Here is a 278,674-nt window from a genome sequence, read left to right on the forward strand (position 1 = left end):
TCTTTCCAAAGGATAAATCAGTATTTAGCCTCTTGGATTTGCAAGTAATTGTCTCATGCCATCAAAGGTGGATAGACTCGTCTCGGCAACCTGAATACTAGCTTTACATCCCAACCCTCAGGGAGCTGACCTTGAGGTCCTTCTGGTGGAGAGTGTGCTTATCTCCTCGTCACTGGCCAAGCTCACCAGAGCTGTTATCAGATACATGGGTTCTTTTTTTTTTTCTTTTTATTTTAATCATTGTTCAAGTACAGTTTTCTCTCCCCTACTCCCATTCGATACATGGGTTCTTAAGAGTCGTGATGCCCCACAGGAAATCTTTGTAGTGGTTCCAGCCTTCTGTGGCAAACTGCCCATTTTCCATATTTGTATTTATGTTGTGGTCTGCAGTGCTTCTTTGGGCTGATTGTTACAGTCCTTATATCCTAAATTGAAATTGTAGTGGATTATAAAAACAAGGTTCGTTGTTCTCAAAAAAGGTATCGCTGTAACCTGAAGCAGTAAGTACTTTGTGCAGATGACAAGGAGTCCTCTTTATTTTTATTTTGTTTTTTAAAAATACTGTATTTTTTATGGTATTACAGTTGTCCCAATTTTTCCCCTTTTGTCCCCTTCCACCCAGCCCCACCCCCCACTCCCATAGTCAGTCACCATACTACTGTCCATGGGTCACGCATGTATGTTCTCTGACTAATCCGTTCACCTTCTTTCAGCTAGTCCTCCCTACCCTCTCTGCACTTGGAGCTGTCAGTCTGTTCCATGTTTCTGTCTCTGGTTCTGTTTCGCCTGTTTATTTTGTTCACTAGATTCCACTTATAAGTGAGATCACATGGTATTTGTCTTTCACTGAGTGGCTTATTTTACTTAGCACAATAGTCTCCAGTTCCATCCAGGCTGTGGCAAAAGGTAAGAATTCCTTCTTTTTTTACTGCTGCATAGCATTCCATTGTGTAAATGTACCACAATTTTTAACCGTTTATCTACTGATAAGTATTTGGGTAGTTTCCAAATATCGGCTATTGTAAATAATGCTGCTGTGAACATAGGGGTGCGTATAGTCTTTTGAATTACAGTTTTGGAATTTCTAAGATAATTTTCAGAAGTGAAATCACTGGGTCAAAAGCAGTTCCATTTTTAATTTTGGGGGGAAAACTACTGTTTTCCATAGTGGCTGTACCAGTCTGCATTCCCCCCGGCAGTGCACCAGGGTTCCCTTTTCTCCACATCCTTGCCAGCACTTGTTTGTTGACTTCTGATGGCCATTCTGACTGGTGTGAGGTGGTATCTCATGGTGGTTTTAATTGGCATCTCTCTGGTGGCTGGTGATGTTGAGCATTTTTTCCTATGTCTGTGGTCCATTTGTGTGTCCTCCTTGGAGAAGTGCCTATTTAGGTCCTTTGCTGGTTTTTTATTAGATTGTCATTGTTTGCCTCTTTATTATATCCAAGGTGCACAGCTCGGCCTGAGAAGGTGTAAGACTGAGGCTCCTCAGAACCCGGGCAGCTCACCTGGTCTAGCTTCATATCAGAGTTGATAGTAAGGAGGAGCTTTAATGTCTTAACAGCATAAAACTAGTTTTTCTGTAAAAATCTGGAGTTAGCTTATCTCCAAGTATGCCTACTTTTCGTGGTTTGTGCACACCATTGTTCCCCCCCCCCCCACCAATTTTATTGTTACAAATTTGTTTCAGTTGATATAGAGAACTGCGTAAGTTTAAGGTATACACGTAATGATTTGACATACGTATACTATATGAAATTGTTGTTATAAGCTTAGTTAACATCCATCATCTCACATGGATACCAAAAAATTGTTTTGTTTGCGATGAGAAATCTTAGGATTTACTCTTTTAACAGCTTTCATATATGCCACACACAGTGTTAACTGTAGTCGTGTTGTCCGTGGCATCCCTTGGACTCACTCATGTCACAACTGGAAATTTGTGTCTTTTGACTGTCTTCATCCAGTTTTCCCTCCCCCATCTTCCACCTCTGGTAACCACAAATCTGATATTTTTTTTGATGAGTTTGGATTTTTTTAAAAAGGTATTAAGTGAGATTATACAGTTCTTTTGTGTAATTTCTATCATATTTTTTCTTATAGTAACCATTAGGCTTACATAAATATCTTAAATGGGTGATGCTTCAAAGTTAGTTTATTTGCCTGGTGCAGTGGGAGAACCAGCTCCAAAGCCGATAAGGCTCTTTGTGGTCTTGACTCAAGCTGACCACGCCTCGAGTTCTTTGGCCAAACAGGGACACTAGGTTGTCACTAGCTTTGCCTGCCGAACTCTGAGCTTTTCAGTGTTCTGGCCAGGTTTTTTGGTCTTTGGGGCTAGGAGCTTCCTTCAGCAATGGTTGGGACTATTACTTAGCTCCCATGCCAGGGAGTGAGGGGAGGGCCAGCTTCTAGAAGGCTCCCAGGTCACCTTGATCGGGCCTGCTGGCTGGGAGGGGCTGGGAGCTGCTCTTAGCAGTGGGTGAGTCCATGACTTAACTCCCCTGCCTGGGCATAGCCCGGGTGGCACTGTGTGTGGCACTGGCTTTGCAGGTGATCAGCTCTGCTTGCCTCTGACTTGCTCGAGCATTGCTCGGCTTCTAAGTCGTCTTGTCAGCCTCTGTGGTCAGGCGGGGCTAGGAGCTTCACTCAGCAGTAGGTGGGGCAAAAGAAGACCAGGCTCCATGACTGGCAAATCCAAACAGGACCCAAATCAGGCAAACTGCACTCTTCTGAGTTTCCTGGTTGGGCTGTGACATCTACTCGGTTCTGCAGTTGAGCAAAGATGCTGGTTGGGGTTATTACGGTCACAAACTGCTTAACAACAGGGATACTTCCTGACAAATGTGTTGCTAGGTGGTTTTGTTGTGTAAATGTAACTGTACTTACAGAAAGCCAGATGACATAGTAATTGCATGTGCTATACTTTTATACCACTGGCAGTGCATTAGGTTTGTTTACACCAACATTGCTTACAAACACGTGAGTGATGTATTGTACTACATTATGATGGCTGTGTCACTAGGCAATAGGGATTTTTCAGCTCCATTATATATAATCTTATGAGACCACTGTCTGTATGTGGTCTGTCATTGAACAAAATGTCATTATGCTGTGCATGACCACTTGGGTGCTGCAGGTAGGACCTCAGTCTGCCGAGAACTCCGAGCTGGTGGTTACAAGTCCCTTTCTCCTTCTCGCCACTCGGATTCTGGGTGGTTAATTTCCTCAGTCCAGTGGGGTGAGATCGAAGGGGCTCCTAAGAAGTGACTCAACACTGAGACAGCTGTTGTTCACCCTGGACACTGTTTTCCCTGTCGGTTTAGGGGCCCCCGGCGTGGTGCTGCGGTGGCCTGCGGAGCAGCGGGTGCGTAGCTGCCCTCGTGCCCTTCTGATGTGGTCTGTTCTGGTCTCTGTGGTGCAGGGGAGAGCTTCAGCCTCACCCTGTGTTCTAGAATTCTCTCAGGTGTGTCTCCTCCATGAATTGTTAGTTGTTCTTGTGAGGGGAACAACCTATGTTGTCATCTGGGGGTATCACCTGTCACCATCTGCTTTGTTGGTTAGATCTGGAAATGCATTTTAGACATCTCAGACACGTCCTTTGTTTTACAAGGAGGCAGACATCAAGGCCTCCATCACAGGTTTTAAATAAGGTGTTCCAGCCAGTCGTATTATTACTAGTGGTTTCTAGCTAAGCCTGTGCTCATCGGTACTTTGTGAATTGGCCTTATAGTTGATTTCAGTTATTTTATCTAAACTATTTCAAAAATTAGGAAGTTGACATTTAGAGAAGTTAAAATGTCTTACTGAAATGTCACCTTTGCAGGTTCTATAGCTTTACCTCATTCACTTGCATTTTCTTGTGTTCATTAAGCTTTGATGTCCTTTGCCACCTGCATGGGAGAGAAATTCCTCCCCTCGTTGAGGTACTGGGATTAGGTCATCTGGCGATTTGTGGGAGGGGCATAGTCTTTGTAGGAAATTGTGATCCCCCATTGTGTTTGAAGATTGTAATAAAAAGAAGGAAGAGTCTTTTACCAGTTTTTGTCTAAAAACATATCCACCAGAAATTTGAGTTAAAGTTGCTGTCAAGTTCTTGCCTCTGCTCCTTTCTGCTGGATCTTCTGGCCATTTAGAAATAAGTGGGAACAGGCATGGCTGGGTGCATTAACAGGTTAGTCTATATGCATTTGATCCATAATTCATCGTAGTCTCTTGAGGCTTTTAAAGGGGGTAGCTAAAACAAATATAATTGAGCCTAGACCAAGTGTAAAAAATGCTGCTGTCACGTCCTGTAAGTGTAGCCTGATGATGGCGGGACTCTGGGGACGGAGGGGCCCTGATACCTGTGCAGCAGAGGACTAGCAGAAAGGCAGTGCAGGCCTGTTCCTCCTGTTAGTCACATGCCAACATGCCAGTGTCCTGGGGGCACTGCGGGTGCGCAGCTCTCGACCGCTTCTGGGGGCGGTTTGAGACTACTAGGAGGAAAAGTACTGTGTGTGCGGCACTAGGGCATTTGGATTTATAAGTCCCCCAATTGTTACAAGTCCCCCAAATGAGAGTTTTCCGAGGCAGAGATGTCCCCTCTTCCCTTCTTGCCATTGTTTTTACTTGCAAAAGATTCCTTTGTGGGGAGGACTGGGGTTTTTTGAAGTTTTATTGACTGTTTTTAACAAGCCAGGACCAGCATTGTTGCCCTGTAGCAAGGCAAGAGTACTGTGTGTGGAGACAGCAGACATGACCTGTCATTCGTGTATTGCTGTCCTTGGGGCTTCACACAGGTCAGTCCCTCTCTTTCCAGCGAGTGTTTTGGAGCCCCTCCTGAGAAAGCCACAGGCGTTCTGTGGGAGGCAGAGTGCTGGGGGAGGTCCAAGGATCTCAGGAAACCAGTTCTCAGACTAAGTGAGCCTTAGGACACCTGCCCCAGTCCTGGCGTGTGTGCCCGTGTGCGTGTGTAGACTGGAGGCACTTGGGGAACAGGTGGGCTAGACCCCGGTATTGTGCTCTTGACCTTCCTCTGGCTGTAGTTATAAAACCACATTTTCCCTTATGAAAGGATTTCTATTAGAAATAAAGGTGGTTGGTGCCCTCCACCAGAGTGGCAAGGCTGCTGTCCTGGGCCCCTTTGGACAGGTAGGCCCATAAAATGAGTTCAACGCCCCTGGTTTGGAGGTGGGCCAATACACTCCTGTGACCAAAACCATGCGGTTTCAAGAGTCGGTAAGAGAAGTCAGTGAATTTCAGCCATCCAGAATTTTGCAGGGGTCATACTTCAAAGGACATTCAATCCAAACTTGACCTTCAGGTAAGTGAAAACACGGAAGAGTACTACTAGCAGGAGAGGACTGAGTCAACTGTGGCCTGAATTTGGCAGGACCTGCTCCAGAAACACCCAAGAGCTGCTTTACCTTGTGCTTGACTGTTTTAAGAATGTGAACTTTCTTGCTGAGCTGCTCACACCTGAGCCTGGCCTGCTAGTTCTAGGGGGAAAGCTCTTTTGTCCAGGTAAATATTTCAACGTGAGCATCATTTCTCATTCAATGTAGGCGTCTTTTTTGCTCAGAAGACAAGCTAGGGTTGAATTTAAGCCTCTGAAGTATTTATTGGTGATTTAGGGTTCAGTAGCGTGGTCCGAGTTTCACTTGAATTGTGAGAGATGGGTGTGAGCAGTGGAGTGTGGAAGGCTTCGCTCGTCTTTCCTTACGGGCACAGTATGTTACGGTTCGTAGGAACAGGACCTTTCCCCGTCTGCTGTATAAAGCAGGAATCAGTGTGGTGGGCACTCCCAAGTACTGGTAAGATAGTCTGGGTGTTACCGGACAGCTGTGCAGGGGATAAAACAAAGAAGTTTCATGGCATATTGGCCTCTTTGGGGACTTGGAGTGTTCGAGAGCCAGGTCGGTTTGGAGAAGAGTGCGTGCTGTTGTGGAACTGTCGGGGGTTCTGCCGCAGTGGCAGGTAGCTCTGCCGTGGCGCTTGGATGTTTGTCCCCATCTGGGGGCCTTACATATTCGACTAGCTGATTGCATTTGGTGTTCAGTATCCTAGGTCATATTTTTAGTGCAGGTGTTTTGAGGACTGGTATTTCAGATAACAATAATATTCTCTTGCCTTCCAAGAATGCTGTAAAATTGTTTGACGTCATGTGGGGGTGTGATAGAGCGGATTACCAGTCAAAGAGTAAGAGCAGCTGTGTGTCAACACTCTTACAGCTGGGTAAGGGCGCCTTTGTCACCAGCGGGTGGTCATCAGTGGTAGGGAATGCAGCAGGACATGTGCACATATCCGCAGCACTGAGCGGGCTCACTCAGAGCACTCCCGAAATGCCTGGGCGATTCCTGTGGCCCCTGACACAGACACTGGGAATTCCTGTGTGCTGAGACATGAAATTCAGGGACGTTCCTTATGCCCCACAACTCAGGGCCCAAAGATGCTGTGGGGTGCTGGGGTTCGGGGAACCTCAGAGATGAGAACAGTAGAAATTGTATATTGGTCCCATAAAAAGTAGGTCCGACGTATATGCAAACATTGAGTCCAGTGAGTTTGAAGCCTAGATATGCGCATTGGCATTCTAACTTTCACTTTCCAAGTTCCTTTAACTTGTCATTTTGTTAGAGGTGGAAGGTATGGCCTAGCATTTAACGTTAGATACCAGTTTCGTGACTACATTAGTCTTATGTACACAAGGGCATGTCTTCCCCTCCCAATAGAGAGGGTTCACTTCGTAATGAAAGGGAAAGATGGCTTAGTTACCACCTTGGTGGAGCCCACACTGGGCCATTATGAATGTAAGCAAAAGGGAACAAACCTGCCTCCTCTTGTCCCAAGCTCCCAGTTCCAGGACAGCTCATTCCTGTTCAGTAGTGACAGAAAAGGCAGGTTCTCAGACTGGAGTGGAGCTGGTGTCTGGGTGGTCAGTGGGAACATATGTAGAGTCCGTAAGCACCACCACACTTGTCACTTGCACATCACTAACGGCCATCAGTCACCCTGGTGTGGCGATTGGGGTGTTCATCCAGCCATCCCAAGGCCTCCTGTGATGAAAATGCCTATGGAAGTGACTGTTCAGGCAGTGACTGGGGTGAGGGTGGCCCAAGGTAGAGAGGAGAGGCAGTGAATCTCCTTCCGGAGTAGTGACACCCTCGATTCCTAGGCTGTCTGGCCAACCTCTGGTGCCTCCGAGTAGGAAGGTCAGAGGGCAAAGCTCCATTGTCAAGGTCAAGTCTGTCCTGGAGCTGTGCTGGGTGTGGCCTTCAGAGCCCAGGCAGGACCGTGGAAAGCTGAGAGCCAGTTGTCTGCTGTGATACCTGGGCTCCCAGCTATTGGAAGGCTGTGATGGGGACCCACTCTCGGTGATGGTCTCCTCTTCGAAATGGACAGGAGACCCAAACCACCAAGCCAGTGTTACTGCCCAGCAGGACTAATAATGGGTGGGACTGAGCACTGTGGCTTCCATCCTTTCTCCCCCTTGGGGAAGAGGGGCTGGCGAGTGTGTCTATGAGAAATGCTTTTATCACCTTGGCCATCAGTGCTTGACTTAACACTTAACTGGAAACCCTATGTGACTATAGATTTCAGATAATCTGGAGCTGAGCTTTGTAGGCTGCGGTGGATGTGCGCCCAGCAGAAGAGGCACGTGGCTCCGCTCTGTGCTCCTCCTGCCAGGTCAGGACAGCTCCGGTGAGGGCCATGGACTGCGGCACCAGCCCCGCTCACCGAGCACCCACCATAGAGCGTTTGTGGAGGCCATTCTCTGGCTCTCCCAGCCCCGCCTCCTCCTCTGGCCTGTCAGTGCCTCAGGGGCTAGCGCTTAGGTCTGTCGAGGCCTGAAAAGGGCAGAGAAATCTGCTGGCCCGTGGTCTGCAGTGCGGTTTCCTCTCGGTTGACCGTGCAAAAAGAAATTTGCCCAACAGTGGCATGACAGCTGGGATAAGCACTTTATTTTTAAAAATGACAATAGAAAATTACCATTAAGCAAGTTATAAAAGTATAATAGATTGCGTGGAAGTTGCTGTTTTCCTTAGAAACAACCGTATAGACGTTTCACCAGGAGCGCAGCGGTGCTGCCGAGGGCACGAGCAGGGTGTGAACACCGCCGTCCCCATGCTGCTGCCAGCCCCTTGCCTCGTTTCTGTGAAGGGGAGCCCCTCTTCCCTGGCCCCCCTTTTCTGTTGATGACCTTGAAAGGCTTCTTTATTTCTTATGGAAAAGAATGAAATCATATAATCATTAAAACACTGTTCAGCACAACATGAGGTCAGTTAAGAAGGACCTTGATCATGTTTAGCTGTATCAACAGTTGAAATTCTTAGGTCAGTATACATTTTTTACACATGGCTCTTCTATAAGGAGGGGAGACCGAGCTATCAGACTGTGGAAATGTGTCGGCTTACAGCACAACACTGCCTCTGTGGTTCTGACGAAGTCTCGAGGCAGGCCGGACAGTACTCATCCCACACGCCCACTGACGGCACCATCTCCCGTGGGCCACCGTGGTGGCAGCTTCCCAGTGCGCACGCAGCGTTCAAGACAGTGTTTCAGATGGCTCGTTCAGCACGCTGCTGCCAAGACTTGGGAACACAGCGCAGCCGATGTTTTGCGGAATCAGTTGGGAGACAGGAGCTGCCCACTGCAGCCAAGGCTGCCCCCTTTCAGTGAGACAGGCTCTGCACCTGCACTGGGGGTTGGCGGTACACCTGTATGACCAACCATTGGTCACCTCTGGAGCGGCCAGGGTTTTCTGAGGGCGCACTCTGGGAGCTAGTCCCCAGGAGAGGCTTTCCTGCCCAGCCGTGGACACGTCACCAAGGTCAAGCCCCTGGGGGCTGCCACCTCGCACCGCCAGTGCACACCCAGTACTGCGGTCAGCACAGCTGTTCCGGAACGTCCAACACCATGTGTCTGCCGCACCCTGGACCCGGGCCAGGCAGATTTCTATACATTCACAATACGCTCTGGAAATTTTCATATTTAAAAACATGCCTCAAACATGCAGCTTATTTTAGAGGAAAAAAATAGATATTTTTAAGTACAGGCATTCAAAAGTCGAGCACAAAAATTGTGATCCAACCCAGTGTAAGATCATCCATCCTGTTACACTTCAATGTTTGGTATAAAAATACTCACTCTTGGTTTTATTGTTGACATCTTTTATGTTTTGCTTGAAAATATCTCCAAACTGTACAGAAAAGTATGTCAGACCATGCATTCACAAATAACACACTATTTCTTACAATTATACAGTGTAAAAGAGTAAAACATCTTTATTATATTTATTTTCTTCGGGGGAAAAAACCAGATGTGTGATGGAGGCTGTGGCAAAGTCTTGAAGGGATCAAAACTGGGCAAGGTGGTGTCAAGCCTGAAAGAGAAAGAGGTGTGTGAGGGAAGCAGACTTGACAAGTGTGTGTGTGCAGCGATTCCTCCTGGTGCGGGGCTGTGCTCGGAGACACCTGCTGCTGGAGCTCACGCTTCGGAAACTCTCGCCTCGGTGGTCCCCTATTCAAGCGTGTGCCGGCGTGGAATGCGCTTACTGCCTCGCCGGTAAAGACCACACCAGAGTATCAGTCTTAACCTAAGATAACACTTAACTTTCTTTCTTCTTACTAGAAACCTTTCAACACCTCCTTTCCCTGCAGTTGCAAGGAAATGCCCCCGTTCGTTGTGCATCGTGGTAGAAGAAAAGGCCTTCGGAACAATCACTGAGGCTCTTTGATGCCCCTGGCAGAGTCCCTCCTGCCGGGGTTTCCTTAGCCCCATCGTGCTCCTTTGCGTCTGGGCTCACGTAACCGAGTCAAGGCTGGCTGCCCTGGGAGGCCTCTGGTACTGTGTGCGCTCCGTCACACATTCCACTCTCCCTCCCTGGGACCGTCTTACTAACATACCAGACCCACAAATCTGTGGCTGTAGAAGAGGTATATGCTGGAGTAAAACAGCACACACTAAAATCTTGTACAGGGAAATGCTTGTATGTGAGTGGGAAGAAGCTAGAAAGTAGCATTACTACTGAAAACCCATATTACTGTCCTCAGACTTATTTGGGAAAATGTATATCTAGCAGTAAAACCCCAAATTAGAAACATTTTGGTGAACACTCAAACACAGCTAATGACATGATTTTAGAAAATACTTCTCCCCAAACCAGGAATGAACAGTGCCTGGTGAATCTGAACTCGGATCCAGCCCCCCCTGCCACAGCCTGGCGTGCAGGTGCAGCAGTGGGGCATGAGTCTGAAGGCCCCTGTGACAGACACCTCAGTGGCCCCTCCGACCCCGCCTGCCACCTCAACTTCCTCAGCAGGATTCTCTGAGACAGGAGGAAGGGAACACCTGCAGGGCCTCACACTCTGACTCTCCTGCCAGCCCTGATTCCCGGCACACCAGAGGGATCAACCCTCCCTCACCGGAGCTGGATGAGGGCCCGGCCTGCTCACACCCGTCTTTGGTGTAGGTAACGTGTCCTGTGATGGATGCTTTGTGAGCAGGGTCTGCATGACCCCTCTTGAAACTTATGTCTCTTCTGCTATGCTCTGATTTCTCCCTGGTAGGCCTGGGGGCGGAGGGGAGGCCCACCGGGATCCCACCATCCAGGTGTGTGCAGCATGGAGCAGCCCTGGGTGGGTGGCAGGGATCCCAGGCTGCAGGGGGCTGATGAGGCCTGGCATCACGTTTGAGGCTGTACTAGCTCACTTTCCCAAGGAACCCACAACCTTCTGGCCTATCTTGCATCACCACAAATGTCTGATCTGCTTTTAACTGCCAGAGGATCCTCCCCTCCAGTGTGAAGAAGGCCCCCAACCCCACTGCCCAATCACCGCCCGTCAGGGGAGGGGGAAAGCCAGCTTAGAGGAAGTGGATGTGAAGCCAGTTTCCTTCCCCTGCATTCTTAGCTTGTCAGGCCTGGAATGACACCTTCCACGTCATCCCAACCTGGCCATGTGCCAGGAGCCCAAGCTGTGTGTGTGTTGCTGCCAGGAAACCATTTCTGAGGAACAACACACAGGGGCGGCACTTGGCTGCCCTTAGACTCTGGGAACGGGAGGGGCCTGCCAGCGGCCTCCTGCAGAGCACGGGCCTGGAGAGGGCCACCGTAGGAAAGCAGCCGACACTGGATGTGGTTACCAGGCACCGAGAGCGGCAGTCTGAAACCAGAGCTGCCACACCGCTTTCAGGGGCTGTATGAACAGGCAAAGGAACATCAGCCACACGTGCGCTCTCCTTCCTACGGGCTAGATGAAGTCCCTGCCATCTCCTCCAGCCCTTGGCTGTGCGTGGTAAGGGGCCTGGCTGGCCCGTTTCTGCTTTCTCTGGAGAGCTCACATCCAACTTGGAGCAAATGCACATTGCTAGTCCTGACCTCCTTGTGGGTCCACAGCCAGTTCCCGGACATTTCTGCCATGACCTCAAAGGCAACATGTCTAATCTCAGACTTAGTAAACCTTAACACAGCTCCTGACCCCTGTGTGTCTTTGCCCCTATACCCAGCCCCCGGCGCTCTGTCCCTGACACAGCCCTGTGCTCTCAGAGCCTTCTGCCACTTCCTGACACCACCACTACAGGCTTGCCTCTCCTGGTGTGTTCTGCCATGGGTCTTCATCCATTTTGCTGTGGGCAGCAAGATGACAGTGATGCCTAAAGCAGCCCTCTCCCGCAGACCCAAACCCCTAACACACCCTCCTCAAGGCTCCTGAAAAGCCTGGTCATATTTTCCCTTCCTCCCTTCTTCTGTTCTAACATCCCTCCCCCGCAAACCTATTCTCTCTCCAAACTCTCTTCTTCCAGCCTTTCCTGGTCCCTTCAGCCTGCCCGCTTCCTTCAGGAACTCCTCGGGGAGCTCTCACTGCCTAGACCCCGTATTTGGCTTTCTCACAGGATCATCTTGGATTATTTTCCTCCCTAAAACTATTTCTTCTTACCTCTACCCCAGAAGAGTCACTTGGACTGTGTGGCAAACGAAACGGGGACAATGGGCCGCTCCCGGGATGTGGCACTGAAACTCGCCCGTGCCTGAGCCAGGCAAGGTGCCGGGGGACCCAGGTGGGCTCTGGCTACGGGCCCAGTGGCACCCCGAGCACCTCTGCTGCGCGTCTCCTGCAGGAAGCTGCACAGGGAGGATGGGAGGGGGACTCCTGGGACGGAAGAACGGCTGATTTTTTGAAGTGAAAAATCTAGACGGGGGGAGGGGAGTCTCCAGTTTCCTGAGCTGTTCCATAACTGCTCCACAATGAAGTCTCACATGGGAAAAGAATGTGTCCCCATGGCCATCGATATTCCCAGACTGAACAGAAGGTCAAAGTGTGGCTATTTCAGTCCCTGTAAACAAGGAAGAGGTTTCACTAGGAATGGAGTTCAAGCCTTGGAATGTACTAACAAGAACATTTTCAACGGAATGCAAAGACATCTGAGAACACAGAGCACCGTGGGGGCAGAGGGTCGGGCTCTGTTTAGAGAGAGGTTTCTCCTCACAGAACCTCCCCTGAAAGGGGGTCATCCACAACCTGCGTGTGGTGGGGCAAACAAGGGAAGAAACGATGTTAAAAATCTCATCAGAAGTAAGTCACAACTGTTCAAATTTTAAGATAATAGAGAATGTTTCCTGATACTTGAAGAACATTATACAATTCCAAAACATTTCATTTCAATTGTCCTTGCTCAGAAAGACCTGACAGGGGCCAGTTTCCCCTCGCTCACCTTTCCCATTGTTTGTGGAAGTGCCTTGTGAGCCTTTCCTCCCAGCAGTAAGAAAACACTAGTTCCCCTCTATCCATCTACACATACAGAAGCTTCTCCATTTATGATGGGGTTATGTGCCAGTAAACCCATTGAAAAAGTCACAAGTGTACTTGATACGGAACATCATAGCTTAGCCTACCTTAAACGTGCTCAGAACATTTACGCTACACCACAGTTGGGCAAAATCATTGAACACAAAGGCCACTTTATAATTAAGTGGATTAAAGACTTAAGACCTGAAACCATAACACTCCTAAGAGAAAACTAGGCACTAAACTCTTGACATCTAAGCAATATTTTTTTGGCTATGTCGTCTTGGATAAGAGAAAAAGAAAAATGGATGGGACTACATATGGAACAAAACTTTCCGCACAGCATAGGTAACCACCAACACAACAAACGGACAGCCTGCTGAATGGAGTAAGATATTTGCCAATAGACATCGATAAGGGATTAATATCCAGCATATAAAGAACTCAGTTACAACTTACCACTAAGAAACCCAAACAGTCCAATTAAAAAATGGCAAAGGACCTGAATACACTTCTCCAAAGAAGCCATGTGGATAGCTAATAGATATATGCAAAGATGCTCAATATCATTAATCATTGGAGAATTAATTGCAAATGAAAACCACAGTGAGATACTACCTCACACCTGTTAAAATGGCTCTCATCATCCAATCAGCAAACAAGTGCGGGGGAGGATGTGGAGGAAAGGGAACCCTCGAGCACTGTTGGTGGGAATGCAGACTGGTGCAGCCACTGTGGAAAACAATATGAGGTTCCTTAAAAAAATGAAAACTAAAACTACCCTACGACCCAGGAATTGCATGTACAGGTATTTGAAGTAATGTAAAACACTAAACTAATCTGAAAAGAGATGCACCCTATGTTCATTACAGCATTATTTTAATTAGCCAAGATATGGAAGCAGTCTAAGATCCCATCAATAGATAAATGCACAGAGAGAGGTGCTGCGTACACACAGTGTAAAACTACGCAGCCACAAAGAAGGAAATCTTACCATTTGTGACAACATGGGTGAGCCTCGAGAGTATTGTGCTGAGTGAAATACGAGAAACACAAATACCATGTGATTTCACTTACATGTGGAATTTAAAGAAAACTCCACAAACACAGATACAGAGAACAAATTGATAGCTGCTGGGGTGGGGTGGCGGTCGGTTGGTGAAGGGGTTAAGTACAAACTGGCAGTCACCGAACAGTCCTGGGAATGTAAAGTAGTACAGCACAGGGAAGAGAGTCACTGGTATTGTAATAACTATGGTGTCAGATGGGTACTAGACTAGGGGTGGGCAAAGGTAGGTTTACAGTTTACATGGAAAACAATTCAGTAAGTCGATAATACAAGAAAGACACAAATGTAAACCTACCTTTTCCCATCCCTATATCTACACCTGAAACTAACATAGTGATGTGTATCAACTGTCACTGAAAATAAAAATTACAGCAAAGTTTTTAATCTCATGTACACGAGAAAACATCCGAAGAATGCCGTCAACACAGTACACTGCAGACAGAGTGTTGGCTGTTTACCCGCATGCTAGTGCGACTCACTGCCCAGCATCATGAGAAAGGACTGTGCCACGTATTGCTAGTGTAGGAAAAGACCAATATTCAAAATCTGAAGTAAGGTTTTTACAGAATGTGTATCACTTTTATGCCATCATAAAGTCCACCACCATAAAGCAGGGGCCATCTGTACTTATGATTTTCCCTCCAGAGTTTCTCTAACATTCAGTTTTACAAAGAAGTTCCTCCTCCATCCAGCTCCCAATAAACATGGGGCAGCATATGACAATGATTTTAAATAAGAGTGGTTTAAGTTCAGAGACTTCCAGACAAGATGGAGGCGTAGGTAGACACACTGTGCCTCCTTGCACAACCAAAAGGACAACAGCAAATTTAAAACCAGAACTGACAGAAAAGCAAACTGTATGGAAGTCCGACAGCCAAGTAGTTAAAAAAGAAACATTCATCCAGACCAGTAGGAGGGGTGGAGACAGGCAGCCAGGCAAAGAGGACTCAGGGTGACGCAGTGGCTGGCAGAGTGAGTGGTCCCACATTCGCAGGCAGAAAAACCGGGAGGAACAACTGGGGAGCGAGACAGACTTACAACCCAGGGCTCCAGCGCAGGGAAATAGAGCCTCAAACCCCTGACTAAAAACACCTGTTGAGGTTGAGCTGGTGGGAGAAACTCCCAGCCTCACAGGAGAGCTTGTTGGAGAGACCCATGGGGTTCTAGAATGTACATAAACCCTCCCACCTGGAATCAGCACCAGAGGGGCCCAATTTGCTGGTGGGTAGCAGTGAAGTGGCTGAAAACTGGCAGAGAGCAGAGCAAGCGCCACTGTTCCCTCTCAGGCCCTCCCCCACATACAGTGCCACAAGGCAGTGATGTGATTGCCCCACCCTGGTGAACACCTAAGACTCTGCCCCTTTCTATGTAACAGGTACACCAAGACAGAAAAACAAAGGGGGGCAAATGAAAGAATAGTTCAAAGCTCCAGAAAAAATACAACTAAGTGATGAAAAGAGACAGCCAACCTATCAGATACACAGTTCAAACACTGGGAATCAGGATGCTCCAGGAACTCACTGGGTACTTCAACAGCATAAAAAAGATCCAGGCAGCAATGAAGGCTGCATTATGTGAAATAAAGAAAAATCTATAGGGAACCCACAGTGATGGGAAGGAAAGAAACATTTTACTGGAACAGAACGAAGAAACAAGAATTCAAAAAAAAATGAGAGGCTTAGGAACCTCCAGGACATCTTTAAATGTTCCAATATCCGAATCACAGGGGTGCCAGAAGGATAAGAGGAAGAGCAAGAAATTGAAAACTTACTTGAAAACATAATGACGGAGAACTTCCCCAACCTGGCAAAGGAAACAGACTTCCAGGAAGCTCAGAGACTCCCAAAGAGGAACACACCAAGGCACATCATAATTACATTAGCCAAGATTAAAGATAAGGAGAGTCTTAAAAGCAGCAAGAGAAAAGGAGACAGTCATCTACAAAGGAGTTCTTATAAGACTATCAGCTGATTTCTCAAAAGAAACCTTACAGGAAAGAAGGGGCTAGAAAGAGGTATTCGAAGTCATGAAAGGCAAGGGCCTACATCCAAGATTACTCTACCCAGCAAAGCTTTCATTTATAATAGAAGGGCAGCTAAAGTGCTTCCTAGATTAAGGTCAAGTTAAAGGAGTTCATCATCACCCAGCCTTTATTATATGAAAGGTTAAAGGGACTTATCTAGGAAAAAGGTTAAAAATATGAACAGTAAAATGACAACAAACTCACACCTATTAACTGAACCTAAAACAAAACAGAAACTAAGCAAACAATTAGAACAGGAACAGAACCAAGAAATGGAGATCACATGGAGGGTTATCAGCAGGGCAGTGGGAGGGATAGAGAGGGGGAAAAGGTACGGAGAGTAAGTAGCATAGATGTAGGTAGAAAACAGGGGAGGTTAAGAATAGTATAGGAAATGGAAAAGCCAAAGAACTTACATGTACAACCCATGGACATGAACTAACGGGGGGGAATGTGGGCAGGAGGGGGTGTGCGGGGCAGAGAGGAATAAAGGGGGGGAAATGGGACAACTGTAATAGCATAATTAATTTTAAAAAATTAAAAATGAGTGGTTTAGTTTCCATTTTATACCTGTGAGATTGTTTTTTTTTTAAACCAAATGTAATAAAAAGTCTAGTTAACATTTTAAAAGGTTCACAATCTCTAGAGGAACAGCCCGCATAGTTAGAAATTCCTTCCTGATTCTAGAGGCGCTCCCCTGCCACAGCAGCCCGCAAGCTGCCCAGCCCTGACGCCAGAAACCCACCGCGCACAGCCCAGGCCTAGCTCCACTCTCCAAGGGCAGGCCTTCAGCACTGTCCTCTTGCTTCAGCTTTGGCAAGAGGCAAGCTTCCACCAAACTCGTTCTTGGAGGCCCTGGGTGGCCCAGGAACAGGTGAGTGCTCCTCAAACCTGGCTAGTGCTGAAGGTACCCGCCCTGCCTTCAGGCGTATCTGCAGCCTGACCCTCAGCTGCTCACCCAGGAGCAAGCCCCAGTTCTCCCGGTTGCGTCCCCAGGCCCTCCTGTTCTCAGCATAAAGTCACCATGTGCTCCCGCTGCTGCTTCCGGACTGGGCTCACCTGTACAGGACCCGAATTACTGATGTTTGCGTCCACTTACTGCACTTAGAAGTCACCGTTCTAACCTGTTTCCAAAAACACTGTATGGGTGGCTTTTAACTGGTCTTCAAGTTTCCACAGAGAAGGGGGAAAAACAGTATCTTGCCTTTTAAAAAAGCTTTACTAAGTGATAGTATCAGTAAGAATATCATGGCATCATTATTAAGAACTCCGACAAAAGGAAAACCTGATAGATAGGCAGCTGTGGAATTAGTGGGCTACTAACACCACTGCCCAAGTGCCGTGGAAAACCGTTAACGCGCTGGTAAGTTTGGTTAGCGTGAGAAACAGATGTCGGGGGGGAAGAAGACCCCAAGTGCAGGTTGCTGGCTTCCCGTCCAGGCCAGGGGGGCGGGCTGCGGAGCCCGGCACAAACCGAGTGCGTGTGCTTCTGGACGGGCACGGAATGTTACTGTTCTCAAGACGAAGCTACTCAAGCAAGCACCTCCGTCCTTAGCAGGAACCTTGCCCGTCTGCTGACTCATCTTTTCTTGAGGCCCCTCTCATAGGGATGAAATTTGTCACCTTATTTGGGCTGAGACATAACCACTGTCAGCTGCCCCTGGCACTCCTGCTGTTCTGGGCCACGCTCTCCCGAGAGACCGGAAACCCCTGAGCGTGCTGCCCGACAGGCAGGCCACCTCTTGGGAATGCTGTGTTATTGCTTTAAAACTACACTCCCTGCTAGAAATAGATGAGCTGAGAAGTGGCACCTGGCATTGACTGAAAACACAGACAAGTCACCAGAAGGATCACCCGCTAGTAAAGCCCAGCATCTGGAGGAATTCCGTGAGAACCCTGCATCATTCAGTCCCACCCAAGGACAGTCACTCCGCAGTCCAGTCTCGGACCTTGACCGTCTCCCATCTCTAACAGGTTGCTTCTGGACCAGTGGTTCACGGCAAACATGTCTGGGTTGTTGAACCAACTTCAGTTCTTGCCCTGACAACCCTTTCATGCTGGTACCTGTATGATCAGTCACCGCCTCTCAGGTGACGAAGGACAGAATGGGCAAGTGTATGGTTCAGTTTTTGAACAAATCACCTCTCAAAGAGCCTCCCAGAGTGAACTAAGTTCTAGAACCAAACTATATTTGGTATTTCTAAAGAGGCTCATAAAAATGTCCTTGGGTCATCAAGGAAGAGCTGCACTGCCTTCAGTACAATTGGAATAGTAGGTCAGGGGGTTGGAATAGTAGGTCGGGGGAATATACACACCACATTTGCAAAAGGTTCCCACCACAGTGCTTACATTCCTTAGGTGGGGCATCTCATCCACTGATGCTACAGGACGAGCAGATGTTGATGGCCCAGCCTAGGACGGCTGTGGTGACAACCAGGTATGGGGGTTCCACGCTTTCAGAGTTTGCACAACTCTGGGTTGCTATCCCGGGACGGCCTTCCCTGTGCAGGCTGTGGTTGGAGGAGGTAATGAAGAACCATCCCCTACCCTGAGCACTCCACACCAGCATGTCCCAACGTAGAGCACCTACTGGGAGAGGTGTATCCCCCAGACTGCTGAGCCCCACCCCCTGGGGCCTGAGTTTCCCAGGTGATGCTGGGTGGTGGTCCTGACCCCACCCCAGGGCACACTGCTTCTCTGGAGGGCCTGTTCAGCCTCTGGCTTTGGAACTCACCGGCATGCTCCAGTTTTGTGGAACAGCTCCAGAACAGTAGCCACCAGTGAAGGTTGCATTAATACCCACAAGACAGATTGCAGCCACCATCACACACCTGGAACCTGGGGTGGAAAGAGATCGCCAGTTAATTAAACCCATTAGCAGTGTGCAACAGTCTCCACGCCCAGCCTGGCCTGCAGCTGGGGTTCCCTGGGCCTTTAAGACCAGCCTCTTCTGAGTCAAATGCAAAGGGACCATGTCTGCTATTGAGCTGAGCACAAGCGCCACTTGAGAATGAATTTGTGTCCGTGGCATGAAAAGCTCACAGCCAGGACAGCCAGCTTAGGATGCGCTGGGACAAATGAGGGGAGGCTCTCCAGCCAGTGGACTGTAACAACCAGAACCCCCCCACCGCCGCCCCCCCCCCCCCCCCCCCCCCCGTCACAGAGGCGTGAGGAAAGGGCATCCGGAAAACCATCTCAGGGGACGTCTGCACACGTTCGAGAGTATGAAGATGGAAACTGCCCGGGGGCAGAGCGGCAGCACCAGCTGCAGCCCTTCCCAGGGGCTGGGTCCTTAGGACTGAGCACAGCCCTGCTGAGAAAGGCACAGCACCAGGGGTCCCAAAGGGAAGGGAGCCCAAGACCTAACCAGTCCAGCGGCTTCACAGACCAGAGGAACACCTGGGCAGCCCACGGCCACAAAACCAGGTCTCTGGGAGATCCCTGTGGTATCAGGGGCACCTTGGAGCTCAACTGTACTCCAAGCACCCACTGGAAGACAAAGAACCCGAAAGGAAACATTTGTGAGCATATGCGCCTGTTCCCCAGGGCCTGAGAATTTTGCAATAGGAGGGTGCAGAGACCCAGCAAACAGTAAGGTTTGTAGTACCCCCCCTGCAGGCAGGGCTGGCTGGGAGCCAGCAGGCATTCATGAGGCTCCCTGGTGTTGAAGGAAGCCCACCAGCCGGCACTGGAATCCAAGGGCTGCCCTATTCCCCGCTAGCAGTTCTCACTCCAGCTCTGGCCGGCACCGCTCTTCTTGCAGACAGGCTGTCCGTGCAAGGCGGGGGGCTCTGTGAGCGGGAGCGCACGACGTACTGCGGCTGGCCCTCGGGATTCCCCATAAGGTCTCACCAGTCTTCCAGCACGGGAAGCTGGCCCTCCAGAAGGAGGCCTCGTGGCACTCGGGGTTCAGCCGAAACCCGCCTCTGGGATTCTGCGTGAGGCTGAAGGAAAATCGCCTTCCTGGGGCAGCTCTCAGAATTAAGGGGAAAAAAGTCTTCCCCACAATTTCACTATAACAACATTAAAGGTGAATCGATGCGACTCTGGTCTCCTAGTTACAGTAGGGTTATTTCAGGACAGGAAAATACTCATCTTCACAATCAAAACTGACTAACGTACCCAACTTCTCTCATCCTTTCTAAACTTGCCAAGACCGGGGGCGGGGGGGGGGGGGGGCAGGAGCAGGACGGCAGGGGAGGGAGCACCCCCAAGCAGCAGCAGACGGGGGGGCCTTCCTGGGGCTGCCAGACCATGGCTGCATCTGTAGGATGCCTGCTCTTTAAGCTAGGCTGAAGTGTCCTCTCAGTTTGACCTCAGATTGATAAATTAAAGAGTCCAGGAACCCTAGCTGTCACCAGGTCCTGGACTACAGGGTTTCACTACCTAGTTGCGCCCTGCCCACTTTTTACATCAATGACATGTGCCCATACACCTGCGCCCAGCTGGTGGGCAGAGGGGCCACACAGGCCAGGCCTGTCCTCCAGAGGCACTGGGAGATTACTCCCCAAAGAGTGTACAACACAGGAGGGAAGTCTGGACGTGTTCACGTTTAGCTTTACAGAGAGCACGTGGGCCTTCTGAACCCCGCCCCCCCCCCCCCCCCCCCCGTCAGCCTAGGGGGACGGGATGGAAGTGCAGGGTCGGGGTCCAGGCTGCTGCAGGTGGCCCTGACCTGCGACTGTTCTCCAGCCCCCGCTGGGACTGGACGCCTGGACTTAGCACATGGCTGCCCTCACTAAACTCTTCCTAGGGCCCAGGCAACCTCCTGGTGCACGTATAGACTCTCAGGGGTCTCAGAGACCTCCCAGCGAGACTCACAGAAAACAGAACATGGGCGACAGTGGTGAGATCACAGCTCTGACGGCACTAGGCTGTCGTAACAGTCTTGGTGTGGGCTGAGCTCATGCACGCATGCGTGGCTGGTAGGTGGCTTTTGTGTTATGAAGCCAGGAGGACTCGGTCGTGGCTGGAAGGGGCACCCACCAGCTACTGGCAAGGGGCAGGTTCTCGGGCCTGTCCCTCCTTTGTAAGCCACATGGGAAGTTTTAACAGACCCCAGGGCTCCGGGGAACCAGAACCAGGCTCCTCACGGGGAAAAGGGAGAAACCTCTCGGGGAAGGGCCGGTCAGCACGCAGGGCTACGCTGCCGGGCTGCCCGGGCGCACTGGTCTCTGCCAACACGCCGTGAGGCCTCACCTAACGTAAGCCCGCTGTCCCTCAAGCCTGTTGACTCTGATTTAGCTGAGGGTGAGCAAGCAGAAGAGGGTTAGTGAAATTCCTCTCTCAACTTGAATAAAGGGAGGTCTGTTCTGATAAGGAACCCCACATAAATCTGGGAGAACTTCGGGTCTCTGTTCGAGGGGTGTCAGTCGGACCTCGACTCCTCTGTCCCACCGGGTAAAACGAATGCCTGCCAGCCCACATCTCCCCGCTGCCCTTGCTTTGCCCGCACGCTCCCCGTGACAGTCGGCCCCACGAAGGCAAGGGTATTGTCTGCTGTGGCCGTTTCTTCGTCAGCACCCACACCAGTGCCTTACACACTGTGGACGTTCGGTGAGTGTGTGTGTGTCAGGGAGAAGGGGAATGGCAGACCAGTGCTGACTTCCACCTCGTCTCTGGGCGCGCTGCCTCGTGGGAGCATGGTGCCCGGTCTCTCCTAGGGGGCAGGCGGGGTGACTGCAGGAGCCACGGCCCCGTCTGGGCCTGCGTGAAGACTCAGTGCCCGTCCTGCTCCGTGCCGCTGCACGCTGTGCTCTGACACACATCGAGCACCCGGACTCCTCTGATGACGGCTCCGTCCCCAAGGCCCCGGGCTCACAGGCGGAGCCTAGGCCATGCCACCCAAAACCAAACAGCTTCAGGTTCTGGCCTTATCTCTTGCCGTGTCCTGCTCTAATTTGGTGAGGCTGTTATTGCTATAATTTCTATGCTTTGGTTGTGGTCCACGGCCCGGGAATTTTCATGAGTTCTTGAAGAACCCCTCCCACATCCACCCCAACGCCTAACCCCGCCCCTCCTGCCACTACATTTGGATGGCCAGAAAGGAAAGCTGTGGAGCTCCCATTCCCTGTGAGAAGTGACTAAAAACTTCCTCACGCCTTCCTGCCCTCGGCACACCTGGGAGTTGGCCATTTTCCATCGCTAGCGTGTATTCTGTCTGGTGTTCTCTGCCACAAGGCTGGATCATAGCAAAACTCTAGTGATGGGCAGACACAGCTTGTGGTCTGACTAAGCACCATCCATCAAGGAAGATAAGGAACAAATTAAAACACCCCTAACCCCCACCCTCTGACTGTGCACCTTGCGTGCTCGCACTGGCCAGCTCTCGCACCCCACGCCGACTCCGGAGCTCCCCTCTCGGCAGGCTCACCGGGACCTTCCCTCTCACGTGTGTCCGTGACTCTCGCCTACTGGAATTTAAGCCCTTTTGGGGCACAGGCTTGGCTTTGCACATTTTAATGTCTAGCACGTCGTAGACACATAATACATGTTTGTTTAAAGAACAGAGAGCTTATTTGCTTTTATAGCCACTGATTACCCTTCAGAAATAGGAAGTCAAAGAGGGTCAATTAAAAAACCCTTGAAGCACCTCTGGGAAAAGCAGGCCCAGGACCACTGAGGGTTTGGAAGGATGGCATCCTTACGGCCACGTGTCAGAAGTCACCCCTGCTCTTGTCTTCTGTTCTGGTGCCACCTTTGCACGGGGGAGGCGGCTCCCTCCGACGGCAGGAAGGCCACATGGGCCATTGGGGCCACTGGTGGCACTCACCCTCCCTTCATTTGGCCTGAGATACTTGTGAGGTTCTACGTGTGGTTTCATCCGCACCACTGCTTTGAACTCTCACGTACATTCCCCTCAGACTGCACAGCCCGGATAATGAGCTCGCTTGGAAGGGGTCCAGAGCCTGGAGGGCCCGAGACCCCACACCGAACCGGTCTAACCTCAGGTGGGACGAGAGCCTGGAGTCCACGCCAACTGCAGCGGGAATGAGCACAATCGCCTGTCCATCCTCCTTCCTAACCAGGTCCTGTCCTTCACACGCTCCAGACCCCACGAGAGGACTCTGGCCCCGAGCCGGCAGTGCCTCCCCAGGAGACGTTGCATCTCTGTGCAGACCCCACAGCCTTACACGGGCCCGTGCTTCCAAAGAGGGGGGGGCCGCCGCCGCTAGGCGTCTGGTAGATGGGCCAGTGGGGAAGGACGATCTGGAAAAACTTAGGTGAGCCTGCTGTAAGCGTGGAGAAGGGTCTTTTTGGCTGGAACCTGTGCAGCCGCTTAAAGATCATGTCCTCCCTTTGGCCCATACACATTTAAAATAAAGTCCTTCTGCAGGGCCTGTGCCACCACAGTGCTTTGCCAACCGAAATCGCCAACTTTGAAGGTAAACTCTCATCCACTGTCCTATGGTGCCTGTCACTGCCGACACTGTCCCCAATCAGCTCAACACCACCCTTCCCAGGCTCCGAGCCTCACCCGCTCCTCAGGCCGCTCTGCGCCCTCCACGGGCCGCTCGTCATCTCCCGACCCCTCATGTCTGCTGAACCTCAAGGTTTTGTCCCACCGACTCTTCTCCTGACTTCGTCACTTCCTCAACCACCAGCGCACCCTGAACGCAAACCTGTACTTCAACACACGCGCATGAACTCTTCCCTGAGCTTCAGCATTTCGAGTTATCTTGTCCTAGACACCGCCAGGTGAGTCTTTACCGGCCGTGGAAAATGGGGAGAGAAACACGCTGTCAGAGAGGTACACGTGAACAGTGCCTCCTGGAACTGTGAACACGACACCCTGGACCGGAGGTTCGCACGTGGTGAAGTGATTGAGGCTTTTCTGCAGCAAGGGCTGAGGACACGTAACGTAAACTGTAAAATCAGTGATGGGCACACGGATGAGGAGCATGGACTCAGAAAACCCTCGACCTAGCGGACCAGCAAATATACTGCAACACTTAAAAGAGGTGCTTTCGGGGGGAGAGTTTCCCCTCAGCAGTGAACTTTTAGATTTCACAAAATAGTAAAATATTTTAAAGAATACTTTAGGGATCTACCATGGACTGCTGACTTTATTTTCCTAAGAAAGGGCATTTAAAATATAATTGCAGGGGACTAAATAGTAATGGGAAAAAATACAATAAAGATTAAAGAAAAAAATAAACATAAAGTGCAACTGCAACGCACTAACTACCATTTCCTCTAAAACGGGCACTTGAACACACACACACAGAAGAACGTAACTTCAGAGTAAGGGACAAACCCAGGTGACTTTAAGGAAAGAGGACACTACGTCGTCTTGACTTCCCACATCATCACGGATCAGTGAAAAGTATCACAGATGACTCACAGGTCCAAGGATACACACACACACACACACACACACACACTCACACACGGGTGGGCAAAGTAGGTTACCGGTGTGAGTACAAGAAACAGAGTTTATTCCTGCATTATCATTGATTATTCGGTTACTTTCCATACGAACTGTACACCTCCTAGCAAATGGTGCGGGTTTTGGTTAAGAGGTTAGGGTACAGTTTCCCAAAGTGCACCCTATGTAAAACATCAGTTTCCCACAATTCAGTAAAAAAGAGGGTTCCCTGGCCTCAAGTGTGAGAATGACTGCATCCTCGAGTTCTCCATCTTAAAGATGCACAATGCTCACACTGTTACAAAGGTTCTGAACATCTTCTGGTGCAGAAATTGGTTTGACCCCGACACTGGGAGCAGTTACGAGTTGGTCTCCACCTGCGACGGTCCCTGAGGACTCGGGCTTCGGCCACGTGGGGCAATCTGCTGGGCTGGGAACAGCAGGCACAATTCTAAGGTGTTGAAGTTGGTGTTTTAAAGCAGAAATGGCGCCCCAACTTACTGATTTTCACCGCCAGAGACAGAACCCCGATTGGTCGGGGTACGGGGCCCACTGACCGAGCACGCTGCCAACTCTGTCGTGGGGCTTCTGCCGCGCTCCCGCTGGTGAGGCCCTTCCTGCAGAACCGAGGGGCCTTCTCTCTGCGCCAGGACCGACGCGCTCCCAAGTGCCCCCACTGACGGTAGGAAGAGCTCCAGCGGTCACCTAGGAACTTGCACTGAAGGCGACCTGACCCACCGACCGAGACCTGAGGCCAACAGGGCAACCTGCCTGTGGAAAACAGAGCCCGGACCTCTGCGAAAACCCACGTGGCACGCCCCTCCCTGCCCGCTCACGGACGGGCGCTGCCCCGGGGCAGGCCGGCCCCGCGCTGCCGTTTCTCCAGCGTTTCCTCCCTGTTTTGTGAGGAAGGGGAGAGACCACAAGAAGGTAGACCCTGCCATTTAAAGGGGTTACTTTAGGGCAGACTCCCCAAATTCACACTTCAAAGAAATGGTGCTTAGTACTTAACAAAAAGGCAGTCCAGATACTGAACTAAAAAGGCACTCGGAATTTTCATAGAAATTCTACATTTGCAGGGAAAACATTCATCTGAATGTTCTCTGAAGCAAGGTTAGGCCTACAATAAAATGGCACGAGGTCGCCGATTCAGGACCTCGTCGCCCTCAGGATGAGACACTTTCAGGAAGGCGGTTCCTGCTGGAACAGCCACGCTGGCTGCCCTCAGGGCAGACGCTGGGCATTTCAGAAAGCTCAGCGCATGCGCACCCACAGGGGCCGGGACTGTCTGCTCCAGACCCGACCTCTGCTGACCCACGAGCCAGACCCAGGCCGGGACAGGGCCGCTTCCCATAAACCCCTGCAGAGCCTGTGGAACGCAGCCCCCCAGGGCCCCACAGCCTGCTGGGTCCTGGATCAGGCCCCTGTGAGTACACGAGGCGCCTCCCCTTTACTCGGGGCGGTCGCACCAGCACCATCGTCCATTCTGCCCTGTTCCGTGTCATCCTTTAGTGCCCACCACCTTTAGGTGGCGCACAGGAGATCCATGATCTTCTTGCCACCACCTAAGGAGAGCCTCCCACGTAAGTCCCTTTGACAAACTCCTGATGCAGTGCCGACGTTTTCTTCTCTCGGCCCCGGGAAATTTTACGCCTATTACCGAAAGCTGTATGTAATATGCATACATACGTGCATGCCGGGAAGTTAATTCCGGTAAACTCCAAGGCTCCCGTAACAAACCCCTGTGTAAAGTAAGACGACCTGTGCCTGGAACTCAGGAAGGCTCTGGTTGGTGCTGGGAGCAGGGCCACCACACCGCCGCAAGGCATCCCCAACGCCTGTCCTGACACCCACACTGACCGCTGATTGATAGGGTGGGAAGGCCAGGATCCAGTTTTTGACGTTAGGGGAGCATCCCGCCCTTCTGGCTCAGTCCCAGGTGAAAATCTCGGCGAGGGCAGGGCGGAGGGTGTGGGTGCCAAGGGGGGACAGAGCTGCCTGCTGACTGACGGCCTGCTCCTGTGCCCCAGGCACGTGCCACAGCTGTCCCTGACGCCCAGTACTCACGTAGTATTCAGCAGAACTGACGGGACTTCCAGCCCTGAGAGGTGGCCTCGGACGGAGGGAGCCAGCGCATCTGCAAAGAGACGTGGGGAGAAGGCTGTGAACCAGGGCTCCCAGCTCGTGTTCTCACTCCCCGAAGTCGGTCCTGCTGGGCAGCCAGTTCTCTGGGGTTGGCACCACCTCCAGACGCCCTCCACACCCTGCGAGAACTGAGGCCACGCCGTCAGGAGAACACCCGCCTCCAGGAGCCCTGGTGGCCTTCCATTTCCGAATCAGCAGTGTGGCTCGGCTGAAGTCCAGCCCAGAGCCCCCCTTTCGGCACTCAGTCCCAGCTAGGTTGGAGGGCAGGCTGCCCAGTGGTTTCCTAAGCAGCATGTGGAGACGTGGATCTGCTCTGATGAGGAAGGGGCAGGTTGTGCCACCAGCCGAGCCAGGACCAGGTTCTTTTCCTGTTCTTTAAGGCGAAGGGTTTGCCTTCTCGGCACCGTGTGGTGTCCGGTGCCCTGTGCCTGCTGCTCACGGCTTAGCGGGACCCGCAGCCCCACCTCTTCCACTGGGCTTCCAGAGAAGGCGGCCAGCCCCAAACACAAATGGTCTGAGGGATGCTCTGTCCACTGGGCAGAAGGACAACTCTACTTCAGCAGCTTAATAAAATGTATTTTGCAGCAAAACCCCTTCTTCACCAACAGATGAGGCATCGCTCTGGTGGAAATGGAGGTGCAGGGGCCCGATGTCTGCAAGGCAACTCTGCAGATCCCAGCGGCTCCTGCCTCATCGTCTGGATCTTACAGGGGTGGGGTAGGGCTGAGCTATGTCCTGTTATCCCAAAGGATAACTCCCTACAAGTCACAGGGCCCAGTGGGCTCAGGGTCACTAGCTCTACTGATCTGATTCCTAAGTAGGCTAAGAAAGGAACCTAGGAAAGCCCACAATAGTATCCCCGGCCTTTTGCCTGCTCCCCACAAAGTTCTCGGAACACCCCCCACGTGCCTCCCACCCCCAGAGTGGTCATTTCCTCTCACGCTGCCCGTGTAGGGCGTAGGGCTACCCTCGGGACTCTCTCCCCACCTGGGGTGAGGTGCCCAGTCTCCCCTCTCAGGAAACATACCTCACAGGGGCACGGATGCATTTTGGGTGTCTGCCTACACCAGGTCCACCTCAGGGAACCCCCTGGGCCAGGGTGTGTTCGAGGCCCTCTGAGGGACCACACCAGATTGGGTTACCGGCTCAAGGGGCCCCCAGATTGTCAGAGGGCAGAACTGTGTTCCTCAAGAGCCACCAGCAGGCACTGAAGCTCATTTAAGGCAAGGCCAGAGCTGTTTCAACACACCCACAATTAAAGAGACACGGGACTGGAAGCTTTTCAAGCAGGTCGGCTAAAAAACACGTTGCCCTGGGAATTTAGGGACATATGCAGGGCACAGGAGAGAAACAAAGAGGGGAAATGTGGGAGGCAGAAGGACCAGAGGGCAAATGTGGGAGGAGAGGACAGGGGAGGGGGGCGAGGGAGACAGACACAAAGAAAAAAACACGTACCTACCCATGGTTATAGCTCTGTGCATCTGAGTCCACTTGCTCACTAAGCAAAGGGCAGAGCTGGAGCTGCCTTCCCGAGACAGGTGGGGGAGGGGAGGGCGGAGCACAGCCCTGTGGCAGGTGGAGGGCTGGGGACCTAAACACAGTGGGGGGGGGGGGGGGGCTGTGTGCACCAGGGTTGGGGGCAGTGGTGGCGGCTGGTGCTGCCCGGGTGTGGGGCTGGAGCGCCCAGCCCATGATGCCAAGGCATGACGGTGTTCACAGAGGAGACATAGGAAGAGCCGCGGGGTGGATGGCAGGAGGCTCGTTTCAGTGCAGGTGACTGCGGGAAGGAAGCCCTCATCTCCCACGCACCCGCTCCAGCCTCTCGCGCTCCAGCCTCTTCCACCCACACAGCCCTCGCACTCTCAGTCACACTCGGGCCTGCAGCTCGTGGACCAGAGCGCCACTGTCCGCCTGGTCTAGAACCCCCGGGCCCTCCAGGACAACAAGCAGGCTGATTTGACCTGTGGGGTCCAGGAAAAGTTGTGCTCAGCTCAGCTGAGGTGAAGTCGGCCAGCTGGCTGAGCCCCAGGAAGAATGTGGAGGTGATGGAGTAAAGACAGGGCCTGAAATCCATCACTCTCGTGCCTCAAGGCCTGGAAACCACTGCCTGCGCCTATCAGGAGGGCAGACTCTTCTCCCTGCATTCCAGACACCCAAGGCTGCCTTTTCTTCCAGCTTCGAGGGTGCATCTGCACCCACCTTCCAGCAGAGGGCAGTGTCCCTAGGCCCAGCCAGAGCTTTTCATCAGCATTTCACACAGAGGAGCGGAGCAGCAGGGCTCCTAGGGCAAAAGGGGCTCAGGCAGCTAGCCCAGGTGCACACACCGATCTGTGCTTGCTACTCACTGCTGCCCTCTGGGGGAAAGCAGAAGATTTAACCCTCCACCCACTTGGGCTGCCTGTTCTGCTGTGGTTGTGGCCACAGGTGGGCACTCCCACCTGTTGTGCAGGGGCTGCTTTAGGGGTGTCAGCAGCACTGGAGAAACCCCCACTTCTCTGACTCCGGCTCTGCGGACAGTTCAGTAGGGATCAGTCTATGTGCCTGACCTTCCAGGTAAGGCCATGACCCATCTTCAGGAAAATGCACGTGCACTCACACTCGTACAAACTCACACTCACAATCCTGCGTGTGATTCGAGGGGCGTCTGAAGTCCCTGAAAGAACCTCTAACACAGCATCTATAACCCAAACACTGACTATTTCCTCTGCACCAGAGACCGCTAAGCACCCTGCAAGTATTGTGACACACTTCAGGGAATAAGGAACACGAAGGCCCTGGGACACTTCTCCACTGGAACTTAATGACAGTGACAGCTATTCCTGCCCCAACCCTGCAGCCGCACTGCCTGTGACTCCACCACCGTACTTCAGAAACAGTCCAAGCGGACCCACCGAGGCCTCCAACTCCGCAGCGTGGGGAGTTGGAAAAGCAAAAGCAAAAATAAAGTGGAATGCTAGGAAAATTAGTAACCACCCATAAAAAATTTCCACGAGGAAACTAATGGAGGCCCAGAGGATTAAAATGCAGACTTGACTTCCCCACAATGCTGCCAAGGTCAGGAGGACCCTGCCTGGTGACAGCAGCCTGCGTCCTGGAGCACCACGCGTGGGACTCGCAGCGGAATTGCCTGCGCTGTGCTACCTACCCCCCTTCAAGCCACAGACCCCCACCGACGCCTTGCCTTTAGAAAGAATCACAAGACATCCTTACCAGGTGCCTGGCTCAATTGTGGGAGCTACTAGTAATTGCACCCCTGGGTTTAGCCACTTTCTTCCCTGTGGAGTAAAGGGGTAAGTCTAGACCTCTGGTTCTTGGGGTGCGGCACCCAGACCTTCAGCACCTGCATTTAACAAGCTCCCTCCCCACTCCCAGGAAACGATGCTGCACGTGCTGCAGCCTGGGAGACGCTGTCCTCACATACACGCTGTCCTCACATACGCGTTCCAAGAGCGTGGCCAGGAGGCGGCTGGGGGAGACGCCCACAGCCTAACAGATCTGGGAGGGGCACAGTCTCCCCCCCAGCAGATCTGCATGCACACTGCTCGTTTTAAGGCTGAGAAGTTCCACGATAAAGAAACCTGTCTGACTTGATTGGACCCTGGATTCTCCAAGTTTATCGGACCATGGAATCTTTTCGTTATGTAACAGCTAATAAAAATCATGGGTGTTGAGAAACGTTCGTCTGGAAGGCCCCACCTAGTGGTGACGTTTGCCGGATGTCACCACTAGATTGGGACACCACTTGGAGCTGGAAGACCACCGCCCAGCCGGTGCCCTGGACACCTAGTCCAGAGGAGCAGCGAAGGCTGGCCTCCCGTTCCGCACGCAGCTGCTGCACCACAGCGCGGGCTTCCCCAGCACCACCCCCGGAGCCCGGCTCCCCCTGCTTTTCAAGGCACGGACATTCTCGGGCAGGTTTCTACCCCTGTCCCTGAGAGGTGTCCCGGAGTGTCCTGCCGGGGCTTCCCCAACAGCTGGCACTCACACACAATCACAGCGAACTCTGGCCCGCCCACTCCAGTGCCAAGGACCGGAGCTCTGGAGCAGTGTCACCCAGCAAAGCCCGCCAGGTCCCACAGCAAACTCTGCTGAAGGCTGCCCTGCCCGGCCCGGCCAAGGAGGAGGCTGCCCGGCCAGGCGCACCCACGCCTCATCCGCAAAGTCCACACTCACCAAGTAGACTGATGTTCATGCTGCAATAAAGATCAACCTCTCTAAGTCACTAATTACAGGGTTCTTTTCAATAGTAACTCTCCCCATTTCTCAAAAAGCATTCGCCAAAACAGGAAAACACTTTTCAGGAATTTTGTTTCAAGAAATAAGGCTCACTAGCGACCACCCTGTAAGGGAACACCCACCCCATACCCTTCCTTCAACAAGCTGCCACTGTCCAGGCAACATGTCAAGACTCGTGCGAACTGGCAGAGAAGTTCAGGCTGCCACCCCATCTGACTGAGCCGCTGGGGCAGGAGGCCCGGCAGGAGAAGGCCACGCTGCAGCTGAGCCTGAGCTCCCACCACCTTCCCGGTCCGACTGGGCGTTGCCAAGGACTGTGCCGGGCAGGAACCACATCTGCACCCCAAACATGAGGTCCTGGGCCTGGGCACGCCTCCTGCTAACACCAGCCAAGGCTGGGCCTAACAAACCTAAGTCTTCGGGGACAGTTCTCTCTGGGGTGTGCAGACTCCCTCCCTGACTGTCCTGAGCACAGGCCAGGCCCTCGCTGCCAGGGAGGCGTGTAACGCTCTGTGTCAGGCCAAGTCCATGGTGGCTGCCTGTCATCCATATTTAATTGTGTCAGTCTGTTAATTTTTAACTGTGTTTGCCAGTGAGGGCCATTAGAGGTCCCAGGAGCCAAGCTCAGTGAAGCGAGAAGAACTTCGTGGCGGAGTGGATGAGGCTCAGAGTCGGAGTGCCCCACTTTCCCGCCCTGGCACGGAGCGCTGGCCGCCCCACCAGCAGCACGAACCCTGAATAAAACATGATCCCACTTGGGCCTGATGTTCCTTTCTGCCCCTGTCACAACCGGTTTTCTTCAAGGAGTTCACTTTCTACTTATGAAGGTTACATTTTGTAATTCCAAAGTTTCTTTGTAGCCTTGGTTTCGTCTGCCAAGCAGTTAGAACTCACATACGTTCGGCGGTGTCTGGGCGCCTACTCAGGTGAGCGGAGGCCTGAGGCCCCGGGGGACGGCCACCTGCCCGGCCGGGGCCTCACCTGCGCACACACCACGGTCACCAGCCTGCCCTGGCCCCAGCCGCCTGTCTGTTCTTTACAAGGCACGGAGCCTGGGCCCTCCCGTTCCTCTCGGGTCCCTGCGCCCTGGCTGCTCTTCGGCTACCCAGGGAAGGCGCGGGAGCCTCTGGGCCACGCCAGGTCAAGTTCCGACAAAAAGAAGGAATGGAAGGGCTCGTGTAATAATGACCAGACTGTGCCGGGCATTTTCCTCTTTCCCTCAATAAATAACCCCGTGAAGGAAGTTCATTCTTCCTTCTTATAGACGAGAAAACTGAAGCTCGGTGGGATGGAGAAAGCTTGCCCCTAACCCCAAAGTGTGCAGAGCGAGTAGGAAAGAATAGCCACCAGAGTGGAGCCTGTTTGAATTTAGAAGCCCGAGTCCCCATAACCTATCTTGCTGGGCAGAGGGGCTCACTGACAACACCTGCCCGTGACTCACGGGGACTCGGGGACGGGCTCCCCCTGCCAGCCAGGGCGGGGAACACAGACGAAGGGCCCAGGAAGCTCAGCCTCGCCAGGACAAAACGGAACCTGCTTCAGGAACCTGGAAAACAGCACACGACCCAGGGGAGGCAACCCCGCTGCCCCTGCCTCAGGGTGCTGTCCTACGTGGGGGTCAGCGACCCTGGACAGGGCCACAGCACGGGGGACTGACCCAGGTTTTGGAGCAGGCACCACCACAAGGTGCCCAGTATATGCAAAAGTCTGGCCGCAGCAGCAGCAGCTCCAGCCAAAGGCACAACTGTCCCCCCGACATGGATGAACGACTGGAACGGCTTCCGGGAGTCCAGCGAGGCCAGGGCACGTGTTTCCGGCTCGCTTCCTCAGTAGGGGCTCCTCAGCTCTCGGAATGCAAGCAGCAGAGGGGAGGGACGGCCAGGAGGGAGAGGGGATGTGCCTGGCTGGCAGCAGGACCCCTGGGGTTCAGCCGCAGGCCCCGGAGAGCTACCTCCCAAGGCACAAGACGAGACTCCACCACCTGGAAGCGAGGCTGGTGGAATGCAAGCAGAACAAGCCAGAAGCCCAGGAACGGGCCGGTGACCTGGGTGCTTGCTCTGAGGCAGCCTCTCCGACAGAAAAGCGAGATAAGGCAGCAGTGGAAAGTTCAGGGAGAGTGGGTCTGAGAAAAGCAAACACATGAACCATTTGGTCTCTCTGGGATCCAGCTGTTTCCTGCTCTCGATCCACTTCCTGCCCGGCAGAAGTCTGCTGCTGGCAGGCGTGTCCAGCCTGGCCGTGGGCAGACTTCCCCTGGAGATGCGTCTGCCCAGCGCTGTCCCTGGGTGACACCGGCTGCTGTCACCGAGGGCTCCCTCACCTTGCTCCCTGCCCCTCATTCCTTCTTTCCGGCCTCACGCCCTCCTGTCTGCGGTGTCAGACAGACAGATGGCCCTGGTCTGCACGACCACAGCCTCGCGGGTGGCCAGTCCTAGGCTTCCTTCTCTTCACCGAAAATTCAAACGCTGCTTAAAAGGCTAATGGCAACTAAGCCCTTACTGTGTGCCAGGCACTCTTCTAAGAGTTTTACACGAGGGGCTATCAGTCCCACTTTACTGAAGTTCAGCGAGGTCCAGGAGCTTGTTCAGTGAAGGTCACATGGCACAGGTGGCAGAGCCGCGTCTGCCTAGCCGGCTCCATAACCCGCAGTTTCAACCCTGTGTCACCGCCAGGGACTCGGGTCTCCTGAAGGGCGCAGGCCAGGCCTCACGGAGCAGGCAGGGAACAGCCCGGGGAGGGGACCTGGGAAGGCAAGGGGCCCTGGGCCCCTCATAACCGGGAGACGCACGGCCTCGTGCTCACACTACCTGGCCTCCCTGACCCCCACTCTCCCATGGGGGTTAAGCCGCTCCTAGCCGACCAGCAAGCTGAACAAACCAGAAACGATGTTCTAACACACTCAGGAACACCAAGGCTGGCCTCTCCTCACCGCCTGACCTCCACTGATGCAGGTTCAGACACAACAGTAAACGCCAGAGGATTAACAGCTTCCTTTACATCTGAAAACAACGGAGAGCCTGGGGCTGAAGAGCCCCCCAGGGAGCTGAGGTAGGGGTGGCCTTTCAGAGCTGTGCTCTCCTGCAGTCCTGGCCCTGGCTGCGGGAAGGCGGCAAGCACACCTTTGGGAGAGCCAGGCCCCGAGGACAAGGACGGAGGGGTTAAGGGCTGATGCCATGACTCCTCCCTCACTTTGGGGGGCCGGCTGGATGGAGAGGTGCTGAGGCTGCCTCTCAAGGGTCCCAGAGGTGTTTTATTCACCGGTTGCCCCGCAGGGTCAGCCACCATTACAGCACCGGCTCTGCCTTCTGCTCCGGAGGGGGTTGCTGAACCAGAAAAGTCCTTCTGGGAGTCCCAGCTGGTGCCCGGGCCAGGGCCCGGCTGCCACTGCACTGGGGTGTGGGCTCGCGAGAGTCCACTCTCAGGGCTCCAGACCCTCCTTTCTCACGGTCTCTGTACTTGACTGACACCCCACCCCACAACAGACATGCTTGTGTCTTCCTCCCCTCAGTACTCTCCACAGTGACAGAGAAGATCATCAAAAATTTGGGGGGGAAAAAAATTTTACAATGCAGTTCTCGGAGGTCTGGACCGTGCTGCTCAGTGAGTGCCGAGACATGGGGGCCGAGACATGGGGGCCGAGGCGGGCCGAGCCCCACCGCCAGGCCGTCCAGACTCAGGCCCAGGCCCCTCTCTCCCCCGTGGTCTTTCCTCTCTACTTGTTCTGTCTTTTCCCATGGCCTGTTTATGCACTTATTTTGGATTTAACCTTTAAATTTTTCCAGTGTGTCATAAGGGATCTCCCAAGGGGCATGGCTTGCCCCCGGGAAGTCTGTGTTATGATTTGACAACCTTTTGTTCACATGCAGGTGATGTGTCCAAGTCCAAGTCCAAGCCCAAGCCCACCGAGCAGCCCTGCGGGAGGACGCCTCTGGCGAGGGGGCAGCCAGGACTTGCTCTTCAGTCCCACTTACCTGCACACGTCCGAGCCCAAGAACAGGACCCTGGTCAGGGGGGTCAGGGGGATCAAGGGCACGAGGCGTTCTGTTTCTAGAATGTCGTGAGGCCCGTGCTTTATGAACTGTCCCTCTGCCCCAACAGCAACGAGGCTGACGGCAAAAATGAACGCAGACTTAAAAAGCCCAGATGTGCGACTAGGAGGTGACAGGAACAGCTGGGTGTCCTCTTCAGAGTATCGTGTTCTGAAAGGCCACGGAGGAGAACTTCCTCTCCTGTTCGCAGGGACTTACATAATGTAGCTAATAAATTTCAAATACCGATGACCTTGAAAATAAACAGGATGGTCGTGTCTAAAAATATTAATGATCTTCTTAGAAATCAAATGTTTCCTGTACCGAGCAGTTTTTCATCTCAATAAAAATCAGGCAGATTTGGGGCTTACAGTCCTACCACCGTATATCCAGTAATTCTTTTTAAAAAATGGAATTTGGTATCACATCAGTGTCTTCACCTTGGAGACGGAGACACAAGGCTGCCGCCCGAAGGCGGGGCAGAGCTAGGTAAGTGATGTGACTCCTGTTCCACGAGTTTCTGTCTCCTCGTTCCTCTTCTTCTCGAAAGGGTGGATAACCGGAAAACACACAGTTTGCTTCAAACGGGCCTCCACCAGCTAGACACACCGTCCCGCTGCAGCGAGGTCTCCTGGTGGGTGCGACCCACGGGTGCCAGAACGAGACCCTTCCAGTGCGCAGCTCGGGGCGGTCTGGGAGCCCAAGAAGACAGGAGCGTGGGCAGGGGCCCCAGCCCGCCGTCTCCCGGGCGGTCCGAGTCCTCCCCCACAGGACGGGCGCTCGGCATCGCCGGGCCCACGCCCCCCACAGCCGCAGCCACAGCCAGAGACACCCCCAGCTCCAGCATCACGTCATCGTGAAAACAAAACGCTGCAGTCTCCTTGAGATCGTTTTTGCTCTGATTAAAATTTTTATTGAATTCTCTCAAATGTTATCAAGAAATAGTTTTGGCAAAAGGAGCGGGGCGGAAATAGCTAACAAACGAATTCAGCCTGGGAGCTCCCTCTGCTGGTCTGCAGTAGGTGGATACGTTACAAACATATTCCCAGAGACAAATCTAATTTGCTGGAGGAGTGGACAAAAGACAGGTGTGTTGGGCTTTGCCTCAGGACAGAAACACTAGAAGAAAAAAAAAATCCATGTCTCAAAATAGAGCACAACATTGCTGAGAAAAGCAAAATAATTTAAAAGCTTCTCCAAAGATATCTAGTAAGATCTCCAAGACAAGATGGGATTCTCGACTACGGGGACGGGGGTGCTCCGTGGGGTCGCCCCCCTGCTCTCCCTCCAGGCCAGGACAACTCTCCCAGGCCCCTTGGTGAAGGTTAAGTTCTCGTTCCCTTGTCTTTGCCTCCAGGTCTCTTCTCACAGGCTTCTCATCTCCTTAGAGGAGAATGGTCCAAGGAGTCACTGGAGTGAGGCCTTTTCAAAATCCCATCACAGAACGAACAGGTCTTTGGAGAGCCAGCACCGAGGCGGGGAAAGGCCGAGGCCCGAGAGTCAGGGGACCTGGCTCTGCTCGGGGCAGAGCCACCTGCCACTCCGGGTGACTCTGCATCTTCTCCGGCCTGTTTCCTCATCTGTAAAGTGGGTCAGACCAGCTGATTGGTAAAGCCTCTGCCAATTCATTCTATGATGCTCGTATTGGACAAGGAAATTTACATAAGCATGTTCGTTCACGGGTCTGTAAGATACAGAACCCAAGCTTGCACTGGGCAAGACCAGAAGCAAGAAGTGGGGTTGAGTGCAAGGGCCTCACCGGGATCAGAGGAGAGTCCCACCGGCTCTCAGACCGGGGTGGCACAGCCAAGGGGCTTCCAGGCTGGGAAAGCCTCCACATCAAGTGGGAGCTCCCAGGGGAAGGTGCCACCCCAGGCAACACGTCCCATGAAGTGCCATGGCCGAGTCCACCTAGTCTGGGCACTGTCTCTCCCTGCCTTTCCCACAACAGCGTGGGCTTCCTAACCTCTAAGGACTCTTCAGCTCCTTTTCTCGCCACATCCCTAGATGCCACTTTTGGTTTCATCCATTATGTGACAGAAGTAAGGGCAGACTACCCAGGTACCCAGGTGTTATGGCCAAAAGCCGCTATTCCCAGTCCTTCCTGGCCACTATCAAATCTTGCTTTTCCAGGGCAACGGTGAAAGGCTTTGTGCTGACTACCCAGAGCCATGGACATTCAAGAGCCTGTGAACTTGGCTCTTTCCTGGTGTTTAACACTTGCCTGAACTGTCAACTGATCCAGGTCCAGACCATCTAGCAAGAGGAAGAGGAGGGAGAGGAGGAGACATGGCCCCGGGTGGCAGGGGTAGGGCGCTTGGGACACAAAGAGGGGGAGGCTCTTTGAGCTGTTCCACGTCACCTACAACGTCACCTCTGAGCCCGCTCTGAGCAGGCGGGTGGCAGAAGGTATCCACAGGTTGATCCCTTCTCCCTGTACCTGCCATTTCCAGGGTGACCAGGCACTGACATGGACAAAAGGCAGAGACAGCAGGGGACGGAGAAGCAAAAAAAGAAGAAAAAAAAGAAAAAACACAGCTAATCTATTGTCGGAAAGGGTAATTAGTCTTGGAGTCATCCTGCTCCTATTTTCTATACCAAGCACCACCCACATTTTCCTCCACTACTCACACTGCGTGCTGCCCCTCACCCCCCCCCACACAGAGGGAATCACTTGGGACCCGGCACCAAGGCTGTTCCTGTGCAGTCTGCCCACCCGGTGCCCGGGAAGCCAGGCCGTCAAATGCACGCATGAAGCACCGACAGCTCAGCGGAAAGAGAACAGAAGGATGGACAGCCCGTATCCCTGCTGGCCGCACGGCCGTGAGAGCCCTCACTGGGGCTGCTTGTAGGGTCTTACACAGTGCGGTGAGTTCACATCAAAGTTCTGCGTCAGAAGGAACAGTACTCTGGGAAGCTGTTTATTTCATCCAGCTTTGTAAATGAACATAAAGCAAAACAATCAAACAACCCCACCTGTCCAAGCCAACATTTTTTAAAAAACCAGGTTTTCTTGTTTTTAAAGGAGTTACACATGCAGTTAGACAAATGAAATCTTTACTCTTTTTATCTGATTTGTTATTGATCACTTTGAATTGTAATATTGATTACTACTACTTGTACTAAAAGCAAAGCTTTTCTCTCCAAGGGGAGAGAAAGGGTTGGTAGGTAAGCAGTAATCGTTGTGAGAAAACAAGTTTATTTATTAAATTCAAGCTATTCTTAACTTAAAAACAAACAAACAAACAAACAAACCAAAAAACAGCTGGTCAGAACAAAGGTCTCTACCTTGACCTATAATTACATTCTAGACACTACATGGGACCTCCTTTTCTTCAGGGTTTCCAGAAAATAAAAAAAAGGACCCTTGATCTCTTAGGTAACATGTGCTCCCAACTTTCCCCTTTGGCCACTAGACCTCAGAGAACACAAGCCAAACCTCTCCACACGCAGAAACACACAGACACACGGCTCCTGCAGCCAGTGTACGCGCCCCTCTGCAGCCCCTCCACACAACAAGGCACACACGCATCCCCGCTCCAGTGACACCCTCTCGCTGGCTGGGAGCTGGGGAGGTCCTCTGGGCCCAGGGTCTCGTGTGTGACATGAGGGTGAGGTCATTAAGGAAGAGCGAGGTGTCGTTTGGGGCAAACATCAGGCAGTGGGTGATAACATTGCTGTCAGATGATCCTCAGAAGTCCCGGAGGAGTGTCAGCTCGATTTAGAGGAGATCATTAATCTCCCGAGGGTGGATCTGTTAGCTGGATAGGTGTTAGTTGTATGGTGTGCTCTGGGGAACCAGGTTTGAAAGGACTGGTGGTGGAGTGAGTGAAGTCGTGGCCGATGGGTATAAATTACCTGGGCATGCAGTGAAGCGGGATAGGTGAAAGCAGGAGGAGGTAGAGCAGGCGCTAACTCCGCTGGGTACAGAGGGTACGGGGCCCACACTTCAGGGCTACTGGGGTAAAGTGCAGGCACTGTGAGCTCATCTGCAAGAAAAGAATAAGGGAAGAGTTAGTGGTTATCAAAACAGCTGGTTTCAAATCAGAACAAAACACCCGGTAACCCCGAGCCCCGATCAATGTCAGAAGTCAAATTACTCTCATTCTTTTAATAACCTGTTGGCTTTGGTCCCCAAACCTGAGCCAGTGGATGGGAAACACAGTGAGAGAGCAATACGCCTCTGCTGCTTGCCCGGCCTGGCTCTCCCCAGGACACTGGGATGTCTTTCCAGCTGGAGCCGGGGGCCCGCGGACAGCGGGGATTCCTGCATGGAACAGCAAGTGCGGTGGTCCTCACAGGGGAAGAGGCAGAACAAGCAGCAGCAGGAGGCATCTCACAAAAATATGTTGCAGAGCCTTTGGGAGAACAACAGCTTCCTGGCAGGACCCCAACAGACCAGAACTGGAGGACTTCTCTGCTTATCAGTGTAATTAATAGACAAATAAACTGTGATCGTCAAACATTTTGCATTTGGCGCTGAGAAGCAAGCACAGAACCAGACACTGTGCCTACATAGCATGTAAGTTGTTAAAAATTCAGAGAACGGAACTAAAAGGCCTTGAGTATCCTGATTAAAGTTAAGGCCAAAAAGATGCCAAGAGGAATGTTCACAGGTGCCGTTTACACTGGCTGTAATGTTCTAGGGAAAAGAACGGAGTCACGTTGCCAACCGACTGGTCTAAATGTTCCTGGTGCAGCTCCAACTCCATTCGGGTCGCGCTGCAGCCTGCCAAGTCGAAGGGAAGTGTCTGGGCCTCACAAAGCACCAGGAAGCGAACCAGGGAAGTGACAGCAAACACGAGGGAGCATCCCGGCAGAGGCTAAAATAACACCAGTCAACAGTCAGGAATCTGAGTGCTGTGAGGCATCTCCACACGCGCTTTTATCACCTGTCAAAATCTGAACTCAAGTAGGTCAAGGATGCTCCCCAGCACGCTGAGGGAGTCAGGAGAAGGTGACTCGATAAAGCCATTAGTGACTTTCCAGAAGTCTGCGGTGCGTGTGAGCCAAGGAGGAGAGAGTCACTTCCCTCCTTCCACTGTCTAAGATGCCACCCCGCCCACCACAGGCCTCCCTCATGCTTGCTGCCCCCCCCTACCCCAGTCTGGCTCTGGGCAGGGCCTGCAGCATGGGAAGGGGGCAAGACACAGAAAACTGCTTTGCTGAGCGTGAAGTGGAGCCTCTGGGGGCCCTGGGTGGGCAAGGGTTTCCAGAGCCAGCCGGCAAGGCAAGGACGATGGAGTCAAGAGCCAGCTGGTGACCACCCTTTCAGAGGGCAGCCTGGGGATCCCGACAGCGCGCTGTGATGTGCTGTGCTGGCTGGCCGCGTCCCCAACGCCTCTCCCTGACGCCCGCAACAAGGCGGTTAAGACGACGTTAAGACGACTCCTCGGGACTTGGTGCTGGGAGCACACACTGCTTGTGTGTCTTGGCTGGAGAGCCCAGGCCAAAAGCGGGAACGGACAGTTCCTCCTGGGGAAGGGGAACAGAACAGCAGCATCATAAGCCCCTTGACGACGACCAGGTGTACACCACCACTGCAGGGCGCAGGAGTGTGTGAGGAAACCCCTCGCAGGGGCTGCGAGAACGCTCACCGACTGCCATTCCCTGTCACTGCGAGACCACGAGATTCCCTCCGGGCAGGTCCTGTGGGAGCCCAGCTCATGGAAACCGAGTGCTGCCAGAACCAGTGCCTCGGACCGAAACGGCCGTTCTCAGGAATGACATGCTATTATTGCTGCTGTTACTTAAGCCACCATGCTATTTTAAGACATTCTGAGCCTTTTCAAAAAGTCAAGAGAGTCCCAAGACCCAGCACACGCAGGTTCGCAGCTGCCACGCTCACCCGGCCCCACTGTGACGGCAGAGGCCCAGCCCCCACGGAGGGCCAAGGTCCTCATCCACTGCCCGGCGGCAACCCGCCCCGTGGGGCCTTTGACCTGATCAATGCAGGATTCTCCAGAAAAGTTTTAAGACTGAAGTGCCCTTTAAGATACCTGATCCTAGAGAGAGAGATAAATAATGGAGATGTGGTGGAGTCTGCATTTCAGGCTCAGCCTAATGAATGTAATTTGTGATTTCCAGACATTTCCACGGTTTCACCTTAAAACTTTACTTCCCATTGGGTCTATACCGATGCTCAGAGACAATTCACTGGATAACATTTGCACAAAACCTAGCCCGGCAGAATGGGGGCTTTGCTTCCACATCCCCTAAACCAGGGGTGTCAAACTCGTTTTCACCAGGGGCCACATCAGCCTCACAGCCGCCTTCAAAGGGCCGAATGTAATTTCAGGACTGTGTAAATGTAACTGCTCCTTAACAGTTAAGCAAGAACTCAGCTACCACCGGGTAGAAATGAGGTGCTGGGCCACGGGCCTTGTGTTTGCCACCCGTGCCCTACACCTGAAGCTGCTGAGTAACGAATGGTATCGTCAAGTCGTGAAGCAGACCCTGAGAGATTAGGCTGAACCTGTACTTGGTAAATCCCGTGCCTGCCTCATCACACCTCCCCTCTCCTCCTGTGAAGGAGTCAGAAGGAGTTACTGTAAATGTTGAGAGACATGCAGCACACCGTGGGTCGGTCGGTCAAAATCAGTCAACGGAGACGTTCTGCGCCAGTGAGTTCGGGAGATGGGTGCAGTGAGGTGCTGTCTAGTGCATTCTCAAGGACCCGGGGCTTACGCAAGTCTGCACCCTGGGCCAGCTCTGAGGCTGGCTACGTAATGTGTAATAACACTTGCTGTACTGAATGGTACCCAATGGAAAGGTCTAAAACTTAAAGATATACTACTGTTTTCTTTGGTAAAGGAACTTAGGAAATACCCACAGGAACTAGATCTAAAATTTCCCAATCTCTGCAGCATTTGTGTCTCTCTTGCATGTGCGCACGCACGCGCACACACACACACACACACACACACAACAGGAGGCTCAAACCAGAGCAAATGGTACAGAGCAGTAATTCCAAAGTTAAAAATAAAAGCAGTGGAACCCTTCCTTTGAGCTAATTTCCCCCAGAAACTCCTTTCCATAAAAGTGTATCTATTTTGACTGACTTGGTGGTGGTGGTGGAGGAAGACGGAAGGACCTCACCCCATGTGACAGTCCCCAGGGCACACCCGGTCCCAGAGCACGCAGTCTGAAAACTGCTTTGACAGCTGCTCTCACCCAGGGACCCGTTTTTAAGTAAGCTCCTCTTCAAAATCTCTGAGGCCAGACCCCCTGCCTGCAGCCCCAGAAAGCTGTCTGAGAGAGGGCGGGCGGGCGGGCCGTGCGTGGCAGCCAGGGCAAGGGAAGGAGCAAAGACCACAAAAGGCCTGGGGTGGCACAAACAGGCTCTCCTGCCCGCCATGGACTTGAGAACTTTGGGGCCAATGGAGACCTCAAGTGAGCTTTCATGGCCTCACAAAACAAAGAAAAATCTGACCCAGGAAATAAATACAACAGGTAAAATAACAGAAAAAAGGCAAACAAACCATGTGGAGCTACTTCCTTCCTCTTCCTCGCTCCCAAACCATAACCAGCGCTTCCTACCCGCACTTCGGCACCACAGCACACTTCGCAAGACAGTCCGGACGACCAGCAGCCTCAGCCTCCCGGGGAGCCTGGAGGAGATGCAGCCTCCAGCTCGACCTGAGCCCCACTGAATCAGGAGTCCCGCCCTCTGAGTGAGTCTGAGGCATACTTTAGTTTAAGAACCACTGCTATGAGCTGTTTATCTTCTTAGTTTTCTTATTGTATCATTAGCTGCTTGAGCAAACTGTTCCACGTTTTGCTTTCAAAGAGCTTAATATAGTACCTGTTACCTGGACGTGCTGAATGAATGAAACACTGCAGGAGAGAAAATGCAAAGAAGAGCAATAATCCTGGGCTTGTTTTGTGAGAGGTCAGCTGGAGGGTTAGGTTAAAGCAGGCCCAGCCTGACACCCCTTGCTTGGCTCGGAGATGCTGAGCCATACAGGACAACGGGGCAGCCTGACAAGGTCGGGATCACACCTCCAGGAAAGCAGCCCTCCGGGACACCTACATTTCAGTATGAGGCCGAGCACTCCGAAAACCCACACTCTCCTTTGGTCAAAGAGAGCAGAAAGCTGAATGGGCTTTCTGCATCTGTACATTCCTGTAGGCTGCTAACGCGATCCTGAGCAACTTCCAACAGCCAGACACGGGCTTTCCACGGCACGGGCCGGGCGTGTGGGTGCCCACCTGGTGGAGCAGGCACTGCCGTCCTGCTCGACCTTCCGAGAATGGGGAGGCTGAGAAAGGAAGGGGAAGTTTGCTGCCGTGGGCTCACTGGAACGAAATGGACTTCAGGGAGGGGGTAAGATTCCCCCCGAGAAAGGAGGCTCTTTTCTTACCCACCTCACCCAGGGTGAGCCAGGACCCAGTCCAGACCTCCTGCGAGGCTTGGTCCTTCCTTTCCCATCGCACCAGGTCTCGCTACATCCTTGCTCCTTTCGCGCCTCTGAGGGTGACCCTGTTGAGGACTCGCAACATACAACTGGAGAGGCCTTTTCTTAGCATAAAAATATGCAACCGGGAGAGCTCGTGGATTCTGATGAATGAAAACTAGAAACCTCCCCAAATTCCACCCCCCCGATCCCTTTGAAAAGAAAGAAGCACAGTCTCTGATGAAGATTTAAACCCTAGGAACTGTGAAGATCATCTCGTCTGTGGTCTCACTTTACTTTTGTTTTTTTTTTTTAATGTATTTTTTTTAAAGATTTTATTTATTTTGAGAAAGAAGGTAGAGAAACATCGATGTGCAGAGAAACACTGAATGGTTGCCAACTTGGGATCTGGCCCTCAACCCAGGCATGTGCCCTGACTGGAAATTGAGCCGATGACCCTTTGGTTTGCAAGCCAGCGCTCAATCCACTGAGCCACACCAGCCAGGGCTATACATTTATTTTTAGAGAGAGGGGAAGGAAGGGAGAAATACAGGGAAAGAAATATCCATCAGTTAGTTGCCTCTCGTATGCGCACTGACCAAGGACTGAACTGGCAACCTTTTGCTTTGCGGAATGACACCCAACCAACTAAGCCACACGGGTCAGGGCTGCTATGTCCCTTTAGATGCGGAAACAAAGATGCAAAAGGTGAGGCCTTCAGTCTAAGATCACAACTGAAAACGGAGATAACGATGAATGACTCCTAGGAGCAACCAAGAGAGGCAGGGACAGGAAGAATCTGCAATGGCCTTCACCTGAGTCCAACTGAAAACACAAGGTCCAAGAACTTTAAATCAGCACTGTGTTTACTTTGCTACCGGCTACTTCTGTTTGGAAAGACTGCACAGTAATATTCTCATGTTCAGCATTTCTAAACTAAACACACTCCCTCCGACAGCCTGTCCTCCTTGGCTCCAGATTTCAATCCAAGATGCTACTCAGCTGCCCAGGCCAGAGACCTGGTGGTCTCCCGATTGTCCCGCACACTCAATCTTCCTCCAAGGTCGCAGTTAATCTATCTCACCATCCACTCTGATGTTCACCACCATTGGATTACCGACAGCCCTCCCAGTCCTCCGGGCCCTCACACGACGGCCAGGACAACCTCTAAAATACACAATTCGGTAATGTCACTCTCCCACTTAAAATCTGTGACTTCTTGCTCTCTGGACAGTGACTTAACTCCAGACTCCGTGGACTAGAAGGCCCCAAAGGATCTCGCCCGCCTCCATCTCCAACCCCAGCTCTCCCTCGAGGTCTAGGACCAGTCGCTTCCACTGCCTGACCACACGGGGTTTCCCCACTTCCAGGCCTCGTACACACACTCGTGCCCTCTGCCCGGTGTTCTCCTCCCCTCGTTTCCCCTGGCTCAACCCTTCCTCATTCTTCAAAAGACTCCACTGACTTGGGCGGCGGAGGGACGCACGTTCTCTGTTCGCTGCACCTGCACCTCTGCTCACAGCAGCTCCCCCCAGGACTGCAACTCCCCACTCTCACCCGCCCCAGTGCCTCGCACAGTGCATCAGAAAGCACCATGAAGTCACCCGTTTGTTCCATGCTTGATAAAGTGCACGGAGAAAAAAATGTGTTTCCATTTGTCCTTCAGAGGAGGGAGTGATAAAACTTTAGGTCACCTCAATTCCGTGCGGGAGAGAAGCAGGCACAGAAGGAGCACGGACGTGATGAGAGCATGTAAATACCGTGCTTAAATAAGATGACACCCCACCCTGTTTTACTGAAACCGTGTATGGGCATCCGCCTTTACACACAGCCAAGAACTTGCACATCCATGGTGAGTCAGGAGCCTCGTTAAAAGCCCCAGTGAGGAAAGAGGCAGAAACGGGTGCTGCGTTTTAACAATGAGAAAGGCTCTCTCCAAGGTCTCACAGCTAACTCGTCCTGTCTGGACTGGGATCAGAACCCACATCTCTCGTCTCACCGCTCAGGTTCCTTCCACACGCACCCCTGCCCCAGGGGGTCATGAAGGCCCCTGGAGTGAGGGTGGTCTTCACCTCTAGCTTTTGAACACTCAGTTTATTAGAAGAAACTCAGGAACAGAGTCCTCTAGGAGAGCTTGCCAGACAGATGAAGAATTTGGCCAGAAAAACAGCAATCATGACACAGAAGGCCCATATATGATGAAAAATTCTGCTTTTATGAGAAAAAAAAATAGATTTTGAAATAAGAAAAACAAATCAAGAGTTCTGTTAAGCAAGCAACTCCCACTCACATACCTCTGCAAGTAGTTGACCCGTGTCTGTCAGGTAAACCTTTCAGAAACCAGCCACGCGAGGCCAACTGGGGGGGGTGGGGTGGGGGTGGAGAGACACCCCATTAGGGCACGCTCTCCGGTGTTACAGCCAAGAATGCACACGCCCACGCCCAGCTTCGGAGGCCCGGCACAGCGCACACCTCTGGCGGCAGTGGGTTGAATAGGGTCCTCCCAAATTCACATTGACTCGCAACCTCAGACTGTAACCTTTTTTGAAAACAGGAATTTTGCAAATGTCATTATTTAAGGATCACAAGATGAAATCTTCCCGACGGAGGGTGGGCCTGCAGAGAGGCATGGGATAGTTCCTCCCTCGGAGCCTCCAGAAAAAATACTGCTGACGCCTTATATTCAGATGCCCGGCCTCCTGACCTGTGACAGAACATCTCTTTCTTGTTTTCAGCCACCCAGTCGGTGGTGACTGGCTGGAAAACTACAGTCCCCACAAAGGTCACACACCTTCACCGGCTCCCCAGGAAGGTAAGTCCAGGGGAGGGTGGAAAAGACTCGGCGCAGGACACCAACCGTACGGAGTGCTGGAGACACCAGGAGAAACTGAGTCCGTGCTCAACCCTCCTCTGCTTCTACCTGCTCATCATCTCAGCCCGCGGCCACCCCCGATGCCTCAACGGTTAACTCTACTTAGGATACTTCGCAGGCCTACAGCTTTGACTTCTACTCCAACGCAGGCCTCCCAAACTCCCAAACTCAGCTCACCCAACAGTGCACGCACTGTCACTTATAAACCAATTCCCCTTACCTCCCCAGATTCCCCACATCCAAACCACTGCCGAGTCCTCATGACATTCCAGATGGCCAAGGCACCGGGAATAACAGTACTCGTGGCAGTTAGTACAGCAGCTGGCGTGTACTGAGCACACTTTAGGGGCCACGCGCCGGGCTGGCGCTCCCTGTGGGAGGTGCTAACGTTAGCCCTGTACATGATGATGAAGCAGGGGCACAGAGAGGTTCGATAACTAACCCGATGACTCCCAGCAAGTGACAGGAGCAGGTCGAGAATCGAAGTCGCAGTAGCCCAGAGCCCACGCCCTTCCCTTCTCTGCCCCTCTCCCTACTTTTTCCTTTCTGTCTGCACTGCCCACGTGCAGGTTCTCACCTGGACTGCGCTTCAACAGTCTCTCGACTTTTAAACTGGCTTGCTTCTTAACACCTTCCACACTCTCCCCTCCAATTCTCTTGTACCACATTCCTGAAGCAACTCTTCAAGCTTACTGCAGGAAAGGCCAACCAGACCCACAAAATAAATATGCCAGGGAAATTCCCAAACCAAGTTGGTCCTGATTCGGCTGGCCCAGAGTCACCCCCCCTCCAGCCAGGGACTTTCTGCCATGCCTCTGCCATCGCCGCAGCTGTCTCACATCCGGGAGCGAGCCAGCACTACGGACCCCCAGTCTGAAAGTACCTGATCCCCGATCTGCGCGGTGAAGGGGACCCAGAGCGTAAGCGGAGAAAACCGTTCCTTCAGCCCTTGCTGCCGTCTACTCGTGCTCACCACAATGGGACGGTCCCATTCCTCTTCCTCCTTGAGGCCTCCAAGTGCGGGCTTGAGGGTCACCCACAGCTTCCCCAAGCGATTCCCCTCCTAGACACGCGCAGGTGAACTCTGAGGGTGTTTGCCCGCTTCTCCAAGAGCCTGGAGTTCGTAATAAATGCAACGGATTCTGGATGTTTGGCAGGATCTGTATTTCCAGAAAGCACTGGTTTTGTAACACGCAGGCAGCATAAAAGCGTTCAGCCAGCTCCACCCTGCCGGAGAGCGTGGTAAGCACCACGGGGGTGACACTCGGCTCAGCTGTATCCACCAACGTGCCCTTTCACAGCGCCGGGCGCAGAGTGGGCGCTCAAACACCTCCTGAGGAAAGACACCCTCCCTTTCGCATACATACCCTCTCCTCCTCAGAACCACAATGTCCACTGAAGTGTGGCTTCTGCCTCCTTTGTTGCCTAAGCAGCCTTTGCCATTCGTGGGAGAGACCATGCCCGAGACTACACAGGGACTTCGGTACTGTACCCGAGCGGCGGCGTGGCTTGTTGGTCAGCCCGTCCTCCCGCCAAATGGTAACAATACGGACACTCGCACAGCGCATTCCTTGTGCAAAGTGCCCCGTGTACTTTAACCAGAGTGAAGTACACGCATCCACCACGTCCCTGTGAGCCACGTCCCGTCATTATCTCCCTGTTACAAAGGGAAGGTACGAAGGACTCGCAGAGACTACGCACCAGGCGGCCAGGCGGCGTGAGGCCACAATTTGAAAGCAAGCAGCGAGGCTTGAGTTCAGCTCTGAAACGACTGTCTTAAGAAGGTGCTTTTTTCTAGCCAAACACCCTCCCCAAACATACAGCCTAACTTCCAAACCAAGTTAGGAGAGACAGGTCACGGCCATCAAAGACAGACAGACAAAAAAAATGCCGTTTTAGGCTGGATGGGTAACACAGAGCCTATTTTGAAAGCATGACAATTTTGAGCTGCTTTCCAGACCATGACGATACATAATTATTAAAATTATTTTTAAAATTTGTAATAAAATAAAAGCCTATCCATAAGGTAATTTTGACGTGAATTTTACAAATACCAGTTAGGACACCGCACTGTGCGTACATGAGCACGGAGCAAGGGCGAACGAAGGTGCGAGGAGCGGCAGGGCCGGACCACAGGGAGGAGGGTACGCGAGGAGCACCAACAACCCGTGCTTCACCGAGAATACCCGAGGGGGCGGCAAGGAAGGAGAAGAAACTTCCTCCTCTGTTTACCGAACATTCCGGGTTTCAGCGAAACTTCCACTAGCCACTCTCGCCTTTTTGGGGAATACGTGTATGATTTGGTGAGGGAGGAAAACTAGGAAGGGAGTGGTACTACAAGAATATGAGGAGGCATGGGTGTTTTATAATGAAAATGCTGCTTAAATATATCTCTCGTCTACAGAAATAGATCACTCACAAACTGTTTTATTCAACAATACGCTCCCGGAGCGCAGGGCCTGTATGGGATTTGCTCACCGCCGTGTCCCCAGTGCCTAGTGCTGTGTGTGTTCTAGAGCAGACATTCGTAATTTTTATTTTTTAACTTTTTAAAAGTCTTTATTGACTTTAGAGAGGAAGGGGAGTAGAGTGGGGGGAGGGACGGACAGGGAGAGAGGTCAGAGAGAGAGAAACATTGGTTTGTTCTACTCATTTATGGATTCACTGGTTAATTCTTCTATGTGCCCTGACTGGGGATCAAACCCACAACCCTGCCGTATTGGGACAATGCTCTAACCAACTGAGCTGCCTGGCCAGGACTCATAATTTTTAATAGTACTGTGTGAGGCACAAATCTGTACGTACAACTCCCCCCTCCCCTTTGAGATAAATTCTGAGCAGATCACCTATGTCTAATGTGTGGGTATTTCTAAGGACCTTGATAGACCTCATTGTGTTTTAATGTTGTTGTTTCAGTATATAGTCCCAAAAGGAAAAGACATGTTTGTACCAACCTGTAATATGACAACACTGGAAATCATCGTTAAAAACAAAACTAAATAAAAACTGACAATTGTATAAACAAAACATTTCTCCACTACTTTAATGTCCATTTCTTTGATAGTTAATGGAGCTAAACTAATGTACTTCCAGGTAATTAGCCGGAACAGGTGCCGCCTAGAAAGAGTCTTCATCAAGGCCTGCTGCCCCCGACAGTCCAGGGTGGACCCAGGTCCCTTCCTCGCGGCTCCATCACCGACCAGTGTGCCTCGGTCACCGGACCTGCCACTTACGTTGAAAACAGCTTCTTTCTGTGTCTTTCTCTTCCCCAAGTTGTAATCTCCTACTCCCAGCATCTACGTCTGGCACACAGAAGGTATCAGTGAAAGTTTGTTAAGTTTGATATTACCAAGTGCATGAAACTTATTATCACACCATCGAGAGTATGTAAAATGAGAAATACACTGTCAACCTAATGATTTATACTTTAGCACGTTTCCTTGACTTTTAAGAAAATGCCAGTCTAAATCCACGCAAGTTCCAGTCCTGGATAAAAAAGGCAGAAACTTTAATAACTTGTCACAGCTATGGGTTTCAAAGAGATTGAAAATGATTTAGGGAACTGATGAATCAGAACTTCAAAATATATCTTAGAGTGCAAATAACACAAACGCAGACACACCCACGTGAGCACAGTGGCCTGTGGGCCACGTGAGGAATTTCTCCGTGGAGGTGTGTGTCTGAACTGAGCCCTTTCACCTCCCGAGGCTTCTGCTGCTTCACAAGCTCAGCAAATACACACACCCCTGGTTCCCCACCCGTGTTCACTGGCTGGCCGTGGGCCATACACGTTTGGTTCACCCACCGGTGATGTCAAGAATGAACACTCACAAGCCACTGGCAGAGCACAGTACCCTGGCTGCCAAACCTGCAGGGATGAGAGGTAGGTGGGCCGCGCCGGCACACTTCTGTGAACCCTACTCCCCGCCTTGGTTTTCTCTTAGGTCAGATCAGCCCTGGTCTACGGCCTGCTATTCTGAAAATGGCTCTGGGTTCAGTATGAATGGCTACATCTAAGAGTTCCAAGCATACTCTCTAGAACTCAAGAAAATTTATCCATCTCTATGGAAGTAACAAAAAAATAGGCACTAGCTTATGCTAGCGTTCTGTATCCCACAGGCCTCTCCAATTACTGAAAAGAAAAAGCCCATAGGCTAAAAGTTGTTGGTTTTACACAGGCGATAAAGACCTACTGTAGCCCTGGCTGGTGTAGCTCAGTGGACTCTGTGGGCTGCAAACCAAGGTGTTGCTGTTTCAATTCCCAGTGCCTTCCCAGTGCACATGCCTGGGTTGTGGGCCAGGTCCCCAGTGGGGGACGTGTGGGAGGCAACCACACATTGATGTTTTTCTCCCTCCCTTCCCTTCTCTCTAAAAATAAATAAATAAATAAAAAAAGATCTACTGTAGTCAAATGCCATCATCTCTAGAGACAAACAGCTGAAGAGATTTAGTATTATTTTTCCCTAGTTTCACAGGTGGTACTATAATTTAGACTCTTAAAAATTTAAATTAAAATTACAATCATAAAACCGAAGAAGTCCACGAACTAACAGGGAGCTGTGCATGCACTGTGGCATCGCCTTCCTGACTGAGGTGGCTCGGGCACTTTACTCACACCCCGCCCCGCCCCCACATCGTCAGCCTCTGGGCCACGCAAGGCACGGAGACTGATGCAGCCGGAGGGCGCCAGGCCGGGGTCCATCAAAGCCAGCAGTGTGGTGGCCAAACTGCGCGGGATAAATGTCAAAGAAGTCCCACCGGCGAACCTGCTTCCACCGACTGTTCCTGTCCCAGCCTCTGAATGGCACTTGCAGAAGGGGAGGAAGACACAAAAGAACGAGGACATCTATCCTTTGTGGCACTGTGGTGGTCATCATTTGAAATTATTTTCAAGGGGACCCTAGTGACCAGTGATGATGATCACCGTCGTCACCCTGAAGAAAGTCTTCTTTACACAGAATCAGATGTTTCAGTACCGCGACGCTAACAAAGGCTGCTAAACATTTCTCCGTGCTGGGGTGGGTATTTTAACATCTCTTTCAGAGAGACTGGAAATCTATCACTTAAATATGAAACATCAATCAGTTAAACAGGAAAAGTCTAGAACCAATCACTTCAACATGAACTATGCAAAGCCTGTAAGAACAAGGCCATCCGGAGACCCAGAGCTTACAGTCCACAGGTAACAAAGTTGTTAGCAGACAGGACATTCGGAAACTTGCCCTCCTTTCTCATCTCCTCCAAACTCTCCTTTCTTGATTTGTCCAGCTATTTGTTTGTTTGTTTATTTCAGAGAAAGGGGAAGGGAAGGATAAAGAGAGGAAGAGAAACATCATGTGTGGTTGCCTCTCACATGGCCCCTACTAGGGACCTGGCCTGCAACCCAGGTATGTGCCCTGACTGGGAATCAAACCAGCAACGCAAACCCTTTGGTTTGCAGCCACTGAGCTACACCAGCCAGGGCTGATTTGTCCAGTGTTATAGTTTGGTGGCTTCAGATTAAGTCTTGAATACAAAGCAAACTCTACTTCCAGAGAGACACCTGTCGCTGTGTGAGACTGCTTCCCCTCGCCCCCACATTAGCACTGAAGGGCACTTCCACCTGCACAGTCTAGGACGGAACCAAGGAAGGTGTTTCCTGAGACGCTGAGCCATGAGGCCGTGAGACCGGCAGAGTAACTGGGCAGTCTCCAGTTAAAAATCAAGAGAGACTAAGCCAGCTCTTAAAAGCAAATGCTGCCCCTGAATGAAATAATGAATGAAAAAATCCCACAGTACCCAAAGAAGTCGATTTAGTCAGGACTACTATCTCTCAAATTATATTACTTCTCTGCTAATGTCTTCAACAAAGATTTACTAAGCACCTACTGTGCACCAAACACTAGCTGAATACCATCATCTTTTATTTCTTGAGCCCAAATGTGGGGCAGTGATGCTGAGCTACAGGTGGTCCTCATTACTTATACACTTTAAAGGTAAACCTGTTGACCCTGGCTCTCTGTGGGGGGAGGGGCTGGCATTGGAGTGGGGTCACAGGTTATTAAATATTTTACCACATTTTTTTGCTTCAAAAATTTTTCCTGTTTTCCTCCTCTAAAACCTAGGTGCATCTTATAGTCCTAAAAACACAGTAATTAAATGTATTTTGGTGATCCTGGGAGCGGTGGAGAGAAGAATGTATGTGAAAATAACTATTTGAAACTGAAACTTATTAATTTCATGATGGCAGGCTCTTAGGAAGATGTGATTTACCATCTGGAAAGTGACAGAAGAACTCTCTTCAGGGAGTCACAAATGGTCACCAAAAAGGAATAGACAAGGGAAGAACAAATGACCTTCCTGTATCAGTGCTGTACAGGAGGTAATCCCAGGAATGCGGTGAAAATGACTCAAGTTCCACCTGAAACCCGAACCACTGTTTCTCCTCTTTAAGTCTTTCAGTTGTAAATATTGCTGGCTGTGCCACGTTGGGCACTTTACCCAATTTCCCTGAGCCCCAGTTTCCGCAGATGTAAATACGGACGATCACACAGGTTAATTGTAGTAAGTAAACGAGAATTTGAGATGCACACAGTAATTGCACAGTATCGGACGGGGCTGGTTAGCCAACAACAATGAACACTAACACAGGAAAGACGGTGAGAACACCATCTGGGGGTGTGCACGACACTGTCTAGACTGCAGAAGCTCTCTCCTGTCACCAGAACGCGCCCTGGTTCATTGGACAGTCGGGGGCAGTGCCTGCCTGGAGGAGGCAGCAGGGAGTGGTGCTTTGGAATGTGCGCCGCTTCTCGGGTTCAACTGTTTCTTCCTCATTCCTCTGTGTCTCCTGCTGACTGTTTAGCTCTTTTTACTGGGAATAAGTTGATGGTTGTGCTACGATAAAGCTCTGTTAACAATATATTAAAAGTGTGTACTTTTTAATTTTTAAAATAACAACAGAGCTCTTCTTTTAAGAGCAGAAAGCTTTCTTTAAAAGAAGTCTCATTGCCCTTCAGCTTCTCAAAGGGAATCTGATCTGCTCAAAAGGTCCATTTGACCCCGTAAATAAAACTGGCCAAGTCCCTTTGGAGACTCGGGCCTGCACCTCCCCGATCGCCCCCCTCCCACCGGCTGCCGGACTCCCAAGTGACAGCAGCTCCAGGGGGCACTGCTGCTCGGCCTCCCGACTGGCCATGCTTTCCTTTTCCTATCTCTCTGCCTCATAAAAATCAGAAAGATTTAGCCACAGAATTTAATAACAACCATAACAAAAAGCCTAGATCTTAATTGTGCAGGAGGTTAACAGTCATACTGTTGACTTTCCAGTAAGATAAACAGTGCGAGCTTGGCAAGCACTAATGTATACTCTACCACCAGCCCTCATTCCTGAAGACCATACTCACTCTCGGGACGTGAATGACAGGAAGAGATCATCGGAGAGAACGGGGCACCCTAACCTGGTCAGAAGCACTGAAATACCCAAAGAAACTGGACGGGTTTAGGCCGAGCCTTTTCATTTTGGGGAATGACAAGCAATTCTGTCTCATAAGGCTCTCGGGTGTCGGGTGATCAACAGATTACCTTCAAATTCTAAAACGCTGCCTGTTGTTGGTGTAAGTCCCTTTCCAGTTCCAGTCTGAAAGGCGACACCAGGGAAATGCGGGTGAGGGTCAGGACAGGAGGAAAGCTGGCTGGCTGGCTCTGGAGCCTGGCCGCGTGATCTGCACAGGAACCCACGCGTTTGGAGAGTCGCTTCCCCTCCAGAGCCAGCCCCCAGGGTGTTTTACAGTAGAAAGGGCATGTCCACGCGGTCCCAATTCCAGCAAGATCCCTCACAAATTTGGAACTTGCACTATGAAGATGGTCACATAAGGTTAAAATAAAAACAAACAAACAAAAACAATTGAGGAGGACCTTAATGTTCAAATCTAGAGGCTAGGTAACTACAAGAGGGCATATCATAGCTACAAAAAATGATGATGTGTGAGAGCTGTGTTTACAAATATGGAAAGATGTTAACAATGCACTCAGTGAAAAGAGGAAACAGGTTGCAGAACAACATGTGTGGTGCAATCCCAGGAACACAGACACACACGCACATGCTTTGCACGAGGAACTGGCATGGGGAGCCGTAGCTGTGAGCCACTCATCAGCTGTGACCTCGGGTAAAGCAGTAACTTCTTCAGGACGAAATTTCCTCATCTGAAAACTATTAAAGAGGGAGAAGGCAAAGAGGAAGAGGAGGGTAGTTCCTGCTCTCATAGGTTATCAAGAGAATTAAAAGATATATAAAGGATTTTGAAAACCTGTAACATAACACACATTTAACAACATTATTGCGATTAACTCTGGGTAGTGGATTTCACTTTATTTATTTTTTTTGCTCATTATGCTTTACGAATTTCTACCATAGCCACGTATCATTCCTATGGTTTGTTTTTTAAGGGGTAAAAACACAAGGGGACAGAAGAACCCTTTGTGGGATGGGAAAAAAGAGAACATTACAAAAAAATTGAATATGAAGACTGAAAATTCTCTTCATTTCACACCCATTGAATTCCATGTCAGTAAAAACAGAAGAAAATATCTATACCCCAGCAAAGGAGCCATTAAAAACATGACGACTGTGTATTATTTGTCTTCAAACAGCCCCGAAGGGCAGACACTATTGCTTCGGCTTCAGAGACTGAGAGAGAGACAGGGACAGGGCCCAAGTGCTGTGTCCCAGCTCCCACAACTGTGTGTGAAGGCGTGTGTTTCACAACCTGGGTTCGTCCGACTCGTGTAAATACGACAAAACGCCAGTGGAGTGTGGAGTCTCCGCCACGAGACGCGCTGCCCCAGACTGCGGTCAGGAGAGTCTGTCCTAGGGTGTCCTCACCTGTGCGGTAACGCCCGTGCCGGTTAAAACCTGCGCTCTGAGCAACGGCAGAAAGGTGGAAAGGACTCCAGTGTCCACCAGCAGGGGAGTGGCTGAACAAAAGGTGGTGTATATAACAAAACAAAGGAATGTTATTTAGACACCAAAGGAATGAAATTCTAACACGCCACAACACTGGTGACCCCTGAAAGAGTATGCTAAGGGAAAGAAGCCAGACATTAAAACAAATATTCTGAGTCTACTTTCATGAAATACTAGAACAGGCAAATTCATAGAGACACTGTACAAATTAAGAGACTATTGGGGCTCTGGGAGGGAGGCACCAGGGAGTTATTGCATAATGGTTAGCTTTCGTTTGAGGCAATGAAAAAGCTCTGGAAGCAGCGTTAATGGTTGCAAAACATTGTGAATAAGTAATGCCACTGAATTGCACACTTAAAATGGTTATAATGGCAAATTTTATGTCATATATATTTTACTACAATTTAAAAAAGTAATAAGGTAATACACAGAAAATTGAATTGTATGGTATGTGAATTATATCTCAATAAAGTTGTTGAAGAAAAACGAAACCACATTAGACTCTGTGGCCAGACAGACCTGGCTTTAAATCCCAGATGGGCAGCTTACCAATTACAGCCCTGGACACATTTTTAAAACAATCTGGGCCTGATTCCTCATTTTAAAAATGAAGATAATAATAGTACTTTCATAAGAGGTTGTTGTGAAGAGTAAAGGAGATAATGAACATAAAGAGCTCAACGGAGTATCTTAAATGAATAAAAGCTCCTGCTATCATCATCATCATCATCATCATCATCTTCAAACTTCCCATACTTGAAGATTCCCAAAGGTCACACATTACCTACTGACTCCAGTTTTTACCAGCTCTCAGAACTAGGTAAGACCCAACGACCTGCCGTGGCAGGAAGGGGGGCTCGGTGTGTGTTCTGGCCCCCCACCCAGAGCCCAGCAGGCAGGAGCGCCCCTCTTCCACACCCCACATGCCCCATGCAACATCAGCTTGCCTCTCTTCGCCGTCAAATCTCACAGCAAATGAGAGAGAGAGGAAACACAGGGAGCAACACCCTGCAGAAGAGACCGACCACCTCGGACCCCCTGCCCTATGCAATGTAATGTGCTGCACAGTCCCTCAGTAAACAAGGATTAATATTTTTCAGTGTCTTTAGGGATGTTATTATAACTATGGGGACGATGAAATAAGCAAACGGACTTCAGACGGTTCTCTCGACCTCTCTCTTCCATCTGTCTCTTCTCAGGGCCAGACCCACCCGGCTCCTTCATCCTTTCCTCAGAGCGGCTCCTCACTCCGATCTTTTAATCATTTTCTCACGTTGGATCCCCTCCAAGTTTTTCTTTTCTCACACAGCACTGGGGCCCCGCACGGGATGCAGGGGCTGGGAACAGTCTGGTAAACAGATCGTAAAGCCCACAGCACATACGCTGTGGGGCTCAGATGGTAAGTTATGGGAAGATTAGGCTGAGGCTCTGGACGCAACCAGTGGCTGTGGGCCGATGAGTGGGTGACGGGATCGGAGTTTACAGATGTCTCACAAAAGGAAGAGAAGGTCTTTGGAGAGCTGTCCCTGGCTCTTTCATGAGAATTCGGGAAAAGGCACGAGAGGGGAAGTTCAATGCCGACACCTGGAGAACTGGTGGTCGGGGGCCAGGAGAACAAAGCCCATCCGGGGTGAGGCTGGGAGCCCCAGAACGGGCTGTTCTCGGGGCAGCGGTGGGATGGCAGCTGGGGCTGGGCCCCACGGTGGGCAGACCCCCGCGCCGGCTCCCAGGGCTGTTCCACCAGCGCGTTCCTGTCCCTGCTGCAAACACAGAAACGAGGAGCCTGCCTCCGAGTTTACAGTAACTTGTCTCGAGGTTTTGCTGGAAAAGTTATTTTTGCCGCACTCAAGTATCTTTAGATGAGAACTGGGTCCAAAGGGGCAGATGGTGCTGGAAATAAACAGAGGTGGGGGCAGCGCTGGGAAAGTTTCTTAGAAGTCTGTGTCAGGGAAACAGGAGAACATGCCCTTTTTAGGATGGAGCCACAGAGCCCCGTCTGATTCATCGCCCCAACACTTCTGGTGACACATTTTCAATCATTTAATATTTCTTAGATGACAAAATGCCTAAAACAAAGCCGTGTCTCCTTCAAAACTCACTGCTGAGATCTTTCTGATAATGTAATTCCTTTTTACAATCTCTAATAGGTCTCAGCTTCTTCTGAATCAAAGACAACTCTCCTAATATACCAAGAATTTCCATTTACTCCTTCCTTCCTTTCTTCTTCCCATATCCACCACACACTTTCAACTCACCTTTAGCTGCACAAAATTAGCTGAGATTTATTTTTTAAGTGTATTTTTATGGTGCTCTTCCATTTATCCCTCTTATATCCCCTTTCCCCCCGCAATCACCACACTGTTGTCTATGTCCGCGAGTCCTTTTTCTTTTTCGCTCATTCCTCCCACTCCTGAACCCCCCAGCCCCCCAGCCCCGAGCTGCCAGCCTGCTCTGTGAGTCTGTCTCATTCTGCTGGTTGGTTCAGTTTGTTCATTAGATTCCACATAGAGTGAAATCATACAGTATTTGTCTTTCTCTGACTGGCCTATTTCTCTTAGCATAATATTCTCCACGTCCATCCACACTGTAGCGAAGGGTAAAATTTTCTTCTTTTTTTTACCTCCAAGTAGTATTCCAATGTGTCAATGTCCCAGAGCTGTTTTATCCACACATCTACTGGTGGACACTTGGGCTGCTTCCTTATCTTGGTGACTGTAAGTGTACATAACACTACAGGGAACATAAAAGTGCTTCTGTTCTTCTGAATTAGTGTTTTGTGTTCCATCGGATATATTCCCAGAAGCGGGATCACTGGGTCAAGAGGCAGATCCATTTTTAATTTTTTGAGGTATCTCCATACTGCTTTCCACAGTGGCTGCACCAGTCTGCATTCCCACCAAGAGTGCAAAAGGTTCCCCTTTCTCCACATCCTGGCCAGCACTTGCTGTTTGTTGATTTATTGATGAGAGCCATTCTGACAGGTGTGAGATGGTATCTCCTTGTGGTTTTAATTTGCGTTCCTCTGATGATTAGTGATGTTGAGCATCTTTTCATATGTCTGTTGGCCACCTGTATATCCTCTTCGGAGAATTGTCTATTCAGGTCCTTTGCCCATTTTTTAACTGGAGTGCTTGTTTGTTTGTTTGTTTTTTGGTGTTGAGTTTTTATAAGTTCTGGATATGAACCCCTTATCAGATGTATCAGCAAATATCCGCTCCCATTCTGTGGGGTGTCTTTTTAGTTTGTTGGTTTCCTTTGCCGTCCAATGATTTCTTAAACAAAGGTATTCTTACCAATGAACTTTTAAAACCCACTATTCCTCCTTTTGCCTCGAATGTAATTCACCTAAGTCGAGGAGTAGCCACATAGCTTAGAGTGGCTTTCCTATGGCTGTGTGTCTCAAAAGCGTCAGGGCTTCTCGTTCTTCCCAGTTACAATATTAACATAAAATAAAGCAAAAAAATTGTTCTCATAGAGTCACCTGGAAGAACTTCTTATAACTATCACCTTACTGGAATGCCGTATCTATGTTATACTGTCTTTATTGTCTGCCTGCCTTGATTAGAACAAAAACCGTAAGCTCTTTGCAGACTACTCCTCAGAAGGAAAGCTATCCTCTACTCCTCTGCTCCTGACGGCTGTTCTATAAACAAGTGTGCACTTTCAAAGGTATCAGAAAGCATTCTCTGGAACAGCTCATTCTTTCTGGGTAGCCATTCCCCAAACCCCTAGATCCTGAAGGTCTGTCATGTAAAAGTGGGACTGGACTTGTTCCGAGGCCCAGGGAGTAAAAACAGGCCAGTGAGTGGAAGTTTCAGGGTATACAGATTTTGGCCAGTTAGTATCAGATATGGAGCAAGAATTAATTGAACAAGTATTATATTTATTAAATACCTACCATGCATAGCCTAGTTTTATTGCTCAAGAAGCTGAGAGACTGAGGGAGATGAAGAAGTAACTGGCAATTTCAATACTGGATGACGGGTTTTCTCCCAAGGAGTCAACACAGTTCTACAGAAGCAACCAGCCCAGTAGGACAATTAATCCACCCTGGACAGTCAGTCAGGCTTTCCAGAGGAGGAGACAGTCAGGGTGACTTCTGAAGGCCAAGCAGCGAACTTGCAGAAGGACTGAATTTCCAGCCAGGGGATGGGCACAGTGAGCAAAAAGCTCAGAGGCAAAGAGGCCACCTGATGCGTCAGCACAGTCTCCCCAGAGCTCAGTGCCGAGGAGCCTGGTGGCCAGGGGTGAGGAGCAGAGGGGGAACAACAAGGGCCTGCATGCCGTGCTAAGGAGGTGAGACTCTCCAGAGGGCAGAGCTCTTCTCGGGTCCCTATGGGAAATGCATCTATTGAGGATACCTTTTCACTGAATGGAGGTCTGTTAAAAACTGCTGCTAATCTGAGATTTAAAAGCATCAAGCATTTTACAATACATCGATACATTTCACCAAGTGACAAGGGGCTTTTTCACACATGGTGTATGGCATTCAGGAGAAGTCCAGAGAGCAGCAGCCAGCACGCAGGAAGCTGCAGAGCAGCTGGGCAGGGTTGAGAAGGCCCCCAGCCAGGAGGGGCTGTCACAAGAGGCAGAGGTGGGAGCTCTGTGTGGGCTGGTCCTGAGAGCAGCGCTCTCCCTGGCCCGGGGCATGAGGCTCATCAAATACCTTCCATGGTGTCTGGGTCCATGGACCAGGATCCATGGACCCAGAGCCCCCTCAAGGAGTTTCCATTCTCCTGGACTAAAACCCCATTCTGCCTCAGTCAAAGGAGGAATACAATTCCTTCCAGAAACTGGAAAAAAATGCTCTTGTGGTTCCAACTTGATCATGTTAAGGCACGTCATGTTTCCCAAGTCCAAAGTCTCACATTTTCATCTGATGGTCTGTCTGGATTATGGCTCCAGAATTTTAGATGACTTCAGAGAGGAAGCCAGTCAACTTTGAAAAGACATCATTTACATTTGTTTGCCATATCAGGTAGCGTTTAAAATATATAAGTAGGGCGATGGGGGGGAAGAAAAACAAAGATTTCTAAAATCTCCACAGGATCACTGTGCGTTCTTTTTATTTTGGTGGGGGAGGGTCAAGGGGAAAAATGGCTATATGAGTTCAAACATTTTTTAAAAGAATCAGTTTCCTGTTTGCCCACCTCTTTTGGCATTTTGTAATATCAGACTTTGGGTCCTGGGAGAGGCAATACATTTAAGACTTTTAAAAGTTCACTTGGATTTAAACTTGAAGTAGAATACTGCTAAATGCTAAATTTAGCTTCTATGCAAAATTACTACATTCAAAACTTAGCTCAACCTTTGAGAAGTATTTGCCAAAAGTAAAATTAAATTGCTATTTTAGGAAAAGAATTTAAATGAAATAAACTTGAGAAATGTTCATTATATAATAAAGTGGCTTCTAAAATACCTTTTAATGACAAGGTTTATCAACCACATCTAGATTAAATTTCTTCATAAATATATCCACTGATAAATTAAGAGAGAGGTGCTAGGGAAAATGGCATGTTTAGGAGAAATGATGGACTAAACTTGGACTAGTCCTACAGGATTCCAGCTCTGGCATTTTTTACAGTGTTAACAGTCTTTCAAGGAGGTAGGGTTTGAAAATAAGATTCTAAAGCCACTGATGTTTGGTCAAATATGTATTTTGAAAAATACATAGGGTCAGGTAATGATAAGAGACTTAGGTAATGATAACCAATGGCTGTATAAATTATAAGCATGAGAGCATTAAAGTGAGAGGAAAGGCCCTGGCTGGTGTGGCTCAGTGGATTGAGTACCAGCCTGCAAACCAAAAGGTTGTTGGTTCGATTCCAGTCAGGGCACATGCCTGGGTTGTGAGCCAGGTTCACAGTTGGGGGCGCGTGAGAGGAAACCCATCGATGTTTCTCTCACACATGGATCGATGAGTCTCTTTCGTTCTCCCTCCCTCCCCTTTCTCTGAAAATAAATAAATAAATCTTTAAGAAAAAATGAGAGGAGAAATTGGGGAATGTTGTGAAAATCACTTTTGTCTCTAACTTTCTTGTGTTAACTGTTCAGTTCCTTTCCTTTCTCAAAATTTTATTTACTTATTTTGAGAGAGGGGAAGGGAGGAGAAGGAGGAGAGAAACACAATGTGAGAGAGAAACGTAGACCAGTTGCCTCTTGTAGGCCCTCAGCAGGCCCTCAGCTAGAGACTTAGCCCACATCCCAGGTACGTGCGCTGACTGGGAATGGAACGTGCAACCTCTCGGCTCACAGGCCAGCGCTCAGTCCACAGAGCCACATCAGCCAGAGCCACTTCCTCTCTTTTAATCTCTTGCCTTGCATTTTTTCCTTTCTTACTTTCTATCTTTACTCCTAGATGAAGATGAGCAATTACTTGGGGCTGTTGTAAAAGGAAAGAAGGAAGCTAGCGTGGTATATAAGATTAAGGCAAGACTCACACATTAAGCTCTAGGTATTGTACTAGGTGATCTTGGGGAAACCTATGATTCTTTTTAGGCCTCAGACACCTCATCTATGAAATAGGAATATTAAAATTTGGGTTTTCTGATACATGGCTGTGGTTACGTAAATTGATATAATCTTTATATCAATTTGGTAAATACGTAAAATGTTCTTCACATTTCAGGAAATGCATTCAAATAACTATGACAAATAAACAACTAAATACACAAGGGAAGAGGCAACGAACCAGCAGATCCAGGTGAAGAGCATCGACCGACAGCTGCTGACGTCACCGAAGAGCGAGCCCGGCACTCGGTGCCTCCTGAGGGAGGCGCATGCTGCCAGGGCGTTCTCGCCCTCACCCCCCGTCCTCACGTGAATGTGATCGAGACTTTAGAACTAACTCCTGCCTTACAGGAAATTAAAAATCAGAGGACAATCGGGTCCCTCAACAAATACACTGCAGGAAAAAAATGACAGAAGAAACACAGAGATTAATCAGATTACATTGACAGAGATTTAACAGGCCAACCAAATGTGGAGATGGTATAGGTGTGAATCTTGACTGATTCAAATGGTCTCTAAAAAATTATGCTAGAAAAGTCTCCACTTCTGTGCCCCGGCCAGGTGGCGTGGCTGACTGGAGTGTCATCCCACACACCAAAAAGGTTGTGGGTTTGATCCAGGTCGGGGCATGTGCGGGAGGCAACTGACTCATGTTTCTTTCTCATTCTCTTCATCTCTCTGTAAAATCAATAAGCGTATCCTCAGATGAAGATTAAAAAAAAAAGACCTCTCTGCTTTTGTGTTTGAAATTTTCCATAATAAAAAGTTAAAAATAAAAACTTAGATCACCCTTAAAGATGACAACATTGAAAGCAAGATAACAATCAACTTGTAAATATAAACTCTCTTTTTTCTTGTCTACCCTCTTGGTTACTGATTATTCTCCTGCTTACCAGAAAGCAACATGTCAAGAGCAGTTGTATCATAATTTGTCTATATTAAGGGTAATGCAATTTATGGACACTGTCAGAGTCTGGGAGTCGAGAAGGTACCTCCAGAGGAACTGCGTTCCGAAGGACTCTCCAAACGAAGCTCTGTTTAAGCCTGGAGTGTGAAGGCTTCCTGCCACAGTGACACCATGTGCAATGTGCCATTCTGCAGTGCTTAAAATATTTCCAAACACATCCCATTCCCACCACAGCTCGGTGAGGTCAAGCGCAACAGGGAGTTCATCGTCCTATTAAAGAGAAACCGCCAGCTGTGAGGGATGCTCATAAGATCAATTCTGAGGGAGAGGAAAAAAGAAAACAACTGCCAGCTTCTCCTTCCAAATGATGAAGAAATTGTGCGCTGAAAATTAACCACACCAGTCAAGAGAGCCCTGTTCTCACACAGACCTATCAGGGAGGAAAATGAGAAACAGACAAGTGGAAAAATACTACTCTCAAATTAAATGGTCAATGAAAATATGAAAAGAAATTAACTGTGTTAAAAACCTATTAATCCCATGCCTATCAGACAGAATGAATTAGTTTATATATGATGATATATTTAGTAGAGGGGGAAGAGACAGGGAAATAGACATTTTCATTCCAAAGTACCTACTAAGTTTCCATCCTTGTGCCAGGCACCGTACTTGTTGATGGAATCCATCTACTCTTTATAAACACAAGACGAGTTAAGGTCAGCCTCAGACCTCTGTCGCGTCTTTTTGGAGAACAAGTTAATGAACCCAAAAACATCAGAAAGAAATGACAGCACCGTACTGTCTTGATTCTAGAAAGCCACTGAATTTCCAGCAGCATTAAAGAGAGTGCAAAGAAACAACTACCAGGCTTATTCAACAAAGAGAAAATGTCAAACAAATGCACCCCTATCACGAGCATCTTCCCATCCACACATTCCACTTCGGGGACCAAGGTCAGATGTTCAGACAAGCGCAGGAGACGAGTTCCAGGAACGCTCCGTCAATGGCACACTACTACAAGGCTCACATTCCACACTAATCCAAATATTTAACTTTCTGCCCCCTGCACTCATTTTAAAGCATCTAGTCAATATCATTGCACAGTCTGTTTTATGTTTATTTTATGTGCATAATTCAAAGATACTCTTTTTATGAGATAAATTTCATTTCCTTTTGATGAACATTCTGGCTGTTACATGTCCCACCTTTCCATTTTTAGCTTAATGTCACTGAGGAAAACTACTGGACAAAAAGAAGTATTTTTCATTACTCTTCTCAAAGATTCTTAAAACTAAGAAGAAAATAACCAATCCTATGTAACCACCAATAACCCCAGTGTTCTACTGCAGCTATAATTAAGGAATCTGAATAATTTGTTTAAAACCAATCTATTTTTTTTTTCTAAAATCCTTATCCTCAGCAAGGGTGCAGAAGTGGCCTTTTCTGTGAATAAAAAAGCAGCTTTGACCAAACACATAACCAAAAGAATTCATTAAATCCAATGATGACAGGTCCCACTGAGCACTAGGGGACACACACAGACAAAGGCACATGACGCCAGTCCTGCGCCTCCAGGCTGCAAAACCCCAGCACCACCCCAAATAGGGGGCATTCTAAAACTCTGCCCACTGGGGCAGCCCAGGAATTTCCTTCGATCAAAAATGCTGCCTCCTCCCTGTCTTCAGGATTCAGAATGAGTAATGACTGCAGTACACTGAAATACCTTGAAAATATAAAAACACAAATTCACAGGGAAAGCAAAAGGGGGGGAAAAAGCAATGAACAAAAACCCCACAAAACAGTGATCACTAACGCAGTCAAGCACCAAACCCTTATGCTAAAAAATGGCAACAAAAGGGAAAGGACTATGTATTGATTTGGGGGAGGATGAACTAATCGTACTATTTCAGGGTAAACAGAATTAGGAAAATCACCACTTTTCAACCCCAGTCAAGTAGCCACACCTTGGTAGTCCTGGGCTTCAGAACTCACCAAACCCTGTACACACTGCATTTTGACGGGCAAAAAACTGTTTCAGCACTTGGCGCTTGCTCGGAACTCACTGCACTTGCTAGAACTTATGTCTGAGTTGGTTTCGGTACTCAGCAGTTTCAGCACTCCTAAGGAGTTCCAGAACGAATTAAGGGTGAGTACCGAGGTACCACTGTAAAGAGAGAGAAAGATCAACAGACAAAACCATGCAGATGAAGGTACTGCCTTGTTTAAAATGGAGGCGTCCTGCAATTACTACCCAAATGCACAAGTGCATCTTGGCATCACTAACCTTAGAATACCCCGGACACTAGTCACCTCCTCATAACGCACAGTGCCACCCAAGGCGAACAGCACCACCTAGGATATTATTTTTGCCAAAAAAGGTAAGCCTGAATTTAACCAACTTTCAAATCTAATCAAGCCTTTTAATTTACAGTAAACAGAGGGGATGCAGGAACACATGAAAGCAGCAAACAGAAAAACCCTGGAGGTTTTGTTCCCAGGAAGGCTGCAACTTTTCCCCAACAGAACAATGGTAGAAAAAAAAGGGAGCTGGGGAAAGGCAACTGCTCTGAATTAAAAGGCACTTAAGAGACCTAACTTTATCAACTTCATATGAACACTCAACTGTAAAAAGGCTGAGGAGGAGGAGAAAGAAGGAAGGAATTTAAAAATCGGGTTGTGGTGAAATCTTGATAACTGTTAAGTATAAATGATGGGTTTTCTGGGGTTGACTGTACTAGTCTCTCCATACTTTGGTATGTTCGAAAACAAAGACGGAGGGAGACACACTCACCCCTAAGCAGAAATATAACTCTGACACCAGTATCTTCTGTATCATGACTAAAAAACAAGTTTTTTGTCCGAAGCTGCAGGTGATTCAAGTTAGCCAGGGAATGTTTTCATCAGCATTTTGTTATGCAAACATGCCCCCCTCCTGTCAGCGGGTAATGGTAATGGGACTTTTTAATAAAGGCTTTCCTTCAACTAAAATCAGGCTTCTGGGTGTGGGGCAGTAGGCAGGCAAAACCACCAGAGAATCTTTCTCTGCTCAGCAGGGAGAGAGAAAAAATAGTATTCCACTTCTCTCTGCACCCTTTCTCCATCTGTCAAATGAAGACAATACTGTTTTGCACAGTTGTCATTAGGGGTCACCACTAATGTATGTGTGTTTGTGCCTGTATTTGGCATATGGTAGTGGCTCAATTAAACAACAGGTTCTTTAAAAAAAAAAAAAAATCACATTTCTACCCCACTGCCTACAATGGCCAGGAACCCTACTACAACCAGGTGGGCACGGGCGACCTGGTGAAATTGCAGCCCAGCCACCACACTTGCTGCAGCCGGTGAGACCAGGAGCAGGGAGTCTGGCTAACCTGTGCACCAAATTCTGACTGATACAATCTGTGAAATAGTAAATGTTTGTCGACTTAATAACCATCCCTTCCAAATCCATATTCCCTCATCGGTTTGCTTATTCCATATGACTAAAGCAGTGCGCTGGTGAGATGCGGCCTGTGATGGAGCGAAAAATCTGAAACGGTTTCTTTCTGTTCACAGAACCGCCACCTGGTCCCTATGGGTTTCCCACATTTGGTCCATTACCCCTGCTGTTACCCCTGCTCGGTGCTGTCACCCTCTGTTCCTTCTGGGCACCTCCTCAGCCTCACCAGCTCACCAGCTCTTCTGCGACCCCTTCTTTCCTACACTTCAGTTTTGATCTTCATGCCAGCCAGCCCTGTGGTCTGTAGATCCTTTTGCACATTCTTTGCTTTCTGAAATGCTTTTCATCTTCAACTACTAGGTCAACAGACCTCCAGGAGGTCTTTTCCCAGTCTCTCCATAATTACTGGGTTCATCATTATCTGTACCTTCAATTTAGCACTTCCCCTGCCTTCTGCAACAGTTGCCTGCGTCCCTACTAAAGAGTCATCGCCTCAAGAGCAGAACTGTACCCTGGTTCAGCTTTCCATCGCTCTCCTCCCCTCAAATGATTGATAAACTCAAGAGAGAAAATTAAAACAGGAAGTCACCGTAATATCCTGTGCAGAGCTGTTAATGTTTGACCAGCTTTGATCTCCCTGACCTGAGAGATATTTAATTAAAAGACAGAAAGACACTCCTCCACACTCAGCCACTAATTAGACCACTTTGTTCAAACAGAGACACTTCTTCTGGTCCCAGTTCCATCATCTCTCTAAAATCCTAGGAGCTGCACACATTGCGGAATAAAAAGGAGGGTAAACGACCTGCATTTGCACTGAATACACTGCACCTCAAGCCTGAGATTCTCACTGCTAACTCTCCAATCAACCACCACTTCTGTTAGTCTTTTCCCTAAGAAAAAGAGCCTTGATTACAGGGTAATCTGTTGGTGTAAGGCAGCTACATATTTGCAGATGTGCACAAGTGAGGCTGAGAGCTGAGAATGAAAGCGGATTATCGATCAATCAGAGCAGCATATAACGGATAACCCCATTCACACAATATCAGTCTGTGTATATCTGTATGGCTGGTCATCACAACTGTGAAAACACTTGCCCCTGGGAAGGTGAGATAATTTTCTAAATATATCGATATTGTGTTAAATAAAAGTAGTAGTCATATTAAAAAACAAATGAAAGAGATAAACTATACATATATATTTTTAAAACTATGTTAAAATGCCTTCCACTACAATAGAATTTAATAGCGCGTCTTTAGGTTTAGGAACTTAAAAAGCATTATTTTCCAACCCCTTGTCTGTCTTTTCCAAGTTGCTTGAAATGAGCTTCTTACCGCTGATACTGGGGGTGATGGAGTGGCTGGGAGGATTAAGCATTTGTGAAACGTGCCCTTTCCAGGTACATTCCCCCAGGGAGGTCTTAGAATGAATGGGTGGCAAGTTATCCAGCTCTGCAAACCGCCATTCATGCAGTTATTCCCCGGCTGGTTTCTAGAAAATAAGGAGCCAGTCCCCTCATCAAAGGTGAGGCTGGCACCCGAGCCAGCAGGGCCTGGGCTCTGGAGGAGCCCTGTTTTTCTCCAGTCTAGCTCTGAGTGGCCGTAGCTGCTGTGGCCAAACTACATCTACATCACCTGCCCCAATGTGTGCTAACCATCCTTCTGGTAACTGCAGATCCACACGCCAACTCCATTCAAACAGGAACAAAAGTTTAAGACTAGTGGATTTTGAACTTTGGTTTCAATATCCCTTTACACTAATAAAACCATTGAAGACACCAAAAAACTTTGGTTGTGTAGGTTACATCAATTGATCTTTACCACATTAAACATTAGAACAAAAAAAAATACATTAATTAAAAAGCAAATTCCCATGACATATTAAAATAAGTAAGATATGCTTTTATGAACAGCTACATATTCCAAGATGAACAAGGAAAAATGTAAGTTGTACATTTTGGCAAACTTCAGAAGTCCCCCATTATCCACATTTTCATTGTCTGCAGTTTCAGCTACCCACAGTCAAACGTGGCCCAAAAACATCAAATGAAAAATGCAAAAAATAAACAATTCATAAGTTTTAAACTGCATGCCAGTCTGAGTACCTGGTAGGCACTGTATCAGCTCACATCATCACAGTAACTCTTATTACAGTATATTGTTATAATTATTCCATTTCATCACTGCTTGTTGTTAATGTTGCAGCGACTAATTTATACATTAAACTTTACTGTAGGGGCATGTGTGTGTGAATGCAGTGTGTATGTGGGGTTCGGTGCTATCTGCGGTTTCAGACATCCACTGAAGGCCTTGAAACGTATCGCCCACGGGTGAGGGGGGACTACAGAAGACAATCGGATTCTCATTTCCACTTCTAATTCAATCTATTGCAATGTATTGTTATTGGTCATATTATGTGAAATACAAAAAAATGTCCTCAGAGATACACAGCTTGTGAAGGAATATTTTAATATCTTTTACAAGTAATTGTGGCTATTCATTTCTTATGTTATACCAAAAGATTTGTTGCAGTGTGGAATCTGAAACCTTATCAATGAACTAACCGTCACATTAAACTCCACTTTATAATTTTCAATGGCTCTTTTACCCACACGTGTTTTATAACACAAAGCACTGGCACTTTGGAAAATATCGGTTCACTGAATTAGCGGTCTTCCAAATGTCCACTCATCTTTTATTCAATTAAAAATGATTTATATCAACACCAATCTTATCAGAGAATTCTGTAAGTGTTGGAAAGCCGTGAAATTCAGAGTTTTTGAAAAATCTAATTTGTGCCTTAGAACCAATTTTATTATTGCAACAAATACGGTGGTTCCCCTTGACGTGACACGTGCTCATCTGATCAGTCGTGGAGAAAACGCCGCCCAGCCCGTCTCTCAGTTGTTCTCGAAGAGAAGCTGGCAGTCGGGCGGGAAGCAGCCTGGGCAGCTCGCAACCAAACTGCCAGCGAGCTTATGGGTACTCCTTATTTTGTCCGAAAAGAGCAACAAAATGACTTGTATCAGGAATTGAGATGAGATAAAACGGGTAATCCTCACTTCTTTATCAACAAAACTCTTTGGAGCACCCGGGTTTGGTACAAACGCCGAGTGTGAAGAACACAGTGATGAGGAGCGCGGACAGCACGGTGCGGCCGCCTCGGCACGCGCGAGGCGCCAGAAGAACCGCCGTTCTCCTGGAAACAGTTCAGACCCGGCAGACTCCCCGAAAGGGGCGTGGAGACCAACCAGGGGTTTGCTGGCAAATACTCTGGAAATTGCCGTACAAGAAAAAGCACCCCTTTACTTGAGGAAGAAATGTCTTCCTTTTAATGAGCAGGCGAGGGGAACACAGGGCTTTGAAAGAAGTCTATGGTTTCATCTGGTCAGTCCCACTAAGTTCACTCCCTTTACTCCCTCACTTCTCTGCAAAGGTTAATGAATAATTCGAGTTTACAAAACACTAAAGTTGGGGCAGTAATTTGCATTACAAAAGAATGCTATGATTTGACTTCCTGAGTTCTTAAGGGATTTATTTATAGCTGGTCAATGCTTAGATAAACAAGAAACAGAAATTCAAAGCAAAATGTTAATAGCCATTGCTCACCAAAGATATGCTATTCATTAAATCGTAATGTAAATACAGTGGAGCGGAGGAGCTGATCTACATGGTGTTGCAATAACTAACTTTCCACTTCAAACAACATATGTCCACATGAAACCCATTTTACCAGATCCACTGCCTAATATTACCTTAATGTTATTGTTAAATTTTATCATTAAAGATTATTTAACTTTATACACATTAAGCAAAAACTAGGAATGTGTGCACTTGAAGACAGAGGTGAACGCAGGCCTGTAAACACTGGTGTGGTTCAGTAAATGTTTGATCCTTCTTTTTCAAAAGGAAAATGATGCTTCACTCTGTCAGAGTGGGACATACGTGGACACAAACATTAGTCTAGGTCTCTGGTCTTTAAGATTATTTTGCTGCCCCGACTGACTGCAGTTTTGTTTCATGTTTTCTGTTTCTCAGATCATCCAGGGGCCTAAGCACCTTATACATACCCTGAATGGCAACTGCATGTGTGTCCTGCCTCCTGACAGTGGGCTTTTTTTTCCTCTGCGAGCCAACCAGGGGGCCCACAAACACCGGGTTGTGCTGTGAGACAGAAGGGGGGCGGGCCAGAGCATGCTCACTGAGTTACTCAATCATCGTGAAGTCTGGATACACAGAAAGAAAATCATTGGCCTGTTTCTGTGAACACCACTTCTGGTAGCTTCAGACTGCTGCACACAAGGACAGAACCCCCACAGTCCCCCCGCACTGTGGAGCCGCACCATCCAGCAAGCTCAGCCCCCGAACTTTGATGTACTCTCTACTCCAGCTGCCTCTGGTCTCCTACAGTTTCTATCTCCCGTCTCTATCTCCTGTCCTCTTTCCCTTACTACTTACTTCCCAGTGCCTCTGACTGCCCAGCGCCCCTATTACCATCTTTCTCCAGAACTTCCTTTTCACACTCTGGGCTCCCCTCCCATCCAGGGTCAGTACTGGATACATGGGAAATTCCAGTGGTGTGGTAGGAAAGCTAGAAGTGTCTGATTATTCACCAAAGGGTTATGTGCTTACAAGGCATTTAAGAGTATTCATTTAATAAAGCGTGCTTTTGCTTTTTGAGGTGGGGAGGGGTACAATGGAGGGGGAAAGAGTAAGTAGGAAGGACAACTTAACTTTAAAATTCATTGCTCTGCTGGTAATTCTCAAACCTGACTGTGCATCAGAATCACCCAAAGAGCTTTTAAAAATATAGAGCTTCAGTCCCAGACCAGACCCATAGAATCAGAATCCCTGGCATTGGATTACAGGGATCTGAATTACTTACTGCAGACATTTGCCCCATAAAATTTGAATTGAAAGGGTAGGACCTATCGAATCTGAATAAAAACTACCTCTACCCTTAAGAGCACTATTATAATACGGTATGCTACAAACAGCTTAAGCAGATCAAGAACATTTATTCAGTTAAATTCCCTATGTACTGGGGCAAAACCTAATAAATTGGACATTTTTTTAAGTATGGGTATTTTATCACATAGCAACCATACCTCAATAACACTGTAAATTTTTGAAGTTCCAAATGAAAAAACATAAAATATGTGGCATCTTTAAAAAAAAGTCTCATGTATTTCTAGGTGCTAGAAGCTGAGTACACAAAGGCAGAAAAACTATTAGGCTTTCACATCTATGAGGGACAAAAGGCACATCACATACACTTTCTTACACACACATATTAACAGTCACCAAGTGTGTGCTCACTATGTGGCCCTCTTGTAACTTTTACATGCGTCGATTAATTCCATTCTCATAACCCTATGGGCAGGTGCCATTATAATTACCATTTTAAGATACAGAGAGGTCAAGTAACTAGACAAAGTTACAAAACTATTGAAATAAGTGACAGACCAGAATTTAAGTCCAAACTCTGTCACTTGATGTATTAAGTCTGCTCAGGCTGCCACAACAAAATACCACAGACGGAGTGGCTTAAACAATAGAAATTAATTTTCTCCCAGTTCTAGAGGCTAGAAGTCCAAGGTCAAGGTGGCAGCAGGCTTGGCTTCTCCTGAGGCCTATGCCCATGGCTTACAGTGCCCACTCGCCGTGTCCACGCTCTCCCTTTCCGCCGTGAGCACAGCCCAAGGGTCTCTCTTTCTTCTCGTAAGACACCAGTCATATTGAACAGGGCCCCCCTACCCCCAATGATCTCATGTTAATTTAATTCCCCCTTTAAAGATTTTACCTCCAAATATGGTTACATTTGGAGCTACCAGAGGCTGGGACTTGAACATGAATTTTGGTGGCATGCCATTCAACCCACAACACTTGATGACTGTGTGATCTCAAGGAAGTTACTGACTACCTAGGCCTCAGGTTCTTCAAATGTAAAATAGTACCACTAAGACTCAAATAAGATAATTCATGCAGAATGTTTAGCAGAGTGTCCGGCAGAGTATCATCATTTTTACAGATGAGAAAAACAGAACTCAGAGCAATGGTGACTTGCCCTGTTGTCATCTCTGGGGTGGAGTTCTTACACTTGCACGACGCTACTTTTCTGTACAATCGAATGCATAATCTAGGAGAATTGTGCATCACTTATAACTTTTCTACATCTCTTACCTCCTGCTTTCTTCTGGTATTTTTCTTACTTTATTCCATACAAGAGAATACAAGAAGGGGAAGTGCAAATTAATAAAAATTTAATTAGGGAAATGTACCACTCTCTTGGGACCGTTTGTGGATTTTATTAATCCTTTCTCCTAATTTGCAAAGACATTTGGCTACAGTCACATAGTGATGAGACCTCATAAGATCAGCACCTACTTTTAACTATTAGGAAAGGAAAGCAACTCTTTTTTTTTAATTGCCTAGTACTCTACACAGGTTACACCCACTTAATCCTCAGCCCAATCACATGGTATTTTAATTAGCTCTATAACAATCATAAGGTATTATTCCCACTTTATAGCTGAGGAAACAGATGATATTTCATTTAGCTCTGTAACAATCACAAGAAGATATTATTCCCACTTTATAGCTGAGGGAACAGGAGCACAGCAAGGTTAAATAAATGTCACAAAGCTTGACAATGACTGCCAGGGCCAGAACTCTCACTGACATCTTCAAGTCTAAGGCCAAGTTCTCCACGGAGGCCACCACCTCTACCCTGGCAAGTTGCAACACCTGGCCTTCTCGATGGTCATGCTTGCCACAAACCCAGCAGGTGCTCAGCAAATAAGGCCACGTGGGATCTTCCCCGTCCCTTGTGTAGGCCGTGGTCCCCGACAGCGCCGACCATCACCAGCTCCTCGGACTGACAGCTCTCCTAAGGCAACCAGAACAGCTCCCTCCCTCCCCAGTGGCTAGCACACTGTGTGCTCATTCGAGTTCAACAGATATTTGAGAGAGTTCAAGTAAATATTTGTTGTATAATCAAATCACAGCAAATTCTTCCTTTAGCGATGGCAATGGGTCCTTTGCAGCCACCACCATGTAAAAACATCAACAAGAGGAAGCATTTATTAAAAACCTCTCTCTCCGGCCTACGACAGAGACGTCTGCAGGGTTTTTCCAAGCCCAGAAGCCTGTGGTTTCACTGCAGTCTCTTCCTGCCAGGTGACTAAACTGACCACCTGGGTCACCAGTTGTCTGCACCGTGCCACTGGATTCACCAGTTGGGGACCACAGTGTTCTCAGTCTGCCGTACGCTTCAGGAACCCGTACGTGACAGGCACGTCCACAAGTCCCAGAGGGACCTGTAATGGGTGATGAGGTGGACCTGCGTCATGGCGGAACTGCTGTTTGTCAAGGCCTCTGGGTCGTAAAAAGGAGTTACATTAAGAAAAATCATGGTAACTTTTATTTTCTCAAGAATACACTGTTGTTCAGATGTGTTTTTTTTAAACTTCAAGTTTGTTTTGCCGTGAGCAGCCAGGCGAGTTCTGGCCCTGCCATGGAAACTACCTGAGTGCTTCTGGGCTGCTCTGTTCGCGGGGAAGGGAGGGAGGCGGAGCCGCCCAGAGCAGTGTCTGAGCTCTGCTCTCGCTCACTTGCTCGTAACTTCAGGGACTTGCGGGTGTTCGGTTCGCTCATCCGGCTGCTTTTTGCACCCTGTTGTGAACGGGCTATCACCTCCCTGGCTGCCTATTTCCCTGAGCTGTTGTAGCAAATGAGAAAACATTTTGCGCTCCTAGAGAAAGCAATCAATCAAGAACTAAAATGGCAAAATATTAATTTTTCCTCTCTGAATCGATCTCTTCCAAGTTCTCTGAGATCCAAAGCAGGCAAATACACTACAAAAGTAAAGGGTTACTCCAGGTTATCTTTTCCAAGTCAAGGTATTGTACAAACACTTTTTTATGATGTCTTAATCAAGAGAGAAAAAAATGTCAGAAAAAAAAATGAAGAGGCACACAAATGGAATAATTCTAAAAAGAGCTAAATTAAATTTTTTAACTTATCCATCATCATCACTGTAATAAATATTTACTAAATATATGCAACATACAAGGTACTGAGCTAGATGCTGCAAGGACACAGATTTTGTAAGAAATGTCCATACGGCCTCCTTTAATGCCCCTGCACCTTAAAATGCAACTTTCGTTCAGATTTCCTTCCCAAATAAACAAAGATTTCAAGTCTCCCTAGGACATGGAAGGGAAGAACCACATTTTTTTCTGTGTTATTACTTTGTGGCTTGATAGAAAAACTTTAGAGCACACCAGGGGAGAAACTATTTTATCTCCTAGCTTCCACCAACAAGCAGCAGCTTTCTCGAGAGTGACTGAGCTACACAATGGCTGTAACTTCCGCAATGACCTGATTAAATCTGACAGGCACATGACAGGGGGTAGAAAGGGACCCGTGTGACCTTCAATTTCAATAAGAAAAGTTGACACATATTGTCAGAGAAAGCAGGAAGAAGATGAAGATCATGTGGTTTGGAAAGAAGATGAAGAAGGATAGTACAGAAATATTCCAAACAGCAGCAAGTCACTGGGGATTCCTCGAACGCCCGGCCATATTAAATCACACACAGCTACTCAGTGAAAGGGAAGTTCAGGCCCATCTCATGCCTCACTTCTGCTACTGGCTGAGCTTGAGAAAGAAAATTAAGACAAGCTTTTCAATCAAACACAGAAATTGTAGCATGGACATTTAAGGAAACAGGCCCATGAGGTAGGGTAAGAGACTTTTTTAGCAATTAGTCATTGTTCTTACCCAATTAAATTTAAAACAGAAAGCCCCAAATTTCCTTAAAGCTTTACTGGTGACAGTTTACTGGAACTGATTGTTCCAATGTATAAATGCTTTGTGTGTGTTTACTGTTGTCCCTGGATTTATGGCTAAACTGTTCTCAAAAATAGAATAAACTTCTTAATATCTGCTTCATTCACTTTTAACACTGTATTTTCCCAAAGCCACAGAAATGATGTTCTTCAACAAATGAAATAAAGTGAATACCGAGAGCCAGCTCTCATGTCCAAGGATGGGGAAATAACCAAGGGTTTATACTGCAAGGCAAATAGCACACACTCATGATACATATAATGAAGACCATGTTAAGGAAATCTATAACATCAAACGAAATTTTGTAGTTACAGTTCTGATCCAGCCAAACCATTTTTGAGACTGCCAATCACAAATCAGATTGCTATATTTGGAATTCAGACGGCAAGAATAGGCAGCCTCTTCACAGAAATGGAAAGTGACACTCAGCCAGCTCCATGTCCCGTGGTGTCGTCTCACATGTAGCACACCAACGATTCTTAGTTATCCAGGCTTTTTTCTTAACAATGACAAGTAGATCCACTTACATGGCTCTCTGGCAATGAACTGAGGTACAGTGTTGGGCAGAGGCGTACTGGGGTTCGGAGTCCCGACTAGTTTGTTCTTGGCCATCTTCGTGTTTGCCTTAGCAAACTCTAGTCGTAGTGTTTGCGGGATTTCAGGATCGAAGCGGATGCCCTTGGGAAACAAAGAACAAATGGAAGATGTTTTCATTTCCTCCGAGTCAAACTGGGATGGTGACAAGACAAACACACCGGTAAAGCCCGGCCTGTGCAAACCAGAAAGAAAACAGTCAGCAGGAGCGCTCAGCCTCACTGGTTGCACAGAACACGTGAGACCCGCAACACGTCAAGTCCAGAAAGTCAGGGAGATTTAGTTTACTTAATGTTTAGTTCCACAGGTTTTCAACTCTTCTTCATGACCTTTCTTCTTAGACAAAACACCTTTGTGTTTTAAACTTAGACCAGCAAATTACGAGCATAGTTAAAAACTTCAGTGAATGGCTACCGATAAGAGTAACAGGATTAACATAAAGCTCTATGCAACACTGGAGAGTGTAACCACTGAAAATCCAAAAGGCTCAGGCTTGACCAGTGTTCTGACACTGGCTTAAAACAATGCAATTCCTTAATGCCACAGTTTCCATCACCTCCAGGGAGGGAAGCACTCCCATCCCTTTCTAACTGGAGAGCTTTTATAACCGTGATAGATGCACTCTGAGTTACTAAGAAGACAGAGCCTAAACAGCTCTAAGATTTCAATATAAGAAGTATCATTTAATTCTAAGTAGTTTATAAATTTATATAAAATCTAAATGTCTTGATGTGGATAAACTCTGATTTTGATTACAGCCGGCTTGTCAGCGACACAGAGAAACAGCAGGTTAACTGGCTCGGAGACAGGACAGTCGTTTCACAGCGACCCTTGACCCTGTCATCGCAATTCACCTAAAACAAAAACATCCTGTGAAATAAATCACGAACACTACAGAATACGAGATTCAGGGCAAGAGAAGTCAGTCTGTGTTGAAACCCACCTTCCAAGAACGCCCCCACTGCTGAGCAGGACAAATCACCTTCTGACATCTACGTCCGTCACCATGGATGCGGAACCCAAACCATAGCCCCAAAAGGCATCCCAGCACGGGGCACCAATGTGCACTCAAATCAGGTTGAGGTCCCACCTGTGTCTGTGTATGTTTGAGAGGAAAAAAGTTCTGAAAATGACTGTCCTTAAAGAACACAGGTAGGCCTGTGGGCACCAAACCCCACTTCTTCCTCTTGATCAGCTTAAAGAAAAGGAAGAGCAATTTCCAGAAGAAACTGGTTAGAACTTCTGACTCGACAGATCGGGATGAACAACTGAACCTCAACAGGGTAGCTCCAGGGACAGGAGGGAGAGCCTGCGGCTGGGTGGTACCAGCAGTGAGAGAAGTAAGGGGTGTGTATGGGGGTCCTCAGGGAGGCACAACAAAGGCCACAGAGCCTGGACCGCACTCCAGCCTGCACACATGACCTGCACGTACGTCCTGGAGACAGTGGAAGGGCTTATGAGAAGGTGGCCAACAGGCAAGGGTGGGCAGGAAGGACAGGACTCTACTGTACAGTCCTAACCAACAACAAAAAGTGAAAACAGGGTTCCAGTTCTACAAAACAAAACAGAAATTCTTAAATTGTCTCAGTTTTTAATTTGGGAAACCTTAGTATTCTTCTTGCCAAAACTGTATATAAGGAAAAAGAACAAAGCAAAATTCTGAAGCAGTGATTGCTTCCATCCACTCAAGAGCATTTGACTGCATCAGAGCTAATACCCCAACTGAATACATATTTCTAAGTATGGACCTGAGGAGCCACCGTCCTTGCTGGCAGGACGTCCAGCGCAATCCCTGGCTGTCATGTAAAAGGTATGCTGTGGGGGGACCTGTGTATTCACACCCCACACCCTCAGCCACACACAGTAACAACCTGCCATCAGTTTCAGGGTGTCATCACTGGCACTAAATTCCACCAACTTTTTTGCAAAGAAGCAATTTTTCTAAACCTGAGTCCATGTCAACCTACGCCCAGGCCATGGCGGCACGGAAAGCACACCCTGGGACCTGTCAGTGGTCCTCTGGGGCGTCCGGCCTCACACAGCTGAACCTACGCCTCCGCCCTTGCACCGGTGTCGGAGCGTGCTCGCCTCATACAAAACCTGGGCCGGCAGCTCGGGCCCTAAAACACGCTGGAGGGAGTCTCTCCCACTCCTCGCCCACCTCTCTATAACCTCCCCCCACCCGACACCTGTGCTAAAATAACACCACCATCATGTTCCAAGTCAAAGTTCCAGCTCCTTGTTAAAAAAAGCCAAGTTAAAATGACCTAATTTGTTTGGCAGCTTATTCAGAGGCGAGAGGCTCAGAATACAAGCCACATTCCTCTAACATCTTTGGCAGCCATGCCATATTTGGTCATCAATATCCTGCGCAGCTCGGTTTCCACCCGCAGGGATTAGCCAGGCCCCAAACACTCTAAACGCTGAAGGAAGATGAAGAGGAGGTAGAGCGGGGTGGGGTGGGGGAGACATGGAAGTGAGGAGGAAGAGAAAGATGAAAAAGAGGGGGACAGATAAGGAGGAGACATTAAGAAAATACCTTGTGTTTTTAATTAAAGCAGAGTAAGATTATTTTCTGGCCGCAGTGACTTCACATTAACTGCTGTCGGAATAAGATGACCGCCGAGTCCAAGGGGAAACCTGTGCCTTTCAAAATCAACTTTTTACTCTCTCGCCTATAATTCCTCAAAATCCTTCTTACAGTGAACTGTGACTTTCCCACTTTCACACGCTGCCTTTTTTTACATGCTGACTAGAAATGACCGTTTCTGGATATCAATATTATCAGTCCGAGAATAAACAGTTACTTAGGAAAAGCCCAACCTGACTGGCTGCAAGGATCGCCAACAGTTCTCTTCAAGATGTGACCCAAGCAGCACAGGGTCACCATGACCTACAAAGGCTCAACTGCCTCCCCAGGGCCAACTCTGGAGGGATAGGGGCACTTCGGACAATAATGTCTACAAGGGCAGCTTCAAAGCCATGTGCTAATATACTAGGGGCTGAATGTCGTGTCTTCCCAAAACTCCTGTGTCGACCACCGATGTGATGGTATTTGAGGTGGGGCCTTTGCAAGGTAATTAGGTTCAGATGAGGTCATGGGGGTGGCACTCCTGCGATGGGATTAGCACCCTTGGAAGAAAAACACAGCAGGAATCTCTTTTTCTGAGAATGCACAACAAGTTAAGACCAAGTGAACACACAGCAAGAAGGTGGCTGTCCGCAGGCCAGGAGGACGGCCCTTGCCAGACATGGAATCTGTTGGCAACTTGATCTTGGACCTTCCAGCCTCAACACCTCACAGTATTCTCTCTGAGCCTCCTGTGGTCCCACGCAGGGACATCTCTCCTCCTCCACCACCAAACCCATCCCCAACCCCACCTTTCACCTTACTGCAGGTGACTCAAGCAGCAGGAAATTACCTTTAACAACCTCCACAATGCCTGGCACACATGATCACTAGAAGGCCCAACAATTCAACCTCAAAGCTAGAGAGAACAATCAGAAGCACTGAGACAAAGTGGAAACTGCATTTACACCCTGCGATTCTCTAAGCTCAAGGAAAGTCAGTTCTTGCACTCAGGGCTGTTGAGGGAATGTTTAAAAGTCATCTTTTTATTACTCACATGTAAACAAAGCTCAAGAACTATATGTGAATACAAAGGTTCAAACGAGTTTTCTGGACTTGTGCAGCAACCAGTCCTCCTTCTGTGCAAAGGACACTCCGAGGCCAATGTCCAGGTTCTGTGCCTCACTTCTGTGACAATAGCTGACTATTTAAGGGACAGCTGCTGCCCAAAGTGACCAAACATGTTTTTTTTTAATCTTCAGAAGGTTTCAACCTTGAGTAGAGAGACACAGCTGAGTCACCTCAACAGCCTCCCACTAGAGAAACCCCTGCCAACCCCGGCCACAGGCCTTCAGCGCGGACCCGATGCCTGAGGGAGTCTTGCTGGTCTGGTGCACCCTCCAGTTCTGTCTGCTACCGGGTACCCCGGTGCCCTCAGCAATGGTTCTACCATTCAAGTACATGGTCGTATCAACCCTGGATGATGAGTTTTGGGGACCATGGAAGCATTCATCAGAGAGAGGAAAAACAGTAAAGCATGAAACAAGGCTATATATATTCACTAAATAAATATGCCCATGACAATATTATGTTAAAAAAATATTCAACAACGTGTAGGAGTCCTGGGGCTGTGGGGGAGACTCTGTGTGCGCGAACACACTAGTCTGTCTGTGTAAGCCCAGGAACGTTTATAATGTGACAACCGTCCTACTAGTGGTGGAAACTTGGTGGTGGGGGGTGGTGGGAGGCGGGGAGAAAACATGGCACCATGACTCCTATCCTGTTTAATTCTGTACTGTTTGCACTTTCTGCACATGTGTGTAATTTATGTGTGCAGGTATGACTTGTAAACTCGGATACAGATTTTCTAACGAGTGAGAGAGAGCCAGATGGCGGGGTTGCCCACGGAGTGCCGCCAGACCCAGAGCAGAGCCGGAGCAGCAGATGGGAGGCATCCCGGCACTGAGTGTTCAACCAGCAAGGCTGCTGTTCTATTAGTTTTTTTTTTTTTAAAAAGACTGTATTTTGAAATAATTTCAGACTTATAGGAAAGCCACAGACCTAGCACAAAAAATTCCTGTATACCCTTTGCCCAGATTTCCCACACAAACTTTTATTTTCCCCTCCCTGAACAGTTTAAGAGTAAGTTGAAAGTATGATGCCCCTTTACCCTTTATGGTTTGACTTTCTAAAAAAACAAACAAACAAACAAAAAAACCCCCGACATCTCTTCATTTTCCTGAGCCAGGATCGATCTAATCCAGATTCACACAAAGCACCCAATAATCTCTTCAGGGTCTGAAATATTTTTCCCAGTCCTTCTCTCTCATGACCTTGACATTTTGCAAGAGTATGGAAGGCTGTTTGTTTTGTAGAATGACCCTCAGTTTGGGTTTATCTGACTTTTTGATTAGATTCAGGTCACGTGTTTTTGGCAGGAATAAGAGATTTGTGTCATCCTCAGTGCACAACATGTCATTTTTGTCTCATTTGTAGTGATAATGACTTTGATCTCTTGCCCAGTTTCTCACTTAAGGTTACTATTTCCCCCTTTTAATGAATAAGTATGGCATAGGGAGATATTTTGAGGCCACATAAATATCTTGTTTCTCGATAAACTTTCACACACTAATTTTACCACCTAATGATGATTCTTACCTGAAGCAATCATTATGGTGATTTGCTAATCCCATCACCCCTTCTGTATTTATCAGTTTTCTCCTCTAAGGAAAAGCTTTCCCTTCTGTTTTGTTTACTATTCATTCATTAATTTGTTCATTTACTCACACATCATTACTGATTCATAGCTTATGTTATTCTAGGATTTATAATTAATTGCTATCATTTGTTTTGGTGCTCCACTTTTCCCAGATTTGTAAGTACACACACACACACACACACACACACACACGCTTTCACATCTACATCTATTTAGATACATTAACACCCCAAGTTTGTGCTGATATAACTCCCATTCAAATCCAACACTATTGGGTTCATTTTAGCCTTCCTTCCCTGCACTTGTAACTCTTTCTCTGCCAGCTCTCATTATCAACTGTACATTTACTTATTTGCTCAATACAGAAATACATACTAAAAGTGGTTTCAGAATTGCTAAACAATAGCAACATGAAAAATAGCAACATGAAAAAGGAACTTACAGTTCCTTTTGTCTTTAGCTTGAAAGTATACAACAGCCAGTATGTGTATCAAGAATGATTTGGGTCAGTCCTCGCCTCCCTCCCACCTTCGGAGTGGCCGTGTTCATCTGAAATACTTGTGCACTCACTTGAAATGGTTACGACTCACTGGTCTCTGCTTGCACTTGGTTTAGGGCCTCTCCCCAACCTTCTCTTCACTTTATTTTCTCTCCACCTATGCATTCACAGCAGGTAAAATCATTTTACCATTTAAAAAGTTAAAGTAACTTCATCAACTCATGTTCTCTATTTACACCCATCTTTATGTACATTGACTAAAAAGCTAAGGATCCAGAATTTTAACAGCATCCCCCTCACTTGCTGTGACTTACTGAGATACTGAACCTTTTGAAAGAAGACTCTACATAACCAAAGGTTTTTAATATCATTTGTTATCACTTTAAAATTTTCAATTCCTCAGTGAAATAAATATACTGAAACATTTCAAAAGGGGGCCGGGTGGGTAACTAAAACTGTTGTAATAAGTAAGCCCCGCTGTACAGGAACAAGTAAGTGTGTGTGGCCTGAGCCTGGGGGAGAGGGGAGTTCTCAAGGGTGAGCTGCGACCCACGTGCAACTTCTCCTGGTGAGTCCCGGACTGGACGCCTGCACAGGGTGACCACACGGGCAAATTCAAACGTTTACGAACACTATCCCACTTGGACGAGCTACATGAAACTCCACTGGAGAGTAACAGACCGCCCTTACCACTCGCTCCACCGCCAGTGGGCTCTGCTCTCCTCTGGGGGACAGCCACATGTCCCCACTTCTCTTAGAACAAAGGGCATTTCTTCCTACGAAAAGCTCCTGGCATTTCATGCATACTCCATCCTCATACAGTAATCCCCTAGATCTGAGGCATACCTATTGAACTGGATTGAAACTTTTTTCTTTGCTAAATAAAGACAGTTGAGTAGCAGAGATTTCACGAGATTCACCTGAAAACGCTGAAAGATCTTCCTGGTTGATTCTTAGAAGCTTCTTCCCGCCCCGTTCTCCATGCCCAGTTCCTAACAAAAACCAGCTTCGGCTGTAAGGAATGGGGGACACAGGCAGAAGACCCTAGGTGGTGGTTACGCTGAAGAGGAGCAATAAATGCTCTCTAAGTTATAGATACTAACAAATTCGTTCTGATTTTCCAACTCAGAAAATGATCTGTTACCAAAAACTATACATATAAGTACAATAAAACACTAGTGTACAAAAACACACTTTCTTTTGTAATAATCTGTTCAGTTCTTCCCTTGGTCTTGAGAATCTTCTAGCCTTTTCAGATAAGGTCAACAAAATCCCCATCTCGTGTCCAGGAAATAATAGAAACCAGAAGGCAGGACCTCAAGTCAAGGTCAAGCTTAATACTGACCACTTTCTGACCTTGTAATCTAACCTCAGTTCCTGGATCTTGTCTTCTTCTCTGGCTTTACACCGTCCTTTCTACTGGGTTTCCGGCACTAAACCCCAGATCCGTGGAGGGCGGGAATTCCAACACGCCTCTTTAAGGCTTACCCAGGTGCAGACCCCACTGAATCTCCAGGGCTACTTCCTAACCTGCTGTGAGAACCCCCAAGACTCCTCCAGGTGGCGGGAGCTGATCTGCCCAGTGCCTCCTGCTAGTCTTTCATACCACAGACCTAGCGTGTGTTATAACTCATGTTTTTGTTCCTCTTTTTGATAAAGTAGTTAATTATTATCCTGCAAGGCAGAAGAAATCAGACAGTATAGTGGGATTGGGGATGGGATGGTAAATTGATTTTCTTCTAATTACCAAAATTATCAAGCCCTGGCTGGTGTAGATCAGTGGATTGAGCTCGGCTGCAAACCAAAGTGTCGCAGGTTTGATTCCCAGTCAGGGTACACGCCTGGGTTGCAGGCCATGACTCCCAGCAACCGCACATTGATGTCTCTGTCTCTCTCCCTCCCTCCCCTCTCTAAAAATAAATAAATAAATAAATAAAATCTTTTAAAAATTATCAAGCATTAAACATCAAAGTTAAACCAACACTGCTGGTTTCTGTAAAGAGCAGTACATACAATGATGTCCATGGGGAAAAAGAACTAATTCCAGTCTTAAGAGTAACTACAGAGAATGGCATATGTACCTGGTGGTGTAGGGGACTTATAAAGCTTATGTACTCTAGTGAATTGAGATTATGGCTTGGTTGAGTTTTAGTAAACAATTATTCAATTTCTCAGCAAACCCCTTAGGTTTCCATAAGAAACTTAAGTGCCCCAACATCAGTTCCCTTTGCCAGTTGTCCAGAACAAGCTAATAAATAAGACAGCAAGTAAATAAATAAATAAATAAATAAATAAAATGCTTCTTATCTGTTGTCACACAAGTTGCACTTAAAAGATTTCTAGTCTTAATAGCATGTGGGGGAACACACGGGTAGGAGACCCTCAGGCTGCAGGTGGCTTAATCATGCTACACTACATTAAAAAGATTTTTCATTTAACCACAAAGTGCATTTGAGCCCTTATTTGCTAAGTGACCAAACACTGAAGTATATTTTATTCATAACTTAAGTTTCCCTTTAATTTAATGTTGATTTAACTGAAAACCCAATGTTATTTTAAAAGATGCTGGAATATCATATACTATTACAGATCTTTTCAATAACTTGGTGAAATATAATTCACATGTCATACAATTCATCCTGTTGTATACAATTCCATGATTTTTTTCTGTATAGTAACAGAATTATGCAACCATCACCTTATGCAGCTTTAGAACCCTTGTGTACAAGTTTCTATGTGCACATGTGTTTCTAGTTCTCTAGAAGTGGAGCTGCTGGAGCATGTGGTGACTCTGCGTTAACTGGCTTCACGAACTGTAAGACCGGATTCCAAATGGCTATTCCACTTCAATCCCATCACCAACACATGGGGATCCCCATTTTTCACATCTTGTCAGCACTTGCTATTGCCTGTCTTCTTTATTGTAGCCATCCCAGTAAGCATAAAGTGGCATCTCGCTGTGGTTTTTATTTGCATCTCAATGCTGTTATATTTTAAAACATTTTATTAAAGAGGGCTAAGAATAAAAGCCTTCTATTTTTCAAAGAGCATTTTGGTCACAAGGAAATAACCTGGGAACCATAAATCTTTAAACATCAAGAAACAAAGTTGAAAGAATTAACTCCTGCCTTTTAGAAGTTAAAAACGCAAGTTAGAAATAGAAACTGTTTTCTGAAAATTATTGATGGACATGTCACTCCCATCAGGAACTATGTAGGTAAACAGATACTTTGGAGATAGCCGGAGGCCCCAGGGGACCGAACTATATTTACAGTGTTCTGAGCATTGAGGCTTTCTCTTCTACAGGCTGCATAAAACATCCAAACAGATTAGAAACAGACTCCAGGCAAGGTACATGCAGACATGTCCCCAGGAGTCTGAAAACAATTGTTCTATTCAGCTGAAACCTTAACATGACCCAATGGCATGCCAGGTAGGAACTTGAATTTGGGTAATTTGGTACAGTGGCGAGGATGGAAGGACGTAAAAGGAAGAACTGAATGTTATGCATATAAACAGACGATGAATGGAGGAAAAGAAATGGGAGGGGGTGGGCAAGGCTGCAATGCTAAAAACAGAGAACTAGGTTCTCTGACGCTAAGTAGTAGAGGGCTATCTACATAAAGCATGAAATTCACAGAATTTTATTACTGGAACTCCTAACACGGGCATGTTCGACCATGGGCCCTGTCTCATGGGCCCCTCCCACACTCCTCAGGGTCGTCTGAAAACGTGTGAGGGTGTGCCGGGGCTGTTCCGTAACTGAAAACCACACTGGCGTTCAGTGGGCAGGCCAGGACCTTCACGTCAGTCGCACACAATAAAGGAATGACCTCATCCCAAATGCCAACAGACTCCCCAACATGGACGGAGACATTAGGATCCAGGCAAGTCACGCGCTCCAGCTAAATTCCCATTTAGCCCTGAGAATCCCGAATCACTCCTCTGACTCCTGTGAGTGTGGCGGCTGCGTGAGCGTACACACGACAGTCTGTGAAGCCTGTCGCTCTACAAAGACTGCATTGTTCCCAGATAATAATAGAGGTCATTGTTCAGTTTCCACTGTGCCGAAACGAAGGTAGACATGGGTTCCAACAAGCAATGAGCAAGTGAGGAAAAGAACCCGTTAGATGTAAACCGGATCTCATACTTTTCCTAAATGAGGGCATGGCTTGCGGAAGCATCCGGACTGTTAGTACAACCACCTGTGCCATGGGGTCATTGCCCATTAAGAAACTATCATGCCAAGTCTCCCTTGTTTTTGGGTATTTTTTTTTAAACCAACTACCTCCGAGTGCTTGCCCTGCCTCAGGAGAATAATCTCCTTACTCATTGTCCTCCTTGTCCGAGCAGTCATCTGGAAAGAATGTGTCCCTCTCACTGGTAATATCTCTAGATTACAGTTTAAGAAAGGGGCTCCTTGTCCAGGGGCTCTCTGGGCATATGTGGCCATTTGGGTTGACGCTGGGCTCCAAGTCCAGGTTCAACTCCTCGCTCTATTGCCTACTTTAAAAGTGTTCCAGTAAACATTTGATTTCCCAATGTCTTGTATCCCCCTTATTTTTAACCCCTTGAATTAAAAAAATGTGTAATTTCATTTCTAAACCAGATGTCCCATAAAACAGAATGAAATTTTACCCTGCTTTGCAAGTTCTGAAACACACGTCCATGCCTAGCCTAGAAGGTCTCCAGAGGTTTGTCCCTGACTTCAGGCCTGTGGCGTTTCTCCCGATGTTTCCCCACAAGCTCGTGTCTGAGCGCTGTAATAGGCCGGCTTGGCAACGACCGAGAAACCTGTTATCATCCCTCGCTAGCCATCTCGGGTCTGGAATAAAAGTTTTAATAATATTTCCAAGTGACTAGGCCGCTTCCTAAAATAGTTTAGCCTTGGCTTCACTTTTACATGGGGGACCCCAACCACCCCCCCAAAAATCCCAAATTCTTTTTCTTGCACGGGTTTATTTACAGGCTCCAAAAAGCAGCATCTTAAAAGAAACTTGTTCAGCATTCTCGAGGTTTCAGGGAAGATCCTAGAGAGACTTTCTATTTCCTCAACAGAGCTCCAGAGGGGTCGTTGCCTGCAGGTCGGTCATGGGGGCAGCAGTGGCTTGGGGGCCGGCTTAGTTTCCAAGGAGCAAGTTTGGGCCAATTGGTATAGAATAACACTCCGACACATGCCTTCCTGTGGGTGCTGATAACACACCCAAAACTACTGTTTCTCCTTCCCTGTGAGGTCGGAAAGACAGGGGCCATACTTGAGGAGTTCCTTGATTTTACCTCTTTCACTTGCTGTGTTCCGTTCACCCACCCTTCTACCAGAATTTACTTATAAAAAACTGTATTTAGTCTTACATGTTTAAGCTTCAGTCACCTTCAGTGTACTCTCCATTTGATGCAGTACACCCACTGAGACGTTTTTCCCCTGCTCAAAACAGTTTTTGAACGCTGGATTTTGATGCCTTTTAGTGCTTCTGTTGTTTTTGTTTCACCTCTTCTACACTGGCAACATGTTTCCCTTTGAGCACTTTTTTCATCCGAAAAAGCAAAAACAGAAGGTGCTAGGGCGAGATTGGGTGAAATGGGAGGGTGGGGCATGGGGGTCATGCTGTTCTTGGTCAAAAACCGCTGAACACTCAGCACAGCGTGGGCAGCTGCACTTGACCCATCATGAAATGGACACGTGTTGAGTTTTCAAAAAAATTCACTGAAGGCAAACACAACCTCTCCCCACAATGCTACCTGGCACACTGATACATTTGGGTTCCTAGAACACATAAGTCCTACCCTCCAGAAGATAATTCTGGGTTGTTTTTCTGGGAGGGGGGTCACCCCTCGTATTCATGTGAACAAAAGCTAGCACTCAAATTCATACCCTCTCACTCACCATGCCCGACTCCTACAGCAAAACCTACAAAGTGGTTAAGGTATCTGCCTAAACAACAAAATGAGGAAACCCCTCATTTCAGCCTCGCAAATCCATAAGGCCTAGAAAACTTGGGAGATGGTCTGGGTGGACCCCCTTCCACATACTGGTGAAGGCAGCAAGAAAACCGGTTCTCCGGCTGTTGTTAATTACAGTGACCATTACAAAGGAGACACCCCAACTCAAGGTCACAAGCAATTTTGGGTGGAACCTCTCCCCAAGTAAAAGAAAGACTGAAGTTGTGGCAATTACAAGTGTGGGCTTTGGAGTCTGCCTGCCTACATTGAAACCTACCTCCACTGCTAATCTCGGGCATGTTTTTTAAACCTTTCTGTGCCTCACAATCACCAGCTGTAAACTAGAAATGACGCCAGTCCACACCTCACAGGGTTGATGGTCAGAAAAAAATTCGCTCTTCCTGTCAATGGTCAGATTAAGGTCCACCGTGTGATGGGCACTCCTGTGGTCCAGTGCACATTAGCTAAGGAGCTGCTTCCGAAACATGAATGGACAGTGTTTTTTTCTCCTTTGGGCTTTCCGGAAAGGTGCTGCTACCTATCATAAAAGAGATTCACACTCAGCTTCGAGAACCCCCAAACAGAGTGTGATGCAGGACAGCGCGCTACAGGGAATTCTCTTCTTCCACCTGGTCCCGTCCCCCCTCAGGGAGCTGATGCGCGCCCTGCGTCTCCCACCCTCTTCTGTTGGTTGGCACAGGCGGAGTAGTAGCTCTTAGGGGGATGGGCTGGTAACTGCAGAGGCTGGATCCACTGTGTGGGAGAATTAGGGGGAAGTACTCCCGAGGTGTCTGGGTCTCCACTTGATTTGACCATCCACCCCAGCTAAATTTATTTATTTTCCACGAGAGCATACTTTTTGTTAGCTAGCCACCCCCTGTGTACATAACTGTGCCCTTGGAGATCTGCTTTGTATAGGATGACTATAAAGTCCTGACAGGAGCTTTGAAGCAGCTATAAACTCAGTCTTGAAATGTCAACAGCATCAGTGTCAAACAGAGTTTATTTTCCAAAGGGCTGAGAGGGCACGATTACCTGAACTTCTGCCACTACGTTCTCAAACTGTTCTGAAAAGGATGGTTGAGAGACCTGGGCCCTGACGATGTGAGTGAGGGGATGGGATGTCTCCACTTCAAGCACAGGCAGTACCCATCAAAGCGGTTATTTTACAGTGACACTGTGAAACAGGTAACATTACGTGGAAAGAAGCAGGCCGGAGTGCAGATGGTATTCTTTCATCTAGGAATCCCAACGTTAACATTTTTACTCCGAGGACTGGGAAGGTAAACAGGGCTCACCAGTTCTGGCAGGAACAAAGGCATCTCTGGGGATCCTTGACACACAGCTACCAAACGTGGCTGGTGCCGCCAGCAGTCTCTTTCCCTGCAGTCCTCACTGCGTCCCCTCATGTCCCATTACTGGACAATAAATGCACGCACAGGCGCCCCCTGCCCAGGGGGACAGAGGTAGCAGCTGCACGACGGCCTTCTACTCCCACTACCTGAACGAAGGCACCCACACCAGTGGCTCTATCAGCCCAAGCTTAAAAGGAGGTAGTTCCTAGGCAACAGATTTCACTTAGTTCGGTTTCTGACCCTGAGAAGATCTTTGGGTGACATGGGACAAGCCTACAAACAGCTTTGGATGGCCCACATCTGCTTAATGTTGGCCCATGACATTCTAGTGTGATGTCTGTCACCCCAGTGGACACCAGAGAAATTTTAGAATTTAGGTGGCTAACTTCACTTACTTGGGAATCAACAGAGAAAAAGAGCCAGCCACAACCAGTACTTTCCTGTACTTGTATAAAGAGTTACAGCTTCATGGCAGAGCTTTTACAAATTAAATTGATATCCTAAAGAAATGTAGAATATAAACCATGTTCTGTCGATGTGAATATGTGAATAGTTTCTAGGTTATGTGATTCATCTCTTTTATAAAGTACAGGTTATAGATTTCTATCACTTAGACTGGCACTGAGGAAAAAGAAAACTATACAGTGAAACTAACAAAAGAAACAAGAATCTTCTTTTTAACCATAGCATATACTAAATCAGGCCAGTCTAGAAAACAGACACCTTTAGTCACATAGCGAATCGGATGAAAAGGCAAGGGCATTAATTATCAGTCACATCAACAAAAATCACTCAAATCTCTTTTTCTAGTGATGGCAAAGTTGAGAACATCCCTTTCACTCATAAAGAACATCCACGTGCAAAGTCATACAGCTCTGTGCAAAGTACAAAACTCCAGATTACACTGGGAAGGAATGAGTTTCTAGATACTAATTACGCACCCAATAGCTCATTCATAGGTGGCAATATAAGCCCTTTAAAAATAAAAGGGTTACTGGTGTTGAAATTTAAGTTTCAAGGATGGTGTTGGCACTTCAAGAAAAAGACTAATTGTACATAATTACACACTAATCTAATTACTGAACCTAAGGAGACTGACCAACTTCTTTACCCAACAACACATATTAAATGCATGCCAGGCAAAGTAGGACAAGGGATGGATGGATGTGTGAAAAAATACTTGATGAACTCTGAGATGTGTTGAATGATTCACACTGTGCAAGATAAACTCTCAAGTATAAGACCAAGTATTTCTGTGTCTCTATGGAAAAGCATATGAAAAATAAGTGCTACTTGTGAGGTAGATAGGCTAAAAAAATACACTCCATGCAACTCTTCTTTTAGCTTCCAGTGTTTGTTAGTTCATCTGAAGGCCCATCTTCACTTTCTGTACATGCTTCAGGGCTGTTTTGCAAAGTTTACTTGGAGTCTTTATCAGATCCTGGTGGACAAGGAAGAAAGATGGGGGGTAGAGGGGAGAGGAAAAACAGTACTGATATAAACAGACGCTACAACCGAAAACACACAGCTGAAAAACATAGTTGCCTAAACTTCCCCAAAACGTTTTGAAAAGACTTCCACTTCAAGATCAGCCACAGCCCACAATTGGCCTCCGAGTATATTTTTACAACCTTGTTTCTGCTTTCCAGTCGTTCAGTATGAACACCCCTCCTCCCACAAGAAATCTCCCACACTGGTGGCTGCATAATCACGTTGAGGTAATCTTAATGACAAATCTTAATATTAAAGTTAGTCTTCAGTGAAATGCCAAGAGGAAGTAAAAACACATCTCTTCTAGTTATTTTTTTTCATCTACATAACAGCATAATGGCAATTCTTCAGAAAGAAAAGGCTGCATTACATTTAAAAAATAAAAGTATTTTTAGAAGTCAATGACTTCATACCCTCAATTTTACTGAGTATAAAAAACAGTGTCAAATACACCTATAAATTATTTATTTAGTCTTCCAAGTTCTTTATTAACATCACTAAGCTAAATCATTCCATGGGCAGGGAATGTGTTCTCTGATGAATGCATTAAAAATACAGAAATAAAGAAAGAGGGGAGCACTTGCTCCTAAAACACATTTTTTTTTAAACTCTAGCACAGACCATCAAATGGCTTGCAGACTCTTTCCAAACAAGAATTTGCGGCTTAGATACAAGTTTGTAGAAAAGAATGTAAACAGTGATGTCTAAACTTTGGAAGTTCATGACAAAGTACTTCCTGTGCTTCACGAGGAGCCAAAAAAAAGTGAGTCCAGTCGGATCTCACCTCCGAGCAGCAACTTCAACCAGCACTCTCCCCTCCACTCCGACACATCACCTCTCGGACACCGATGAGGCCAAGGCTGCGTTTCTCCCTCTCTACAAGAAAGCTTGTTTAGACAATAAATCTAAGGAATAGCATGGGCTGGTAAACAACGCTCATACAGAATGGATGTAGGCGTGTTTGGTTTTAAAGCGATTCCTATGGAAACGGAAATGGAGAAAGACATGGAGAAAGGCATGAGCAGCCGACAGAATGAGAGAGATGCAGGCGTATTTGCTGGGCTTACAATACACTGAAGGCTTGAGAACATTAAGGACATTGATTACTTTGTTTCCCAAAAAGGCTCCAAAGGAGAACCGATTAATCAATTTACCATTAATTGCATTATAATACAAATCAATGTTCAGAAGTACTCTGAAAGCGGTGGAATTTGGGATTCCCTCTAACTTTTACATATAATCAGTCTGTAGGAAAGGGGATTTAGGAATTAAAAACCAGTCCGTCCTTGTGTAAGTCATCACCATCATCAATTATCAGAATTTTTACCTTCTACTGAGTGCTAATAGGTTTAAAAATACTCTCATTAAGTTGATCCTCTTAACCTTTAAGGTATTATCAGGAGGAGGAAAACTGAATCTCAGAAAAGAGCCTCAAATCTGTAAATGGCACTTACCATCCACACCAGACAGGATGGGCCCACAGGGTATTATGCTAAGTGAAAGAAGTCAGTCAGAGAACAACAAATACCATATGATTTCTCTCATATGTGGAATCTAAAAGACATAATAAAAACCAAAACTCATAGATACAGAGAACAGACTGATGGTTGCCAGAGGGGAAGGGGTTTGGGGTACGAGGTGGAAGGGTTGAAGGGATTAAGAAGTACAAATTGGTTGTTACAGATTAGTCACAGGGATGTACAGTTAGCACGGCGAATATGGTCAATAATATGGTAATAACTATGTATGCCATCAGATGGGTATGAGATTTATCGGGATGATCACTTAGTAAGTTACATAGAATGTCCAATCACTGGGTTGTACGCGTGAAACTAACGTAATATTGTATGTCAACTGTAATTGAAAAATAAAAAATTACTTTAAAGATAGGACAAATTGGCAGTTACAGTGAAGTCACCAGGATAGAAAGTATAGCACAGGGCATACAGTCAACATGATAAGAACTATGAATACAGTGCCAGGTGGGTATTAGAAGTGCCGGGGAAGGGGGACACTTGTAGGGTGTATGATTTTCTAACCAGTATTCGGTACACTTGAAACTAATACAAAATAATGGTGAATGTAAACTGAAATTGAAAAATAAATTTTTAAAAAGTATTTAAAAATCGGAAAAAATCATTAATATTTACTATGTTAATGAGAAGATAATCACAAGAGAGAAAATACAAACCGCTAATAATCATAAAATGTTCACAACAAAATAAATATGAATTCGATAAGCAGGGGAAAAACAGTAAGTGGCAGATCACAGATTGGAACTGATCGGTCTGATCTAACAGCGTGGACTAGAAAGCCCCCCTCCAAACAGTGGTTACCAAGCAGACACGTCCCTTGCTCTCCTTTTAGCCTCAAATTAGACAGGCATTCAGTACCTTTTCACAGGTACGATCACACTAACACTTAATGTTATGCACAAATACACAAAACCACCGTAACATACCAAATACACAGTACAGTTTTAACATCAGTGAATTAAGAATCATTTTTAGGGTTGTATTAATTATGTTTTTAGAGTTGGTGAACATCATTACAGACGAACCAAGAAGACACAGTCAAATGTTTGAAAACTCGAATATCATCCTGCTGTAGTTACCCTGACACTAAAAGCCTTTCCTCCAGCCCTTCCTCCGATGGTCCTGTCCCCCGTTTACTTAGCTCTCTACAATGTGTGAACAGCCAGACTCTCTTTCATAGCCTGGCAGTTTTCTCACTGAGGTACATCCATGACCTGTGACTCTGAACAGCTGTATTACATTGGCCTTGTAAATGAATACCAAAATTCTATGAAAAATTATTTTGCCATGTTGTGTGAATTCTGATTTTTATTCTGAGTTTTGAAAATATATAATTTTATCCTTTGCCTGGTTTTGCTCCTTTGTTATTAACTTTCTGCTTGAGAATGCGATCCGAATGTCTTTCCTTTTAAACTTATTTTCATTTCCCATAATATATCAGGTTGGCCAAAAAGTCCGTATGGTTTTCTCCTGTAAAACGAAAGACACATTTTTCATTTCCACCAGTAACTTTATTGATTTGGATATTCTGAGTATGTTGGCCATCTCCCTCATTGTGTAATGTTGATTGTCCTCAATTAATGTCTCTATTTGATCACTGTCAACTTCATCGGATCGCCCGACCATGCAGCACTCTCTGTCAAGAATCTTTGGCACAGAACTCCGCAAACCACTTTGGACAAGTTCAGTCACAGCACCTTTTCCACACACTGCGCAAATCTATTTTTGTGTTTCTGTTACATTTCCACTTGTTTTGCCATAATAAAGCATAATACATGCCGAAAACCTTGTGTATTATCTTCCATCTTCAATATTTAAATGGCTACACAAAAATTCACCAATGTTGATGTTTTTAAAAAATCCATGCTGATATGACAGCTGTCACAATACAATCTAATAGAACTGTTCTGAATGAAGTTAAAGACAACTAAGAGCTATTCAAGCCACTGTATGAAACAAAACAAAACAAAACACAATTTTTTGGCCAATCCAATATTGCCAAAATTTTATGTATTATTTATCCATTTACTTTTGAGTGAGGTCTTTTTGAGTGGAAAGCATATAAAGGACACACAAATTTAAATGATCACAAGAGAACCATTGGTTATAAGTTTTTACCAGAAACTTTCTACCCAACTACATTTTCTGGGTAAATAATGTGGACCTTTTGATTTTAAACAATCTTGAAAATTAACTTACCCTACAATGGCTAGAAAATAAAACTTAAATCCTTTTACACACTGTCCAAGTTACAAAATGTTCTCTATTAGAGCATGTCAGTACATTTTTAGAAGATGAATTTTAGTCTTAAAAATATATGTCATGGTTTATTTTCTATAAATATTATCCTTTTAAGACAGACTTCATAATTTTTAAGATTCCAGATTAGTCCAAACATGTTCACTAAAATTATTCTATTTATCCCTCCTTTCCCCATATTTGCAACACATTAGATATATATTTTTTAGATTACAGAAGCATTTACTCTATTTCTTCTTCCCTATTTACTTTTACATATTAAAAAATCCTTGACTGTGGTTCTCTCATTTAAAGTTTTTATATGTTTCCATATAATATTAAATGTCTACTAAAATAAGAAAAGTTTACATTTAAGTATAAATTAGTACCTCATACTGTATGTAGTTTTAAGGAAATAAGAGTACAACGAATAGCATACCCTCTTCCATTTTCAGGGGCATAAGTCCCACCCCTACTCCCCATAACTTTACAGTGTGCTAATTCATTCCAATTACAAAGACCAAGAGTTTCAACTTTGTGGATTGAAAGTTCAAATCCAAGTAGATGATCAGAAATATTAAGCCCACATGAGAGGGAGCTCTCTATCCCCTAGTCAATGATAGTGTGATCGTTCAGTGAAAAATACAATTTCACAACAAAGGCAGTGATTTTCAGCGCCCAAAACGAGCCGCACTGCAAAGCGCTCAGCACTGTGGATGGCCTCGAGTGGAGATCTTTGGTTTTTAAACTGGCTTGGCTACTTCGCAAAAGGAATCCTAGCAAACAACTCAGTCTTTGCACTTCATATTCCACAAACACTAGTTACACTTTCAACTTTCACTTACAACAGAGGCAAACAGATTTTCAGCATTTCTGAAATACCTGACGAACCATGGAGAAAGGGCAAGGTCAGTATGAGCTAGCATTTTAAAAAAAGACTCTAGACAAGTTTAAACAAGTAGATCCAAAAGGAAAAAAAGAAAGCACAACGCAAAGTCTGAGAGCAGTTTCACATGGCCACATAATATCTGATGAACTACTTTACCCAGAGAAGAGCGGGGCAAACTTGAGATTTACACATGTCCTTGTCGTTACAAAGTACCCCGGTTTCTGTATGAGGACCTCTGGTTCTTCCTGTTTTCTCAGGGGAAGGATGACACTAACATTTCAAGGCTACTTTCCCTTCTCCAAACTTCCTTAGGATTTCTGTTACTAGCACTGTATCTTATGGTTCCCTACGTAAATGCTCAATTGATTTATATAACCTATTTTTTTCTTCAGGCAAAGGCATTAATTAGGAATTTAGCAAATACCTCCCATTCACCTTCATTTGTTTTTTCAGAAAAACTTATATTAATTATGTGCTGCACCATTCCCAGGGAGGTTTTATAACAATCCAAAAATGCAAGACCATCATAAAAAAGGGAGGGGAAAAAAACAAAATGAATGAATGAATAAAATAAAAGGCCTATTTCAAAGGCACTGAACTGTCTGTCAAACCCCAAAGTGCATGCAGTCGTTGAGGAAAAGGGAAAGTGGGACAGCCTGCATCACGGCACCCCTCACACTGGCACAGACACCGTCCCCAACCGACTGACATCAACGGGCTGCCCTTAAAACTCCGCAAGTTGAGAGTAAGCAGTTATAAACAAATTTACCAGATAAACACGAGATTGGACTCATGATCTCATCTGGCAGCCCTGCACAGTTCCATTCCAAAAGTCCCAGCTGGGGTCACACTAATTAGGCCTCTTCAACCACTCTGAGCAACAGGCTAAGAGAAATTGAGGGAGAAATTTTTAAAACGGGTAAGAAACATACTGACCTGGTGCCTGGTGAGGGGAGAGCTGAGACAGGCCACCTGGATGCTTGTTTTTGAAAAACTGTTGTTTAGAGGAAATGCTTCAACTAACTCACAAGCTGTACAAATATTAAGACCAACAGTCCTAAAGTGCGCGACTTGCCAGGAAAACCTGTGATACAGGAAACACAGAGCGCTGTCCAGACCCCGCCTGTGTGGCCAGTACCTGTCTCAGCTGCCCCCGTGTCTGCGTTTAAGAGTTTGGAGCACTTTACGGCTGCATCTTTTGACCAAGAAAGTACACTTATGGTGTAGGTTCATATTTACTGCATTTACAAGTGTTTGTTGCTTGGTGATTTCCCTTTGCCATTTTTGGAAGTGAATAATACCTCTACTTCACAGAGGAGGAACCTGGTACAGGACTAATGAATTAATTATGGCCAACATGTTGTTGGAGAGCTCCAACCAAACTGAACAAAACTGAACCAAACAGATTATAAACACGGCTGCAGTCACTGTCATATAAATGACTGTAGTGTTTACCTCAATGCCAGGAATTCAAGGAAATGAAAACAGTTTTCATTTATGGAAATAAGGTTTTCCTAATTATACCAGTTGTTTTCATGTGACACTATCAGGTACCTTTTCAACATGCTTTCTAACAGATTAGTAAAGATTTCTCTGAAATTTCCTTTTCTCATACATACAGTTGAATCAGTACATTTTTACAATAATCAAGAGATAATTTAATTCTAAATATCCTCAATTCCTCTTTATTTTTACTTATTATTATTAGGGCTCCTTTGCACTGAGGTCTGAATGACGCCACCTTTTACCTCCTCAAAACCAACTGCTCTCATCCCTACAAAGTCTACGTAGATCTTGGGAAAATACCTTTCCTTGAAGCCTTACTACGTTTTGTATTCTTTTATATGCAGCATGCCAGTGTATCTTATTAAAAGGATCATCCAAGGGTTGGGTTGGGTTGGGTATTCTCCTCTCTTCTTTATGAACAGGTAGATCATTTAAGGGTAACACAGTTCCACTGTTTAGAACTGCCATCACAGAAATGCAACTAATCCCTGTTGAAAGACGTTTTTAGTCCCACAAAATACCAGGAGAACCTAAATCTGCTACTTAAATCAGTCAAATTTTTATCAAGAGTGTTGGGAACTGCCCTGCCTGGTTTCAGAAGCTGTAACCCAACCCTCCCCCCAAGGCTAAGGCTGAGTGAGTGACTTTGGGACCATAAGCCACTAAGGAGACAAAGCTTATCTCCCTGGCAGGGGCACTGCCTCTGCCCCTTTTACTTCATCCTGCCTGGCCCCCAGTGCTTGATTGGTTAGCCAATGATGGGTAAGATTCCTCAAGGGAGGGACGACCTAAGACAGGCATGATCACAGGGGCCCCCAGGGAAGGACTTGGGGGCTACAGAAAAGGGGGGTGATGGACCCTCACCCCTTGGCTTTGACAAAGCCTGAGTCCTCATTCTGTCTGCAAGAGGTCTCCTAATCTCTTGGCTGCCTTACTTCCCCCACCTGACTTAAGCCTGAGACAATGACTAAAGCCTGAAACAATGCTGGAGGTGGGTGCCACCCTGTGGGTTCCCTAGGGGATCAGGCCTAAGAAAGAATGCATAAAATCCTATGAAACCTACTTTGCTAATGCTCTCAATTTAAATAATAAGGGACCAAGCAAGAAGTGAGTTTGTTCCCCAAAGTTTTATAACCCTTTAACTATCTGACCCTGACTCAGAATAATCCCCCAGAGTTCTTTAAATGTTATCTATTGTTTAATCATTTCTGCCTGACAATGATCGATGAGCTTTATTCCTGTGCAATAAAAGCTTGTCAAGGCAAGGGTTGGGGCGCTCGCCTCTTGAGAGGGTAGCCAAGGTGCTCCGAGGCTTGCTTCCCCTTGAGAGAAAAGCTGTGTCGTCCCTTTTCCTCCACAGGACTCAGCAGTCCGTGTGAATTTATCTTGTATCTCATCCATAACACCGCAGACACTGCGGGCCAGTGTCCTCGTCAAAGAGCCCAGTGATCACCTCACACATTATAGGTTAGTTATAATTAAGAAAAAACAACTCCTGAATATAACAAGTACTGGCGAGGACATGGGAAAACTGGAACCCTCATAACATTGCTGATGTGAGTATAAAATGGTACAGCACTATAGAAAAGTTTGGAGGTTACTACAAAGCTAAAAATCTAATGACCATACCACTGAGCCATTCTATTCCTAAGCATATATGCAAAGGAATTGTCCTAGCCAGACAGACATTGGTACAGCAATATTCACTGATGCATTACTCACAAAGGCCAACAGGTGGAAGCAGCTCCTAAGGTTCATCAACAGATGGACAGATGGATAAGCTGAAAGTGGTATACCCATACAATGGAATATTACAGAGCCAAAAAGAGTATTTTGATACATTCAACAACATGGATGAATCTTGAAAACATGCTAAGTGAAAGAAGCCAGACCAAAAAGACAAAGTTTTATATTAAAAACAGGCAAATTAATAGACACAGAAAACAGATTAGAGGTTACCAGGGGCCAGTGGGTTGGAAAAATGGGGATGTGTGCTTCATGGTGACAGATTTTCTGGCTGGGGTGATGAGAAGGTTTTGGAAATATCAACAGATAGTGGTGATGGTTGCACAGCATGACAAACGTAATTAATGCCACTGAATCATAAGCTTACAAGTCATAAAAATAGCAAATTTTGTCGTATGTCATGATTAAAATAATATTGACACCACAAAAAACTGAATTGCATACTTCAAGTGGGCAAACTATAAAGATGTATGGTGTCAGGTGATTACCAGACTTACTGGGGGGTTCACTTCGTAAACCATGTAGATGCCTGACCACTGTGCTGTACTACAGAAATCAATACCATATTGAATGTCAACTGTGAGAAATAAGATTTTAAGGGCAAGTTATGTAGTATGTGAGTTATATCTTAATACAGTAGTTTAAAAAGAACCCAATGGTCTTAGGGTGCAATGATAATTAAGAGAGCACTCACTCAGCAATCTCCAACCAGTGTCCTGCAAGAGCGACACTGGTGTGCCGCGAGAGTCTTTACGGCATGCAGCACCTGACTCTTGAGTCAGGGGCGCTGACCTCTTTTCCCCTAGATTGTCAAATTAAAAGAGGACAACAGGCAACACACTAATAGCTGTCCACTGTGAATAAATAAAAATTACACCTATTTCTCTCATCAGATTTGCCAAAAATGTATTTTTTGGTCTGCTGCAGAATTTTAGTCATCAGTTTGGGTGTGTCCTAAGATGAAAAAGGTTGAAAATCGCTGACTTGGATCAATGAGTCTCATTTGACAGTAAAGCAAATTATGGCCAGCCTAAACGATACTTAGTTGTTAAGCCAATTTGCAATACATGGTTTGATACTGTCAGACTGCTGCAGTCCTGATATAATAATTTATAATAGAGCCTATGATAAAACCCACCCCCATAACAACTAGTTACAGTCAGGGGAGGCGAGTTCTCTAACAAATCGGCGTGTATACTCGAGAGCCCACACACAATGTTCGAAAGTACTTCGGAGGAGCCGACCCCAGCGCGGTGCAGGACGGTGCCCGGGAGGCACTGCAGACAAGCAGGGAGCACAGTGGGCCTGCTGGCCTGAGTGCTAACTACGGACCACGCTGACCTGTGAAACCATGGCCTCAGCGGGGCCACAGCAGCGACATCGGGGTCTTCACAGCTGGCAGGAATAACCAGAGGGGGCCTCATCCCACCCCTGCTCGGAGTCTTCATCCTCAGACCTGCCCTGCTTCCTGTGTTTCTTCTTAAAACTTCCACAGATCAAGTGTTCACTACCAGGCTAACTCTCAGTGGGACTGTATCCGATTTACATTCCCAAGTTATGCACCAACCCTAAAAATACTTGGATACTTGAGGTTATCAGCTCCCCCTTCCATTAGCATGGAAAACGGAGCACTGCCGGTCGGTCAAGAGATTACAACTGTGTGTGGAGGGGGAAGCACAGGTCACACTCTGCTGTCGGTCTGAAGAATGAATGGGGTTTCTAGCCATGTGGATTGATGGAAACACAGATAACCTGACGCGAAGTCTGGGTTTGGGTTACTTTCAGTGAATTTGGGAGTTTCTACTAGAAAAACAAAATATACTATATTTAATGTAGAAGATATGAGTAATCCCTGATACAAGTTCAATGTTACCAGACAACTCAATCTGAGCTTTTCCATGAAATTATCAAATTCACTGAAGCATAATCACAAAATAGAAGACAGTAAGTGGGTTTAAAAATCAGTCGTTACAAGAAAAGACTAACTATTAATACTCACAACTAAGCCAGAGAGCAACCAAAGCACAGAAATAATAGCAAGAAGAGAAGCTCCAAACACAGAGAAGCGGTTCCTAACATTGAGAACTACTCTGTAACGAGGGACTTACTGGACTGAGGCTTGCGTTACTCAACAGCAGGATCAAATAAAACATTACAAAATGGAACTTTCCCCAAAGAAATGTGAGGAAAAGCTTTTAAAAGCCTGGACGGATGACACAAGGAGAAAATTTTGTAACAGCCATGATGAGCATCACATGTTTTTAATTCACTAGTTAGAAAAGACGACCCTGAAAAGAAGCACAATATACTGGGCTGTAGAGAAGACGTGTCAGCTTCATGATAAAGTGCATTACCCTAAAGGGGCCCGTTTTTTCTCCAGAGAGAAGAAACCCAGCTCCACAGTCACACACCACGGTCATTTGTCCTGGACCACATGAATTAAACAGTCTGTCACTGCCACCAGGATGGAGATGCAAGAGGCCTATATTTTTTTAATTATCTTTTTTGTCATGCTATTACAGTTGTCCCAAATTTCCCCACCTCCACCCAGCCACCCACACTGCCTGAGGTAATTTCCACACCACTGTCCACATCCATGGGTCCTGCATATATAGTGCTTTGGCTACTCTATTCCCTATGCTGTACTTTACATCCCCATGAATATTCTATAACTACCTACATGTACTCCTTAATCCCTTCACCTTTTCACCATCCACTCAACCCCCCTCACATCTAGTGACCATCAAAATGTTCTCTGTATCTATGATGCTGTTTCTATCCTGCTTGTTTTATTTTTTGGTTCTCTTAGATTCAATTGTTTTATTGCCATTTTATTGTTCATATGTTTGATCTTCCTCTTCTCAAAGAAGGCCCTTTAACATTTCACACAATACTGGTTTCATGGTGATGAACTCCTTTAGTTTTTTCTTGTCTGGAAAGCTGTTTATCTGTCATTTGATTCTAAATGATAGCTTTGCTGGGTAGAGGAATCCTGGTTGTTGGCCCCTGCTTTTCATCACTTCGAATGTTACTTGCCAATTCCTTCTAGCCTACAAAGTTTGAGAAATCAGCCAACAGTCTTATGGGAGTTCCCTGGTAGATAACTACTTTCCTCTTCCTGCTTTTAAGATTTTCTCTTTGTATTTAACCTGCAGCATTTTAAGTATGATGTATCCCAGAGCAGGCCTCTTTGGGTCCATCTTGTTTGAAAATCTGTGCTTCCTGGACTTGTGTATCTATTTCCTTCACCAGGTTAGAAAGTTTTTTTCATTATTTGTTTCAAATGGTTTCCAATTTCTTGTTCATTCTCTTCTCCTTTTGGCATCCTTATAATACAAATGTTGGCATACCTGAAGCTGTCCCAGGCTCCTTACACTAACCTCATATTTCTGGATGATTTTTTCTTCTTGTTGTTCTAACTGGATGTTTTTTAGTTCCTTATGTTCCAAATCACTGATTTGATTTTCATCTTCATCCACCATACACTGTTTCCCTGTAAACTGTTCTTTATTTCAATTAGTGAATTCTTCCTTTCTGAATGGACCTTTTTTCACACCGTTGAGGTTCTCAGTAAGTTCCTTGAGTATCCCTATAACCAGTATTTTGAACTCTGCATCTGATAGATTGCTTATCTCCATTCTGATTAGTTCTTTTTCTGGAGTTTTGTTCTTTTTTTATTTGGACCATGTCTGTCTCCTCATTTTGGCAGCCTCCCTATGTTTGTTTTTATGTATTAGGTAGAGCTACTATATCTCCCAGGCTTGACAGAGTGGCTTAATGTAGCAGGTGTCTTACAGGGTCCAGTGGCACAGCCTCCCCTGTTACCCAAGCTGCAGACTCAAGGTGTGCCCACTGTGTGACCTGTGTACAGCATACAGCCTCTTGCCGTAGTTGAGACTTGATTGCTGTTAGCATGTCCAAAGTCAACCATTGCCTGTGTTCAGTCCAGGGTCACACAGCGTTAGCTTCAATACAAGCAATAGATAGCTGCTACTTGTGCTGGGCTTGCAGGTACCTAGGAGAGGCCAAACTATGAACCAAAGACAGCTGCGGCTAGTGCCAGGCCTGGGGCAACTTAGCAATAGGTAAAGGGCTTGCTGAAGCCATATGCTGCTTGTTTGAGACAATTTAGAAAAATCTGAAGCATGGGGCAAGACAAGCCATTCATATGGAAAAGCCACTGGAAATAGCTTGGGTGGGTCTGAGAGTCAGGCAGAGCAGGGTCATGAGGAATCACCAGGGTGGGGCAAACTCCATAGGATGATGGAGTCTCAGATAAGGCACCCATCTGCTGGTTCTCTGGGAGAGTGCTCAGAAAAGGTACAATGGTCTCTGTCAGCACTTCTGTCTGGGAGAAAGCAGATTCCCAGCTCTTGCCCTGATATCGGATAATTCAGTTCCCCCCTGTACGTCTCTGATGTTTTCCATCTGCTGCCCCAGGGCTACAGCTTAGAGAGTGAGTGCAAGTGAGTTCTTACATGGGCCCTTTAAAAGGAACTGTCCGGGATTCCAGAAGTTTCTGTCTTCCACAGCCTCAAATCCAACCTGCAGACTCAACCCCCACTGGTTATTACAGACAGAAGTTATGGAGATTTATCTTTATGGCACTGGAACCCTGGGCTGAGGGGCCTGCTTGGAGCTAGGACCAACCTCCCAACCCCACGCATGAGATATCCCTCCCAATTTTTATCTCCCACCTGTGGGTGTGGCACCAGCCCATTCCTCGTGGCCACCCCTACCAGTCTTGACGTGGCTTCGTCGTCAATACCATAGTTGTTGGACTTCCATTCAGCTCAATTTCTGATGGCTCTGAATGATGGTTGTTCTACAGGTTAGTTGTAATTTTGATGCAGTTATTCAAGAAGGTAAACCATGTTTACCTACACTGCCACCTTGACCCTCTTTTGGGGGGCCTACTTCTATTTGTAGCATTCATACTCTCTAGGTCTCAGTTCCCTGAGCTGTAACAGGATGGCTTCTAAGGCACAAAGACCTCTAATACTCCATTGTATAAAAGTTAAAAACACTGAGAGAGATCAACCAGGAGCATAATAAATGCCCTATATTCACAAGTCAGCCTTGGAGCAGAAGAAAGCTCATGTTCAATACCCCTCAGGTAAATATTAAGAGTTACCCTTACGTCCACAGAGCAGGACAGAAATTTACAAGCGTCTCTTGGAATTCTTCCCAAATTACTAATACATGAGCAACAGACAGAATTAATGATTAAGGGAGAGGGTGCTGTCAAAGGCTTGCTATGAGAGAAAAAAGAAGGAAGAGCTGAGCACAAGAGGAACCTAAAACTAGAACTCAGGTCAAGAAAGCTCAATGACCTGGGGCCATTTGATGGAGGGATGGACTTAAACATCTCTATCATCATGTTACACAGCACAGCTCAATTAACTGACGTTTATAATGACATCACTGTTAGGCACCAAATAAATGTGAAATTATATTGCTGCACTCTGCTTAATAAGGCAAGAAAACACAGCTTATGACTATGACCATTTAATAATCTAGCTCACAAAGGAATGTTGCCTTCAGATGAGAGAGGTAACTAACTAAGACCCTAATGTTCTTCAGACAGAGAGTCAGTGACATCTTTATGTACATAGCACAGATCCAGTAAGGCAATGGAGAGTCCATTCTGTGAACAAGTTTCAGCTGCTGTTACATCCTTTGTAAGAACAATGAAAAGAATCCGGTGAGCACTTCACCTAACATAACTTTGGAGGACCTAGAACATTTCTGCATTTACAAAGCTATCACCTGGTTAGAATGAAAGAAAACACTGTTTGAGTAGAAATTATAGTGTAGTTTTAGAGTTTAAATTTTTTTGAGAAAATTCTGGTTGTATCCATGTAATGCAAATATCAAGAAATAACTTTTATGCCAAAATTTTCAACTATACAATTTGCTTTACTGTGTACCACTGGTAATCAACAAATAATTGGTTTACATGCTCTGGGAGAGGAACAGTGTAAATAAGCAGTTTTTCTGACCAGAAGGTCATTTATCCAAATCCAGAAAATTTTGAGCTCTCTGATTTCTAAGACTTTCCTGTATGTTTTCATGAAAACAACAACAAAAAAACCCAATAGTAACAAGCAAATTCTTTCTTCTGAAAATGTATACATTTTTTTTCAAAGCCCCAAAACCTCTCAAGATTGTCACAATGACACCATTACGAGGACCTCACTCCCCTGGGCCACCAAGTCATGGGGATACCAGGTCTTTTCTACAGTCCCTCCCCAGCCCTTCCTCAGCACCCAGGAGCTCAGAGGAGCAACTGGCAGGGGAACTTCCAAGTTCCAAAGCAACACAAAGGCCAGTGACAAGTTCACAGAAGCTTATACCTTAACACCCAGAATGCAAACAGTCAAGTGGTCACTTTCCTTTCAAGAAGCACCCTAAACACTTCTGGCTGCACTGATCAACCTTTATTCACAGTTGCTTGGGCCATCTGCCTGGAGAAGGATGGAGCCAGGCTCTTCTCTGAGAATCTTCACCTGAGGATCAGCTCTAAGCATTCGGAGCCCAATTAAACTGGCTTCTTTCCACTGTATCTCGGCCTGCTTCCCTTAACTTGTTTTGCTTTTCAGCATACCAAAGGAGAAAAATATTGACTAAAGTAGAACTGGTAAAAGCTTCACAACATATGGCAGACGAGATGCCTGCAAACCAGATACAGCTATACTCTTCGGTTACAGTTTACTCTCACTGTATCACACTGCAAAATGTCTTTTGGGAAAGCCATACATGCAAGTTTTTAATCATTCAGAAAAACGACAAAGACCTGTTTAAAAACCAAAAAGCTACATACCTAAAATAAAACCTCATGAAATAAGAAAAGCCAAGATTGTGATCTATTCTTGGCTTAGGCTTAGCTCTGAGAGTATAATGATGGCCAAACGAGGCCGTACACCACCAAGGGATATGATGGGACTGCATTAAAATAAGACTCACATCATCAGGTATTTTGAGCATTATAGCTGAAGCTAGAGAAGACCAAGTATTACTTAATAGTTTGCACATCTGACCACAATCCCAAGAAAAACCTCTTTTGAGGGCTCATTAAATTGATGAACCCTTCCCTGTTACAGTGAGAAGTCATATTCCTTCCATTTCAGGTTCTGCAATGTCCCCCCCACCTCGCAAGGACCCCCGCCCCAACGATTACATAAGTACTCACATTCAAAGCATTCTTCGCAGCTTCTGCTTCTGAGCGACTGTCAAAACTGACAAAACCTACGGGCTGAGGAAAGAAAAGCAAATATGAAGGAAAAAAATCAGAGGCTACCTATTTTTCTGGGTCAAAGGTGATGTCAAACTGAAGGGCTAAGATAAAGAAATGACCACAGGCATTTGTGTGGAAATAAGAAAGCCAGTCCAGAAGAATCATGAGTCAGTGGTTTAGCTAAATTTCTAACACAAATCAAAGGGATTGTGAGGATGGTTCTTCAAGGGCATAGCTGGGGATTTAGAGAATCATAAAAATAACCTAGAAGAGGTAGGAAGGTGAGCAGCAGTGAACAAGGAAGTAGAGGAAAACTTGGGTTGAGAGTGTCTATGCTCCCAAATTGAATTCCATGTACCTCAGGTTCTTCATCTTTTAAGGTAGCAAGAGAACCGAATCACCTTTTGGTGTCAGTGCAAGGCACACAATGACACAGTTAGAGAAGCCCTGTACTCTCAACCGCACAATCCAAATTGCAAAATGACCCTTTCCATCGCAAATCCCAAGGGATGCCTTTCAAAAGTCCCGTGTTTGAGTAGGTGTGCAGACCACACTGTTCCAATGAAAGAGAAAGGGGCCATAATCCCTTTGGACTCAGTATCTGTCAGTCCAGAAGGATACTAGCAACATAGCTTGTTCCTGATGAACCAGAGAATGCCTCACGGAGTGACGAACAGTGATTGGGAGGTGAGCGTGCTGAGTGTTCAGCATTAGAGGGGGAAAAGCAAACAGCTGAAAATGTTCAAGAAGCTTGCAGGGACTATGAGGGTCACTGATTACCACCTCCATTCGGGGTTTGAGAGAGAACATGATTCTTCACCACCAGATACTCATACCGATTGTGAGAGTCTGCCTGTTTAACCTTATTAAAAAAAGAAAACAGGAAAGAATTGGGAATAAATGTGAATCTGGATAATAATTGCTTTGAATATACAAACAAATCCCAATATAACTATGCTGGACGCATTGCATTTGCCTTCCTAGGGGCTGGTCCCAGGTATCCTAGCTGGAGACTATGGAATCAACAAACCATTTTCCCGTGCTAATCCCTAACCAAGCTCACTCTTATTTTTAATACAACAACAACAACAAAATAAAATCCTGACGAGAATAAAGAATGCTGAGCCCTAGTAACATTCCTGAAGAAAAAGTCAATTCAAACTTTTTGTGGATGTGATCATTTATATGCAAGTTTAAAACTCTTACCTGCTTAGACGTGAGCTTTATAAGAGAACCCTCATAGCCCTGAAAAGGAAAAACAAAATAAATTCAGACTAAAAAAAAAAAAAAGTGTTGGGGGAAAAAGCAGTTATAATAGCACCTTCTCAAGTAAAAGTGAGTGCTTCATGACTATTGGCTACTTCTTTTCAGAAATGCCTGTACATTCACTGGGAAAGCAAATAATACACACAGGCCCTTGCCCATCTTTACAGATGCCTATGCCTGCACACTCGGGTCCTAGAAGAAATCAAGCCCTGAAATTCATGCATTTTTATTTGTCTCTTTTTATTTTTTCATGAAATTATGCAATGGTAGCACAATCGGTATCTCTGTCAATAGCAGATCTTTATTCAATAGAACCAGGAGAGAAAAGGGGGTAAATTTCCTAACATAGGAAGGTAAGAGTATGTGATAACCTGGTCATGTATTTGCTATAAAACACCAACAATGACACATTAAGAATGCCCTGTACCCTTGGATGATCACTTCGTGATTTATATAAATGCCTAATCAACATGATTGAACGCCTAAAACTAATATAATACTGTACATCAACTGTAACTGAAAAATAATTTTAGAAAAAGAATGCACTAGGTAAAACTTATTCATCAAAACTTCAAAAGGTTAAGAAAGGTTAAGCAGGCAGTGATGCCCAATTCTGCTGAGTCCCTTTGCTTGTTTATTAAATCGGCCAGTGTCACGTAGATATTCCGACTGCGATGCGCAAAAACTCCCCGTCGGGGTTTTACTCCAGTTCACCCTCAAGGAAGACAGAAACACTCCCTTCAACCCCTCCCCTCCCTCCTCCCTGGCCCCGCAGCATGTGGATGACAAAGTGTGTTTATTTCTGAAAACAATCAGTGGCTGGTGGCTTGCCCTGATGGATGACACAGAGGGGGGACCACCACCTGACACGCCCGACCGCCGCACATATCAGTGTGGAGACAGGGCTGCGGACGAGGGTCAGCCTCCAGGGACGGTATTTAATTAAGAGGGGTGTTAGAAATGTGGCAGGGTCCTGACTTGAGCGCAGCGTTCTGGGCAGAGCCTTGGGACTGATCCATCCTCGTATCTTCCCAGCACAGAACTACGTGACCCATTAGCTACCGCGAACATTTCACCTCACAGGCCTTGGGCTCTTCTGGCCAAAGAGGTCGTGATGTGCAGCCCTGCCTCGTCTTTTTTAAGGTGCTTTCTCTGAAAAGCCCAGAGGTTTAAACACCCTGAAGGCCTCAGCGGCAAAGGACAAATGGGTATTTCACTCAAGTAAAATCCCACTGGCAGGAATATATTGTGCTCTTAAGTCACAAGAAGGGCATTAGTATCACAAAGCCGTTCAGAACAGGGATGGCAGACTCAGACTGCTTGGGTTTGAATCTCACCCCTGCTGTTCATGATGTGGGCAAACTGGAGCAAAACCGATTCAACGCTCGAAGCTTTGTTTTCCTCACTGGCATAAATGAGGCCAAGCTGTCCTAAAGTTCTGTGATGAGAATTAAGTGAGATTGTTCATGTAAGGGGTTTGCCAGCTGAACCACTTTCTCTCTACACGTATGGGAAACACAACAGTATTTTGTCCATTAAGATCAATTAGCTTACAACGTCCTCATCCTACGAAAGGGACGGCAGAATTTGCAGCCCTGCACAGGAAGCTGAGGACGTTCTGTCAGGTTGACACTCTCTTCCTTCCCACAGCACCTTCGCTTTGTTCCCACTTCCTCTCAGCTAACCTCCTGTCTAAGCTTCCTCTTCCTCCCCACGGTCACCGGTCACCGTCAGGGTCCTGATAAGGCAGCCAACCGCTGTGCCGCCACGGGCACTACCTGCCTATTGAGTCAGGGGCACTGACTTCCTTTCCTTCAGGTTGTCAAATTAGAAAAATGACAACGGCCAACACAACAATAGCCATTCAGTGGGAATGAATCAAAACTACACCTAACTTTTGTCAGATCAGAAAAAAAAAAAAAAAAAAAAAAAAAAAAATTTTTTTTTTTGGCGTGCCACAGAATTTTACTAATTAGTTTATGTGTGCCACATGATGAAGGTCAAAAATTGCTGCAGGAAGGGGCTGGCTGTCAGAATGGATTTTTGTCTGAACAGTGGTTTCTTGACACATAAACTGGACTCTATTTTATCTTTGTTGGTATTAACTGGCTGCCCCCTGGATCCTCCCTATTCCCTTCCTACACAGCTGTTTTCAGCGGTCACATCCGCTTGCTCTCCCTAAGAAGCTAGATCCTATCCTCAGCCTGCCCCGCATCTATGGCTGGAGTCCTTCTTCAATAGGGACATATGTCTAACCAAAAACCAAGGTGGTCCACTGCCTAATTGTCAGTGTGGCCCCAGCTGGCATCATTTACTCAATGACCAGCTCAGGACACGGGCTCTGAACTTATCATGACCTCCAGGTTCACTCCCTGAGAGCCAGGGCCTCCAGCCCACAGCTCGCCCCGTCCTAGCTTCCGACCCTCCACAAGCTGGGCTTCCAGGTTTTGCCTTGGCAGCATGCTTATTTCAGCTTCAGCCTGACTTCCTCTGAGGTTTCCAATCCCAGATACACTAAGTATCTCTAAAGCAGTTTTATCTCAATAGTTACACTGCACTGAGTATCTCACTAAGCACCAGGAAAGATCACTCTCATACAACACTTGAAAATTTTGTCCTTCCTATCCTTGCAACTTAGGATATTATTCCCATGAAAAAAATAATGGTGTTAGGTTCATACTCTAATTCATAAAAGTCAATTTAACCTATGATGTTCCCAAAGAATAGTTCTAACAGAACTATTTCAACTAATAATCTCCTGAGGATAATGCTGGATTTATATTATTGTGTTTGAAGCGTAAGTGCACAATCACTAATTGATAGCATGTTTGGTTATCTGTACCTAGAAGACACCCTGAACTGGCGGAGGACACTGAGGCTGCTCTACACAGAAGAGACAGATACACGCTCACACCAGTGAGAGAGAGACTTCTCCAGACTGGCTGTCGGGAGGACAGAAGGCGGTTTCTGCCTTTCCTAAGTGAGACTGCACACTAGAGCTGAGTTGTTAAATCCCCACGACTCACGGACCTTTTAAAAATAGCACCATATAGGGCACTTTCTCAAAATTGTATTTCTTCCTCCAAAGAGACCTTAGAAAGCTTCTACTCACACGTTTTGCTTCCTTTCACAATGTCTGAAACAGAAAAGGTACCTTGAATGGTCTGAAAAGCAGGTAGAGCTCCCGAGGTTTGATGTCCAGAGGGAGACCACTGACAAACAGGGTCCGGACCTGGAAGAGACATGAGAACCGCTCAGAGGAGTGGAATCCAGAGACTCGCTCTTAGTGCAATTTCAAAACCACGTCTTCAGATACTCCATGCATCCTGCCTACTTCATGAGCATTCAATGACGCAAGAACACTCTAATGTTAAGATGACATTAAGTTAACTCTCTTCTTTGTGGGTTATTCAAAGTGAACTACCTCTAGCTGGTTTAAATTCATGAACTGACTTCCTTCCCAACTAGCCATTGTCCAGTTCTAAAACTGGGGGGGTGGCGGGGGAAGGATCCAGATAATTACATTATTAGCTTTAGAAAAATGCCACAAGGGTGGACAACCTACCATTCCTCTGCTCTGATCAAATGGACACAGTATGTGGTTCAAAACTAAAATCAAAGCCATTTATTTTCTCTTGCTTGTCCTGCCACTGCTTCCTGCATCTGCATTAATCATCACAGTAATTTTAAATAAGTGGAAGTTTATTGAACAATTCAAACACATCTAAATAGTAGCCAAAACGCTTACCTGCACCTTCTCAGTTCCAAAACAGGGACAGACCTCACTGACGGACAACTATAAGGCCTAGGGTACAAGCTATCTTTATCTTTATCCTTTAGCCTCTAGCATTTTAATTATGATGTGTCTTGGAGTGGGCCTCTTTACATCTACAGATGTACCCACAAAGCTATCATTCAGAATTGAAGGACAAAGAGATTCCCAGAGAAGAAAAAAAAATGAAAGGAGTTCATCATCACCAAACCATTATTATACAAAATGTTAAAGGGACATAATTAAGAAAAAGAAGATCAAAACTATGAACAATAAAATGGCAATACACACATATTTATCAACAATTGAGTCTAGAAAACAAGCTAAGCAAACAAGAACAGAGACAGACAGAATCATAGGTAGAGAACACATTTTGATGGTTGCCAGATGGGAAGGGTTGTGGGGCAATGCGTGAGGAGGTGAGGGGATTAAGAAGCACAAATAGGAAGTCACAGAACAGCCATGGGGATGTAAAGTGCAGTATAGGTAATGGAGTAGCCAAAGAATCTATACGTGTGACCCATGGACATGAACAACGGTGTGGCGATGGCCTGAATGAGTGGGGTACTGGGTGGAGGCGGGCAAAGGGGAAAACCAGGACAACTGTAATAGCATAATTAACAAACTGCCATTTTAAAAAAAGGATTTGGGGAGTTAACATAGGAAATAAACTCCCAATTACAGTACGAATCTAAAGAAGATGGCTCCACAAACTTGCAAGTCCAATAATTTAGCAACAACACCACTAGAAATCTGGGGGCTATCAACATCACTTGATATAAATGAAGGTTCACCTGCATCCATGAAATATAATATGCAACCAACAAAAATGACATTCAGGAAAAAAGTACATATTGTTTGGGTTTATTCTGGGCAACAACCCACCGACACACACGTATGTGGAGAGGGAGAATGCCTTGTGGGACATATACACACCCCAACATGTTTATGTTTCCATGGCTTCGTCCTGAGTGGTAGGATCAGAAGTGATTTTAGTGGTTTTTATTAGTAGTTGTTTTTCCTACCTTTCCACAAATAAGCATGTATTAGATACTGTAATTTACTTTGTCGAGAATTATCTTTTTTAAATACTTCGCTTTCTTGATGAAATTATAAATAATGTCAATTTTTACAATAAAAATTGTCAGGTCTAGAGAGAAAACTCTTCTATGAAAGTATTTCGGAAACAGGAGAGATTCTTCATGTCCCCACAGGAAGCTGTGACACGAGGGGGACCGCTGGGCCTCCGTTTGCCTCTCGCCCACGGAAGACGACAGGAGGCTCAAGGGAACTCCGTGTCGCTCGTCAGATTAGAGGCAAACCAATAACACGCCGGACATTTTATTGACACGTGGAAGCAACTTAAATTCCCTAGGATCCCACGGAGCCAACGCCTTCTCAGAGGCCTGCCAGGATATGCCGCTTCCCGCTGAAAAGCTGTTCTCTCCTCTGATAGGACAGATTCACTGACGAGGAGTCATAACTGTTAAATACTTACATTATGAAGTATGTAAGTATTTAGTAATGACTAAAGGTCACTAAAATGTGCGTGGCTTGGAATCCACGTGCTTTAAAATCATTTCTGGACTACCTCAGGCTAGTGAACTTGGAAGAAAAAAAACCTCTTCTTCGATATGTGATTCATACTTTCCTATGAAGTCCAGGTGACTGAGACCTGGAACCTTGGGCCAAGCTGGAAACACTTCAGTTCCCTTGCTCTTCTCACCACCACTCTTCTCATCGGAGCCACTCACTGACAAAGCACCCTGCACTGCGTCTTCCCAGGGTCTATGGGGATCACAAAGGTTAAGATGTGACTTCTGACTGCGGGGAACTTAGCGTCAGGGAAGGAAGCAGAACATGCCCCCTGACCTTCCATAATAACAGAAGGAGGCCTAACTCATTCACAAAGTAACCAACTGCAACCCAAAACAGTGAGCTACAATTTTAAGAAATACATAAATCCATGATCAAATACTCAGAAAGAAAATTTTCCCCAAACAAGTGAGAGGCACGAAACGAACTTCTGTGGCAGGTCCACCATGATCCTGGGCGGGCCTTAACTGACCAGCAGTGTCTGAGGACACAGATGTGCCTGGCGCCATGCCTCCAGCGGCCCAGATGTTTCCTTCATTGGACACATGGGGAAACACACTTCTCAGTCAAGGACACAACACGCCTTATGGAAGTTCGAGACGTGAAGCTGCTGACAGCTCTGTCCCACAGGGACTCCAGTGGATTCTGTGGATGCACCCCCCCCACCCCCCCACTTCATCTTTACCTGAAGAAATAATACCGAACAGTTCCAAAGGAACAAATGCTAGGAGAAATCATCCTGAGCGAGAGCCTTCTTGACTCAGCTATTATGTATCATTTCACCAGAGGCCACAGCTACATTTTGGATAAAACTAACCATGTGTTCTTAAGTGGTAGTGCCAGCTTTCAGTGGGAAAGACAAGCCACATTTCTGTGACTGACTTCTAATTTAATAAACTCTAACTCAGTAAGTAAAGCCATTCTGTCAGTCTTAAGCTTTCCTGGAGAGAAAGGCCAAACAGGCCTTGAAATGGAAAGGCCCTAATCTTTAATAAATAACAGGCATTAATTATCTTGTAACTAATCTAAACATCCAAATAAAAACCAATGGACACTGCTTGTTAATTTCAGTACACTGCAGAGAATCATTGTGTATACTTTTCAGTAAGCGGCCACATCTGGTATATACCAGTGTCCAAAGACTAGGGAGCATTTTCTGTGTATGTTTTACTTGTTTAGATAAAGGTCTCGGGGATCATCCTCTAGCTACTCTGAGCTGAGACCTCCCCACGTTCCTCTTAAATTGATAGAGGATGGGGAAAGACAATTTCTCATTTTCTAATGATTCATGAATAACTGTACAGTCACTCCTTTGAAAGATTCTAATGAGTAAAACCAGGGGGATGCTTCTCTAACCTTCTACCCTCTGCAAGCTTTCCCTCCACCTACCCACATTTTTAAACATACAGCTACAGACTCCACAAGAAGCTTTCAGATGTGGTGTGTGTTTAAATCATTCTTTTGGAGTAATCATTCTTTGTAATACACAGTGGATTCACAGGTAAGAACTTTCAATGGGCATTGTAGAATTTGAGGGTTTTGTTTGTTTGTTTGTTTGTTTGTTTGCAGTGGGTAGCACAGTCCTAGGCACAGAGGGCACACTGCATAAATACCCCGTGGCTGATTTTAGAACAACATTGTGTATCCATGGGACGCAGTGAGGGAGTGTTTACAAGCACCACTGCTGACCACACAGCAGCGAGAATGAGGGACCACATTTCCCAGTCAGTCATATCAGGACAGTCATAGCTGCATCAACTGATAAACACACATGACAAAAAGGCAAAAGAGGTTCACATTATAAGAAATGGCAACTGAGGAGAGGAAAGAGAGAAATGAGACAAAAACAACCAGAATCAAGGCAGAGAAATGAAAAAGACAAAACCACCAAAGACCACCAAAAATTTCAGGACTACACATCCATCTTCAAGGACAGGGTGACCCATACAGTAAAATAGCTCACATTTCAACTGATGTCTGAAACACACTTATGCACAAGTCAATCCAATTTCAACAAAGGTATGTAAATGTATGTAATTCACAAAGTTTTTAACGGATGCTCAAACTCACTAGTGAGCACATGTAAAATGACGGGTAGGTATACCTGTATCTACAAGAAAGTTCTCAATCATTAGGTTAAAAAAAAAGGAAATAAAGTTCTCAATCATTAGGTTAAAAAAAAGCAAACACTAGAAATTGTTCACAATCCCAATTTACTCCTTTCAGTGTTTTTTTTTGTAACTCAGTATATGCTCAAGTTTTAAAAGGTCTTGAAAAAATGTACAACCCTGTATACCTAATTCCCTACATGTTAATAGTAAGGAGTTCTGTATGTTTACAGTGGAGAGAGACTGGGTGCAATTTATAGAACATTTTATATATTTATACACTTTGGTGTTTAAATATTTGTAACAATAAACTTTTTGTTAAAGAGAAAACAAATACAAACCCAAAGGTATCTCCTTCCTTGGCAGTATAAACCTCAGGTCCTACCCATCCTCGTTGACCTTAGGAATTGTCATTTTCCTGTCCATCCTTGCTCCAGAGGGACAAACTTGATCTCGCAGAAATATTCGTTCATGAATTTGTCCCTCACGTCAATTCTGACCACAAGTCAGTGGGTCCTCATGCTCTGAAAGTCCAGTCTAACCTAGGAGGGGCACCAGTGCCTCTGAGACAAGGCCACAGGACTGGGACCGCCCCAGCTGCAGTCTAAGGGTGTCCTCGCCTTGTGACCACTCTACTCTCCACTCAGACCAGAAGAGAGGGATCACTCACTCCCCCACACCCGAGCGAGTGCCATCTCTTTTCTGCGAGACCGCACTGTACAAACTCGGTTTCAGGGACAGAGAAGTTCAGCAGAGCTCCGCATTTCTGTGCGGCCTAACCCTCACAGAGCTGGGGTATTGTTAACCCAAAAGGCGGGGGAGGGGTGTTCCAGAGCCTTGTTGGTAAGTTTTACATAATGGTTAAATTACTTCATGCTTTTAAAATGAAGTATGAACGAAATGAGTTCTTTGCTTATTCTGTACGCACCAGCTGCAACACCAACGTGCAGGACTGAACTCTGCTGAGGACTGCTGGCCATCTCACCTGCAAAGGCGGCTCTTTGTTGGCCTGCTGCGACTTCCCATTCCCGTCTTGCCACCATGGAAACAGAGTATCACAACCATTAAAATGGACCGTCAAGCCTATAATTCTGATTGCAACTCAGCAGAATCTGAGCAGCCTTTGGTCAACTTACAGTTCTTTGTTGGCACTGGTTTCGGGTAGGAGCAGATGGTCAGGTTTCTTTTTCCTGACAATGGCCATCTATTGCACTTGAAGACTCACCCCTTTGCTAGCCCCAGGAAGGTATGTTTTGGTTCAGGAGTTCAGGTTGCTATAGACACCAAGGACTGACTAAACATAGGATAGAAAGGGTCACTACACTGACTCCAGTTTTGTTTTAGCTTTAAACTGATAATGGCTCTTTTCTTTCTAAAGGAAAAATCCACATAATTACCCACAATGCACACCTCCCTGGTTTTAGGGTGCCCACTAGTGTTTGCCCTGGGTTCTACTGGGTTGGTTGACCCTATCTGTAGGATGTCCAAATGTATACCTTGATTTAGGGCCCATGGAAACCAGGTCCTTTTGCCAAGGTAGCCAGAAAGTGTCCAGCAGGATCCAGAAAGGAAGAGAGACTCCTGGGAGAGCACAGGTGGAAGGAGGAGTGTGGCATCCCGTAAACTCACATATGCAGGGCCCAGAACATGCACAGAGAACTGGGGACGGCAAGTGATTACTAAGTATACCGTGCTTAATGAACTAGGTTCATTCCCAGTGTCAATTTATAATCAGATGGTCTCATAATCTCTCACTTTGATAGGACTTCTTAAGACCAAAGTCCAATCTAGGCTACCTCTGGCCTCTGCTATACATTAGTATAAAAGGATAAGAGACAAAGAGAAAATTTCTAGAGTTTGAAAACTGCCCAGGAGATGTGTCTGTACATGTAAGCACCTAACCTCAATATGAAGAAATTTCTGCCCTGGCTGGTGTGGCTCAGTGGATTGAGCAATGGCCTGAGAACCAGAAGGTTCCTGGTTCGATTCCTGGTCAGGGCACATGCCTGGGTCATGGGCCAGGTCCTCAGGTGGCCAGTTGGGGGCGAGAGAGACAGCCCACTGATGTTTCTCTCCCTCTTTCTCCCTCCCGTCCCTCTCTGAAAATGCATAAATAAAATCTTAAAACAAAACAAAACAAATTTCTATAGTGCTGTCAGACACAAAGGGAGGTGGGTAGCAAAGGCAAACCAGAAATTTAGGGCTTGGGTTAACCTAGATAAGAAATTAGATCTGTAAGTGTGTGCATGTGAGAACTTTCCCTCATTGTTAGTGAATTCACTGAATGCTGTCAACACAATACATTGTTGTCAGGTCCTTAGAGTTCAACAAGAACTTCCCTGTAAAGACAGGAAGCTTTACTCCTTAACCCTGGCCCTGTTTTTACTCCACCTTGGCTTCCTTGTTTCTTTTAGTCAACTTTCTGACAGCTGGTTCTGTTATCTGGTTAGCCAGTGGAATCCTACTCTTCATTCAATTACACTGCTTACATTGCTAAAACAGGAAGATTTAAAGATGTATGCATTAATCCACTGTATTGTAAACAGAAGTTTGCATTCTAATGCCTCAAAGTGCACTTGCCCTTAAAATTTTAATCCATTTGAGTGGCCTAAGTTGAATGTCAAAAACAAAACAAAACAAAACAAAAAAACCACCTGGCCTACCCACAATACAGACTTTACCTTGACCTACCAAAATTACATATAAGCAGAGAATATGGAAAAGATCTTATCAAAACCCCATACCTCTCTTTCTGCATTGCTTGAGTGACTGTCATTTAACAAAACAGAGATCTGCTACTCAAACAAAAAAGTCATTCCACCTCTCCCCAACTACATAGAAAAAGCTATGCCACACAGCACACAAGAGTTCTTTATAGTCATTTAAAGCACCTGAAAAAAAATTTAGACTGTGGCAGATAACAGACCCACCACTGCCCAGGGCTCTAAAGGAGTGATTTTCAACAGGTGTGCTGCAAGAATTTTTAAAACATGCAATACCTGACTGTTTCATCAGGGGCACTGGCCTTTCCCCTTAGATTGTCAAATAAAAAATTGACAACAGCCAACACAACAACAGCGTTCAGTGCGAGTGCCCTGCCGTGTACCATAAATATACAAGTCATGTAATACAGCTGCATCTTACTGGTCACGTCACATAATAAGGTTGTGTCGCACTGGTTAATTCCTGGTATCAGAAACTCTTATATACAAGTACAGGCAACTGATTTCTAAAAAGTCACTTTGGAGCAAAAAGGGTAGGTAATTACTGCTATTATTTTTTGCAAACCAATCAAAATTACACCTACTTTTTGTCAGATAGGCAAAACATGTATTTTTTGGCGTGCCACAGAATTTTAGTAATTAGTTTATGCGCCATGAAATGAAAAAGGTTGAAAATCACTGCTCTACAGCATTCATTGCTTCTGACAGTCATGGACAAACTCCATCTGAGGGACCGTCACCTTCAATTTGCCATGCATTCTCAGTAACCGTCGCAATGCACCATACACGGTTCTAACAATAGAGAAGGTGTGGGAACTGCAAAACTAGAAAGAGGTGGAGAAGAGGTTTGCTTCCCAATATTTAGTTGTGGGAAACAACCCAATATCCATCCACCTTAAAACCTTTGGTGCCAGGTCAGCTCACCTTCAAAAATGAAGGCTCTTCCCCACGTGAGGGTGGTGAGCATCTGAGTACCAGGAAGTGGATGATGACAAAGTACCTGCGGAACAAACTCTATGAGGGAATGTAAAAATTAAGTCACAGTACCAGGAACAAGGCATAAAAGAGCCGTATGATGTATGTAAATATACAGATATGGATGAGTATAGAAATAAAGTCATTCTAACATTTTAATATGCACTTAAGAGGTTAAGTACTCAAAGCAGTAAAGCATATGTAGCTTTTTAAAAAAGACTCACGTGGAACCAGGCCACTGGGATCTCAATCCTGGTTCTGCAACTCACTAGATACGCATCTGGGACAAGTCACTTAACCTCCCCACTCAGAGGTGTCCTGACCTGGAAAAGGGGGATGATAACAGTCCCTACTTGTGGCAGGGTTTTTTTTAAAAGGTATTTTAAATTTTATTTTCAGAGAGACAGGAAGTGGGGCAGAGAAAGAGAGGGAGAGAAACATGGATCAGTTGCCTTTCACATACCCACAACCAGGGACCTGGCCCGCAATCCAAGCATGTGCCCTGCATGGGAATTGAACCAGTGACCTTTTGGTTCACAGGCTGATCCCAACCCACTGAGCCACACCAGCTAGGGTCCACTTGTGACAATTTTAAAATATGTCCACGAATTCTTTGTTGCCCCTCCCTTGATGAGGTGGAACTTAATTCACTTCCTTTTAGCAGGGATTTCACTTAGTGACTCACTTCAAATGAGCAGACTTTGGCAGAAGTGACAGTGTGTGACTCCTGACACTAGGTCAACAAGGGCACTGGGACTTCCTCCGTAGAGGAAAGCCTCTCTTGCATCATTTGCTCTGAGGAAAGGCAGATACCATGTCTTGATGACAATCAAGAAGCTCCTTGGGCCCTGGCTAGTGTGTCTCAGTGGATTGAGCACCAGCCTCTGAACCAAAGGGTCACCAGTTCGATTCCCAGTCAGGTCACATGCCTGGGTTGTGGGCCAGGTCCCCAGTAGGGGGGCGTACAAGAGGCAACCACACATTGATGGTTCCCTCCCTCCCTCTATGTCTAAAAATAAATAAATAAAATATTTTTAAAAAAGAAGCAGCAGCTCCTTGGGAAGGCCCACGTAAGAGACTGAGAGGTTTGGTGTCAAAAGCCCCATGAGTGAGTCATCGTAGATGCAGGCCTTCCAGCCCAGTCAAGTCTTCAGAAGACCGCAGCCCCAGCTCAAAACGTCTTGATGCCGTCTTCATGAGAGACCTTAAGCGAGATCCACCCAGCTAAGTCAATTGCTCAAGTCCTGACCTTCAGAAATGGTGAAGCAACAACTGTTCATTGTGTAAGCTGTCAAATTTGGGGGTAGCTTCTTACACAGAGTTGTCAAAGGATTAAATAAGTTAATAGATGTAAAGCATTTAGAGTTCAGTGCTTGGTTCATAGGAAGAACCCAGAAACAATACTCAAAATGAAGATGCTTTTTCATGCTCCAAGGGCAACCCCAAGACAGGCTTAAAATATTCATGCAACTGTTGCAAACAGGCTTAAAGAGAGGAAATAAAATAAGTTTGCACAGTAATAAAAGAACCTGCATAAGTTAAACTAGAAGTATTTCCATATTATAAAACCACAACAGTGACTCAAAGTCCCTTCACCACCTGCTGTCTTTCTACCTCTTTAGAAAGCCACGAGCGGGTCCCATTCCAGCCAGCACCCCACCACTCTCCTGCTCCTCACGCCTTCTCTTAAACCCTTTTCTTAAAGCCTTTTCATCCTTTTTCCTCTTTCAACTTGTCACATCCAGGAAATGTGTTTCTCTTTCCATTCTATTTATCAGATTTATAAAAACAGATAAGGTTGAGGAGAATAAAGAGGAAAGAGGAAAACAAAGTAATAAATTTTAAAGTGGTGTTAGGCAGATCATCACTCTCTATAACGTTTAATTAAACTTGTACTAATATCTGCCCTCTTCATATCTACATTAAAGGGAAAATTAAAAGTACGAAGTAACTTCTATATTAAGTATTAGCATTCATGATACAGTACAAGTATCTTACGCAATGTTATAATATTCTAGATTTGTTTCATCACTTTTTATTGTATATTTTAGCTACACTATACATTGATTAATACCCATAACTCATTCAAGTCCTCATTTGGGCCCTGACCGTTGTGTGGTTCAGTTGGCTGAGCATCGTACTGCAAAAGCGAACGCTGGTTCGATTCCCTGGTCTGGGCACGCCACGAGAGGCAACTAACTGACTAATGTTTCTTTCCCTCTTCCTCCCTCCCTTCATCTCTCTCAAAAAAATAATTAAAAAAAAGCATCCATTTGATGAACAGCCATACCAGATTGTGTTGTCTCATAGGAAACAGGAAGAACGACAATACCAGTGCTGACAAGGATGCAGAGACACCGAATCTCTCACATGCGCTGTGGTGAGAATGCAAAAAGGTACGGCCCCTCTAGAAAACAGTGCGGCAGCTTCTCATTAAACTGTAATTTTACGTATTAAATGTAATTACTCTATGAAATGTATTTAATAAAATGTATTAAAATGTAATTATTATACAAGAACCTGTGCACATATGTTTGTAGATGCTTTATTCATAATAGCCAAGCCATGGAAATACTCCAGATGCCCTTCAATGGGTGAATGGTTAAACTGTGGCGCACCCACACCACGAAATACCACTCAACAAAAAACAAACAAAACCTGTGATTACAAACAAGCTGGATAAATCTTAAGGGAATTTTGCTGAGTACAAAAGCCGAATTCCTAAAGGTCATATACCACATGATTCATTCCGTTTACACAACATTCTTGAAATGACAAAGTTATAGCAATGGAAAGCAGATGTGGAGCTCGCAGAGTCGGGGCCAAAGGTGGGGCGGAGGGCGAGAGGAGGGTGCGCGGCACACAGAGGCACGGGCAGGCATCCTCGCGGCGACGGGACCGCTCTGGGTCCACAGGACAGAGCACGCGTGAGCTGGGGAAGTCTAAATGCAACGAGCAGGGTCTATGGGTGCCCTGTTTTTAGTTGTGACCCTGTGCTATCATTTTACAAGATGTTACCAGTGGGAAAATTTAGGCAAAGGGCACAAAAGATCTCTCTGTGTTACTTAGAATAGCATGTGAATCTACTACAATTATCTCAAAATGGAAAGTTCAACAAATTTAAGTGTACATTTAGAAAAACTTTTTAACATAACTACATGCACATTAATCAAGAGTTATATCAGCTGGTAAAGCTGAGCAGTGAAGCTCTATGGTTATGAGTTCATATACATTTCTATTTTAAAGCCCTACAAGATTAATCTATTCCTATTAATTTTTTGATTGATTTAAGATTCAGTATTGTCAAAGTATCATTATAGTAGAATAAAATAAACTTGGCTTTTTCCAAAAATGAATACATGGTACTCAATTTATAATTCTCCTAATTCGTTCAATCCCTCCCTTTTATTGTAGTATGCAATTATCTTAGGTATGGTCTACTTTAATTAATATCCATACCTTATTCCATATGTTTCATGTGATATTAAAAAAATAGAAATACCAAACATATGAACTTAAAACATTTTAAACCACTAGCAGGGAAAAGGCGAAGAGGATCAAGCCCAGGGAAGCCGACCAAACACGGATATACACGTACAGGCTGCATTCTGTGTTCAACAATAACAAGGCATCGGTGAGTTCACAACTAAGGACGATCTACTTTTCCAAGTCTGTCTCTACATGAAAATTCATTCAGCCAGCATTAGTCTGCATTTAAAATACCACATGACTGAAATATAAATTTTTGGAATACAACCTAGTTGAGGTTGGATATTTCCTTTTATTCATAAACTACTTAGTTCACTCTACACACTGCAAAGCCCAGTGCTTATACTGTGTTCTCCTAGTACAAGAACTTCCATTTTTCAGTTTCAATCACTCCCTAGGTTTTCCAATCATACGAGTCTCCAATTCCGGAACCGATCCAATACATTTAGGCTAAAACTAATAATCCCCCAGCCTACTACAGGAATGAACTCTTCTCTGAATATATTTGATTTGATAACCACCTATAATTATGTCTGTTTACCATCTATGTGGCCATAAACCAAGTTGACATTAAGTTCGTATGTTACATAAATGTGGACATATGTGTAATTTTGTAAAGGGATACAGATCTCAGAAGTCTTCATATGACTCACAAGTAGGACTGCATGTATTGGCTGGGAGCAATGAAAGACATGTAACATGTCAGGAAAAAAAAGAAACGGTGAGGGTTGAGGCTAAGAAATAACCTAGATCAACAAAAGTAACATGCTTTGCATGTCAATCTAAAACTTTTAAAGTGTGTTCAATATTGAATATGGGTTCCCATAGCACTGTTAACTTTTCAGTTGCTCTAGTGCAAGGAAAAGACCACTAAGTGCAGCCTGCTGGTTTGAATCGCTCCCCGCAAACAGAAGTCTGAGACCTGAGGGTTGCCATTTTTATTTGGTTAGATCCCCAAGTTTTCCGGGCTCCTTACAAAATCACTGTAGTGGTGGTCTCCACATCTCTGATCCACACCGAATCTCTTGACCTCAAAGACCAAGGGAGCCTGTTGCAGTAACGCTGTGTGTAAACTTAGGAAGTGCAAGGACATTTCTGAGCAGCATTCACAGCCAGCTCAGAACCCTGGGTGCTCGGACAACGTTGTGGCAGCCAACATCCAACCGCCTACTGAAATCTAATGAAAACTGGGCTAGACAATGGACTGATCCTGATCTTACAACCTCACATTTCAGCGTTAAACGGCAGCTACTTCTTTTTTCTTTAGTTTAGTGCAGTAGAAACTTGACATTCAAAGTCTCGGCACTCAAAACATGTTGTGTCCCTTGATGATACATGTTTCAGTTTCAGGATTTAAGAGTTCCACCGTACTAGGGCTCCCAATAAATAAAGATATTGGCTAAAATAAATGTAGACTGGTACTTGCTCAGAGATCCTTTACCATGCTGCAAGAGGACATACAACCATTGGGAAAAAAAAAGTCTTTAAGCCACAAATTTAAAGAACTCAGTAAGCTTGTCAATGCAAAAACAAGGTAAATGGGTTCCAGAGATACTGATGAGAAATTAGTTCATCACAGACACTGACCTAACAGTCTTAACTGAATCTATTTGCTTGTTGTTTTTTTCCGTGTGAAACAGAAAAGCTCTACACAGTACAGTGTAGAGCTCAGTAAGCACCAGACTCCAGGGACAGACTGCCTGGACCTGAAATCCAGCTCCGGCACCTGCAAGCTGAGTGATCTTGCATAACCTATGAACTAATTAGAGCCTCCCTCCCTGATCTGTAAACTGAAAAGATGTAAAATCTACCTCACAGGGCTGTAAGGGCAGCGGTTTCCAACCTTTCTCATCTCATGGCACACATAAACTAATTACTAAGATTCTGCGGCACACCAAAAAATATATTCTCTCTCCTGCCAATCTGACAAATAAAAGGGGCATGATTTTGATTCATTTACACCAGACAGCTATTGTTGTGTTGACTGTTATGATTTTTTTTAATTTGACAATGTAAGGGACAACAGGTCAGTGCCCCTGACTAAACAGTCAAGTATTGCATGTTTTAAAAATTCTTGCGGCACACTGGTTGAAAATTGTTGGTTAAGAGGATAAAATAAAGGACGATTTGTGAAGCATTTAGAAAAGTACCTGGCACATAGTAAGCATTATACAAGTTTTTGTTAAGTAAGTTAAATAAACATAACTCCCCGAATGCTATATGGTAACCCTATTTGCTGGGAAGGAGCACTGAAGAATGAAAGTTTTCAATTCCTAAAACTTGGGACTTCATTTAGCCAGCTAAAGAAAGATACTTTGAAAAGTTAACCCACGATAAAACAATGTTTCAAAAATAGCTGTTGGGGGGGGGGGGGGACACAACCACTGAAGAATAAGACACAAATCTTTTAGTACTATTCAATAACACTTAATTTCTAGAGTGAAATTCTATGTATTATTCACACCGCCCTTTGCCCTTTCAGGAACTTGGAGCTCCTTTCCAAGGTTTAACACGCGAATGAGAAGACACATCTGTAATATAACATTTGTAAAGAGCACTAACAAAACAGTATGTTTTAAGGAATCAGATCAATGTTTTCCATTTTATGAATTTCAAATAGCTCGGGCAGTTTCCAAAATTATCTTTCTCCAGATGACGGAGAATCCTCAAAACTGTCGGAACCTGAGGGCATGTGAAGGATCTTCCACAGTGGACATGACTTGGCCTGCCAGCTGTCTCCGGGACCTGGTGCCAGCCCACCTCTGGCCAGAACACAGGCTGTGACATGCACGGCCAGAACAGCTCCCACAGTGCCAGAGTCTGTGTTCTCCTATGACCAAATAAAGATACAACCAACGTCCCAGATATGCTGTTCGGTTGTGCCAAAACTTCTCGATTGCTCTTCCAAATAGCCACATCTAAGCTATTCATTAAAGTGTAATTTCCCTGGAATCTAGAGGAAGAATTTCCAAATGTTCTAACTACAACAGAATATAAGACCTAATCAGAAATCTAAAAGCCAGTATATGTAAGAACTGAACTATACTACACCCAAGATTTTAACGAAGTCTTTTTAGTATGGTTAACAGCAGATGCCCCATGCACTGCAGTCTTTCGCTAACTAAGATACTGTGAACCCAGGGGAGGTGAAGATGGATCCGTAACTTTGCACCTCGGCCCTGTAACAGCCGTGCTAGGACGACTGGCCCATAACCTTCAGATGACCCTCTCAGGTGAGCACAATCATCATCTTTTTCCTCCGAGTGCCTTAATCTGTGAAGTGTGTGTGTATCGTTTATCAGAAATTTAAAATGTCATGTGATGGCTCAAATGTATTAAAAAACGATAGATATATACATATACATACACAAGTATTTTGAATATCCATAATCAAAGCATGTACAACAAAATTGTGGCTGTTCTAACCTCAAAATCAACACCGCTCACATCCATCAGTCCCCTCCCACTCCATCAAAACAAAATTCTCGAACTATGGCCTTCAAATGTTCATATTTAGACCTCCCTCCTCTTCCTCAAGCTCTCTTCCATGGGCCCTACGAGGTCAGTCTTAACCCTGTATCTTGCTTATTCCCACCTAAAGGCCTTTTCTTTTTGTGTAAAAGGCTCAGTTCTTGACTCAGCAGTCCAAACCAAGCCTCCCCCTCCAAGCGAGAAGCTCTCCACGACTGCTCCCGTCCGTCCTCCCTTGCTGAACTAACTCCTCCCGCACTGTCTGTCTGCACGGCAGTCACACGTCTCACCTACTCTGCTCTCCAACTGTCTCATGGGCTTGAGTTCAGTCCTTTCCGATTAAACCATAAATTCCTTGAAAGCAGGAATTTATTTACACCTATCACCATAACCTTGAATTGGGGATCTAAGTTTCCCGCCACATCTGACATTTATGAATGACACATTCAACTCTGGCCAGTGTGGCTCAGTTGGTTGGACGTCATCCCAATAAACAGAAAGGTCACAGGTTCAATTCCTGGTCAGGGCACAGGCCTAGGTTGAGGTACATACAGGAGGCAACTGATCGATGTTTCTCTCTCTCTGAAATCACTGAATACATCCTTGGGTGAGGATTAAAAAAATAATAATAAAGGAAAAAAGAATGACACAATCACTTGGAGGAAGCCAAGGCTGGGTAGTATTTTCATTATTTCACAGAAATGGTCAGGTTTTAATTGTAAGAGGCAAGGCTCCCCTTCTATCTGTCCATCAAAAATAATTAAGAATTTAACCTATTAAAAGATTTATGAAGTACAAGAACTTGAGATCCCAAATTAGGTAACACGGCCCTAATTTAATCATAGAATTACAGAAACAAATCACTCATTTCTAAGACGGCATCCTTAAGTACTCAGTAACTTATCTTTTTGTCTTAATGTTCAAGATACAAGGATTACTCTGAATCTAAATCAGAGATCAACAGAACTTGTTTTTTCCCTGCAAAACCAGCTTTTTTCTGCAAAGGTTAGAAAGGATGGCACATGAACTATTTAATTACAAGGAAAAGGAAGCATAATTCACTTCTTTTAATAATAGTGAAAATAAAAGTTTACCTCTGAGGTTAAAAAGCACATTCAACAATTAAATGTGAACAAGAGTTCCGAGACACGAGATGGTAAATTGCACAGTTGACCCTCCCCATTGCTCCCCCAGACAGACACACACACACACACACACACACACACACACGTGCGCAGCACACGGCCTCACGGGCTCCTTAATGCACCATCATTTCACGGTCTTAGATTCTGTTCCCTGCACAGGTAGAATGCACACAACACCCGCCACTTTTGTGATAGTTTCAAATGTACAAATAAGTAAATAATTTATTAACGAAGTATTTTTAAGTGCTTGACCAGCATCATTATGCGGTAGCTAGTTATCCACATTTCCAGTTTTCAATACTCAACTGGCAATCTGAGCTGCCTCTCTACTGTGCTTGGGGCACTGTCCAAGAAAACAAAAGGATGACACTATGAGTTCCAAAAAATATACTGAGAGAAACAATCTGCTCGAAGGAAGATCACATAGCTCAGGATTTCTCAAGTGTGCCTGATCGAAAGCAAGTCTGGGGTCATCTGCTAAGAACCAGATTGCTGGGATTCTCTTCCAGAAATCCTGATTGTTGATCTGGGGATGACTCTTAGGAGACCAAACTTTTAATAAGCAACACAGATCATTTTCATGATCAGATATATTTGGGAAATACTGAAGTAACACATTTCCAAACCCACAGGAAAGCTCTCTAGTTTTGAAAGAACATAAAAACAACATCCAATTATACTGACTCCCACAGAGTGGAGTTTGTGGCCCCCCGAAAGGTCCTCACTGCCAAGTGCCACAGGGCCTGTGGGAAGATTTTCCTTGACCTTGGAGCAGAGTGACTCTAACACAGGCAGAGAAGAATTAGACCCTTTCACATGAGAAACAGATTTGCAATTTTATTTTATGAAGTACTGCTGTGTTTGTTTAGGAAGAAATCACTACATCTGTGCTTAAACTAGTGACACAATGAACTTACACTGATTCATTATTGAAAATAATGTGTCCTCGCTGGTAATCTCATCAGTTGGTGAGAACATGGTCCTGACATGCCAAAGTTGGGAGTTCAGTTCCTGGTCAGGGCACATACAAGAATCAACCAATGAATCCATAAATAAGGGAAACCGCCAATTGATGTCTCTCTCTCCCTCAAAACAGTAAGTAAAAAATTTAAAGGAAAATAATGTAATAAGAATTCTCCTGAGACACTCCCTAAATTTCTGAGAAGTTACAAGTTTGTGGGTGTTATGTTGTTTTAGAAAAGCAGAATATCTGAGAAGCAGATCAACAAACCAACAGGCAGTGATAATTGATGGCAGCTTGCTTCTTGTAAGAAGAACTTGAATGTGCCTATTATCTACCATACAGGAACTTACTAACGTGTGCATTCTGATTCAGTAGAGTGTGGGGCCCAGAAGTCCACATTGCTAACTGGTAGCCAGGCCTACAGGCTGCAAGGGAAATCCTCTCCAGGAACGACTGCCCAAACCTGAATGGGAATAAGGATCACAGGGGCATTTAGAATGAAGATTACTGGTCTCCGTTCCTGGTATTCTGATTAAGTACGGCTGGGTCCCTGGACCCTGCATTTTTAACAAGGACCCTAAACGATTCTGGTTTAGACAACCCACAGAACACACCCTGACAAATACTGCTGTAAGGGTCACAAAGATGAGTACACGTAGGTAGCTCTGTCTGAGGAATGTACAGGTTAGGGGAAAGAAAACACCTGTGCCAAAGAGCCCCACTACAAGGCAGTGTGAGTTAAGAACATACTGCCTTGTTAAGAACAATACTCACGATTTGCTCTCAAGTTAGGTGATACTGATACTGATAATTTTAGGAAGAAAAAGATTTTGAAGTTTTGATTGGCAGACCCTAAGTATTAAGTATGAAAAGGGTAGTTTTCAGATGACAACTGCCAGGGGTCAGTCTCCCACACTCGACAGAATGGGTTTGACGCTGGCTGCCCTGGTGTACGGCCCACCGTAAACACCACACACGGCCGCCCGGACTGGCAGCAACGGGGCATAAGAACCCTATGGCACCCTCCCCCCACACAGGCATCATCCCAGAGATCAGAGACAGCAGAATTACAGACACTGTACTGAAGAAAATGAGAGGAGGATTATTCTTATGTGCTAATAGAAAACAAAAAATTAGTGGGGGTGAAGGTGAGTAGAGTCAATAAATCGAAATGCTCATTCAGCATCTGAACAAAAATGATGAATGCCTAAGTCCACCCAAGGGATTCTCCACCTCTCATCCCCCTGGCATCGAGCATTTTGTTTAGTGTGGTCTGGGTGCCTTCTCTGTAAATGGCAATGATACCCAGTACAATCATCTCTGCACATCACACATTAACTACTCATTCTCTCCTGGTTTCCCAGAGGCTGGACTTGAGGAACGTTGGTTTCTTGGCTGCCTGTAAATGGAGATAACAGGACTCGGGAATGCCCACTTGTTTCAGTGATCAGAGGGTATTTTTACGATCAGTGCTTAGTTAAGTTGAAGTTAGTACAATACAGCCAGTATTGACCATCTCTGAGAAACAGGAATGCTGCCGTGCTGGGGGAGCTCACAAAGGAGGGTGGCGGAGTGACGTTCGGGGGGAAAAGCACTTGATAACGATTATGAGTCTTGTACTCTGGCACCAACGAACTCTGACCACTGCTTCACTCCTAAAACAATGCCCATGGCTGCGACATCTGTCTGAGAATGCTTGAACTAACGCCGCAACTGAAACAGTGATGGGAAAGAAACTGAGAGCCAATCACTCTATAGTGCGTCCAGGCTAATGACCATTCCTAAAATAGCGCTGCATCTAGCTGCCGACAGCCCCGCATTCCCTAGAAGGCAGGAGAGAGTTGTACAATTAACAAATTGATTTTTAAAAACAAATGGACTAAGTGTTTCCATAAATAAAATTAGCCCCCAAACTCTGTGCAAAAATTTCCAGTTTCTCACTTGTTCTTCATTCTTATCAGTACATTCATCACTGACAGACCGTTTCCTGCTTCGAAACATGAGTAAAATGGCAGTTTTCCCCGAGAAAAGACACTAGCCCCATTCACATTTCTGCAGAGCCCAAAATAATGTGAGCTATTTCCAAAGGGAAAACTGTTTGGGGGGAGGGGAGACAAAAATCCGTGACTATCAAAACCTCAACTTAGTTCCTGGGCAAAGCATTCTTACTTCGCTTGACACACAACCTTCGCATGACCTAATTCAAAACACCCGCTAAATAAAGAAAGGCATCTCAGTCTTGCCTAATCGACAAGGCCCCAGGAGTACAGGCGCCGTGTCAACGGTTGAGGCAATACTTGATGTACATCGTTTTAGAGGAGTCTGTTGGACGCTAGCTTAGGGAGGTATGGAAGAGACAGCTCCTGAGGCGGGGGGCGCTGGGAGCCCAGGCCCGGGGAGCGCGCTGCGGTCCGCCTGCGTCTGCTCCGCAGACGTCTGGAAAAGGGAAACACACGCCCTGCTGCACCGCAGCACCCAGGGCCTGTTCGAGACCCTGGGGCCCGAACACTTCCTTTGGCATGCCAGCGATTAAACATTGCACCCCCAGGGCTCTTACAGCAGTCTGCTTCTAAACAAATACTAAAACGCTGACTAGTCACCAGGAGTACTGATGTTTCTAATCATTTTAATATATATAGCAGGATTTTTACTAAATAAATACACCTGCCTTGTATCATTATAAAAGGTTAAGGAAAAATCATTGTAGTTCAAAGTTGTTGTTGTTGTTTTTTTTTAAATGAAAGGTTTTCGTTCAGTTTAACACTGTTTTATTGCTTTTCAGGCAGTGGGTAACCAGCTAAGACCAAAAGTGACAGGTAAATTAATAGCTGCATTTACTCACGTTGTTATAGAAGACTATGTCAACTTTCAGGTCTCTAGTTAGTTTTTCATCATGAAGTTTCTGCCCATCGAGTGTCACGGATCCCAAAGCCTGCGCCGGTTGGGTGGTAACTACCAAAAAGCTGCTGTTCACTTGCCACTTAGGAGTTGGAAGCCAGTTATCACAGGTACAGACATGGTGTCCACTCACACCCTGCAGTCCCTACCTAAAGCGACCTCCCATGGTGCCTTGTCCTGCTCCCCTCCTCAAGGGCTAGTTCTGGGTATGAGGAATAAAAGCAAACAGGAGGTTGTAGCCATGAAGAGTTTCATCACACTGAAACGAAGTCTGCTTGGTAGAGAATATCAAACCCAAATTAGCCCATCTGTAAGTTCGTATCATACCAAACTGCTTAATTATTAATTCTGAGGAACTAGCATGCAAGCGATTAAATATTCCACCCCAGGGGTTTTAAGAGCAGTCTACTTTCAAACACACATGAAAATGCTGGCTAGCCATGGTGCTCTTGCAGCCTTAGTCTGAAGTGACTAAATGCAGGGATCTAAAATTGTGTAATTTCAATCCATTCTCCTACCTTTCATTTTAAAAGGAAAGTTGTTTGAGAGAAATAAACCATGTGTTAATTTATTTTTTAGTGTAACCTACCTTCCATCAGTGTCCCTTGTAATCCCTCCATTTGTTTAAAAGAAAGATAAACTGTTCTTTTAAAAGGCCCAGAGTCCTGCTTCTAAACAGGATATCCTAGTTGACTTGGAGTGTAACTAAATGTAAATCACAATTTTTCATGATTTTCTGTTGAAACCAAAACCTCCCTATAAAACTGTAGACTCTGGTCCTGAAGATGGTGTTTCAGAAAGTGTAAAAGCACTCTGAAAAGTCCAAAGAAACTCTCAGAGGCTCTCAGGGAGCAGAAGGCCCCTGGGATCTGGCCTCCAGTTTGGTGAGGGGAAGAGGTGCCTCCAGGGAACCTGCCTGCGTCAGGCGGCACTGTCTCCTCAGCAGAGGTGGGATGATGTGAGGAGGGCAGACTTCAGACCTAACAAGGACCTCTGAGCCGGAGGCCAGGACAGTCATGCAGGTGGTTCAGGGCCATAGTCGAGAACATGGGGCTAAACCAGGAAAGGAAGAGCCTGTTAGAGATTTACTATTTTAACTGAAACCCAGGTTTAAAAATGCTATAAAGCTTGTTGTCTTTCACATTTTTCTTTCTCTCTTTTTTTCATTCCCAATTAGTCTCAACAAAGCATTTTAGGAATACATGCCAGAAGGGTAAACTGTTCAAAAGCCCAAGAATGTGCAATTAGCATTGCTCTAACCACTGTTTTACAAAAGTCACCTACTATTCTCCAGTATCCCTTGCTGACTGAAGAAAGAAAACACAATGTGTCGAATTCCTAAATTTCTAATCCTGATTTCAACTCCAGGGGCGGCAGGCAGGATGCTGGATGAGAAACTCGGACATAAAAGTTCCTCCTCCGAGTATGATCTCACACTGGATATGCAGAAGAAATTAGGGACATATAGAGCTTATAGTATTTGCCAAACACACTACCAAGCACTTTACTATATATACTATTTATTTAATCCTAACTCCAACAAGATAAACTAGGTACTATCTCGGTCACTGTTTCATAGCTGGGGAAACGAAGGTTCAGAAAGCTTAAGTAATCTGTAACAAAACTAGACAATGACCTAGCTGAGACTTGAACACTGACCAAGGCCTGTGAGCTTTAAACCAGTGGTTCCCAACCATTTTGGCACCAGGGACAGGTTTTGTGGAAGATAATTTTTCCACAGAGAGGTGGGGGAAGGAAGGTTGAGGGGATGGCTTTATAGCTTGCCACCAGATTCAGCTTAATTGCCCCTTGCTACTCACTGATAGGGTTTCTACATGAGTCTGCGAGCAACTGGTTTATTATGGTCTCTGTGCAGCCAAACCTCTCTGCTAATAATGATCTGTATTTACAGCCACCCCTTGGTCCTAGCATCACTGGCTCAGGTCCATCTCAGACCAGCAGGTATCAGAGTCTCGGAAGGAGCACACAACCTACATCCCTCACATGCACAGTTCACAGTAGGGTCTGTGCTGCTATGAGAATCCAATGCCACTGCTGATCTGAGAGGAGGTGGAGCTCGGGTAGTTCATGCCAGTGAGGAGCAGCAGCTGTAAACACAGACGAAGCTCTGCTTGCTGGCCTGCCGCTCTCCTGTGGTGCAGCCAGGTTCCTCATAGGCCACAGACCAGACCAGTACCAACCAATCCGTTGCCCTGGGGTTGGAGACCCGTGCTCTAAACCATTACACCTATTCCTACCCACTGCTCTCTCTCTATACTTTTCCAAATTCTTACCCATTTCTACCAGCCACCCCTTTTTGTGTGCATGCATTCCATCTTGAAAAAATTCTATACTCGACAGATATGGTGCCTTGACTTGAATTTGAGAGGCAACATTGTTAAGAGGGGGAAGGAATGGAAAGGGAGCCAGTTTTAATATGAGTACAGAAAATAGGGGGAGAGCTGATTCAGACGACAACGGTAGACGGGCACAAGGGCCAAGCACTAGGACTGCATCACCTTGCAAGCATCCTGGTGTCTTCCAGCAAGAACGATGCGCTGTCCATTTAAAAATGTGCAGCGAAGGACTTCACACACCCTTCGTTTTACAGCAGAAACACGACACATAAAAAATAAAGGTGATGTTTCTAATGCTTTACTGACGTAGAGTGAATTAATGAGTTAAACCCTAACATTCTAGTTAACAAGAATTAGGCAAAAATTATCTTGAACTAGAAAACACTTTTACATTATTTTATGTTTTATTCTGAATTTAACAGCGGGTACTATACTTGAAAATTAGCTCAATTTTTGTTTTGTTATTGTTGTTTTTTGGTTTTTTTTTTTGTTTTTTTTTGCTTTTCACATCAGAGATCTTTTCTAATAGTGTAGGTATTCTCACAGGGAAAAATTAGAACCCCGAAAGACCAGACTACAGATTTTTGAGGCAAGAGGACAAAATGAACTGAGAGGCTTCAGAAATCTCCTGTTTACATCCAGGAGCTATTTAGAATTCATTATCTAGCAAAAAATGTAATCACAAATGAAGCATGTGACATATTAATAGCACTGTTTAAAGACTCCCCCCAAATAAATGCTATATAACATTTTTTTAAATGAGGCACATCAATACTGCTGCTGTAGAACGGGGTGTAAGATACGCTGCTAAGTAAAACAGAATAAAACACAATACAGATGTAAGTTCATGTACTGACACAGTAAGTTCTAAAAGTATTTATCTCAATGAAAGCTGGATGAAAGACTTTTACTTTCATTCCTGAATTATTTTTTAACCCTATGTTTCACTTTGTTAATGATAGTTTCTCCTTGCAAAGGCTTTCCTAAATTAAGAATCAGGGTTGCGGTAGTAAACACACACCACCACGTACAGGTGATGAGCGGTAGAATTGTACCCATGAAACCTATATAATTTTATCTACCACTGTCACCCCAATAAAGTCAATTTTAAAAAAAAAGGAATTAGGAGATCTCTCTCCACATGTAACAGACTGTAAGAAAATATTTTTTAAGGATATCCAACACTGGTGATTTATAGATTCCCAATATATAACAGAGGTGTGTCTTTTTTCCTCTCAGTAAATATGGATGACGAGTATCCACAGTTAATGAGATACCATCCTTAACATTACATACTTTAGTAGCAACTGCCCATTTCCTTCCATATATTTTCTACCCATTTAACATAGCAATGTATCTCAGCTGGGCACAATTTCCCAAACTTCCTTGCTAGTGAGGACTACATTGTATATTTCTAAGGACTGGCCTGTGGTGTAGGCAGAATGATGCCTGAAAGTTCTAAGATGTGCCCATAAATGTGGCATATCTTTCTTCTTTCTTATTGTCTAGAAGCTATGACAGTATAAACTAAAGCAGCCACCTCTGCACATAAGCTGAAAGCTACCTGTGGAAGATGGCAGAACAGCAACATCAAGAACCCCCGGTGAATACAGACCCACGAAGGACCACATCTCAGGCTGTCGTGTCAGGGAGAACCAATACCTACCAGTTCAAACCACGTGTTGTTTTCTGTGGCTGCCCGTCAGTATCGGGCATTTGTGCCTACACCACCCCCCCCAAAGTTATTCTAAGGTCATAACTAAGTATCATCTCTTCTAAAGCTAAGATTATTGAACTGATGACTGAACAAGTAGTCAGTCTGTATTAAATCTTAAAATAGAAAGCAGAGAAGCAGAAGAATCTAAGATATAGTTTCTTCCTTAACCCCCTTGGTTTCTGAGTAGTTTGAAACTGAGCAGCCTCACTCTTAATGATTGCTGGCTTTGAGTCTCACTTGTTAAATGATTAGTAAAATGTAAGATTTTAAATACTGTGACACAGCTAAAAATAAAATGTACTAAATGACCTATTCAATACCACAGATTTACCACAATAAGTGACAAAGTAACTAGAAGGACGTACTATCCACAATAAGCTATTAAACCATCTTTAAAATTAATAGCCTACACCACTATAATGTGAAATAGGAATAGAAATAAATTTATACAAAGAAACAAGGCTAATTTCAAGAAGGCAATCTTTGGCAATTTTGTTCTAACTTTCCAAGTCATTTTTAGTGAACCACGACACTGATGTGTCTTAACTGACCCACTGCCTCTTTTAACAAAGTTCTCACACAACTATGAATTTACAGTCAGACTAAAAATAAATGATAAATGTTAGGGAGAAAAAAACATATAAAAACTCCAATATCAGTTTTCCTCTACAGAGGATTAATTATTTTTAGGAACTAATAGACTACTGCTTTATGGGTAAAAGTAGTATTTATAGTTCTTCAGAGAGAATAGCTATAAACAAACAAAGTAATCTAAAATATGTTCCTCTCCTTAAGACTCTGAATATCTATGTATTTAGTTACTTCTGTCTATTCATCTATTTCTGGCAGACAGAGGTTAGTAACAGTTCCCTTAAACTTTTAAATTTCCCCCTTAGAGAGTATAGTTTCTGCTTTGCAGTGTCTGGTTTATCTTTTCAAAAGCATACATTATTCTTCCAAACATTCCCATATCCTCCCTTTTGGTCAGGCTTCGACTGGGTGTATTAGGTGGAAAGTGGGTGGAAATCTAGAGCTGTAACTGTTTTCTACTCCAAGAGCTGTAATTTATTTTTAATGACTTTTCATAGGGCAAAATGTAAAATACTGCTAGACTTTCAAACTATGAATTCATACAAAACATCTAACCCCACAGTCCTCAACTCGGGAATTTAAACTTTCTTTGGAAAAAGAGCTACAATCTTAGAACTTCAGTTACTTAAAATGTAAGATTTTTTTTTTTTTTACACTATCGGGTGTTCCAGAAATGACCCGCTCACTGAAGCACAGCAGATCAAATGATTAAACCCACAGGGCTGTCTTTCTGTTCACAGTGTGTGCTGTAGAGTAGAGGCAAGTCAATGCAGAAGTCACAGGTTAAAACAACCCGAAAAGCACTGCAGAGATTATCTGAAACCTCTGAAATCAATATGCTTCCACTCTAAAAATCTGTTCTGTGAGGAGCCAGCGGGTAGGGGCAAGGCGAGATGGAAGTCAGGAGGAACACGGACTGACTGTACCTGCTCCACCCTGTCCTCCATCTTTCTTGTTCTTGCACAACTGGACAGAGAGGTAGACCTGAAACCCAAGTGAAACAGTAACACAGGAAAAATACAGTTATGTGTGGCCCCCACCATATCCACTTTAAACCACAATGACCGAACTATTCTTATAAATAATGACAAGCCAAAAGCCATGACACATGGAAAGAATTCAGTTCTGCATATACTATTTACATTGTGCTTACAAATGCTTTATATATATGAATCCACAAACCCTAATCCAAATTCCAAAACCTAAAAGCTCTCAAAGCCTAAAGTTGTGTGTTGGGAGGAGGGAGGTTGTATGTACAAACTCACTGGGCAGTAAAACATAACCTGAAGTGATGTGTAACTATTACGTATTATCTTTAATAAATATAGAAAACAGGTTACATAAAAATAAGTATAAAGATATATTATCTTTTAAAAACATAGGCTTCAGAAAAAGTGTAATAAATACTCCATTTTAAGGAAAATAAGCTTTGGACAATCTCACTTCGGTATTTTATGAATAAGCAACCTCCACGTGGCACATGGCTCCAGCTCGGGGCTGTGGATAAATGGCAGGGCTTGAAGTGGCTCTACCACATCTGTTCTTGGTATAGAGGAACCACTGCCAGCCAGGTGGACAAGGGTGCCTAAACACATGCTTTTTTCATTGCTCTTATCACAAGTAGGTGTTTCAAGAGACACCTTAATACTATGGTTAAAAAAAAAAAGGTAGTGATTAAGGATCACTGCACCAAATTAAAACCACAATGAGATCTCACCCCACACCTGTCAGAGTGACTATCATCGATAAATCAGCCAACAACAGGTCTGGCGAGGACATGGAGAAAAGGAAACCCCTGTGCACTGTCAGTGGGAATGCAGACTGGTACACCACTGTGGAAAACAGTTAGGAGGTTCCTAAAAACAATTAAAAATAAAACTACCATCATGACCCGCAATTTATTTCTGGGTATGCATCCAAAGAAGCCCAAAACACTAACTTGAAAGACTATAGGCACCGCTGTGTTCACTGCAGTGTTACTTACAATCAGCAAGATATGGAAGCAGCCCAAGTGCCCATCAGTAGACAGATAAAAAGGCCGTGTGGTGCATATACACAATGGAGTATTACTCAATCATAAAAAACAAATGAAACCTTACTATCTGTGACAGTATGAATGGACCTAGAGGGTACTATGCTAATTGAAATTAAGTCAGAGAAAAACAAGACATCATATGATTTTCACTTTTATGTGCGAATCTAAATAAATGAACACACAAAACTGAAACAGACTCACAGAGTACAGACTGATAGCTGTCAGAAGAGAGGACTCCGGGAACCGCGTGAAAAAGGTGAAGGGATTAAGAAGTTTAAATTAGTAGTTACAAAATAGTCACTGGGGAAGTAAAGTAGAGGACAGCGAGCCAAGTGAATAATATTGTAGTAACCATGTATGGTGCTAGGAGGGTACTGCAGATATTGAGAGGAACACTTTGTGAAGTGCAAGACTAACCACTATGCTGTACATTTAAGACGAATACAAAATATAATATTCCATGTACACTGATTTATAATTATAAATTGTTAAAAAGGAGCCCTGGCTGGTGTGGCTCAGCGGATAGAGTGCTGGCCTGAGAACCAAAGGATTGCTAGTTCGATTCCCAGTCAGGGCACATGTCTGGGCTGTGGACCAGGTCCCAGTAGGGGGCACATGAGCAGCAACTGCACATTGATGTTTCTCTCCCTCTCTTCCTCCCCGCCCTTCTCTCTAAAATAAAGAAATAAAATCTTTTTAAAAAAAGATTTATTTATTTACTTTTACAGAGGGAATGGAGGGAGGAGAGACAGACAGACAGACAGACAGACATCAATGTGCGGTTGCTGGGGGTCATGGCCTGCAACCCAGGCATGTGCCCTTACTGGGAATCGAACCTGCGACACTTTGGTTCGCAGCCCACGCTCAATCCACTGAGCTACACCAGCCAGGGCAGAAATAAAATCTTTAAAAAAAATAAACGGTAAAATATAAAAAAAGAGCCACTGACCAGGGGAGCTAATGGTCAAGTCTTCCCATAGCCTTTACGGATGACTCCAGTTCAATCAGTAACATCACCCAAAACACGGGAACTCTGACGCTACCCTGGGCGGGCGGGCGGCTAATAGAACCCTCAGAGGCGCTGGGGCTCCCTATTGCCCCCCAACCACGCTCCGTTCTGACACTACCAAGACCACGGTCAGTGCGGGCACGTGACAGACCGGAAGTGCGGGTGTGCGCCTGACACGTGACTTCCGCCCACGCTGACCTAACGGCCTACACTGCCGAGGGTGTCAGTCAGTGGAAGAGGGCAGAGCAGAGGGCTGGAAGGAGGGCCCAGGGATAACTGGCTCCACTGTCGGCGGGGCAGGAAGCCTCCCGGTTAGACCAGGAAACCTTCCGGTTGGACCGAAGGGGCAGGGGGATGTTATTCCGGCGGTGAATGGCCCGGAAGGTGAAGCGCCGCCAGACCCGCGTCCTGGGGCTGCTCCAGTCGGAGGAGAGGAGGGAGGAAACCCTCGGGGACAAGCGCTACAAAACCGGCGGCAAAGGTGGAAAACTCGCCGAGACCCCTGGCAGATGCGGGGAAGAGGAAACGGATTGTAAAGGCTCTAAAATGTTTTATTTCATATTAGTTATGTCTACATCACCAGAGGGAACACTGTGCACACGTGAGATCCAGGAAAGTTTTGTTTAGAATTGACATTCCGTTGCTAGGTGCTCTGAGGTCAGAAATTCCCATGTTCTTCTATACAAGGTTGCTTCATTCTCTAATGTACGGAGTATGTGGAAGGCAGATTATAAAGTTATTCCTGATATATTAAGAGGGTACAAGAATTTAAAACACTATTGATGACAGATAAATCAAACTTCCAAAACATGAGCCCATTTTTCTCTTTAGTATTTTTGGAGGGTTCATTTTTCAGACTTAACAGCAAGGGAAGATTTTGGAACTACCCCGCCTCTGTAACAGAGCAAGGACGGAAATGAGGCTTTAGGAGGGGAAAAGTGAAACACTGGCGAGACTTGAAGAGATCCACCACCTTATCCATCTTCCTCGACTGCACAGTCTCTGGAGCATTTCCATTAATGGGCAAGAAACATCCCAGTGCACTCGCTGTGTACACCTGTTATTTGTAAACCCTCATGACATGAGTAATGGTTTCCCCACAATCTGTTCTACGAAGCTTTACTTTTTTTTTTTTCTGTCAGCATAATGGTTGTGCAACGTTGAAATCTGCCATTTTAGCCACCAAAATATTCCACTGTTTTTTCTATATAGGTTAAAAAATTCCCGTGCAGGCTTCGCTGAAAATCAAGAAGAAACAATGATACTCAGCACTGCACCAGATCTATTTAAAACAAATGAAAGAGACCAGTTTAGAACTCAGCTTTTCAGGCACTCAAAGATTACTTTGATCCTTATGGCTACTGTTAAAAATGGACAATTACTATAAGAAAGAAAGAAAAAGGAAGGGATGGAGGGAAGAAAAAACAGAAAAGAAAAAGTTGCAGAGGATGTGGAGAAATTGGAACTCTTACCCACTTTTACAAAATAGTGAATACAAAATAGTGCAGGAATACAAAATAGTGCAGCCACTATGGAAAACAGTATGGTAGGTCCTCAAAAAACTAACATATAATTACCATATGATCTAGCAATTCTACTTCAGGGTATATATTCAAAAGAACTGAAAGCAAGACCTGGAAGAAATATTTGTACATTCCAATTCAGAGCAGCATAATTTGCAATGGCCAGAACATCAAAGCAACCTAAATGGCCATCAATATATGGATGGACAAATAAGATGTGGTTTATATACACACAATGGATACTTGGAAACAAAAAAGACAAGCAGTTGACTCAAAATTTTACAGACTATTAGAGTACCCTGTTGATCAATTAATTTTACTAAAAGTCAACAGGCCTTTTATCTGCAGAGGAAGATGGAAATAACAATAAAAATCTTAAAATTGTGCTCTAATACAAATTTGCATAATAGATCAATCATTTCCTAAATAAAAACAACTTTTTTAAAAAGCAATCCAACAGTTCAATACAAAATTCTTCTGAATTGGACTTGTTTATCCAAATGGCAAACTTTGATAGGGTCGATTTTCATGTTAGTCCTATAATCCTGATAACTCTAGGTCAAATCGCTACACATATCATGACAAGGAGTAAATATTTACATTTCATTGCTTATTCAGTTATATTCAGGAAACATTTATTAAGTGCCCATGAGCAAGGATCCTACGACTGGAACACAACGAATCCATATCTTTCTTTTTAAAACAAAAACACGAGCGGCCCTGGCTGATGTAGCTCAGTGGATTGAGCGTGGGCTGCGAACCAGGCATCGCAGGTTCAATTCCCAGTCAGGGCACATGCCTAGGTTGCAGGCCATGACCCCCAGCAACCACACATTGATGTCTCTCTCTCTCTGCCTTCCATCTCAATAAACAAACAAACAAACAAATAAATAAAATCTTAAAAAACAAAACCAAAACACGAGCAAACCACAACTGCACAAAAGAATACGAGGACACCAACAAGCTGTGGCACACAGCCTGGGAGGCAGGAAAGCAGTGGCATGTGCTAAGAAAACTATTATGTCCTACTTCTGCACAGAACGGCTGTGCTCACAGCACAAAATTCCATCTGAAGACCATCAGAAACAAGCCAGAGACATGTAATCAGATCAGAAAAGGAACTGGAAGCTATGGCACATAAAAATGGTCGAGGCAAGTACAGATGTTTAGCTTGAAGAGGGAAAAGCAAGGCTTAGGGTAATTACATAGTCATCTAGGTGGGCAGGACGAGTACTAAACATGGAAATCATAGGAAGGTCCCAGGAGTATAACCATTGGAACTGTCCATAGTAAAACAGGCTACCTTTTAGAACAGAATCTCCTGGCACCAGGAAATATTTAAGTGTTTGGAAAAGTGAAAAGAAGGCCTGACTTGATAGGGAGGCTAAAGCAGTTACTGTAAGAACGTACAATTACTTTCTTCAAAAAGAAAAGGGGACGGCTACTGAAAAATAACTAAATTGTAAATAAGGACTCAAGGAAATGTCAGAAAAATAGTTTCCTCCCTGTATTTTCCCATATGCCAAAAAATTTTTCTATCTTGGATCAGTGTATTCATGACTTTTCTAACCAAAAGCTGTTTCTTGTTCTCCCCGTCACTGACTTACCTTTGAAGCTTCCTCGGGATTCTTCTTGTATGGAGTCTTCCCTAGTTCTCCGCCACCCCACCCCGTACACAGACAGTGCATACCCACCCCAATGGCTGCCGTCTCTCTTCTCTAAACACCCACGATTTCTGTGGGTGTCACCAATACAGTACTCACTGCCCCCATTTGGACCAGATGGATTTGTGTCTTCTTTGGACGTTTGTCCCTTAGAAACATGGTTCACAACCTCTCTTATTGTATGGCATTCGGCCTTGCTGAGGTTGTCAGTTCCTTGAGGATGGAGAGGGAGGTCTTCCTGTCCCTGCCACGCACGAGCTCTTGGTAGCTGGTTAAATGGAATTCCATAAACTAGTCCCCAGTAGAAAAAAATTTTACCTGGAGAACTACACTGTGTGCATGCAATGTGTGTGATGAGAGAGTCATTGCTAAGATCAAGTAATGCACAACCGTTCCCTCATTTTACAGCCTTGGAAAGCTCAAGCGACTTGTTGGTCCAGGACCACGAACAGTTTTTTTTCCACTTTTTCTCCTCAAATTGCAAACAAAATATAGACTGAATCACCTCAGAGAAGTCACTGCCTTGGTTCAGCACCGCCTGAGATTAATGACTGCAGTCATTTTCTTCTTGAAATAGCTTGCACTTGAAAGTTATCACCTAGATAATCACGCATACAATGACAAAAATCAGGGCATGGGAGTCCTAGATCAAGTCAATAGTTATACTGGTTATAAAAACAGCCATCATTTCATGAATTCCTACTATATATACCAGACAGTTGACCCAATCACATGCATACAATATCTCATTTAATCATCCCAATGCTCCTGCCACGACAGGTATAATTATCCCTGGTTTACAGATGAAGTTCTTTTTACCCAAAGACACAGCCTCAAAGTACTAGTCTGGATTTACACCCAAGCTTGTCTAATTCGAAGCTCCTGCACTCTTTGCTCCGACACTTTAAGTACTGTCTGATGGGTCCTCAAAGCTGTTCCAGTTCTCTGGGATCATGTTTCTGGATGTTGACAAAGGCACACACATGACAGAGGGGGTACAGCTCAAGCAAGGGCTTAGAAAGCCAGGCCTGGCAGGGTTCGAGTCCTGGCACTATCCCTCACCAGTTCAGAATCATTGAGACACACAGAATAGAGGTATTATGAGAAGCTTAACAAGGTAAATGTTAAGAAATGAAGTCTTATGGGGTAAGAGTTATTGGTAAATCATCACCCTTAAAATTCATGGCAGAGTATAATCTTTGGATGGAACCTGATAAATTATTCTAAACTATGTATGACAACCCTAGAAAGAGAAAACTCACCTCCTAAAAAAAAAAATCTTAAAATGCAAACATAGGGAACTCTATATTTTGCCTCCCTGTTCGTGTTTATTTTGTATCAGAATTAAGTGGCCATTGGAAGAATTAAGTTTTTTCAAAGTTCTGGAAAGTCATCTTAAATTAGGCCCCGGAAAGAAATGGAATCTCTTTTAGTAATGACTCTTGTTTTCTTTGAAAGTTCATGTTTGGGTCAGCCAAGTTTTAAACGGTAAAATTATATTGCCGTGTTGTTACTCAAGTTTGGGGGTGGGGTGGGGGTGAGGCTGCTAGCTATTTGGATTAAGGCAGGACAGTTTATCTGGTTTCTATACTGAAAAGAAGGGTCTATTCTTAGGCAGAAGACAATCATTTTAGAGGAGCAGAAGCTTGCGCTGGATTTCTATTGACTGTTCCACATGGGAAGACTCAAGAAAAGTCCAGTTCTCCAAATAAAAGCTGTTTTCAAGGCTTGTGTGATTTTTCTTGGGTCGATGGAATGTCTAAGCTAAAGGGTTCTTCTTTTGTTGTTTTGCTATGTTGCAATTTAGCCAGATAGAAAACAATTGCGTAGTGATTTTATTTCTTGCCTTGTCCTAACAAGAGTAAAGCTGTATTTGGTTTTATTACAATAGCTATTACCCTGATCTTAAATAATCAGTTACGTAAACCTGCACGCCACACTCCCACACTCTACGGGAGCCCACCCGACTTTCACGTTACCATCTTCTATTCTGTAACTCTCTTCAGGGAAGTATAGTCACCGCACAGTTACAGGAACCAAAAGAAGTGGTTTGGTTGACAGAAAGGCAAAACGGCTGAACAACGCAGGTTAAGGCGATAATACCGGAAGAGTAAAAACATTTCACTCCAGAAAGGATTGGCACCAGTATCCTCAAGGGGCACCAAAGACAGTCAGGAGCACCTCTGTGGTCAGTACCGTGTCAGTACCACATCACCAAAGGGCCTGAAGATTTCTTGCTTAAGAGAAAATAATAAAATACAAATGAGACACAGGGCTAATCTGTCTGCAGTTTTCTATCTAACTAAAGACTCAGAGCATCTCATGAGAAAATAGGGTAAAAAATTGTTGCTTTTTGATAGGAGAGTCAGTTTATTTAACTTCTAGTATTACTTCGAATCACATTAACAAGAGACTGGCACCAAAAAAAAGTGGTCTTTTGAAAGAACAATGAAAAATATTTAAACTCATACTTGATACAAGAGAACTGTATACTAACATGCATCATTATCGAAAGAGATGCAAGTGAATGAGAGTAGACCTTGCTTCGTTTAAAAAACACATTATTTTCAATATTAAAAGTAAATTAGACCCCAAATTACGTATTTTTCTGCACTGTAATCATCTGCTTCATTTTTCATTGCTGTCACCAGGAAAAAGGCCTTGTTTTGTTTGTCTTTACATGTCGGCAGCTTTCATAATGCCTTGCACACGGTAGGCACTTAGTCTTTTTGGAAGAAATGAACTATAAAAGGTATTTTTAACATCCAGAGAGCTTTCATCTTGGCCGGCACAGCTCAGTTGGTTGGAATGTCCTCCAGCAATCGAAAGGTTGTGGTTCAATTCCCATTCAGGGCACATGCCTGGGTTGTGGGTTCAATCCTTACTTCAGCCTTTAGAAGAACCACTAAATATGGTGTTAGTATGTGTCTGTCCCTCAAAGGATATCCACTCAAACACGTATAAAAGGACGGCTGCAGGCTTACACGCCTCATGAGCCAATTAACTGAGATGGCTCCCAGGAACTCGTACACTACTCTCGTCACACAGCACTTAAATACCAGCAATTTTAAAAATGCTGTCACATTACTGCATTTCTGTTCTTTGATATGATATACTTTGTGACACAGTTTGGGGGAATGAATCAGAAGTATCAAAAGCTATTAAATAATTCACTATAAGATTGCTTTTCTGGCCCTGGCTGGTGTGGCTCAGTGGATTGAGGTCACTTGCTTTGCTTCCCAGTCTGTGCACGTGCCTGGGTTGCAGGCCAGGTGGCCCAGCAAGGGGTGCACAAGAGGCAACCACACATTGATGTTTCTCTCCCTCTTTCTCCTTCCCTTCCCCTCTCTAAAAATAAATAAAATCTAAAAAAAAAAAAAAAAAAAAAAAAAAAGATTGGTTTTCTAAAATATAGGGTCCAGCACAAATAATGCCTCCTTATTATTACAAAATCATAAGCATGTAATTCTAAAACACAACAATACCACATTCAAGAACACCAGATGACATTTTAGGTGAAATGTTCAAATTAAAACTATAAATGCTTACACCCATATTATTACCCTCCCAACCACACTCAAGCAGGCGTGGCTTCTGCCGGACACTGTGTGTGACCAAGAACTACGTTTCAGGGATACATACAACAAAGCCACCTCTTTGCTTCCAGCTCTCAACGACCTTGTTTCACATGACAGCATAGAATGAAGGCATTCAAGTTATTCCGTCTCTGCATTACAGAGTTACTACAGGTATATAATGTACTGGGTATAATTCTCTGCTCTACTGCCAACAGTAGCAAGCAAAGGGACTTCTGTGACTTCACATTTTTTAACTTGCCAAGTTTGCACATAGATTCTGTAACCATACAGTCATAAACTAAAGTGTTGTTCTATAAATCAAAAGTTGCTAGGGCTGGGGCATTTAAATTGTCACTATTATTTAACTTCTTTTAATGCTCTCTCCCTCTTTCGGTTTAAAAATAATTAAAAATCACACCTGCATTTTGAAACAGGAGACAATAGTACATGTACACCACTTTTTAAACCATGGGAATCTGGAGATAATAGTGCCATTCACTGGATTGCTGAGCTTAGGACCTATGTAGACACCAAGAAGCCAAAACATGAAAGGAAACAGCTGCACAGAGCTGATGAAAGGGAGCTTGCTGGGCGACCTGACGACCCAATGGCTAAGAACATATTTGAGACCTACTGTAATTGCTTACACTTTGATTACAAAATAAGATTATAGACTGTTTTTATACGTCACTACCAAAATTTGGGGACATGAATATCCATCACTGGATGAGGTGGTTAAGGCTCCCAACGCTGTCATTAGCTTAACTGTTTTGCCTTTTTTTGTTTAAGGGAAAACTAAATACCCTCCCAGGCGGCCTGATTTCACTTTTAATTTAAGGCAAATTTTAGTTACGAAAGAACAAAGGCGGTACTGCCTGGGGAGTCTAGGAAGGCTTTCCAGAAGCCAGCTGTGTGCTTGAAGTCAGTTGGACACCTCTGCTGGGCAGGCGCACGGGCACCCCTGGACCAGCCACGTGACGTCCGTGTGAGGGCGACGGCACAGACCCATCCCCGCATCCACGGCACCGGGCACTATGGCAACTCGCTCCACCTTTCTGTCCTCAGTTTCTCCTCAGTGGTGAAACCACTTGATTAGCGAAGCCTTCCAGTTCTTTTGCAAGATGTCTCTATGCTGCCCACAAATAAACGCACAAAGGAAAGAACTCCTTCAATGAAAGTTTCTTCTCACCATGACTAACTTGTCTTAGAAATAAAGGCAAATGTTTTTGTAATTAAATGCCTCACAGATTCTCACAAGGCTGATTCCCAGGGCTGCACAGGGTGGGGACCCCCTACCCTCTCCAAAGCCTGCTGGGGCTGCTGAGAGGTATTTGAAAAACATAAGGTTTTGAACATACTTAAGTTATAACACTAAAACAGTGTACACTGTACTTCTTTTTTAAAAAGTCCTATTCCACAGCATCTACTTCAAAACGACTAAAAGCCCTCACACAGATGACTGTTAGCATCCACACAAAGGGATGGATGGATGCATGTATTCGACCTACCCTGGGATTAAAGCTTCGAGAACACAGAACTGACTGAATTTCCATAATTCTAAGTAATGTGATCTCCAACTACCACTGGATTATTTTTAAGAGTTTTTCATTCCCTCCATGACAGCACTGCTTAACATTATGATTACATGCATGATAGTGAGCACTTGCTGAGTATTTCCCATGGACCAGGCACAACACGCATCGGTCCCCTCCGTCCCCAACAAGCCTGCGGATGGGGAAATAGAGGCACTGAGACCAAGTAACTTCTTCACAAGGTTGCCAAGTCAGAACACGAATCCTGGCATTCTCATCCCACAGCCCACTTGTTTCAACTCTGGATGGCAAACACACCCAGCACCTGACACCGTGCTGGGTGATCAAAGATGATTAAGACAGCACCCAGTTTATGGGCACTGCACTCTGCCAAACATATAAAACATAATTACAACGTGGTATCTGTGCTGTAACTCTGGCCTTAAGTAAAAAGGCTGCTGTAGCAACAAAGGAGAGGCTGCCCGGGGAGTTGCACAAGGCTCCTGCACTTGAGCTGGGCACTGAGAGATGAGCAGGCATTCCTGGGGCGCAGGGAGAATGGAAGGGCATTCCAGGTAGAGAACAAACAGCATGTGCCAAGGTACATAAAGGCGAGTGTGCTCGGGGAATCCAGTGCGGCCAGCAGGGAGAGAGGGAGGCAGGGCAGGGGTGAGGAGATTTTGTAGGCTGCTGTAGGTTTTGTAGTTAACCGGAACCCTTTCTGCCTCGGGTCCTGTCTGACTAACATCGGCGGCTAGAAAGCAGAACCCATCTGACAGCTGTCTCCTCCAGGGATAATATCTGGTGGATATTAAAATGCAAATAGTCCTGACGTATAAACAAGAATATAAACATGATACACCAGTTAGCTGAATTTTAGAGCCAGGCTATGCAGAGGCAGAGGATGGCACACAGAGGGAGGGACGGTAAATTGGCTCTTGTGATGAACTGCCATATACTGTAAAGCCTCGGTTTGTGGCCCTAAGGAGTTATGAACAAAGCACAGTGTGTGTGTGTGTGTGTGTGTGTGTGTGTGTGTGTGTGTTTTCCGGGGAGAACGTCCACAGGTTTGACCAAAGCAACAATCACTGCCTTCAAGCAGGCTTAGAGCCAGACCACCATGCATCTTATAACACCCAAGGCAACCCTAAGACAAAAAAAAAAAAAAAATCACTGCAAGCTAAATAAGAAAGCCATTCCCCACCCCTCCTTCCTTCTTCCTCTTGGGCCTTACTTGAAATTCTAACAAATACTTCAGCTCCAGACTGTGCAAAAGGCCTTTAAGATCTGAGATAGTTATGTTTGCCTAACTTTACTCAGGTCACATACGCAAGCCTGCCACCTACTCAGGACCCCCGATGTTCCAAGTTTACCTAGAACCTATAAACCCTCCAATTTGTAATCTCCTTCTCCAAAGGAAAACCTTCCCTCTAAGCAGCAAAAACAGAGAGGAAAGGCAAGAGGCTGGGTCCACACAGGTACTTCATTAACTTCTCTGAACTAATATTTAAAAGAAAACTTAAAAATAAACCACGCTTCAGGGAAACTCACTTTAATTTTCTACCACGAGATTACAAGGGTGACTGGCTGCTCCCTGAGAAGTCACTGAGGAGCCTGCACACAGGAGACCTTCTTTACAGATGGATGATTTGGCCCCCCTGGCGGGACACAAACACCCACCCAACATCTGTCTGTCCCCATCCCATCTTATGTCACCAGCATGTCAACATACCATAATTCTTCTGTTGTCAGAACGGCAGAACACGGCCGCTGTTCAACCCCGTGGTGCCGTCTTTAAAGCAGTGCATAGGTCAAGGGAATTGGGGCAACTTTTCTCGGAAGAGACAGAGAGAGAGAGAGAGAGGAGCCCTCAGGCACGGGGAGCAGAGCGCTGGTGCAGAGCCCTACTGCTGGAGTCAGCAGGAGCCTGGGTTCAAGTGCGAGGCACTCACAGGGCAGGGGGAGAGTTCCGGTCAGTTACCCTCTCTGGTTTCCTCACCTGTAACAAACAAGGGCCACAGCCGAGCCTCCTCAGAGGACTGTTAAAAGAACTCAGTAAGTTAATGTTTGTAAAATGTTTTAGAACAGTGTCTGGAACCTAGTATTTGACAAAGACACTAAATCTTACCAAAAGTGCTTGGTTAAGGAAACCAGCTATTTCAACGAAACCAAAAACAACAAAAAAAGTGTGTTCGGTAAAATGTCAATGTCCCGAGTTAATCTGTCCAATGTTCAATGTGAAATGAAACACTAGAAATAATCACTACAGTACAAATAGTTTAAACTGTCGACGGAACAAAAAATATTTAAAAATCAAGAAATCAAGGTAAGTGAAAGAGACATTTATGGAGCTGCAACCATACATTAATTGCCGTGCTAGGTGTTGGGGAAAAGAAATTAAAATTACTCTGCGTACACAATGCATCTTTGAACCCAGCTGCGAAGACACTGAGAGAGCAGGACTCACTCTCCTGTGCGTGGCAACACTGCACTGGGGAACCCAGCTGCACCTTATAGAGGGAGACAGGCATTTCTGCAGAAGCAATAATGGAGTGAAGAGTACTGTTGGATAATGGCTAATGCTCTTGTTGGGGGTGTGTTTTCACTGGGAAAATAAAATCGTGCAGGAGTGTTGGATTTTGGAAACACACAGCCACGTTTCCAAGGGCAGGGAGCACAGCGACGTCCCTGGAGCTTTGACTGTTCTCTTACTGTGCCCTGAAATTCACTACAGAGTGGAATAAGCTGCTTTTCTCAAAGTCTGTGCCAAACTCTGTGTCACGTTTTATGGGTAATTATCACCTCGTGGTTCCATGAAGTAGGCATTATCATCACTCTCTTCTTCAAAATAGATGAAGAAACACCTGGCTGGCATAGCTCAGTGGATGGAGCACGGGCTGAGAACCAAAGCATCGCAGGTTCGACTCCCAGTCAGGGCACATGCCTGGGTTGCAGGCCACAGCCCCCAGCAACCGCACATTGATGTTTCTCTCTTTCTCCCTCCCTTCCCTCTCTAAAAATAAATAAATAAATATTTTTTTAATTTAAAAAAAAAATTAGATAAAGAAACCAATCTACACTTGAGAGAGGTTCAAGTTCTCCCTGCCAGCAAGGAGACTATGAACCTGATTATGAATCCACCTTGTATTTCGATTAAGTGATTTATAACTAAATTTCTAATGTCACCAAAGCTGGGTGTACTGATTGCTCCTTAACCAGCCTCATTCCACTTCTCAGTGATAACCCCTTCCAAACAACTATTATTATTAACAATAGTATTGTTAATATTAATAATATTAATAACAAATGGTTGTTGAGCACATATTCTACTGAGACACGCCTTTTTGGGGGGGGGGGGGCATGCGATGTGCTCTACAAATGTTGTTAGTACAATTCGTATGCAGCCCTCTGCTGCAGACTTGGTTATTCCCAACTTACACAGGCAGAACTACCCTCAGAGAAATCAAGTGGCCCGCCCAGGGCATCACAGCTAACAAATGGCAGAGCCAGGGCAGGAAACCAGGGCTCCACACCCGCACTGCCGACTTCAGAACTGAATGCACCACGGAGGAAACTCGTCAACGGCACCATCGTGCCTTTCTTCTCGACCGACCCATGTGCACTGTCTCTGAAAACTAAGATTTCTCTTTCTAGGAGCCCCCCCCCCGCTCAACCAATGAACTCTGCAAGTCATCTGGTCCTGAAGGGCACCAGTGGGCGTGAGATAAAAGGGAGAAATGAAGAAGTAAAAGAGAAAGGAAAGGTGGAGGGGGAAAGAGGGTAGGAGAGACGGAAGGGAAAGGACCGGCTCTCCCAGGGTAGTTTCCCCGCAGCCCCGCCCACCCTGGAGAGAAAACACCGGCCCCACTGGGACTCGTCCTCGGCTTCCCCCTTCCGGACCGGCCCGCACCGGTCCCCGAGGCAGCTAGGCAACCAGCCCTACTGCACACAAAGAGGAACTCGGTGCCAAGCCCTGCCACACAGGTCTTCCGACGAAAGCAGAACTGGTGCCCTATAAATATCCGCAAGGTGAGAGAACACACGGTCAAAGAGATAAGGGACAAATATTACAGAGCCTGGCTCTGCTCCCGTCGGAGCAAGACCGAAAGGAGCCCTGGTAAGACACTGGTGGACGGAGGAGGACACTGGAAGGCTAGGCTGGGAAACCAGACAGCGAGGCCTGTGGCGATCAGTACCCAGAGCCAAGGGACCGACACAGAGCTGGACAACTGTCCTTTTAACCCAGCACCGGGGGGCAAGGGCACAGACTTCCTGTATTTCAGCTGCTTGGAGAGCTCTGAGCCAGCTCCTGCTTCCCAGCTGTACTTTGGAGAGTTGAAATCAACAGGTAAATGACCTCTGCAAAATTAACTGCGAATTACAAACGGGCTTACCGCAGTAAATAGGATTTCCTGTTTCCTGAATCCCCCTAGCACACACAGTAGACAAAAATATTGATTGAAAAGGCAACTTTGTTTCAGTAAAACACATCCATTCAGTACCATTCAAAAAAAATGTGATACTTCCATTTTTTAAAAGAAGGTACATTTGTTAAGTGTGTTTGTTTACTATGACTTTTGGGGTGACTATGAGTTTATAAAAGGAAAAAAAAAAAAGAGCCCTGGCCGGGTGGCTCCATTGGTTGGAGCATCCTTTCTGTACACCGAAAGGTGGTGGATTCAATTCCGGTCAGCACACATAACCTAGGTTGCTGGTGAGATCCCTGGTTGGGTCCCAAATGGGAGGCAACCAATCTGTTTCTCTCTCACACATCAATAAACATATACTCTAGCCCAGGCTGGTGTGGCTCAGTGGATTGAGCACCTGCCTGCAAACCACAGGGTCACCTGTTCAATTCCCAGTCAGGGCACATGCCTGGGTTGTGGGCCACATCCCCAGTTGGGGGTGCAACAGAGGCCACCACACACTGATATTTCTCTCCCTCTTTACCTCCCTTGCCCTCTCTCTAAAAATAAATAAAATCTAAAAACAAACAAACAAACAAACAAACAAACATACTCTGGTGAGGATTTGGGTGGGGCGGGGGGCGGGGGGAGACGATGAGCCCAAAGTGGGAGGGTTTCCAAAATCTACCTCAGATATGTCCAAATTTGTACAGAAACATACATTTAGGTTTCTCTTATTAGGTTTTCTTATATCTTAGACTCTTTAAAAGAAGTGCTGTGGCCCTAAACAAAGCCCAGATTTGTGTATAAAACAGCAGCATTTAACCCTACACATCCCAGCCCAAATGCTATTGTTTTTAAGAGCCCTTCCTCACTCTCCGGTGATGGCTTTTCTCTCTGTTGTAGCTATTAGCCTTTCCTGAAAGGCTACGTAAGTTTAATACTGTCTACCTGTTCCACAAGTCTCCCAAGGGCATTGCAATGCTTGGCACACAGCAGGTACCTAGAAAACTTATAAAAAAATAACCGATGTGATGCTGTGCTTTCCAACTGAAGAACACGACGTATAATATTTAGATATGACATCTGCACTTGGAGACATTTTTAATGGGAAAGACAAAGGCACAAAGTCGGGAGCTGTGGGGGGTTCAGGAAAACCTCACCAGAAAGAGGAAGCCAGGCTGGGCCCACTTTTCCTTCAAGAAATTTATAACACTCTGAGAGGTACTGCTGCCGATGCGCCTGTCCAGAACGAAAGTTAAATTAGCCTGGGAGCTGCTGTCTGTTGATAATTTCCTCAGTGCCAGGAAGTTGGTGAGAATGTGATTAAACCTGTTTCCGCCCTTAGCTCCACCCAAGATGCTATCGGCTAGCTAAACAGAAGGTTCTGCAGCTGACCAGGCTCCTACCACACTCAGAAAACTTAAGAAAAACAAAACATACTGTGCCACATTTTCACTCAAGGAATCACACACAAGTTCTAAATCCCCTCCTATCCGCACCCCTTTGATTCTCTTCTTTAGCACTCAGCACACACGTAAAACATGGGCAAAAAGTAAATTAAAATGGGCTATTTCATGACTGCAAATATTTAGTATTTAAATATTAATATTTATTATTACATTTAGTAGTCATCCCCCCCTCCAAAATACACTATCTTTTTAATTGACAAAACGAGAAATCCCCAAATGGAATTCTGGTAAGAGTCAGGATTATACTCAGTCAGTTCAGAAACTGAGAAATGCTTTTATACTTCATGAAAAATGTCCCTCATCCAGCTCTGTGACCGTAAGCGGGTCATTTCACTGTTCTGGCCTTCAGTCTCCTCAGTTAGTGATTTGTCACTTTTAACTACAACATTATACTATTTTAGAACTTTTTTTTAAAGCACTTTGAAATGGGTTTTGATATCTGGTGAGGAAAGTCCCCCTTCATACTTCTTCTTTTAACAAATTTTCTTGGCATCATATATATTTATAAGTCCAGCTGAAGTTTAGAACTAGTTTGTTAAGTTCTTTAAAAATTACTCTGAAATCTGTATTGAAACTGTATTTAATTTGTAAACTAATTTGGAAGAAACTGATAACTATAGCATCCCAACCCAGGAACACTGTCTTTATCTTCGTTTATTCAGGTCTTTTATGTCCTTCAGAAAACAGCATTCTTCACCGAGTTCTTGTCAATTTGTTTTTCTGTTCTCAAGAATGATAATTTTTCACTACTGGGATCTTATTTACCATTTCTAATTTATTAGTACTGCTTTTCTTATGCTAGTACGTTTAAAAAAAAAAAAAAACCTCTGTGATATTGCATTTATCTTGTCTGTGTACCTTTCTGAAGTTTGTTATTTGTTCTAATTTTTTTTCCAATAGATAACTGCAGATTTTCTAGGCAGAGAGTCACACTGATGGCAAGTAATGACAGTTTGGACCTACCTTTAAAAGACAAGTAAAAGACTAGGAGAAATATTTCCCAAATACCTATTAGAAAGAACATACATTAGACAATGTTCACTATGTAAAGAGTGCCTAGAAATCAATAAAGGCAAACAACCTAATAGAAAATAAAGAATATTAATAACCAAGTTATCTAGTGAATACATGAAAACCAGTGAATACATGAAAATGTTAGACTTTATTAACAGTAAGAATACAAGCCCTAGCTGGTGTGGCTCAGCAGATTGAGTGCCAGTCTGGGAACTGAAAGGTCACCGGCTCAACTCCCTGTCAGGGCACATGCCTGGGTTGCAGGCCAGGTCTCTGGTGTAAAAGGCAACTGATAAATGATTGATGTTTCTCTCCCTTCCTCCCTTCCCCTCTCTCTAGAAATAAATAAAATCTTTAAAAAATACAGATTAAAATAATGAAATGCCTTCTTTCAGCCAACTATTACAAAGTAAGAAAGATAATATCTAATGTTAGAAAAGGTATAATGAAATGAACTCTCTAAATGATCAGTCTCTTTAGATGGTAATTCACCTTCACCTATGAAAACATTAACCCTGACTGGTGTGGCTCAATGGATTGAGTACTGGCCTGGGAACCAAAGGGCTACCAGTTCGATTCCCAGTCAGGGCACATGCCTGGGTTCCAGGCCAGGTCCCCAGTAGGGGGCGCACGAGGGGCAAGCACACATTGATGTTTCCCTTTCTCTTCCTTTCCCCTCCCTCTAAAAATAATTTTTTTAAAAAAAGAAGTAAATTGTTATGTAGTGCATTTAATAAACCATTTTCATTTGCATCTAAGTGGATAGAAGGGTGTATATGAACTGTAACTACACTCTGGAACAGGATAGGGCTGAGAGATTGAGGGGGAAATTATACTGTTTGCTGCATGCACTTTGATATTGTTAATTTTTGTAATCATAAGTTCTTATTATTTGGTAATTTTTATCAATGGAAAAAGGAAGGACCAAGGTATTTATGTGGGGTTTTTTGCAACCTTCCAAAAGTTAATAAAAAAACAGGTCTTCTGAGTATCTCTGTGTTGGTTTCAGTCACTGGTGATGTGTCAGGTACTCGGTCCTGAGTGTAAAGGACTCACTGTGAGGCACAGACAGTGAGACAGGAAACAGGCGACATCGACCATTCCACCCATTCTGGTCAAGACTGAAGTACCCAGTCAGTGTGACCTATTTAAGTTTTGTTTCTATGGGAAAGTAAAATACCGAAACATTTTAACAAGCTTTTCAGTGATAGCAGACACGACCAAAAGACTTTACTGCATCCCTAGATTAGTCCCAGAGATCTGCCCCTCTGAAGAACGAGCTCCCTCCACCAACAGAAAACTAATAGATGAACGACATCAGGCGGGCGGAATAAGAGTCGAGCTGTCAGACTGGAGAGGAAAGAATGTTCTATTTCCTTGGGATTAACATTTACACAAACACTGACTCCACTAATGGAGGCCTTTTCTGCCCTTTATCATGTTGTTTAGTTTATCCGGCCGGGATGATGCAAAGCAAACCCGGAATGAACGGGGACAAGGCTACTATACATGCAACTCGTCCAAACCCCAAGTCCCAGTGCGTCCAGAAACAACACTCGATATCCTGGCTCACGGAGATTGCCCAACTCTGGAAATCCCACACCACAATGGAACCCGACTCGGAATGTTACAAAAGGGATTTACTGTATTACACTACCATTTGCCCCCATACATTGTAAGTACAAAAACGGACACAAAACCAAACTGACAAAACCTCAGAAGCACTTATTTTAGATGAAGAAATCAGATGTCCTTCCCTCTGCACAACGTGCTTCCCACACAGATCTTCCCCAGAGTCGCCCTTCAAAGTCCGGCAGAAAGACATGCTGAAATACCGCACAAGGTCCACATGCCAAGCACTGTGCCAGCACGCGCACCGCCTCCTAACACACCAAGCAGTCCGCTGCACAGTCCTGACCTGGGTTTTCACCAGGACGGAGCTGTCACGGCCTCGCGGCCAAGCCCACTCCCAGGTCTGTCTTGACCCCTCCCCATCTTCTTGAACCATGCTCCCCAAACCTAGTATCTGGCAGGATTAATCAATAAAAATGCTCACTGAATAAACGGAGGAGACGGCATACCACAGAAGGAAGGAGCAGAGCACCTCCAGGAGACAGTGTCGCAGGTGATACTACCTGGCAAAGGGACACAGGCAGAGGTTTTAAACAGGAGAATGACAAGGTACACAACCATTTTTTTTTTTTTTGAAAGGTAGCCCTGGCTGTCCTGAGGAGCTAGGACTGTGGGGGGAGGCAAGGATGGAGACGGAAAGGGGCTTCCCAGCTGGTGTGGCAGGACAGAGCTCTGATGGCGGCCTGTGCTCGCACAGGAGCAGGGCAGAAAGACAGAGGGCAGCAGATCTGAGATGTGGGATGATCAAGTGTTGGGTTTGGCGATGGGCTAGGGAGGCAGAAGGAGGAGCTGGTCCTGGATGAAGGGGGACTCAGAGATGGGGAACCAGGGGGGAGCAGGTCTGAGGGTGAGGATGATGAAGCCACTTTGATGTGTTGAGTGGAAAGTGTATGGGAGACAGCCAGCCTGAGCCGGGGCGGCTGCTTGGATACCTGGATCTGGAGCTCAGGCCAGAAGTCTGGGGCAAGGACCATCATCCATGGGACCGCTGAGTATGAGGAATGAAGCCGCAGGACAGAGGGCTAAGGAATACTCCCATTTCAGGGTCAGAGGAAGGGAAACCCATGACAAGGAGAACGTGGGGTCACGGAAGGGGAGGAAAGTCCACAGTCCGCCAGAAGCCAAGGAAACGGGACATCGAGAATGGAAAATTCCAACATGTAAAGCCTGTCAGTGTTGGGACAACAAATGGTTTTTGTTTCTTTCCTTATTACTTTTCTGTATTTTCCCAGGATCCTCAATAGACACCTATTTTGTTATTAATCAGAAAGGAAAATACTGAAAAGAAAACTATACGGAATTTCTAACTGTCGTGCTATCCCCATGAACTGAAGAGCCACAAATAGCCTCCTCTCCACAGGACATGTGTTTTGAGTCCCCCCTCTGGGTCTGCTGCTCCGCCTGCTGCAGCTTGGTGACCAGTGACACGCACTGCCCAGTGTCCTGGCCAAGGTCTGGAATCCCAGCAGAGCAGAGCTGGCTGGCCCACACGCCACAGATGGTCCAGTGACCTCGGGTTCATCTGCATACTGTTCTAATCAAATGAGCTAACCAGTAACAGATCCTGCTCTCTTTGCCCCACTTCCCACCACTGCGGAGGCCAAAGTTCTGGAACTCTGCACCATTTCCTATAAACAGGAGACTGCCTATAAACACGCACGCAGATACAGGAGGGCCAAGGCTCATCACAAATATTTGTTCACTGCCTCTAAGTAGGATTCGCGTTGACTTTCAAGGTGCTTGTCCTGGCACGCAGAAGTGCATCGGTAGTGAAAATGATGGTGGCCCACACGGAGCCAACACGGATAGCAACCAGTGACCCAGGACCCATTGTTCTGATGGCACTTAAAAAAGGGGGGTAAGACCAAGATACTCTTAGGGGCCAACAAGTATATAAAGAATAATATTCTAACCTCCCACCCCGCTCTTGACCCAAAAAACCCTCTAGGCATATTTTACAGCATTCACCTTCATAACACCTGTCTTAGAGTGGCCATCATTCTCTCCACTGTGTCATGGCGGGAATGATGTTACTTGGCATCAAGGGATCCAGAGAGAGAGGACACTCTTCTCCCAGACAGACACGGGGATCTGTTAGAACAATGCCGCCTACGTTACCAAGGGAATGGCCTCCAGCCCCAGCTCTGGGCCTCAGCGGCCTCACTGCTCAGGTGAGGGGGGTGAGCAAAGGCTCTTCCAGGGCCTTCCCAGCTCAGGAAAGGATGTGACAGCGTAACTCTCTGTGATTATAATGACAACCAGAGCAAGAGGGAAAGTCTTTGAAACTGGCTTTCATATATGTACATGTCCATGTTCACATAATACCGTTTGAAAAGCAGGCGTTTTTTTAAATCCTCACCCAAGGGCATGTTTATTGATTTTAGAGAGAGAAAAACATCAATTGGTTGCCTCCCATAGGCATCCTGACCAGGGATTGATCAAACCTGCAACCTTTTGGTGTGGGAGGGCGACACTCTAGCCAACCGAGGGACCTGGCCAGGGTGAACAGCAGTGTCTTTTATGAAAGGAAAGTGGGTAAGCTTTTGCAGTAATCTTTATTAAATATTTGGGCACTTTCACTCATTGATTTAAAAAATATGGAGCATGACAGGAATGTTGTTATCTGCTCTTTCTTTTTAAAATACAGCATTTAAAAAGGAATGGATGTATTTCAAAATAATTTTGGGATAAACTGTCTACCTTTCCAGGAAAAGAAAGTTTAAGAACTTAACTTCAGCTGGAATAGCTTGTGCACATGGATTTTTACTATACTTGGTTTTCAGAGGAAAAGCATCCCGGAGATGGGCACTAAATATAGATTGTCATGAAGCCGAGGGCAAAGTCCTTGTGAGATGACACTAACAATTAGCAAAAAAAAGTGGTATCACCAGTATTAAAATAGGAAATCTGAGCCCATTCTGGGAACGCTGTCCCGGACAGCCACCCAGCCTCTCGAGCTGGCCCAGCTCCCCAGCAGCAGTCCCTGGACCCCAGTGGACAGCCTTATAAGGCAACTGTGCTCAGAGAGAAGATAAGAACAACACTAAGCACTTAACATTTCCCCAGGCCTCTACAAATATTAACTCATTAATTTTCACAGTGTCCTGGAGAGCCTCACTACTATTGTTTCCAAAAGAGACAGGGGAAGAAAGATACCTGGCTAATTACAGTTAATTATGGCACGGTGGGCACCTCTCCTCGGGGGCCTGGTTCAGGGCCAGGCATGCCTCCGTTCTGTCGGGAACTGAATAAAAGCTTTCCTAGCAATGAACAGTGAAGAGGGAAATTTCCCAACTTTGACAGTAAGTGGAGAATGCACTCCCCTCTGCCCCCAGTATTTCCCACAGAGTCTCCACACGATTCCAACCCTTAGATTTCCTCCGACGTGGACAGCCTAGGAGAGAGGCAAGACGCAGGCAAGGGTCTGGAGCGAAGCTGTTTTCTGTCTCCAAGGAGACATTTAAAATAGCCATCCTTTCACCTCCACAAAGTAACTCAGCAACTCCGAGTGCAGTGCCGGTAAGAAATACGACAGCAACCTATATACAGTCAGTGTGAAGGCGGTTAAGGAGCCTCAAGTAATCTTTTTTAATTAAAAAAGTTTGAATGCAATAGTTATCAAATAATGTGTACTGAGAATCTACACTGTATGACACGCGGCCAAGTGCTGGAAATGTAAGAGGAGCAGATGTACGTATGTATGTGTATGTTTTCAAGTCACTCAGGATGCAAGCTCTGCTGGGATCTGACGTTCCCACCAAGGCAAGGCTCTTCTTAGCTCTGTTCAACGATTTACCCCAAACTACCTAGTATGTGCCCAAAAAATACACACACACCCCCCAAATAAGCAAACATTAGTCGGTATGCATGAGAAGATATATACAGTTAAAAAAGACGAGGTACCACATCTGGTGCTAAGCCCGAGATGGACATAATAGCCGCTAACAAGTAGGAAAGGGCAGGCCAGGAGGAAGAAAGGAAAATGCACGGAGAGGATGGACGGAAGCATTCTAGGCCCTAGACAGGCAGGGACCAGGAGGCAGAATGCCTTTGTAAGAACAGGGCGCCCCTAGAGTGGCAACAACTCAGACATCCACCAACTACGCATGCACAAACAAAACGTCGTGTATCCACCCAAGGGGAATAGCACTCAGCGATGAAAAGGAACAAAGCGCCAATTCATGCTACAATGTGGAAGACCCTTAACAACATAACTCGAAATAAGCCAGGCACAAAAGGCCACACGATTTGTATTATTCTGCTTGTATGACGTGTATTATTTATTAATAGGCAAGTCCACAGAGACACACAATGGACTAGCAGTTGCCAGGGGCCTGGAGGAGGGGTTAATGAGCACAGGTTTGGAAGGAGGGGCAGGGGTGCGGGCAGGTAGCAAAAATGTTCTAAAATTAGAGAGTGATGAACTGTACACTTTAGAAGGATGTATTTAATTTTAAGATACCCTTTAGAAGGATAAATCATGCCTCACTACAGTTGTTATTATAAGAACAAACGAAAGAACAGGGTACCCTCACAGACGAGCTGCTGGGTTGAAGAGTAAGAGGACAAAGTACCAAAGTACCGGGGTGTGGGGAGGGGGAGGGGCAGAAAGTAGACACTAAGTTTGGAAAGCAGGGAAGGGCCTGATCTGGCGGAGCTTTTTACTGTCAGCCCACGCAACCTGGCTCTTACCCACCAACCGCTACACAGAAACGGTGGTGGACAGGGTTCTCCAGTCCTCGGAGCACTTTCACACACATGAGCGCCTTTCATCAAGGAGCCTCCGGATGTTTTCAGGTGCTACCTGATATAGGGCGAGGAACACCTATGGAAGAGGAATTTGCCATTAGTGTTGAATGGACTAAGGGTGAGCAGAAGCCCACCAGGCTCTGGAAGTCTAATTTCGAGTCCAGACAGGTGAGATGGAAAAGAAGGGAGAAAGACTGTAGCAAGACGTCAGAGGCCACCCAGATCTTCCGGAGCTAGACTTGCTATCTCTAACCAACCGGGTGACTCAGCTCCTTGAAAAGAAGTCACCACATTACTGCTCACTAAGGGCTCAGGCAGTCCCATATCTCAAATTCCTCTCTATGAAGGCAGCCTCCTTACAGGTACTAAGCTCAAGAGACCTCTTGATCTCCTTGGAATAAACTTCTCCGAAGGCAGAATATTCCAAGACTGGCAGTGAGGTTTCAGTGTAAGATGTCAGATTTTGAACCAGCTGCCCAGGTTCAAATCCAAGCTTTGCTATGAGCTGTGACCTAGAGCAAGTTACTCGTCGCCTCTCTGAGCCTGAGTTCCTCACCTGCACGTCAGGAATATGATGGCCACTACCTACCAGAGAGCGCAGGGAGGACTACTGGGGCGAATGATGTGAACGGTGCCTGGGACGAACATGCGAGGTCCCCTCGTTACCCATCAACTCTAGTTTTCACGTCGGCGAGGCTCTTCCTTCACAGCACTCACCAGTTGGTAAGCCTGTATTTACTTGTGGCCTTTGTTTCATGCACACTTCCCTGCCACCCTGTAAGTTCCAGGAAGGTCAAGGACAATGCCTGTTTGCTGCCCACTGTATCACCAGGGCCTACATACAATAGGAGCTTAACGTCTTTGGAATGACTGTATCAACCAGGAATTATATACTCAGTTTCTAATGCTAAGTGCCGCCCTGGCAGACCGGCAGCCGCGCTCTCCCCGACAGGCAGAACAAGGACATGAAGACACAAATGAACAGTCACGGCTTCATCGGGGAGAGAAGGGGAAAACAGTCGAAGAAGAAAATGCTGCACTTTTCCCAGTATGCTCATCTAAACAGCTTGGGTGGCCTCGAAAGCACAATTTCTTTGCTTTTGCTTTTGTTTTCAAGGCAAAAGTCTTGGCATATTGATACTGGGTTCCACAGGTTATACACCTGTCACCCGTGGCACAGGCCTTGGCTGGGGAACCAACGACAACTGACAAAATTCTTTAAAATATCCTCAGATCTTTACCATTCATTCATTTGGTCATTCATTAAAAAATAGCCAAAGGACGCTTCTCCCTGCCATATAAATCTGTCCCCACCATCCCCACTTCCAAATCTTTATGGCGGTGACACTCTCCTACCACCGTGCCATGTCTTCTGGCCGATTTAAATCTTACCGGCTCCCTTTCTTCTGCAAAGCCTGTTTTACCTGCATCCACAACAACCTCCCTCTGGATTTCCAAGCCCTGACTGCACTACACGAAGCTGTCGGTTTACACAGGAACTCGCATCGTTTCCCCATTGTTTTCTGCGTTGACTGGGCCCTTCCACACAGGCAGGGAAAGGGCTTCTCTGCACACACTTCCACGTCCCTGCGGAATGGCCAGGACAACGCCAGGCTCACAGCTCCTCTCCCACAGGGACCAGTGAGCGGCTGTGCCCCAGGGGCGTCAAACCTCTCCAGCACGGGTATCAGTGGTGTTCTCTTCACCAACTGCCCCGCCCCTCTCCCAACCCGAATCAAAGGCTCAAGAATCAAAGGCTCAAGAAAAGAAGGCATGTTTTATTATATTCACCAAAGAACTTCCAGTTCCTTTGAGAAAGGTGCTATGCACATATACATTCAGTATTTCATGACCTCCGTGGGAATTTACCCTGAAATACTGTCAGAGCAAACGCTACATGAGATGCAAATTCCATTCATCTGTAGCAGTCAGGATGAGTCAAGACTGAGGTTTCTATCAGATCCGCTCACTTGCTGGAGTCACCCTCTCAGAACATGTGTGGAGGGTGTGTGTGCTCTGCAGGAATGTTCTGTGAACAACTAGGGAGGCCTCGAGGGCTGGGGTTAATGGTGATCGCCCTGCCCACGCGGGGAGACCTTAGCTGCACTCCTCAGACGGTATCTGCTCCTGGTATGCCGTGGGCATCCACCGTGAAAACGCCCTGGGGGAGGACGAGGATGCCCGGATGCTCCGCACAGCAGACCGAGGAGTAGTTCTGGCCGCTGCTTCGCTGGAGCTCCAGGCCCTCCTCCTCAAGGTACGAGGGAGGAAAAGGAGCATTTTCACTAGTAGGTGCACCGCATGGTCCACACCTGTTTTAACTGCACCCGTAAAAGCTCCTGCCAGGGATATAACTGGCTCGCTGTCCACCAAAACTCACGCCAAACTGGCCACCATGCCCAAGAGTGCTTCTGTCCTCACCGCAACAGCAAACCAACCGCAGTGTCGAAGGGCAGAGATGCAAGGACACGTCCCACAGTTCTGTCACGTTTCCGCAATGTGACACCTCTGAAAGGGGAATGAATCTCACGATACGGATTAATTGGCGGTGTTATTAGCTCACCTGACCAATGTTGGAACATCCTCAATAACCTGTCGTACAGGCAGGCACACACAACACCCAAGGCAGCAGTGGCCACATCGTCAGGTTAGCAATGTCTATCGAGGACTCACTACACAAGATCACACAAGCAACCAATCAACACCTTCAGCATGTTCACTGAACTCAAGAATGGCAGCTCCAGAAATTTCCTGCTAAGCATGGTGGTGCCTGCAGCAGTACCTGAAACAATGGGGCAACGTCCTGAAATGAGGTTTAAAAAAAAAAAAAAAAAAAGGTCAACGTGGAAGGTCCAGGTGTCGGACAGATCAGACTGGGCTAATAATAATCAGACAAGACAGAAATGCGGACAACCCCGCAGTGAAGAGCAACCCTTGCAACACTGTAAAACCGCAGCGCCAGAGAACACAGGAAAACGGGCCGGCCGATACTCCTGGAGGGAGTGTAAGTTAGTACAGCGCTTCTGGAGGAGACTTGGCAGTCGACATCTTCTGCCTTAAAAAGAATGTGCGCCCTCTGACCCAGAAATTCCACTTGGAGGAGTTTAAGCGAAGGAAATCAGTGTGGGTGTCCGCTGCGATTCAGCCAGGAGGCTGTGCAGCGCTGTTTACAGCAAACCGGAAACAAGCTACACAATTAGTAACATCCACGGGCATGCAAAGATGCCGAGAACTATGTCCACTGAAAGAGTCCAATGTAAACACTATCACAGCGTGAGCCCATTTTGTTTATGGGGGTGGGGCGCTGTGTCCCTGTGCGTACACAGAAAGAAGGGCTTTAAAAAGACCGACACCCAAGTGTTAACACTGGTTGTGGAGAAAGGGAGTGCATATTGCTTTTGTACTTACCTGTATTCTCAGTGGGGGGAGGGAGGAGAATGTACATAGATTATTTGTCATTTATTTTTAAAATGTTTTTTGCGGGGGGAAACAATGAAAAGGAACTTAGGCATAATAGGATGTAATTGGGTGAACAAATGGCTTGGGAATCTTGGTAGTCTCAATCTGAAAAGTCAAATAAATTAAAAATCCAGTGGATTTATTACCATTATTGGTTTAATCCCTAAAGTAGAAGCAATGCATTGCTACCCTTCCTTTGAGAAATGCTGGGAGAAATGACTCATGGAATTAAGTGCAAAACAGGATGTAAGCTATGCAGAAATCTCCCAAGAGATATCTCGGCCGTACACTGCAGCCCACTGCTATAGGAGCCGGCACTACCAATGCCCCACACAACAGCATCAAAACCCACTCCAATCCCAGAGCTTCAGATAAAGGGAAACCACCTCAGGACCTCACAATATGCTTCCTGCCCAATGCCACCCCTGGATGAGAAACTTCCTGACTCACAGGACGGCAAATCCATCCACTAGACATGGTAGGAAGGTGAGGTGTCTGCGGCAGGCTTCCCAAGGAACATGATGGCAAGTTCAATTTGGAAAACTTAATGCTTATTAGGTTCGAGGAGAGATTTCAGAGAGCCCTGGAGTGAGCGGGAGGACTCAGAGCAAACTGCCGGATTTCTACGCCTGGGTCTCCCGCACTGAGCAGCACCCAAGCTTTGCCTGGACTGACTTCATCAGCGGAGAAGGAAAGGACAACACTTTGTGGCAGACTTCAGGATGAGCTCACACCAATGGGATTTCTCTGCACAATCATGGCCCATGATTTACAACGATAGAAGGGCAATTTTTATGCTGATGAAAGGACTTTGGGGTTTTCTGAAAGGGAGAGAAAAGATCATGGTTAAAGTTTCTCCAAGTATATCTGCCAAAACAAGAAACTCTTAAGATTCGAAGCTCCACAGCACTTTGGAAGCTTTGCTCCCCCCCCCCCCCATTTTCATTGTTAACAGAGGGCGTCAGCAGGTTGAGTGGCCTATGACCACACGGCAACAGATGCAGGGCCTGCAAGGGGCAAGACACTCCTCTTTGATCATGTAAGAACATGGAGAGAATGGACACACATTTCTGACCAGGACGTTTTCACTCTGATTCAGGGTTTACCAGTGGCTGCACGAATGTGAAGGGCTAGAGAAAAAAAAGCTACTCGCCCACCCAATAAAACCCAGACATACTCCACTCCTGAGTCCACCGGAACCACAGATGGACCCACATAAAATAGGACCGTTGGGGATGCTGAGGCAGAAATGATTATCAATGCAAAGAATTCCAGTGCCATGTACTGCACAATTCTATGCAGCCTAATGTAGAAATTACCACTCATATTTTTATATTTTCTCTGTAAAAGTACAAGATATTGATGTAATATCTGTGATATTACAAAACAGATTTAAATCAGTATCTATTTCCATATCTGTAAATTAATAGCAACGCAACAGGAACCTTTCTCAAAAGCTTGTGTGCCAATGAGAAGACCTACCAATACATCAGACGCTGAAACTATCAGGGAGAATAATTTCTCCCTGGACACTGTGGAATCAGCAATGGTCACATCTCTTTTAAACAATATACCCCTCACTTCCTATTTAAGATACAGGTTTCCAAGACAATTTAATGTACAAACAAAACCCTTTCGTGCTGGGATCTGAGTATCAGGTTTAATCTTACCCCTGCACTTCTAAGTGGCTGGAGAGCTACGAAGTAACCCTGACCCTGACCCACAGACCCACCAGCTACATCAGCAGGCCTTTCTAAAAATAGTTAACAATGGGCAGCCTAAAAAATAGTGGTCTAATAATGTTTTCCTTTGAAAAGACGTCCTTTTCAAGTGTTCCGAAAGCTTACGTAAATCTCAAAACCATTTTTGACAAAATTGTGTGTTTCAAATTATTAGTGGGAAGATTTATTTGTACTCCTAAAAAAAAAAAAAAAAAAAGGTGTGAGCAGAAGAGAAGTTCTGTGTTGCGAGTCAGCAAGCATTTGTAAGGGCGGAACAATTTTGATAAGCCCTAACTACCTTCCTAGCCATGGAAATTCAGGACCCTGCTGCACAAAGGCAGACACAGACAGCTTCGGGTGACTAGGGGCAACATGCCTAAGAAGGGGGGGCATGGCTAGGTGGTCCTTCATCCGCCCGCTACCTAACACAGCGATGCTTATCATCCATACCTGGTTAGTTACAGAGCAGAAGTCACTCCTACTGCCAGGTGGTCAATTTAGATTTACAAAACTAAAGACAGTAGTTAAGACAGTTTTTCAAATCCTATTTCTTATTTCTAGGGTATTTTATTATTAGCACCCCATTTTTTTGCTTATAAAGAAACAGACCATACACCATTTTTCTCTTCCTCCCTCCACTCCCTATTTGTGCATTTTGCTGGTGATGAGTTTTTCAAGCAAAGGCTGAAAAGCCAAGGTTAAAGCTAAAATGTCTTGCTGGGATAATTCTGCCCAACCTGGTTCCTTCTCGCCTGTTGGGGGTAACTCTCCCAAAGAACCTCTGAGGTGCTGACTTCTGTGGTACCGCCTGGCACTTGGGAGGAAAGGGAGGGAAGGAATCTTCTCCGGTCTCCTCCCCCATCAGAATGGCTAAAGCAGAGATTAATCTTAGTTCTGGTTTTCTGCATAATCCTCCTCAAAACACAAAGACACAGGATGGGGCTTAGAGAGTCCTTTTGTTTCGAGAGGGTCATTTCCTGCCGGTGGTGCACACCCAGAAACTCCCACCCATTTCTCAAGGAGAGGCATTGATTTTCTAAGTAAAAAACAAAGCGAATTTCAGGCCTCACACCATTCCCCCCCAAAAAGCCTACTCCTCCCAGATGGATGCTGGCTGGTGAGCCACCACCTCCCCCCCACCCCCACCCTCGCAGTCACCACGCGGGGATGGAACGTGGAAGGAGCAGAGAAATGGGAGCGGAGTCAACAGTTCTTTTAATGCACAGCAGGTCTTGTCCGTCCAATCCCTACAACTTAGTTCAGCAAACAGGCTGCAATGACTTGTCAAAGATAAAACAGCTTAAATGGTTTGTCCTGGGTCCTTCAGAAAAGGAGAGAGATAATAAGGGGAAGGACTGATGATTTCGTCAAGGACTGACAGATACAAGGATTTATAATACACCACTGGTTCCAAGACTCTCAATAAGTGACGGTAAACTTTAAGAATGCGCTCAAGGTCAAGTATTGTGACATGAATGCCACAAACGAGGACTACCCGGTGGCCTGCATGTCCTTAAGTGCATCATGGTGCCATTCCCAGGCAGTCTGAGGAGCAAAGGAACGAAGACTTACATTTCTGTCATCCTGAAATGTCATCTGTTCTGCTTCTCGATGAATACACACGGCTCCCGCGTCTGTGAGCCCGACCACTGGGTGTAAAAACGCGGCTGTTCACACACCCAGATTAGACGCGGGGCAGCCACGAGGGCGCAGGTGCTTGCAGGCTGGATTTGTCCGGCTGCAGCCCACATCATCCTGAGCTGTGTGCCGTGTTGCTTTGCAGGCACGTGGAGGGAAAGCAAGCACGTGGAGCTGGATGAGAGCTAAATCAGAGGACGGGTAGTGAGTGCTAAGTCTACCTCTAAATCAGTTCCACCTGGGTCACTGACAGGAACCCTTCGCAGCCCAACACTCGCACCTGCAACACAGGACTCACGTTCATGGTGCCCTACTTTCTACTCACCACCCCACGCCAGGCCCACATTTCACTCCCAGTCCTGGGAGTTATGTACTGTTTCTATTCTCACTGGACCAAGGGAAGGAAGGATACTTCTACATGTGAAAAATAACTGCATCTAACCCCTAACCCTCCCCACACACCCCCTGCATGGGATATGTCACTGACCATCACCCCCAATTCCTGGCTGAAAAGCTGTGATAATTAGCCCTGGCCAGTGTGGCTCCGTTGGTTGGAGCTTCGTCCCCGTAACCCAGAGGGTCGTGGTCGCAGGTTAGATTTCTGGTCAGGGCACATGCCTGGCTGTGGGTTTGGTCCCAGGTACAATCGGTGCTTCTCTCTCTCTCCCTACCCCTCCCTTCCCCTCTCTCTAAAATCAATAAGCATGCTCTCAGGTGAGGATTAAAAAAAAAAAAAAAAAAAAAAGCTGTGATCATTGTACTTTCTGATATAATTAAGTGGCATGGGGATCTAGAAATTATCACCTTGAAGGCAGCAATCATTAAAATTTCATCTAAAAACTGCTGGAAAGGGCTTACAATGATGTGGTATGTTGTACAGGCCTGAGTTTGACAGGTTAGTTGGTAGTCTAGCCATTTAAAAATGACACATTCATCGAGCAGTTTCAGGCATTGTTCTAGATGTGGGCGGGGGTTGGGGGGGGGGGGGTTAAACAGCCCCAAGACAGAGGTCCCTGCAGCCAGTCAGCCACAGTCCAGGAAGGCAAGCTGAGTGAGTACACAGGTAATGTCAGTGACTAAGAAGTACTCTCTGGACAACAAAACAGGAGCGATGTAATCGCAGTTGGGAAGGTGGTGCTTTTTCAAACTTGGAGGTCAAAGGTCTCTCTGGGAAACAGAGGAACTGGAATTGGAATGAGCAACAGGGAAGAGGCTGTCCCGTGGACATCTGGATGCAGAGTTTCCAGGCAGCCCGAGGGCCAGCACAAAGGCCCTGAGGCAGAAGCAAGCTTGGCAAGTTACAGGGCCCTAAATTCGGCCCAGGCAGCTGAGGCAGGACGAGGGAGGCTGTGATTCCTGCCGGGTGAGGTCACAGACCAGCTGGGCCCACATCACGTGGAGACACGCTCAGCTCCTACCCACCAGCTGTAAAACCTTAGACAAATTACTTAATCCCTCGCTTTTCTGATCTCCAAACATGGGATGCTGACACCTCATTTGGTTTGCGAAAGGGCAATGTTTAAAACTAGACACTACTCAGTAAATGCTTAATGAATTAATGTGCAAAAACCGAAATCCATAAATGCTTCTACACGTCTGATTATATTTGGGTATGCACCTGATCTTCAATTTTCCCTCCAGTTAATTTCCTTACAGATTCAACGAGACCAAAAAGGGAATGTGAGCGGCAACAGTGGTCTGGGCCTGGGTCAGCTCTGACAATTCTTTTGCTCATTCAGGGGAAAATGCCCCAAGGCCCCTGAACATGAACTGGGCTTTGGAGAGTGGTGCGGGTGGAAGGCAGAACCCAACACAACGGGGTGGCTTAGTGGTGGCTGACTGGACCCCAGCGGCTCCCTTGTTCTTTCTACCGACTAGCGAGGCCCTGAGGAGAAGCAGTTATCATTTTCGGTCGCATCACCCAGCATCCCAGGACAGGCACGGAACGGGAGGGAAGGAGGGAGAAAGAGAGAGAGACAGAGAGCACAAGCATGTGTGTCACCCTCCACCCCATCCGTCATCTCCTCCTCCCTGCCCTCCCCGCCAGCTCCAAAACACATCCTGCCGGTTTACAGGGATCCTGTATTGAAAAACAGATGCCTCTCTTAGGAAACAAACACATTTTAAGTCCTGTAAATCACACATGCTGGGTGAAGCAATTACACTTCTGTAGCACTTCCCCTCCGAGCACAAAGGAAATTCTGCTACTTCTGTAATAAGATAGCACTTTCTGCGCTGCACCTTCTCTCATGAGGCCCCAGCTGCCCGTCCTCTAGGTGAGCCCAGGAGGAATTTTCACAAAACAGGATCCTGAGGATTCCAGGGAAAACATTTTTTTTTCTTTCATCTTTGAGATTTCTAGTAAGGTAATGTGACCACCTGCCGGCATAGCTACCTGGTGACACAATTCAGGAAGGGCAGAGGAATGTCATTTAAAAGTCAGCTCATGAGAAGCGACGGCTCATTCAAAGTAGAAGCTGCTGGGCTTGGGCAGCGTATTTGCTGGGTATTTCCTGGGTCGGGGAGATGTGCCTCAAGGTGGAGACTGCACGGCTTCTCACACCTCTGGCCAAACTCAAGGGGCGCAGAGGGTTGCGCAGGGCTGCTGCCGGCGTTCTCTTAGCATTTAAATTTGTGTAACAATACTGTGCTACAGGCCGGAATTGGGAGCTAATCTTCCCGGTGTGATTGGCATTTATTACTGCTATTTCCTTTTTCTCCACTATTCTACATAATGTGCATCATAATGGCTGCAGTAGGGTTAAGGCCTACCAGAAATACAAATGCAAGTTGTTGTCTTTAAACTCTCAGACTATCTTTTATTTTTCCGTATCCACTAGCAGAGCCTCACTGGTGAGCGGAAAAGGCAACAAAACTTCAGGAAACCACGGAATGAATCAATTAAAAATGTGACCCACAGAAGAGATGACTGTGGTCTCCGGCCAAAGGTTCATTTTACTATTTCACCCCCCCCCAATAAATTCAAAAAAGAACAAAACAACTTGGGGAAAGGTTTTCTTAGAAAAACACTCAAGCCTCTTGGGGCTGTCCAGCCCACCTTTGCTTCCCAAACCCACCTACGCGTTAGGGTAGGTTTGTCTTCTTCCCTTGTAGGTACGGGGTGGGGGGTGGGGGGGTCAGGGAGAAGTGAGTGCAAGCCTGGGGATTAATTGCAAGTTTCAGGAGAAAACAATTCCCAAAGACCGTAGATAAAAGCAAAAATAAAAAATAAAAAAGTGCTTGAGAAGTCCTATATGTACACCTAGATTTTTCTAAGCTCCTCCCCTTAGGCTTTCCAATAGCTACAGATACAGACACTGTTAAGTTATAATTAGATTACATGCAACACACTTTTATGTTCCTAAATGAAAGAGTGCTTTACATTTTTTGCTTTATTTTTTCCCAAGAATTTCCAGTGCGCCCCCCACCAGCACTGTTTTACATAGGTAGAATGTTAAATACAATGCATGTACCTCTCTCTCGCCGCCTACCCACACAGGCCCCCTGGGCACTGGAGTCCCCAGGCCTCTTCACCCTGCCCACCACTTGTTACCAGCTCCAGGCTCTTGAACCGTTCTGAAAAACCACTTTTCAAGACCACACCTCTCCATCTCAAAGCCAACATCTTCACCTCCTTCTTGCCCACTTTTCTTCCCCCTTCAACCTCGCTATTTTCTACTTCTACAAACACAGACGCCGGTGGTAGTCAGTGTCCACTGGAGAAACCCGAGAGGCTTCCGAGACGAAGCGTGCCTTCCCTCCTGGGCACCTGACAGTGGGTGAGGCCCCTGAACACCTCCTGTCCCTGGCCCCGTGGCCACCGCCAGGCACGGCCTTACTTGCAGATCAGGACTCTCAACAACTCTTCCGAGACCTGCTGCATACATCCCGTCCCACTGCAACACCCCAGAACGCCAGGCCCCCACTGCACAGCAGCTGCTGTCACAGGATGGAGTCTGACTCCCGGGCACGAAGGGCCACCTCCTGCATCTTCTGCCTCCCTGACGCCTGCCTGCCTGCCTGCCTGCCTGCCTGCCTCCCTCCCCAGACTCATCCTTTCTTCCCCTCCTCTCCTGTACCTCGCTTCTCCAGAAGGGTCCTTTGGTTTAGGCCTCTGTATTTTCCTATAGGCCAATCTTTCCCACCATCTCAACCCTTTCCTCATCTGGCTAAACCTTAATTGAGACTTAGCTCAAATGTCACCTCTTTTCAACGCTTTCCTTGACACAGTTCCATCACCCTCTCCTCCCTGCAGTGGGAACTGTGTTCCTGCTTTAACACAGCGCTTTATTATGCCTGTTCGCTTACCCAAGGGCCATCACCACTGAACCGCCAGGACCACCTCTCACAGACCCTGGCGCCCCCAGAATCTGTACACGAAGGCCCCAGTTACTCAGCCTCAGTGGCTCCCACAAAATGAGGATCATCGAGGTTAATGCCCACATCAGCTTGTTGTGAGGATGAAATAATGTGGTACTTATCATCAAGTGCTTGGCCACGGCCTGACCCATAGTAAATGTTCAAAAGTTAGCAATCATTTCTCGAGTGAATGGGTAAAAAGAGTTCTGAAATTTTCATAGGATTAACTATTCCAGTACTTTCTTTTCTTCAGCTATCAATAAAAAATGACAAACTGGGCAACTTTATTCTGATAAACTCGAAGATGTACATCGATTTTATGGGCACTTTTTACATGCAGTCAAGCAATTCCCCTCCTCCCCATCCCAACAAACAGACAACACACTGAAGTTGTTGTATCTTCCAAAGCACCCTAAAGAGCCATACCCAAGTGACCCCCAGACATCAAATAAGCTCATCCCCACAGGGATGATCTGCTGTTATCAACACAGATCAATTTAAATATCCGGTCCCACATAGCCTCAAGCCCATTGAGCCATGCAGCCACTTTGGCTACAGCTATTATTAAGGTTCATTCTCCTCATTCCTGCCTAAGTTTTTTTCTTTGCCCAAAGCAAGCACTGTTCAAGAGGAACATTTGCATTCCCTTTTCCCTACCCCCAGGCAGACACTAAGGTGCCAAATGAAACTGAACACAAACATTCCGAAGTGGCTGTCACACAGAGCAGGCTTGTCTGGGAACTCGGGGCAGCTCTGTGCTCTTCCACCAAGGCTTGGGAATCCCAAGGCCAAAGGATCAAAGTGAGTTCCACAGCAGAAACCAGATTCCCATGGTTAAAACCCAAATGCACCTCGGAATGAGCGGACCCAGACTGGCAGTGGCTGCTGGGCGGACCAGGCATGCTCACCTGTGCACTCAAACAGAGGCTATGGATGGCAGGTGGAGGGAGTGAATTTCCCGGCTGATCCATCCATGACATCTCTCAATCCCCCTCCGGGCAAGAGATCACAATCATAAACAGGCTGCTTTTTAACAGCTTACCTATAAAAAGCCATCAGCACCAACCCTACCAATAAGGTTATTTCATATGCTTATCAATTATACATTTATAAAGAATTGTTTGCGAGTGTGTATCTGTGTAGCTTGCAACTGTATGTGGTACTTCTCTGGTGCTGGGGCACTATATACGGGTACCTCTTCCGTATTACCAATACCATAAGATGGCACTGATCTTTTTTAAAAAACTACAGGGAGGAAGGTCTTGATTCAGGAGTTAAATGGAGATAAAAAACAGAAAATTCAATGGAGATAACAGAGAGAGATAACTGGAATTCTGAGGAAAATCATCTTTGTGGATTGGGGACATTTAGGTGATGAGATCCTGCAAAAATGTGCGCTGAAATTTGACTCCTGCTTTGAAAGCAGCTCAGGCTCAATCAAGAGGGAAAAGGTGGCTGGAGCAAACGGTGTGCAGGGGGGCAGAGGGCAAAGGGCAGAGGTGCGTCAAGGCAATCCTGAAGGCCAACCTTGGACCTTATTGTGTGGGGACAGATGAGTGCTGGAGGAGTTGAGGTGTCAGAGGACCCAGCGTTGTGGTGCTGGGATGGATTGGGAACGCAGACAAGAACAAGGAGACCTGATGAGGATCACTAAAATGACAAAGGAATGACTGCGAGAAACCTTGGGAAGGCTACAGGGACCGGAAGAGATCTGACTCCTGCAGGGAGGCTTGTGAACACAACAAAAAGTAACCAACCCCAGCATTTTGGTGACACTTACAGACACTGCAAGGAAATTTAAAGAAATCTACAAAGCCAACAGATTGTTGTTGTTGTCGTTCACCTGTTCATTTTAGAAAATTCCGAAAGCACAGAAAAGCATCAGTATACAAATGATCTATGACCCACCAGATAATTTTTAGTAATATTTGGTTTTATATGGCATTTCTTGAGAGACTTGGCATCACACAGCATAAAACTTGAAATTTGCTCTTTTCATTTCATGTATAGCACTGAGGATTAACCCCTCAGTTAAAACGTGGCCAGAAGCTGGAAGAGACAAGATCAGATTCTCCCACACAGCAAAGGGGACGTGGTGGGCCTGACACGTTCACGCTAAGGTCTCGGGCCTCCAGAACCATGACAGAATACGCTTCTGTTGCTTTAAGCCACCAAAACATTTCTTCTCCCCACCCCAACACTGATCACTTCTGTCCTCAGAACAGAATATGAGCCCCCCCAAATATATAAAAGCATCTCCAAAAGGAACCCCTAACTCTACCCAAACTATCCAATAAACAAACACCCCTGGAAACAAAGCACATGAGAGCCTATGGGTTTATTGAGGAAATTTTAAAACCCCTACTGGAAAAATACCAAAAGTGCACACCCTATTATTGGCAGTGATTTTACGGCATCATTGTACTATGAAGTCACCCCAGTTTCACCCAAAACGCTGCCACCAAATCCCACTCTATGACTGCAGTACAGGATTACTGTATTAGATTTGAACTGGAGTAACACAGGCTCCAGACTTGGTTCAAGTGCACAAAACCATTCTGTACTTTTCCCAAGGCATAAGGTAGAATAACCTTAACGCTCAATGAAAACCTGAGGCTGTCACGTCAAACGGACATGGTACCCTTCCTCTGTGTCACTTTGAAGAAACAATTTTCTTCATGACTCCAATATTTTGGCTACTGTTAACACCGGCACCTCAACATAAGAAACTCCTTTTCAAAGTCATTTGTAAACAGCCAAAGGTGATTTCTTAAGAGAATACTGCCTAGTACAAAATCAGAGGCAAATTCTGAGAATTAGCTTAATTGTAAGATGATGTAGGAAATAATCTACTGCCCTGTACACCAGCCTTGGAAGTCTCAGGCTCCAGCCAGATTTCAACAACTTGTTTTCCTTTATGTGAACAACTAGCACAGGAACATTTCATAACATGTAGCGCACTGGAAGTCGGAACGCCAGATACACTATCTCTTACATGGTTGTTTAGCCAAATATTTGTTTTTTCCTCAAAGTTTTAAGTATTGTCCAATGCAGAAGTCTATGTCCTGCCCAAGTTCTCAAAAACTCCCAACCCTGAAAAGCTGCAAAAATCCTCAATCCTCGACTGTTTAATCTTTACAGTTGGAACCAAGGAAGTGTTTCTGCATCAATTATTTCACAGCAAGCTTTAGGAGCTCTCCAGAAGGAATAAAATGTCCAGGAAGATAAAAGGACATTTAAAAAAAAAAGAAAAAAAAAAAACAGAAGAACACCCTTGGATTCTATAATGTGGCAGAGAAAACCTAAACTACCCTGATGATCTGTATGAAATAAACTATTTTCTCTCAATGATGATTGGACCCCTCTCTCCCCCATGAGTTCAACGACTGCCATAAACTACAACAAAACATGTTTTTCCTCTCTTGTCATCATGTGCATATATGTTCTGTTTGTACGTGCCATTTACTGGAGTCCTCAGCCAAGACTTTTAAATGTGTTTGAGAACAAACTGCTGGTCTCTGGGTGGCCAGGGAAAGGATCCAGTGTGCTGGTTTTGTAGAAGGCCGAGCACATTAACGGGACTCACTAAAAACCATTATTTATTTGACTTGTGGCTCTCAGGGTTAGACAAAAGAGGTTAGGAGTTTTTCGAAATCAAAACATAAACCCAAAACAGGGAATCAGGGCAAAATTACCTGGGTGTTCAGATCAACTTACTTTCCCTGGATTTCTCACACTGTAAATACTGTCTTCAGGGTGCATACGTTTGCACACTTCACCTCTGGTACAACTGGGGTTCTGGAATCTTCCTGTCCTCTTATTTCTCAAATAACACTAACCTGCTAAAACTACAGACACCTCCAAGAGTCAGATGCCATTCCCACCTGAAAACAGGGCTACAGGGCAGGGAAGAGGCAGTGCCTGTACTGGGACGGCCTGTGGCTCCACCTGGACACAGCCTCCCGTGGGAAGGCGAACAGTAACAGTGACCAGTGGCCAGGGCAGATGACCCCTCAGTACCGCCAGCAGGTAAGGCAGAGAAAGGTCAGGCAAAAACAACACACACAAAAAAAACGTGACTTTTCTCTATTTAATTTTGTCAAGTCAAGTCAGTTATGGTTTGGGGACACTCAAACCTCTTGACCACCTACCAAAAGAAAAAAAAAAAAAAGAAATCAAGGGTGTGCCTGATTAACTTTTTCTGGTTACAAGTGCTTTTCATCAGGTGAACAGAGGAAGGAGGTTCCATACAATGTACCCTCACCCTCAGAAGCAAACAAACCACCAACCTCATCGGCACGGAAAGGTTTCCGGAGCAATTATTACCTCAGTGGGCTAGGACGAATTAAACGTAGCAATTCTTTAAAAAGGCACATTTGTCCTTGTTTTTTTTTGCATTTTGTTTCAATGGTAGGGACAATAAGTATCAAAGCAGCAGGTAGGGTTTAAAGGAAAAATGTGAAACTTGAAATTTGAATCTTCATCTCCTTGAAAAAGAAAATGTCCATACTGTGTCTTCGCTTGTGGTTAAAAACAAGAATGAAAACACTTTTCAAAATAACAGTCTATAACCCAACAGGCAGTTTCCTGAGGTGGTTTGCTGCAACTCACCTGAGACACACCACCACACCGCGTGTTCAGAGTGAAGACTTTTGATTTAGTTTGCACGGTCTTCGGTCTCTCCTCTATCCCCCCCCATTTAAATAGTTCCCATTCTACCAAGTGGACACTGTGCAGATGGCTTATATGTATTTACTAAATCCCCCCCCCCCCCCCAACATTCGGTTTCACTACCAGCATTTTAGTTTGCACATTAACACAGTATTTCGGTAATAATCTGAACATCCTAACCGCTTTAGAATCAGCAGACCCTTCTGCTAACCTTGTACGTCGGGATGCAACACCTGAGTAAGTGCTTTATAGGTCCTATCTAGATGCACGCTTCCTTTCCTCTACACAACTCGCAAGTTCCTCTTAGAATGCCTAAGAACTCAAGTAGGTGGGATCTTAAAAAAAGTCAGCGAAAACATTGTTCCTTGGACTCCAGGTAATGTACCTGCGGGAACAGAACCACTGGAGAGGATGCCACAAATATTTGAAAGGCAAAATTCTGAAGCGTGTGTTCAGAAGGTCCCCCCCACCCTTGCAGAATTTTGCCTCCATCAAAGGAACGCTGCGCAGCCGCTACGTTTTCAGCGTTCTTTGGGGCCCACCAATGGAATTTGCGCTCAGAAGTCGAAGTCCTTCTAAAACAGCCCCGATGACCACTTGGTAAGGGGGTCAAGTTTTAACTCATTTTTTTTTCCTTTCTCCTGTTCCTCACGACCGCATCGCTCTAAATTTACAAAACCTAGTCACTCAGGTTCGGGGTCTTTGACTCATCAGAGAAGAATGCTGCTCAGGAGTTATCTATTAATCCGAAATGCCGCGGCTGGAAAGATATTTCACCGAGAACTTCCATCGCTGAAGGGGCGGGGGCAGGGAACAGAAGGTATCTTTTAAGGCAAACTTCCCCCGAGTTCTTCCTGAAACCGCGCACACAAACACACCCCACCGCTCACAGCGCCAGACGCAGAAGTTCGGGCCCTTCGGGTCCCCATAATCTGAGGTCACCCAGGAGTCACCTTTCGATTCCGCTTTTAAAATCTGGGGCAAACAAAGCTGACCATTATGCTTACAAGTCCCTGAAAAGTCCTCGAAGTTACGCAATTTTAGGCACGCACCCACAAAAACACCCTCTTCGAAGTTACACCCTCCCGGGGCCACAGTGTGGGGCAACCCCCGACCCCCGGACTGCGGCGCCCGGGGACCCCGCGCCCCGCCAGCCTCCGCCCGCACTTCGGAGAAACGCAGCGCGCGGCCAGCGTTCCGGGTCGCGCCCGCCACCGCACCGAGCCGCTCCGTACCTCTTCCTCCTGAAGGTTGGCCTCGTTCGGGGTGTTCTCCTTCTCGGCTTTGACGCCGTTGTTCATCTTCCCGGTCCTCCCTCGCCGGGCAGGGCTGGGGCGCGGGGCTGGGCGAGGGCGAGCTCGCCCACTCTTCCCTTCCCCGGGCGCGGCGGGCTGGAGCCGGGCAGCGGCGGCTCGGGATCCCGGGCGCGGTGCGACCGCGGCGGCAGGCGACTCAGGAAGTGCGAGGGAGACTCCGGGCAGGGCGAGGCGCCGGCTGCCTGGGGAGGGGACCGAGACAATCGGGACCCGGGCGGGAGACCTGGAGAGTGAGGGCGGGCGCGAGGGGAGGAAGGAAGAAAGGATGGGGCGAGGGCGCGCGTCCCAGGAGTGACCCCAGAGAGTTGGGGATGTGGTCGAGTAGGGGCTGGGAGCTGCAGCAGCTCGAGGCCCCCGCAGCTACAGGAGGGAGGGGGCGAGAGGCGCCCAGAGTGGAGGAGGAAGAGGAGGAGGAGGAGGAGGTGGTGGTTAGCGGCAGCGGGCCGTGGCTGGGACGCTGGGACCCGAGAGCAGAGGAGTGCGCGCTCCAGGAAGGCTCTGGGAAGTCCAGGATCCGAGCAGCTCGCTTTCTCTCGCCTCCCTCCCTCCCTCCCCTTTCTCCTCCCTCCTCCCCTCCCTCCCCTCCTCCCTCCGCCCTCCTTGGACGGGGCAGCGGGCTGTCGCCGGGAGGGACCGGACGAGGACGGCAAAGCCCCGGGCCAAAGGAGGGGCTGCGCCGAGGGCGGCTGCCCGGCGGCCCGAAGGCGTGCGCCGGGGAGGGGCTGCGGGCCGCGGGGGACACGGCCGGCCCCCAGCCCGCGGCTTCGCGGTAGGTCGGAGAGTTAGGGCGCGGAGCGGGAGGGAGGGCCGGGTCCTCCCGGTAACCTCAGGGTTAGTCCGGCCCCGGGCGCCCCGGCGGCGGTGCGGGGCCCGAGTTGGCGACCTGGTGTGGCGGTGCGCGCGAGGTTGGTGCGGGGCTTCGGAGAGCCAGGCCCTGCCTGTGGGACCACCGCGAAGTGGGATGTGCTACTTTTGTTCGCTGGCTTCTCCCCCGGGTTTGCACTCCCTCGCCTCAGCCTAAGCCCAGCCCTCCTATTCAGTACCGGGTTAGACCCACGTCTCCCCTTCCTAGTTGGCGGCTGCCAGTGACAGGATGCGAGAACTCGAGTGACCTTCGGGGTCGGCCCGCGTCTTGAGGCGCAGCCTCAAGCCCACCTCCCACGCCGGGTCCTCGGACACCGCCGCAGCCTCCCCGCGTCCGCCGCTTTGCTCCCCTCTAGGACCCCGTGGTTCTTGCTCAGATCCCTCCCCCAGCTCTTATCAAACTGTTCTGGAATTATCTCTTCACCTGGCTGTCTTTCTCGCTCTTCTGGGAGATCCTCCCAGGAGGACAACGCCCTTGCCCAGGTTATCCTTTTTTAATCCACAGCTTTTAAATTACGCTACCTGCTGTACCGTGGTAGGGAACTGGGGGGCGTGCAGCTGACCTCCAGAGGTCAAAGCAGATTAAGGAAAGGGGTTCCGCCTTCTGGGAGGTCAGAGCACGAGGCTCGTTCTGCGCCGACCTCGGGAGGACCGCCTGCTTTCCTGTTCTCACCTGTGAAATGGGCGCAGCCCCGTTTATCTCCCCGGACTCGGCTGCCGGAGGAGATTGTAGGTTGCTAGAGTGCAGCACCTGGCGCCCTTTCTTACTCCGCTTAAGTCTACAACGCACGGAAGGTCACCTTATCATTGAGGAAACTTCCATTTCGTCCTGGACCAGAGAGAGCTTTTCCAAGACTGTATCTCTTAAGTCTGTTTAAACGTGGGTGCTACGGACACAACAGTTTAAAACTCCAGGCTTCAGCACGTTGTGCCTCCCTTCCCACTCCCGGGGATTCCCTCTCCCCGCGTGCCGCTCCTTCCTAGCGAGGATCACAGTTTCTAATTACTTGCAGCCTCGCTGCGCTGTTTATCTCTCCCCCCTCCCCCGCCCCAAGGGACATTCTTTACCGACGACCGGTGTACCTGTTGCTGGGAATGGGGCGAGCGCGGTGGTGGGAACTGAAGATAAGGCTTCCGCGTTGGGGGGAGGGGGGTTGGAAGTGCTGTTGTGGTGACAAGATAACCCCAAACAACTGCACGGCAACACGCTCGCAGGCCCTGGTGCAAACTGCGGCGAGCAAAATACCTGCTCTGAGAGCGTTTGAGGAGATAACACCGAAGTGATCCTCGGATTTCCATACTGGGTTTGTTCTTGGTGGTGAGGGGAGTCGGAAGATTTTGGTGAAGACGGAACTGCTGTCATGATGTCATTTCTCTCTGTGGGAAGAGAAAGATGTGTCCTGGGTGAAAATAGACGCAGACTATTCTAACACAACGGAAATGGAGAGGAGGCAAGGGTCACAAATGACCTGGAAACTTGGCCAGCCCTTTCCACCTCCAGTTCCTTCCTCACTGGGTTCCAGGAGGAGCCACGAGGGGGCGATGTCTCCCCGAGCTTTGGCTGCGCGGTGGTCCTGGGCCCCTGTGCGGACCAGTGAATGCCAGCACTTCCCTCTCCTTGGCCTTTCTGGCTTTTTACTGAACGTCCTCCACAGAAAGGCATTGTCTTGCTGGAGCCTGGCGAAGGCCCAAGAAAAATGATAGTTGATTTAGTCACTGGTGGTTCCAGTCAGACTCCATTTACGAAGGAGGTGAAAGATGTGTGATTCCCGGCTGTGGGGAGAACCTCCCCGAACCCCACCCAAGGAAAAGGTGGCTTCCGTCCAGACTAGAACCTGATTCCTTTGTCTTGGAGCCAAGCCAGCACTTTGTCCACTGTTAAAAGTCAAAAATCTCTGCGATAAAAAAACAATAAGTTGCAAGAGAGGACCCATGTTTGGCTGGTTCATTATTGCGTGCCCAATACCCACACAGTGCCTAACGCGTAGTAGGCTCTCCATTATTTTTGAATGAATGAACACATTGTCTTACCACTTTTGATTCTCAGGCTTGAGTGACATTAGGTCCTTCCACGGTGGGGCAGGGGGTCTGAGTTCGTGCACGGCTCTCCGCGTGGACAGACTGTGCGGAACAGGACACCTGGCAGATTCAGGGCGGGGGCCTTCACTGTTTTGCAGAGGGGAAACCCCAGGTAGAGAGCTTGTGCACAACGGGACACCTGATGAGATTTCAGGAAATAAAAGTGAGATCGCACCGCTCAGCCAGTCAACTGATGCATGAGGCAGCTGACAGCAGAGCCGAGAGACCTGGAGTTTACAGTTAACGGTGACCCTGAAGGTCAGGAAGGCGTGTGGGGATGACGTAACACGCCTGTGGACGGGGGGCGGCTCCTCGTTGGTCCTTTCCGTTAAGAATAGTTAGACGTATTTGGAAGAACAATAGATTGGTGTTGTCAGGAGAACTCAGTAAAAATCTGTGAGTCTGGCTATTTATCAGACCTTGCGAATGTGGGGCGTTTGGCTGTGTGTGAGGTGGTGGGGATGGGGGACCTTTATGACCTGTTTTGTTCCAAAAGGGTATCTCCTAAGTAGCAATAGTTTCCAGACACACCAAGAGTTACAAGACAACAAAGGGACTTTATATCCTAGAAAAGCAGAGCTAATGACCAAGAAACATCTGCTCTCTGTTCTGCCCGCCACCCTACCGCATTGCTCCTGGCCCCCCAGGTCAGGAGGTGATGGATCTCCAGGGGAAGGTGGTGTGCACCTGTAGTTTCTCTTGCTCGTCTCTGCTTCTCTGGCACTGCTGCTTTGGAGGCATGCTTTAAGAAAGTGAAACCTATAATTATGATTTAAGTGTTTCTCTCTGGGAATCTCAGGCATAAAGGTCTGCTTTGGGGCATGGGCTTTGCCTCCGTGTTAGCACGACGGCAGAAAGCTGCAGTATCTACCACATGTGTTGTGACGGTTTACTCTTCTGCGGGACCTGAAAAAGTTCTCGGGGGCCTGAGTCTGTTTTGTTGGGTTTTGTCATCCATGATAGTGCTTCTTCCCTCGCCCTGCACCCACCCACCCACCCACCTCCAGGCCATCACCATCTTCCCTTGGTGTATTTATTGCTTTTTAATTGTGGCTAAAAAACCCCCACACAACATAGTGTTTACCATTTGAGCCATTTTTAAGTGTACAGTTCAGTGGGATGAAGTACATTCACATGGTTGTGCAACATCCTCCTGATCTTGACCTCCTAAATAGTTCCGAGATTCGATCACTTCCCTCCAGTTACTTGCGGAAGCCCATGCAGCCATGTGGAGAGGCCCACACGGAGGAGAATGACAGCCCGGCTGAGCTCTCAGGGGACAGCCAGTACCAATTGCCGATCTCGTCAGTGAGTTATCTTGGAAGTGGATAACCCAGCCCCAGTGTAGCCGCCCCACCTGATGCTGCATGTGGGAGGGATGAGCTGCCTTCTCTGAGTCGTGCCCAAGTTGCAAAACCGTTAGCACAACGCTAAATGCTGTTATGTTCAATCACTAAATTCTGTGGCAGTTTGTGATGCAGCAGTAGGAGGTAACTGACACGTAATTACAAGCCCAAACGTGAGGTCCGGCTGTCACAGAAACCTAAAGCAGGTGGCAGTGGCTTTGGGAGCAGGTGGAGGAGAGAAGCTGGAAGAACTTTGAGTCTGCTAGTGAAGCGCGTTATTAACGGACAGTGAGACTGTTCTTATTCCAGGCTGGAGAGAGGGGAACCACGCTTATGTATGGGAAGGACAATTAGCTAAATTAGCCTTTGTTACGTGGAAGATAGGAAAGATACCTAGTAAGCATGTGGATCTGGCTCCAGAGATATTTGGATAGGCTGTTGAAGGGTTGAATGGTTTCTTTTAGGTACTTACGGTGTAGCACAAGAGAAGTGACATGAGCTTAAAAAAAAAAAAAAGGAGTTTTTCCATCATGAATATAATTTACAGCAAACACAAAGAATCCAGGATCCCTGGATTTGAAATAAATCTATTTGTCTTTTCTAGCTTCTCCAGGGGACAAAACTCTCAAAACAAGACATGGCCTAATGGCAAAGGTCAAGTCCAAGGCAGTATCCAGGAAACGTGACATTGCCCTGGCCAGGGTGGCTCCTTTGGTTGCAGCGCTGTCCCCTACACCAAAGGCTGGGGGTTGGATTCCCGGTCAGGGTGCACACCTGGGTTGTGGGTTTGATCCCACTTCGGGGCACCTATGAGAGGCTACCAATCAATATTTCTCTCTCACATCGATGTTTCTCTGTCTCTCCCTTTTTCTCTAAAATCAATAAACATATTGAAAATATGGCCTTAGGGGAGTTCAAGACAGGGTGTAGTTAGAAGACCTTGTGGTAGGCAGCCTCTGTGATGATCCCTACCTCCCGGTACTCAGGCCCTTGTGTAATCCCCTCCTGAGTGTGAGCTGGACCTAATGGCTTGCTTTTTTTTTTAAATCCTCACCCAAAGATATGTTTATTGACTTTAGAGAGAGAGGAAGGGGGTGGGAGAGAAACATCAATCAATTGCTGCGTACCCACCCCAACCAGGGACCCAACCCACAACCTAGGTATGTGTCCTGACCAGGAATCGAACCCACAAACTTTTGGTGTACAGGACAGTGCTCCAACCCACTAAGCCACCCGGCCAGGGCACACAGGTTAGATTACAAAGAGAACATGGCCCCCATCCCACATACCCTCTCTTGCTCTCTCATGGGCTCCCTAGATGGAAGCCCGGCTAGTATGACCTCAGCTGCCCTCTGCAGAGGCCCGTGTGGCAAGGGACAGTGGAGGCTCCCATTCAAGAGCCAGAAACCAGCCCTGACTGGCGTAGCTCAGTAGATTGAGCACGAGCTGAGAACCAAAGTGTTGCAGGTTCGATTCCCGGCCAGGGTACATGCCCGGGTTGCAGGCTATGGCCCCCAGCAACCACACATTGATGTTTCTCTCTCTCTCTCTCTTTCTCCCTCCCTTCCTTCTCTAAAAATAAATAAATAAATCTTTAAAAAAACAGAGCCAGAAACTAATTGGGGCTCTCAGTCCACCAGCCCACAAGGAACCGAGTCGGGCCAACAACCCGGTGAGTAAGCTTGGAGGTGGGGCGTCCCTAGATGAGGCCTGTTAGGTGAAACCTGTTATGCACTGAATGTTTGAATCACCCCCAAAAGTCATATTATGAAGCCACGACCCCCAATGTGATGGCACTAGGGTCTTTGCGAAGTTATTGGGTTTAAATGTGGTCTTGAGTGTAGGGTCCCGTGACGATGCTAGTGCCCTCACAAGAAGAAAAAGAGACTCCAACGCCTGTGCCCTCTCTGCCATGTGAGGGCACTACGAGAGGGTGGGCATCTGCAAGCCAGGAAGACAGCACTCGCCCGGAACTAAGTTGGCTGGCATGTTGATCTTGGACTTCCCAGCCTCCAGGACTGTGATACCTGTCTGTCGTTTAAGCTGCCTGCCCGACGCTGTTTTGTTGGGTAGCCTGAGCTGACTAAAGCAGGACCATGGGCCAGCTGACAACTTCGTCTCGGACTTGGAGAGACCTTGGGACAGAAGGACCCAGCTAAGAGACAGAGCCCTGGAATCCTCACCAGCAGAACACTGTGAAATAACAGTGGGTTGTTGTTTTAAGCCATTAAGTTTTGGGGTAACTTATTATACAGCAATAGGTAAGTTGATGCCTCAGAAAGGTTTAAGGCAGTACCTAATAGATCCTTTCACCTAGAAAGCAGGGCTTCTAAGAATTGAAATGGTGTTGTCCACAACCATCGTTGGCCCAATGTAGAGAAAGGCCTGTCTTTGGAAAAAAAAAAAAAAAGTATGATTATACCTTGAAGTGTAAGAAACCTGTGGTTATTTACGGATCTCCCCTAGCTTGCGCTGAAACAGACAAACTGTTCATAATGAATTGGAGGCATCTGGACCTTCAGCCTCACAGGCAGGAAGCAGGCTGGGGAAGCTACTCGTTTGCAGTTGTGGGCTGTTTCCAGAAGGGAAGATGCGACGAGAGGGAGCAGAGAGCCACTGGGATCGTTCCCAACGAGCAGGCAGAGGGCGAGTTAGGGAACTGGTAGCATCTGAAGAGCTGGATTTCAGAATCGCTATGTATCACTTCCCTCTGCCCTCCACCATTCTCTCCTGTCTTTGAACGGGAGTGTGTATCTGTTATCGAGTTCCTGCCCTTGCCTTCCCATTAGCTATTGGGTGTGTGAGAAACAGACACTTTGTCTCTTCGCTTCACTGATCTTCAGATCAAAGGGAAACTTCTGAGGAGCCACAGTGAAGGAACCACATCCAAGGAGCCACATTTGCACTTGGATCTGACTTAGATGCCAATATCCTAGGCCAGGGGTTGGTGAACTTTGTAGTGTCAGATAGTATATAATCTAAGCTTTGCAGTCACATGTGTGATCTGTTGCATCTTTTTTTTTAAACAACCCTGTGAAAATATAAAAACCAGTCTTATCTCGGGGGCTGTACAAAAATAGTCCACGAGTTGTGGTTTGGACCTCTAGCTGTGGTTCGCTCACCTCCGTTCTAGACCCTGAAATGGTGTATAATGGGATGAACTACTCTGATATCCTTAGAGGAGAAAACAGTGTATGTTTCAGGTGGGAGGGAAATGTATTGCTGTGGGCGGAGGGTAGCAACTATTCTTCAAACACGGCCTCAGATCACTTCACCTCCTCGTGCGTTCATGCCACTCTTGCCACCCAGAGCTGGAGCTCGTGTGGCCTCCCCTTGAATCTGAGCTGAGCCTGTTTCTGCTTTGACCCATACAGTCTGGAGGAAATGACATTCTAGGAATTCTGCGCCCAGGCATTAGAAAATTCTGGTAACTTCTCTCTTGGAAGCCAGCTTTCATGCAATGAAAGCCTCATTGCCCACCTGCGAGGGAGCCATCCTGCCACAGACCCCCCACAAGGAGCCGCGCCAGCTGACACCGCATGGAGCAGAGACAAGCCCTCTTCTCAGACCACAGCTCAGACTGTAAATACACTTGTAAGCAAATAAATGGTTATTGTTTTCAGCCGCTAAGATTTGCAATGGTTATTTCTGTAGCGATATAGAATGAAAACGCTGGAGAAGGGAACAATGTAAGCAAGGCCCTGAAACCAGGGAGCACAGCGGTGAGCAAGCATAGTAACTTTTTTTTTTTTAAGATTTTATTTATTTATTTTGGGGCGGGGGGGAGACAGAAACATCAATGTGCGGTTGCTGGGGGCTGTGGCCTGCAACCCAGGCATGTGCCCTGACTGGGAATCGAACCTGCGACACTTTGGTTCGCAGCCCGCACTCAATCCACTGAGCTATGCCAGCCAGGGCCAGCATAGTAACTTTTGACACAATAGTTACAACTATAAAATAACAAAATAACAAAATCAAAAGTGCCATTTCTGGCATATACTTTCCTTCTAAAAGACAGTAAAGGAGAATTGAAAAATGTGTGTGGGCCCTTCAGAACCTGAATAAAAATTGCTGACTACGTCATGGTAAGTAGAAAACAACACAGCCAGACCCAGGTGTGGCTGTGACGCAGCGGGCAAGGCACGTTTGTGATCTAGTGGCTTTTCCTACCACCGATCTTTTAGTAATATGTGATTTGAGTTGGTGCTGCAGGAAAACAGTAAGTTGGCAAATGCCTTTTAAAGAGTCACTTATAAGCAAAGGTCAAATGCTAAATTCAGAAAGTTTAAATGTCCCCTGTACTCTTAACTTATCTAAAATGTAATGCACCTATAAGTGAGTGTTAGGGGGTAAGGCTGAAGAATCCATTCATGTAGTCATTAGTAGGAACTGCTCTTTAGAAAGCAATCGTCAGTGGCTGGTAAGCTAGATTCGAGGGAAGCCAGACAGTAGGTGGGAAACGATGACATTGAATGGCTGGGGGACAAGCAATGAAAAATGGACAACAAATGATTGATTGTAGGGGCTAAGGGAAAATATGGCATTTGACATAACAGCCAGGTTTGAAAGCTTCAAGAATTTGGTGACGTGAACTCCAGAAAGAAAAGAAAAGGAAGAGACACACACACACACACACACACACACAGATATCCAGAGAAGACCTGGTTGTGTGGAGAGATGAGTTAAGCATCAGGCATATGAAGTTTCGAGTGCCAGGGTCATGCTGATTGACAGTTGGGAAATGAGTGTGTAGCCCGGAGGTGGGAGGTAATACATATGTCCATATGCCATCTGAATTGAATTCCCAGGTGAGCTTAAGCAGTAACGAGGTGGGAGAAGAGAATCTTCAGAAAGATCTGTGCTTAGACTGGACAAGGAGAAAGATTAGCTAGAAAGGAGACAAACTAAGCAATGAGATATAAGAGGAGAAGGCACACTAATAAAATAATGCAGCTGCTCTGAGCAGTGTGGCTCAGTTGGTTTGGTGTCATCCCACAGACAAAAAGGTCGCAGGTTTGATTCCCCATCAGGGCACATGCCTGGGTTGTGGGTTCGGTCCCCAGTCGGGGGGGCATGTACGAGAGGCAACTGATCGATGTTTCTCTCTTGCATCAATATTTTTCTCCCTTCCCCTCTCTCTAAAAAATAAACAATTTAAAAATAATAATAGTAGTAGCAGCTAACAGCCCAGAATGGGGGACCTTGCCACAAACTTTACGTGGTTGTCACATTTTATTATTTGAAGATGGCAGGTTAAATGTAAACAGTGCTATCTACTCTGTTCCAAAACCTCTAATAAAAAAACAGAAAGGACTTGTTGCTGGTGTCATCATTCTAAGACATAAACTAATAAGGATAAAGAGAATGAAAGAAAACAACTGCAGTGAAATTTGGGAAGCTGCAAAGTAGATGGCTAAACACTGAGAAAAGTGAATCCTCAGGCTGGTGGGAGGCAACTGAGTAACAGCCTCACACCCAAGAGTCCCCTGAAGACGTGATTTGAGCCTGGGTAGCGGCTGGCAGCTCAGGAGGGTGAGTGGGAGGGGCTGTGGCCTGAGGGCTGATGGGAAGGGAAGTGCTTTGCACCCAGCTTCCTCCTTTCCCCCTCAATTTACTGTTAAATTAACATTTAAAAACTCTCCCCACTTTTTAGGAATACCCAACGGGAAAAATCCAGGGATGTTTTCTTTTTATTTTTCCTGTATAAATGCCGCATTTACTCATAAGGATTTGAGTAAACTTTCAATGAGTGAAAAAGGGGAGTTAAAAAAACCCAGCTTTCTCTTTGTGGACATTATATGTAGATGGTAATACAAATTAATATGTTTGTAATTTTATAAATGCAAGAGGGATCTTCTTCATCAGGGAAAGTTACAAAGAAAAAGTATTAATACACACAACTCCCTTGTCTTTTTTCTTTTTATCTTTGACTCCTTTTACCCATTTCTCCTACCTTCCACTCTGCCCTCCTAAGGCAACCACCAACCTGTAATCTACATTTTTTTTTGATTCCGTATGTCAGAGATCATATGGTATTTGTCTTTTTCTGACTTATTTCACCCAGCCTAATGCCCTCAAGTTCCATTGCTGTTGTCACAAGTGGCAAGATTTCATTCTTTTTTTGTGTCTGAATAATATTGCATATATATATACACACGGTCTGTCCAGAAGGTATCCAGTCAAGTAATATGAAAAACAGACGTTTACTGAAAAAGATACAAGAAACATTGTACATAAGACAATGACACCTCAATCTCTTTCAAAGTAGGCACCTTGGCACCTCACACAGTTCTCCTAATCGCCCTCAGATGCCCCATTACATTTTCCTGAATCTCATCAATGGTCTGAAAACGCTTACTTTTCAAAGGTAATTGTAGTTTTGGGAAATGCCAGAAGTCTCAGGGCACCAAATCTGGGCTATAGGGGGACAGAGTCACCTGGGTCATTTGATGTTTTGCAAAAAAACTGCATGAGACATGACATGTGAGCATTTATGTGGTCCTGATGAACCTGCCATTCACCAGTTGTCCATAGCTTCAGCCTTCTGAATCATCCAAATAGTTTCCACAGAAGAATGTTCCAGTTTAATGCAATATTTGATGCAGATTCGTTTTTCTAGTCACTCAGTCATTTTGAATGTGACTGCCACACAGTACACATGCTCACTCAACGGCGTCTACCACCCGCACTGAGCAGTACAGTAAGTGGTCCTTGTTCATGAATGTGCCTTCCAGTCCACTCTCCTTGGCCTCATTATATTAGCAATGGCTGGACTTTTTCTGGACAGACAATGGTGTGTGTGTGTGTGTGTGTGTGTGTGTGTGCATGCGCGCTCGCATGCATGTACATTTCTTTATCCATTCACCCACTGATGGACACTTACGTTATTTTCATATCGGCTACTGTAAATAAATAATGCTGCAATGAATATGGAGGTGCATATATCTTTTCAAGTCAGTGTTTTTAATTTTAATTTGGATAAATTGCTGAATCATATGGTAGTTTCTATTTTTAATATTTTTAAGATTTTATTTATTTTAGAGAGGGGGAGGGAGAAAGAGAGGGAGAGAAACATTAATGTGTGGTTGCCTCTTGTGCACCCCCTACTGGGGACCTGGCCCGAAAACCCAGGCATGTGCCCTGACTGGGAATCAAACCAGCAACCCTTTGGTTCACAGACCGGCACTCGGTCCACTGAGCCACACCAGCCAGGTTGCAAATAATGTTCTTTAATCCATGTCTTTACTTCACTACCTATTTTTTTAAATGAGAGCAAGCATATGAATTTTGCTAGAATATTTATTGGCTTTTAAAGACTAAACGGTGACGTAGTCTCATCTGACGCTCCCATTAGATGTACTTACGCTACATTTAAAACATGAAAACAACTACAGGAAGACTCGGCTAGATGACTCATATTTCAACCACGATGTAAATCTACTGAATTGTCTTTCAAGTTTGATACCACATCAGTTAAGCATTCTAGAAAAAAAATTTTTTTTCTTGAACAAAGTATTTGTTCTGAAGTCATCTGGAATGTATTTTACGAGTGCTGATCTTGATCTCTGCTGACCAGATGGTGCTCAGACTTGTCACAGATTCTGGGCTATAACCTGGTCTGACTCAACAGATTTCGTCTGCCTCTCGGATGTTAGTTTGAACTGAACAGCAGTCAGTCAAGAAATACGGAGGAACATGTGCGTGGAGGTCATGAAAGAAGGTTCCTGCTTCAGCTTTTGTAACTTAATCACTAACAAACACTTTAAGCTCCTGTTGACACTTTCATTCAAAGTGAGTATTTTCAACTTACAACCAAGTTTACTCTACCCAGCAAACCGATCATTTAAAAATCAAAGGACAGATAAAGGGCTTCCTAGACAAGAAAACGTGAAAGGAGTTCAACACCACCAAACCAGGGTTTCAAGAAATGTTAAAAGCACTTTAAGGAGAAGGGAAAAAAGATGAAAAAATATGAATAATAAAATGGCAATAACTACATATCTATCAACAATTACTTTAAATGTAAATGCATTAAATGGTTTAGTCAGAAGATGTCAGGTGGCTGAATGGGTAAGAAAAAAAGACCCATGCGTATAGTATGATGTCTACAAGAGACCCACTTGAGGTCAGAAGACACACACATACTGAAAGTAAACAGATGGAAAAAGATATTTCATGGAAATGGAAACGGGGGAAAAAGCTAGGGTAGCAATACTTACACCAGACAAAAAGACTTTAAAACAAATGCTATAAGAAGAGACAAAAACCCAGCAATTCCACTTCTGGGTATTTATCCAAAGAAACCCGAAAGACTAATCTGAAAGACATATGCATATGCCCTATGTTCACTGCGGCATTACTTATAATAGCCACAATATGACAACAATCTAAGTGTTCATCAGTAGATAAATGGATAACGAAGTGATGCATATATATAATGGAATATGACTCGGCCATAGCAGAGAATGAAATCTAACCCTGGCTGGTGTGGCTCAGTGGACTGAGCACCAGCCTGCGAACTGAAAGGTCACCAGTTTGATTCCCACGTAGGACACATGCCTGCCCCAGCTGGAGTTGTGCAAGAGGCAACGAATTGATGTATCTGTCATACGTTGATGTTTCTTTCCCTTTCTTTCTCTCTCCCTTCCAGTCTCTCTAAAAGTAAGTAGATAAATAAGATCCTTAAAAAAAAAAAAGAAAGAAATCTTGCCATCTACTACCACATGGATGGACCTGGAGGGTATTATGCTAAGTGAGATAAGTAAAGCAGAGATAGACAAATGCCATAGATTTCACTTACACGTGGAATCTAAAAAATAAAGTAAACAAAACAAACTCACAGATACAGAGAACATTTTGATGTTTGCCAGATGGCAAGGGGGTTCAGGGAGAAAGGTGAAAAAGGGGAAGCAATTAAGAAGCACAAATTAGTAGTTACAAAATAGCCATGGGGATGTAAAGTACAGCATGGGGAATATAATCAATAACACCATAATAACTACGTAGGTATCAGGGGGCACTGGATTTTATTGGGGTGATCACTTTCTAAGTTAACTGTCTGCTCACTATGTCATACACAATATTATATGGCAGCTGTATTGTATGGCAATTTTAAAATAAAAATAGCAACTATTATTATTTATCCTCATCTTAGGACATTTTTTCATTGCTTTTAGAGCAAGAGAGAGAGAAACACTGATGCAAGAGAAGAGCATCGATCGGCTGCCTTCTCACGCATGCGCTGACTGGGGATCAGACCTGCAGCTGCGGCATGTGAGTCGGTGTTCAACTGGGAGTCAGACCCACGACTTTCCAGTGTACGAGACAACACTCTAACCAACTGAGCCACACCAGCCAGGCTAAAAGAGTTATTTTCACAAAAATGTTTTATTTACTTATTTTCAAAAAAAAATTATTTACTGATTTTAGAAAAAGAGAGGAAAGAAGAGACAAAGAGGAAAACATCATTTTTATGGATTCTGGCTAATTCTTATATGTGCCCTGACTGGGGATCGAACCTGCAACCTTGGCATAGGGGGATGACACTCTAACCAACTGAGCTGCCCAGCCAGGTGCTAAAAAACTATTTTATAAAAATGTAAATGTTTCAGAAATGAGCTACATGCAAGTAGTTTATAGTAGGTATCGTTGAATCAGTGAGTTTTGAGTTATACATAAGACATGAACAATGGGTTGATCGCAGAGTTACCGCTTATGTTGATTTGTGATTCTTTAGAGTGAAACTTTGTCTTAGAAATTTAGAGGTTGGGCACTTTTTTTGAGCCAAAGCTATGCCACTTGTAAGTATCAACTTTGGGAAAGGTGCTTCCTTTTGCTTGTTTTTAAAACTGGGCTAGTGATGATGGTTTTCCACTGGCTCAGAGCTGCCCTCAGGACCACCTGAGAGAGTGTGCACATCTTTGTTTTAACAGAAGCACACACATAGTTAGGGCACACGACACCCGTCCGTAGGTTTCTTCACTGATGTGCTTCCGCATGACCGCATGAAGCAAATTTGCCACGTCTCCATGATGTGGTAGCAATGCCAACACACAATCTGCATCTCTGGAGAGAACTCGGCTACACTCAGGACAAGGTGTGCTTCTTCCATCTTCGTGATGGATTCCAGTCTTGCTGTTATAAGGTGCATCCTTTATTTGAAAAGGTTGAGAAGGATGATTCTTTAAAAGAAAAAAAGCCTTCCAGATGGTTACATTCAGGTCCACGCCCATCCTGAGAATATTCTCAGGCCCTAAGTCCACATACTCTGTGTGTGTGTGTGTGTACATGTATATATATGTAGACACACACGCACACACACACACACACTCAGTATTGCATTCTTCATTGGACTTTGAACCACATGCAATTTCTTCACTTTAAAGCTTTGCTTTCCAGGATGCAGTTATTTGAGAGGTGGTGGCAATAACCACACTGACCTTAGTAGTTCTGTCTCCTTTTGTGAACGACCTATGTCTACAATAGTTTTGCTAATTAACACACATTTTATTCATGGAAATATTTTCACTAGAGGTCTGTGCAAGAAATGTTGATATTTTGCGGCCACAGGAGCCTTTTTTCTTCTTTCATTCGAGGACCCCTTCCCTCCTTCCACCACCAAGTGCAGGTGAGTCGAGCGTTCCGTCCTGCTGTTGAATCTGACTATAAATCTGGCACTCGCCTGGCTTCCTTCTGTTTGCAATTTGTTTCTTTTTATTTTGAGGTAATTACAAACTTACAAAGGAAATCACAAGAACAGTGCAGGGAATTCCCCACACACTGTTCGCCCAGAGACACGCTCCAGTTTCATTAACCCTCTCAACAACATCTTTTAAAGCAAAAGGATCCGATCCAGGGTCACGCTGTTATGTGTTCATTCATCCTGTTGATTCAGTTTCCTTCAATCCGAAACACTTCCTTGGTTATCGTGTAGATTATCCCTCCGCTGGGTTTGTCTGATGTTCCTTTCCTCGTGACAAGGGTGCGGCTATGCATCTCTGGCAGGGACGTCACGGAAGCAAGGCTGTGCTTTTCTGACTGCGTCCCCATCATGCAGCCCATCTCAGTCTGTCCCCAAATAACGCGAGTAATGTCTAATGGCAGAACGACTCCTCTTCCTCTTCCCATCAATCAGCATTTGGAGGGGAGGGACTCTGAGGCTGTGTAAACATCCTCTTCTAATCCGACTTTCAGCTTCCAGTGTTAGCGCCCGCTGATGTGTGCTGCCTGAATTAAGTTTACTGTGATGATTGACACGGGGCGCGCTTCTAACGCCACCACCCATTCTGAACTTATGGGTTGGCCTTCTACCCTAAGGGACAATTGTGTCTTCTCCCCGTGTATTTTTTCCTTTATCTGTCTATGCCAGTGTGGACTCATGAATTCCCGTTCTGTTCAGTGGGATATAACGTCACCATGGTTACTTAGTTTGATGCTCAAATTGCCCGAGATGGGCCCGGATTTGGACTTCCATTCAAGCTGACTCCAGTGTCCTTCTGATATGCCCCATCAATCCGTGAACCCTTCACTACTTCCTGGTACAAGAAGAGGTGGCAGACCCATCTTGCACTGTCCATGCCCCAGGCCTGGACACAGCCATTTCTCCCAGGAGCCCTTCGGGCGGAGACTTGTGTTTAGATACCAAGGTCTGGACACCAGGTGGCTCATCGCTACAGGCCCTCTTAGGGGACAGAGCTGGGGAACATACAAATGTGTGCACACACAGATTTTTGCATGTATATGTACACACATACAAAACATATGTGTTTCTATATCTCTGTGTTCACACCAATCCCTGTAATTCCAGCCCAATACACGAAGCACACATTGCAGTGTTTTCCTTTTCCGTGTTTGTAATTCCCTTCTCCCACAGTGAGAAACCTGGCTGGCACTGTCCCGGATGTATTTACGCATTGCTCCAGTGCCCTGGACGCACTCTCTGGTGACTGCTGCGCTGTCGCCCTGCCTGGCAGCCTGTCTTGTGTGAACTCCAGCGACCTTCTGTGCTCGGACCAGCATGCTGATCTTTACATTAAATTCGGAGGGGAGGAAGGGAGGGAAAAGGGAAAGAACGTTGCTCACAATTATTCAAAGTCTTAATTAAATGTATTTTAACATCACCCGTATTTAAGGTGCCTTTCAATAACCCAACAGAAAAGCGGTCAAGGACACAGAAAAGCAATTCATTTAAGAAATGTGGTATCCGGATATTGCACACAAGCTAGATGTGCATAAGTGGGAAACTGAACAAGTAATCATATCACACAGTGTATACTGGGCAACCATTAAATACAGTTAACATAGATCCTTACTTACTGACTTGAAAAAACTTCCATGACATATTACATTAAAAATTGTAACAAAATATCACTATTTTACCCTGGCTGGTGTAGCTCAGTGGATTGAGCTCAAGCTGCGAACCAAAGTGTCACAGGTTCGATTCCCAGTCAGGGTACATGCCTGGGTTGCAGGCCATGACCCCCAGCAACCGCACATTGATGTTTCTCTCTCTCTCTCTATCTCCCTCCCTTCCCTCTCTAAAAATAAATAAATAAAATCTTTTAAAAATATATCACTATTTTACATCCTATTTTGTGTGTATATAAGTGTGCATAGGGAAAAAAACCCTTGAGAGGTTATAAAGGAAAATATCAATACTATTCTTGAGTCTTACAGAAATAAAATATTATGAGGGATTCTTAGGAGTTACTCTGAAACCACTACTTAATGATTTTTCCCCTCCCTTTGCCAAGCACATGGGTTTAATAAACTTGCACTATTTAGCTAGGTCTGTGTTTTCTTTTCAAGAAAATAGATATGTATGTATACAGTCAAGTGAAGAGAATGTGTGACATTTGTAGAGTTCTATGTGCAATCCTCTGTGAAGAGAGTGCTTGGCTGGTGGTAAGCAGTTTTACTTGAGAACACAGACAGTTTCCCTCAGTACCTGGGTGAGCTAACAAAGGTGCAACTGGATTTCACCATTTCACAGCCTTGTATGAGGTAAGAGAGTTGCACTGGCTGTAGTTTCTACCGGAGGGAAGGTGTTAAAAGTACACACACCATGTCTGTCTCAGTCCTGGAGCAGGGCCTCAGTGGGGCTGGAGGGGCTGTCCACCCCTCTGGTGAAGCCATCCACACCTGCTTGGGGGGCCTAGATGGAGGAAGAAATCGCCCCTGCAGCCGGGAGCTGGCAACAGTGCGGGTGGCATGGGGGCATTGCTTAACGTGGTCAGTAAAATGACCTGCCCTTCCTGTGTCTCTGTCTTTTGGTGTCCTGAGCTTTTTTTGTTGTTGTTGTTATCTCATTGTGATGAAAAAAGCCAGGATAAGATTCTTTAATTTTGTTTTTACTTTTTAAAAGATTTTATTTATTTATTTTTTTAGAGAGGGAAGGGAGGGAGACAGAGAGAGAGAAACATCAGTGTGCAGTTGCTGGGGGCCGTGGCCTGCAACCCAGGCATGTGCCCTGACTGGGAATCGAACCTGCGACGCTTTGGTTCGCAGCCCGCGCTCAATCCACTGAGCTATGCCAGCCAGGGCTGTTTTTACTTTTAAAAACATTTTTATGTGCTGCCTGGTATTTTTAAGAGATTACATACTATATTTCTAAACAGAAAAAAAAATGTTTTCATTTTGAAATTAAAGAAAAGAATGCCTTAGGAATTCTCCAAACTCAGTAAGAGATCAACCCAATTTAAAAAAGAAAAAAAAAAAGAAAAAAATAAGCTAAAGATTTGAACAGATACTTTAGCAAAGAAGATATAGGAATGGTAATTAGACACAAAAAATGCTCAATCTAATTAGTCATTGGTGAAATGCAAATTAAAACCACAAAGAGATGACCCCACACACCTATCGGAATGGCTAGAATTATTTAAACGTACAATGTCAAGCGCTGGTGAGGATGGGGAGAAGAACGGGAACGCCCGCGCACTGCCATCTGGAAAGCAGTGTGACAGTTTCTTATTCATGCACCGTGCAGCTAGGTAGTTACTCAAGGGAAGTAAACACCTAGATTCACACAAGAGCCTGTATGTGAATGTTATGCATACACCCCAAAGTCTGGAAACAGCCGCAGTGCCGCCTCCTGGTGCATGGATAAACACACTGTGATATATTCGCAATAAAAAGGGACAAATGACTCATATGTGCAACAGTGTGCATGCATCTCAAAAGCATTTTGCTAAGCGAAAGGAGCCAAACTCAAAAAGGCTACAGAATGTGGGATCTCATTGATGCGACATCCTGGAAGAGGGACAGAAAACTGACCAACGGGTCACCAGGGGCCGGAGGTGAAAGGAGGGGTCAAGGACCACACGATGCCAGGGGATTTGGGGAAGGTGGAGAGTGATAGAAGTGTAAAGTTTACACAATTGTGTCTTTCTTTCTTTTTAAAATTATTTTTAAATTTATTATGTATTCAAAATGTAATTCAAATGTAACACTGTATAAGTTTTAAGGTGGACATGTCACTCAGTTGTGTCTGTCAAAACTCATAGATCCATACTCTTACAAAGGTGAATCTTACAGCATGTATGTTATACCTCAGTAATAATAAAACAAGGATGTCTTAGTTTGGGTTTCCCCGAAACAGTTCCTGAGAGGTAAGGGTTTGGGTGCAAGCAGTTCATTAACAAGGAAGTATGGGGAGGGCATAGGGAGTGCAGGGCCAAGGAGAGGCTATGCTAGTGAGCAGGCTGCTGCCGTTCCTACCGGGGGGTGAGAACACGGGGGACTGTCCACCAGCTCTCATCCCTCACGATGACAATTGTTCCTGGGGCCTTGCCCCCTTTCCTGGTACCGCCAGCTGCCTGGCACATGGGCTCAGCACTCCTCGGCCACCAGAGAAAGCCCTCAGGAGGGGGCTCAGGTGCTGCCGGTAACCTCAGGAGTGCACTGAGCGGATACTGGTGGGCACCAGTAGCATCTGCTTTGACATTTTAATTGGTTAAAGCATTTTAAAGAAAACTCTCTTTCCTGCTGAAGCAAGCCTTGAGAACTACATAACCCTACGGATCAGCCCGGAAGACAGTCTCGGTAAGCCTGCTACCACCACAGAACAGCCTGCTGTCCTGCTTCCTCCTGCGTGGCTGGGTTTGTGCCTTCGGGGTCCCAAGTCCTTCCACTTTCCATCCCTTTCTTCATGGTTCTCTGGAGCCGAACTCCTTGTGTCTCTTTTTGACATAAAGGTAGAAGGCATCTGACAGGAACATACCTGGCTGTGGACCAGGGCATCCTATGCCCTTAGGGAACACTACTACCTGGGGGCTGTGGGGGCCTCCACCCACAGGGCACCCCCCAGCTGCCACAGATGAGAATAAGTCTACTAAGACATGATCTGCTTGGGGAGGAAAGGTGGCCGATCTCTCAAAGGAGAAGGGCCAAGAGCCTTTTCCTCAATGGGCTTTTATTGGGTTCATTTTGCACAGGAATACTGGTAAAGCTCATGTATCATTGTCAGGCAGTAAGGATAAAACAATAGCATGCAAAGAACTACAAGGACTTATTCTGAGTCAGGAACTGTTAGCTAAGGGGCTACAAAACTTTGGGAAACAAGCTCATTTCCTGCTCGGACCTTTATCATTTAATTGAGAGCATTCTTAGCAAAGCAGGTTTCACAGGATTTTATGTGTTCTTTCTTAGGCCTGATTGCCCTGGGGAGCCCGCCCTTTCCAGCACAGGGCTGCACCACCCTATCATTGTTTCAGGCTTAAGTCAGGCAGGGGAAGTAAGGCAGCCAAGAGATTAGGAGACTTCTCGCAGACAGAAAGAGGACTCAAACTATTTCAAAGCCAAGGGGTGAGGGTCCATCACCCCCTTTTGCTATAGCCCCCCAAGCCCTTCCCTGGGGCCTCCCCATGATCGTGCCTGTCTTAGATCATCCCTCCCTTGGAGAGTCTTATCCATCATTGGCTAACCGATCAAACATTGGGGGCCAGTTATGGATGAAGGAAAAGGAGCAGAAGCAGTGAAGCTGCCAGGGAGATAAGCTTTGTCTCCTTAGTGGCTTATGGCCCAAAGGTCGCTCACTCAGCCTTAGCCATGAGGGGGTTACAGCTTCTGAAATCAGGCAGGGAAGTTCCTAATAGGGGACAACCTTGGAAACACACATTTCTCCAAGTTCCTGTCATGCTGATTTGATGATATTTCTAAGAAGAAAAGAGTGGGTAGGTGTCAGCTGGACTCACTAGGTTGCAGGTGACGGACTGTGGGTGACAATCCAGGGTGCCTTACTGAGGTTGGGATTTGCCTCTGGGAATCCAAGAAAGCTTTGGTGCATCAGGGTGAGTGAGCACTGAGAAGCATGTAGGTTTCAGGAGCAACCGGAAACAGGGTCTTCAATGCCTCTGCTTCCCTGTGTCCGTCCAATCCTCTTACAGACAGACCCGTTTTCTTCACGTGTCAGGACATGGCTGCTGACAGCTCCCCGTGTCATATGCAGGGTGGGGCAAAAGTAGGCTTACAGTTCTTGTGGGAAATAATACAATAGTTAATAATAATATAAGAATAAACACTGTTTGGCATACATATGACTGTAAACCTACTTTTGCCCCACCCTGTAGTCTAGAGCTCCAGTTCCTAGAACTGTCTGAGATGACTCCTTTGGTTCCAGGTCAAAACTAATGAGGAGGAGCTCACTGGCCCAGCTGGAGTCAGGCGGCCGGGACCAGTCAACTGTGGGCTGTAAGAACAAGCCACTCACTCCCACAGGGATCATGCCTCTGGAATAGGGGGGTACTTTTCAGACACAGGGCAGTGATGCTTGTCAGGCAAAAAATAGTAAAAGAAAGAAAAATAATGTCCAAGTGTGGTGTCTAAAAAAAACACTAATACTTTTCCTTCCACCTTCTACATTCTTCTGACTGGGCTAATAACCAAAATAACAAGAGGGAGAGGAACAGGAGAAAAATCAAAGTTTAATACATACACATGGAGAACTCACATGGGCATGAAAACTTCCTGAAATTTGAAAGGCAGTGAGGCGACACTGGGTATATAAAGACATTTTTGGACAACGGAGAGAGGGGGGTGGATGCGGTATTAGATTTCAGAGGCGAGAATAAGCGATTGACATGTAGCTGAGGAGGAATGGAACACACAAGGCAGGAAAATCCTTGGCAGGCAACTCAAACCATGGGACATGCGTGGTGGGGTGGGCGCAGTCCCAGGCGACAGTCCCCTGCCCGAAGCCCTCTTATTTACCATATTGAATTCAAATCAGGCTAAGGCAAACATTCTAACTTGCCTTCCTGCAGCAGGTCTCTGTCTGAACCTCTTGGGCAGGAAAGGGGCAAGGGTTTTAGAGAGGGGGAAGGGAGGAAGAAAAAATGAGAGAGAAACGTGGATGTGAGACACAAACGTCAGTCGTCTCTTTCACACGCCCCAACCAGGGACCCAGCCGTGTGCCCTGACTGGGAATCAAACCGGCGACCTTTGGCTTTGCAGGATGGCTCCCAGCCAACTGAGCCACACCAGTCAGGGTGAGTCTTTTCTCTTAATAAACAGCTTAAAGCAATATCCCCAAAAAGCAGCTGCAGGGTTGTGAAACTCCTGTCCCTTCATCGACACCACGTGTTGCCATGCTCTTTAGATGGCAACGTGAACATCCTTTTAGATGCGTGTCCCAGCTGTTCCCAAACTAAGGGGAATCCTCAGAGGCCAAAAGTTGAATGCCAAAAACTGGGAGAAGACATTTGCAACCAACAAGTGTTAGTATCCAGAATATGTGAACTGAAAAATCAGTAAGAAAAAGACATACAAACCAATGGGGAAATGGACAAAAGACAAGAACAGGTAATTCACAGAAGAAAAAACATGAAACATATGAAAAATCTCGGTATGCAGGGAAATAGAGAATTAAAACCACAGTATCGTATTTTTATATTGGTAGAAAATTTAAAGTCTGGCAATTTCCCATACAAACTGCATTTCAGGGTAACCAAATACTAATTAGTGAGGGAAATTTATCTTTAGAGAAATGTTCTAGCTAGTATATGAAAAAGGAACGATAGGTCCTAACCAGTGTGGCTCAGCTGGTGGAGCGTCCCCCCACAAGGCGCAAGGTTGCAGGTTCCATCCCTGGTCAGGGCACATGCCTGGACTGCCAGTTCAGTTCCAGGTCAGGGCACGTCTGACGTTTCTCTCCTTCTCTTTCTCCCTCCTTTCCTCTCTCTTTAAAAATAAATTAATAAAATCTTTAAAAAAAGGAATGATAGAATCTCACAACTTTGCAACCTCCAATGAGTAATAAACTAAGAGGTGATAATCAATGATTGCCTTCCCACACAAAACAGACGCAGCCAAACATAGTGTGCCTCCCGAAGGACAAACACACCTAAAAAAAAAAAAATGTCCTCATCGGATCAAGCCTCTGGGTTTAACAAACGCATTCCTGGAATCAGGAGCAGAGGAACACACGGAACAGCACCACGTGAATGCACTCAGCAAACCGGTCTGTGGGAAGTTGCAGAGGCCATCAAATAAACTGCAGGGAAGGGAAAGGATGGTTTTCATTTGGACCCTGATTCGAGCAGACAACAAAACAAACACGGAAGTGTGTGAGAACGGAAGGAATTTGAACATCAACTAGATGTTTTATGATATTGTTAAATTTTGCTGTGATGATGGTATTGTTCTTACGTTTTCATAAGGTCCTACAAAGGACCCGTCTGGGGGAGCTGGAAATATTCTAGATCTTGATCTGGGTGGTGGTTTTGAAATCAGAAAAGACACTGGCATTCGGGCTGCCTGTCACTACCAAACCCAATAAGCAATGACAGCAATTGAATCTTTATGGGCGCTTTATTCAGATGGCTGGCAATCCGAGAAGATGGCAGCTTCATACCCTAACAGACCATCTTGCCTGTTCTTTCCAGGCCAACGTTTTTACAGCAGGGAATAAACAAGGTGCAATGAGGGGTTTTGAAATTCAGGGAGGGTCAGGTAGAAGAAACTACAACATTCCTGTCCTGGGCGGTTAGCTGTCCCCAGGGGCGGGTGGTCCTCTGTCTCTTCCTGGAACACAAAGGCCCAGATGCCTCCAGTTGTCCTCAGGCGGTAATCTTTATCAGTGCCCCAGGAGGTCGGCTGTTTTCCCAGGAGCCAGGACAGGCCTTATCTGTAGTTTCTGAAACAAAAGCTTTAACATATACATTACTTGCTAGGCTTATAACTTTTTACCTTAAACTAAAATTTTCCAGCTCTTGAGTCCCCTGTTAGTTTCACAGCAGTAGATGCATATAAAACCATCACTCACTGAGTTGAATTCTGAAGGTTTGGGCACTGTACCATATGTGACATTTTAAAGGTAGGATCCTTTTCGTAAAAAAACAAAACAAAACAAAAAACCAAAAAAAACAAAACAGGATTTATTTTGAAATTTTTACAGATGAAGTGGTATCATGTCTGGGATTAGCTTTAAAATACTCCAAAATGGCTCATGGAAGATTGGCCGTGAGTTGGGAAGTATTGAAGCTGAAGGATGGCTTATAATATCATACATTTCCTTTACATGTTTGAAATTTTCTCTAATAGAAGGGTTGTTGTTTTTTTTTTTAAGTGATGACCTCTGGTCTAGATAGAGGTATAGGTAAACATGCCTCACCTACCCACACGACTACAGCAAAAATTACAACTAGACTGCAAAACAAACGTCACCCAGAATTGTCAGAAAAATCAAGCTGTGTGGAGGTCCAACAGCAAAGGATTTAAAGAAGTAACACTCGTAGAGATGAGTGGGAGGGGTGGAGATGCACAAAGGTGAGGAAAGGTGGAGAGGCACAATAGTGCAGAACGGCACAGAGACCTGGAACGGATGGTCCCACATCCACGTGTGGTGGGTAAACATTGGGAGGAGTACCTTGGGGGCGAGGGATCCCCGCCCCACACCAGACCACCCAGCCCAGAGTTCCAGCACCAGGAAGTAAGTCCCTATAACTTCTGGATATAAAAATCAGTGCAGGTTGGGACAAGGGAAGAAATAGTGGGATTCTCAAGAGATTCTCTTAAAGGACCCACAATGGACTTGGGACTCATGCAGACCCACCCACTCTGGGATTCAGCACCAGGTCAATAGCTAGAAGGGCACAAGTGACACACAGGGGGAAAGGGGAGAAAGTGAAGTGACTGGCAAGGGGGTTAGTGCTTGGGAGACAGCTTCCTCTCAGGCAAGCTCCAGAGACCAGGCAGTGGCACTGTCCCCTCTCTAACCTCTCCCCCCACACAGAGGCGCAGAGCAGTGAAATGGGCTGCCCCACCCTGGTGACTACCTAAGGCCCCACACAATTTACAGGTGCCTTTTCTACAATAGCCCACGCTACTAAGACAGGAACTCAAAGCAGCTCTACTTAATACACAGAAACAAAAACAGGGAGGCTGTCAAATTGAGGAGACAAATATGGCCCAAATAAAAGAACAGAACAAAATTCCAAGAAAAAAACCTAAATGAAATGGAGATAACCAACCTATCAGATGCAGAGTTCAAAACGCTGGTTATCAGGATGCTCTAGGAACTCACTGGGTACTGTAATCACATTAAAAAAAAAGAAAAAAAAAGACACAGGCAGAAATGAAGGTTGCATTAATTATATAAAGAAAAATTTACAGGGAAACAACAGTGGAGGGGATGAAATTGAGAATGAAATCAGTGATTTGGAACATAAGGAAGAAAAAAGCATTCAATCAGAACAACAACAACAAAAAGAATTTAAAAAATAAACAAGGATAGGCTAAGGAGCCTTTCTGACATCTTTAAATGTACCAACAGCTGATTCATAGGAGGAGAAGCCAGAATGAGAAGAGGAAGAGCAAGAAATTGAAAACTTATTTGAAAAAAGTAATTAAATAAAACTCCCCTAATGGGAAGTTTTGGTGAAGGAAACAATCATACAAGTCCAGGAAGCACAGAGAGTTCCAAATAAGATGGACCCAAAGAGGACCACTCCAAGACACACCATAACTGAAATGCCAAAGTTTAAAGATAAAGAGACAATCTTAAAAGCAGCAAGAGAAAAGCAGAGAGTTATGTATAAAGAAGTTCTCATAAGACCCTCAGCTGATTTCTCAAAAGAAACTTTGCAAGCTAGAAGGGACTGGCAAGAAGTATTCAAAGTGATGAAAAGCAAGGACCTACATCCAAGATCACTCTATCTAGCAAAGCTATCATTTAGAATTGAAGGGCTTGTAAAGTGCTTCCTAGGCAAGGTAAAGCTAAAGGAGTTCATCATCACCATGCCATTATTATGTGAAATGGTAAAGGGAGTTATAGAAGAAAAAGAACATCAAAATGATGAACATTAAATTGTCAACAAATGCACAACTATCAACAATTTAATCTAAAAAACAAGCCGAGCAGACAAATGGAACAGGAACAGAATCATAGATATGGACATCATTTGGAGGGTTCTCACTGGGGAGAGGAAAGAAAGAGAAGGGGGAAAGTTGCAGGGATTAAGAAACACACATTTGTAGCTACAAAATAGGGGAATGTTGAGAACAGTATAGGAATTGGAGTAACCAAAGAACTTACGTGCATGACCCATGGACATGAACTAAGTAAGGGGTAGGGGATTGCTGGAGGGAATGGGGGTACTGGGTGGAAGGGAGCAGAGGGAGGAAAGTTGGGACAACTATAATAGCATAATGAATAAAATATATTAAAAACCAAAAACAATAAAGTAAAATAACAGTGTCTGACAAGATAATGTTACTGAGTAGGTGGAACAATGGGAACTCCCATACACTGCTGGTGAGGATGTAAATTATAAATTGAACAACTGTGTCACATATCTGGTAAACATGCAGGTGGGCACGTCTTATAACTTTGCAATCTCTCCTTGAGATTATACCCTAGAGAAGCACCGGCACTTGTGCTCGTGCGTGTGTGTGCGTGTCAGGCGACTCACACAGCACTGCTTGTGATAAGCCAGAATAAGAAGGGGGGGAAACAACCCAAATATAAATTGATGGGAGAATGAATAAATAAATTGTGATATGTTCACTCAATGGAATTCTGTACGACCGAGCTATAGCTACACTAACTAACATGGCTGGGTCTCACAAAATGAACAAGTACAAATTTTGTAAGTTGCAGAAGAATACTACAGTAATAGTAGTATTCTATAATGAAATTAATTATACCATTAATTAAGGTTCAAAACTTGCAAAATAGAATACTATGTTTTAGAGAGATATATATTAAAACTGTAGAGAAAAGCAAGTGAATGATAAACATAGGGGAATATAATTGAGCAGAGGTCTATAGGGCTTTCAAAGGTCCTGATAATATTCTACTCCTTAAGCTGGGTGATGAGTATTTATTTTAATATCATTTTTACCCCATATATATGTTATAAAAACTTATATGTGTGGGAACATCTTATACAAAATATATTTAAAACCCATTTCCCGTTGTTTCTCTGCAGCCTGAGGGCCTGAGTCATAGTCAGTGGCGTGGAATGATGCAAAGAACACTGGGTCATCGGGAACTTGGGAAACATGGTTTTTGGATCCAGCTGCTCCACTAACCAGCCCAGTGACCTTGTGTAATTCCTTTCTTTTTTTAAAAAAGAGATTTTATTTATTTATTTTTTAGAGAGAGGAAGGGAGGGAGAAAGAGAGGAAGAGAAACATCAATGTGTGGTTGCCTCTTGTGCGCCCCCTACTGGGGACCTGACCTGCAACCCAGTCCTGTGCCCTAGACTGGGAAGAGGACCAGCAACCATCTGATTTGCAGGTGGGCACTCAATCCACTGAGCCACACCAGCCAGGGCATAATTCTTAACTTTCCTTAACCTAAGTTTCCACATCAAGAAAATGGGCTCATCAGCATTTCTCAATTATGTTCTTCAGAATGCTAGCTCTAAGATATTTTAGAGATATTTTGTGGCAACAACAAAAAAGCTGCGTGGTGAAATTCATTTGGGGGACTCTGGGTTAAACAATAGTAATAGGGTCACCATGTAGCAAGACTTCTCAGAGTCTTGCCCTGACTGGTGTGGCTCAGTGGGTTGGGTGTCATCCTGCAAAGAGGAAGGTCATCGGTTTGATTCCTGGTCAGGACACATGCCTGGGTTGCGGGCCAGGTCCCTGGTTGGGGGCAAGTGAGAGGCAATGGATCCACATTTCACACATCGATGTGTCTCTCCCTCTTTCTCCTTCCCTTCCCCTGTCTCTAAAATAAAAAAAATACTTTAAAAATGAAGACTTCGCAGAGACTTGAATATACAAGGATGAGTTGTGAATGTCCAAGAGAGGAATACAGAGTTTTCAAAAGTCGTTTGCTACAGAATCATGCGTATCGGTATATATACACTACAGCTCCTAAAGAAGAGCATGGGCCGGGAAATCCTGGAATCACTGCTTCCTCAGATCTCCTTCAACATAACTGTCCATAAATCTACAGCTCTCAGATGACCTTTACTGCAGGATGTATGGTGGACTGTGGGGAAAGAGATAGGGGCTGGGACACCTAAGAGATACTGCAATGGCCTGGGCATGGCAGCGTGATGCCTGTAATAGCAGTGTTGTGGCTGGGATGGAAAGGGAGAGGCACAGTCAGGAGGCATAGCTAAGGAACTGTGAAGCGGGGCGGAGCACAGGGCACCCCTGCCCGGTTAAGCTCTACATACCGATACTAGTCAAGTGCAACCGCCGTGTCTGAGTGCCACTGCAGTGATCAGCTAGCTGTGGCTTTGCACCACATGGGACAGTTTTAGAACATGAAAGACTTGAAGAGCTCAGCAGATCCAGGTCCTGCATTTATGTGTGAGCATATTGTAATCCAAAGTTTAGGTGACTTCCCCAAAGGCCACATAGCTCAGGTCAAGGACCAAAAAGCCCAGACGAGATGCCCTGGTTCCCAGACCAGCCTGACACCCTGACATTTGAATATGTGTGTGAAGTGTGAGCCCCTCACCAAGGACTCAACATGGTTTTTATTCACTTCCATTTGAAGGATGATCTTGAGCCGTACAACCTCTATGAACTGAGGTGGCTGTTATGAATTCAAGTGTCCCAGAATTAAGAAGATAATGGTTGATTTCCCCCTAGACAGCCATTAGTTACATTTGAGAATGTGGATGCATTAGGGAAAATCTGCCACAGTTATTGCTCCCATAAAAGAATAAAGCCAATGTCACACCTGTGTGTGACATGTTGTGTTTTTCAAAATGCTTTCACATATTTCACTTCATTTTATTCTCTCAACCCTGTGGGAAAATCCATGTTTTCATTTTAAGTAAGAAATGTATTTCTCTAAGGGTGAATAGTGATTTAGTGACAGAAACAAAACCTGAATCCAGGTTTCTTTATTTTTATTCCAGAACTATTTCCATGAAATCACATTTGAATTTCAATGTATTGGTTAGCCTACCACCTTGAATCAAAATAATGGCTAATGAAAACATTTCAAATAGGCATACGTTCTATAAATAGGAATAGGTTTCAGATAGCTGGAGATCCGTAAGTTTTAGAACCCCTGATTATCATCAGTGGTAGCTGGATAAAACTGTGGGGTTTGAAAATGCAGAGACACTCAAAAAATATTTCTCCCCCAGATCGAACTGGAACCCCTCTGACATCAGGTGACCTTGACACAACCAGCAAGAGGGCTTGATTTGGAGCCTCACCAAAAATGAGTGGCCAGGGAAAGCGTTCTCATTCCTGGTGGGCCTGAGACTCCCCTTTCTGCCAAGAGATGCCACGAGGGGCAGGCGGAACTGGAAGAGAAATCCAGCTACAGCAGGCGGATTGGTCCAGAAAGCCTTCGTCTCTGTGGGTCCCAGACCTTCCTCCCCAGCCCAGAGTCACCAGGTGTCATGGATTCAGTGTTTGTGTCCCCCCACCCCCACACTCCCCAATATTCACATATCAAAGCCCCTATGCCCAGTGTGGCTATAGTTGAAGAGATGAGGCTCTGAGGAAGTAATTAAGGTTAAATGGAGACAGAACATGGGGCCTGCATGCAATGGGATTAGTGTCTTCATAAGAAGAGACCCCAGAGACCCCAGAGAGCTCATGCTTGCCCCCCTCCCTCTCTGACTCTCCCCAGCCCCATACACTCCACTGAGAGGAAAGACCACGTGAGGACTTGGGGAGAAGGCAGCTGGTTTCAAGGTCTCACTAGAAACGCAATTGGCTATCACCTTGATCAAGGATGTCTAGCTTCCTGTCTTGGTCTGTTTAGGCTGCTGTAATAAAATGCCACAGACTGGGTAGCTCAGTAACAACAGAAATTTATTTCTGGAGCTTGGAAATCCAAGATTAAAATGCCAGCATGTCCGCATTCTGGTGAGGACCCTCTTTCTGAGTCATACCTGGTGCCTTCTCTTGCATCCTCACATGGTGGAAGGGGCAAGGGATTTCCGTGGGGCCTCTTTTATAAGAACATTAATCCCATTCATAAGGGTTCTGCCATCATAACCTAAGCACCTCCCAAAGGCCCCACCTCCTACTACCATCATTGTTGCGGGGTGGGATTTCAACCCCCCAAATGTGAATTTGGGGGGGACACAAATATTCAGAACTGAGAAAATAAATTGCTATTGTATAAGCCACCCAATCTGTCCCAACTAATATAGGAGCAGGATGGAATGGCCAGGAGGAATCCACTTCTGCAAGTGGTCCAGTCTGGGAGGCCTCCTTCTCCCACAGGCCAAGACTCACCCTTAGTGCAGAGTCTGTGGAAGCCGGGAGCACAAATAGGCAGAATCATCCTACCCCATGTTCAGGTTCCTGTATGGCTACATTACTTAAGATAATGTGGCATTGACAGAGAGATAGATGCATACAGAAATGGAACAGAATTAAGATTCCAAAAATTTGCTTAACTGATTTTTGACAAAGGTACAAAAACAATTAAATGGGGGAAAGTTAGCCTTTTCAACAAACGATACTGAGGCAATTTGGCCATCCATAGGCAATAAATAAATAGAGAAATAAACCTTGATCTAAATCTTACACCTATACAGAATTTAACTCAAAATGGGTCACTGATTTCATGTGAAACTATAAAATGTTGAGAAATAAAACATGGGGAAAAAATCTTCATGATCTAGGGCAAACATTCTGAGACCGGACACGAAGCATGATCCATAAAAGGAAAACTTGATAAATTGAAAACATTTCCCTCGCAAAAGACCCGACAAGGAGAACGAAAAGACAAGTTACAGAATGGGAATGAACAAGAATATTTGCAAACCACATATAGGACAAAGGACTAGTATCTGGAATACATAAAGATAAAAAATAATAATAATCAAAGAACTTGCACAGTTCAATGGTAAAAAACTAAACTAGTCAATTAGAAAATGGGCAAAAGACATGAACAGACATTTCAATGATAAAGATATACAGATAGCAAATAAACACATGAAAAGATGTTTAATTTTATTAAACCTCCGGGAAATGTGAATTAAAGCCACAGTGAGATATCACGACACATTTTTCAGGGTAGCTAAAATTAAGAAGTCTCAACGCTAAATGCTTGTGAGGACACAGAGAAGCTGGACCACTCGCACATCGCTGGTGGGAATGTAAAATAGAACAGCCAGTCCGGAAAACAGTTCAGCAGTTTCTGATAAAACTAAACGTGCTCCTACCGTATAAGCCAGAAATTCCACACTTGGACATTCATCCCAGAGAAATGAAACTTACAGTCACACAAAGCCCTGTTAATGAGTGTTCGCAGAAACCTTATTTGCAACAGGCAGAACCTGGAAAGAACCTAGATACTCTCCAGCGGGTTAATGCTCGGGTCAATTGTGGAGCATACTCAGCAATATAAAGAATGAACTATTGATAATAAGACAACTTGGATGAGTCTCCAGGGAATGATACTGAGTGAAAAAGGCCGACCCCCAAAGGTAGCATACTATATGATTCCATTTATGTAACATTCTTTTAAATAACAGAGATTTAGAAATGAGAAAAAGACGGATGTCAGGGACAAGTACTCAGGGCTGGAGTGGGGTGGACGAGAAGGAGGTAGTTGTAGCTTAAAGGGGCAACAGGAGGGGGTCCTGCGATGATGGAATATTTAGAAACTTGACTCTGGTAGGGGACACGTGATCCTACACAGGTGATCACAATGTAAGAACTTAATAAACACACATATGTGTACACAAATGAGTTTTAGTAAAACCAGGGAAATCTGAATAAGATTGGTGGATTATAGCCATGTCAATAACCTGGCTATGAGTTAATACCATAATTTTGCAAAATATTACCTTTAGGGGAAAGTGGATTCTCACTGTTATTATTTCTTACAACTATGTAAATCTATAATTATCGATAAAAATTTCAATTTGAAATGTTGTGTAACTACCTAGATGCCATGGACAATAGCAATAGAGATGATTTTACAATTGCTTAGAACAGTAAATAAGAGTACACAAAAGAAAAGAAACGACCTTGGCTGGTGTGGCTCGGTGGATTGAGTTCCAGCCTGAGAACCAATGGGTTGCGATTCAATTCCCAGTCAGGGCATATGCCTGGGTTGCAGGCCAGGTCCCCAGTAGGGGGCACACAAGAGGCAACCACACATTGATGTTTCTCTCACTCTCTTTCTCCCTCTCTCCCCCTCTCTGACAATAAATAAATTAACTCTTTTTAAGAAAAGAAAGGAATTTGAAGGTAATTAAGAAAAACAAGGAAGAGAGAAGCTATAAGAAATGCCTGATAGCACCTCTGAATTTTGGAAGTATGAGTAACATACTAAGTTGTTAAAAGAACTGAAATTCCCTCTTCCTGTATTGTCTACATTCGATTTCTGACTTTTAGAATCGCTGGTCTATCTGCAGTACACAGGTATCGAGTTCTAAATGCATCTGGATCTAATTTGATGCAATTCTCTTCATTTTAAGATGGGTATATCTTAATCCCCTGGCTTTCAGTGCACAACCCAAGCAGCTTTAAACATTTCTGGCAATGATTAATTCACTTTTGATTTGTCATGTGCAATCCTGTAATTTTAGGTTTTCCTGCCAATCTTTTGACTTTGTGCTTCTTGACGTAAACGGTTTACCTTGAAAATGGTCCAGTGTTTCATTAATGTATCCATATAAGGCATGATCAAAAAGCAGTGCCTAATTTTCGTCTTCCTTGTTCAGTCATTCACCAAAAATTATTCTCTCGTGTCCCCAAATCTCCTCTTTCTACATCTGAAACTGCATTACCGGACAATGGTCAAGGGCCGATTAGAAAGAGCTTTGTAACAAGTGACTCCCCACCTCAGCTGCCTCTTTTAAAATATCGGATGCTAGGCCCTGCCTCATGCTTAATAATAATGCCCATTCCATGAACAACTCTGTGAGGTGTATATTACTGTTATTACCCTGATTTCACAAACGAAGAGGCTGAGGTACAAAAAAAGATAAGTAAGTGCCCACAGACGCGCAGAGCAAGCCGGGAGCTGGAACTGGAACCTAGGTAAACTGGCTCCAGAGTCTATACGCTTGACCGCTACGCCTTTATACTTCCTGTGTCAGAGTCTCTGGGGGTTGCTCTCTGAGTATCTCTTATTTAACAAAACAAACTCATTTGCACAGTGCCTGTCTCGGGGACCTCCAGGCTAAACACTGTTCTGCTGGAGAGGCTCAAGAGCTGAGGAAGGTGCTCGTGCTCAGCCAGGAGCAAACAGCCTCCTGCCCATGGACCCAGGTGTCCTGAAATAGGCACCATCTGCTGTGGTTCCATGTTCTGCATACACTTTCCCCTTGCAACTGCCCTTCAAGGTCAATATCCTCATCCTTGTTTTCCAGATGGAGAAACTGAGGCTTGGAGGAAATAACCCACACCCCCATCACTCTCCACTGGTAAGTGGCAGAGGCAGGATTTAAACTCTGAAGCCCAAGCTCTCTTAACATTAATATGGCCTCTTCCACGGAAGACCCACTAGTGGATCTGGAGCAACTGGTTGGAGCACCTGCTCTGAGGTATTAGCAAGTAAGTGTTCCCAGAGGTCCTTTGTAGTCTTCAAAGCAGAACCGTAAACGTGATTTGCTGTCAAGACTCCAGGGGAAAACAGTAATGGCAGGACTCCAGGCACTGAGATAAATCTACAGGAGAGATACGTGTGGGGCCGAGAGGGTCTGGCAGCACCTTCTCAGATGACAGTGCGTGGGTGGAGGAGCACCTGAGGGCACCTTCCCTCCCCCCCGCCCCCCCCCCCCCGCCAGCCCCCTACCCCCACAAAGCTGCCTTCCCGCGGAGCAGTAACTGGGAGTTAGCCCTGTCTTAGTCCTCCGACCTCCATCCACAGGTCCAGTCCCCCTTCCCTTTCCTTCTCTGGGATCTACCTGGAAACTCTGGACCAGAGAGCGCAGAGAAGGTTTTTTAAAACTGTCCTGGGTATGACTGTTAAAAGTTTGCCCAATTTAAATAAAACACTGCTCAATGTATTGTGTTGTGTTGTACTGTATATACTGATAAAACTCATTAACTGCATAATGGCTCCATGGTCCCTGGTCTAAAATGTACAATAGGCTCAATATTAAATATTAAAATCAATCCATCAAAATCTAATGGCTAAATAGGGATACTATTTAGCCAAAGGAAGAGGCATTATCTGGACCCGTGTAAAATTATCATGGGATTCACGAAAACAATTGGCAAACTGGGACACAGGACAGAGCCTGAGGTAGAAATAAAATCTCACGCAGAGCAGCAGATCACAGATTTGTGGTGCCCGTTTACTGTAAGGGTTTCGCCGCATTGTGCCTGCGTCTCAGCTCGATTGACCTTTAGCTTTTCCCCACCTCTCAGCACTCTCAGCGCCCTCAGGCCAAGGGAGCAGCCCAGGGTCACCACCTTAGGCACAACAGCTGATCTGAAGAGGCAGTGATTCAGACTCGTAAATCGCCGCCGGGCTTCCTGCACTGACAGACCACGAGTGGGTTAGCTCACGCCACCTGCTTGAAAACTTGACAGTGGTAACTTTCCTTTGCTCATAGGTTAAAATCTTTAGCATGGCCCTCTGGACCACCCATAATCTTAATCCAACCCATTTTTTGAGCCTGATTTTAGCAACTCCCCATGTGGATCTTTATCTCTAGCCAGATTGGTTCCTGTTCCACACTCAGGCCTTGGATCCTTCCTTTTTGGTCCTTTCTCTTTTTTTTGTCCACACACCTGTCCTGCCTTGCCTTCCATTTCTGTCAAAATCTTACTCATCCATCGAGGAATCCCCACATCCAATCTGTTGGGAGTCTCAAAGGATTCCTGCATAAATAGCATCTCTCTTCTCTGCCCAGGTTATAAAAATTTGTGAAAGAAAAGAGTAAATGTGGGAGCCCAAGAAACTCAAGGCTTTACTGTGGCTGTTCTAACAGAGCAGGATTAAGGACTTAATTCAGTACGAGGACTCAATGGGCCTCATGTCCAACCACAGCGGTGAGCACACTCGCTCACCAGCCGGTGCTGAGCCCTGAGCCCTGAGCCCCGAGCCCGAGCCCAGCCGGGCTGCAGCTCAGTCACTGCCAGGAGGAGCGGGAGAGGCCTCGCCCTCCGTGGCAGCTCCCTCCCGAGAAGAGGAAGGGCTGGGACAAGCTATGTTTATAGGAAGGAAACACTGAATTGAGGGAAAAGGCTTCCACAATGTCTCCATCTATGGTTAAGATTAGATACCAGAGTTTTACTCCCAAGCCTCTCCCACATCCATCTGCTTCTCTCCCCCAGCGTCACCATGCTCTGCTGCCTGGATTAGTGCAGTTGCCTGTTATTGGCCATCTGCACCCACTCCGGAGCCCTGAAAGCATCATTCCCTACAATGTGACCATCACAGTGTTTTTAACAGACAAATCTGCTGGTCCTCTGTTTTGAAATCCCCTCTGTAGATTCTCATTGCTTGAGGGATCAAGATGAAAAGTTCTTACCTGGCTAGGCCCTGCGTGGTCTGGCTCTGCTCTCTTCTTGTTCTTCCTTCTTCCCTACCATTTTTACCCCACCTGCATGGGGCATTTAAAGTTTTTTAAGTTGCCACGCTTCCTCCTACCTCAAATGCTTTGCACAGGCTGTTCCCTGTGACCACCATCCTCACTCCCCTCTTCTTTCTGCTTGTTTTTCTTTTTCCCTAGTTAACTGCTACTCATCCATAGATCTCAGCTGCCATGTCCCTTCCACGGGTCCCCTCTTTTGTGCCCTCCTAGCTCCTGCTCCTCCCTTCACTCAGCTTACCATGAGTTATCATTGTGTAACTGTGCGATCGTTTGATTAATGCCTATTTCCCTTTTCAGCTCTCACAGAACCATGGACCCTCTCTGTTTTACCCACTCGTGCGTTCCCCAGAGATTAGCACCGTACCCAGTCTTCAGCGACACCCAATAAGTATATATTGAATAAACAAAAGCCCAGCTCAACTTGAACATCCTCCATTAAGCCAGAAACTTTCGTCCTCTGAAATCCTATGGCTCTTGAGATCCCTCCCACTCACTCACAGGATGTAAATGGCACCCTGCATTGTGGTACTGAGGCTAACTGTACGTGTCTTATCCCGCCAGGCAGGTTGTGAGTGCCTGTGGGCCGGGGACCACAGCTTCCATGCAGCTGTGGCTCGCACAGTGCCCAGCCCAATTTCCGGCACTTGACATGTGCACAGTATCCATTTATTCAAAGAATTCATAAAGATTTGGCTTTTCTTTTTCTGTCTGTAGCCATGTGGGCAGTGATGGGAGGAAGTTACAATCCCCCGATGTTTGGAAATGCAGCAGAGGCTGCGTTTTATAGGTTGGCACTAGAAAAAGATATCAGGACGCTGTTCTTTTATTGCAAGAACATCTCTCTGCCAATTTGTTTGGCAAAGCAAAGGCTCTTCTGTAAACAGAGCCATTGGTCCTATTTATTCAAAAGAAGAAAATATAACCACAAAAGCTGCCTATTCACGCAGAGGTGTGCTGTTTTTATTTATTCACTTGAGTTATAGTTTATTATAGTTGTTTGCTAATGATCACAGACATTCCAGTCATAACTGTCACTGTTGCAGCCTTCAACACTTCACGCGCCTTCCTAGCAGAAGACCTGGGGGCAAGCCTGTCAGAAATGTGGGGTGAAGAGGCCAGGACCAGGGTGTTGACAAACACTAGCATGACCAGATGTCTCTCTGGGACACGTGGGGCAGGGCCTGCTTGCAGGGGAGGGCAGAGGTTTCTGGGCCAGGTCAAGCGTTTCCCCTGAGGCGCATTTTCTGGGAAAGCGCTGTGTCCGAGAAGAAAGATGCAACCGTAGCCCAAGAAGACCAAGGCAGAGAATACTGAACCTTAAGGAAAGCAAGTAACTGTAGAGTGAGGCGGAGAGTGTGAGGAACAAGGCGCAGCCAGGATGAGGCCCTTGAATTGTGGACACGCAGGGGACACCGCTTTCCTACAGAGCTGCGCTGCAGGAGGGCTGGGGCGGTGGCTGCCGGGGAGGCCTCTGACACAGCCCTGACTTTGAGGTGCTTACCGTCTGGTTCTTCATAGATAGTCAGAACCACCCCTGACTTCATGCAGGGACACTCGGCTACACACGGAACGTGCATGTCGGGATGCACGCTGCAAAGCCTGTAATACCGGGTGACTGCGAACAGGCCGTGTCAGAGCTTCTGCAAGACCAGGAATGTGTAACCAGAAAGAGAGGTTAGGGGAAGTCGTTGCATGTTAGAGATCGCCTCCTTCCTCGTGAAACCTCTCACCTCCCTCTCTCCCTTGCTCTGTCTGCTCTCCGGTGGTCTTCTACCTACATGCCACCTCCTCCTGGGACCTTCACAGTGGTGCTGGCTTCTAAGCCCTGCCTCTTCACTCACCCTTAGCTCCACACTGCGTGTCCAGGAGTCACACCCTCCCCTTCCCAAGCTCAGCCAAACCGACTCCTATCGAGATAATGAGGGTGCATGTTAAGAGACTCCTTGCTCCCAGTATTGAACTGGATGCAGTTCAAAGTGACTTGGACACATTCACACCCTTCGGGAGTGCATAAGCTAAAACAAAAAAGACAGACATAGAAAAGATGTGACTCTATCCCAGAGGAAAGGGCAGTGAAAAGATATACATTGGGAAAATTCGAGGGTTGCCATCACTGATGACACACAGCCTTAGCCACCCAAAGCCTGCAGCATCTTCCCTGAGTAGATGAGTCTGAAATCGCCGTCTCTGGACTCACCCCGTGACTCAGCGTCCAGGTGGAAATCTGTAATTGCGTCTGGTACATCCCTGCTTAAATATCTTCCTCTTCAAGATGGGAATTTCCCAACCCGAACTCATCACCCTTTCCCCTACCTCTCCCACCTTTCCCCGTTTTTCCTTCTCAGCCTGTCTCTCTGCACCGACACCCGCCCTGGACATTACGTTAGCGTTTCACAGATGACAACATCTGTCCTCGCTCCTGAGCGCGCGGGTTTTCCCAGTTGCTGAGGCTCGGAACGAGTCTCTTCTCTTTCATCAGATTTTCTACCTGTGTCCTTGGCTTGGTCTCCAAATCCTGTGGTTGTCATTACTTTCTCTTTTCACTTGAGAAAAAAGAATGATATAGTTTGTTTATACAGAGAGAGCCCAAGGGCATTTGGAAACTGAGAAATCTGCTGTGAAGCTTGGACAGGGCTGCACAGTTGAAGGGGCCCCAGTGAAATGCAGGGATCACTAACATAATCGGGGCATGAGTGGGCTGTTGAATGCTTTCTCCTTTATTGACCTGATGCAGATACAACATCCACAGAATAAAATACCATTTGGTTTTTTAAATAAAAATAGTGTTTTAGAAGACCCTTGTACACGTTAAATTGCACCTCTTACAGATTTACCCTCATAGCAACAGGTGTGTCCACACTGGATTTATTCCCCGACCGACTCTCTCCCCCCACCCCACCCCACCCCATGCTTCTCGGTTATTGCTCCTGGAATCCTCCCAAACAGCACGGAGAAGTCCCGTTCAAGTCAATATTTACGTTTTAAATCAGAGCGCTGACTAGAAGAGGAGAAGGATGGAAGGCAATAGATCTTTGAGCAGAGGAGGGCAGAACCTCAGGTACACAGAGTTTGGGGAGAAAGGCAACCCAGGGGACTAGAAGATAGAGCAGTTCACAAGACATTCCCTACGGAGGGGGGTGGCTCGCACTGAAAATAGCCACTGTGGTGAAGTGTCGTGAAGACAGTGGCCGCCTCCACTAATACATCAGTTATTTTGGGAGGCGATCTGGGTATCTCTCTACCTTCCTGGGCCCTGGGGCCAGCACCGCCAGCCGGTGGAAACAGGGGTGTCAGCAGCACTAAGCAGGTTTAACTCACTCAAGGGTAGAGGCAACTAAAAGAAAGCATTTCAACTATTTTCTTCAGTTGGCAGCTCTGCTTAGTGTAACGCCTGACAAGAGAAGGGCTGAGATACAAAATTACTGATCACAACTTCTAACAATAGAAAATTATAGTAAACTTGGTTAACAAAGCTTGTATTCTTTTTTAAATCCTTACCGGAGGACATGCTTGTTGATTTTTAAGGAGGAAGAAAGAGAAGGAGAAAAACATCGGTGTGATCGTCGGCTTCCCGCATACTCCAACAGGGAACCAAACCCACAACCCAGGCATGTGCCCTGACCGGGAACCGAACTGACGACCCTTCAGTCCACAGGATGATGCTCCAACCAACTGAGCCACAGCAGCCAGGGCAGTGCTCGAATTCTTAATATGCTTTAACATCAGTTTCAAGTGAATATTGCACTTATAACAATATAAATTATATAATAGATGATATACTTATCCATACATTTTAGTAGCAATTCTGAGCCCATGAGACATCCTGCACTTTTGATTTTTGCTAAACTTTTAATATATTTGGACAGAATCCATTCAGGTACCAGATTCTCTCATATTAAACATGAGCTAACTTCCCCCTTTTGTTTGGCTTTAGAAAACTCCCTATAAGTCCATTTGGGGGTTTTGGGTCACTTTAAAATTCATGAAAATATTTCCTTTTTTGTCAGGAGAAAGAAAAGCAGATTCATCTTCACCCATAACTAAAAATGGCTTTGTTTGTAATGGCTTTGGCGTGCGCTAAATTTGGGCACGGATGGGGGATAAGGCCTTATCTAAAGACAACAGATCTGAGTATCTAAATCTGTGAACGTTTTAAACTTCTCTTTCTGCTCAGACCTGATGCAGTCTGCCACTTTCATGTAAATACCTTCCCGTCCCTTCACCTGCATTCATTGTAAACATGACTCAGTCGTGACTTGCTTCTGCACACAACACAGTCTGAGAAGTATGTTACTTGAGTCAACACGAATTTTTAAAAGTACTCAGGTTCTGGACGCAGTGATCCTTCCTGATACGAGTTCGTTAAACTAGGTTATAAATGTTCACAGTACTTGTAGCTAATGGAGAAGGAAAGAAAGGGCCACTTAAATAAAAACCATCAATGATAGATTCATGGTTAAGAGATAATCGGTGTTATCACTTCACAAGCATTCAGAAGCTGGAACGGAGGACTATCGCGCTGCTGTCAGACACAGGGCTTCTGGTTGACGAGCCCTGGTGACACTACCTGAGGCCTTGGCATCACCCCAACATGGGTTACTGGGGAGTGGAGGCTCAGGTGCCACGCCTTTCCAGGACTGGGACTCGCTCTCTGAGTCTGTTGACTTCACTACTGCCTGGCCTTGGCGGGAAGCATCGAGTCACGTGGTGATGAAGCCAGGTCAGCTTTCCAGTGGGAAGAGCTTCCTTCTGCAGGAGCCCGGGCGGATGGACCGCACGCAGGCATAGCCCGGGGGGTACCTCGCTCCCGCCCCGGAAGACCAGAGCCCACTGAAGAGAAACCCAGGAACAGGGACCCCCAAAATGTCCGGAAGAGACCTTGAGACACCTTGAACACAAGGCTGCTTCCTCTCTTATAGAACCAATGGAGGTGTCACAACCTCATCAGGAAACTAGTTTCATTCACAGATAGTTTTTTGAGCAAATTTGGCCTGGTTGCAAATGCGGCCATTAGCTATATTCCACACCACACCACCAGAACTGTACCTTCCGACTGTGTACATCTTTTTAAAATCATACTTTTTACCATGAACTTGTAGACCATTATAAAATCCCCACAGCTAAAAAAAATTTTTTTTAAACCAAAGTGGATATTAGGTTAAGTCTCCCATAGCCTATCTTAATTTACTTTAAGATAAGCTATGTATTAGTTCTATTATATTTCATGGTTTAGATTTTTAGTCTATCAATTTTAGCTATCAATATAATATTGAATCTTAGCACTTTCTAAGACTAGAAGGAAATCCACAGGATTAGAGCTGTCTCCTGGGCATTTGACTTGTGTTGTGCAGTTCAGTTCTCACAAAGCCCCTCTATCAGACATCCCCATTGTACTGAGAGTCAGAGGGGGAAACGGAGGCTCACGGAAGCTCCCACAGATGGTGAGTGGGCGAGTGGACACCTGTGTGGCACCCTCCGAGATGGCAGCAGTCCCTTACGACGTGGGGCCGTTATAAACTTGATAAAGTGATTCTCCATGTCTCCGCTTGGAGGCTGACAAAACTATTAAGTGGACAGGACCAATACACTCCCTAGCTGGTCCCTTCCCCACCCTCCCCAACCCCCGGGATAGCTCTGCAGGCCCATGCAGGGCCAACAACCCACTCAGGTTGTTTTATTAACCGCAGAGCCACCTACCTGCCTGTGGAGCCCACATAGCTCCCTCTGGTCAAGAGGAGATCATGAGGAGTTCTGTTAGATGTGTTGCAAATCACGATGCCACAGTATACAAACTTCCACTATTTTTAAAAAATGAATCTTTAAAAAAATCTTTGCAGAGTGCTGGCTGGTTACTCAGTTGGTTAGGGCACCATCCCGATACGCCACAGTTGCCAGGCTGACCCCTGTCAAAACACAGAGAGGAGTCAACCAATGAACGCGTAACTGAGGGAAACAGCAAACCCACGCTCCCCTCTCCCTTCCTCTCTTTCTAAAACCAGTCAGTCCATAAATAAACATTTCAAAGAAACTTTTAAAAAAACCTTTAAAGATAACAAAGTTAGTTTGACTGTACCTGTCACTGGTTCCATGTCTCAATGCCTACGTACCATCTGTTATTTGTCAACTTTTGCGTTTTGCTGGGGATCAAATCTACATTCTCTGGAATACATTCCTCTTCCCTGAGTGAATTTTGGCATATTTTCTTGCTACCTGTTTTAATTTTGTAAAAGATTACTGAAAACGGCTCCAGTTACATTCTTATGGTACCATGGGGTGTACTGTGTTTCATGCTGCTTTGAAGTTAAAATGACACAGATTTTACATGTAAAAGCTTCTCTGCTCTTCCTGGTTCCAACACAAAGAAATCTTTCTCTTGTAATACTATTGTAATGCCCAAGTTTTACCGGGCTCACTGTTATCTATAAACAGAATCAGGGTACTTTCCCCCTCCGTCTCTTTCACTGGGGTGAGGCAGAACCGAAATGAGTGTTAATTATAGCTCCGAGGGCTATGGTTTTGCTTGGTCTTCCGCAAGACCCCAGAAGTTGAGACAAGTCTGAGTTCAAGGTCAGACTCACAGTTCCAGTATTTAATCTAAAGTGTGTCTGGGTGATTTTTCTTCAAGCTTTCTTGTCATGTAAGTGCGTATAAAAAGCACGTGAAATGAAACAGCAGAGGGCTGGTGTTTTGAATTTCAAGTGTCCGAGGGTTAAGTGAGTCTGCAGACTGTCGGGCAGGGTTGCCCTGTGCGGAGCTGCGCCCCAGGGACCTGCGGGCCCAGCTGGATTCACTTAAGGCGCCGTCACCACTTATCTGCTCCCTCACTTCAGGGCCGCTCGTCCCCACATTCCTGGCGGCACTTAGCTCTCCCTAATGGACAGAATGCGATTCCCAGATGATACCGCATCATAAATCCGACCTACGTACCATCCATTAGCGTCCGCCGTAGGCATGCAACCTGCAGCGTGCTCATTCCAGCGTCTCACACTTTGAGATAAAGCAGGTACCCTTGCTGGGGATTTTAGCAAGTTTAGGACAAATCTTGCAGTTGTCTCTGTGATGTCCAGGTAGGGGTTACAGTGACCCTGCTGAGCGAAGAGGGCTGGGCACGTGAGTGGCTTGCCTGCAGACGTGACGTCTGCTTACCTTACCTCTGTGTCGTCTGTCACAGCTGCCGAGGCGCCTTGACTGGGAGAGGAGAGTGGATGTGCTGCGCTGAAGGGAACACCCATGGCCCCAGAAGACCAAAGCTCTTCTTAGAGTCCCGTGTCTGTTCACTCAGGGTCGTGAGCACCTCAGATGGGCAGAGCTCTGCTCCAGGCTCTTGCAGGGCATTTTAAACACACGGGACGGGCTCCAAGGGCATCCGACAGTGAAGGGGGATTTGGTGCCATGCTTTGTGTTGGGCAGCGTGCTGCTCGTGTCTTCCTCCTCTTCGCACAGCACCGTCTCTCCTCAGTCTTCACCTCTGGGGCTAGACAGCATTCCCCGAGAGGCCTGCCCCGAGCTCCTGAACTGAAGTCCTCGCCCCCTCCTCCCCCCACCACAGCACCTTGCCTGCTGACCTCCTGGCACAGGTCACAGGGTGCGACTGGAGGTGTATTCATCTGAGTGTGTACTTTCTGTTTCATACACTTGCTCTCACCTCACAAGCTCGGGGACCCTCTGGCTTGTTTTCTTTCTGCTGTATCCCCAACGCACAGCGCGTAGTGCCTAGTTGGTACTCGGTAGGCTCGTGGTAAAGATTGAGTTAATTAGTGATCAGTCATTAAGGGTTAGCACTACTGAAATTCAAGGATGAGAGCCCTTACTTTTTTTTAAATTTCTATTTATGTGTTATAAAGTGGCATATATTTTATGACAAAAATTTTATTGGTCATACTCTTAGACTTGTTTGGGGAAAGTTGCTCAAGCTTCAACTCTAGTATCTATCAAGAGATCTCCATTTTTTTCAGGGGTGGTGGCATTTACCGGCTATCCCCGCTGACTTAGCCCCCGATGTGTCTGGTCCTGCCTCAGCCTGCCCGGCGCCATCACACTGACCTCTCAGGGCACGGGAGCTTTGGTCTCTAGGGTGAGTGTTCACGGTGAGGGTGTGGGGGGAGGGGGAGGTTCAGGGGGGGGGTACAAAATGATCCAAGAGTTTGGGAGGAAAATATGAGAACTTCTGCTTACATACTTCTATCCACAGATGAGAAAAAACAATCTTTACAAATCTTTAAGTATGTTTTGAGAAGAGTTCACATATAAACTTGTACATGAACATGCATACATTGGGGGTACATGTTTGAATTTTTTTTTACCAACAGGGGTTCTCAATTTAACAAGTGTGGAAGCCGCTAGACGAGAACATCCTGTTAATGTAAGATTTTTGAAGGCAAGGATCATGGCGAATGCTTTTTTGCATTCTCCACTGGGCCTTGTACAGTGATTAAAAGATACAAACAGGTGATTGATAGTTGTTTGCTTGACCAGTGAGGTCGAAGGTCATAGGTGCTGCTTCCTTCGGGACAATGAGCTTTTCACTGGAAAACATGAATTCGGCAGGTTGTGTGTCTGGGTTGCCTGTGGTTCACCACAGCATGGCTTTACAAACACGTACGATCTGTCTGAGGAAAACTACTCACAGCAGAAGTTCCACTGACAGTGGGCCAGGAGAGTTACCTTGTATACGAAGGGCAGAATAGTCCATCTTCACCATACGCTTTCGCCTCAGGGCTTCGTGAATCCGAGAAACGCTCTCTGCTCCCTGGTTGAAGCATAAACCCACATAAGCTGGTAAAAGTAACATTGGAGGGTCACAGAAACAGCCTGTTTGTTTGCGATAGAACCTTGTACACTTGGCTTACATACTCCCAGTCGTGTGGAACTCACTGCCTCTTTCGAATGACTCTGCTCCTCACGTTGACTTGAAGGCTGCTCTTTCATAACCTGTGTCCACGGCTCTTGGCGCGCCCCTCCCAACCCCCAAACAAGTCCAACCCTCCACCACGCGAATGCTTCCCCACAGCTAAAGGAGAGCTTCTGGGGCTCTGGTAGGTCTTTCTGCTGCAGGGGAGACATCCTTGAGCTTTTCAAGCTTTTTAAATATCCCCTTCGTGTGTAAGTCACATCACATCCTAGTTAACAACCTGAGAAAGGAGGTCCAGCTGGTCAGTCTTGTGTGCAGTGCAGTGCTGAGAGCTCTGTGTGTAACCATCAGGACTGGGCCCAGCCAGGGCAGGCCAGGCCTCCCGACTGGCTCTGAACACCGAGTCTCCATCAGGTGGGCGAGCATGACGCTGCAGACGCACACTGAGCTTGTAGATTAGGAAATCCCCTCTCTCCTCACCACAAACAAAAGGGAAAAATGGATCTTTTTTCCACTTTCTTCCCCCAAACCAAAACTGAGAGTTTTCACGGCATTTTGAGGCGTCAACAGAATCTGTAGACGTAATTCCTTTTAATAGCAACATAGCATTCCATTGTCTTCATGTACCACGGTTTATATAACCTTTTCCCGATTTGGGCATTGGGTCGAGTCCCATTTTTCCACTGTTATGAATGATGTTACCATAAACATCTTTGTGCTATTTGCTTTCTTTTCTCTTTTGCATGTTTCCTTGGGGTATATTCCAACAGTGGGATGATTGGGTCAAAGTGTGTGAACACTTTTATTACTCTTTTTATATGTTGCCAGACGGATCTCCAGAGGGGTGAATACTTTTTGAAAGTGCCAAATAAGACAGTGGGGCCTAGAGAAATGGTGGCTTAGCTGGAAAAGTCTGGCTGGTGTGTTGCATCAGATCCCCTCCCCTTGTCTGCTCCCAGCTCCAGTGATCTAAATGTGTGTGGGGGTGGGGGGTGGGGTGGGGCTAAGAAGAAGCAGTGAACTACCACCCTCGGTAAACCCTTCTGCTTTACCCAGAAGCGCATCTTGCTACTTTTCTATGAGAGAAAAAGTTTTTATCTCCTGAAAGGAGGTTGCACAGTCTCACCAGTTTTGCCACTCCTTTGCTGTGTGCCCTTAGACAAGTCACCTAACCTCTCTGAGCCTGATTCCTTCCTCAGCTGTACACGAGGTTACATGACAGTCCCTCCTCAGAGGGTTTTGAGAAGGCATTTTTAAAGTGCTGGGATTCTGTTATTACCTCCGACCCACTGAGTGGGAGGGACCGTGTGTTTCTGCCTTCTCCCTCGTGCTGCCAGGGTCCAGCTCTGTGTTCGACCCGTGGCGGAGGGCAGTGCATGTCTATTGTGGGATGCGTGGGTTGTCTGTACCCACGATCTTGCTTTGCAGTGTTTAGGAGCTGGAAAAACATAATAGAAGTTGATGAAATATAATTTATCTTTAACACAAAGAAAGGCCTTCACTTGAATGTTTGTGGGATGTGCCAGGCTTGAGGCCTGCGCTTTGGTTCACTCACCAAGTCTAATTGTTGCTTCAGGAAGAGCATCTCCAGTTTTCCAAGACCCCCAGAGGTAAGACAAGAGGCACTGCAAGGCTGAGGAGAGAGGTCAGAGAAGGCTCTTTGTCTCAGAGGAAGGGACTTGCAGGGAAGGCCCTGGCCAGGTATCCAGGGATGTTTGCAGGGCCGCACATCTCTGAGAGGGGTTGGAAAGATGTGTTCAAGACCTGCCTTGCATCCCCCAGCCTCCTTCCTGCTGAAGAGAAGGAGCCAGAGAGGCGCAAGGATGCTTGTGTGGGTGGCCCACTTTCACTGGATAGAGATTTCCTCCATTCGCTGCAGTCTCTGGTGTTCTCAGTTAACGATGGCTACAAATTTTTGCTATTTCTCCCATTGAGATGTGAAGTCGGATGCCCCACCCCCAGGGCTGACAGGGCTGACATTCTGGAATTTCTTTTTTTAAAAAATATTTCAGTTTTTTATTTTTTAGACAAAGGAGAGAGAAAGAAAGAAAGGTAGAAAAACATCAATGTGTGGTTGCCTCTCATGTGCCCCCTATTGGGGACCTGGCCCGCAAACCAGGCACGTGTCCTGAATGGGAATCGACCAACAACCTTTGGTCTGCAGGCCAGCACTCAATCCACTGAGCCACACCAGCCAAGGCAATTCTGGAGCTTCTGAGATGAGGACATAAGCTTTGCCCTTGCCACTTGAGTTTCTTAGTGCACTCCGTTTTCTTCAAGCCACCATGTAAGAAGTCCACTACCCTGAGACTTCCTTCCAAGCTGTAGCGCTCACAAGAACATTCTCCGGTCCGCCGTTCTGGACAAGCCCACCAAGGCTCTGAACACGTGAGTGGAGCCATGCTGGACCTTCCAGATGAGGCCTCTGCCAGCTGACCACCATTGGCTGACCTCTCTCGACACACCACGTGGGGCAGAAAAACTGTCCTGTTGAACTCTCCTGAATTCCTGACCCACCAAGTCATCAGATGGAATGTTGTTTTAACCCGCCGAGTTCTGGAGCCATTTATTACACAACAACAGATAAGGGAGCGCCAGGGAGGCCGGGGCTGTGCTGAGCCTCTGCTCTGCTTCATGCCCTCCACGCAGCTCTGCTCGGCGGAACCAACGCTGGGATCTGTGACCTCACTTCTCACTGTTGGGCTAAATATCAGAGGCCGGGCACAAGTCATTGACGTCGGTCTTTCCACTCAACAGGATTCCTCAAATGTATTTTTGGACTGCAATCTACTATTTATGATCTCTTGTTGAATTTTACAGGCAGATAGGGAAGTAAGGGTTGGCAGTGTTCCAGAATCCCAGCTAGATAAAATTTTTCTGTTGTTTTTAAAGAGGAAATGACAAGGCAAAAATCTGCAGAGCTCTTCCCGTTACTCTAGCCCCGCCCCCTCCCCCCCCCCACCCCGCCCCTGCCAGTTCTGTGTAGGGTGACTGTTCTGTGGCAGCCGGGCTCTGAGAATCTCCAACTATGAATGAGGACCCAGTTAGAGGACCCAGATATTTAGGGCAATCAGTTTGCCTTCTTGGCTACTCTCATCCCTCTTCAGGTAACCCAAGGGGTTTTGTTTACCTTTATATTAGCTGAATGTATTCCAAAACTTCATAAGGTTAAACATGCATCTTCCCTTGCTGATGTTTCCATGTATCTATCACAGGATGACTGTTAGCAGGGCCCAGACATTTGGAGAATCCCAAACAATGAAATGATTGGCAGTTCAGTTTCCAGGCTCTCCATGTCATTTCAATTATTAACAGAGAAATTAATCATTAAGGGCATTAACAGAACTGGACAGACTGTTTTGTGGGGCAACATTGTTCCTCACACAATGGAGCTGGTTTAACTTCTGGCCTTCCATCACTTACTTAGCAACCTTCTCTCTCTCTGTGCTATGTATTTTTTAAATCAACTCTTTGATTTCTATTTATTTCCATGGATTTGTTAGTGATGCCAGAGATATCAAAACTAATGAGCTACCTTGACCTCCAACCCTTCCAAGCAGATTCTCAACAGTCAATGCTTCTATATTGATTCATTTCTTCATCTTCATTTATTTTTTTTCACCCATGCAATTATTTACTTATTCAATAAGCATTAAATGTGCCAGATACTGGGCTAGGCATCTGGGATGAAAGATGAAGAACACGGGGCTCTGATTCACAGGGGCTCACTGTACTTAGTAGGAGGTCAATAAACAGTTGCTGGTTAAGTGACCTTTCTCTGAGAGGGCAGGCTGGGAACTCTTGTGTGGGAAACTGAAGCTCAGAGTAAGTCACGAGCACAAAGCTGGGCAATAACGAGGCAAGAAGGAACCAAGGGGTGTCTGACCGTGCATCCTGACCACTGTACTCCTTCTTCCTCCTGCTCTGTCCTTACTGGTTCTCCCACTGCATTAGCTACATATCAGTTCCAACTCTGAGGCTTCAGAGGTTTGCACTGAAAAAGCCCTCTCCTGGATTCCGCCACACTATGTCTCCTCACTTCAAGGCAATGCTTATTGGAGGACCCTGTTGCCAATTACAGAGCATTCTTTATTATTCTGTGAGGGAAAAGCAACTGTATTCCAATGAGAACAAAAAAATAGCTCAGGAGAAATTTTAGTGCACAAAATTGGCTTTAGTGCCAAAGCCCCTCTCAGAGGGAAAGATAAGGCCAGTGCTTATCTTTATGGCTGGTGAGTTTGCTGGCACGGAAAGCTTGCTCATGGGTCTGCTGTGTAAGGAGCCTGCTGGTCCCAATGCCCAGGGCATGACGGCTCTGTGGGGAGACCTTGGAGGCCTGGGAACTGAAGGACAGTCCGAGCATAGCTGATTCAGTAGCACTGAAGGCATTGCCATTAACTTTGCTCCTCACCCAGCCTCCTATTTCAACATCGCCTAATCCTTTAAAGCCCTTTCTTTTATGCTGAGCATACACATGGCCAATCAAGGCCAGGCTTCCAGAAGACAGGGGAATCCTTGACCCCCACCCAGGCAAACAGAATGGGGTAATAACTGAAGCAACTCCCAGAGGCATTCTTTAAAGGGTTTACATGTCAAACATTTATCCTGACTCACTTCCAAACTATGGATCAGCTGCCAAGGAAGCAGGAAGTTCTGTACCGCTCCAAGGTGGCAGATGAGAAAACACCCTGAGTTTCAGAAGAGAGCCAGAAGGCCCTGTCTAGCAGACCCGCTGGGCGCTCAGCCTGGGTGAGAGGGTCGACCCTGGTGTCTGGTTTATATTGACTCTGAACCTTGGCTTGCCCTTTGCCCATGTCCCTGGCTCCTCTCTTAAGAAGCACTCCAACTTCCTTCCACCTTAGGTTCCTGGTCCTACCTCTGTACAGACAGCCAAGTTTTAGGATAGCAAACACATCCCCGGCCCAGTCTCTGTTGATAATGGCCCGATCTCTCACCTGATGGCTGAATCTCCTTCTGCCATCTCCCTTGCTGATTACAGCTGCCAGCTGTCAAGGGCTCCCTCTCACCCTGCTCTACCTCCCCCCAAAGCACACGAATGGAATCTCGCTGTAGTGATACTGAAAATCAGCACAAACTGGTCTGAACTGAGTTCATTAAAAAAGATTGGACTTATGGAGTGAAAAGACCTTGTGCCTAGAAAAAAAATCATGTTTTAGTGAGAAAAAAAGCAAGATATAAAATTGTATAACACAGACTTAAGAAGTTATTTAGAGGAAATGACAATCCTTAATGTGTATGTGTCCAACAACAGAGCATCAACATATGTGAAGCAAGACAGGCAGAGCTGCGAGGAGATGAGTCCACTATTACAGCCGGAGACTTCAGCCCCGCTCCAGCAGAAATGGACCGACCCATCAGGCAGGAAATTAGTGAGGACACAGCTGGACTCAACAGCAGCATCAATCAAGGGGCTATAATTGACACCTATAGATTACTTCACCCGAGATCAGTGGGATGCACATTCTTCTCAAGCTAACACAGAACACTTACCAAGGTGGACCACATTCTGTGCCATGAAATACAGCCTAACAAATGGAAAAGAATAGAAACCATACAATGTCTGCTCTCAGACCACAGTGGAATCAAACTGGAAATCAGGAACAGAAAGATAGCCGGAAAATCCTAACATACTTGACTATTAAGGAGTACATATCAAAATAACCCTGAAATGCCTGAATATTAAGCAATATACATCAAAGTAACACATGATTCAGAGAGGAAATCACAAAAAAATTAAAAATATTTTGAAGTAAATGAAAATAAAAATACAACTTATCAAATATATGGAATACAGCCAAAGCAGTGCTGAGAGGGAAATGTAGAGCCTTGAATGCGTATTGATTCACTAGGGAATTCTGCCAAACATTTAAGAAAAAAATTGTACCTATTCTCTAAAATTTCTTCCAGAATATTGAAGCAAAGGAAATACTTTTTAACTTATTCTATGATCCCAGCACTATGTTAATATCCAAACCAGACAAAGATATCACAGGAAAAGTACAGACTAATATCTCTTATGAACACAGATGTAAACATCCTCAGTAAAATATTAGCAAATCAAATCCAAAAATGGATAAAAAAAATCATATACTACAGCTAAGGGGGATTTATCTGCACTGTGCAAGGCTCATTCAATGAATGTAACTCATCATATCAACAGGCTAAAGCGGGGCGGGGGGGGCGGATCAGAAGACTTCATTGATAAATGCAGAAAAAGCATTTGACAAAATCCAACAGTCATTCATGATAAAAAAAGACTTTCATACATAGGAATAGAGGGAGAATTTTTGCAACTTGGTAAGAATATCTACAGAAAAACCTACAGCTAACCTAATCAATGGTGGGAAACTATATGCTTTCTCATGAAGACCAGGAACAAGGCAAGTGTATTCGCTCCCACCACTCCTTTCAACATCATACATACTGCAAGTCATAGCTAATGCAATGAGACAAAAAGGGATATAAAAGGTATACGGATTGGGAAGAAACAAATAAAACCATCTGTTTGCAGATGACATGGTTGTCTATGTAGAAAAATCCTAAAATAAAGACCCAAAAAACTCTTGGAACTAATGGGTGATTACAGCAAGTTTGCAGGATGCAAGTTTAATATACATAAGTCAATTGTTTTCCTATATACCAGTAACGAACAAGTTGAATTTGAAATTAAAAGCAAAATATTATTTAAATAAGCACTCCATAATAATGGAATCCTTACAAATAGGAATGCTAACAAAATAGGAATGGGATCTCTGTGAGGAAAACCACAAAAAGCTAGTGAAAGAAATCAAAAAACCTAATAAATGGAAAAATAGTCCATATTCATGGATAGACAGACTGACTATAGTCAGAATGTCACGTCTTCCTAACTTGGATACAGGTTCAATGCAATCCCAGTCAAAATTCCAGCAAGTTATTCTGTGGGTATAAAATGATTCTAAAGTTTATATGGGGAAGCAAAAGATCAAGAATAGCCATGCGATGTTGAAAGAGAAGAACAAGGTTGAAGGACTGGCACTACCTGACTTCAAGACAGTAATTAAGACAGTGTGGTGTTGGTGAGTGGATAGACATTTAGCAATGGGACAAAATAGAAGACCCAGAAAAACCCCCGCAGAAGGGTAGCCAGCTGATCTTTGACAAAGAGCAAAGGCAACACAATGGAGAAAATGTAGTCTTTTCAACAAACGCTCCTGCAACAACTGAACATTTACATGGAAAAAATTAATCTAGACACAGACCATATACACACAAATTTACTCAAAATGAAACATAAACTTAAATGTCAATGCAAAACTATAAAAATCCTAGAAAATGACAGAGGGAATAATTTAGATGACCTTGGTTATGGCAATGACTTTTGAAATATAACACCAAAGGCATGATCCACGGAAGAAATAAGTGACAAGTTAGACTTCATTAAAATTAAAAACTTCTGCTCTGCAAAAGACTCTGCTAAAAGAATGAGAAGACAAGCCACGGAGTGGTATAAAATATTTGCACAAGACATCTGATAAAAAATTATTACCCAGAATATACAAAGAACTCTTAAAACTCAACAAGAAAATAAACAACCCATTTAAAATATGAAAAAGTATCTGAACAGACACCTCACCAAAGAATATATACAGATGGAAAGTGAGCATATGAAAAGATGCTAAACATCGTATGTCATTAGGGAATTTCAAATTCAAAAATAATGAGATATCACTACAGATTTATTGGAACAACAAATATCCCAAACTCAAACAACACCAAATGCTGGTAAGGATGCCCCAACTGGAACTCTCATTCACTGCTGGTGAGAACGCAAAACAGTACAGCCACTTCAGAAGACAGTTTGACAGTTTCTTACAAAACTAAATAGACTCTTACTAATCTTACTAATCTTACTAATCCAGCAATTGTCTCCTAGGTATTTACCCAAATGAGTTGAAAATTTCTGTCCACACAAAAGACTGAACATGGATGTTTATAACAGCTTGACTCATAATTGCCAAAACTAGAAGCAACCAAGATGCCCTTCAGTAAAGGGATAAACTAATCCATCCAGACAATGGAATGTTATTCAACACTAAAAAGCAATAAGTTACCAAGCCATGAAAAGACACGGAGGAACCTTAAATACACATTGCTAAACAAAAGAAATTAATCTGAAAAGGCTATGCAATGTGTGATTCCAACTATATGACATGCTGGAGAAGGCAAAACTATGGAGACAGTAAGAAGCTCAGGGGTTGGGGGAGGGAGAGATGAAAAGGGGGAGCAGAGAGGAGTTTTGGAGTGGTGAAGCTATTCCGTATGATACATAATGCTTATAAGAGTGGACCCTAACGTAAACTGTGGACTTAAGGTGATAACGGTGTCTCAGTGGAGTTCAAGGATGGGGTCACAGGTACATACCACTGTGACGCAGGATGTCAGTAGTGGGGGAAGCCGTGCACACATGGGGGTTGAGAGAATATGGGAACTCTCTGTACCTTCTCAGTTTTTCTGTGAACCTAAAACTGCTCTAAAAAGTAAAGTCTAAAGTCTATTTTTTTTTGATGGCTTAGGTGCATTTTATTGGTTTTCTTTCAGAATCCTTCTACAAAAAAGAACAGAGTTAAAATCTAAGTCCCTAGAAAGAGAGTGAGAATGTTTCCCCTTTCCCCAGAGCCCTCCACCCTTCTTCCCGAGTTCATGGAGACGGAGGGCTGGCTACTCTCATCCCCCAGTGAACCCCCAAAGGGGAAAGACCTACCACCTACCACCTAGCAAACCCTGCCCCTCAGCCCCATCCCCCACGAGGTGACCCTGGCTACAGGAGAATGTGGTGAGAACTGTTGGGATCCCACATAAAGTCTATTTTAAAGCAAACAAACAAACAAACAAACAAAACCCCCTCAAAACATCAAAAGGAGGAGGACACAAAATAGTATAGCAAAATGTAAATGTAGACTAGAGAGAAGGACATGAAAATGTCATTAGTGACTATCTCTGGATAGTGTGATTATTGTTTTTATTTTATATTCTATTTATTTTGTCTTTCCAAATTTACTATAAAGAATATGGATTACTTAGATAATAAAAAACAACCATATTTTAAAATAAGGGAAAATTAAAGAGCAGGGACTTGGAACGCAAAACTAAAACTCCACTCCTCACTAGCTCTGTGACTCAGCAAGGTACCTAGTATTGTAAACCTGTTTCTGCTTCTGTAAATGAAGACGTGTGTGTGAAGATAAAACTGATAAATATATGATGTGCAAGGCACCTAGAGGATGCTCAGTATGGATTAATTTCTGAGCGCTAGGAGATGTTGCGGGCCTTCTGTTCATCCTTCCCCCTTCCCCGTCGGGACATTCACGCTGAAGCAAACGACCAGGCCTAGGGCAACCCACCCCCACGTCCAGCAAGCCCCTTGATTTTGGAGGAGAGAAAGGACTCCCACAGAGGAAGCCATAGTAACCATTTCTACTTGGAAATCCCCCAGAAAGTGTAAGGCTCTGGAACTGGCTGATTTTTGTTGTTTTGCTCCCTCTGCCATCTCACAAATATATTTCTGTATTTTCTGCCCCAGCCTGGGGGAGAAGTCAAGGGTACACGTCGCCAGAAAACAGCTGCAGGACCATGGTCTTATGTGAGAACGGGCTTTTGACAAACAAGGAGGAGATGGTTGCAAGCATGGGGCAGCAAGGAAGGGAGCTCAGAGCCACAGGGAGGATGGGAATAAAGAACTTAGTCTCCCAACAAGCCTGGGCCAAATCAGGCGTTACTGGGGGAGTCAGAGGCAGATAACAGACTGGCCAGCTCCAACTAAGAGTGGGGTATGGAATGTGAAAGGAAGGTAAGCAGAATGTAACGAGGGGCCTCCGTTCTTATTCACATTCAGTTTTACTTGAAGCCTTCCAAGCATGGCGGGAGCAAAGCCTACTTGGGAAGCCCCGTTGTTGTCTGAGGCCAGGGCAGGTAGAAGGCACGGGGGGGCGGGGCCCAGGGTGGCAGTGGCGGCTGAGGGCTCCGGAGAGCATTCCGGCCTGGAGATGAATGAAGGCAGAGGGTCAGCAGTGACTCAGTAGAAGTCTAAAGGACCGCTCGTTTCGTGCCTGTGAAGGTGTGCGATAAAATAAAATACAGGACAACTTTCAATGCTACATTGGTCCTACTGCTGGAGTAAATCAGTTGTCAGATTTCCATTGAAGACAAGTCCTCTTACTCTAAACTTTAATGTTAGAACATTTGCCTCTTCTTTTTTACCTCTCTGATTTTCATGGGCAGGATAGGAGTTCAAAAGCCAAGAACATTTAAATCGAATCTGCCAGTGGTGGTCCTATGACTGGGGCTGACCTGGATAGAAGTGTAGCAACAGATGACAACAAAAGTCTATAGGCACCTTTCAATGATAAACTTGACTCCCTTGTCTTTGTCATGTTACCTGCCTTCAGCCAAATTTCTTATTGTTCCCACAGGCCTTTCCTGTGCTTTTGGGTACAGGTCATTTCCAGGAGGGGACATGAAGGAGGGTGGCACCAACGCACCCTCAGCCTCACCCACACTCACCCACTGACCACCTGCGAGTAAAAAGAGGCAGGCAGCACTTTCCTGCTTTCAATGACCTTATACTGTTCTCCTGGGAAATGCAAGAATCTTCAGCTCTGGCCGTGTGGCTCAGTTGATCGGAGAATTGTTCCATGCACCGAAAGGTTACGGATTTAATTCCCAGTCAGGGCACACGCCTAGATTGCAGGTTCAATCCTCGGTTGGCAGTCTATGGGCATGGCAACAGATCACTGATATTTCTCTCTCATGCCGATGTTTTCTCTCTCTCTCTCAGGTCAATACATGTATCCTCGGGCAAGAATTAAAAAACTTTGAAGTGGTACGGGGCAGACGGAAACCTACAAGCCTAAAAGAAGCTAACACAGATTCAAAGGGACACGTTCATCTTAGGCCACAGAGCATCTTCACAAGTAATTTTTTAAGGACAGTGAGCAGCATATAATTAAAAACATCCAAGCATCAAGGAAACCAACAGAAAAACATGTAGACTTTTGATTATTGAATTAGTACTTGCAAGTTATGAAACATCCATACTAATAAACGGTGATGGAAGGAGGCTGGACTTGGGGTGGTAGACACACAATACAATATACAGACGATGTTCTATGGAATTGTACACCTGAAACCTATACAATTTTATTAACTAATAAATTCAATAAAAAGTTTTTAAAAATCCATGCTTAGTGTTTAAATATATTAGAAATATCTGCAGGGAATGGTAACCTTTAAAAAGTATCATTGGATTTAAAAAATAATGAAGTTTCACCAAAATTGAAAACCCAGGGGATAGATTAGACACAATCAAAGAATCAATGAAAGAGCAAAATAAATTTTTCTGAATGCAACACAGAACCAAAAAGATGGCAAACATGAAACAGGGGCTGGGACATGCAGGGAAATGTCAAAGAGGAATTCCAGAAGGATGGAGGGAAGAATTGGGCAAAGACGTTGTTCAAAGATGTAAGAACCACACATTTTCGAAACTGCTCCCAATACTTATCCAGAGATTCAGGAAACCCATCAAATTCCACAGAGGGTGCGTAAAACGTACTTAGATACATCATAATGACACTGCAGAAAACTGAAGATAAAGAGAAAAATCTTAAAAGCAGCCAGAGAAAGAGAGAGAAGGTTGCCCTTAAAGGAGCAGCTGCTAGACTGACAGCAAACAAAGGCAGCAAGAAAAAAGTGACGTATCTTCAGTGTGCTGAAAAGTCACTTGTCAACCCAGAATTGTATATGCAGTGAAAAAAAATTTTTTTTTCAAGAATAGGACAGGACAAAATAAATAAATATTCCAGAGAATTAAAAATTATTAGGTCATCACTAACCAAAGCTCCTGAAGAAAATACTGAAGGATATATTATACTTGAGGCAGAAAAATAGTGATCCTGCCCTGGCTGGCGTAGCTCAGTGGATTGAGCGCGGGCTGCGAACCAAAGCATCACAGGTTCGATTCCCAGTCAGGGCACATGCCTGGGTTGCAGGCCATGGCCCCAGTGAGGGCCATGTGAGAGGCAACCACATATTGATGTTTCTCTCTCTCTTTCTCCCTCCCTTCACCTCTCTAAAAATAAATAAATAAAATCTTTAAAAAAATTAAAATGTCTTAAAAAAACAGTGATCCTGTTGAAACGTTAGAGGTATGAAAAGAGTGAAGAGCGAAGACGGGCCAATGCAAATGAACGCTGACAATACAGAGTTGTGATTAACAGTATTTGCTTGTGTTTTAACAGTTGAATTAAAACGTGTGATAAAATGAACTTACAACTGGGTAAGGAGGAATGGAATTTAGGTATTCTAAAGTCTTCATATTGCCTGAGAGGAGAGTAAAGCTATTGCTTAACCAGGACTCAGGTAGGTTAGAAACGCAGGTGGGAAACTCTGGAGCAACCACCAAAAGGATAGAAACAGGGAGTGTAACCTCCAAATTGGCGTGTGTGTTGGGGGAGTAGATGGAGTCATTTAAAACCCCCGGTTAAACCAAAGGGACACAACAGGAGGAGCGTCCAGGCTTACTCCACTTCCACCTACTGGTAGTTTGCTGGAGACGCGAGCAGAGAAGGCTCGTGAGTCTGCCGCGGGCCACACCTGCACCATCTGGCTGTCCCCAAAGGGCAGAGACCCCTGACTCCCACTGCGCTAACCTGGTTCTCTCCCTGACTTGAAAACAGAAACGGGCTGCGGCCTCCGAGTACAACAACCCAGAAGAAATATCCTTGAGCTCTGGGTCCCCCGGAGGTCCCCGAAGGAGGGCTGGCTCCCACCCCCCTGTCCTTCCCAAGACCGGGCTGGTCTGTGAGCTCCGCCACATGCTTCCAATACAATTGGGGTAGATTGAAGTGTCCCTTCCCCAGAACCCTCCTCCTCCTTTTTTTTTTTTTTGACCCTTGCTTAATCAGCCTTGATTTCCTTGAAACAAAAGAAATTTAACCGATGCCAAGAACCATTGCGGCAGATGCCAGATGTATCTTCACTCTCTTACACAAAAACCCAAATGTTTGGCATGAATGGTCAAGTTGTCTTCTTAGCAACAACTTAACCTGAAACGCAGCTGGATCCTTTAACTACTATCAACTAGGCAAGATAAGGATGCCCAAGATGCAGCCCATATGGGGACGGCCTCCCGTGGGAGGCCTTGGCTCTTTATACTCACTGAAAGGCCACACTCACCCCTTTGTCACAGCCTCCAAAACACATCCAAACCCACAACACATGAAGGAGAAAACTGATGTTTTATTGAAGATTCTTTGGAGCCTGTGAAAGAGGGTTCACATCCCATACACATCACAGAGCAGAAGTGTAATTCATTACCCTAGCAGAAAGATCTTCTCTTCCCCGCAAAGGGACAGGCCCACCCCTGCCAGTTGCCTCTTCTTTCTTCTTCCTCCCCCGCCCCACCCAACTGTAAAACTGCTCTTTGTTATCCTAAGAAAGTCAGCTTTTGCCCTTGGCATGTATACTCTGTTCAGCGAAACAAAACCCCTGGGAGTTTGCAGAACAGCATGTCCCTTGGGGTTGAGGATCTTGCTTGGTTCCTTTACCATCCTGTCTGGTGTGTTTTTCCTCAGAAAACTGAGTGTGCCTTGATGGTGGCAACTCAGCAGCACTCTTAGCATCATGAATTGTGCCTGGCACAATAGGCTGCTCATAAAGAGTCGCCGGATGGATTTTGTACGATTTCATGTAGCTCATAGAGCTTAAAAAAGTGCATCACATAAAGTATGCGCTTACCAATCGGTCCTTGAAGAGAGATGGCTGCATCACCACTGTTTAGGGGCCTGTACGAGGACTAAGGGTTGTGGTACTGGGCGAGTATTACCGTGGATTCAGAGTTGGAAGCAGTCACACTAACAATGGGTGCACAGCAGAATAGAGCATTAACTCGATTTACCCACCGATTAAACTATGAAGCTTTAGTGCTTCATGCGAAGGGGAGTGGGCCATGTGGAAGGAAGCGTGGAGTAGAGAAGAGCAGTCTATGTTTCCCTTTCAAAGATGGTGCAAAGACAGGTAAACCGTGGAAGGACCTCATTTCTGTGGATATACATCTAAAACAAAATCACTATTGGCCTAAAAGTAAAATTCGGACAGTGTCCATGCAAGCCCAAAATATCTAGTTTAAGTGGAATTACCAGATAGAATACAGAATACGTGATAAAATCTGAATTTCAGATAAACCACAAATAATTTTTTTAGTGTAAGTGTGTCCTAAGTATTGCATGGAGCATTTTTACACTAAAAACGTCATTATTTATCTCAGATTCAAATTTTACTGCGTGTCTTATATTTTTATCTGCTAAATCTGGCAGTTCCAAATCTATGGAAAGAAATACTTGGTTTATGGTCTAGATATTTGACCTTCTATCATCAATAAACCAATCTCCTTTTCATATGGATGTTTGATCATTGTGTAAAACAGTGATTTTCAATCAGTGCACTGCAAGAATTTTTAAAGCATGCAATACTTATTCAGTCAGGGGCACTGACCTCTTTTCCCTTAGACTGTTAAATAAAAAAAAAATGACAACAGACAGCACAATAGCCTTTTGGTATGAATGAATCAAAATTATACCTATTTTTTGGCCGGATCGGCAAACATAATTTGTTGGTGTGCTGCAGAATTTTAGTAAGTAGTTTACATGTGCCATGAGATAAAAAAGGTTGAAACTCACTGGTGTAAAGTACTAAAAGCCCACTTTCTCCTATCCTTACAGCTCTGTGGTCCTTTCTCCCCCTAACCATAAGTGTTTGGTTGAAACAAAAGATTTTTCTTACTCTCCCCTCAACTCTCAAGGACTCAAGGACCAAAGCTTCTGGGTAGCTCAGTTATTATTGACTTCCAGTGAGGTGACGCTGATAAAAGGGTTCAGAATGACTCCTCTAGATATTAAAGATCTCAAAGTGTGAAAAAGCATGAAGTGACAAAACCAGCTCATCCTTGACATATTTTCCAGTCTGAGTCACACAGCCCTGGCTGTCAGGGGCCGTCCCAGGAGAGCCAGTCTTAAGGAATATGTTTGTAATCTTTCATAACAAATAATGACTGATGTGGGTAAAAGAAACACAGATGCGCTGACATCCACAGATGCTGGGGTTCAAGGTATAGAATGTTGGTGGAAGAGAAGGAGAGAAAACTGGTCAAAAGACACAGAAACCTGTACAACAAAAACCTATAATTGGGATCGATGTCATTTCTTGTTGTTGGGGGCCAGATGTAAATACACAGATAATTCATCAACCCATTTTGGTGGGAGGCCAGGCCTACCTACATTAGAAGAAAATTTGATTTTAAAGGTCCTTTAAAAAGAACCAATTTTATTTCCTTCAAGTAGACCCAGTGGAACTATTAAAAGTTATACTTTAATGAATATGTAAGAATAAGGTATACGGTTAAATGACAAAGGACAAGGTCCTTTGACCCGAAGCAGTGACTAACTTCTCATGGTACTGCTACATAGTTCATATCAAGTAATATAAATTTTAAAAACATATATTTTTAATATATTTAATGGATACAAGTGTGCTATACTTCTTGGGGTGCCTGCCTGGCTCAGAAAGATTCCTCTTTTCTAAAAATGGCTTCAGAACTCAGAAGTTATCTCCCAATAGACTAAGTCTTTCAATCCCCCTCACCAGGGCTGACTGTCCAGGGGCTGTCACCTGACCCAGGCTGGACCAATCAGAATAGCTTTCAAACTGAGACTTGAATCCAAGCCCCTTTTGGAGGTAGGTGGAAGCCTGGTGAGTCTTGGGAGTTCTCCGTGCCATGTGGAAGGATCTTGACTATTGCAGGAGGCTGAGTTCCACATGCAGAGAGAAGCAGAGACATGGGGCCTGTGTCCCATTGAATTCCAGTCCCTAGTTCCAGTCGTCCCTGAGGCTCAGCTGTTCCTTTCTACTTCCCACTGCTGTGTGAACTGGTGCGCGTGTTTATCTGGTAAATTCTCTCTTTGTTTTTGCCTAGGATAGCGATGCTCCTGCCACGTGTAGTAAAAGCACCCTGAATATTTCAGCATGGTGTATCATGTGCTGTGCTGCTGCTAGGGTTTATAGAGATGTATGGAATAGAGCTTTTGCCCGTAAGGACTTTCCAGTATTGTGCATGAACCATAATATAGGGTGGAAATTAATAAATGCTGGGAGGGGGTTCAAGAGCTAAAAGAAAGCAATGGTGGGAGAAATCACCTCTAGTAGGAGGATTTAGGGACAAATTCTTGCCTGAGATAGCTTTTGAGCTTGCCTCTCAGGTAAGATAAGATTTAATCGTACGGCAATGAGGGGGAGAATACCCTGGAGACAGAGAAGACCACATGAGCAAACGTTTCACAGCACACAAAGAGGGGCATGTGTGCAAAACAGCCATGCCTGGCAGGTCGAACCATTTAGCAGCAACGGGCAGCCCTGAAGATTCTTAAGCGAGAGAGGAATGTGGTCTCCGGAATAATAAATCCAACGGTGGATTGAAATAGGGAAAGGACAAGGGTGCATAGTCAGGAGGTTGCCGCAGCATTCTGAGCTGAAAATAACACATGCTTTAAGTAGGAGGAAGCCAGCAGGAGTGGACAGAAAATGAGGAAACTACTTACTTCAGATAATCAATATTTTTAGTAAAGAAGGATATCTAAAGAGCAGGAGACAGAGAGGGAATGTGAACTTGAGGAGTGAAGGGAAGGCTTTGATAGAGGGTGGGGGCAGGGGTGAAGGTGCTATGAGAAGGAGCCAGAAGTAACTAAAGGGAGGACCAGGGCCATTGAAGTCTTCCTTGAGGTTAAGCAATAAGAACTAGACGGGAAACCAGCAACCAGGCTCTTCAGCTGGTGGTTTCACATCAGAGAAGAGAAAGCGGAAGATGCAGGTTACCCAGAGGGGGGACCTCGTGAAGTTCGTGGAAGAGAAAGAACAGGAGTGCTGGATGGAGAGCCTTATAGAAATGGTTGAGCCCAGGAACAGCCCCCCCCCACACCCCTAGAGGACTGCATAGCTTGAAAGTGGGAAGTCTGCAGCCTGGGTGAGGATGCGAGCAAAGTCAGGAGGACGCTCAGAAGACAGTGAGAAGCGCTGGGATCACCAGCTCAGCAGGATTAAGGGAATGTGTGATTCTGCAGAGCTGAAAGGAGAATGTCAGGGTTCCACAGTGTGGGCCTGGAGTGGTTCTGCGTGGTCTGCTTGTGTCTTGATGACATCAGATCAGCGAAGATAAAGGTCTCCAGACCTGAGGCAGCCGAGGAACTGTAAGGAAAGGTTATATTGGGATGTTTCTAGAACGGGGAGGAACAAAAGACCAGAGCATCGAAAGAATATCCTCAAGAGTAGTAGGTGAGAAGAAGGCCTGGGCATCAGAATGGTGGAGACTCCACAGAGGTTGTTGAGAGTTGGCGATGGAAAAAATAGTCAGGAAAAGGAACCTGGGGACAGGAATAAGGAGAGGCCCTTAATGATATGTTGGTTTGGAACAGGGAAGGGGGGGACAGGAGGCGTGCAAGTGGAATGCTGTGCAAGGAGAGGAAGAAAGTCCTGCAGATAAAGACAGATTTTGATTGAAGGGCGGGTGGGGGTGATGAAAGCAGCAGTTGAAGTAGAGATTAACGATATGGGATGGTTTATGTCCAAGAGATGACTGGTTTCCCCAGGTGCCCTGAGGAAGAGGGCTCAGACTGAGCTGTAGGGAAACGAGAACGCAGAAGAAAGATGAGCACAGTCGATAATTTCCCATAGTACGTTTAATGAAGTGAGAGGTCGCGTAAGACTCACAGTAATGATAAGGACGCAGATACGGGAAGATGGATTCTCCCCAGGATTCTTCTTAAAGATTGTTTTCACAAGGGTGTGTATGTCCCCCCTCCCACACTTGAGCATTTTGTTTGCTTGGCAAATCCTGCATGTGTGTGCACGTGCAAGGTAATGAGGGCTCACTGGACTTTTGCTGTGTTTGGAGATAAGGGACTTGGGTCCCCTTTTTGATCACGGCAGTAGACAGTTGAGTGTAAAAGATTCCAGAGAACATAGATGTTTTCCCAACTCTCTTTTCCAGTCTTTGGAGTGTGGGGAGGATGGGGGAGGAAGGAATGTCAAGATTAATAGCAGAAAGGGGAAGCAGAGGTTGAGTGCTACCTCAGGGGGTAAAGTCCATTTCCCTTCAGGGCTTCTCTCCTGAAGCATTATCACCCCCTGTGGCTTCTCCCTGCAGCAGGGATGTAAAATAACCCGGTTCCACTCATTTTCAGACCCACCAGGCAGCGTTTGGGGTGTCCCCAGTTCCAGTGCCCCAGACGCAGGGAGTCCTGTTTGGTGACGAGGGATCCTACAAATAGAGGAGTTAGGCATGGGTCCCGGAGCTGCACCCAGAGACCATGAAGGTGCCCCACTCTTTGGATCCCTCCCAGCATTTGTCACCCATGTCACAAATGAGGCAGCAGCACGGGGCAATGATCAGGATTTCCACCCATTGGTTATGTGACCTTTGGCAAGTTATTAGAGTTCTTCACTGTCCCTCACTCACATCACCAGTATGATGTCATCCTGGATCACTGGTGCAATGGTCATATACCGCATTTGTATGAATCGTGAACATGGAGCATGAAATTAGCATGGCACCTGCTGCAGAGCTGAGCTGGCTGCTCGTGTACACACACGTATTGCTTGTTATTGTAGATTCAACAAGTTTCAGTGAGAAGCAGGAGGCAGGCTGTGTGTGCAGTGTCACCTGGTCCTTGAGTAGAATAAGGACAGATCGTAGGCCAACAGCACCAGGGCTGTGGGGACAGCCCAAGTCCTTGGGAAGGAGGAGCTTCACCAACCCAGGGCCTGGAGGAGAGTCTTCAGGTGTGCCCTGGGTTGCCCTGTATTTCCGTAACAAGGTTCCCGGAGCCTCACTACTCAGTGGGGTCTGAACCGGAGTGCTGGCATCCCCTGGTTAGAAATGCTGACTCTCACCAGAGCTGCCGGAGTCACAGCCTGCATTTACAGGACACGCAGGAGACTTGTGTGCATGCTGGAGCTCGAGAAGACGTGCTGTTGAGGGGTGAGGTGCTCTACTGACTCAATTCACTTAATCAGTGCAACCTTCCAGCAAAGGTGGGGAGAGCTCACAACCCGCATGCGGCTTCTGGGGAGCGACTGAGAGGAGGTGGTGGTCAAAGGAGAAACCTTTAGGCTGGCTGCCTCCTAATCAACTAGATTTCACTCACCCCTCTTGGGAAGGCTATTAATATGGAAAAAGAGTGGGACAGACCTTCCTGAACACTCAGCAGTGCCTGGTGATTTGAGGTGATTTAAAGATTGTTTTCACAAGGGTGTATATGTCCCCTCTCCCATGCTTGAGCATTTTGTTTGCTTGGCAAATCATGCATGTGTGTGCATGCAAGGTAATGAGGGCTCACTGGACCTTTCATTGGACCTCAGAAAATCAGATGAAACATTTTAGGGAAGCAAATTAATGAAATGCCCAGTGCAAAGGAATCAAAGCCTAGGTCGGCCCCACACAGGCTGTGTTTGCAAAGCGCCTGGTGCTGTACTTGCAAGTGTGTATATGTGTGTGCACGTGTGTGTAAACCATCCTTCTCCCACAACACGCATGGTTAGGAAAGACGTCTGCTTTCTTTCATAAACAGAACCAATGTGTCTGCACAAGAGGCAATACTATTTGAGCACCTCTTCTGAGGGCACACAAACTTCTCTCCAAAGATACAGGAAGGAGTTTTCTTTCCTGTGACGCACAACTGGTCTCTGGACCCAGCTCTCCCTCTCTCTTTGCCTTGTCCCCAACGTGTTTTCTCTCCGTTGTTCTTGTTTCACGGAGAACACAAGTTTCCAGTTGACAGAGCCCGTGCCCAGCTCCCCCACTGAACATTGCACAAGTGACCCTGCCTCGGGCCGCCCTCGTAAACAGACAAGTCAGGAGACAGCCGTGTCTGGGTGCTGTGCGAGCCCAGCATGGGTGCTCTGAGTGAGGCCCTGCCGCCTGGCCCTGGGACTCCCACTCCCCAAAGGAGCCCCAGGCGGTCAGCAGACCCCCCTTCCCGTTCGTCAGCACCACTCTGGGATTTGCCCTGTTTAGTCAGGAATGCTCCCCAGATAACGAGCTGAGAGGAATGCAGGCTCTCCTTCAAAGTTTCCCAGTGACAACGGATCTTTATCATGCAGCGGGCAAGGGCAGGCACACCACTGGAGCAGCTCCGTGTGAAACCTCAGAACAGTGACACTCAGCTCCTGGAACTGAGTTGCAGGAAAAAGTGTGCCAGTGTGGCTTGCTCCAGGATACCTTTGACCTGGAACTGCAAACAAACCCTTAGTTTTCTGTCTTGCCCCTCCTTTTAGAATGACCCCAGGAACTGTAGATTACTTAACAGTTATATTTAGCCAGTCAGGGAAGGGATTAGCCAGTTCCAGCCAACCAGCCTTCCTTCCAGGCCTGAATTCCTTTGCCTCCCCTCTGGTTCCTTCCTGCCAGCTGACTCTTAACCCCTTCCTTCCCCTGCCAGCCTCAAACATGAGCAGAACAGACAGACTGTGCGGGAGGGTGCGCAAGTGCCCAGGTCCAACACTCAGCAGCCTGAAATTCTGCCCTGAGACAGGCTTCTCTCTTGGAGCCTGCCTATCTTTGATCATGCAGTGTTTCCTAATAAAAGTTATGCAAGCACCCTTGGAACGGGAAATGACTTAAGCTTTTCTTTTATCAGCTCATAGACACTGAAGAATGAGCACAAGTCAAGGCTTTGGAGGAGGGAGGGCTGACTGATGAAAATGGAACACGAACCCTGCACCACCCCCCCCCCCCCCGGTGCCCCCAAGTCCACCAAAACAGAGCAAAGGAACGGAAAAGGGCATAAACGGTGAGGAGGACCGAAGTGAGTGGAAGAGAACGCAGGGGAGAGAGTGTGTGCCTTCGCCCCAGCTGTGAACAAAATGAAAAGGAAGGGAAGCCCCAAACGCTGGGTTCATCAGGACGTGTGTGTGGGAGGAGGGCAGGCGAGCAGCAGGGGGTGCAGGAGAAGCCCTCCAGATCTTCATCTTCCATGCGAGAAGGCCATGGCCAGCACCCGAAACCGACGGGGAGATGGAGCTGAGTGGGCTCGTATTTTAGAAACTCGGAATAAACGCTAGGAAAACAACACCTTCAAAGAGGGGGAATTAGACGTAGAGGAATGCAGTAAAGGCTCTTGTCTTCCATACTCTAGCAGAATTCAGGTTATAGACTATGTCATGCGTTTTTCTCATAAAAAATTGAAATGTAAACACGTGAAAGACACGAAGAGAAATGCCTCAGATTTCAGGATTCTACTCAGGGCCGGCGCAGTGGGGTTGGTTCAAAGCCTGAGCCCTTCGGAGGCCGACCCTATCGAACTGTGTCCACTACACCCTCGAGAGGACAGCAGACAGACCTGCCAGTGCTTTTCCCACGAAGTATGACTAAAACGACAGCATTGTCCTTTGACCCTGCCTGGCTTGCAAGGGGGCAAACCTGGGGAAAATCTCTTCCACTCTAAACTGTAGGCCTGGGCAGGGTGCAGAGGAAGGGCTTGCAAAGGGCCCGTTCCAATGGAAGAATTTGCATCTCCTTTGCTGCCAGGATTTCTATTTCCCGTGTCCAAAGAGTCCACACTCCAAGTAGACCTGGCCTCCCTGGGACTCCTGCCCAGGCGACTACACGTGGGGGCCAGCCTGCACCTGCAGTGGGCCCTGTGCTCGGGGTGTGCCCTGCCCACCCCTTTCCCCAGTGTCTGGGGATCCTAGCTCGGGAGTGGGGGTGGGTGGGGATCCATTAGGTCCTTCTTTTCAATGTGCAGAAGGGCATTCAAACCCTGGGCCCAACTGCTAGGGTCCACAGACTGTAACTCAAAAGCCACCATCCTGCAGTGACAGATACGCTGCCTCCTAGGAAAACACAGTGCAACCCTGTGCCTGGGCGGGCCTTGCAAAAATGTGGAAAAAGAAGAAGCTGAGACGGTATGAAGCCTCAGTAAAGACCCTGGCATACAGTCAGCACTCAATAAATATTAGTTGTCACTATGAGAATAATCATGATCACTTTGAACAGGAAATAGTCTAGAAACTGTGATGAATTTACGTTGCATTCTCTTACCAATCCATGCCTTTCATATCTTAGTTAATTAACATAGTTTAACAAATCCATTTTTTTTATAAACAAATCCCTGGGTTCCAGAGATTTCAGCTTTGTAATGTCTGAAAAACTGAACACCAGTGCTGCCCAAACGAGGTGTAAGGAGAGATGCTAACCTCTGACCTTTCCTCTTTGTCCTACAGCCAACGGGATGTGCTGGCTGCCACTTTAAGACAAGATACTATTCTACTGAGTAAAGCTGTCACAGTTTTATAATCATTCCCCAAAGGCTGGATATTTATATTATTTCTTACTTTTCATATTATTTATGATGCTGGATGAGCATTTTTGTTAAAAAGCCTTTTTCCACATTAAGCTTATTTCCTTGTGTTAGACTCACTATAGATAAATAGTAAAGGGGAATGAAGATTTGTCATTTAAAAGGCTCTTGATTGTTATTTCCTAAGAACTGTACTAATTTATAGTGTCACTGAGAGTATTTTATCTTGCTAGCATCAGATAATTTTTTTTAAAGATTTTATTTATTTATTTTTAGAGAGGGAAGGGAGGGAGATAGAGAGAGAGAGAGAGAGAAACATCAATGTGCAGTTGCTGGGGGTTATGGCCTGCAACCCAGGAATGTGCCCTGGCTGGGAATCGAACCTGGGACACTTTGGTTCCCAGCCCGCGCTCAATCCACTGAGCTACGCCAGCCAGGGCCAGATAATTTTTTTGGCGCTGGCTGGGTAGCTCATTTGGTGACAGTGTCATCCCAGTGCACCAAGGTCGAGGGTTCAATCCCCAGTTAGGGTGCATAGATGAATCGACCAATGAAGACATAAATAGGTGCCAACAACAAATCAATGTTTCTGCCTCTCCCTCATTCTCCTCTCTCTCTTTCTAAAATCAATTTAATAAACAAAAATATTTACTTTTCTATTAAATTACCACAAATTTAGTGGCTTAGAATAACACACATTTATTTTCTTACAGTTCTGGAGATCAGAAGTCCAACACAATTCTCAGTGGGCTAAAGTCAAGGTATTGGTGGGGCCCTGGCTGGTGTACTTCAGTGGATTGAGCACCAGCCTGTGAATCACAGGGTTGCTGGTTCAATTCCCAGTCAGGGCAGGTGCCTGGGTTGTGGGCCGTGTCCCCAGTTGGGGTCATGCGAGAAGCAACCACACATGGATGTTTCCCTCTCTCCCTCCCCTCCCCTCTCTAAAAATAAATAAAATATTTAAAACCGATAAATAAAAACATAAATTTTAAAGTATTGGTGGGGCCGTGTTTCCTCTGGAGGCCCTAGGAAGAATCCGTTTCTTCCCTTTTTCAGCTTCCAGAGGCAGCCCTAGGACAGGCAGGCCCCTTCACCGGCTTGTGGCCCCTTTACTCCATTGCCAAAGCCAGCAGCACAGAGCCGAGTCCTGCTCACACTGCCATCTGTCTCGTTCTCTCTTCCGCCTCCCTCTTCCACTTAGAAGGGTCTTTTTGATTACAGTGGACCCAAATGGATAATCTTCTCAAGATCATCTCATTAACAGATTTGATTCCAGCAATAACTATACTTCTCCTTTGTCATATATTCTAATATGTTTACAGTTTCTAGAAATTAGAAAGCAGACATATTTGGGGTGGGATGGGGGGCATTTTTCTGCCTACTACGGTCATGCCTAGCTTCAAGACAGTTAGTACAATTGATTCTCCTGTCTACGGTGGTCATGGGCATTATAGACTAATCCAGTCCAGTCAGAGTAAATGTCATCTCTAGCTAGGAATGCTGGGACAGAAGCACTCTCTCTCTTCTTCTAGACCTGTCCTGCCCAGTACAGCAGCCTCTTGCCGCAGCCGGCTTTTGAACACTTGAAACTAAGGTATTGTGACAAAAGAAAATTAATGTAAAATATATTAGTCATTTTAAAATGATTACATATTGAGATAAAGTTTTGCATATATTGAATTAAATAGAATACATTATTAGAATTAATTCCACCCTTTTCTTCTTGCTTTTTAAACATGTGAATACTAGAAAATTATACATCACACATATAGTTTGCATTATATTTCTACTGGGTGGTGCGATCCTAGATGATATAGCAAATAGATGTGAGGCCTGACACTGCTCTAGCGACTTTTGCCCGATTGTGGAAAGTCAGCTTAGATGAAGCTGAGACTGAAGAAGGAAGAACAGAGGGAAAGTAATTGGCTCCTTGATAATTTCATTGAGCCACTGGCTCAACCAACCTAGAACCATCCAACCATACTCCTCCAGTCTAACATCCTCGTAGACTTTCCATCCCCTCCTTTACAGCCCAAGTGAACACTTCCCAGCTATGCATCCCTTCCCCTCAGTCTCAGATATAATGTCTAAATAAGTCCTTGAGCAATTACAACTCTTTAAAAACAGCTAGTCCTTTTTTTAGTGGTAAAAGTAGCCACATGATCAGTGTAAAGAGTTTGGTCAATACAGTAAAGCCAGAAGATAGTTTCCATAACCCATCCTAAGGTCTCTTCTCCCTATGTAAAGCAAACATTCTATTCTGGAATGTGTAACTCAAACTGCATTTAAGTCAAAAAGTACAACTACTACATCATCCAGTGAACAGCATCCAGCATGTGTTTGCTTGCCAGACAGAGCGGCAGGGAGGGCGTTACTTCCCGCTTCCTTCTTCTGGGGTCTTCTCCTCGTCAGTTTATCTACTTATCTTCAAGGTTTTTGAGGATTTCAGTAAGGTCTTTCTCCTCGAATTATGCCATTTCCAACCAGTCTCACCAAGGACCTGGCTGCCAGCACCTTGAAGATGCAGATCTGTGGCTTCCCTCGTCCTCTTCCTCGGTTTCCCCTGAGGAGCGCCTTCCGCTTTGGTCTGTTCTGTGACTTCCCTGTGCAGAATTCTTTTCAGTGCTGCAGGACTTGGCACGTGCAGCAGCAGCAGCAGCAGCAGCAGCATCTCAAGCTGCTCTGTGAGCCTCCCGTTATCCATGCCGCCTTGGATTCCAATGGCCTTAAAGTGGTGTCTGCTTACACTTAAGCAAAGCCAAGGATGCCTTAGAAAATTGTAGACGATTGTTCAAAATTGGAATAAAGCTTTGCCGCTAATAACACACAAATCTCATGGGCATAGAGAATCTCACAATAACAGTAACAGCATGAGGCTGGAAGAAAAAAGCCCCCTGGAGCCACCTCTCGCCATGTGCTCTTGCTTACAGGAGGTTGTCTGAACCTGGGAAGCTCTGTGCACCCAAACGTAACGCAAAGTTTTCTGCGTCTCCAAACTTGTGTTGTGCACCAGACTACCGTTGACCCGGTTTACCTTTTTTCCTAGAGTGGCTTTTTTAATGGGGTTGGGGGCAGAGAGATCACAGATCTGAAATAAGAATATTCTAGAATGTGTTCTAGAATCTATTCAGTTACATGCTATTTTTAAAATGAAAGCTTTTCCTGGCTGGCGTAGCTCAGTGGATGGAGCATGGGCTGCGAACCAAAGCATCGCAGGTTCGATTCCCAGTCAGGGCACATGCCTGGGTTGCAGGCCACGACCCCCAGCAACTGCACATTGATGTTTCTCTCTCTCTATCTCCCCTTCCTTCCCTCCCTAAAAATAAAAATAAATAAAATGAAAACTTTTAAATTGCTTTTTAACAACTTAGAGTTTATTTTATTCATAAATGAACTTAAGATAAAAATCAGTCAAAGTCTTTATAAAGACTCCATATTACTTAAAATTAATATTAAAAGGTAGCAGTGAGCCCTGACTGGTGGCTCAGTGAGCTGGATATTGTCCCACACACCAGAAGGTTGATAGTTCAATTCCCCGTCAGGGCACATGCCTGGGTTGTGGGCCAGGTCCCTGGTTGGGGGCGTGTGAGAGGCACCTGGTTGATGTTTCTCTCACATTTTGATGCTTCTCTCCCTCTCTTCCCCTCTCTATAATAATTAATTAATTAATTATTTAAAAAAGTTAGCAGTGAGATTTTACCAGTATTTGATTGCATTATGGCCAGAAGCCTATGACTTTCTTAATCCCATGGCCCACATCTCCAAATGGTTTATACGCTGGGAGGAAGACTCAGATGGGGAAAAAGTGCATGACTTGGTAATAGTTGGCCAAACTCTCCATACTCCCAAATGCGGGTTGCCTTGGTGAAAATGAAGTGGAGAATGTAGCCAAGAAGATGCAGTGTGACTTTCTGTATTCTGCCTTCTTGGATCCAAGACGACCATTTGCAGCCTCAAACCCACTGACTCCCTCCATCGTGGGCAGAGACAAGGAAGAACAGAGAGGCCTGACCGGGCTCTGCTGACCAGGGAAACTGACCTCCACCCTTCTGATTATTCTGCTGGGATGCAGAAGGGCATGAAGCTGCCTGGAGGATAAGGGCCTGCAGCGGGTGAGTGCTGAACTTTCAAGGGGAAATGACAACTTCTAATATGTTTCATAATGAATCAGACACTCTCCCTCCTTTTGTGGAAAGCAGAGATGAGGGTGGTGTATATAGAGAGACAGGAATATGAAACTGGGGGAGTCTCCTTTCTACTATAGAAGGCAATACCTAATCTAGAACCTCACACCTAGCAGGCATTTGCTCCTTGTTCGAATGCTATGATGGCATGAGCATCTTTATTCTTATTTATAATGGAGTTACCAAGTTGTACTTTCATGGGATGCTTTACTGATTGTTTGCAATGTTTACGCTATAACATCCAGCTCCTCCCTTCAAAGAACCTGTAATCTAATTGAGACAATACATAAACACAAAATATTGTACCCATAAAAATTTACATAAATGTTGAAGGCAATTATAAAATATATAAAGCAGTCAATGGTTAAATGTCAAGTAAAGTACAAGGACAATACTCACTAAAGGCGTCCCAAGGAAGGATGGACCACTCCGAGTGAGGCTGGCCAGGGGAAGGCTGGAGGAAACATGATTTCAGCTGACCTCACAAGACAGTTACCAGTAAAAAAGGAGGAGAGAAGACAGGGTGGATGTTCCAAAAAGGTGTAGCCAAGTACAGGAAAGATCAAGGTAGATTTCAGAGATGATGAATCAAATGCTTTGACCAGAGCATCAAGTTCATTAGGGGAATGATGGAAGGTAAGATTGACAGGTTATCCTGGTATCAGGATTTGAAGGAATTTGAATGGCAAGCTAAGGTATTTGAACCCTAGTTATTGGCAGTAGGAAGTTATCAATCCTTCTGAACAGAATAATGATGAGATCTAAGTGGATTAAAATCAAGTCTTTGGAAAAAATGCTAAAAAATATTCACATGGTAGTATTAGGATGGCATTGTTTTCTTCTCTATTTTGCAAACATTTAATTTTTACAATCAAAATGACAATCAGGTCATTTATTGTTAAAAGGCTAAGTAATTTTCTTCATAGTCTTTCCATACTATGTTTCCTCCCTAGAACCTTCTTGGCTTTAGGCATTTGGTTTTGATATGCAATACTTTGAGAAGTCCAACTAACGTGCTGTCCTACTTGAGATTCCCGTTCAATAGAATGTCAACATCCCCTTACTATAGACATAAAGTCTGCACAGCACTTGGCTAGAGATTACCGTGCCATGATGCTCATGAGTTGTTCCCATAAACATCTAGCTACAAAAACAGTCTTGTTGGTATCTAGTCCCATCCTGGCTGCTTTCCTACCCCATGGTTCCTTGCAACAAGCCATGCCTTTATTTATTCCTCTGTTCTGTTTATGCTAGCTCAGGTTCATCTTTGCTGCCTATCCTCAAAGAACTTCAACTGCTAAGCCAGTGGGAAGATCTCTTTTTCTTGATAAAAACTAGTTTAAAATTGATTGCTTATTGGTTCTTTTTAAAAGTTTTTATTTATTGATTTTAGAGGAAGACAAAGGGAAGGGGAGAGAGAGAGAGAAAGAGAGAAGAGAGAAACATCGATTTGTTGTTCTACTTAGTTACACATTCATCGGTCTATTCTTATATGTGTCCTGAAAGAGGATTCAGCCATACCAGGACAATGCTCTAACCAACTGAGCATTATTGCTTATCATTATGCTTTGTCATCCAAAACAGAAATTTTGGTTCCGAAAAACTGTCTAGCCCTGTTAAAAAATGGGCATTCTTAAACTGCCAATAGCCCTGGCTGGTGTGGATCAGGGGGTTGAGTGCTGGCCTGCAACCCAGAGGTCCTTAGTTCCATGCCTGCTCAGGGCACATGCCTGGTTGTGGGCCAGTTCTCCCGTTGGGGGTGTGTAAGAGGCAACCGCATTGATGTTTCTCTCCCCATTGTTCCCCCTCCCTTTCCTTCTCTCTGAAAAATAAACAAAATCTTTTTTAAAAACTGCCAATAGTATATTTGCCTGATAGCAAAAGCAAAATCACTCCCACTGATTATTAACATTAATCTCTCTTTCTTTAACCCTTGAACTAAACATTCTCATACCAGAACACAATGTGTTACCAAAACCACAGTGTGTGACCAGTTGGTCTCATATTGGAGCACTGGCCTTGGCACATAAAAGTAGGGTTCAAGTCCTAGTATTGCCATTTACTACTTGTGTGCCTGTGGATAAGTGTGTAAATTCTCTGATCCTCAAATATTCTATCTATTAAAAAGAGTAATTCCTTCCACACAAAGTTGTGCATGACATACCGCGAGACATTACGCAAACTGCTTTATGCCAAAGCCATTTTTAAACCATAAAGCTCTTTACATATGTGAATTCTGAACACTATTTGAATGTCTGTGTTGAAAAGTAGAAAACTCAAGCAAAAGAAGGAAGACACAGTAAATACTATGGAGGGCCAAAACCTCGACAGAAAATTCTCTTTTCTCCCCAATTCATCTAAAGTGAGAGTGACTGTAATAGCATAGGAATGAGCCCCTTCTCTGTGTTGACACTAAGGTAAAGAAGTAATGTTCTTTCCCACAGCCCAGTCATGTTCATGGGCATGAAAAGAAACTCTAGCATACAGATTCTAAAACACACTCCTCTAGTTTTAGCTCAATGAGTTGTGGCGTGTCGTCTACGTACACGAACACTTCTGTGGGTGTACGTAACACCCCATATTTGGTGTACACATATTTATACAGAAAGTGAGGATTCCAGAGTGAGGGCCTAACTGGGGTATCCATGGGGAATCCAGACATGTTCAGGCATGTCTGAAGGGCCAGGACGTGAGACCACCCATGATCTATTTACATGAGGGCTTAGATGACGCACACAAGGGACAGTGATGGGACACGCTGGGACAGAGTGTAGACCTCCCAAGAGTAAGATCACCTGGCTTCGGGAAATCCCTCTTCCTCGGAGGGAGGGGGGTTATATGTATAAGCCCCCTGATCCTGGAACTGTAGTTTAGGATAAAGGTGGAAGTTGAGTCCCTATAGCACCAATATGCTGCATTGGTGTCACCAGATGTCCTTAGTACCCCTAGTTCTTGTGACCAAGAACTGAGAACATGGTTATATCCCTAGAGTGTTTGTGGGCCACGTAAGGTCATAAGAAATATCGTTGGAAGCCATTCCCTCCCTACTTCAGCCTGGTGCCCATGGATTGATACCAATAAGGTCCATGAAAACAAGAGATGGCTAGGAGCAGCACCTGCCCGTTGTGACCTGGTCCTGGTGGCCTCTTCGGCTCTCTTCCCCTATCTCCCCTCACCCTGCTTATCTGGCCTGAGTCCATGGCAAATCCATCCTCATCCAAGGGTGAGGCTGCTTGCACTCTCTAAAAACTCTCCAGGCCCCAGCTCAAATGCAGGGGTTTGCCTTCCCTGTGCCCCAGCACCCCGGTGTGCATGACCCCCTCATAAGGCTGATGTAGCCTTAGCAAGGCAGAGGGAGATCCTCTAATGCGTAAGTCCTGTCACTTCTCTTCTCAAAACATTCTAATGGCTTCCAACTCACTCAGAAGGGCCCCTGCTACCTCCTTGTCCTTGTCTCCTTCCCCTTCTACCTCCGGGAGGACCATGAAGCTTATACAAATGGGAGCGCTTTCTAAGAAATGTCATACACACATGTATAAATGTGAGTATTTTGCAATGAGAAGACAAATCCCAATAGTTTAAAAAGATACCAAACTCGATGTCCCCTTGGTTAGATCCCCCAAACACCAATTGCCCAATGTCCAACACCATCCACCTTGGAGGGTAATTTAAGGGAGGGAATGGAGCAGTGGGAGGAGACAGCAGTCCTAGTCAACTGCAGTTATAATACTTATATGTGTAAATTTACAAAATGTGTGACCTTGTCAACACACTGCCAGGCTTCTCTCAGACCTTGGAGGGGGCCTGTGCAAGCGAGGGGCCCAGAAACCTCACGTGATCTTCCTGGTCGAGGCCCTTTCCTATCTCTGGTCTAGCCACATTGGCCTCCTCTACAAGAACTCGCTGGGCCACTCTCCTTCTCAAGGCCTTGCTTTTGCTGTTTGCTCAGCCTGGAGTGCTCTTCCCTCAGCTGTCTAAATGGCTGGCTCCCTTGCTCACCTTCTTTGGCTCTGTGCTCAGATAACATTGCGTCAGAGTCCTTTGCAGACATATTTTGTGAAACTACTTAACTCTCCCCCTTGCCCTGCTTTACCCCTCTCGCATATATCAGCACCTGATATGCCATCGAGTCGTTTGTGGCTGTCTCCCCAGAGGGAAACGTGAGAGCAGGTGCTGCTTAGTTCATTACTTTATCCCCGGTACCCATCACAATGCCTGGCACACAGTAAATGGTTAGTACTTTTTAAATCTGTAAATATTTAAATAATTGTAATTATTACATCATAATAATGACAGGCCTCTATTACAGCAATTTGCAACTGGTGTGCCACAAGAATTTTTAAAATACCAAAACCTGACTATTTGCCCTGGCTGGTGTAGTTCAGTGGACTGAGTGCGGGCTGTGAACCAAAGGATTGTTGGTTCAATTCCCAGCAGGGCACATGCCTGGGTTGCAGGCCAGGTCCCCAAATGGGGGACTCATGAGAGGCAACCACACATTGATGTTTCTCTCCCTCTCTTTCTCCTTCCCTTCTTCCCTTTCTAAAAATAAATAAATAAAATCTTTTAAAAAACCCTGACTATTTAGTCAGAGCACTGGCTTCTTTTCTCTTACATTGTCAAATAAAAAATGGGGGTGGCAGTGGGGGTAAATGGAGACAACTGTACTTGAACAACAATAAAAAAAGAAAAAAATGACAACAGCCAACACAACAATAGCCATCTGGTTGTGAATGAATCAAAACTATACTTATCTTTTTTTGTCAGATGGGCAAAAAAATCTATTTTTGAGACCCTGGCTGGCGTAGCTCAGTGGATTGAGCGCAGGCTGCGAACCAAAGCATCACAGGTGTGATTCCCAGTCAGGGCACATGCCTGGGTTGCAGGCCACGGCCCCCAGCAACTGCACATTGATGTTTCTCTCTCTCTCTCTCTTTCTCCCTCCCTTCCCTCTCTAAAAACAAATAAATAAAATCTAAAAAAAATCTATTTTTGGTGTGCCACGGAGTGTTAGTAATTAGCTTCTGTGTGCCACGAGACGAACACGGTTGAGAACTGCCGCTCTGCCAGCCGCTACAGTACTTGAGAGCAGGGGACGGATCATCCTTCCACTCATTTATTCAACACACTTTCTGGGCACTCCATGTGTGCCAGTCTGCTAGGACTTCTGTGAGAAAACACCACAGACTGGGCACGTAAACACTAGACATCTGTTTTCTCACACTTCTGAAGGACGGAAGTCCAAGATGCAGTCTGGTTTCTGGTGAGAACCCTTTCCGGCCTGCGGATGGCGGCCTCCCCTTGGGGCCCTCGCGTGGCCTTTCCTGCGTGTGCGCAGGGGAGAGCTCTCCGTCTCCACTGTGTCTCCCCCTCTTCTCCGGAGGATACCCATCCTGTCGGGTCAGGGCCCCACCCTATGACTTCATTGATGACTTCAGCCTTAATTACCTCCCTAAAGGCCTCATCTCCAAACACAGTCACACTGGGGGTTGCTGGGGCTTTAACATATAAATTTGGGGGTGGGGCCCAATCCAGTCCATAACACCCCGTCCAGCAGTGGAGATGCAACGCCAACCCAAACAGCCCTGACTCCAGCCTGCAGGGGATCTGCAGCACACACGACCAAGAGTCACGTTTGGCAGAAATGTTCATGGGTGGGGTTTATGCTGAATATAGAGGCAGCAAGCGCTGGTAGGAAGCAGGAGATAGCGACGGCTACAATAGTTACAGCTAACCTTTATTTTGCACTTCTATGTGACAAACATTATTACACACAAGAAACAATGATGTGAGGTATATGTTATTCCTCCCATGTTACAGCTGAGGCACAGGGAGAATACACGACTTGCCAAGTGTACACAACTAGTGTATGGTAGAAATAGGATTCAAACCCAGGCAGCTTGCTCCCAGAGCTATGCTCTTAACCGCTGTGCTGTACAAGATTCGAGAACCACTGTATCCCCCTCACCTTACAGATGAAGACCACATTGGTTTCTTTTATCCATCCCTAGCACCCAACACTCATATTTGTTGAGTCGAGGCTGCATCCCTACACTGTGCATAATCCACAAGCTCAGATATGGGTCCTCCTGTACTATTCAGCTATTCATAGTCTTATTATTCATAAGAATAACTGCTATCAGCTACGTCCTTAACAAGTTTCCAGGCTGCTTTCACACAACTTAGCTTACTCGGTCTTCACAATTACAGTAGGTGGTAGGTATTGTGACCCCGTAGAAACGGAGTAAGAGTGGAAATATCAAAGTGTCCAGAAGCACTGTGCTTGTTTGCTTGTTTGTTTATTTTTAGAATAAATGAGGATGGAATGTACTGGTTGGAATTCCCATCTCAGGAACGGATCACACTAGCTGTGAGGTCTTGAGCAAATCGCTCTGTCAAGGGAGCGCTTTCCTAAGCCCAGGCTTGTGACCTGAAAGTGGGGTTTCCCAGCCTTAGCATGACTGACGTTTGTGGGGCTGTGCGGAGTGTTGTAGGACATGTAGCAGTGTCCCCAGGCTCTACCCGCTGCTCTACCCACTGCTCTACCCAGCCTCTAGCTGGGATTGTTATTCCCAGTAACAGTACAAATATGGGTTGGGGTTCTCTCATGAAGTGCATCTTTTTCTACCCCAGACTTTCTCAGGTGGATCCTGTGATAAAGTGGAAGGTACAGACTTTGAAATAAAAAAATGAGAATTTCCCACCGCTTACTTGCAATAGACCTTGAACAAGTATATGTTACTTGACCTCCCTGAACTTAGTTTCCTCATCTGTACAAAGGGATGACAATAACAATTATGTGGGTAATGTATTTAAAATCATAGATGTCACACTGAAGGCTCCCAGTGAATCAGGCCCACTGGTATTCATGGTCTTCCTGCCTTTAGGGACCTTAACTCTGGCCTCGGCCTTATGACTGGCTTAGATAATGAGATGCAACTAAGAGACAGTTTGCAACTAAGAGAAGTTTGATAATAAGCATTTGTACATTGGGGGTTACTCTTTTGGAATCCAAATGCCATGTGAAGAAGTTCACCCTATGTATAAAGAGAGGTCTCATTCTTCCAACCACCTCTGCCCAGTGATGCCGTCTTAGACCTCCCAGCCCCAGCCAACACACCAGCTGAATGTGGCTTCTTAAGTGAGCCAAGCAGGACCCGCAAAAGAACCACCCAGCCAAATCACAGTATCGTGAGAAATAATAAATGATTTTATTAACTGTGGTACATTCACACAATGGGGTACTAAGCAGCAGAAAGAAAGAATTCCTACCTTTTGTGACAGCCCAGATGGAACTGGGGACTGTCATGCTAAGTGAAATAAGGCAAATACCATATGACCTCACTTATAAGAGGAAGCTAGTGAGCAGTGAACCAATCAGAAAGTAAAACCAGTGGCATAGACTCACAGAACAGACTGACAGCTGTAAGAGGTGGGGGGAGGGGAACTGTTTGAAAGTTTGAAAGAAGGTGGAGGGATTAGTCAAGGAACACGTATGAAGGACCCATGGAGATGGACAATGGGGTGGGGACCGACTGTGGAAGTGGGGGGCGGGCTGAGTAGACAGGGACAAATGGGGAAATAATTGGAATAACTGTAAAACAAAATAAAAATTAAATGAAAAAAAATAAAGTGGACCACACTAAAATTAAAAAAAAACAAATGGTTTTGTTTGAAGTCACTAAGTTTTGGGACTTAACAAGTTTTGGGACTTAACAAGTTTTTAAGCTTGTTAAGCAGTAATACATAATGGCTACACTAATTCCCACTGCCGTGATCTGATTTCACTTAGAATACTTCTGATACCAAATGTGTGGGGTTTTTTTCCCCCTGCACCAACCAGTTCTCCGACTCTCCAGACACCAGCTGGAGACACTGCCTACTTGGGGTTACTGCAGACCCCACGGGGTCACAGCTCAGTCACACAAGGCTGCCCCCACTTCAGAGGCCAGTGACACGTTTAGGCCTCTCATACTTCTGGCCAACCAGCTACGAAATCACTAGAATCACTCACAGAACTCAGGAAAAATGGTTCACTTAAAACCACCAGTTTATTATAAAGGATACAATTCAGGAATAGCTCAATGGAAAAGATGCACAGGGCAAGGACTGGGGAGGGGACTCAGTGCGGAGCTCTCATGCTTTCTCTGGGCACACTGCCCTGCCAGTGCCTCAGTGTGCTCACCAGCCAGAAGCCCTTGGAGCCCTGTAGGTGAGGGGCTTTATAGAGGTTCCATTACATGGGCATAACTGATCAAATCATTAGCCATTAGGGATTAACTCAATCTCCCCAGAGGTCAGGGGTAGGGCTGAAAGTTCCAACCCTCCAACCTCATGGTTGGTTCCTCTGGCAATCATCAGGAAGCTGTCCAGGACCCCACCAAGAGTCGCTTTATCGGCATAAATTCAGGTATGGTCGAAAGGGGCTTATTAAGAATAATAGAAGACGCCCCGCTAACACCTATCAATCGGGAAATGTCAAGGGTCTTAGAAGTCCTTGTTCAAGGAATCAAGTACGTGTTTCTCACTACATCACAATGTCACACTCACATATGTGCGCCTACTGTGAGCCAAGCACTGTGCCAGGCTTTTTGGATACAACAGTAAACCAGGCTAAGATGGGCCTTTGTCTCACGGAACTCTCATTTTAATGGCAACAGATTTAAAAAATAACTAATTACACATCGTTTACGCTATGGAGGGTAAAATCAGGAAACTAGAGAAAAGCATTTCAGGGGTGTTTGGAGCTGAAAAACAGGAGGCCGAGGACTAAAATGGTCCAAGTCAGTCCTAGCTGACATCTGTTTTTTTCAAATATGTGATCCAGTATAGCATTTGTCCTGAATATATAGCATTTTTTAAAAGATTTTATTTATTTATTTTTAGAGAGGGAAGGGAGGGAGAAAGAGAGAGAGAAACATCAATGTGCGTTTGCTGGGGGTCATAGCCTGCAACCCAGGTATGTGGTCTGACTGGGAATCGAACCTGCGACACTTTGGTTCACAGCCCACGCTCAATCCACTGGGCTACGCCAGCCAGGGCTGAATATATAGCATTTTTTAAAGAAAGCATTTTTATTTTTGAAAATAGTTTCTGAATATAACTGTTTGTATGTATACCAATATAACAAAACTGTGACCAGATATGTATATATAATATAATACCTAGAGCAATCACTAAAATAACTGATCAAAGAGATATACTAAAAACACAGTAATAAATAGAAAATGTTTAAGTAAGGGAAAATAGAAAAATGAAACAGAGAGAAAAAACAAAACAAAAAATAAAATAGCAGACATAAACCCTAACAGATCAATAATACATTAAATGTAAATGACCTAAATTCAGCCATTAAGAGACAGAAATTGACAGTGTATAAAAAACGTTGAACTCTATAATGTCTACAGGAAACAAACTTCAAGTGTAATGACACAGGTATGTTGAAAGTGAAAGTATGGGCATAATATTATACTTAATCAAAACAAAGCAGGAAAATAAAAAGGACAGACAACAACAAGTGTCGGTGGGGATATGGACAAACTGAAACCTTTATTCATTGTTGGTGGAATTGTAGAATGGTACATCCACATCCTAAAAACAGTTTGGAAATGCCTCAAAAAGATGAACATGGAGTTACCATATGACCCAGCGATTACACTTGTAGGAATTTATCTAGAAGAGATGAAACATATGTGCACACCAAAACCTATATTCATGGGTTCAAACCAGCATCACTCACAATAGTGAAAACTAGAGACAACCTAAAGGTCCATCACAGGATGAATGGATAAACAAAGTGTGGCATATCCATTTACGATCTAATCTTGAAAGCCACATGCCGTCATTCCCACCGGACTCTGTTGGCCACGTGGGACCAGTTCTGAATCACTGTGGGTGAAGGCCACTGACGGGCATGGATTCCAGGAGGCTAGGATCACTGGGGTCTGGCTACCATGGTGCCCCATTCGGATGAATTCAGTTCCCGATTCCACAGACGGGCCCGTGCCGGGCACATCACCTCTTCACTTCCTGAATGTTGGGTGTCGCACTGGTGTTTTTCACCAGTGACTCCTGGCTCCTCCGGGCTGGACTTCCCTCAAGAGTTCTGAAAGCACTGTTTATAATTAGCCAACAGTAACTCCCACCCCTGAGCTCACTCCAAGGCTCAGCTGCTTCCTTCTCTGGAGGTTTTTAAATAGACAGGAATGTCTTAATGGCATAGTACATTATTTTTCTGTTACAGTTTTGGCAGGCAACATGAAATGTGACTTTTTAAAAGAGAAAATATTATTTTAATTTTATCCTTAACTAAGGATGGGGGCGGAGAGAGAGAAACATTGATGTGAGAAAGAAACATCATTTGGTTGCCTCCCTATGTGCCTGACTGGGGATTGTTCCCGCAACCTGGGTATGTGTCCTGACCGGGAATGGAACCCTCAACCTTTTGGTCCACGGGACAATGCTCCAACCAAATGAATCACACTGGCCAGAGGCACATCTCTTACTAATGGTATGTGTGCCTGTTGGGCCCTGCACAGTTCCTCAAACCATGGAATCAAATTAGACTCTCCCATCCACATTTCCTGATCTGTGTTAAATTTTGCACAGTACTTGCTTTTTATTTTTAAATAAAGTAAAAAACTGATGAGCCCTTTGTCTTCAATTTTGTACCATATTCCAAAGAATGGTACAATATTCCAAAGAATGTCTCATGCATATATTCTTGTTTATGTGTTAAGAGTATTTCTTGGTAGTAATTGTAAACGAATATGCCCTCTCATAGTGCATTTCCATTCTTATTAGGTAATACTGAATTGTTCTATATAGTAATTGTACTAATTTATGCTTCTACCAGAGTTTAAGAATTTCCCTTTTTATCACATCCTTGCCAAATTGAATATTATTAAACTTCTCAATTTCTGCCAATTTGATAGGCATAAAACCCATCTCAGCCCTGGCTGGCGTAGCTCAGTGAATTGAGTGCCGGCCACGAACCAAAGTGTCGCAGGTTCAATTCCCAGTCAGGGTACGTTCCTGGGTTGCAGGCCATGACCCCCAGCAATCGTACATTGATGTCTCTCTCTCTCTCTTTCTCCCTCCCTTCCCTCTCTAAAAATAAATAAATAAAATCTTAAAAAAAAACCATCTCATTTTTTAAAAAAGATTTTTAAATTTATTTTTATAGAGGGGGGAAGGGAGGGAGAAAGAGAGGGAAAGAAACATCAATGTGAAAGAGAAACATTGATCGGTTGCCTCTTGTAAGCGCCCTGCCTGGGAACTGAACCTGCAACCCAGGCACATGCCCTGACTGGAACTCAAACCTTTTGCTTTGTGGGGCAATGCCCAAGCAACTGAGCCACGTCAGCCAAGGCTTCATGCAGACTTTTGTATTTTTACTGGGAAAGGAGCAAGGCGAGGAGCATGGATGGCTAGAAGATGCCCTCTTTGAGCACCAAGCAACAGGTACACACTGTGAAATCAGAGAAAGGGAAAGAGGGAGGGGGAGAGAGACTAAGAGAGAGAAGGTGAGAGAGAGGAAGAAAGTGTGTGTGAGAGAGAAAGTGACGGGGGAGAGAGAGAGAGACAGGGACAGGGACAGGGACAGAGACACACACAGGCCAGCTCCGGCCCAGGACCAGGCCTTCTTCCCTGTACTGTGGGTTGTCAGGGGTTGGTTGTCCTTGGCTGCAGGAACTGAGGGTACTGTGCACAGGGGACTCTCCTGGCTATGTTGTGTGGATTTTCTCACTGCATTCTCACAGCCACCTCATAAGGCAGGTGCTGCTATTCCCTTTCTCTGGGGAAAAAAATAAAGCAATTATTTTGACCCTAGGCAGACGGGATTTCCATACTACCTTTGCCCAGTAACCAACCATGTGTGTGACCTCAGCCAAGTCACCCACTTCACTGAGTTGTTTCCTGTCTCAAATGGTATAACATATGCGAGGTGTTCTACTCCATAAAATGAATATATGTAATATTATCAATCATTGTTAAAGATCTAAAACACATCTTGCTAGAGGCCTAGCAAGGGGTTTTGGCTTCTGGACTCAATATGCGAGTGGAATCTCTGGTTCCAGAAATGAAAGCCTCCACAAATTGAAGCAATGTGGGACCACCCTGAGCCCTATCTTGTTCTTCTCCCTCCTCTTCGCCAACACAACCTAAACCTCTGCTGCCCAGAGCTGCCTCGCCCAGCCACCCCACCTCGGCGGCCCATTGCAATTGGGTGGTGGGCAAGGCTAGGAGAGGGCGGCTGCTAATTAGCATATCAACATCCCAGGCTTAGCCTGTCACCGGTTCCCTTGGGGAGCCTGGATGCTACCTGCCCGTGTGGGTTCACTCGTCCAGCTCTGATTGGGTGTCCCCACCACGGGGACAGCACGTCTGCAAACAAATATTTTCAGGGTCAAACCAGAGCAAAATGGTGAAGCACACACCAGGGCCTCCTCTCCTCTGTTAACTACTCCGCCTTCCTTCTCCACTCTCCCTGCTCTCCCTGTGAGCTCCCCGGGGGGCCCTGGCCTCTTCTGGGACAAAGCAACTGAGCCAGAGGAGAAGGTCCATGCTTACCTCATGCGAGAAGGATTCAGCCTGATTATTCTTTCCTTTCAGGGCCTGCTCAGCTCGCCACCGGTTTGTGTTCCTCTTTCCTCTGGGCCCTCAGAGCCTTTTCTTAATTCCAGCCCTTACTTCCTAGTGCGTTCTTCTTCTCTCCCACAACTTTAAGCAACTAGCCCACAGCCAGGGCCTTAAATTGCCTCTCTGATTCACTGATAAAGGAGCACCCTCTGGGCACATGTGGCCCTTTGCTTCAGGGCTTGCCTGGTACAATATGCACTGGTTTCCAGTTTGTGCTCTCTCCTCACTGGCTCCTCTGTGTCATCGGCTACTGTGTTTTCTTCATCTCTGTATGCCCCATTGCCTACCATGCTGCCTGATATCAGTGAACATTTGTTGATTAAATGCCTGTATGACGGCATAAATGGATGGATGAATCGCCTCTTCTCTGACTCTAGTGACTTACAGGCTAATAGGCAGCTGTTTAACCGACCTAGGTAAAGGGCAGGAGCATTGTGATACACAAGGATGTGTGGTACCATTCAGGAGGGATTTGTGTTATTCATGTGTAAACCCGCACTTTTGCGAAAGGGGGCTTAGAACCTACTAACTATTCTAGTCACAACTAGACACCAGCAACAGGCCAGGCCTTTTGAAGGAGATGAAGGAGTGTAAGATATGCCCCTGCCTCCAGGACACTGGTGATCAGTCTACCTGGAGAAGAAAAAGACCACAAAGGCAATGTAACTGTGAATATGACATCAATCAACTCATTGCACAAACCCATGGAAGATTATACCTGTGACAAGTGGGACAGGAAGGAAAGTCACACCCATGAGTAATAATGGGCACAGCGCCAGCCAGAGAGTTCACGGCAGGCTTCCCTGAGGAGGTGACATGTGAACAACCGAGTCAAGGGTTTGCCAGGCGAAGTGGGGAGGGAAGCACTTTCCAAGCAGGGGTGTGATTCATGCCAATGTCCTGTCCTGGAAGGAACTGTGAAAGGTGTGAAGTAATGAGGAAGGTTGGAGTGCAGGAGAAGTGTGTGGCACGCCAGGAGACTGGAGACAAAGGGAGGAGCAGACCAGACCGTGGAGTTCCCTGGGGACCACTCAGGGAGCCGCCTTTCCTCCATCCTGAGAGCAACGGGAAGCTATGGCAGCCTTTCAGGCATGTATATGAATTCAGGGTGCTGTGCTCTGATCTGGGTTTTGAAACTCTCATTCTTACTGCTGTATGGAGTTAAGAACAAGACAACAGACCCAAAAATAGAGTCACTCACGCTAAGCCCCACATCATCAAACCAAGACTTAATTACAACTTCATCTCTTCCAGAAGTGGAATCTTAAACCAGTCAGTCAGGATCACCTGCCTAATCAGTACTAGTTAGACAATCTGCCAGCTAAGCCTCTGACATGCCCTAGCGGAAAGTGATTTTGCAATAACCAACACGCTTTTTTCCTAGTATGACTTCTTTGTCCTGCTCCCTTCTGCCTATAAAGTCTTTCATTTTTGTGTAGCTCTGCAGAGCTCCTTTCTATCCACTAGGCTGGATATTGTCCAATATGACTTTATTCTTGCTTAAATAAACTCAAAATTTTAACATGCTTCAGTTTATTTTCTAATAGTTTAGAACAGAATAGAGAGGGGTGAGAGGGGGTATGGGTAGACACAGTTAAGAAGCTATTACAATAGCCCAGGAGACAGAAGAGGAGACCTTGAACTTGGGTGATTCTGATTATAAAACAGAGAAGTAAACAGATTCAAGAGATATTTTGGAGGTAAAATCAATAATATTTAGGAATGAATGCACTGGATGTACGGATGAGAGAAGTATTAAGAACACCATCTAGATTTCTGGCTTATGCAGCTTGATGGATAGCAGTGCCAGTTTGGGGAGGGAAGGTCTAGAGTTTGGCATTTCAAAGTGTTCTGTCTGTGATGGCTGGCAGATTGCAAAGGAGGACATGTCAGATTGGCTACAGGCTATCAAGTCTGGGCTAGAGAGATAAGTGTGTGATTTGTCCACCTATAGAGGGTGTCAGAGGCTTTTGTAATAAAGAAGGTGACAGAGGAGAGAGGGAGAAAGTACTAGTGCAGCTAGTACCGTCAGGTCCCTTCAGATCGGTCATTGTTATAATAGTTGAGCTGAAGAGGAAGGGCCTGTAGAGGGAGGGGATGAGGCCAGGTGACAGGAGGGATGGATGGCAGCCAAAGGAGTAGACATCTCCAGGGTGAATGGTCAACATGGTTCATTGCTGCTGAGAGGTTAAGAAGAGGATGGAAGCTCATCCATCATTGGCTTTAGCAGCAGGAGCATTTTTGGTGATGCAGCTGACGGGGCTGAAGTGAGACCATGAAGGTAGTAAATGTAGACCAACTCCTTGGAGTAGTTTGGTTGCAAAGGGGATATAAATGGAAATGATGTGTCAAGGGTGTGTGTTTTGTTCTTTTCGGAAATGATTCGTGTATGTTATGGAATTAATAAAAAGGACCCAGGAGCCAGAGGTTGAGAACAGGAGAGAGAAGGGTAGTGGGCAGTTTTATGTTCATACGAAGGGCTCTTGCTCATGATTCAAGGCAGGAATGTAGCTTTTGGGAGGAGAGACAGCACCCTTGCCATGATGAGGGGAAAAAGTTGGCTTTTTGTTTGGTTTTGGGGAGGAACCAAAGAATTGCTGTCTCAACCGCTTCTATTTCACTGTTCAGTGGGAGCGATGCCACCTGCGGATCATGAGGGGATCTAAGGAGAGCAGAGTGGGCTTGAAATCGTGCTCACGAGAGTAAGAGAATTAGTGGACTGGAAAAGCCTACCGGTGTTGCTCAGTAGGTCCAAGAGATCACTTGCAGAGTGGAACCAGTCTGGTTAGGGCCAAAGTGAACTCTCATACATGAGTACAGTCTGAAGAAAGGGCACTAGAAAGGTAAAAGTAATAAAAAATCAGTCCGTGGTCTCCAGGGCTCAAAGTCTACTGGAAAGTTCCAAGGACAAGAATTGTAGGGTAAGGATGAGATTTGGCCAGGAGTAACAAAGGAGCCCGAAACAGCGGTGACTTAAACACAACAGAAGCTTAGGCCTCTGTCAAAAATGATATGTGCAGTAACTCAGAGATAGTGTTGTACACTGTAGTGCTGTGAAACACAACTTCTCTCCTGTTACTGTAATGTGCATGGCTTCCATTCCCAAGATCATCTCATGGTCTCAGGTGGCTGCCATAGCTCCAGCCATTACATTGCTATTCCAACCAGAGGGAATAGGGAAGAGAAGCGGCAAAGGGTTTCTTGAAAGCTGCCACATATTATTTCTGCTTGCATCTCACTGGCCAGAATTCAATCACATGACCACACCTAACAGTACAAGAACCTGGCAAATGTCAGCTTTATTCCATGTGCCAAACACAAAGCTTGGGGAAGTTTAACGACTAAGGAAGAGGGAAAGAGCAAAAATTGGTGACAACTAGCAGTCTTGGGGGGGAGGACTCTGCCGAGGGCCCACCGCCCCGCCCCCCCTGGCTGCCACGGGTGAGAATAAGTCTACCAAGACATGATCTGCTTGGGGAGGAAAGGTGGCCGATCTCTCAAAGGAGAAGGGCCAAGAGCCTTTTCCTCAGTGGGCTTTTATTGGGTTCATTTGCACAGGAATACAGGTCAAGCTCATTAATCTTTGTTAGGCAGTAGGGATCAAACAATAGATAACAAAGAACTCTGAGGACCTATTCTGAGTCAGGGTCAGTTAGCTAAAGAGCTTTAAAACTTTTGAGGAACAAACTCACTTCTTGCTTGGACCCTTATTTAATTGAGAGCATTCTAAACAAAGCAGGTTTCACAGGATTTTACATATTCTTTCTTAGGCCTGATTGTCCTAGGGAACCCGCCCTTTCCAGCACAGGGTGGTACCCACTACCAGCATTGTTTCAGGCTTAAGGCATTGTCTCAGGCTTAAGTCAGACAGGGGTAGTAAGATAGCCTAGAGATTAGAAGACTTCTTGCAGACAGAATGAGGACTCAGGCTTTGTCAAAGCTGAGAGGTGAGGGTCCATCACCCCCTTTTGCTATAGCCCCCCAAGTCCTTCCTTGGGGGCCTCCCACATGATCGTGCCTGTCTTAGATCATTTCCCCCTTGCGGAATCTTACCCGTCATTGGCTAACTAACCAAACATTGGGGGCCATTATGGATGAAGTAAAAGGAGCAGAAGCGGTGCTCCTGCCAGGGAGATAAGCTTTGTCTCCTTAGTGGCCTTCGGTCCAAAGGTCACTCACTCAGCCTTAGCCTTGGGGGGTGGTTACAGCTTCTGAAACCAGGCAGGGCAGTTCCCAACAGCAGTTTCTTCCACATAAGTAAATAAACAGGAGAATGCAGTGCAGTTATATATAACTTAAGAATCAAGTTCAGAAAATGGAGAAGTCAACTTAACCCGAAGAGGTCAAGAAATACTTTGTGGAAGAGTTCAAGTTGGGGGTTTTTGGGTGCAACTTACAGAAACCACCTAGGGGCAAACAAGTATTACTCCTCCGTATCTCTCCTTTTTTCACAGCATAGAGAAGCTGGCTCTAATGTCATATTCTCATAAGTAGAGAATAAACTTGACTCTAAGTTTCATTTTACTGGAATTTTAGCAACTCACTTGTCATCGTGATAATACTCGTCACCTCTGATGGGCAGTAACATGTCTCAGAAGTATGAAATGTGCACGGCAAACCACTACAGGACATTCTAGTCACCACGCATTTCTATGAGCCGGCATTTTTAAACCCTGACGGTACAATTATAATTGATAGCAAAGCTAGAAGATACAAAATTGTCGCATGAATCAATTGAAAGGGAAGTCAGGTTGTGTGAAAAAGAGATGCTTCCTGACCAGACTGCTAGCTTCGTGCTGCTGCCCAGCGTGAGACTGCATTTCCCAGCCTTGCCTGCAGGTAGGTGTGGCCACATGACCAGGTCCGTGCCCTGAATGAAATGTGAGTAAAGCGTGGGCGCACCCTCTGTGTTTCTGGCTTAAAAGGAAATCTCTTGTCTTCCCCTGTTTCCCTTCCCCTTTCCCAAGCTGAAGCATGGATGTGGTCATGTGCCCCAGCTCTGCCCATGCGACCAAGGACAACTGCCTACGGATGATGACACAAGAAGGGTACCTTATGGATGAGGACACTCAGCAAGACGGAAAGGAGCCACATGCCCACCTAACCAGATGGAGAGTAAATAAACCGAATCTTCTTTAAGCCATTGTGTGTGTGGCTGTCTCTTTCACACAGCAGCTTAGCCCTTTCCTAGGGGTGGAGTAGGCAGTGGCCTCCTGCACAGCAGAGATGACCTCTGTTCGCCTCCAGCACCCAACATAGCTCCTTATAAAAGATAAGTGTTCAGTAAATTTCTGCTGATGGAATGGGCGCCTGAAGTGGTAAGACCCAAGGCCATAAAAAGTGAGTTAGAGCCAATCTGAAGGGCCTAAGATACCATAGTTAGGAACCTGCACTTTGCCCACATTTAGGTTCCATGAAAAGTTAATTTTTTATTTTTTAATTATTTTTAAAAAGATTTTATTTATGTATTTTTAGACAGAGGGGAAAGGATGGAGAAGAGAGGGAGAGAAACATCAATGTGTAGCTGCCTCTCACATGCCCCCCCTTCAGGGACCTGGCCTGCAACTCAGGCATGTACCCCGACCGGGAATCGAACCAGCGACCCTTTGGTTCATAGGCTGGCGCTCAATCCATTGAGCCACAGCAGCCAAAGCTATTTTTTTATTTTTAAAATCTTTATTGTTAACATTATTACAGATGTCCTCATTTTCCCCACCTTTGCCCACCTCCACCCAGCCTGTTGGCATGGAAAGTTTTAAAGTAGGGACAAAGAATTTTGCATTTTTAGGCTTCTCTGAATCATGTTAGCTGACGGCACCTGCTGGCAAATTGAAACACTGCAGCCTCATCAAGCTCTGTGATTCTTCTGTCAGCTGAAGAACAGATAAGGAAGCAAGCAGCTGTTAAATGCACATTTTAAAGTTACAAATAGGAAGGCTAATGCCAATGTGATATATAGCAGCACCTTGGAACTACTCTGGGCCCATCACTGTGATGGATGCCGTAGTGGGGGTGCAGCAAGCCTCAGACGCAGTGAACTCCTGGTCTGGAAGTCTAGGTTTTGTTTTTCGGTTTGTTTTTTTCCACGTGCATTTCTGTCCTTTGATCTTGATAAGCTGTAAAATGCCTCTCCCACCCTTTCCCTCTTCCTGTGAGTCCTCCTTGTCCATTTGCACTGACTTACTCTTTTCTCATTTCTACCAAAGGAATTAGCCACCATGACAGCGTTATCTGAGCCAACTTGTGACTTCGATTAAAAAAAGAGAGAAAGAACCGCAACTGAAAAAAATAAAGCAAAACAAACAACCCACGCTGTCATGAAAAATTAGCAGCGTTCTCAGATGAGAAGGTGCAGCAGGGCCCTTGGCCGGGCCCACTGGGGAGATTTTTCCCCATTCTCAGCTTCCAGAGAAGATGTTGTCTTCCTAAAAACCAGCCTGATCACACGTAAGGGCCCTGTGCGGCCCCTGCAAGGATGGTGTGCCCTGTAGCTTTGGCCTCCCAGAGACTTAAGAGAAAATTTCTGGCCCCCTTTTTAGCAGCTGTGTATAAGACTGCACTTTTCTCTGTGCCACTATTATACCTGAGTTTTTCATCTTTATTTTATGGGTTTGTAAACCACTTCAGATCTCTAATGCAACATATGAGTAAACATTCGAAGGAATGATCCAGATTTAAAAAGTACACAGGGGACCATGGAAAGGGGAGCTCCCGGCGAGCGATGGCCCGTAGGAGAGGGTCTGAACATGGAGAAGGGAGGTGGGGGCTTGATGAGGCCTTGGAGGTACAAGGTAGGCTCCCTCTCATTCCTCTCAGTTTTGTAGCCCTTTCCTTATACTCTTCTCCTGGCCTCTGGAAATGACAAAAGGACTAAATTTTTGAGTTGACTTTCACAATACCTGGTGAACTTTCCTGGTTATTACTGCCCCACCCCCACCCCACCTCCCTGCGTGGTCTAACAACATGATTCCATCCGGGAAACCCAACTACGTGGGAGTGTTACAGAAAGGTCCTCAGCACACACAAGGGTGGCCTTCCCTGCGAGCAGGGTGCAGAGCCTTCTGAGAGAGGCACTCTTACAGGGAGCTGAGTTACAAAGAGCAGGCAGGCGCAGGTGAGAGCCAGAGTTGTCTGCCAAAGCGCTGAAATCTGCTTTGATAGCCACATACCTCTGTGCACCAAAAAGTTACTTTTCTGATTCCTTGCTTCCAACCACTAGACAAGGAAGCAGAAGGAATTTCTGCCACTTGTTCATGAGGCCAGGCTTTCAGATACGGGCAGTAACTCAGGCTAGAATAAAGTCTTCAAAGTCAATATCCAGCTCCTTTTGCAAAGCCCTGGACTGTTCCCAGGTGGGCAGGTGGGCAGGGCTTGCTGGGGTCTGATGCTGCTTTGCCAGATGGGCCAGGCCATCAGCCTGTTGCGTGCTCTCTGTGAACTCTGTGGCTGCGACCATCTTTCCCCTGCCTCCCAGCGGCAGTGAGAGGCTCATCACCGCACGCTGGAAACGCCCTGATGCAGGGGACTGGGGCAGAGCCGAGCATGAATACTTAGGGTGACCAATTACCTTCTGGAGCAAAGTGCGTATTTCTTCCCTGAGACCAGGTGAGAACTGAGGTTAGGAGGGATCCCTGCAGGCGTGGGGTTCAGTAGGAGGCCCCCTTAGCCTACCAAGTGCTCAGAGCAAAGAGACTGCAGGGTTCTTGGAGAGGGCTATGAATCTACATCTAAACACAGTGTTGGCCTGGGTGGCCTGCACGGTTCCTGCCTCGCCCCAGTGGAGACTCACGGGGTGGGGCGGGTGGTGGGAAAGAATCAGACCAGAGTCTGAGGTTGCCGGTATGGCACGCACATGGGTGTTGGAAAGATGTGTTTACTCTTACCCTAGGAAAACTTTCCTGGGCCTTGTTGTGGGAAAAAGCTGAGAATGGGGAGGTTTGTGTAAGCAGTTAGGCCTGAACACAAAAAAACGAGGAGGGGGATTATTTTCCAGTGTCTACAGTACTTGGAGGAATGGGCAAAAACTCCTTCCTATCTGCTACTGAGGTTCACCCCATGATCCCTGGGGAGGGGCACGTGTGAGTATGTGGGGTGCACTGTGGAGGGGTTGGCCGCCAAAGAAAGGGTAGGAAATTTCCTATAAATATTGCTGAAATCAAGTGCCCTGTAGGAGCTGAGCAGCTGCAGGAAATATGAGTGACTACCCTAGCCAGGACTGAGTGTACACTGGACAGCCATGGAGAAGGGTTAGGGAGAGAGAAGAGGATGGGGTCAAGGTCAGGACAGCAGGCCCTGTACTGCCAGACCCCACCACACTTCCTGCAATGTATACCTGCCCTTCTCTAAAGAACGGTGTTGGAGAAATTAAATATGGACTACATATTGACTAATACTATTGAATCGATGTCAAATGTCTTGGGCGTGATAATGGCATTGTGGTTACGTAGGAGAATGCCTTTGTTCTCAGGAGCACATGCTGAAGTACTTAAGGATGAAGAGTCTTGATATCTGCAGCTTCCAAGGGGTTCGGTAAAGAGAAAGAGGAACTGAAAGAAAGCAAGTGTGGCAAAATGTTAACAATTGGTGGATCAGGGCCAAGGGTCTATGAGGGTTCATTGTACTATCTTTCCGTTTTCTGTAGCTTGAAATTTTAAAAAATAATGCAAGGGATAGCCAGTTACTGGTGCATGGCAAATAAAATAGAAACTAAACACAAAGAATATAATTCCATTTGTTTGAAACTCTAGAACATACATCTCTGCCGTGGAAGGATCTCAGAGCAGACTGCCTGAGAATGTACGTGTGTGGGGTGGGGGATGCGAGGTTGACTGGGTAGGAATATGAGGGAATTTTCCATATTTCTATAGGGGTTTGGGTTATGAGGGTATGAGGCATTATTCACAACGGAGCAAATGTACACCGAAGATTTACGCATTTAATGATGTGTAAGGTTCACATAAAAAATGGCTAAGCAAGAGTTGGGGAAAATTTCTGATGAGTGAGAGCAGAGTGAGGTTTGTCTTGGAATCCTGACCTCTTTGGATAATCCTCAGGCTCTTCTCCAGGTTCCCAGTATGGCTGGGCATATTTCGAATGCTTCACTTTGAGGGTTGAGAAAGAATACAGTTTTTGCTCAGGTTTTGCAAGTGCCAGCCCCAGGGTGAGTTTTCCAGGCACTCAGCCAGCCATGGACCGAACGGTGCCACTACACGCATGGCCTAGCTCTGCAGACTGTGGCCGCCAGCCTCCAGGACGGCAGCTGGCGAGCCCCACCTCCTGGGTTTGTGGCCCCTCCCACGCTGAACAGGGCCAACCTGTGTAACCAATAGGATGTTGTGGAAATCCTACAGCGGGTGACCTCTGAGATTAAGTCATGAAAGTCATGGCAGCATCTTTCTGAGTCTCTCTTGATCTCTGTGGCTCCGGGGGAAGCCAACCCCACGGAGGAGTCCACTTGGCGAGAACGGAGGCCGCCTGCCAGCAGCCAGCACCAGCGTGTCCGACGAGTGAGCCCGCAAGCTGGAAGCGGTCCTCCAGGCCCAGCCGGTCCTTCCTTCGCACGACTGCAACTCTGGCTGACCTCGTCACTGCAACCTCAGAGAGATCCAGAGCCAGAATAACCTGCTAACTCACCCCCGAATTCCTTACCTGCAAAAACTGTGAGCTAATACATGTTTATCCTTGTGCTAAGCCGCTGGGCTTTGAGATGACGCTGCAGTGGATAACTGACACCGAAAGTGATCCTGGGACCTTCGGAGCCCACAGGCGCATCCCCGCAGGTGTGGCCTGCCTTCCTGTGGTGAACCACAGGGGCTTCCTTTTCTGCCCGCAGACCTCACCCTCTTTCCTCGGGTTTCATGCACAGCAGCCCAGGGCGAGACTGAGAAGTGATGTTTCTTGCCATTCTGACCCCATCATTGTACTAAAAGTCATTAAACTCCTTCAAGACTTTGCTGTCTAGCACAACCCCCAGAAGATGAGTTGATCCCTCACCACACACTGGCCTCAGGACCTATGGTCCCTCACAGCTCCATAAAGACAATTACTCCTTGGACCCGAGTGGTCCTCAGGTCTCACACACTGAAGAGTCATTGCCAACATCCCGTTCACATTTTTCTCATCAATCTTAAGCCTCTCCCCTAAGGAGAATCTCTCTATCCAAAATCAGTTTTTGAGGCAGAGGCAACACCCCTCTTTTTTTAAAAAAAAGTATTTTATTTATTTATTTTTAGAGAGAGGACGGGAAGGAGAAAGAGAGGGAGAGAAACATCGATGTGAGAGAGAAACATCGATTGGTTGCCTCTCATACATGCCCCAACCTACGGGTCCTGACCGGGGACCTGAACCCGCAACCCAGGCATGTGCCCTGACCGGGAATGGAGCCAGTGACCCTTTGGTTTGCAGGCTGGCGCTCAATCCACTGAGCCACACCAGCCAGGCAAAGCTTTTAAAATGTATGCATTTGCAACCTGGATGCTTTGTATATTAAGAGCCTATTCCGACGAGCGACAGCTTAAATCTTCCAGAAATACCACAGATGCAGATAAAAGGGAGGAAGCGATCTTTGTCATCTTTCTGACCAGAAAGAAATGGCCTCCAGGTGGGAATGACTGAAGAGAACGAAATGACACAAAACACCTGGACTCTGATTGGACTTGTACTCAAAGCCTGGCACCCGTGACCTCTGTAGATGCCCCCAGATACCTCCCTAGCCCTCGCAGGGAGAACCAGTGCCCCTGTCCCCACACAAATGCCAGAGTTCTGCTCAGACCCAGGTCCCTCTGAGGCCACAGCCCACTGTATGCAGAATACTTTAGCCCCTGTTGTCCACGGGGGAACCGCTCCAAGACCCTCAGTGGATGCCCGAAACCACAGATAGTACCGAACCTTCTATATAATACCTATAATAAAGTTTAATTTATAAATCACACATGGTAAGAGATTCACAACAGTAAGTAATAAAATACTTAGGACAATAATATACTGCAATAAAAGTTACATGAATAAGTCCGCTCTGTCTTTCAAAACATCTCATTGTACTGCACTCACCCTTCTTGTGATGACGTGAGCTGATAAAACGCCTTAGTAATTTCACCTTTTCACTTCGAGGCAGCATTTTATGGCTTCTCTTTGGTGTATCCGACTGATCCGACTGAGTGGCATCACTACTCTTGTACTTCGGGGACATTATTAAGTAAAATAAGGGTGACCTGAAAATAAGCACCATGACAGTGAGATGCTAGACTGGACGACAGCGGCTGCAGTGACACGACTAACGCAGGGCGGGCATCCACAGAGCGGAGACCGGGACACAGCGATGGGTCACATCTCGAGCAGGGTGGGATCCCGTGAGATTTCATCACACTACTCAAAATAGCACCCAATTTAAAACTTAGGAATTGTGTATTTCTGGAAGTTTTCATCTAATGTTAAACGCAGTTACCACCTTCATCGGGGGTCACAAACTACAGAAAGCAGAACAGCAGATGAGGGGGTACAAATGGACCACAACCTGGATGGCTTCAAACAACGGAAACTTATTCCCTCACGGTTCTGGAGGCCAGAAGTCCAAAGTCAAGGTGCTGGCAGAGCTGGTGTCTTCTTAGGGGCTTTGAAGGAGGATCTGCTCCTAGTTCTGGTGGTTGCCAGCCATCCTCGGTGCCCCTTGGCTTATAGACATTTGTCTCTGTATAATCTCATCCTACAGAATTACATCTGTAAAGACCCTGGTTTTTCTTTTTTTAAGATTTTATTTATTTATTTTTAGAGGAGGAAGGGATAAAGAAAGAGAGGGAGAGAAACATCAATATGCAGTTGCCTCTTGCATGTCCCCTCCTGGGGACCTGGCCCACAGCCCAGGGCCATGTGCTCCAATCAGGAATCAAACCAGCAACCCTTTGCGTCGCAGGCTGGCATTCAATCCACTAAGCTACACCAGCCAGGGCTGAAGACCATATATTTTTTAAAGATTTTATTTATTATTTTTAGAGAGGGAAGGAAGAGAGAAGGAGAGAGAGAGAGAGAGAGAGAAACATCAATGTACAGTTGCTGGGGGCCATGACCTGCAACCTAGGCATGTGCCCTGACTGGGAATTGAACCTACAATGCCTGGTTCGAAGCCCGCACTCAATCCACTGGGCTACTCTAGCCAGGGCTGAAGACCATATTTTGAAATAAGGTCTCATTTTGAGGTTCTGAGTGGGTATAGTTTTTTGGGGGGACACCATTCAATCCAGTACATCACAGTTCAAACATTCCACATTTGAGCCATCAGCAATGACAACACCAAAGTTACGGCGGTGGATCCCCACATCATGAGAAATAAAGACGAGGGAAGAGACCAGGAAAGGCAGGGCTGTAACACAGAGCCCGGCCGGAACACCCTGGACCAAACCGGCTTCCTGCGGGCCCCAGGAGAACATGGGTGAGGGTTTTGCTCTCGTCCTTGCTGCTTGGAGAAAGCAGAAGAGCAGGTCTTTGCTGGAGGAAACATTCTAAGACATAGGTGATGAAAGTTAATTTCACAGGAACACAAGGGCTGGATCACAGCTCATTTAGGCAAGAAAGCAGTGCGCGATGAATATTACGAAACCTATAAAATGGTCTTTAAGGAGTTCTTAAGGACATGAGAAAATGCTTATGCTGTAAGGCTAAACAAACAACAACAAAAAAAGCCAGGATGCAAAACTCAATTTGTAGCGTGAGCTCAACTGTGCAACACAGGGGAAACATTTCCAGAAAACAAGGCTGGTGCCAACCCTGAGGAGGGGAGACAGGAGCAAAAAGCTATTGTCCTTGATTTTACAGACTTACATATTGTCTGAATTTCCCGCCTACCCCCACCCAATGATCATGCAGCTCACTTTAAAAATAAACTTTAAATTTGAAAATAGTTTTAGATTTACAGGAAGGTTGCAAAGATAATACAGGCGTTCCCCCGTAGCGTCCAGTTCCCCCTATTGTTAGCGTCTTACCCCGGTATATTTGTCGCAACCACTGAGCCAATACTGATACATCATTATACACCGAGGTCCAATTCTTTAACAGGATTGTTAAAGTGTCTGATGTCCTTTTTCTTCTCAGAGATCCCATCCAGGATACCACACCACAGACACTGATTATGCCTCCTCAGGGGCCTCAAGGCCATGACATTTCCTCGGAGTTAGCTCATTTTTCACGGCCTTGCTAGTTTTGAGAAGTCGGGTCAGATGTTTTGCAGAAGGTCCCTCGATTTGGGTTTGTCTGATGTTATTTCATGATTAGACTGGGGTCACCAGTTTTGGGGAAAGAACATAAGTGACATTCTCATCATATCGTATCAAGAGATGCACTACTTTTTAAATGGGACATACAGTGAAATAAGGATTATGCTAGAAAAGTAATAGTGTTTAATTCTAGATCAGGAGGCTTTCTCAGTATTTTTCTTTGTAGTCATCTATAAAAAGCACACAATATATTTAGGAAAAAAAGTTTAAAGAAATGCCTACTGTAGAGGCTTCAGTGGCCCAGGCTGGGAGGGCTAGCTAGGGAGGGGCGCGGAATCTGAGCCTCGGTCTGGGTCTGGCACGGGAACTGAGAGTGTCAGTGTGATGGGGAACACACCAGGGCCTGGCTGCCCGCTGGGAGCAGTCAAGATTACTGATGGCAGGACAGAAAGTAACAGCAACAAAAGGAGAGAGCGGGCCTGGGCCGGGAAGACAGCGCTAATGAGAACACTGAGATGCATTCCAGGCGACAGGGAAACCCAAAAATGTAAGCAAGCCTGGAGCCGAGATTAGTTATAGCCAAATAAGTCGTGCGGCATTCAGAGGGTGCAGGCAGGCGCGCGGGGGCTTGGGCACCGCCGCGTCTCTGAACCCGGCAACGTAATGCTTTGTGTAAATACTGACTTTTTAGGGAAGACAGAGAGGAGCCTGTCTCTTTTTCCACTGCAGGGATTAGGGAAAGTTTATTGATTTTTAAACAGACTGTTTCTATTCAGGGCTTATTTCAGATCTAATAAGGCTGTTGTTATTATGCTTTAATTGGGTGCAGAGAAGGGAGTTCACTGTCAATCTGTGAGTAAAATATTTTTAATTGCTTTGGAAGATGTGGCATGGAAACTGAGATTGTAGGTCACACGCGAGTTCCCGGGCGCTGGCCCCACAGGCTGTCCTACTGGACCCAGCACGTTGCTCCAGCTCTCGGTCCAGCGTTCAAGTGTCTGGGCAGATGGATTAGCATCCATCGCATGGGGTGAGTAGCTGTAATTTCCAGAAAAAGCAGTCTTTTAGTTGTGATTGGCAAACTTCTATTCATCCTTCAATACCCAAATCATGTGTTCTGATGCAATAAATGGACCAGAGGAAGGGAATGAGGGAGCATGCTTCAGACCGGCAGAGCACTCACTAAAGAGGGACAGAGCACGGGGCAGGCGTGGGAGACACCAGCCTGGAATCCCCTGTTAGACTTCAGAGTCCTTGAGGTGAAGGCCTGGCGTGAGATCGTGCGCTAGTCCTGGCTGACCGAGAGGCCCACCACTGACACCAGCAGCTGGGAAGGCACCAAGTCAAACTGGGGTAACCCGTGGGCAGGCGGGGGAGGCCTAGACCCCTGACTGCCCCCCGCCCTGTTCTGCCAAGGAAGTGTCCTGCCTACGTGCCCGATTTAGGTTTTAACAGGTTGCTTTACTAATTTGTTTTTGCTTTTGTCCTACACATGTATTCAGATGTGGTTTCTCCCAGTGTACCTCTTCAGACCGCCCAACCTGTCAATATCTTACTACTGTTCTGCTCTAGAGCCGCTTCTCTCATTTCAAATTTCCTGAAGACCCACAAAACAATAAAAACAATAATAAAATGGCAACTGTTTCTGGACGTCCATCTTTGTGCCCAGCAGCCAGCTAAGCGGCCAGTGTCCCCCTGTGAGGTCTGTGCTGTGTTCCTCCTTACAGGTGAGGATGGTGAGGATGGTGAGGTTCAAGAGGCTGTTGACCCAGGGTGGACACCTGGGGGGTAACAACTGGGGTTCTGACCACAGCAGTCTGGCCCCAAAGCCTGTGTCCTGACCACTATGTGACTCAGGTGAGCGGGCCTCACAGCCGGGAAGACCGCCGTGGAAAGAACAGAAACATGCTGACTACTTAACACTTAAATCAACGAATAATTGAATAATTAAAATAGGTTTAAGTTAAAATGAAACAAAACTGTTAAAGTAAATAAAGAAAACAATTAAAGTAGAATTAATTAATTAAAATTAAAAAGAATAATTAATTTGATGCTTGAATTGATGCTTCATTACATTAAGTCAATTATATACAAATTACGTAAAGTAGCGTCACGTACTTTTGAGGGTTTTACTACGTTTCCAAGTTACATGTGATTTTTTTCCTTCCGGAAAATCCAAAGGGCCTGTGTCCATCCTCTCCCACCTTCTTCTCCAGGGCTTTGCTGTTTATACCGAAAGTGTTCTGCAAGGAGCTGTGGGAAAAATAAAGAATAATTAGACATAGCTCCGGCCTTTGAAGGTTTTCACGTGGGAGATAAATGGGGGTGAAATAAGGGCTAAAGGAAGCTTTCCGTGCGTGTCTTTGCTGTCTCCTTTTGGCTGTCTAGAAGCGGCATCGACTCAGTTTGTTCTGCTGAGTATCTCAAGCTGGAGAACGGCCTTGAATTTAACAGCCAATGACTAAGTCGTAAGCGTACAACTCGTTATGTGTTTTCAGGAGCAAGATGACGATTTGAAGGGTGGGGTGATGCTCTGACTGTCAATTGCCAGGGAAGGCTGTGATCTGTCCTTGACCCCGAATTTGGAGAGGTGAGTGCATTTTAGGTTTAGTCACTGCGGGGGGCTGTTCCATCTCTCAGCCCCTCTGGCCTGTCTTGGAATTACGGTCATATTCAGTTTAACGAACTTTTTTATTGATGGTCCACTGGGAGCCAACCAGATCAGTGATTTTCAACCTTTTTCATCTCACGGCACACATATACTAATTCCTAAAATTGCAGCACACCAAAAAATATATTTTTTGCCGATCTGACAGAAAATAGGTATAGTTTTGATTCATTCACACTGGACAGGTATTGTGTTGGCCGCTGTCATTTTTTTATTTGACACTCTAAGGGAAAAGAGGTCCGTGCCCCTAACCAAACAGGTAGTGCACGTTTTAAAACTTCTTGTGGCACAGCAGTTGAAAATCGCTGAACTAGATAGTGCGAGAGGGAAGTGAGGGCGTCTAAAGGTGCAAAGGGCATGGTCTCTGACCTCGAAGGATTTATCACTGAGCTAGGAGGGCAGATTTGTCAGTAAAAGCTGGTCAGTTCAGTGGCAGAGGTCCAGGTAAGGTGCCAGGAGAGGCCGGAGAAGGGGTTTAGTCCAGCGTCGGAGTGTGGTGTAGTGTGTGTTTGTGTGTGTCTGTATGTGTACCTGTGTGTGGCTGTGAGTGCGTCTGTGTCTATTTGAGTGTATCTGTCTGTGTCAGTGTGCATGCCTTCCTCCCAAGCAAAGAGAAGGCGTCAACAGTGCACCAAGGCAGCAGGCAATGCGCGAAGACCCATGAACTGGCACGTGAGGTGGGGAGGTCAGGAGGCCGGGCTGAAGAAGCAGGCCAGGGTCAGGGCTGGAAGGCCTGCCTGTTGGCGGAGGCACTGGGGATAAGAACCGGCCCCTGGGAAGGAGGGGAAGCACAAGGTTCCAATAGCCTGATGGGGGGTGTGATGGTGGCGGCGGGACTCGGAGGTCAGCCACCAGGGAAAGCCATGCAGGAAAGTGGCGATCCGGGCCTGAATTCCGGGGCAGGAGAAGACGGTCAGGAGGAGGAGGTTCCACTCCGCTCTGCTTCCACTGACATCCCCACTGCCGTCTCCATCTCCTCTCCACGGCCTTCTCTCCTCCCGGTCCCTTGCTGACCTTTCCTTCTGCAGCTCTCAGCCGTCCTTAAACACCTGGGAACAAGGAGCTCTGTGAGGAGAGGAGCCCATAGCAGACGGCCCGCAGACTCGGAGCTGCCTGCCAGGGCCTCCCCACTCTGAGCATCCTTCTCTGGTCCCTGAGTGGTTTCATTTGCTCTTTGCAGTTTATTAAGTCCAGTCGCTTCTCAATCAGCTTAACCATATTGCATGCTTAGAGCCATGTGAGGAGGTGAAATTATGCTGTGAGGGGGACGAGGTCCTAACTCTGGGAGGTTTTACAACATTCTCCTTTTTCCTTTTAATGGAAACCAGTTTGCCTCCTCCCTCCTCCTTCTTCCTTCCTCCCTCCTCCCACCTGCCACCTCCCCCACTACCCTTCTGGATCAGGTGAAGAGCCTGTGACGACTGACGGAAGGTATCCGTGACCTCAGGAACAGGCTGCTGCTGGGGGAGTCTCTTAGTAAGAGTTTGTTCTTTGCTTCTAGACCACATTCAAATAAATAGCCATCCTGTTACATTCTCATTTAAATAGTATCTGTTGTGGGGAGAGGAATGTAATTAGACTGTTAGGCATCCAATCTGTGAGTTTTCAGCTTTCTTCTTCAGGTGAAATGAAAACCAACAGGCGTTTCAGTGCCTCACACCAGGGAGTGGGGTCGGTGTGCGGTGGAGGCGAGAGCAGCCCAGTCCTGCCCTCCGGGAGGGAGTGCACCTCCCGGGGAGAACTCTCCTGCCATGGGGTAGGGGAGACCAGTAGGTGGGCTTGTGCCTGAACTGGGCTTTTAAATGTTAAGTGGATGTGTGACAGGCAAAGACTAGCACTTTCCAAGCTGGAGACAGCCTGATCAATGGCTTGGCAGGGAATGGTGTGCTGGGCGGGAGCAGATAGGTGTGGGCTGGGGCCTAGGGAGGTGATGGGAGAGGCAGCCAGAAAGCCACTTGAGGGCCCGCGGCAAAAGCCTAGACCAGACTTGGGCTTTGCTTCCAAGCCATTGGAAGTCATAAAATGTATGTAGACAGGATGCATTTTGTGCTTTTGGAAGATAACGAGATAGTCTAGGAAGACCGTGGCATAAACATGAATCTGGAAGCTGTTGGAGGAAAAAGTTGGTGAATCCTGCTTTAGGCATCGGGGTGGAGAGAAAGGGACCATGTCGAGAGGTATTCAGGATGCAGAACTGAGCTGAGCTGGCTGCTGATGGTGTGGGAAGGAGGAACGTTGATAGAAAGTTTGCTAGTTTGGGAAACAGGTGCCCGTACCGTATACCGTGCTAGAACACCTGAAGAGAGGTTATGCTTTCATGAACTGCCTCCTGCTATCATCTCGGGTGCACCTAAGAAAGGAATTACCTAGGGGCGCAGGAATTACCTGGGCAACAGGCCAAAAGGAAGAGCTGAAGGAGGGCGTATGAAGACAGTCTTGTTCTTTGTGCCCCGATGGAATCTGCTAGTGCCTCTAAGGTGTGCAGTTGTGCCACGCCCTGTCTGCTGTGCGCAGCGGGACGCTCTCTGCAGCCCCCTGCAGCCCCTGAGGCATTTTCTGGGAGAGCCGCTGGATGCAAGCACACGCTGAATGTCATGCCAGAAGGACTTAACCGGAGGCAGTTGAAGCTTGGGGTGTAGGTGAAATCACTCAAGGAGGGCCCAGGACAGGAACCTAGGGAACATTGGGGGAGCAGCTGAGGAGGAGTAGCAGCCGAATTTGAGGCCAGAAGAGGACAGGGACAGAGCAGAGGCTGGGAACCTGCCATAGGATGGCGCAGGCTGGTTAAGGGGCAAGTAAAGCCAGTAAGGCTGTGGGGAAAGCAGGCACCATGGGACAAGAGGGACTGACTGGGCAGGGCAGGGAGGAGGTGTGTCAGCCTAAGCAAGCTGGGCACTCTGCCAGCGGGGCAGTCACAGCCAGACCGTTGTGCCCCTGGGTACTAACTTCTCTCAACCCAGGACCAGCTTACATTGCTCTTGGCCCATAATTCATGGCTCAAAGGAAGGCCACTGCCTTGACCTTTTGGGGCTCAGGCTGCCAGGATCAGGGGTAAAGCAAGAAAGGTCATACGAGCTCCCTTCACTCATCTCTGGGACAAGATCTTCCGGAGCACTGGGCCCATGCTGTTCTTTCTTGTTTTGCACTGAGATATCAGCGTTGATATCATGCAGAGATATTTCTGCACATGGCTTTGATCTTGTGTAGGAACATTCCAGGAGGAAAATAAGAAAAAAGCTTCTTAGGAATCTGTTGCTTGTATGGCTGAGAGATTGGGTGCTGGGCTGATTGATGAAGGTCACGACACTCAGCAGTTAGGGGAAAGCACTCGCTCACTAGCAAGACCGCATGGCACGTTCTAATCCAGCTGCCAGGCCAGCTGCCGTCTTCATGGCGAAGCACCTCTAACAACTACCATGTGTCAGCTGCAAATTTTACGTAACCAAAGAAATAAGCAACGACATGTAATAGTGCCATAAAAAGTTTGTGTCCTTATGTTCACATAACAAGCAGAATCACGTCTACTAAAATTCTCTCCTGCGTGAGAACAAATAGACTTTTTAATACCTGTATGAAGTTTTATCGCCATCCGAAGTTTTAAAAAGAGAGTGTGAGGGGAGAGGGTTGGAGAATTTAACAACAATGTCAAGGCTCCTCTGGTCAAACCCTTCTCTTCTTCTGCTTTTCAGGATCACAGTGTGAAGATACAGACAGTAGTAATAATGCTATTTCTTTGTTAAAGAACAATTCCAGTGGACGGGAGGTAGATTTTAGAG

General features: G+C 45.9%; 1 protein-coding gene and 3 long non-coding RNA genes across 13 annotated transcripts; 3 read left to right on the forward strand and 1 right to left on the reverse strand.

Moving 5' to 3' along the window:
* Nucleotides 1-8,799: 8,799 nt before the first annotated feature.
* Nucleotides 8,800-176,244, reverse strand: RBPMS (RNA binding protein, mRNA processing factor). 9 transcript variants are annotated; one of them, XR_004899959.1, is made up of 8 exons: nt 175,638-176,232; nt 109,289-109,366; nt 106,075-106,113; nt 104,824-104,886; nt 75,078-75,228; nt 26,289-26,358; nt 18,588-18,691; nt 9,236-9,358 (listed from the first exon to the last, which is right to left on the reverse strand). XR_004899959.1 is itself a non-coding variant. In XM_036011656.1 (8 exons), exons 1-7 carry the CDS (start codon nt 175,701-175,703, stop codon nt 26,296-26,298), a joined length of 591 nt encoding a protein of 196 aa, XP_035867549.1. In that variant the 5' UTR covers nt 175,704-176,216; the 3' UTR covers nt 18,591-18,691; nt 26,289-26,295. The 9 variants fall into 9 exon arrangements, 8 of the variants coding, with proteins under 8 accessions (XP_035867548.1, XP_035867549.1, XP_035867546.1 ...); XM_036011656.1 differs by lacking the exon at nt 9,236-9,358 and adding an exon at nt 38,489-38,619 and having other exon boundaries at nt 18,591-18,691; nt 175,638-176,216; XM_036011653.1 differs by lacking the exons at nt 9,236-9,358; nt 18,588-18,691 and adding exons at nt 27,826-27,957; nt 38,489-38,619 and having other exon boundaries at nt 26,295-26,358; nt 175,638-176,225.
* LOC118497434 lies at nt 14,128-18,823 on the forward strand. The gene is made up of 2 exons (XR_004899963.1): nt 14,128-14,577; nt 16,410-18,823. It is a non-coding gene; the product is annotated as an uncharacterized LOC118497434 (long non-coding RNA).
* LOC118497433 lies at nt 79,405-96,449 on the forward strand. The gene is made up of 3 exons (XR_004899962.1): nt 79,405-79,417; nt 86,293-86,297; nt 95,458-96,449. It is a non-coding gene; the product is annotated as an uncharacterized LOC118497433 (long non-coding RNA).
* Nucleotides 176,245-176,352: 108 nt separating the features above from the next.
* On the forward strand, nt 176,353-179,072 carry LOC118497432. Of its 2 annotated transcripts, none has more exons than XR_004899960.1 (2): nt 176,353-176,487; nt 178,760-179,072. It is a non-coding gene; the product is annotated as an uncharacterized LOC118497432 (long non-coding RNA). The 2 variants fall into 2 exon arrangements; XR_004899961.1 differs by having other exon boundaries at nt 176,391-176,487; nt 177,638-179,072.
* The last annotated feature ends 99,602 nt before the right edge of the window (nt 179,073-278,674 follow it).

Source organism: Phyllostomus discolor, chromosome 11, assembly GCF_004126475.2.
Source record: "Phyllostomus discolor isolate MPI-MPIP mPhyDis1 chromosome 11, mPhyDis1.pri.v3, whole genome shotgun sequence".
Classification (NCBI taxonomy): Eukaryota; Metazoa; Chordata; class Mammalia; order Chiroptera; family Phyllostomidae; genus Phyllostomus; species Phyllostomus discolor.

Coding starts and splice junctions, on each gene's coding strand:
- RBPMS (XM_028527035.2), bottom strand. CDS start 175,703: ATGAACAACGGCGTCAAAGCCGAGAAGGAGAACACCCCGAACGAGGCC. Junction 109,367..175,637: donor CCAACCTTCAGGAGGAAGAG/GTACGGAGCGGC, acceptor TGTCTCTTCCAG/GTCCGGACCCTGTTTGTCAG. Junction 75,229..104,823: donor CTGCGAAGAATGCTTTGAAT/GTGAGTACTTAT, acceptor TTGTTTCCCAAG/GGCATCCGCTTCGATCCTGA.